At 39.7% G+C, this 227,052-nt stretch overlaps 9 protein-coding genes and 4 long non-coding RNA genes across 23 annotated transcripts; 5 read left to right on the top strand and 8 right to left on the bottom strand.

The window, feature by feature from the left end:
- Positions 1-11,376: 11,376 nt before the first annotated feature.
- On the bottom strand, positions 11,377-25,677 carry mapk6 (mitogen-activated protein kinase 6). Of its 2 annotated transcripts, none has more exons than XM_020712590.3 (8): positions 25,487-25,677; positions 21,434-22,367; positions 21,019-21,336; positions 16,692-16,836; positions 16,154-16,318; positions 15,844-16,039; positions 13,790-13,907; positions 11,377-13,677 (listed from the first exon to the last, which is right to left on the bottom strand). In XM_020712590.3, exons 2-8 carry the CDS (start codon positions 21,668-21,670, stop codon positions 12,625-12,627), a joined length of 2,232 nt encoding a protein of 743 aa, XP_020568249.1. In that variant the 5' UTR covers positions 21,671-22,367; positions 25,487-25,677; the 3' UTR covers positions 11,377-12,624. The 2 variants fall into 2 exon arrangements, with proteins under 2 accessions (XP_020568249.1, XP_004066961.1); XM_004066913.5 differs by lacking the exon at positions 25,487-25,677 and adding an exon at positions 23,099-23,271.
- Positions 25,678-53,948: 28,271 nt separating this feature from the next.
- Positions 53,949-61,709, top strand: LOC144990942 (uncharacterized). The gene is made up of 2 exons (XR_013654818.1): positions 53,949-54,518; positions 59,994-61,709. It is a non-coding gene; the product is annotated as an uncharacterized LOC144990942 (long non-coding RNA).
- Positions 58,478-59,373, bottom strand: LOC144990940 (uncharacterized). Its single transcript, XR_013654816.1, has 3 exons — positions 59,236-59,373; positions 58,696-58,810; positions 58,478-58,615 (listed from the first exon to the last, which is right to left on the bottom strand). It is a non-coding gene; the product is annotated as an uncharacterized LOC144990940 (long non-coding RNA).
- Positions 61,710-64,593: 2,884 nt separating the features above from the next.
- leo1 (LEO1 homolog, Paf1/RNA polymerase II complex component) lies at positions 64,594-76,123 on the bottom strand. Its single transcript, XM_004066912.5, has 14 exons — positions 75,972-76,123; positions 74,914-75,062; positions 73,861-74,147; positions 72,037-72,227; positions 71,776-71,880; positions 71,597-71,691; positions 71,300-71,448; positions 71,073-71,157; positions 70,876-70,970; positions 70,642-70,776; positions 68,149-68,284; positions 66,558-66,750; positions 66,376-66,473; positions 64,594-64,924 (listed from the first exon to the last, which is right to left on the bottom strand). The coding sequence occupies exons 1-14, from the start codon at positions 76,027-76,029 to the stop codon at positions 64,784-64,786; spliced, it is 1,917 nt and encodes a 638-aa protein (XP_004066960.1). The 5' UTR covers positions 76,030-76,123; the 3' UTR covers positions 64,594-64,783.
- Positions 76,124-77,696: 1,573 nt separating this feature from the next.
- tmod2 (tropomodulin 2) lies at positions 77,697-94,059 on the top strand. 3 transcript variants are annotated; one of them, XM_020712573.3, is made up of 11 exons: positions 77,701-77,874; positions 82,228-82,421; positions 83,615-83,771; positions 89,462-89,584; positions 89,841-89,915; positions 89,988-90,118; positions 90,195-90,302; positions 90,514-90,657; positions 91,867-92,011; positions 92,146-92,177; positions 92,501-94,059. In XM_020712573.3, exons 2-11 carry the CDS (start codon positions 82,296-82,298, stop codon positions 92,756-92,758), a joined length of 1,299 nt encoding a protein of 432 aa, XP_020568232.1. In that variant the 5' UTR covers positions 77,701-77,874; positions 82,228-82,295; the 3' UTR covers positions 92,759-94,059. The 3 variants fall into 3 exon arrangements, with proteins under 3 accessions (XP_004066959.1, XP_020568232.1, XP_078800403.1); XM_078944277.1 differs by having other exon boundaries at positions 77,733-77,871; positions 82,229-82,421; XM_004066911.5 differs by lacking the exon at positions 92,146-92,177 and having other exon boundaries at positions 77,697-77,874.
- A 9,448-nt stretch (positions 94,060-103,507) lies between these two features.
- On the top strand, positions 103,508-113,788 carry lysmd2 (LysM, putative peptidoglycan-binding, domain containing 2). The gene is made up of 3 exons (XM_004066910.4): positions 103,508-103,994; positions 105,007-105,320; positions 113,158-113,788. The coding sequence occupies exons 1-3, from the start codon at positions 103,749-103,751 to the stop codon at positions 113,207-113,209; spliced, it is 612 nt and encodes a 203-aa protein (XP_004066958.1). The 5' UTR covers positions 103,508-103,748; the 3' UTR covers positions 113,210-113,788.
- Positions 113,789-113,867: 79 nt separating this feature from the next.
- scg3 (secretogranin III) lies at positions 113,868-124,839 on the bottom strand. 4 transcript variants are annotated; one of them, XM_011488473.3, is made up of 12 exons: positions 124,099-124,839; positions 123,552-123,607; positions 123,348-123,390; positions 123,013-123,234; positions 121,911-122,053; positions 121,454-121,606; positions 121,140-121,374; positions 120,677-120,793; positions 117,848-117,931; positions 117,402-117,512; positions 116,565-116,654; positions 113,868-114,614 (listed from the first exon to the last, which is right to left on the bottom strand). In XM_011488473.3, the coding sequence occupies exons 1-12, from the start codon at positions 124,199-124,201 to the stop codon at positions 114,496-114,498; spliced, it is 1,476 nt and encodes a 491-aa protein (XP_011486775.1). In that variant the 5' UTR covers positions 124,202-124,839; the 3' UTR covers positions 113,868-114,495. The 4 variants fall into 4 exon arrangements, with proteins under 4 accessions (XP_011486775.1, XP_011486780.1, XP_020568223.1 ...); XM_011488478.3 differs by having other exon boundaries at positions 123,025-123,234; XM_020712564.2 differs by having other exon boundaries at positions 123,552-123,604.
- A 1,084-nt stretch (positions 124,840-125,923) lies between these two features.
- On the bottom strand, positions 125,924-126,208 carry LOC144990941 (uncharacterized). The gene is made up of 2 exons (XR_013654817.1): positions 126,163-126,208; positions 125,924-126,048 (listed from the first exon to the last, which is right to left on the bottom strand). It is a non-coding gene; the product is annotated as an uncharacterized LOC144990941 (long non-coding RNA).
- A 100-nt stretch (positions 126,209-126,308) lies between these two features.
- Positions 126,309-126,594, top strand: LOC144990943 (uncharacterized). Its single transcript, XR_013654819.1, has 2 exons — positions 126,309-126,355; positions 126,470-126,594. It is a non-coding gene; the product is annotated as an uncharacterized LOC144990943 (long non-coding RNA).
- Positions 126,595-136,103: 9,509 nt separating this feature from the next.
- Positions 136,104-160,439, bottom strand: tnfaip8l3 (tumor necrosis factor, alpha-induced protein 8-like 3). 2 transcript variants are annotated; one of them, XM_078945098.1, is made up of 2 exons: positions 160,153-160,439; positions 136,104-137,179 (listed from the first exon to the last, which is right to left on the bottom strand). In XM_078945098.1, exon 2 carries the CDS (start codon positions 137,115-137,117, stop codon positions 136,617-136,619), a length of 501 nt encoding a protein of 166 aa, XP_078801224.1. In that variant the 5' UTR covers positions 137,118-137,179; positions 160,153-160,439; the 3' UTR covers positions 136,104-136,616. The 2 variants fall into 2 exon arrangements, with proteins under 2 accessions (XP_078801224.1, XP_004066956.1); XM_004066908.5 differs by having other exon boundaries at positions 160,149-160,438.
- Positions 160,440-169,506: 9,067 nt separating this feature from the next.
- On the bottom strand, positions 169,507-172,193 carry cyp19a1a (cytochrome P450, family 19, subfamily A, polypeptide 1a). Its single transcript, NM_001278879.1, has 9 exons — positions 171,969-172,193; positions 171,745-171,895; positions 171,515-171,669; positions 171,275-171,439; positions 171,070-171,184; positions 170,879-170,990; positions 170,606-170,768; positions 170,228-170,469; positions 169,507-170,014 (listed from the first exon to the last, which is right to left on the bottom strand). Exons 1-9 carry the CDS (start codon positions 172,153-172,155, stop codon positions 169,748-169,750), a joined length of 1,557 nt encoding a protein of 518 aa, NP_001265808.1. The 5' UTR covers positions 172,156-172,193; the 3' UTR covers positions 169,507-169,747.
- Positions 172,194-177,689: 5,496 nt separating this feature from the next.
- gldn (gliomedin) lies at positions 177,690-182,350 on the top strand. Of its 2 annotated transcripts, none has more exons than XM_011488422.4 (10): positions 177,690-178,445; positions 178,906-178,957; positions 179,032-179,076; positions 179,191-179,289; positions 179,584-179,685; positions 179,789-179,923; positions 180,053-180,136; positions 180,225-180,350; positions 180,439-180,589; positions 180,664-182,350. In XM_011488422.4, the coding sequence occupies exons 1-10, from the start codon at positions 177,918-177,920 to the stop codon at positions 181,127-181,129; spliced, it is 1,788 nt and encodes a 595-aa protein (XP_011486724.1). In that variant the 5' UTR covers positions 177,690-177,917; the 3' UTR covers positions 181,130-182,350. The 2 variants fall into 2 exon arrangements, with proteins under 2 accessions (XP_011486724.1, XP_078800400.1); XM_078944274.1 differs by having other exon boundaries at positions 177,784-178,445; positions 179,041-179,076.
- Positions 182,351-182,543: 193 nt separating this feature from the next.
- Positions 182,544-226,030, bottom strand: dmxl2 (Dmx-like 2). 3 transcript variants are annotated; one of them, XM_011488456.4, is made up of 54 exons: positions 225,613-226,030; positions 216,625-216,750; positions 216,327-216,398; positions 216,137-216,212; positions 214,755-214,899; positions 212,832-212,898; positions 212,547-212,719; positions 211,805-211,985; positions 211,534-211,714; positions 211,214-211,432; positions 210,859-211,130; positions 210,197-210,466; positions 209,834-210,063; positions 208,308-208,510; positions 207,266-207,387; positions 206,995-207,084; positions 206,788-206,896; positions 206,575-206,694; positions 206,252-206,479; positions 205,776-206,065; positions 205,303-205,475; positions 204,559-205,210; positions 204,093-204,419; positions 203,895-204,014; positions 203,146-203,281; positions 201,869-201,979; positions 201,547-201,716; positions 200,191-200,288; positions 199,910-200,075; positions 199,335-199,599; positions 199,034-199,236; positions 198,546-198,923; positions 198,131-198,313; positions 197,734-198,030; positions 197,465-197,656; positions 196,533-196,609; positions 196,287-196,420; positions 195,587-195,832; positions 192,798-192,985; positions 192,533-192,666; positions 192,361-192,446; positions 191,824-192,025; positions 190,400-190,517; positions 189,541-189,606; positions 188,611-188,697; positions 187,541-187,662; positions 187,328-187,466; positions 186,519-186,579; positions 186,299-186,426; positions 186,145-186,222; positions 185,966-186,057; positions 185,837-185,889; positions 185,500-185,717; positions 182,544-184,193 (listed from the first exon to the last, which is right to left on the bottom strand). In XM_011488456.4, the coding sequence occupies exons 1-54, from the start codon at positions 225,697-225,699 to the stop codon at positions 183,984-183,986; spliced, it is 9,171 nt and encodes a 3,056-aa protein (XP_011486758.1). In that variant the 5' UTR covers positions 225,700-226,030; the 3' UTR covers positions 182,544-183,983. The 3 variants fall into 3 exon arrangements, with proteins under 3 accessions (XP_011486758.1, XP_078800398.1, XP_078800399.1); XM_078944272.1 differs by lacking the exon at positions 189,541-189,606; XM_078944273.1 differs by lacking the exons at positions 182,544-184,193; positions 185,500-185,717; positions 185,837-185,889; ... (11 more) ...; positions 192,533-192,666; positions 192,798-192,985 and adding exons at positions 194,713-195,001; positions 195,179-195,355.
- Between the last annotated feature and the right edge of the window lie 1,022 nt (positions 226,031-227,052).

Here is a 227,052-nt window from a genome sequence, read left to right as displayed (position 1 = left end):
CATTTCAGCCCCTGTCCCTGCATTACAAAGAAACCATGACAGTTTGGTTTCTTCAAATGCAACAATATTTGAGCTCAATTAGAACTTAGAAAAAGAAAAATGTGGGATCCACGTGTTACCTGAAACTCTCCAGCATCCCGTTAAGTTTGATGGTAAAGCTGAGCAGAGACTGAATGCAGCTCAGGTAAGTTGCATCCTCTTTCCTGGGAGTGTACTGTACGTACGTGGATGCATGATGAAGCAAACACACACACTCATGAGAATCTACTGTTAACTTCAATCACCAGGGATCAGCAGTAGCCAGACAACACAGCCCTGACGACGAACAAACAGCCACCTGAAACTGTAGTCATGTCACGTCATGTTTCGGCTGGATGTTGAGCAAATGAGCTGGAACCTGAAGAACGTCCATGCCTCGCTTCAGGTGGTCTTCCAACATGTTTTGGACCTTTGCATGAAATATTTTCTAGCCTTAATGTACATGTATGAAAATATCTGCAATGCAAGCATTTACCAGCAGTAGAAAAAAACTGTAATAAAACAAACATTTCCCAAACAAACTTGCAGGTTTAAGAACAGCAAAGCCTAAAGCCTTCTGGGTTTTAAAGCCAAACTTTGTATGGAAATGCACCAGAAAAACCTTCAATTTCTGCAAACTCATCTCCATGAACAGAATCTTTGTTAGAAGGAGGATTTTAGCAAATCCAATCTAAAAGTCAGACGTTTTTAAGAAGATTGTCACAGATAACTCACAGCTAGTGTTTGCACAGGTGGTTTGGCAGAGATTTTCTTTACACCAGGCCCTGTACTTCATCTGGGTTGAGGACTGTCACAGGGAGACCCAGACTTTTGGCTACATTGTTAGGTTGTATAACACGAAGATGTCTGGCCAAAGGACCCACAATGGATGAAGCTCATCGCGCCCCCTGGGAATCAAACCCTGGTTTCTCCTGCGCCAGTCCTGCACGCAGCCAACTGAGCCGTCCAGCTGCTCACAGGCAATTAAAACCTCAAAATTGGTTCCTAAAACAGGAAATACTTTCTGCCTTTGACAATTTGCAAAGTCCTACTAGAAAGTAAAATCAGCATTTGAATAAAGAGAATGAGTGGAACAATGTTAAAGGGTTTCAATCGTCCCTCTTAGGCAGCCGAGCTGACCCATGACCTGATCAAACAGAGTGGACTGACACAAACAGATCACAATGGCTCTAAAAACCACCATCCATCATCAGAACCTGCTGTATTCCTTTCAGGGTCAAGGGGCCGAAAGTGGAACAAACCCTGAACAGGTTGCCAGTCTGATGCAGAGCAACACACTCCCACCTAGGGACAGTTTTAGAGAAATCAATAACCTATGAAGCATGTTTTTGGACTGTGGGAGGAAGCCAAAGTGCCCAAAGAAAACCCAGGCATCCACAAGGACAACATGCAAACTCCACACAAAAAGTCCCAGCGGGGATTTCAACCTTTCTTGCTGTCAGTCGATGGTGTTAACCACTGTTGCACCGTTTACCCCACAAAGCCACTAATGATGGTAAAAAAAGTTACATAAAATTTCAAACAATGATGTTTGTCTTCCCCTTGAAAATGTGGGATCTTCATTTCTAAAAGAAATGCAAATTTTCCTTTAAGCTGAAGAGAACTTTGAACCACTGAGCACCAATCCATGTTTCTGTTCCTAACCCAGATTAGGCACGGTGACATGGCAAGGACAGCAGTTCAAATCCATCTTCTGAATAGTTTTCATATAATTTAATTGCTTGTTTTGCCTTTTAAACCACACATTTTTCTTCCACTGAATTTTCCATCAATGTCTTCAAATACAGTGTGAACAACCAACTTTTTTCTTTAGAGACTCACACTTTTTGTGCAAATTGTTTTACAGTTTCATGGTGTTTTTCAAAACTAATACTGAAGTTCTTCATCCCTGAATTTACTAGTTATTCATCAATTATCAAGACCTGATCTAACATTAGCATACATAGAGATGTTTCACTTCTATGAGAAAAGCAAAAAGGGTTTCAATTTATTGGTTGACCAAAAGGTAAGTCAGTAGTTTGAATTGGAAGCCATTTCAGTCAGACAAACTCATGCAGTAAAATATTTATTTTCACATACTTAATTTTCACATTCTTAGTTGGGATTCACAATCTTTTTGTTTGGCATAAGGCTCCATACAATTCCATGAGATAATTTTTTCCATAAAACCTTTGGGTAATAACCCCAATCGGAGCCTACAGGTGGAAGCCGGGGAGGAGGGTGGGGCGACGAATGCAGCGCTACGGTAAGGAAGAGAATGAACGGTTGCACACCTGGACTTAAATTGGACGCTGAACAGGTGAGTTACTTAACTACCCGCCCTGGGGGGGGACCGAGGCAAAATACTGCAGAGTCTGCCTTCCTGAAAGGTGAACTCGTTCGCTTATTTCATTGAACTTCTCAGTAGTTTGCATACCTAAAGCTTCTGAAGAGTCTGAAAAACAAAGATTCCGATAAACAGATGCTGAAATTAAAAAAGCAGTCTTTCAAAGATACCATTTTCCCCTCCAGAATGCAGCTGGTAACTAAAAATGAACGTTTCGAAATCCACTGCAAAGTTTTAAGATGTTAGCACTTGAGGCTTGCTTCTGCATCAATGGGCCCTTGAGCTGCCCAAAGTCAAGAAAATAAAGCCTTCTACAACTTCAAGATGTACTAACAAATAATGCTGCTTGTTCTCTAGCGAACACATTTGAGTTTTCTGCATAAAACATGACCAGCCAAAACCAGAGCTGCAACTCATGGTGAGTTGTAAAAGGATTTCCTGTTTAATGGATGAAGAGTCAAATAATGTGAATGATAAGCCATTCTGTGTGAGATACGTCATGTGAGTAAATCATTAAGGAGCAGATAAGACATTGAGCTGTTGTACTCTGTGAATTTGGAGTCAGGGTCCACTTGAGAATCACGCAGGACATCACAGTTTGCATCATCTGCCTTTGCCCGTTTCTCATTTTATTTGTTCTAGTTATGCATTTGCAGGCCTGCAAAACTTGCACACTCACAGTGCATCTGCAGAGGGAAAAGTGCTGCTCTCTTCTTGCCTTTCAGTTTCCTAGGTGCTGTGCTTTACCACTGCATGTTTTGGCAGATGAACACAATACAAGTATTTGAAACATTAAAAAATTAATTTATGCGTGAAATGGCTGTGTAAATGTATGATATTACCTTTTTTTAAAGTATATTCTAACAGCAGTGTCAGGAAATCTGACTTTGAATGTTACACAATAACAGATGCACTGAGAATATATCTATGAGTGAACAAGATCATAAATCTGAGCCCATAAATGGCTGGGCTCTTATTTTTATTGTTGTGATCACAAAGCAGTAGGTCTGCACAGGTGGATCTGTGCACAGTGGCATGGACCTCTGCACCACCTGTTTTTTTTGTGGTGCAGCCATTGATGCTTTTTTAATTCACTGTACTCTTGCCAGGAGGTAAGGAGTGGGAGCAGTGGTCCAGAATGGCTTTACAGAAATGCTTTGATGTGAGGCTAAAGGATCAAACCTTCTGCAGATCCAGAGCTCACAGTTTGACTAAAGGGACTGCGTCACTACTCTGTGAGGAATGCCATAACAATGAGTGCCATCATGATCACAGCGGCTGCAATCAATCTGTGTGGCAGAAATTCAAACAAATACATCCTAAATAAATGTTTGCTACCACGACTGGTGGATCAATAACATTACCTACTCAAAGGACTATTATCCTTCTTACCCCAGTGACATCCAGATAAAAAAAAAATCTGGCATTCAATAAACTGATTTCCACAAATTAATTTCTAATTTGTTGTGTTTTTCTGAAATTATTAGGCTTGACTGCTGCACGTCTACCAGCAGACTGAAAAGCAGCCTGTTCATCAGCTGTTAGGAGGAATCTGACACATTACATTAGCACTTGTATAAACAGAAGCACTGTGAGAATTTTTCACATCTGTGGTTTTTCTTCAAACAAAACAGCTCAGTAGAAGTTGTTTGTCAGTTATTTGTATCTGGGGCATTTCTAAAAAGGATAAAGACATTTGTTTTTGGATGACAGCTACTTATTTTTGTCATATGTTCAGCAACAAGAGAGTGTTTTTTTGTATTTATCGGAAAAAAATGATTGTAGTATTTCTATGCCAAATTAAAACATTTCAAAATTCAAAGTGCTGTTTATTATGCAACAGGGAAGCAAAATTCTCAGTGCAATGAACTTTCTTTATTGCCTACCCTTTCCTGACACAAACAAATCCCCCCAAAAACAAGTAATACATGTGGTTATAGGTTAAAGAAAACACAAAAAATGAGTACAAAAAATGAGAATGAAATTAGTTGAAATGCAAAATAGAATAAAAGCAGAAATGCAATAAGTAAACAGTAATCTGGTGTTTGTACGTGTGTTGTGTGCAACAAGAAACATGATTGTGCAAGATGCAGTTAAACAGAAGTAGAGTGGGGTGAAGAAAGAATTGCACGAATATGAGTCTGAAAGCAGCTGGGATGACAAGGTTTTTGAGTCTTCTTGTTATGAATTTCATACTTCTCTACCCCCGGCCTGAAAGCAGTACAGTCCGTGTTGTTGGTGGGCGGGGTCTTTGAGAATGGAGGCAACTTTTCTGTGGACTCTGCGGTGGCAGATGCTCTGCAGAGAGGGCAGTGGTGTCCTGGTGATCATGTTTGTCAATGCAATGCAAAAAAAATTTGTGTTCCAACTTCAGGATTTGTTATGATCTGTATCCATACTTGACAACATATTTCAGCTGCACCAAAGAATATGACATTTTTTTTGTTTAAACTCATCGGTCCAAATCTAAATGTTGGGATGTATGTGGTAACCTGACAAAAGAATGCTTTTGTCTGTGATGTCTACTTATGATCAAAGGACACAAATTGTGTCTTTTTATGAAAAAAAAAACTTAAATTAAAGAGATTAACCCTTGTGCTATCCTAGGCACTTTAACATTTGGAGTTGGGTCATCTAGACCCACTAGACAGTGCTCTGAACCTTTTTTCTTCAATGATTTGTGATCTTCACTGGTGTCCATGGATTACATGAAATCTTTCCACCTTTATCCACCTTTGTCATGGTAGGGAGAACACGTCAATGTAAGGGTGGGGTCATCTAAGATAGCACATTAAGAGAAGATCTGAAAGTTTGCACAATCTGCCTTTTGGCTGCTGTGTTTTCCCTCCCTGGTTGTCCACTCTGACTCTGAATCCTGCAGTGCTGGGATACTTCACGACTCCCTCAGAGGCAGCAGAAACGCATGACTAGCTCAAGGGCTCTGCAGACACTGTCCTCTGCCCGCTTTAAAGCTCAACGTTTGTTCCTCCATTAATATCAAAGAGCAGCTGCACTCCTTCAGAACAGCCTTTGAGCTTTTTGTCACATCAAATCTAATAAGCTGTTCCTTTAAGCACAATCCTAATTGAGTGTCCTCAAAAGTGTTCAGTTCACCTACACAGTGAAAACCAATACAGTGGTTATGATGGTTAAACCTAAACGATTTTGGTTTCTGTTTGTGAACCATCCCCATGCATCTTAATGAATGAACCAAAGGCAAACTACAAAGGAGACTGATTGATTTACACATTTCCAGTAATTCATGCATTTTATGTTGCGTTGTGTTCAAGGTAAGTGGATAAATATAGATAAGTAGGTAAAAGAAAGTCATGCAAAAAGGACAATTTTTTTAATGAATGTTCATGTGAAGATAGAAACCGGCACACCATCGAGGCTTATTATAATGACAGGCAGTCATGCTCAGTCATGCCTGCCTTTCATTCCGACTGCAGGAGATTTTCTGCACAACCGCTCATTACGCTTGTTTGGCACTCAAAAACAGTTATTTGCATCCTGTTTCTAATTCCGAAGAATCAGCAGGAACATGGAGTCACTGAGTTTTGTTCAGCAGATGCAGGTGCTGACGTCCTCCAGGTCCCTGAAGTCTGGAGGGTCAAACCGTGTGAAAATCTTTTCACGCTAACATCAGCTTATACTACTTTATGAAGCGTGTTTTTGCCAGAAGCCAACGTACGTAAATAAAATATCAGAGGTTCAACCATTCTGTAGGAAATCTAGAAAAAAAAAATAAAGCAGGGCGGATTTTCAGATGCTGCATGTTTGCTGCACTTTGACTTAGGCTGAAATGTTTGGGTGTACAGAGTTAAGATTCTGCATTGGAAAGTGCACTTCCCAAAAAAGGCCAGCTTTGTTTTTTTTGGAGACAAATAAGAGCATGCATCTCTTGGATTGAGCTGACTTTTAATAAATGACCACATGGTAAAAAAAATAAAATCACCAATAAAATGTAGAATCCTTATAATATTTAATCTTCTCCTGATTTTCTGCCCATTTCAGCTCATCTCACCTGACCGACCTCACTAATGTCTTTGATGCGTTTCAGCACACAACAGACAAAAATCGTCAGAATGGAATCCTGTTCCAAGAAAGAGAAAAAGTTACTAGAACAAAAACAAAAGCCGGTTTTTAGGTCGCATAATACTCAGAAAGACCATGCTATTGTCATTTTTTAAAAACAATTCTCTGTTTTAACCCATAAGAACAGTGACATCAGTGTAGCAAAAAAAACAACATCAGAAATGTGTTCTGTGGTCCACTTGGTGTGTGGTACATCCCACTTAATTTTCCTCTTGGGGGAAATGGGTCTGGGTTGAAATGGGCTAAATCCAAACAAAAAAAGATCTTTCTCGTATTTTTTCTTTATTAATTTTTATAAAATGAAATTACAAAAAATATTTTTTTAATCAGATAAATGACAAAATTTTGACATGAAGTTCTGTTTTACAAAGAGGTCAGCAGCACATTTCATGATAACAATTGACCAGCCATAACAAGAGCTTTGATAACAATAACAGGCATGTCCAAAGTCCGGCACCTGGGCCAAATGCAGCCTGCGTTCAGATTTCCCGCAGGGTTCTGTCATAAAGTCAACAACATCTGGCCCCCAGAATTTGTAAAATCTACAATTTCTTGATTGTTAATGGCTAAAATGATGTTATAAGCCTCTGTAAACTTGTAGCAATTTGACAATTATAGTTTTTTGGGTCAAACAAGAGTAACACATTTATTTGTTTCTGTGATGAAAACCACAGAGGCTTGTAGTTCTGATTAAGATAACTGTTTGTGTTTTTTTTTTCCTGTACACATGATTCAATTTAGAAGTTTATGTTCATATAATGTTAAGATACATTACATTTCTTGTGAGCCCAAAAAATGGACAAAAGTTTTTTTCTTTTTCTTTACTTTATTTTTAGTTTTCAAATGGGAAATTCACAGTAATTAGAGTAAAACTGCATAAATATGTGAAAAAATGAAAAGCGTCCCATTGCAAAAAGAAATCATTAAAATGTTCATTTGCATTTATTGTTATTTAATTTTAATGCTATTATAAGGGTTCAAAGAAGGGTTCAAAGGACTTCTTCAGATGTGGCCCTCTTTGCAATAAGTGTGGACACCGCTGGTATTGAACAATGAATACTATTTAAAATGTTTGGAGATAATGCAGATGTCCCTCACAGATGTAGGTGGAAATGAAGAGGCCACTTGGACAGGCAGAGAAAGTCAAGTTGACTTAAAATACAGAATGTTATGATGACACTTTGGTTCAATTTCTGTAAAGAAGATCTACCTCACATTCGGGTAAGCTGGGTTCTGTCGTCACTCTACACACCACTCATCAATTAAGCCTTCACTCAAAACCAAAGGCTAAATCCCCTGCCTTCTTTTTAGCCAATCATAAATTTGCTTTTTATTCCATTTCCATTTATCTCTCTGCATTCCAGACGGTTTTGCCGGTCATCCTCCATCCCATCCTCCACCCGGAACAATGCTTTGTCATAGACTGGCCTTCAACCATCAACCGTATTAGGGAGGTTATCTCATACAGTAAATAAGAACATTTAATCTTTTAAAGGAACTGCATATTTAAAAAAAAAAAAAGTCACATATCCTGTTCAAAAAGATAACTTAAACCTCTGAACTGTAATGCTGATTGTTGATGTGCAGGTTGCACACTTTCTCTGACCTATTGCATTGTATTTACTTTTAATAAAGTTTCTGGGGAAAAAAACAGTCACTGCCTTCAACCACCATCAGCGTCTAGGCTCTGGGGTTTATCCATCTGTGGTCCGAGCTCATCCCACCAGGATGTCAGCGGCCCAGAGCCTAACCGCCAAAGACTATGGACTTGTTTCATGTCCATCTTTTGTATCACATATGTGGCCCTGCGACAGATGGACGACCTGTCCAGGGTGTCCCCTCCCTTCGCCCGTAACTGACTGGGATAGGCTCCGGCAGCCCCGTGACCCCGTAAGGTACAAAAACGGAAGAAGATGAATCTTTTGTATCACAAATAAATCCAAATTTTATTTGGATTCCAAAGTTATTTCTTTTTTGAAATAACATGATCTGGATGACAGATCATCTTTACTGTCCCTTACTGCTTGTCATTTGCCAATTCTGTTTTTTCTAAATCTTTCTAAATTTTTCTAAATTCTAAATTATCATTTATGCTACATTTTCTTTGTTTTTGTTTTGTTTTTTGAATATATTATTCTTAGTCTTTTTTCCCCTCTGCTGTCAGTTGCTATGGTGACAAACAAAAATTCCCACATGTGGGATCAATAAAGTATTTCTGATTTCTGATTTTGCACCCCGTCAAACTTCCTGAATTGTGTGATTTTTTTAAAAACTAAATGCAGAAAACGTTGCTCAGCTTTTTACTCTCTTCAACCATCAAGATACTCCGAAAGAGGAATGTTGCATTGCTTCTTTGCTTCCCCTTGTTCCAGTTTCTTTTAGCATAAACTAAGAAAAGATAGCTCCATTCATGCTGACATTCATTGACTGGAACTCTTTACTGTTTTCCATCCACTCTTTTTGACACCAAAAGAAATTGTTTAAATTGACAAACATTTATTATCTTCCCCTGACTCAGATTAACATTTATGTGTTGTTTTTATATCTTGAAAAAAAAAATATACTAGTGTAGAATTTGTTTATTTGGTGAAAACTTCCATCCATTTTCAATCCTCCTTAGTCCTGCACAGAGGAACATAGGTTGCCTATTTCAGGATGAAGTAACGCACCAGTCCTAAGGGACAATTTTGAGTCACCAATCAATCTGCAAATACTGTTTTTGGACAGTGGGAGGATCCAGAGCACGGTGAGAGAAACCCTCACTTGCACAGGAACATGCAAACTCCACACAGAAAGGTCCCAGCTTAGAATCCAACCTGCTTGGTGTTGTGAAGCAACCACTGCACCACCATGCAGATCTCGATGGAAACCTGTGAGACTTCTAAATGAAAGTCAGATTGATGTTGAATAAAATGACGTCAAACCCATATTAGTTTGTTAGATGCAGCCAAAGGAGAGTGCAGATTCTCAGCTCTGAATAAGATTTGTTATACGACTCAGCAAACCTCATTTTGTGTTTGCAACAACCTGTGGGCCGTCAAATGCCTGAACCGAGGAAATAGTTTTTACCGTGAGCAGAAGAAAATGTGCGTCTGCAACCAACATTCTTTTATTTATTACGTACACAAAAGACCAGTGTTCTGTTTAGCAAACTTAACCTGTGCCTGCAAAATAAATACGCCTCAAAAAAAGTAAAAACGAAAAAGGAACAGCTGCCTCTGCAGGTAGATGGAACAATGCGTCACAAGGACACACCGTGGCCCACACAGAACTCCAGTCTTGGAAACATCGGTGTAATGTCACACACAAAGAAATTTAGGTGCTCGTGGTCTCCCCCACATGAGGAGCAAAGCAAAATTAGTAAATGTGACGTTATGACACATGTTGCTTAGTGGTGTAAGCGATACACTGATGTGATGCCCTTTGGTCAGGACGCAGTGCACTTTGGCAGGAGTCTTTTAAAGTCAAGGTCTCTGGGGGGGTGAAGTATATTTATGATAGAACTTCTAACTTTAGTATCAAGCCCTCCTCGCCTGATTACAGACGCACATTCATCCATGGAGGAGTCCTACTGAGCAGGCCCAAGTTGTTTTTTAAACCAGTCCTGTTTGCTGATCATGCCATAAGCTTAATGCTCTTTTCCTGGAGGAAAGTCTCTTGGTCTTTGTCTGCATCTGAGAAGCAGACTTTTAGGTCATCTTCCAGGAAAGAGCGTAGCCTTTGTGACCTTGAATTAAAGGGTGATGTTTTAAGCGGATGGCAGCTGAATAGAGGGAGAGTTGAGCTGCTTATCGTTTTTATTTTTACCCTGACACTACCTGACAGGCGGAGAGCTCCCAAAGGAAAGCAGGGACGGTGACATGAGAAAGGGAAGTACAAGCAAATGCGCCGCAATTTGTATGAGTTTGAGGACGAACAAACAGGATGATCTCAACACCAGATCTCAACCGAGATTTGGATTTTGCAGAGAAGCAAACAGTTGAGTCAGATTCCATGAAAGAGAATGTGGGAAGTGACTCGTGTGTGACCTACATTTAGTTTTAGAAACTGTTGTTGCGCTCTCGCAACATATCCCGTCTCGGGTTTTTGTCTGAGCAGTCCAGGAGGGTGTAATCGTTGCCTGAGGATTGTGCTGTTTCCAGGAAAAGAGGGAAAACATTACATAGCTGGCCTAATTTTTAGCAGAAGGAAGTGACCGCACTGAAAAAGCCATCTGTGGCTGATTGTAGACACTCAGACTGTCTTTTTTCATCAAAGAGTCTGTTAAACTGCTCACCAACAATGTTCTTTGACAAGCGTGTACAATGTTTTTTTTTATAAACTACATTAATTCCCGCAAGTCAGGGCTGCTGAACAGAAAGGCAGCGAAGAAAACGTACAACACTTTTACTTCATCTTAGGCTGATTCGTGGCTTTTATTGCAAAACATTACATTTTATGTAGTTAGATACAAGTTGAGTTCCTGCTAGTGAATCATTTTTTTTTTGGCTTGTTTCTGAATATAAATGACTTGAAATCTTAAACTTCTGTTTGTCACTGCTGTTTGTTTTAAAGAGTTACCTTAAATTCATCTGGATTAGCTGCAGATACATTTGACCGCGTACTTTTCCTGTCATTTACATTATATAGGAAAATGTTGATACTTGAATCTGGCTTTGTACATGAAAAGGAGACCAGTTTACATCTTTACACAGAATTGTATCTGGAAATACATTTGAAACTTTTCTTTATTTTTTTCCAGGATTTTATCAAAAAGTGCTTCTGCTGTTTGATAGTTGGACTTTCTTGCATTTCAGTTTCTTCTTCAAATATCCATCTTCTCAGATTTGAAGAAAAACCAAAAATGAAAAGTGAAAATTAAGTGTTTGAGCTGTAGCAAGAAAAAAAAAACAAAACACAGAAGCCAAACCAACTCTTTGCCAGTAACTTTTATTTTGAGATATTTTGTAGAACAGGAGAACCAATGATTACAAAAAAAGTCCTTAAGTGTTCTACATGCTACACTTTAACCTAATTCATCATGCTTGCCTGAAAAAAGTACATAAAAAAAACAATTAAAACTGACATACAATATAGTCATTGTTTACTCTTGGTGTACCTTTCTGTTGCCTCCATGCACACATTTTTCCAACATGTACATAAAAAATAAAATAAAATTAAGACTTTTGGGCACTTTTATTTTTAAACCATACATGAGTTTTACCACTGATGACAGAATGCACTAATACTTCGAAAAGAACAAAATAATAATAATAATAAAAGGAAAAGTATCCATTTGAATATTGGACATGGAAAGCCTCCACTTCTTTTAGAACACCACATTAATTTGCATCCTACCTTAAACAGAGGAACACTTGCACACCCTTATAGTGCTGAAATGAAAATGGAAGTCTGTTTAACTCCTCAATCGTCAAGAACCACATTGAAATAACACATTTCCATAAAATAAATAGCGCACATTTGCTAGAAATAAATAATGATTACCGAAACACCTCACTATCTTTAAATGCTAAGAGTGAGACAGGTTTCATCTAAGCGACCACTTCATCTGACGGCATGAGGATGGTCACCTGTGTAAAGCACTAGTGCGGCTTCGAGTGTCTCTTCCGGCTGTTACCTTGAGGTAGATAACACGTTTACATTAACGCCTATGATAATGGTTGCTGCTGGCATCATGTGTCAGATTTACAGTATGAAAAAGATGTTAAGGAAGCTTTTACGGGGGGAGGAGAGGGTCAATTTAATTTCAACAAAATAGAAAACAAAAAAAAACAAAAAAAAAAGGGGGGGGGGACTATATCCCATCCCTGGAAAGGCTGTTTTAAAGCACTTTAAAAGCCCATAGCAATGTCAGTCATGTCACACCCTAACCAGCCAAACTTCATCTTCTAAATCCTGTAATGGTCATTTCTCCATCCTCCACTTCTGTACAGTACTGATAACAAGCGAATGATAGGAGTTTAGCAGTGAGGGCATTGACATGAACCACTGAAGGCCTGGTGATCAAGGCTCGAAGTGATGGTTGTAGTCTTTAAATAGAACAAATCACCCCTGTAAACTTAAAAAGAAATTATTCAAGTACAATATGCCGATTTAAAAGAAACAAAAAAAAATAAGAAACTGCTTACATTTTGCACTGTAGGAGGGATATGTACACGTTATCAATTCAGATGCTTTAGGATGCTGCTGTAGGCTTTGTGGGCGATCTGTGGGGAGCATTTGACGGCACACGGCGTGAGGGATGCCTGGATGGATTTTAGAGGCAAGTCATCACAGCCGTCGAAGCCAGGCAGGGCCAGAGATTCCAGCTGCACGTTCAGCACGATCTCCGTGTTCCTGTCCAGGAAGCTGTCGTCCAACTCGTTCACCACCGAGGGCTCCACCTCCGAACTGGTGATGGTTTCCACGATGCTCTCTTCCTTCCGGCTGAACAAGTGGTCCAGGTAGCTGGTGTATGTGACGTCCTTCTGTGAGTGGTCCTTTTGGTCAGGGCCCCAGCATGCTTCATCTATCAAACAGCCACTGTCCCCAACAATCTCTGCGGGCCCGAAGCCGTCCCAGGGGCTTGGAGGGACGACGCCGAGCCCTCCCCCACCCAACTGTGCCAGGTTCACCAGACACTTCTCCTCTTTCTCCTGGCTGATGGTCTTGGACATGGAGGTGGAACGGGGGGCTTCCAGCTGGGAGACGGAAAAGTTGAGCTCGTTCAGGAGGCCCACCTCGCTGAGCAGGGTCACCTCCTGACAGGGCTCCGGCTGTAGGCTCAGTTTAATGGTGCTAGCGATGAAGGAATCAAAATCAAAGCCCTGGTTCTGTTGGCTCTGGGGCTTCTCGGTCTGATGTTTCTCCTGGACATTGTCCTTCTCCGCTGCCTGCAGGGCAATCTGGGCCTTCACGAGACCGTTCTTCTCACACTTGCTCTTGGCCTTGCGGTCTGCCTTCTCCTTGCTCTGCTGCTCCTTCCAGTTGGAGAGGTCGATGATGAGCTTGGGCTCATGGTAGTGGTTGACTTCACTATCCCTCCAGATGAGGTTGTCCAGGTAGGAGGGGGACACAGCCTTGTAGTTGCACGTGTGGCTGCACTGCAGGTCACAGTATTTGTTCTCGTGGTGTTCGTCCTGCCAGGACCGCTCCGATGAGAACGGACTGGAGTAGTCGAAAGACTTATCCACAAACTTTTCCCGGTCTACGTCGGCATATTTACGTGGATCAACCTAAACAAAACAAAATACATTTTTTTTCTCTTAAAACCGGCAAAGGAGTAAGAAGAGATTAAAAACAACTTGTGCTCTTTGCCACGGTTAATGAATGTGCGTCCAAACACACCTGGACCTCCCCGTCATCTGTGACATCAGAGAGCGCCCTCGGGTCGACCTGAACCTCATCTGGGTCATGGGTGCTGTGCAATTGCCAGTCAGCCTCTGAGAACTGGCTCTCGTGATACCTGCAGGCGGACCAAAGGAAGACACTTTAGCACGTACCCAAAACGACCATCCTCAAAGATTAATTTAGCAACCAAACAGCTATTTTATGAAGTTCCCTTCAGGGTCAGCAAAATTAGTCTGCCTTTTTGATTTGCACATTCACGCTCAGATCAGATACAGCATAACCCATTCACATTTAGCCGGACTTGTGACCAGCACACGAAAGCACTAGATTGTGGTTGCAATAACTTTGTAAATAAGCTATCCCAGGGCTCCAGACTAACTTTTTTCACTAGGAGCACTGTGGCCCCCAACTGAAAATTTTAGGGGCACAACCAGAAAATTTAGGGGCGCATACCGTAAATCAACATGCTAACCAAATCTACTAATTTCCACTGTATTACAAATAATTACCTTAATAATAGATGCCGAAATTGCAATGTGCTGTTCCAAATTTAGTGTCACATTTTATTCTGCACTTTTGAAGATGCAACTACAAGGTAAACTGACAGCCCCATTGCTCTTATGACAGTACAAATAGTAAACAAAACACCATACATTTATAATTAAAAAAAAGTTTTTAGTAACAAGTGATTACCGTAGTAACCTTTCGGTCATTTCACAGTTTCAAACAATACTTAAATGTTTGTAAACATTAGGGGATGGAAATTCATGTTGGCGACACCAAATAGGTGCAGCCAAGATGCACACTAAGCGTGTTTGAGATCACCCAGATGGACGCAACGCTGCACAGATCACCTGGTGTGAGACATTTTTGTTTTTGCTCTAACATCACCTGTCAATCAAAACAAAAATATCACCAGATAGGGACGGAAGCAAGACCCCAACCTGAGTGAATGCAGCTGGAAATTTAGTACTGAACTGACTGAAAGCTGCCCTACAGACTACAAAACAATGCATTGTGGGACATGCGTCCTGATGGGTTTTTGTAGTTCACTGATCAATTAAAATAATTTAAAATACCAACTGACTAAAAAAAGGCTACATACATTACAAAACATTTAAATGATTATAAAAGATGTAATATCACAGATCATACTTAGGGGGAGAGGCAAATTAAAACTAAATTGAATGTTAAGGACAACTCCTAATTCCTGTTCTCCCTCAGTCTCGCTGCAGCTTTGCCTTCATGCCCCACCCCCACCCCCAGGGCGCTGGTTCATCTTAAACACGTCTATCGTTGCATTTTCCTCACGTGTTTTAAGTGTGTCTAAGACTAAATAGTGTTGTCGCTCACACCTGTTTAATGTTAGAGCCCCGTTAGCTGTCATGCATGTAGGTGTGAGACATTTATGCTCCTCAGCTGACCATCTCCCGCGGAAGCGGTATGCAGCCGTGGTTTGCTTCGCGAGTTTGAGACCCCTGCTGTACACTCTGGCACTGGTACACTAGCCGCAGGTTGGAAGAACGAATCAATAGTTCGCTTGCTCATAGCTCAGACGCACTTATGAGGTTGTGAGGATATTTGGCTCCATTTCCTTCCCACAGATGTTTACGCGCACTCGATTATCTCTAGGCCCTGCCCCTCCACATATTTTAGCCACTTACAGTGGCTTTCCCTATTCTTCTCACACGCATTGGGCGCCTCAGGCATCACTCAATGACACGCGAGTGTGCGCTCGCCTGTGCTCCAGTCTCATGAGTATTCGCGCAAGTGTGTGTGTCTGTCTGCGTGTGTGTGCGCTCGCGTCTCATTGATGATTTCATTGCTCATTTCATAGATCATTGACGTGCCCCTTCCACGTGTAATGTACAATAAATACGGAGGGTGGGGGAGGCAAATTTACTGGTAGCACATGTGCGACTGGATGTAAAATTCAGTCGCACACTCAAATTTTGGTTGCAAAATGCGACCAAATGGTCGCGGTCTGGAGCCCTGTATCCTAAAATAAAAAGGGAATACTGCATCTCATTAAAAAAGGAGAGAAAACACACCTGTCCCAAGTATGGCTGTGGCTCTGGTCCATGAGCAGAATATCATCCACTTCATCTTCAATGTGGAAAGGATGCAGAGAGATGGGCTCATCCAGGGGGAAAGAGTAGTCGGCCATATAGGGGTGGGCCAGGGCTTCCTCTGCAGTCAGGCGATCCATTGGGTTAAAGGTCAGGATCTTTTCCAAAAAATCCAGGGCTGCAGAGAGAAAAAGGATGATAAGATCAAGTCAGGAATTGACATGATGCATGTGACATGTGACTGCTTTTCTGTTGGATCCTTGATTTCACTGAATTCTCATGAGACGCTCACCCTGTGGACTGACGTCAGGCAGCAGCTTGGCCAGCGGCGTGTGAGGTTTTGACATGTCGCTGCGGATGAAGACCGGGATGACACTGTGAAGCTCTTGTCGGTCTTCCTCTCGCAGGACAGGGATGGACTCCAGGATCAACTGCATCTGCTCCAGCTCATGAGCTCCTGGAAAAGAAAGAAAATCTTAGTTGTACATGACACACATAGCTGAAAACAAGAATAACAAGTATCTAGGTCAGTTTTAAAGAGACAGGAATATAAAAAAAACCTTTAAGTAAACATTTTTAAAAAGGAAAAATGAACACTGCTCATCCAAAGTCAATTTTGTTTTGCCAAAAAAAAAAGACCTTTATGACAAAAAATGTCTGTAAAAATTGTCTAAACTACAAGAGTAGAAAGACAGGCAGATAAACATTGGTTTATTATCCAGAATAGTTACACCTGTCAGCGCATTTGACAAAGTCAAACATTTTGCTCTAAAAATCAGCTCCATTTCAAGAACGATTGAAATGAAATCCCTGCTGTGACCCACATTTACCTGCAAACAGGGTTCTCCCTGTGAGCATCTCTGCAAACATGCAGCCAGCAGCCCACATGTCGATGGCTTTGGTGTAGTTGTTAGGAGAGAGCAGCAGGCGAGGAGATCTGTACCACTTTGTGACAAGACCTTCAGAGAGATGGCCCTGTGATCAACAGAGACCAGGGTAGTTTAAGTTAGATGTTCAAAGAGAAAACAAAACTACAAGACAGAGTTATTCCAATAGCTAAGTTCTTTGTTTCAAACTACAATTGATCCATATCTAGCTGACATCTAAACATTTGTCTTTTTCTGGGCTGTTGCTGTAAATGCAATAACCCCATTGAAATGTGATAAACTTGGGTGTCATCTCCTTCACAGACTTGCACTCTGTGGGTCACGTACACCACACGTGCTGTGTAGGTGAAAAAAAAAAACGAGAAAGGGAAGAAAAAGGCTTGAAAGGGGGGAGATCAGACACGTGCAGACCATGTCAGCAGTCTGGGACAGGAGAGTAATCTCCCCCACCTCTGCCACACCGCTGGCACAAAGCCTCTCTACTCTCAAACAGCGCCTGACTCGCCACAGGACCGAACACAAAGGAAAGCGGCCTGTGTGGGAGCGACTGGGGGGGAGGGGGAGTGGTAAAATAACACCCTCACTTCTCGCTCCCGTCTCCCCCCACATGCACTGCTTGTTTGGGGTGAGACCAAAATGGTATTCTTGCCATTGAGCAAGGCTCCTGTTCCTGCCCTAATTTAGCTGCAGGTACTTGAGGTCACACTATTCTGGGGTGCATCACTCCTTTTAAAAGTTTGTTTGCAGTGCAACATGCAAAGACATGACCTCTTCCTGCAGGTAACAAGCTAATCTTGTAGTCTGAGGACAGCTTGTGAAGGAGGTCAGGCAGAATTAGACTACACACAAGTCATAGCTAATATCTGACACCTGGCAGAGCGGACCGATACTCATCCAGAGAAGCCAATTGTGCAGACGACTTTGTGACTGTGGTAATGTGTAGGTATGTGTGCCATCAGTTCAGCTAAGGACAACATAAATCAGATGACCTTCACCTAGTTTTTTTTAAGAGAACAATAACCTGAGTTGGACCAGGAAAAGATCAGACCATGACAGCCATTGAATGGCTGAGAAATTCAAGAAACTTCCATTTGCAGACGTGCTACTCTCTACAGATCAGCCCAGGCCACCTGAGAAATGTCACGCAGCAACAGCAGCTGCACAGATGACAGTGATACTGCTCAAAATTAGGACTGACCAAAGAAACAAGCATGATTAAGATAAAGCCAAGCTAGCCCTCTGTCATACTGTTACACGCCCAGACCTCTTTTATTCCTCATTTTTTAATTACGGTGTCTGGTTTTATTTGTTTATTTTTGCAGCTCAAAATATATGCTGCCTATGACTCGTTGTGGTCCTTTACCTCATGGACCTCCAGAGAGTATATCTGCTTTCACCCTGTATTGAACCGCACCAGTAAAACCACATGAAGCAGCGTGAACTGTGGGAAACGGACTCTGGTCTGGACCAAACAGACCTGCTGTAGAAAAAATAAGTTGGATTTTTAGCAAAAAGCTTTAAAGTTTTACCAACTTCAACGTAGGGCACTTATTATGAAACCATACTATGCATAGTCATATCCAATAATGTATTCATCATTTCAACAGCTCTGACGACACTTTTGGAATAACTTTAACCCTTGGTGTAGATCACAACACACCATCATGTAGTGACTCATAAGTTTTCTATGAAATTACTTTCCGTTTCCTGAAGCAAGTCAGACTAGATGTCGGTAAAAACAGCGGAAGAGAATCAAAAAGATCATACTGTCCTTTGCGTACAAGAGAAACCAAGAAAACTTACCAACCATAAATCCTGTTAAACTCAAAACAGTCTTTTACGGTTAATTGATTCTGTTAGGGATAATGAGAGTCAACGACCATGGTGGCAACATTTCACTATGGACCTGCTTTACATACTAAATACAACATTTATTATTTAGGGAGTTTCTGTAACACACAAGGATTTCATTTACTGCAGTCTGCGAATGGAGTACTATTAGTAGATGAAACAAAGTCAAATCTGTTTGGATTTAGGAAAACAAGCAAAACCTCTCGAACTCACTGATCCTTAAACTTCCTTCCAAGCATTCTTCTTATAAGCCCTGCAGCCCGATACCAGACGGGCCTGTTGCTGGCATGAATGGTTGGGTCAAATGTGTGCGTAAGAGTGACATTGCACTTGTGATTTGCAGCTGCAGGGAGACCGTGTTGCAGAAAAGACCTCTGTGAACTCTCCTTTGAACACAGCCGAGAGCCTAAGCCAGCATCTCAAATTACTTCATTTTACACCGAGCCACATGCAGACACATGTTCCCAATGATCATACATTTGCTCCTATAATTTTACCAAAAAGAAAATCCCTCCGAAATCGTATGGACAAAAAAACGCATTCTCAACGTGGAGTATCAATTGAAGAACATATGTTAAGATCTTCAAATGTGTCCTCATCAACCCCCCAACACACACAACCAGACAAAGGACTGTAGAACTTGAGCTGCACCGGAATTCTCGTCATTCCTCATTCTAAGAGAAAAAAAATATATAGGCCAACTTTAGACACACGGAAACTGTTTGACTACTCAATGGAAGGACTGCATCAACAGAACATGCATTTAGGAATCACCACAGCACAATGAGGCCAAACAGGAACTAGGGGGAGTTTTTTTTTTATTCAGTTAAACAATGGAAAACTAGAAAAGATTATAGGGGGAAAAAAGAAGCTCAATGCTACTACGTTTTTAAAACCAGGTTTACTGGAAAAGCCTACACCCTTTTTTTAGAAATTCTATTTAAATTCCATGCACTCAGTCACCCAATGGCTGTCTCACTCTACAGAAACAGGGTGTTGTAAAAGTGTATTTGCCTAAAGGGATGCTGTCATAACGCCTACCCAGGACTAGTGACACATTTTACGGCATTAAAAATTGTAATGTCATACAGATGTGACCTATTTTCTTATTTTGTATGAAACATTTACACATTTTTTAATAGAGCAGTGCCCACAAAGCCAATAAGAATACAGACAGATAAACTAACCAAAAAAAAAAGAAAGAAAAAAACCATGGTCAGAGACTGGTAGACAAATGTCTGCATGGTCAACAATTCCACAGCAATAGCTGCTGCAGCACTAAAGCAGACAATAATGAAGCACGAGAGAGCTGACACCAGGCTTGCAGCTTTTGAGCACCCACTTCCCTGTACATCTGCAATCAGGAAAACTGCAAAGACTGAAGTAAAACACCCATATGGTAAATCCAGCAAGAAGGAGGTGGCAGTTACTGAATTACGTGAGAAATGCTTCTTCCAGGCAACGGTGAGCGCACACCGTCTTGTTCTGTTACGTGGTGACATAAAATGCAAACAGTTTAAAAATATATATAAAAAGTTTATTTTAAAGTATTTAATTGTGACCGAATGCTTGAACTTGTGCTAACAAGTGCATGCAAGTCTGCTTCAGGTAGTTGCGGCGGGGTTCTGGATATGTCTGCAGCTCTTCCAGAAAAAGATGCATCATGTGAGCCCACTTCAGACACTGCAATGACTAATCTAAGACACGTGTGAGCATCTGACTGCCTGTGCGCCTAAAGAGGATCCAGCAACTACAGACCGCCACAGATGGGCCGCCCAACTTCAATTTTCCCAAATCACCGCACCATATGGTTGTGGACAGAGACTTCCTTGTTTCTTTATTAGGTGACAGCAAGTCAAGGGGAGCAACTCAGACCATCCTTCCTGGCAGCAATTAATCCAATTGCTCTAAACCATAGGAGGAAGCTAACATATAATTTAATGCTGACCTCGACTAGGGTATAAAAAGTTCAACAGACAGCAGCTTTTGCATTTAACGTTGCAGTTACGAAATTTGGCAATTGCTGCCATGTTTACGATCGCAAACCTCTCTGATCAAAGTACAAAAGAAAAAGAGCTCTAGTGAAGCAACTGGCAGGTAAACCATTTTGTCATTCATCTGAAAGTTCAGTTGTGTCCAGTCTCCTTTCTCATGAGAAGGGAAACAGAGGCGTTACCTCAGTACCACATCCTGTCTTGTTTACTTCCTGCTGTAAAAAACTGCCTCCAACTGGGGAGCACCACTTTACTGTGCTACAAACATCTAGTTTCACAAGCACTGTGCAGTAAAAAAGTAAAAAAAAAAAAAACAACAACATTGAATTAAATTGGACTTTTGTCTACTTGCCTTGACACTTCTATAAAATTCTAAACACAGAAGACCCCACAGGTGTAATAGAATCGTAAGTAAAGGTCCTTACCTTGTGAGAGTAGTGGGGATCCATGATGCGGGCCAATCCGAAGTCCCCGATCTTCAGTATCAGATCCTCTGTGTTAACAAACAGGTTGGCAGGCTTGAGGTCACGGTGCAGGACATTGGCAGAGTGGATGTACTTGAGGCCCCTGAGAAGCTGGTACATGAAGAGCCTGGCGTGGCCCTCAGAAAGCGGGCCCCTCTCCAGCAGCTGACTCAGGTCAGTTTCCATGTACTCTTGCACTATGTAGACCGAGTTGACTTCTGTCAGCGACACTACGTCCTCCGTCAACATGCGACCACTGGGGCCCAGTACCTCAAACACCTAGTGGTAACCAAAACAAAGTGATACCAAGGTCAACTTTCCCAAACTACTCCTTTTCTTCCAAATCCAATGTTTGACTTTGAACCTGGCAACATACCTTGACAATGTTGTCGTGATCAAGTCGCCTGATAATCTTGATTTCCCGCAGCGCATGCTTCACACTCTGAGGATCGGTCAAGATAATTTTCTTCACAGCTACACGCTTGTCACAGTCGGTGTCAACTGCAGAGAACACCATGCCGTTGCCCCCGTAGCCCAAAGGCTTCAGGTCCATGTAGCGAGAACCCAGGTCAAAGCCATGGATGTTCATCAATGACTCAAACTTCTCTGCCATGATGACTTTTCTTAGGCTTTCACACCAAGCTTCTACTACGTCTCACTCTTTTTTTTTCTGGCTCGTTACAGGCCAAACTTTAGCACCAACAGAGGAACTTATCCAATAACCTCCCTTCTGATTCAGAGGCCAATTATCCTCCCCTACAAAGACAACTACCAATTCCCCCTGGATAGCCGTCACTGTCAGATATGGGACACTGGTATGTACTCACACTTTCCTTCCATGTTGAATAATTGCCAAAACCCTTAAAATAAAAGTTTCTTCTCCAATTGTGTGCATTTTGGTTTACTAAACTGAAAAACTTTCATTCGACCAGTGTTTATAGACGGCAATGGAATGAATTATGAGGCCAATTTAAAAAGTAAAAAATAAAACAAAAGAAAAGAAAAAGGGGAAAGCTATATTAAACTATAAAAGTCTGTAGTTGCATCTTCACAGTGCAGATACATTCAGTGTATGACTGGTCCTGAGCAGCTTCATATGATTTTTTTGTTTGTTTTTGTTTCTTTAATATATATATCTATATATATCTGAATTTGTTTTCCTATCCTATTGATTCACCTGATCTGTCAAATGGAAATGGGCCTGACCTAATCTTTACAGGGGAAAAAAAAAGATCCACCCTCAGTGATCAGGTGGCTCTAGTTCGCCACAGTCACAATCAAAACTATCCTCCATTTTACTTGAGTAAAACCTGAAACAAAAGAAAGAGAATCGGACAACACTGTTAGAAAAGAACATGAGGACATCATTCCTACAGTCTGACACAAACACTCATTCGTCTTTTCTTAAGCTAGTGCCAAAACAGCCAACCGCCTCGATCACCGGATTTCTTTTAGACATGAATGTCGTAAAAGAGGCTGGCCCCTCCCCTACCCGGCGTGGGCGCTAGCTAGTCCGGTTTCCAAGATTAGGTAAATTTAAGAAGGGTCTGAAAAAACCCACAAACGTTTCATTAAATACAGTAAATCCAGAATATATACAGCCCCATAGGTTTACGACTAATCAATCTCCTTTATAACAAACTCATTTCACCATTTTCACCAGGCCAAAAAAGCGCCCGGCGGAATAGAGACACGACTAGCGAAGTGACAAGCCGCTAAGCGGCTTTGTCGATTAGGAATGATAAAATAGTAAACCTAATAATCCCAACTGATACAATATTAAGTACACAGAATCAAGTAATAAGACAAACATTTTCGACAAATAACCCATAAATATCAGACAAATCATGAAGCAGAAACCGTCGGCTAGCGTGAACAAAGGAGCCGTTGTTGGCGGAGGCTTTTGACTACGTGGTACGGCTTTTCCATCGCTTAGTAACACAAAGCCGACCTCGGTTTAAACGCTCAAAAATAGAACATAGAGTGTCAGAAAATCATACACATGGTATTAATAGTAATCGACATAATGTATGTTACTTACAGTACGTATTCGCAGCATTTTTCCGGTTACTATTTTAAGCTAAACGAGAGCAGGTTCGCGTGCGCTTCGCTCCCCAAGCTCTGCGGATCTACTGCAATCGCCATTCAGGCTGACTTAGAAAGGCGGGGATGACGTCACTATGGTGCATTTAGGGGCAGTGGGTAAAAAAGGCACTTGATAGATGAGTCGTCAGTATTCTTTTTTTATTTGCCGCAAATCTGAGCAATTACAGACTATTGCAAAAACATTTATTTGTAAGGCAATATAAAGTTATAAAAAGAAGCTGATTTAGAATGTATTTCTAGTTAAAGTAAAGATGTTGTGTATAAAACGTAATTTTACAATTACAACCCCCAAATAAATACAGTATGCACCACTCAGTCTGTGTTAGAGCCGGTAAACTCGTGTTTGCGTGATATAGCTCCGTTTGAGTATTATTGAAATATGACTGGATTAATCTTGTAATATCATTTTCTGAAATGAAATTATAGCTAATTTACATGAATTAAATATTTGTTGCTTCTTCTATGCAAAACGTGGGCAAATGTGTTTTGAGCAGCACCTGAAAGCAGCAGGAGCCATTCACACCGTTTGTCTGGAGTAGATCAGCGGTAGTTTTAAAATTTAGCTCAACGATGCAAGATTTGTGAATGAAATCGTTGATCTGCACACATTATAGTTTAACTTTATAGTGTAAAAAATCCAAATGAATAAATAAGCAAAGCCAAACGTCACCAGGGGCATCACTGGAAAACATATTTAGTCCACCAGAAGAATAATGAAAATCAAAAAGGGCTCAAAGAGAGTAAAGAAAAAAGCATGCATTGTATTCTTTAGAAATTTTAAAGTATTTAAAAATCATATTAATTTTTTAAATAAGGGTCTTCCCACATATTTGGTCTTTAAATGTCCCGAGTTTTAAAAACAAACAAACAATAACATCTATAAAATGTAAAAAGATTACATAATTTGGTTGTTCTCCTGTTTTTTTTCATTTAACTTGTTTGATTTAGCATTATAGTCCAGGGTATTTGCTTTGTCCTTTGGTCGATATTAATGCTATTTCCAGATTATAGCACAAGTATTGCATTAGTCTTGTCAGTGAGAAAAATCCTTGGCTGGTGTCACTCACTGTAGCTTGCGGATTTAGAAAGTCCGAACCTGTCCCTCCTTTAACCTACAAGGCTTATAGGCATCCCATGCTAAATAAGAAAGGAAAGACCACTCGTCTGTGTTCTTTTATGAAATCCTGTGTGGTCCGCAGTCTGTGGATGCTATGGATGTCTGCGTGGACTGGTGGGCGTGCAAGCAGCCACCATCCAGCTGCATCAGACTCCAGTCACATCCGCAGGCAGACCATGTGAGAACCCATGTGCCTGGCAATGCAGATGCCTCTTACAGGCCGGGATGGGCTATGCGATGGAGGAGTGAAAGTGCATGCGGAGTAAACGTGGCGCGGCAGAGGATGAGAGACTCCCTGTATGAATACATCCATCCTGTTCTCCAGGTGATCTTAATATTCATTTAGATATTTTGACTTACCAGCAAATAACTGCAGTATATTTTTTAAAAAGGTAACAGAGAAGGGAAGTGAAATGAATGCAGCATGGGCTTAGCACTCAGCAGTTTTCTGTTTTCCATCATTTACAGGCCTGTGGTCTGCAGAACACTGAATATATTTTTTCTGATTAAACTTTTAAACTATTTGCACTTTTCCACCCATATGAAGTATTCTTCCATCAGAGGGAATTCATGTGATTCCATTCTCTGATATTTAGCCCACATTCACAGGAATCGCAAACTGAAAGAAATGCAACATTTATACCTTAGAATTAGATTAGTTAGATAAGGTGCTTATCTTTTCTCCATTTGCCCTGCGCATGCTGGACATCCAAACTTAAAAGCTTGAAAGTTTCAGCCTGCATTGTTTTTCAGTCACATGAATTTTCTTTCTTTCTTGATAAAATTATGTCTTTTCTGAGAATCAATATTGTCTCCCAATCAGCGTGGGCAGCCGACCTCTGGAGTTACATCAAGATACAAACAGTTGACATGGCCCAACACATAAGAGGCATCTATTTTTGCCACTTAGTGACGAAGAGAGTAATCTCTAACTCCTAAAGAGACTCTGTTGCAGTCAGAAGTCTTGTTTATTGGACAGACAACATCTAATACGGCCCACAAAGACATGCACATCATTGTTGTGTCATGTTAATAAACATGTAATTAACACACAGCCACCTCAGGAGTGTATCAGTTCTTCTCCCAAGGCCTCCACCTTATCTCTTTTGTGCTTCATCTGTTTTCTTGATTTGTGGTTATCTCCTTACAAACACAAAGACTTGGTGAACTTTGGCTTTATCAATTTAAAAAAAAAAAACTACTTACTGGGACTGAAGTTCTCCAGGGACAACCACATGATTAAAAAAAAAAGTCAATATTCCAACCAAGACAGTAAATCCAGTGTAGGAAAAGTTAGTCCAAAATAATCAGAGTTGCAATGCAGTCCAGTGTCAATATAAATGTACTCTCAGAGACTCAACTGAGTGTTATCCTACTCCATGTGTCTCTAGTTGTGAGGTGGAGCTCCATGGGAAGTTAATATATGCTCAGCAGGGCAGGGGAGGAGACTGCTCTGTGTATGGCTTGTCCCTGGGTTAGATCTACTTTCAGCTTCTGCCACATCTTCCCCTGTCTCACTCTGCTACACCTCGTCTCATCGCCCTTTCAACTTTCTCAAAGGTTTAAGTCTTTTCTGTTCCTGAATAGATTTTTTAAAAAAATGGGGCAATTCTTCAGAACCTTGAATGTGCTGAAAGCCTGTAGAATCCTAATGTTTGCATTTTATTTTTTTGTAATATTCCAGTAAAAAAAAAAGATTTTTAAACCACCTTGCTCTAAAAAGAAAATACTTGATAAACCTTCATCTTGTCACATGCAGGTGCACTGTTTTAAATATTTTTCATTAGCCATTGAACAGAGAATGCAGATCATCTGCACAGTATGACACTTTGATGGGTTTGTGTTCTGAGGGCGAGTGTCCATGCTTTACTGCCTGCTTTAATGCTCAGCACCAACAGGGGGTTCATGAAGTAGGGAATTTATGAAAAGTCATGCAACAGCAGTTTGTTCCCTTTCCTCTTTCTCTGCTGTACAAATCAGATTTAAGCACCCCCCCCCCCATTCCACCACCTCCACCTCCCACCAAAACAGACTTAGCACACTCTCTGACAAACGTCCGTAAGCTGTGCTCTGCCTGTTAGACTGGCCCTTCTGGCATATCTCCTCAGTCATGTTTTTGCAGCAGGGCCTGGCACCTCCAGAGGTGGCTGTGTTTGGGCTTTAGGGAGATGTGTGCATGCACATTTGTTTGATATTTATACCAGACTTTACCAAGCTGTATGTTACCAAAACATTTGGTGAAGGGATGTCTGAGAACAAATGTGGGTTTTTTTACTTTCAGTGCCTTTTTCATTTTTTTTTTCTTGAGATGTTTATTAAAGACACAGTATAAACCAGGCTTTAAATACTGGCTGTGGTTAATTTGTTAGTCACTGTTTAAAGTGCATGAGAACATCAGAGGAATTGTACCTATGATTAAAGAAGCAACAGTACCTGCCTGCTGATCAGCAGTTAATTGGTTCTTAGTGAGCTCTGATGCTTTAGTTTCTTCCCAGACGAGTTCTGCAGTTACATAACCCTCGGTCTTCCAGGGCCTGAAGTTAAAGTACAGAACGGACCAGAAATGAGAACGTTTTTGTGTGGTCCTGTGAGTAATTGTCTCTGCATACCCTCTTTTGCTTTGATTAAACTTGAGTGCTTTAAAAGGTTGCAAGGGAAGTATTGCTACAGAGGGGAAGCATGCAAGTGTAAAAACCACTCAGTGATTCAATCAAAGGGAAGCCACAATTAAAGGAGTCAGATTGATGACTGGATAACTTCCAATCTAGACTGAAATGTCCAACTCAGAGCTGATTTGAAGTTTCCTCTCATTTCCATACACTCCTAGATTTTTCCTCTCCTTTTGTTTCAGTGATACGATCAGTGCAAAGCAGAGAAACCACCTCTGTCTGACTATTAAATCAGTGTCCACGTGGTTTCTCATATGAGTGTTGGAAAGGTTCACAGCAAGGGACAGTGTCAGTAGGCTGTAACAGTATCATTATGCAACATGCAACTCTGCCACCACTGACCTGGAAACAGCTTGTTGGCTCCTCTCAATCATTGTATAATTTAACTGGCTCTGGGATGAGACCAGCATCCACAAAATGTGATAAAAAGATAGGATTTAAAAAAAAAAAGATAGTAACCTCACAATATGATTAAAAGCAGGCAAAATAACACAACTCATGTTCTTAAAAAGCAATGTTCTCCCCAGAATGATAGCAGAATGTAATAAAAACCCTGCACAGGAAGACCTTTAAATACCCACTCAGAGGAAAACTGTGTTTTTGGTGTTTTTAACGTGTTCCTGAAGCATTTTCTCACGATGGAGGACATCAAAAGAAAATTAAGATAAACACTAAATTTCTGAGTATTTCTTTATTAAAGTTGTGGTGAATCAGGAGCAGACAAAAATTGCCATTGGGAAAAGCCTATTGCAGAGACTTGGGTGAAACAGTCTGCAGGTAAAATGTTCCCTTCTCCTCTCCATTCTGATGCATCCACTTGCAGACAAATAGATCCTTTAACATCTTTGTTTTCCTCATATGAGCTGACATCTGCCTTAAAACTATATGGCTGGATAGCTCGCCATTTTTGTTGCACCACTAATGTTAGGTTGGGGGTGTGAAAGGCTGTGAGCTGGTGGGAGAGCATGTAAACAACAGAATGATGGGAAATGAGGGCAGGCGTATTGCACCCCAACAGTCCCGCCCACAACGTAGTGGCAAATTTCTAATCTACCCCTGCTGCTCTGCGGAAACTATGTCCTAGAAAACGACACAGGTTTTTTGATTTTGCCTAAAAACGACATCGTCCTAATTGAAAGACCACTGGGAATGCTTTCAAAACATGATTGGAGTTGGCATCTAATGCCAACATAGTTGGATCGATGGCAACATGGCTTAACTATCCTTTACAAGCCACACAATCTGCTAACAACCTGTAATCAGACTCTTCACAACACCTCAAAGCTTCTTGGCTAGCCCTGGTTTGCCAGCTCGCAGCACCTAAAAATAAAAATTAAAAAAAGAAACAGTTGGCAAATGCAACAAAACGTGTTGTATTTGTTAATTATTTTTTTTTAAAGAGATAAAATAAGATGATAAACTGTGATTAACAGAGAAAAAAAGGGGTACTCTGTGCTAAAAATCTAAACATCAGGGAGAAGTAAGACCAGAAGTATACATTTGAGTAGTAGACCATGTTTTATGAAAACCTATCGATCAGCAGTGCGACAGATCAATGACTGGTTTTAGCAGGATCAATCCCAACAGTTTTGGAAAAAGGGGGAACACGAGGGTGGAAGTGGAGAGGACCATCTGCCTTTGCTTTGCTTTGCTCTCCTCTCACCATCTGTGAGGAGCATCCTGAGATTAAAGAACTCACTGTGTGTCTGTGTGTGTATGAAAGACTGTCCAATAATTCTGGTATTATATAAAAGGAAGAGTTGGTTTGATGGAGCACTTGCTGCGGTGTGTACACTAAAGAACAAAGTATCAGCCCCTAATGGAAGCAACAAAGGAGAAAGAATGTGGTTAGTTTAAGGGGCATTTTCATCCTTTATTGATGCCCATACAGTCTGAATACCTGTAAAATATTGTTTGGATGTCTTTGCGGCATATTGGTGGACAAAATAAAAAAACTTGGAAGTTGTTTGGATCATAAAGATGTAATTCACTGATCAAACATTGTGAGGCATGTGTGCAGGCAGCGTGTTGGTTCTGATTAGATCTGTTTGTGTGGGGTCAAAGATAAAACTCCCTGTTTGGTGGTGATGTAAGAGGATCAGAGGGTTTGGACTCTGGAGGTTTCTTAATAGGACTTATGTGGAAACTTTTTACAGTGAGCAGAAAAGGGTTTTATTCATTTCAAACTGTCACCCTTCAACATGAAATAGTTTGTTTTTGTGGAAAAGCAATTTGGAGCAGCGTGGTTTTATTTAAAGCATTGATAAAGCTCTCCTGCCGACGTCATTTATTGAGAGAACGACTCCTCCTTAAGATAAGTTGCTTTCAAAATGTTTAATGGAAACTTTCCAAAGCAATAACATGTAAAGATTAAAAAAAGAGTCAAGGTTAATTTTTAAAGATGATGGCTGTTTCAACGATAGAAGCTAAGGACTTAATGTGGGCTCACAAACGTTAATGAGCTGCAAGCAACTTTTTCTTTAGTTGGGTTGGTGTCATATTACTATTTTGTAAATAACTCTTTTTATAAAATTGTTCTAAAAAATGAACGTTTTGTTGATGCTTTAAAAACAAAATTATACATGAAGTCCAAATCGCTTCCGTTCTACTTATTCTAAAAGCTGATAGATATCTTTTGCAGACTAGAACATTTACTGAGTACATGTGAACTTTCACCCAATTTTCTTTATTTTCACAACAAAACTAACATATTGTCCCTCTTTTTTTATACCCTTGTTGCTGTGTTATTTTTTCCTCTTTATTGTCCTTTTGTGTCCCATATGACTGCAGTTTGAGGTAAAAGCATTTTAAAAACAAACAACCTCAACAGCCAAATTACCTTTTTATTTTGAAATCAAGTCAGTGGCCAAATATGAGTGGAGGGGTCGCTGGAAGAGGCCCCTAAGCCTGGACTTAAAGACCCACTCCAATGAAAGTTGTGTTTTTGGTGTTTGTTTTCTGATGGAGGACATACAAGTATTTAAGATTAAAACTGAGTTTCTGTATATTTGTAACCTGCCATTTGAAAAAGCTCTCAGTTGTGACACAACAACTGAAATGGGTAGGCCAAAGTTTCTCTGCTCCGCTCCATTCTGATGCACCCACTTGCAGGAAAATGGATCCATTTACGTCTTCATTTTCCTCATCTGAGCTGGTATCTGGTTCGAAATTAGCACAAATATTTCTTGCTGCTGTTGTTGCTCCGATAATATCTTGGGGTTCTTAGGGGCTGTAGGCTGGCAGGAGGGAAACAAAAGAATGATGGGATATCAGCAGAGGGTTACTTCTGTGCAAACAGTCCACAACTCAGAGGCAAATTTATGATGAACTCCTGCTGCTCTGCAAAAAACATTTCTTTAAAAATGACACAGGATTTTTGATTTTGGTTAAAAACTGCACAGTCACAATTACATTTTTATTTATTTATTTTATAATAGATCATATTATAGTTGGAGCGAGACTTCGAAAACCCCAGACCTAATGTTTGCAAAATGCCATAAAATCCACATGATCCCACCTGGAACAACCTGTACATGTTTGAAAAAGGAGCGTGCTGAGAACATGACTGTGACACAGCTAAACTGAATGTGAAATCTGCTATCAGGATGTGTTAATACAAGTGCCACACCTCTGTGTTCGCACAAGGTACTTTGAGTCATAATATTTGGGTTTCATGGAGGACTATGGACATCTTGCGAGATCATTATCAGCACTTTTCCATTTGAACATTTGGAGCCACAGAGTTTGTCTTGTTCAGTGTGAACTCTGTTGTTGGTCCTCACTAAGATATTTTCTGGCGGGATATTTCTTTGGTTACTGTACATTTGCATGAGCAGTCATTTGGGCTAATCTGAAGGTTTAAGTTTTAGATAACAGACTTGTTTTTTAGCATTTTTATTTGTTAGTCATTGTTCCTCTGAACTGATAACTGATAAGTTCATTTTTAAAAATGTAGATGACAAATTTCAGCTGTGAGAGTCATAACAAGTGTGTTCTTGTCACAACACTTTGCTGTGGTATTTTTAAACAGCGTGGGTACAATCATTTGCATTTAATGACTCTGCACCAGCACAAATGCATGAATGCAGGCACAATGATGTCCTGGAGGTGAAAACATAAACAAAAGATTGTGTTTCATAAGTTCAAAGCTCAAGTAACGAGTCTCAAGCAAAACTGAAATCCCTGCAGGTGAGACTCAAGCAGAACTCAAGTAGAACTCAAGTCCAAGTGTCAAGTCCCTGTCTGTCACTTTCTCGCGTGTACATATTTAAAGTTCTGATGATCACTGGCGTTCTTCACAGTTGACACATAAAATTGACACTCAGTTGTCACACACTGGGCCTCTCTGAGTGATTGATTGGCTTCCTCCCCCAGCATGTGTGTTACTGGCTCGATGGCACCACTCTGCATTAATCACAGACTAAACTCCTCTGAACATGAATCTCCCACAGCTTATTGGCGTCCATCCTTTTCTCAGTTTCTGTTCTGCTTAGCTCTGGTGGACCACAGAGAAGATGAAGCACTGCATTAGTGGCACAGTTGACCTTGTTCAGCTCACAGCCAGCAAGTGTTAGGAATTATCGGCAACTGATCAGGGCTGCCTCATGAATAAAGCAGTTCATGGTAAAAGAAAACATTGAATCTGCTCTTTCTGCTCTCTTCCTGCCCATCAATACAGGACAGGGCGGTGGGAGAGCCGTTTTGGAAGTTTGAACAAACCAGCCATGTCCTATGTCAGCCCACACATGAAGTCCTGCTAGATAAGAGTTTCCCAATGCTCATCATAACGGAGCTCCTACACCTCCTGCATCTTTTTCCAAAGCTGCAAATATGGAAAAGTCCTTCTTGGGTTGAAGTCTTTGAAGTTATTCCAAAAAGCTGTTTCTTAAGTGACCCTGAAGGGCTTTAAAAATGGGATTTTCCAGACACCCAACAAGCCGGTCATTACTGATACACTGACCAACCTGAGTAAGACATCAATTATTAACTTGTGGTACTATGGCATGATGCGATAGGAAGGTGGAAAAACACATAGCTGCTGTTGTAGGTCAGTTGCACCGCATCCTTTTCCCTTCAGAGAACTCTGAACTCCTGTTTGTTTTGCAAATATCTTGTAATGCTGTACACCAGAATGCCGCGGCTCTTTGACCACCGCAGGGGTGTACAGTCCCTGTGTAAACTGACGACTTGGATGTGTGCGTCTGTGTGTTTATGTCTATGTGTTTCCTCAGCTGCATTACATGCTCTACAGTACACTCTAGTGTGGGCTGATGGGTCTGTGCCGACATGAGGTCACTGCAGTTCAGTCCATTTTTACTCCTCTGCGGTGCTTAGAAATACAGTATGTTGCATAATGGGAAGAAAAATGCAAATGAGGAAGGATCAAGCTGTCTTCATTATCACCCTCATAACTCACAGTTTAAAGTAAGATTGTGTAACTGAGCAGATTTGACCTAAAATCCCTTCACGAGTGCCTCAGTGGGGTAAAGAGGGTATATCTTACTCCAAAGATTACCTAACAGGCGACAACAAAAAAGGTCCTACTCCCTTTTTCCAGTTCAATACATTGCTAAACTCCATCTCTCCTGCTATGCCAGAGCCTGAATGCTCCCATTAATGACTGGACAAATCAATAAACATGGTTGTTCGTGAACCTGTGCTGCGTGTGCATGCAGACACGCGTGTGTGGACATTTTCTATTTATAGCTGCAAATGAAGGTGGTTACTGTGTGCCCCTCAAACAAATCAAGTGTGCAGGAAAAAAAGTCAGGGCTTATCGAATCTCCCTTTAGAGACTCAGTGATAGACTTCAGGTCAGAAACTTCCAAATCATTTCCCTTAAACTACTTAAATTATTACAATACTGCTCCTTGATGAAAAAGGTCATCATGTTGAGCACGTGCAGCGCACTTCACCTGCCTAGTTGTAGCTTAAATTAATGCTAGTTATTTATGTTATGGCTGGTTTGTTCAGTTATTTATGTTTTATTTATGTTTTCTTTATTTAAAAAAGGATGCAATTTAAGATACAGCAGTTCAATTTATTTTTTATTATTTAAGAAAAAAAAAAGACAGAACAAAAACACAAAAATCCAACCTGAAATCACCCAAAATAGATATAACTGATATTATCTGTTTTCTGCATTTAGGCAAGAACCCATGACTAAAAAATTAACCACAGTGTTGTTAAAGGTCAACAAGGCAACACTGAACTAACACTGTTACATAAACTTCCTTTGTGATATTTTCATGTCACAAATGCCTAATTAGGAACCCAAAAAGGGAATTTATGAACACTTGTACAGTGACTTCTAAATTATGATGCAAATTGTGTTTGAGTGTCAAAAAGATACATTTCTTTGTTTTCAATTAAATTCATTTTTAATTGATATTGTGTTTCAGGGCTCTTTGGATTACAGGCATCAATTTCAGACACCTGTGTTAATTAGTTTACCAGGTGAGTTTAATCAAAGCAAAAACTACTAAAGAAGGACATTCCAAATTATTAGACGATCAATATTTTCAAGCACTATGGGAAAGAAAAAGGACATCTCTGCTGCTGAAAAATGTGAAATGGTTAGTCTAAAAGAGATAAACTGAAGGCGTGGCTCCTATCCTACCCTGTTCCACACCCTACTGAGAACCTTTTGAGCATCCTCAAGCAAAACATGAGAGTGGGAGGCAGTTCACATCCAAACAGCAGCTCTGGGGGGCTATTCTGACACCCTGCAAAGAAATTCAAGCAGAAACTCTCCAAGATCTCACAAGTTCAAGGAATGCAAGAACTGTGAAGCTGCTACTAAATAAGTAGTCCTCTGTTCAAATGTAACTTGACTCATTGAGATGTTTTTGATTGAAATAGCTTTTGATTTCAGTAAATAAGACCTTCTAATACAGAAAATTCAACAGATGATCATTTTCAGTTCTTTGGAATCAAAATTATGTGGAACAGTGCATTTGAAGGTTTTGTTTTTGAAAGAAAACACTGTTTGTTTGTTCAATAACATTTAGTACTTACTCTAAACTGCAATTATAATTTCTCCTCCAGAACCAATTTTAAATTGAAAGGGACGCCATCCATACGTTGCTACCAAATCCAAGTCCTTGACTGATCAAAGTTCAACCTGGTTTAACTTTCAAAGCACGTTCAGCGGAAACACATTTTATATGTACAGCCCGAAAACAGTCATAGAAACTTGCGAAGCTCTGTGGAAATATGAGAGTTTTGAATGCAGAAACCCAGAACATACTTTACGTTGAATTGTTATTGGAAGTGGGTGATTGAACGAGCGTTGCCGAGGTTGAATGTAGCTTTACAGAGGAAAGCAAAGTGGCTAAAAAAGCAGCTGAAATGTAGAAAACAGGAAAAATAAGAGGTGAGGATGTGTCTCTCAAGATTCAGGCTCATAGCTGAACCTGTTCACACGTCCAGTTAATGTTTTACGTAAACCTGTGGTTACTGCGGGTCAAAACTTATGCAAATAGCTCCAAGCTGCATTGTGATTATATCAAAGCTGAATAGGGAACAACCACAACTGTGTTCCATTTTGGCATCTCAGTGCCTGAGGCAGTGTTCTCACACCGTCTGCTTCTCTGTAAGCCTTCACAAACAAAATTTACCTTGCCTAGATCCCTTTCAGACAGAAATATGGAAGTGGTCTGAAAACAGCTTGCTCATCTAATAAGAAAAGGGTTTTTAATGAGCAGTTTACAAACAAAAGAAGATGCCAGTGGAAGTGTGCTGTTTCTGTAAAGTTTTGTAACTGTAAATTATTTATTTACAGTTTTCAATTCTGCAAATAGAAGAAGATTATTATAAAATATCTTACCGCATGATACAGGGATGCACTAAAACGAATTAAGAGGTAAGTAAGTTGTTGCATCCCTAATGCATACCAGTAAGTTTACATTGAAAACGCCATCTGTGTGGTGCTAAATCTAAGAGGGATTTTTTATTTGTTAAATTACATTACAGCTTAGTAAGCCAACTGAAAGCTTTTTAATATTGTTACTTGCTTATCAGCAAATAGATAAAACAAAATATTTCCTGAATATTTTGCTTTTTATTGTTATTTTGTAATACACAATCATAAATTGAACCCCAACAAAACTGTGACCCAAAAATCGATGTTTGGCCTCTTAGGTGAAGTGAATTGTTACATACCATGATGTACTCACTTCCTATCATCTTCCTATAATCTTGTACATTGCTAGTTCTTTACTTTTTTGGTTCAAAACATTTACATGTTGGGGAGGCTCTTTATTTTCTTTTATCTTCTTTTCTTCAAATCTTTTAGCCAGAGTTCCCGAACATAAATAAAATTTTCTCAGCTTTTCTGAAAAATAATTTAAAAGAACAATAAAAACCCCTGAAGGAGCCCCAAACACTTTATGATTTGCTGACATGGTGGTACTTTTTCCCAACCACACCTAATAGCAGGGTTAGTCTGCAAAACCATTCAACAATTAATAAATATCAACTCTGAATAAGAATAACTCCCTTTTAACAAATTTGTGAACATTAGACGTTATGTGTTCTGATCCCAACTGGCTTTCACAACTTGAGGCAAAATACACAACCACCACTAATACAGTATGAACGACAATTTGCAGTCTCATTCGTTTTCTTATCACTTCTGCAGATTTTTTCACATTTGTTCACTCAACAGTACACAATTGTTTGAGAGGAAAACAAAACTAAGTTTGCTGTAGAAAAGAAATCATTAAATAAAAGAGTCAAAATTTATTTGGTCAAATAAAATCTGCTGTGAGCTCAAATTTAAGCAAAATTTTAAGCCAGCACCTGTAAATTTATGATGTAAAAATTAAAATAAAAAAAGAGTATTGTATTTTTTTTACTTTTTTAATTTATTTAAGGAGGACAGAGCAGTGATTGCAGTGATTAGAAATACAGAAAGGAAACGTAAAGAGTCCAGAAACTGTCCTAATTAAGATGGGTGGCAATAATGACTTAATGGCTTCAAATTTAGTAACTTGCAGAACTAAAACGTTTTTTTATTTCAAAAAGGTAAATCAGATCATTGTTTTAAAGGAATGTTTTTCTTCATGACAAAAATGAAGAGCACTAGACATGACATTAAAAAACCCCAAAACAAATTGTTTCCTTAAATTGATCATTTGAGGCCACAAACTAGTATTTTCCTGTGGCAAATTCGTTAAATGACCAAATTTGTGAATAACATACATGTGGCAGACGATCTCCAGATAGGAATTTGGTTTGTACTCCTGAAAAACCAACCCTATTCCCCATTTGTAATCTCAGGTTACAATACCCTGTGGATGACAATGGTTTTGCAGCGTTAAACTGCCAATAGGTCTATGTGTTTTAAGAATATGAAATCCGTCATAAAATACAATAGGTTATTGCTAAACTAAATGAAACAGACTAAACTAAACTGGGCATCCCTGCCCTTTGACCCTGCTTCTTGGTTAGAAAAAACAGATTCCAGGAAAAAAAAAGAAGAAACATGAAGGAGGGATCCTCTCCCAGGACCGACAAGTGATGTACAAGAACTCTTAGAGAAGAATTATCTTATCTAACTACAACCCTACAACTACATGTTTGAATAGTGTAGCAGATTTGCTTCTTCCAGATGGAATTGGGGAATGGCTGCGGGCGCGAGACCAGACCAGACCAGAGGCGAGGTCCACGGCCAAGTACAGGAGCACAGACGAGTCAACTGAGATCTGAAATCGGAAAGAGGGACAAGACATGAATCAGATTACACCAAACAGAGGCTTGAAGAACTAAATGATAAGTAAATTATCAAGAATAGAGGAGAGGAGATGTAGATGAGAATAGAGGACAGAACCCCAGTGCACCATACTTTACCCAGCTTTTAACTTCTAGCAGCCTTCTGGCAACTATTGTTATTGTTATCGAAATTGAATTCAAACATGTTAATAATGAGTTGCATGCACTTTGGTACTTATAGTGATGGTAATAATAATATTAATAAGAGAAAATCTTCATTTTTAGTAAATCAATAGTAACACAATATAGTATAAATCAAAGCCCAGTTTATGGAACAACCTCCATCTGCGGTGTAATATGTATAATGGATGTAATGAAAATTGTAATTGTTCCCCCAAATTTCATTACAGTTGGTGAGGTAGGGGGAGCAAAAAGTTAGTGTTCTCTTGTAGTGTTCAGAGTACTTTTGTGAAACATCTCATTGTGTTCATACGAACAGTTCTTTTGTCTTTCAAATTCCGACAAATGATTTTCAAAATCAGTCAACAGTAAATAGGAGAATGCAAAAAAAAAAAAATATCCAAGCGATAAGCTGATGACAATGTAATTAGACATGCTTTTAATATTTTGTACGACATTGGTCTCATTTAATGTTTCAACACATGCATGTTGTTCAAACCCTAAGCAGAACGAATGATGGCTTGAGGGAAAAGCACAACAGTAAAGAGCGAGGAGAGGTCACTGAGTTTGTTTTTGTTACTTTTGTTCCTTTTTTGTTCAAACATCCTCTTCATGGCTGCTGTCCTTTTACATGTAGGCTCAATGCAAGTGAACATATGACTCTGCTGTGCTCACCAAACAAACAGAAAGTTTGCATTGGTGGTTTTGAGTCTGCATGTTAGCCGTCATCCTCTCTGCCCTACAGATGGCTGAGTGTGGCCAAGCCAAAGTTTTCTCGGAAACAAAGATTTCGACAGGATGTGTAATAAACTGATAAAAGTAATCCAACAATTTCGTCTATGCAGGAGTATCTTGGAGTCCTGCAACTTATATTGCACTGCAGTAAAAAGTGACTTCCCAGAAGGATCAGCTTTGCACATTTCCACGAGAAAACATTTATGTCAGTTATTCTATTTTTCTTTTTCTTCTCACTAGATAAATATTTTCCTTTTAAATTCTCTTTTAGATGCAGGCTTATGTGAAAACTATTTTTCTGTAGATTTTGCAACACTTAATCTCTCCTCTGCCTTTTTGATGCTTTAAAGGAGACCATTTATTTCATTTTTCCTCATTTGTTGGTTGGTTTTTAACAATAGCTTGGGCAACTTGGGGTGAAATGAGACATTTCAAAATCCTAGAAGACGTAAATCTGTTTTACTACATTTTCAAGGGAAAGAAGTATATTGTTTTGTCAGTTTATAATATTTTATCAACTTTTATATTCGTCTAAAATGAAGTATTATTATCATGAAAATCTTATCATGACAAATCTTGTTCTCCTTGGACAACATGTATCGTTCAGATAAGAAATCTGTTCCATTTAAAATTCCAAGTCAAGCTGACAGTAGAAAATAAAAGACTGCAGAAAGATTTTTTGTTGATTCTGCTTTCAAAGAATTTCCCAGACATAAAGGCAAAGAGGCTCCCATCTTTAATTTTCTGTGAGTAAATAAGGATAATGATTAAAAAAAAATAAAATGTAAAACCTGACATTCTTTGAATTACTAAGATTTCATCACTGAGTGCTGCCATGAACCCCTGAACATTTGATAAACAAATATTTATCCCTAAGTGTGTCACAGATGCCGGTTGTAGAATTTAGAACAAAGAATAGAATATACTTGAACAGAAGAAACATCAAAAAATATGTTTTTATATGCTGTATTGGAAATAAAATCAGGCATGAAGAGTTTAAACAAAAACTATTGACTTAAAAAGACAGAGGGTATGGGTCACTAGAAACAAAAACATCTGACTCTAAACCACAGCTAATGTTAAATAGCTCAAAAAAGTAACGACTTAACACAAGCATAACAATGAACTAGAGTGAAATAAAATCAAGCAAAATAACTAACTAAACACATAAATTACAAAATTATCTTTTTAATTGATTCCTAGCTTTTTATTTGTCCTTTTAAAAAAATCAATAAAAAAACAATAATGTGATTTCTATTCATCCCAGAACCTGTTTAACATTTATAAATAAGATTATTTCTGGGATAATGTGTGTTTTTTTTCTTTTTAAATCAGTACAATATAAAAAAAGGTTTGAGTTTTTTAAACATTTCTAGTGATCTCAAGATCAAAAAATTCATCTGCAGGAAATAAAAATGCAGATCAAGACAATCTACTGCCAAGCTACAAGCATAATAAACTGGTGAAACCCCTGGAGCTTGATGCAGAACTTCTCTGTTAAATCATTAAAACCTGCAATGTTTGCGCAGTACAACAACATTCTGGAAAGGACCATCATTGGGGAAAGCTTTAAATCAGGGGTTCTCAAAGTGCGGCTCGGGGGCCAATGGCGGCCCGCGGGAAGATTTTTTTGTGGCCCTCAATAAAAGAGAGCCAGAGCAGGTTCCTTTGAGGACAAACGTTGTGTTGGCGACAAGAAAAGACACTTTTAAGCTATGTGGACAAATGCTTACTTTGTCTTACCTCAAGGACTAGATAAAGTTATGTGCCTTAGTTGCAAGCAAGTAAATGCAATGCTCAATGAATTCAAAATAAATCGTCACTATGATACAAATCATTAAAAACTATGACACATTTACTGGTGAGGAGCGCAACAATAAGCTTCAACAACAACAACGAGGCTATGCTGCACAGCAGATGTTTACAAAAATGGCTAAATCCACTGAAGGTGTGACAGGAGCTAGCTACGTTGTGGCTTTGGAAATGGCCCAGCGTAGCCAGCCCTTAAGTGACAGGGAGTTTGTAAAAAGAATGTACCGTATGCTGAAAGTAGCTGACATTGTTTGTCCAGAGCAAAATAAAGTCTGTCAAATGATACAATTACTAGACGAGTGGAAGATCTGGGCAACAACCTCCAACCGCAACTGGGAAAACATCCGAAGGGCCTGGTTAACTGTACAAATGACACTTGGTCATTATAATTATTAAAAACAACTTTTTCAATTTTTTTCACCAATATTGGTGAAAAAAACTTTGAGAACCCCTGCTTTAAATAACAGGTCTGGTGAAATCTGATCAAACATAAAAACTACAGAACACATTGTATAATTTAAAGCAACGACTCAATCTAATGTAAACTGAAGGTGTTGAGACTTAACTCTTTCAAATAGTATTAGAGAGCGAGGGAATGTGAACAGAAGGCTAATTTTGAAAGAAACAGGTGTTTTCATACCCACCATAACAGCACAGGCCTGAGCCTCACCTGAGGGGGTGTCGAAGTGATCATAACCCCCTAGTTTATGACTGACTTTTATTTGTAGATGGTTTGATTCAAAAAACATAAAAATCAAAGAAATCATTTTAAATATGACTTTTTGTATATTTGTACAAAACATTTAAGACTTTAAAAACCAACAAGAAGAAAGAAACACACCCGCACCTTTTATCTGTCATGAGCACCAACAGGATTGCATAATAAAGAAGCTAAATCTCCTTTTTCCCAGAAGCAGCGCTGACTAAAACATACTTTGCTCCCAGTTGCCTTTCTGCCATCCTATCAAGATTAAAGACAGTGCTCTATATCTTTTACACTGTGGTTCCTATAATTGTAGATAAAACTAGTTTCCTGTGAAATGGGTTTTAATCTTTTTTTTTGCCAAGACAGATCTCAGAATGACTCTGCAAAGACTGCAAACTGATTAAGAACCTCTGCTGCGTTTTCAGTGATGGTGTTTTGCATTTTTAATTTAGTTTCCTGCATGGATTCTTAAAAAAAATACAACACTGATCGAAGTTTGGGATGTACCGATTTTGAACAGGAGAATTATCAGTCATAATGTCGTTTCTAGAGCTTGATAAATCAGTGTTTCTGAGTATTTCAAAGTCAAAAAGCTGCAGGAAATTGTCTTTCAAAGAGTGAAAACACACATTAGAGTTGCTGTGAAATCCAAAGTAACCTGCAAGCCTGACTTCTCATGTTCCCATGTGTTACTGCTGCTGCAGATACTTTTATCTTTGCTCTCCCACTGATAAGCAGCTCTCCCGGCTCCTATAGCTTTGTCTCATACAACATGAATTTCTTTTCTAGGAGCACTCAGTGCTTCAGAACCTTTAACCTACATACCATATAAGAAAGAGCTATTCCCCAAGAATAAATCGAGGGGAATTTACCAACCAGCTGTCAGATAGAAAAGAAGTTCCGACACTGGAAGGCTGGGAATTAAAGAAAAAACAGAGCTTTTCTGAGGGCAGGAGGTGGGTTTTACCAGGGAAACTTGTCGTGGCCTTGAGGAATGTAGCCTATCTGATTAGTTTGGTAACCAGCCATGCAAAAAAGTGGAATCTACTCCTTTAAAAGGACTCTGGAACAGTAATCAGAAAGCAAACTCACACAAAATTTAAACTTTTAAAGATTTATCAAAAACTGGAAAAAAATAATTGACAAGAAAAGAAGACATTATGGGCATTATGGGAGATCAGGCTTTTCTGAGAACCAGATCCACCAAACTGTATATGGAGCTGCCTATTTTTAACAACTTTGTATTAGCAACACATTAGATAGAGCTGGCACGGTGCATGAGTGGTAACTTGCAGCACATCGTGTTGCATGCTTTGAAATGAATGGAGAAAAGAGAGAGAGAGAGAAAAAAAAAGCAATTTGTGTATAAATGTGACAGAACAGACGAAATGAGCATAAAAGTGATCCCTCCTGCTGAGTTCAGATACACTACCATGAAAATGATTCACTCTCATTTATAAATGATTTGCAAAGCTGAAAAAATAAAGAAAGGGCAGCTGCTATAGTTTGGCTAGTTTCATTTATTGGGGCCTAAGAATGAATTTGGCTCGTTAACTACGTGTACAACTCTACCTTTTCAGGCATGCCAAAGCGATTAGTCTGAAAAGACAGAGACTGGACCTCCCAGTATGCGTTAGAGTCCGCTTGCAGCTGCTAATTCAGTCAGTCAGGGTGCTTTTCCAATTTGAATGTCAGGAGGTGTGCACTCGAGGATTGACACTATGCAACAAAATGTCCAAGTAAATCAAAAACTTTGTCAGCACTCCTATTGCTGCTGTGTATTTTGACTTTGTTTTACTGCTAAATACTAATATACCCATAAAAACAATAATTAAAAGTACTGTACATGTTTCAAATAAAATAAGGTTGCTGAACTAATCAAAAACAAGCACACCTTAAATATTACTCAAAGAAACTTATTTCAATTACGTGATACTGACAGTGGTTTCTGAAGAATTAAGTGATTTTGAATCCAAATCCAAAAGGCTGCAACATTCTTGCCATGCCTTTATTCTTAGATCATTAATGGATCTGGCAGCAGAGGAAAGAACAGAGCTCTGGTAACAAGTAGGAAGACTTCAGGGGTTTTATTAAAGAAAATTGATGCCAAAAAAAGCAGCCGAACAAAAATATATGTGGAACATGTGAATCCACAAGAACATGCTAAAAAGACCAAAAACATAAACACATATTTTTGGGGTAAGACTGCTTTCTTTACAGCTGATACATAAAATAAGCAGCAATAATCATCATGAATGCATGCTAATTTTGAGAAAAACTGCATCAGATTAGAATGGTTGTAATAGAAAAACAGGTTAAATCTACTGGCACAAAAATCCCCCGTCAAATACAAGCTTTCAAAACTGACATTAAAAGCTGATCTGAACAACAACGTTGACCTTTTATTTGTTTGTTTGATTCAGTTGTCCTCTGCACATTTGTCACCAAACTACCTCTCTTTGGAAAATCAGCTGTATGTGTGCGTGTGTATCTTAATTTGCTCGGTTGTAGTTAATATGATGTTGAAAGAGAAAATCCTTCTGCAAAGGTATGTAGTAACCTCACACGTCAATCCTCTTAACTGATTATAACTAAGTTGCTCTAACTTTGGCTATCTGCAGGTCAGCTGCATGCCATTATAAGTGGGATCAGTACTGATGAGGATGATTACAGCTATTGCTCACTTTATGGAAACCTTCTTAAGATAATCAACACTAACAAATGACAAACAATTTAAAACGCGTTATTTTTGTGTGTGTGTGAAAGTGTGAACTACACATAGAGACTGAAGATTTATTTTTAAAAACATCAACTGGCTGTCAACAGACAACTCTTTTAAGATTTTTAACCCAGTTAAAATGAACTTTCAATGAACTCAAAGGAATGTGAACTTTGATCAACTTTGACTGGAAGTTGAATTTACATCAGTCTTGACCCAGTTTGGATATGTCAGTCATCCAAAGTTTTCACTTTGTACCTCAAACCTGAGAAGCTGCAGAAACACAGCGACAGAAAAGGAGTCAGACAAAACACGGTAGGGGCAAATTAAAAAAGGAAAGGTTGCAGGCTAGACTAGAGTTTTTGTGGAGATGAAGAGGGGCCAGTGTGAATGTGTGTGGCTGTGTGTGAGCGTGTGGTTGTTTGTGAATCTGAATCTTTGTCATTATGGTGACAATATCAATTTTTGAAATATTATAGTTAATACTTATAAGCATCTGGATTGCTCAGTTGGCTGCGTTTGGGACCGGCACGTGGGAAATCAGCTTCATCCAGTGTGTGCAAGACCTTTCACGCCACAGCCTAACTATGTAGCCACTAAGAGGTCCAAACCCTTAGGCCGTAGCCACTAAGAGGTCCAAATCTGGGTCTCCCTGTGCCAGTCCCCAGCCTGAACAAAATACAGGGATATCAGGAAGTGAATCCGGTGTAAAAAATCTCTGCCAAACCATCTGAACAAATCAGTATCATCCGATTTGCTGTGGTGACCCCTTTAAGGGATGAGCCTATAGGTGAACAACAAATAGTTTTTGATTGTAAAATAATTATAAGTGTGCTGGCAAGAGTTAAATATGGAAAGGCTAGTCCCAGAAACAATATGCTGGTGTTTATTTTTATTTTTTTATTTTTAGGATTCATGGAAAAATCCCTTTGTGTGTGTGTCTGCATGTTGTATGTTTGACTTCTGAGTAATGCAGGGTGTTCTTGTTCAGCTGATGCTCTATTTGTGGAAGTATCCATGGTGATAATGATTCTCAGAGCCATCGAACAAGTGAATTTATCTATTTAGCGCACATGCGTGACATCAATGTTCTACCAAGCAGTTTATTCAACTCAGCAAACAGTTGTGGGGACAGTGGGTTGAGATCAACACAGGTTACCAGGGACAGAGTAGTTGGAAAATTCTAGAAAGACCAGTGGATGAAACAGGAAAAAGCATTAGAAACTGGAAAGGTTGTGGAGTTTTTAGGACAATGGTTTGTCAATGTTTCATCCCAAGGTAATTGAGATGAGACAAATCAGATAAAACTAAAGCTCAGATTGTTTGTTAACAGTCTGCATTGCATAATACCTCCCAAAGGTGGTAAAAGTGTTGGTTTATGGAGATTATCTTAAAGACTATGTGGGGGGAAAATAACACACTGAAAAAAATAAAAAAAAGGCTTTTATGAATTGAAAACATGAATAATTAAAACACTGGCAACATGGACTTACAACTCCATCCAAAGATTTTCAAAGGGGTTGACATCTGGAGACTGGCTAGGTCACTCCAGGACCTTGAAATGTTTCTTACGAAGTCACTCCTTCGTAAGCAACAGTGTGTTTGGGATCACTGTCATGCTGAAAGACTCCGCCATGTTTCATCTTCAATATCGTTGGTGATGGAAGGAGGTTTTCACTCAAAATCCGACGATACATGGCCCCATTTACTCTTTCCTTCACACGGATCAGTCGTCGAGGTCTTTTTGATGAAAAACAGCCCCAAAGCATGATGTTTCCACCCCCGTGCTTCACAGTAGGTAAGGAGTTCTTTGGCTGCAACTCAGCATTCTTTCTCCTCCAAACATGACAAGTAAAGGTCTTACCGAAGAGTTCTATTGTGGTTTCATCTGACCATAGGACATTCTCTCAATCCTGTTCTGGATCATCCAAATGCTCTCTAGCAAACTTTACACGGGCCTGCACATGTACTGGCTTTAGCAGGGGGACACGTCTGGTACTGCAGGATTTGAGTCCCTGGCGGTGTAGCGTTTTACTGATGGTAGTCTTTGTTACTTTGGTTCCAGCTCTCTGCAGGTCATTCACTAGTTCCCCCCGCGTGGTTTTGGGATTTTTGGTCATTGTTCTTGTGAGATCGTCCATTCCCTAATACTTGCTCCCACAGTTGATTTCTTCACACCAAGCTGCTTCCCTATTGCAGATTCAGTCTTTCCAGCCTGGTGCAGGTCAACAATTTTGTTTCTGGAGTCCTTAGACAGCTCTTTGGTCTTGGCCATAGTGGAGTTTGGAGTGTAACTGCTTGAGGTTGTGGACAGGTGTCATTAATACAGGTAACAAGTGGAGGACAGAGGATCCTCTTACAGAAAAAGTTACAGGTCTGCGAGAGCCAGAATTGTTGCTCGTTTTTAGATGACCAAATGCTTATTTTTCACCATAATTTGCAAATAAATTCCATAAAAATCAGACAATGTGATCTTCTGGATTTTTTCTTCTTCACATTTTTTCTCTCATAGTTGAGATATGCCTATGATTAAAATTACTGGCCTCCATTATCTTTTTAAGTGGAAAAATGTTCAAAATTGGTGGCTGACTAAATACTTGTATGCCCCACTGTGTACTGTTCGTCCTCCATCATGAGAAAAAAAAATGTTACAAGAATATGTTAAAAACACAATTTTCATCAAGGTGAGTCTTTAAGATGGTAGAGGGGCATTTTTAATGATAAAGCCATCCATTTCAGGGCTGGGGTTGTTTCCTGAAACTTGCAAGCTTCTCCCATCCAAACATATTGATGATGACAAAAGTTAAAATTTAGTCTTTTGCCAAACGCCAGGTTTTGTCTCCAGAAGATAAAATGTGGGACCCGACGTGCAGCTGCCAGCTGTTTTCTTGTCAGGGTGGTTTGGAAGCAGTGTCTTTTGTCCTCAATGCATGGCCTGTCAGCTATAGTCAGCGCTTGTTACCTAAGAAGAACAATAAGTTGTCTCAGTCTCAGTTGTTTTAGATAGCATCTTTACAGGGTTTTTTATTGCTATAATTGGCTTTGTTTGGACGTTTTGTACCAAAGCACATGATTTATGGAACACAGAATCTTTCCAGATTATTGTGGTGGCTGTGGGCTCTCATGGTGACAACACCTGCAGTGTTTTACCTGTAACTCACCCGCAGTAACTTACTTAGTGTGTACAACAAGCAAAAAAATTGGATTTCCTTGAAAATGATTCACTGACACTGGAGACTCTAACACATTTGGGAGGATTATGAAACATGTTGACAGTCTAGATTGGGGGCAAAAAAAATTCAGTGTTTTTCCAGTAGGTGAATAAAGTTTTCTTCTTCACACATGTATTAATAAAGTTGTTAGTCATTGTGAGCAAAAGCAAATATGCATTCATCTCCTTTGCACCCAGACGTGTTTTTGCCTATCTAGCCAGAGTGGTGAGACAGAGGCCTGGACAACAGATGAGTCAAAAGGACAAATGACAAAGACAGACTTGGCTCAGCATGGTGTGTGGAGGGTGGTTAGATAACTGAAGGTCAGAAGCAGAGTGTACTGTGAAAATGAGTTGCAGTGAGCTCTGAAATACCACAGGCCAGAGAGCCTGGGTTTGCAGGGCTCTCACCTGACCTCAGCTTCATTCTCTCACAGCCCACTTGTGCCACAACATGCTGTTTCTCTTTCTCCGAGCCAAACTTTAGATCCTTCTGTCTTGACTCAAAACGTGCAGTCTGTGTGGATTCCCACTTTGGTCATCTGTCTGTAACATCATATCCATAAATACTCCAGCTGATAAAGTGAACTGCAGATGACCACACTCTGTGTTACCAAGGTCTTTTTTTTAACCTATAACTTACTTTTTTTGGTTTTCAAGGTATGTTTTGAAAAAAGAAAGTGGCCATCATCTTTTTATCATTGTAACCTTTTTTTTTAATCTTTTGCATTTAAAACCTTCATTTTTTCTGTTACTTTGTGAAAAGGTCAAACTCTTTTCTTACAGTTTATAATAAAATATAGATAGCTTAACTGTTAGAATGAGAAAAAAATGAAAGCTTTACCTTTTTTTTTATTAATGTTCAGCTTTTTTAATCTAACATGTATTTTCCATGCATGAAGCAAATTTTTTAATGAAAAAAATGCTTGAAAGTTGAACATAAAACATAAACAAGAAAAAGTAGTTAAACTAAAAATTAGCTCAATTAAAAAAATAGTAACTAATTTGGACTTATAGTTTGTTCTCTTAAAATGAAATGATGAAACCACATTTCAATTAGGCTTATCGATGACCATTGAACCAACTGAACTAACTTCCATAGCTATAAAAGCTTGGGACATGTCATTTTAATGGTGAACATTTGACCTGTATAACACCTGCTAGAGCTATAAAGTGCCAAAAATAGCACATATAACTTTTTAAAGTGTCAGCAAAATCAAATTGGAAAAATTCTGCATTATAAGTAGGGCCAGGATGCTGTTTTTCCCTTTGTTTGTAGATTTCACAGAGAAAAAGAATGACATGTAGGATTTCATCCTTTTTATAAAAGCATTAAAAAAAGGCAAACTGCTTGGTTGGCGTTAACCCTTGAGAATCAGCACGTCTGCAATAAAACAGACTACATTCTTCAAAAATATTGAGTTCAAATGTTTCAGAGCACACAAGGAGCATGAACTTCTGTGAACGTCTGTAAAAAGTCAATTTGTTCGGAAGATGGTGAGGAAGAAATTTTGTGAGGTCTTTGACCCCCATTAGAAGAAACCTTTGAAGTCTTCCAGGCACAATCCAGTTGATCAGAACTGCTTTGCACTTTGTTGCAGTGGAAAAGTTCCATTTTAAAATTGTAACTTTTTCCCATTTAAGAGTCACATACAATCATAATGACTATATGACATCCCAAATGTAAAGATGTTTCAATAAAATGTGGACATAACCTTTTGTCATATTTTCTTCAGGGATTTTCAGACACTGTATATTGTGAGAGATCATCAGGCGTATCATTGAATGCATAAATGATTAATTAAATTATTCAGTTGCAGTTATTTATATATCGACTTTAATTCTGTTCTATTGGCCCATAAACAGATTCAAGGTTAAAATGACAACCTGCTTAGGCACGGATAAAATGAGTGAGTTTCATTTCAGCTTAACGGCAAATTTGAGAACTTCCCACTCACCCAAAAACAGCATGTCTGTTGCACTGCGTCAGGCCCACCTTTGAAAACTAGTGAGGAGAACTTGTCATTTTATTTCTCTTAAAAAGTAATGGCTGAAGAAAGTCATCGATTTGCCTAAAAAAACAAGTAAATAGATAGTAATGTAAGACTATCTTTTGAAAATGCAAAAAAAAAAAGGTTTTTAGTGATAACCCAAGTCATAAAAGTATTTTTAAACTCTAATGGAAAACTGAAATTCTGCACATCCACAAACTTCTTCTTTATGTAAATGATTACAAAACATATTACATAAGGTCTTGCGTTTGCACAGCATTACATAAATATGTTACTTAGAGAGTGTAGGGGTGCATTTATTTATAATAAAGTCCTACCAACATCCACCCATCTTCTGTTCCGACTTTGTTTTGTGCAGGGTCGTAGGGGTTGCTGGAGCCTATCCCAGGTACTGTAAGGCAAAGGTGGGTTACATCCTGGACCGTTTGCAAGTCCATCCGAGGGCGCCTACAACCTTGTTTCTAAGCATTTCTGACGGCATGTTTTAGCATGATCTCACACACAAAAGCACCTGTTCTGCAAAACATTTTTCTTGGTTTTTGTTTGTGTGAAGTCTAATTCTGTTGTGAAGTAATGCAGAAAAAGACAAGCTGCAAAAATATGTTTTAAGTGAAACAAGATGAGATAAGAACAACCACAGCGGGAACACTCTGTAGTTACTTAAAGAAAAAGATCACTTATTAAGGACAAGCGTTTAAGTGCCCCACCCTGTCAAAAGCCCGGCTAACAACAGAGTTTTGCACAACCTAAAAACACAGTGGTGCAACACAGCGGGGAAACAGTTTATGTTGATATGACATAAATGCACCTGACAGTTTATATGCTCATAAATTGAGCTCAAAACTTCTCAAAGATACCACTGATAAGAAGAAATCCCAATGACAAGAGATAGAGCTTGATAGAGGAAAAACACAGGCAGAGCACTGAGCTGATGTTCTGGTAAGAAAACAGTTATAAACTACTATAAAGTTCTGCAATCAGAACTATCAAAAGGCTTCTATGGAACAAACTGTAAAAGCTGAAAAATGTGAATTCCCTCTATTTCCATTCTGAGTCTTAATGTTTCAGGAGCTCGTTTCCAGACAGATCCCATAAAAATAGAGATGGTAATGTTTTGGCCCAAAATGCAAACACCTCCAATGCTGTATGGGGTTTGCCAACTCCTAAAGAAGATTCTTTGAAGGCTACAGTTACGTTACTGCACACCTACATCCACTAACATCCACTAAATAGCTTTGTATCTGGAATTTTACAGCAGATCAGGCCTTCCAAATACACAAACCAGGTTTACATATAGTGCTGCATAGTGAACCAGTTGTTAGCGCTCTCTCCCCACAGCCAGAAGGCCCAGGTTCAATTCCCAGCTGGGTCCTTTCTGTTTAGAGCTTGCATGTTCTCCTCATGGACAACTTGGTTTACTCCAGGCCCTCCAGCTTCCTCCCACAGTCCAAAAACATGCTTCACATATTGATTGGTGACTCTTAATTGCCCACAGTGTATGTGATGGTGTGGCCCTGCAACTGACTGGGAACTTGTCCAGGGTGCACCCTTCCCTCGCCAAACAGTTGTCAGGACAGGCTCCAGCAGCCCTGTGACCCCTAAAGAGATACAGCAGATTAAAAATATGGAGGGATGAATGGTTTACATGAGTTCTTGTCTTCTACATCCCTGATAATATTCAACCATTCAAAGTGGAAATAGATGCTTCAGACTGGGGAGTGGGGATTGACTTATTTCAAAGGTCTATGACCACAACCACGTCTTTTTCATCTTTGAGCATTTTTCTCTATCTATTTCATATATCTACGCTGTTTTGGAACGGAAGCTCCTTGCCGTCATATTGGTTCTGGAGTCGCACCATTAGTTTGTCCAAGATGTTAATTGACTCAAATTCAAGTGTCCATGGTCAAGCTTGTCTGCTCCTCAGTGTCTTCTGAACCTCTTTCTGCTCTTCCGGTTCATTGATGGCGGTCCCATTTATACACCTTCTTGCTTTCTCAGGTTTTGCCAGCAGGGATGAGGACTTGGACTTTCCCAGATGGACTGGGAGGGTCACTGAGTTCCGGCCTGTGTTGTGCTGGACCTTGATCTCAGCTCTAACTTTAACAGCCGTCATCCTGATTATGATTGATCTGGTGGACCTTCCAACGCAGATTCTTCCAGCTTTCTCTTCAGGTGACTGCTTCGTACTTAGAGTAAAGTTTGCATTTGGGTTTTCCATTCATCACCCCAACATTCTGACACTACAGAGCTTGACAAAAAAGAGAAGATAGACCGGCAAAACTAAAAAATTCTTTAATTTCTGATCTATCAAGCAGAACTTCCCCTCATATTGTCAATTTTGATCCTCTGTAATGTACATGGGTGTAGTGACAGCACTCAGGTAAGGAGAGGCCTCACTAGCTGCCATGTGCTATTCTCATGTGCTATAGCTATTCTCATAAAAGATTATTTGTATAAACAATGTTTTAGGACATAAAAGAGAATATTATTTTTACACCATTCCATTATTTTTAATACAATTAATTTCAGGTTATTTTTTAACTAACATACACAAATCATTTGGGGAAAAACAAATATATTAACATTTTTTTAGTTTTTAAAAAACAGCCCAAGGTGTCGAAAACATTTCTTATTGTACTAAAAAATCTGTTTCTCAAAAACTGCCTTTGTTTGCATTATTTCATAAAACTTGTATATTTCTGTCCCTTAGAGCTTTTGATTACGTATTACTACAGTTTACTCAATTTCTCCTCATTTCCACTGTGAACTTTCTAAAGACTGTCTTAAGAATTTTGCCTCTGAGTCTCTCGAAGACTGACACCTTGAGCTCGCCTGATAAACCTAAGATGTTGAAGTAGTGGACTGTGAACCCTGCATTCACGCTATTCTCACAACAACCACATGGGGCTCAAACCATTCTTTCAAAACAAAACAGAAAAAGGGCTGGTTTGGAGAACCGGTTACCAACCTGCATGACACATATCCTCATGTACAGATAAATGCAAGTCAGCTCTTCTGTGGGAATTTCAAGGTGCAGGCTGTGAGAAGCATTCTGTGTTCTCCAATCACATTTACATACCAGATCCACCACAAACAGATGAAAAAGACAGACGGATACAACAGAGAGGACCTTAGGTAGTTGCTGCAGCATAAATACAATTTTTGAGACACCTCTCTTTTAAAGTCCACTTCCCAGTGGTCTTTTAACTATGATTATGCTGTTTTTAGCCTAAATCAAAAAATCGGTATAGTTTTCCAGGACACAGTTTCGCAACAAACATGGCGAGTAATATTGGAGCTATCCAGCTCAACAGTTTTTAGCCAAATGAGGAAAACAAAGACGTACATGGATCTAGCCGTCTACAAGCCGATGTGTCGGAATGAAGCGGAGCAGCGACTTTGCCGTTGTAGTTATACCAACACCTACAAGCTATTTTTAACTGCATTTTTTTCATCTGCTCCTAATTCACAATGATTTGAATGAGGAAATACTCAGAAATACAATTTTCATTTTCATTTTCTTGATGTATGCCCTGTATCATGAGAAAAATACTCCAAGAACGTGTTAAAAACAAAATTTGTATTGGAGTTGGTCTTTAACATTACAGGCATTTGTATAAATATGTGATTGTTCTGGGTTCTCCTTTTGCATCTATCTGAGATTATATGATGTAATTAATATCAACCTGTAAAAGGTTTGGGATGGAAAGCTGAAGCAGAGAAGGACAGGCATGATTCCTTATCGTGCATTGACACTTTTTAATAAACATGCGTTACTAGGGGTGTAGGAAAAAATATCGCGATATTTCATTTGGCAATATTTCTATCGATTTAAAATGCTGTCATGACGAACTGAAACTCTGTACCATGTTGCTGCCAGTTTCATATAAAAAGGTGGATTGCGGTGCTTTGTAGCGGGCTCAGATAAGAACGAGTGGAGCAGTGCAGCTGTGCAGCGGCTCATGCACGGAGCACCAGGCAAAATGCTGTTGACAAAGCACGCCACAGTTCTGCAGAACCTCACACCAATAGATTCTAGTTAAACAACCTGATGGATCAGAGTGATGTGTAAAACGCTCTGAAAAAGGCCAACGCCGTGGTGATGAGCGGTGAAATCCGTGTTTAATTCTGCGTGTGAGAAAGCGGAGCTGCAGCTGCAGTGCAGACTGTCATGTAAATAAAGCATCGTAGCCACATTAAAGCGCTCTTCTTCACCCTGTCATGCTGCCTCATCACACTTTAATGTTTCTGGAAAGAATTGGTGTGTTTTTTCCCCCCTCTATTTTTGAAGCACCATTCAGGTTCCTGAACCGTTTAAAAGCACTAGAGAAGCTTCATTAAGCAATGTTTAAAATAAATAGCACTATATTTCCCCAATCATACTTTTGGAACCTTATTGGTTAAGGCACATTCATTCCATTTATTTTTTCTTACATTGAAAAATATTTGTTGTAAAAATTAGACTATGTTGACTTTTCCATTTAAGAACAAATAGATTTTAAGTTACCAAAAATAAAAGCACTATAAATTTGCTTGGGGAAAAACAACTTGTATATGAGATACAGTTGCAGTGCTTAACATTATGATCATTAAATAAAATACATTTTACAATTTTATTACAATGAAATGCGTATTAATATTCAGGTGGAGATTGTCTCAAGTTATACTCTTGAAAAAAAGAAAAGAAAATATGTTCAGGTACGATATCACGATATGAATCGTATTGCGGGATGCGCATCGGGATACATATCGCCAGACTCTTCCCGAGACACACCCCTATGCAGCACTCATATGTTTCCCTGCTTAATGTGAGAGCAATAAACCTGCAGGTTGTGCACTCCGAAGAATCACCTTGTTATTCTTCTTGGTCTGTTTATTCAGAAATTCTCCAGTAATCTTCGTACAGAACAGCTCACAGTTGAAGGTAACCCATTGTTTACAGATTAGACCCTGTTCCTTCAGCAGAACATGCTGACCCAAATTGTTGGGGTCAGGAAAAAAAACATTAAAAAAAATCCCCAGATGATACTGACTGGTTACAGGCCTGTGTGTTGTGTGTCTTTGTGAATAATGCACACCTGCTTGTGCGTAAATGAAAATGTTCTAGCTAAAGCCCTCACAGCAGTGCACAGGCCAATGTCATGTGTGAGTGTGTGTGGATCCCATTGTGAGAGTAAAGTATTGTGTTTCTATTTTATTTCTTAGCTTCTTATGTAAGCATCAGCGGGGGGAAAGGGCCACACTGAGATGAGCAAAAGGGCACAGAGCTATGAAATCCAAGCAGGATCCACAAAGTCAGCCCTTCGCTCGGGTGGATCTCCAAAGTTATAACAGAAATTGAAGAGCTATTTTGCTGATTTAGATGAAGCTAATAAGACAAAAAGCACTTTACTTTTATTGTAAATTTGCCCAAAATAAACAGCTTGTTTTCACATGAAAATAAAAAAATGGACAAAATAAAGAAACAGAAAGGTATTTTTCTTTTACTTTATGATTTGTATAAACTCAAGTATGAAAAAACTCATTTTATAAACTTAAACACATACAATCACAAGTGCTAACATTAGTAGCTATGTGAAATTGAATGGGAATCACAGCTATTAAACTCTTTTGTTTTATCTTAGATGAATAGATTTTGAGAATAAAATTATTAAACAAGACAAAAAAATACAAAAGGGTTCAATCATCATAACAAAAAAATCAAAATTAAAGAAAATGCAAAACATAAATCCACCAAGAAAAAGTGAGTAGTGGCAGTAATCTGGTTTATTGATCATAGTCATAAACTAATGACCTGCAGATGATGCAGAAAGTGCTGCAGTGGTGCTAAAGAAGACTGCCTGAAAACATTTTGTGCAGAGGTATACATTTTTTTAGAGTGCAAGCTTCTATATCAGCTTGGTGGGTTTTTTTTTTTTTTGGGGGGGGGGGGGGGGGGGTAAGTCATTATTGGGAGCTTTGATCTTATTTACTGAGCTGTGAAAATAAAAGTTTCTGCAGGTTTTTATTAAGTGGAATGTCAACAAACTGGTTCAGTGATTTTCAAGGTACCGGTAATAGGATAAGGCAGGATGTCTTCCACAGCACTGGGACCTTCTTCTGACTTTTGTAAAAGATAAAACAAAAAAATAGATATAACTAAAAAGCAGTTTCAACATCCATAACGTGTAAGAGGACACTGCAGAGGTTTGACATGGAGATGGTGTGTCTCCAGAAACAGCTTTCATCTATTTGTTATGGACAGAGGGTGATGATTCAATGTTTTCTCCTGAGCTGGAGAATTGTTCAGTTCCTTCCAGACTGAAGCCAAAGATTGACTGATTCATTGCTGACAGCATGTGTGTCATGTTGTTCTCCTGATGCTCTCTTGCTTTCTCCTTTAGATCTCTAGAAACAAGGCAGCTTGCTCCCTCATCCATTTACGTCCGTCTTGTAAATATTGCCTTTGAGTCTGCTCATTGCATCACAGGAGAATCGGTTTGTACGGTGGCCCTGAAGTGCAAACCATTCAACAAATCACTCGATACAAAAACATTTTTAAGATCACAGCAACAATTTAAAAAGCGTATTACATTTTAGAAAACAAAACAAAATTTCAGAAACCAAAACATAAAAAAGAAAAAAGAAAAAAAGAAAAAAAGATTTCAGAAAACAAAATTAATTTCCAGAAAAAAAAGAAATATTACAAAATGAAAACATTTCAGAAAAAAAATTAATTTCCAGAAAACAAAATGAAATATTAAAAAATGAAAACATTTCAGAAAAACAAAATGAAATATTAAAAAATGAAAAACATTTCAGAACACAGAATGAATTTCCAGAAACAAAACGAAATCTTCAAAAATGAAAAACATTTCCAAACCGGAAGAAGCAGGTACTATGGGACAACGCTGATTGGATGATGATGTTTGTCGATCATTTGAACTGAAAAGTATTTTAAATGAAGCGACGACGGATTTTATCGTCCAAACAACAATGTACCATGATAATTCCCGTATTTCCCATTTACATATTAAATCAAAAATGCAGCAAACAGATAATGAAGGTTTAAATTATTTTTTGAATATTTCGTCTGAAGCAGAACGGTCACCCGGAAGTAGTTTGTGTGGATGACGTCCGTACATTATATGTGCATAATTGTTGTATTTTCTTGTTTTGTATGTTGCAATTGTTCAATAAAAAAAAAAAAGAAAAAAAATAAAAAAAAAAAAAGAAAGGGACGGTAAAACGTTAACATAAACTTTAATCTTTGAATATTTAGTGGATGTGATGACAGAACGCACGCAGAAATATCAACACCAACCAGGTTTACAAATGTTTCGAAATGTCGTGAGAGGATTCTGTCTAAAGCAGCAGCTGCGAAGAAACGGGTGTTAAAGACGGCGCACATCATCAGGAAATGCAGTCCCGCCATCCACAGATAAGGTATGGAGGCACATTTGTTTGATCTAATAAATGTAGCGTTAAACGTGATTTCTAGGTGGGTGTTTACAGACAGATCCAAGATCCTTCAGTCATACGTTAATGACAGGTTACCTCATCAGCTGGAGAGGGGGGTCACGTGGGCAGGATTCACAGACAGGTGTACCAGCAGCATAAATCAGCAAAGCTGTCAGGTAAACTGCAGCAGTTTGTGTCTCAGAATAACATTTATGAATGCTTCTTATTCACACTATTAAGATCTGTGACTTTAGATTGTGTCAGTGCACAGAAACATGACAGTAAATGACTGGATGTGCACATCATCAGACACGTCCAGGTGTGTAACTAAAGGTGGCAAAGTCTGTAGTGTAAAATAAATCTTTAAAAAAAACGTTTTAGTCTTTCAGGCAGAGGAGGAATACCAAATTGTTTTAGAATGTATTTTTTATAAGACTGAAATAATGTATTTTATTCTGAGTTTGGTGTTTTGACCCCTCCCTAATGAATTTCTGGTTTAACCCATTTTCTCCTCATTTTGATGAACTCAACTTTTTCCTGAATGAAAGATGAACGGCAGCTGATGTTTTTCTGTCAGGGATTTTTAATTTATTAATTTATCTCTGTCAGGGATTTCAAGAGCTGGAGCTGGAGTCCAGTGCAGAGGAAGCTGCAAGCATGTACGAGCAGGAACTGGGGTCCCTTACCTGTGCATCTTCCTCTGGATGTGATGCTGAGCAGCAATGTGGACAAAACTTCCCTGACATGACTCTTTTTGATATAGTTGTTAAGCACAAACAGACTTTTCCCAGATGCATTTTTTCCTCTAATAAATGTGACTGACAGGTAGGCTGAGTAAATGCTGAATGTAAACGCAACATTTGATTGACTGCATGAAGAAGCCCATAAAGGGAAATCAACAACAGTTTCTTTGTTTCTGTTACTGAATAACGTATTCATGTTAAGTTTTCAATAAATATACTGCATTGCTATGAAACAAATTTGTTTATTTTCATATCCATTATTACAATCCTCACATCAGCATTCAGTTTTTTCATTGACAAAAATACATTTCTAAACAACAGCTTTGAAAATCAAACATCATCTTTGTTAATAAAGCTTTAAAACCTAAAATGGTAAACATGGAAAAACTCCTAAATGAAGCAAGTCTAATATGAACATTTTAAACTGGAGTTTTGCTTAAAGGAACATTAAGTTGTTTGGAGTTGTACAAGTGTTTGATGCGGTTCCTCATAGATGTGATTTCCAGGGGCCTGTTTCACAAAGGAGGTTCAACCAACTCTGAGGTCAAACCTGAACTCTGAGTTGGTCAATCGAGAGATTGACAACTCTGAGTTTTCAGTTTCAGAGCAGCTGATCCGCGTTAGATCAATCAACTCTGAGTGGACTGATTCGGAGGTGAGCGTGCGCACCGCGTCTATAAGAAGCCATTATCAATGGAGCGCAGATATCACGAGTCACCATGGCAACCGTGAAAAAAAGAGGTCTGCGTATTTTTCGCCAGCTGAACTTGACGTGCTGCTGCAGAGTTGCAGTGAATATGAGAACATATTCCAGAAGAAAAGCAACACCGCTGCATCTGCAAAACAGAGACAGTTAGCGTGGGAAAACATAGCTGTTCAAGTTAATGCCTAAGTTTGCATTTAAATCATTGTTATAAATATTGACTGTAATAACTTTTTAAATAGCGTAAGGTGTGAAATAAAAAATGGCTATATTTAGGTGTACTTTTGAAGTGTTATTCCTGGTGTAATTGCATGAAATGCTGCATAGTGTACAGAACCAATCTGGGGGAAAATGCATTTAACGTCGGTAATGTTTAGAGGACTTTTTTGTTAACCTTCCCCTCTTGCAAACGTTGGTCATTTTAATATTAATACATGCAATTGTGTTTTTAAAAGTGAACTTTTGTCTACTGTTGAACCTTTCGCTGCGCAAAGACTTCCTTCTTTTCTCTCGTCTTTCCGACCGTGCGTGGTCAGAAGCGCAGGGGAGATTTCCTTCAGGGCCGAAGGGAATTCTCCTTCGGGGTTCACTTCCCGTTGGAAACCCTCAACCTCCAGAGCGGAATAAGAATGACTCCAAAACAGTTATTCTGGGAATGACACCTTCTCCGTCCTCCTCATCCGTGCTCACCCCACCCCCCCCCCCATCTGCACCTGCAATCACCCCCCCCCCCATCTGCACCTGCACTCGCACCCCGCTCAGCACACACACACTGCAACACTACCCCTGTATTGATCAAGTGGTATAGGTTTATATGGGATTAAGAAAGTAAGCAGTGCTAGAAAATTGTGTTTCCAAAAAGTAATTGTTACATTAATCTAATTCAATGTCCCTGATTTCATTTTCATGTAGATGCAATCCTGCAGGAATTAAAAGAACATGGCAGCAGCTAAAAATGAAGTATAAAAACATAATTCAATCAGGTCAAATGTGAGCATGTCATGGATGTAGGCTTTGTTGACAATATTTGACATATGAAACATCTACATAGCAGGACCTAATGTTGTTTTCATTGTATATGTAATTGACTGCAACGAAAAACGGTAACGCTCAAACAAAAACGTATGGGGAAATGACAAAACATCGAGTCGAGGTCTCAAAATCCTCGTACGACGTAAATGTAATTCTCTACGAATTAATGCAGCCTCCTCGTCTATTGGGTAATCCAAAAAAGGACAAGCCATTCTTGTCACTTAGATCGCGTGACGGAAATGTGGGCAATGAAGGTTGAAGCGAAATATAGTGCTTCGTCTTTAAAAAGGGGAGGGGACCGGCAGAAACTTCGAGTTTGGAGAATAAAACCTGCTCCCGACCAGGTTAGGTTCACAGCATAAGTAACCATGGACACTGACTCAGAGTATAAGTTACCTCTCTTTCAGAAACGGGTTTGACTTACTCTGTTTACTCTGGTTAAACAAACCTCCCATTCTGAAACAGAAAACCCAGGGTTTCCCTGATTTCCGGGTTTATGAACTCAGAGTTTACACTTAACCTCCTTTGTGAAACAGGCCCCAGATCATCAGCCCGACGCTAAAGCCAGGAATTGTGCTTCGTCTTTCACTCCCCACTGCATCATTTACAACTAATCAGGCTTATGCAGCAGGTTAAAGACGTTTTTTTTAAAGGACCTGCAATTTAAAAAAAAAATTAGATATTAAGGTTAAATAATATTTATTGATTACATTGCACATAAATCATGGTGACTTGCCTGTACACTGCACAATGATCTGAATGACTTTAGTCTTTTTGTATTCCCATGTAGAGCTGCCATCTGTTCTTCTGCAGCACAAACCTTTCTGGAACTTCGCTTTGAGAAACTTCACCTGCAGAAATATCACATGTTAATTCAATTAAGTATTTTATAAACTTTAAAGTTCATTTTTAAGTTTCAGTATATGTGTATATGCATGGTTCAAAAATATACAATGCACTTAAATATTATTTCCCATAAGAACTTGTTTACTGATTTCAGTCTTATAGTCGATTTTTAGCAACACTGATGCCATATAATTACTGTAATTACTGTATAAATCACAGAATCAGGCTGGCTCGGAGCTTTTTCTCTCATGTTGTCACCGAAAACGGGAACGGCTATCATGTGAAGACGGTTCGTCTCCATCGGGTTCTTTTTGCGCATGCGCAAGATAAAAATAAATTATCTTTTCAAAGCAGCACTTTAACATCCTAAAATTAACATCCTTAGAGACATGTGACTGACAAAAGAAAAGATCACAGAATTGATTCTTACCTAAAGATGATTGACAGCGTGAACCTCGCAGCCGTAGACATTAGCGCACAGCGTTCAAAGTAAAAGTGCTCACAAACTACTTCCGGGTGACCGTGTGTCAGGCGAAATGTTAAAAAAATAATTTTAAAGTTCATTAACAGTTTGCTGCATTTTTTATTTGATATATAAATGGGAAATACGTGGATTATTATAGTACATTGTTGTTTGGACGATAAAATCCGTCATCGCTTCATTTAAAATACTTTTCAGTTCAAATGATTGACAAAAATCATCATCCAATCAGCGTTGTCCCATAGTACCTGCCTCTTCCGGTTTGAAAATGTTTTTCATTTTTGAAGATTTCGTTTTGTTTTCTGGAAATTCATTCTGTGTTCTGAAATGTTTTTCATTTTTTAATATTTCATTTTTTTTCTGAAATGTTTTTCATTTTTTAATATTTCATTTTTTTCTGGAATTTTTTTTTCTGAAATGTTTTTCATTTTTTAATATTTCATTTTTTTTCTGGATTTTTTTTTTTCTGAAATGTTTTCATTTTTTAATATTTCTTTTTTTCCTGGAAATTAATTTTGTTTTCTGAAATGTTTTTTTTTTTGTCATTTTTGTTTTTCAAGTTTTGGTTTCTGAAATTTTGTTTTGTTTTCTAAAATGTAATGCTGCTTTTTAAAAATTATTTTTTTTTTTAAATTGTTGTTGTGATCTTAAAAATGTTTTTGTATCGAGTGATTTGTTGAATGCTTTGCACTTCAGGGCCACCGTAGGTTTGGGACTTAAAAAGACTGTCTACAGTTAAAAAAGGAAAAAGAAAGTAACAAATTAATCCATAAAAAAACTTTCTTATTTTTGTGTAGTCTTTTCTTTCATACAAAATTCAAATCATTTGTGTCAGAAAATCCACCCCAATCAACATCTGAGTTAGGAGAAAGTCAAAAGAAAAATTGTTTCAAGAAAGGCTGCACGGCGGTGTAGTGGTTAGCACTCTTACTTCAGCGAGTAGGCCATGGTTAAAATCCCAGCTGGGTCTTTTCTGTGTGGAGTTTGCATGTTCTCCCCATGTATGTGTGGTGTTTTTTTTCCAGTTCACTTCCTCCCTCAATCCAAAAACATGCTTTAAAGGTTGATTATAACTCTAAAGTGTCACTGGGTCTGCATGTGAGAGTCAGACTGGCAACCTCTTTAGGGTGTACCCCACCTTTTGCCCAACAGATGCCAGGACAGGCTCCAGCAACCCAGTGACCTTAAAAGGGACAAAGCAGGTAAAGGAAATGGATGTGTGGAAGTTTGAAGTAAAATGTTTTATTTTCTGTCCTGCAAGAAAATTTGTCTTATCAAAAAAAAAAAAAGTTGCAGAATAATCTTAGTTTGATGAAACATGTAGTGAATAGAATTTTTTTCTTACCCTATTGGATTTGTTTTTCCTTATTTAAATAAGACTTTGTTTTACTTATTTCTGCGGGGTTTGTTTTTGCTGTGCGCTGAAGAAATTTTATTTTTTATTAATCCAAAGTTGTCTTAGCATTCACTGACACCATAATTTAATAAGTTTATTGCAAATAGCAAATACTGGTAATTTCTTTTAGTAAATGTTAGCAAAAAAATTCAGTGTGAACAGCAAAAAAATTAAGGCTAACAAGAAAAAAATACTTCCTTTTAGTTTCCTAATATCTACTGAAGATCTCTTTTTAGTTGAGCAAAGGATGTAATTTAAATCCTCTTTTGTCCCTAAAACTGGGAAGCCAGGTTTTGTTGTCTGGACCAAGCATTCTGCTCCCAGATCCCCACACACCAGTGAACTTCGGTGGAAAAAGAGCACATTAATGAAAACAAACTGCTGTTTACTTCAAGTACACCTGACCTTGCACAGGCCCACAGCCAGCGTCTCTTCTATGACCCAAATCACTGAAAAGTTGCCAATTAAGCTCTGTGTTGCAGAGTGAAAGCGCCTGCAGGGCTGTGTCCTCTCTGAGCTCTTTCTCACAGAAAAACTGTGCGTCCCGCTTAAATTCAGGTTAAATTTGATTTTTTTTTAGGATAAATAAATATCTTAATACAGAAAATAAAGCGTCAGAGAGGAGGAGGATAGAGCATAAAAGGAGTAAAATACTGCAGCCCTCCCATCTGTTTCTCCCCTTTTTCAGGGACTGCTGATGATGTAGCACTACCTCCCCCTCTCCTCTGCTCGCCTCCCCTCCCGTAGCCAGTCCTTACTCTGTGGAATTGGCTTTACATAACATACTGCAGTCTGAGATAACGCAGCACCCATCGACACTTTCTCTTTAAAGGCAACCGACACAGCATTTGCATCCAAAAAAAACCCCGTCGTATTTGGCTGTTTGCTGAGCCTGAGCAGCATCAAAATGCACATCAGCATCTGCACACACATCTCAGGAAATTATGGTAAAACTCATGCTTTTGGGTACAACTCTGACTGGTGGGGAATTAAGCATCACTTAATTCATGGAGAATTTTCTGGGCCCTTATCATCTAGTTAGTGATTTGTTTGTATTGCAGATGGCTGCAGCCAGTTTGGTCTGGGCAGTGCTGGAGGACGGGTCACATTGCAGGCTTGAAATGTATCTCTGGGAGCCCGGTGAAATACCTCAGTGTGCGACACTGTGCGTCATTCTGGCAGCTGAACCTGAATGAGTTGCCAGGATTGTTGTTCTCTGCATTCTCCCCTTATGGTGAGGATCAAATCCCAACCCATCAGCTCATCCAACCTCTGTGATCAGTACCAGCTTAAGCACTGGCTTAGATGACAGAAGACTTTCTGAGGTCCCTGCTTCCTTTTGGACTAAACGTTACATAAAAATGGTTGCTCCATAGCAAAGTAAAAATAAACCCTTTCTTCTCATAGATGTCACTCCCTGTAAGAGATCTGCAGTCTTGGTTTGCCTTTGTTTTTTCATGTCATCAGCATCAAAAACAGTTGCGTAATACATGTCTGAGTGCTTTTTCCTTGTCGCCTGGTGCAATTCGACTCGTCAACTTTAGTTTTCACTGCAAAGGGAGGATCATTATTTTCCACTGTGAAACTATGATGACTCAGGACAAAAGGTTTCTCTGTGCGTTTCTCTTTCCAGTGCGAGTTTCCAGTAAGCTCAGAACTTTGAATGCATTTTACATAAGGAAGAGGGAGGCACAGAGAGGGACAAAAACTGAGATCAGCTTAGTACTGCTGGTAGGTAACGAGAACTATAGAAGAGAGAAAAAATTACATGAAAAGGAAAGATAGTAAGAATTAATGACAGTAATATCAAATAGAATTTTGACAAAGTAATAGAGAAGGGTCAAGGGTAGGGTTGTGGGTCGGTGCTTAAACTGTCGATTCCATTTTAGCTCACAAATTTAATATTTGATGATTCAGCCTGATTAAAGCAAAATATTAAACTTGAAAATTTCCTTCAGATTCCGTTCCAGAAATGCAGTTTTCCCACATCTTGTGATCTATTGAATTAAGGGAAAATTTCATTGATAAAGTTAAAAAATGTTAATTTTGAAGAAACGCTTTTTTTGCCTGAAAAAAATAATTCAAGAAATGTACTTTTAACAGAAATTTGATATGTGACTAAGCAATCATGCAATTTCAAAGTGAAAATCAATTTGATTTTGATTAATAGACTTTTTCTAGTTAGGTGTTACCTAATTTGGCACAAGTCAAGAAGAAGATTTTTGAAAAATATGTAAAAAATTCAATAGTTAAGAAAAGCACACTAGGGGAAAGTTAACTTCTTCACACTTTTTAAGCAATCAAAGTGTTTTCACATTTAATGTAAATAAGGTAAATCGCCTGTCCGTCCTGGGGGAGGATCCCTCCTTCATGTGGGCACCCCTGAGGTTTCTTCGTTTTTTCCGGAATCCGTTTTTTTAGGAGTTTTTCCTTACCGCGAAGGGGGGTCTAGGGGCAGGGATGCCAGTATAGCTTAGTCAGTTTGTTAGTTCATTTTAGTATTTTACTATTGAACTCTTTGTGTTAATGATCCTTTTGAGTTCATGTTTACTTCGAAGCCCATCGAGACGACTGTTGTGATTTTGGGCTATACAAATAAAATTGAATTGAATTGAATTGAATTAATGGATTCAACAAGTCGTGTCTTGTCTCTACAAGCACATATATGCCTGTTTACAATTAAGAGTAAATGAAATGGCATCATTTACATTTGTATGTAGGTGTATATGAAAGGATATGCGTCTCTTTTACTGTTTTGTATTTTCTTATCAAAACTTGTCTAATTCTATGAGGTTTAACATATCTATTTATAGATGTATATACCTTATGTTAGATTTCTTTAGTATTTCTGTGTTTTAATTGCTTGAAATAAATCAATTCCATTTGCAAATCCGAGTTTTATTGTCTCACTACTTTTTCACCACCTGCTTCTGCAAATAGACCAGAGCAGGCCTTTTAGGTAGGGATTTTTTTTTAAACAGTCATTAAAACTCTGAAGGGTTTTACCAAAAACATTTGCATTCATCTACTGATTGAAACACTTGTTATTCCCAGAGAACCAAAGCTTTCCTGCTCCTCTTCACCCAGGGCTGAGCAGGAAGGTTAAATCTCCAAATTATTCCTGATTACAGCTGCTTTCATTACTGCTCCCTTTAGAAGAACAATTAAACGCAGATACTCAAGTGGCACTTTTACTTCAAGGACCTCTAAATAACAGACACATAAAACAGTGGTCTTTTCTTCATCAATCCCATTACAGATTTGTTCTTATGTAGCCAGAATCAGCTCGATTTAAACCTGGACATGCTTTGTTTGGTTCCAGCAAACTAACTAAGGCCTAGGGGAAATGCCAAATGTCTAAACCTTGCCGTGAAATGTTCATTTTTCTTGTTCTATATGTGCAACAAACAATAAGGCTGATCCAATTGGACATTTTAGCTCCAAACCATGGCTAAGGAGGATCCCGAACAGCAGGAAATGCACAATTTAGGAAATACAAAAATTGTTAAATGAATTTAGCATGTAATGTCTCCTTCCTCATCCTCTACAATGGCTGTGAGGATGAAGAGCATCCTATGATGCAGCTCTACCGCCAATTTGTCAACATTTAACCTCCTTTTCGTCTGTTTCCTCTCTGTCCAACTGAATTTCTTCTTCAAGTACTTTACCCTAATGACTAAGGACTGTTTCACGGCGGCTAAACCCTCCGCACACTCAGTCGTGTGGATCGAAATGGAGCCAAACGGCAGGTGTAGCTCCTTGACCAATCAGTCCTCATCAGCCCAAAACACTCAGCATAGTTAAGATTGTGTTTCTGTTTGGAAAAGAAACTTTTGGTTTTACAGCCTAACAACTAAAGCGTGATTCATAAGTTTCATAATGTTAACAGTAAAAAAAGACAGAGTCCATGGGAAGCTCTGGTTATGTAAAACAACCTTTTTTTATTTTTATTTCTCACCCCTGCTATACATAACACAAACACACACATACTCACACACACACAGGTCATAGGAAAATATACAAAACATAATATGGCTGGTAATGCACCATGTGGGCTCAGCACTGATATTACAGTGGAATGATAATAATAATAAAAAAGAATTATTCATCATCATCTTCCTCCTCCTCCTCCTCCCCTTCTTCTTCTTCCTCCTCTTCATCACTGATGACATACTTCTTAGTCTTTTTGGGGACCGCTTCTTCGTCATCCTCTGCCTTTCTCTTTCCTGATCCCTCACCCTCCTGCGCACACAAAGAGGATAGTGAAGACTGGGTTTTTAACTCGCACATGAATCAAGTTTATGGAAATGTCGTCTTTCATCTCCGTAATTTTTGGGAAATCAGAAAGATCCTGTTGCCGGGAAAGAAGTTCAAGCGTTCATCACTTCAAATTTGACTCTTTGTTATCAATCTGTTCCAAAAGCGTCTTATGAAAAGCTTTCAGCTGATCCAAAAAGCTGGAGCAAGAGTTGTGATGACGATTAATTCAAGAGATGATGTTTTAACCATTGTGGCCTGTTCAGAATTAGGATGTTTCTAATGACATGTAAAGCTCTCAACTACGGTACTCAAGAGTTTACAAACACAACAGTTTTTCTCAGTCTGCAAGATTCCTGGCTTGTTCCTACATTTAAAAAAATCCGAGTGGGGGCAGAGCTTTGAGCGATAGGACTGTTCTCATGAGGAACAACCTCCATCTTTCGGTTCAGCAGGCAGACACCATATCTGTCTTAAAGATGAGACTTAAAGGCTTCCTTTTTGCTTAATCTTGCAGTGAAAGTTGGCCTTTGTGACCCTGAACCATGCCCTCAGTTAAGCTTTAACTGCTGTGAGTCGTTTTAGGACGCAGATTCTTCTCCACCGTCTTTTTAATGCCCTCTCATCCATACAGGTGTCAGTTTTACAATATACAGACCTCTCTAGTGTTAAAACAGACGCTACAAGGTTTGTGCTTGTGTCTCCCTCTTGTTATCTCATTGTTGCGGATACCAACATAGCTACAGAGTCTTATAATGTCCCCAACTTCTTTCAGTCCGCAGACCGGCCTGTACAATTCAGCAGTTGGTGGAGCCCCATTAAGAAAGTAGCGGATGGATTTTTGACACAAGTCTGAGCAATCTGACATCCATCAAGAATGAGTCAGATGTGGCTTTCCAAAATAAAATTTCCTTCAGAACTAGATTATAAACAAAAGGCCAAAAATGTATGTTGTGTTTTTATGTTCTTTGCACCAACTGACTCACAGACCAATACCGGACGGCGGCCCGAGGGTTGGGGACCATCGTTCTAGAGGATGTTCCTGTGTTTTTGTCTGTGTTCATACTCTTTCACTGGAAAGAGAAGGTCTCTCAGCATAAACCAACTTCTCGCTCAGTACAGGAAATAACACCAAAACATTGTGAATGCTCAGCTTTATTTTGATGTAACTTTCTTTTTGTGAAGCATCTTGAAGCACTTTTGGTAGTGATTTTAACAAATGAAATTAAACTTATTGTTAAAAAGTTGCAAAACCGCGTGCATGCTCTCAGTTGGTCATGTGCATTTTGGTGTTTTGAGGACAAACAGTGAGAGCGTGTGTGTAAACACACGCACTACTTCCTCTCCCTGTTTGGCCGCATGAAGTTGACTTTTTAAGCCTTTAGCGTTCTTGTCTCCCACTGCCCCCTGTTGTCAAGCAGAGGTAGTGCACCTACCTCGTCACTGTCCAGCTTTTTGGCCTTCATCAGCCTCTGGGCTTTGTCGTCATCAGAGCCTTCATCACTGTCTGAGGAGTAGATCCTCGCTCGCTCCTCTGGATTGGGACAAATGAAGGGTTCATGCCACCATAGTATTGTGCAAAAAAAAATCAATGTTAAGAAAATGAAAGTCCATTCACCTCTCAAGCCTCCGCCTCCCTTGTATTTGCTCTTAATTGCTGCCAGGCTAATGGCCTCGTCGCCCTCCTCCTCATCGTCGTAGCGATCGGGCTCCAGATAGCTGCTGCTCAGGCCCCTCTGGTGCTGCCTCTCTCTCATCCTGCGCTGCTGCGACTCTCTGCGGATTGAAGCTCGCAGCCGCTCCTCCTCTTTCTGTCCGAAAAGACACCCCAGGGAATCAACTCAAAGCCCAAGTGCAGCAAGAAACCCTGAATAAAAGCCTCCAGTGGGTTGCTGACAGTTTTAACACAAATACTTCATACAAGGAACTATTACGTGTTGGATTAAAAGACTTTTAAACTCAAATCACTTTCAACGTTAAAAAACAAAAATTGATGCTTTGTTGGCGAGCTCAGTCAATTATTTTCCAACATTTTAACCAAGAGAGCCCATAACTAAAATGACCATAAACCTGAGAACAGTACAAACAGATCAAACTTTATCCATCTCAAATAGAGATCTTCAGGAACGTGTAAAGAAAGCTGAGATTATGGCCCAGAAGCTCAAACAAACTGAAGAAGGAGATACTGGGACAGCAGATGAGGAGGGGCAACTACAGGTTTACATGTCCTCAAAGGCACAAGCAGAATAGCACAGAAAACCGCATACTTAGCAAGAGTAACCCTGACACAAGCCTGACGCACTCAGCAACAACAGAAAAAAACAACAGCCTTATTGCAAATCTGAACTGAAATCCTGTCACAAAAACTGAAAAAGGGATGCAAAAAATGAACAAGAAAAGCAGGTTTGATGGCTGCGACACACGACAAAGCAGAAAGCCTTTCTAGTATCATCATACGCTACAAAAAGAATTCTCCTGAAAGCTGCTTATTTTGTCTTACTAAAAATAAAAGAGTCTGAACATTTCTATGAAATCTCCTCACTGTTGAAAATAAAGACGCTAAAACGAAGCGACTAGACTGTTACTTTGAAACCAAATCCTCTTTGGATACAGCATTTAACCTGCATTAAACACACGGCATAGAGACGAGATTAAATGGTTGTGAGGATATGCATAAAAAAGGAGAAAGTGATTGTTCCCACGACCTCCACGTCTGGCTGTCACTCAGCCGTTGGGCCACAGCCCCCCCCCCAGAGATTCCTCGCCTGAATAAGCTGTACTTGTGAGGAAAAAGCTGCTTTGCTGGCTTTGTCCAAATGAAATTATTCCTCTGTGAAAAACAAAACAACCAGCAGGAATGACTGCAAAATCCCAGGCTGTTTATAGACATTCCTGAATCCCAAAGTGTTTGTAGTTTTTGCCAAACACAGGACGTCCCAGGTGAGATCTGCTGGAGGGTAAATGATGCTATCAGAGCAGCTTGTTTATGTCGACAATAAACCCCAAAACCAGTCCTGCGGACGCGCTGACGGGATTTCTATTTCACTGACAGCAGCACGACCCCGTTATGTAAAGGACTTTATGCCTTTATGTAACCAGGAAGGAAGCTCGTCAGCAGCGGGCCTCGTGCAAACTTTTGTTCCGAGTGGTGACAAAAGCATTTTAGGATGAGACCCGGGAAAGGCAAACAGAACAGAACAGCCAGTTACTTTGATCATCTCGTTGCGATGAGACTCGGGGTCTCTTCCGGCCATGGGAAGGATTCGGATCTTCTGTGTCTTGGAGCAGCGGTCAGCCAGAGACAGGGTCATCTTCCTGTGGGTGGCGCTGTCCGTAGAGTGGGGCCTAAAAAATAATAATGCAGAAAACGCCAACGATCAACGTTAGTATGAATCCTTGTATTTATAAAAGTCTATAAAAAGGATCTGCATGTCAGACAGTAACAAACATCAGATATCTCATCGACCATCCAGGTCACCTCATGGAGCTTTTGGTTTCACGGTGGAAAAAGGACCTCTATGTTGTGCATGGAAACCACAAGACATGCTGCGAGGCTGACTGTCAGTCCTGTCTAAATCACATGCGCTCTATCACATTTCCTGCAGTTGCTTTGCAATTTATTTAGATACAACAGTAAGATGAATTATCTATTCACAAGTTCCTCTGTGGTACCTCAGTCATTAAAATAAAGAAATGTCGTCAAATATTAAAATTCAGTTTGTGGGATGAAACAAAGCTTCAGAGAGCAAATAGTTGTTCTGTCCTTACATTTAAAGCTTAGTATTTAAAACCCATTGATGGAAAATAGGTTTTTACTGTTTTCAACATGTCCTTGTAGTATTTTCCTGATGATGGAGGACATATATAAAGACAATAGAGCTCAAACATGCATTTTTGAGTATTTCTTTATTCAAATAATTGTGAATCAGGAGCAGACGAATAAATGCTGTCAGAAGAGATTGTAGTTGTGATGCAGGAGCTGCTTCGGCGGAAAACAAGCTCCCTGCTCTGCTCCATTCTGATGCATCCACTTGTAGACAAATAGATCCATGGACGTCTTTGTTTTCCGCGTCTGAGCTGGTATTATGCTCAGAACTGTATGGCTTGGTAGCTACAATATCATTCGTCATATTTGTTGCACCGGTTTTGTTAAGTTGGAGGTTTGAAAGGCTGTAAACTAGCAGGAGAGAGTAAACAGAGAGCTAATGTTCTCGCCCAAAACTCAGAGGCAGATTTCTGATGAGTTTTTGCCGCTCTGCAGAAACTATGTCCTAGAAAACGAGACACGTTTTTTATGTAATGTTTACCTAAAAACAGTAGGAATGATTTTAAAATAGATCAAAAGATTAACAGAGTGGGACTAAGTTAAAAAGGTCAACTCCTTCGGCAGAAGTAAGCCGTTTGTGCAAAGTATGTTCTGAAGATTTTTTTGCATACTTTTCTCAGACAGACGGGAACATTTCAAAACTTTTCTCTCTTGTTTACACTCTCAAAGTTCAAACGGTCCAGTATTAGAGAACAAAACATAAAAATCTGCTCACAATCAAAGATTTATGCAACTCTGGCAAACTGAAAGCATTCTGTACCGAACACACAGCAAAGAGGAGATTGACTGACAGGGTCTACAGCCAATCAGGATGCAGTACACAACGCGCTGTTAGAAAAAAAATAAATAAATAAAAAAAATCCACCAAACAGCAGAAGTGAACCACGATATAGGGGAGGGAACACAGAATTTGATTTTCAGCTTAAAGCTCCCTTTGAAATGTCAAAAGGGTTGATTTCTAATTACTTTCATCTATATTGAATGCTTGGGTGTAAATACTCTGTAGTGTTGGTTGCTCCTGAGCATCCATGCAGCTTCTCCAAGTACTGAGAAGACTTCATGTGGACTTAAGAGGCTCTAAGAGGCTTACTGGGATCTTACAGAGAAAAACCTGTGCAGCTTGCACAAGGTGATCCAGAGACTTAAAACACTATTCTGAATGAGGGCTTGTTTAAAAGTCCTCCCCTGATCATCTTTTGATCGATTGTAAAAGCATTCCCAGGTTTTTTTCATTATGATTATGCTGTTTTTTAACCTGTGTCATTTTGTAGGACATAGTTTCTGCTGAGTGGCAGGAGTTCATTAGAAATTCACCTCCAAGTTATGGGATGGAGCATTGGCCGCAGAGAAACCCCGCACCCTCTTCCTGTTTCAAGAACTAAGCCGGTCTCTCCCACTGGCTTACAGCCCCTCACATCCTCAACCAAACATTACAAGTGCAACAAAAATGAGGAGCAATTTTAAAGCTATTCAGATGTACAGTTTTGAGCCAGATACCAGCTCAGACGAGGAAAACAAAGACGTCCATGGATCTATTTATCTATAAGTGGATGCATCAGAATGGAGCGGAGCAGGGAGCTTATGGCCTGTCAGGGTCTTTTCTACAAAACAAATACGCTGTTTACTCCAACTGCATTTTCACATCTGCTCCTGATTTATATTTTTTTGAATAAAGAAAGGCTCTGAAATACAATTTTTAGCTTAATTTTCTTGATACATGTTCTCCATGGTCAGAAAAATGCCACAAGATCATGTTGATAAAAAAATACATCCAAAACCCAATTTCCATCGGAGCGGGTCTTTAAGAAGTATTAATAAAAGCACTTTCGGTTGAAATCATAGAAAGTGTGCAACTTCTACGTGATGGTGGCGTTACCTGAATGTGAGTTTGGTCTTGAAAACAGCCTGTCCCTGCAGTCCAGTACCCTGTCGGATGAACAGGTGGTTGTGGTCTCCCTGGAGAGGAGCTTTGTAAACATCAAACACCTCATTCCCCAAGTGGAGGGACATGCTGCGGCCAGAAAAAAAAGAAAAGCTTCAAACCACGGCAAACACAGGGAACGCCTCGTCGATGTCACACGCTCAACGTGAGGCTTTCTGTAGCACACACCTGCCGTCAGACCACTTGACGATGCGCGCATTGCTCTCTCGTGTTTCGTTTCCCTCCTCGTCTCTCTTTGCTCTCCACCGGATGGTGTTTTCCACCTGTGGGAGGAAGGTAAAATTCCAATGAACACATGACACATCAACTCCAGACTAAAAGCAGACGTGCTTTTAGGAACACTTTTTGTGATGCTCTTAACATGCCTTTAGTTTGAGCCTGGTCCGCCCCTCCTCATCCAACATTTCTTCATCCTCAAATTCATCCTCGTAGTACTGAGGATCAAAGGGTCTAACAAGAGAAAAATAAAACAATAAAAACACATTTCACTTTTCGATTGGTTTCATCAATGTCAACACGTTTCTCTCCTTTTTGAAATAAGAGCCCATCAATACAATCATTTATTTCATATGTACTTATATGAGATTCTGACCTGGGCTCCACTGACAGAAAGTTAGGCAGCTTAACAAAATAAAGCTCGGATCCAAGATCGGTGCAGACTTTTGGAATCTCCACTTCAATCCGGGTTTCAGGCGCAGGCTCCTCCTCTGTCGGCTCTCCTTCCATCCCGTCATCACCATCCTGGAAAAAAAAAAAAGGAAGGGGGGAGGGTCACAATATGAAACCAGGGTTAAGCACACACAAGAAAAAAAAGCTTAGGTGGAGGCTTTGGGACAAAGGGAAAAAAACGGAGCTGGATGCTCAGTTTGGTAAAGATGCAGATGGATACCAGAGGCTGTCCCGGGGTAGGAGGCTTCTCTGCATCACTTTCAGAAGAGATGTCGTCAGCTTCTCCAAACAGATCGTCTGCTGCGGTTTTCTTCGCTGTGTGACAGTAAGAAAAAAAGGCCACATTTGAAGGACGGAGAAACACTGAAAGAGCCATGGTTTTGGTGGAACGGATCTTACTTTTCTTATTTTCAACATCACTGTCTGAATCGGAATCAGAGGCTGGTTTTGCTTTGGTTTTTTGTCTGAGGAAGTCGTCTTCACTGTCACTGCCTTTTGGAGACTCTGAAAGAGGAAGACATTAGGGTTGTTATATGGTTAAAAAAATAGAAAAAGCTTCACACAATCAAACCGTAGAGCTCAGGATAAAATATATTTGCATAGTCTGGTGGTAGAAACCCCCAAACATCCATGTGCCTCTCAATCAAACCCTTGATGTACCTGATTTCCTGTTCCTTGGCTCTTCATCTGAGTTCTCTCTCTCGTCTTCAGAATAATGCCGCTTCTCATCCTCGTCGTCCGATTGGTCACTTTTGGCTCCACCTTCCCACTTCTCGTCCTCGGATTGGTTCTCCTCGTGAGAGTGGGGGGTTCCAGCCCCGGACTGTGGTGTCCCCGGGTCGCTGTGGCCACTGAACAAAAAAAAAACAAATGAAGAGCAGATTCATAGATTAAATGACTACTGCATCTATAGATATCTATCAGGCTCAGTAGGAAACCTGGAATTGAAATTTGCACCGACAAACTGACTGCTAGATATCAAAGCTGTATGCTAGGACAGGAAAATAGAAATGTCTTTGAGCCTCCTTAAGCTTCAACTCTCACTTAAGATTTGCATTCCTAAACTAGCAAAGATTGGCTTGAGCGGCAGTTTCTGGCATTTAAGGATGAGTGATTTTCAAAATAAAACTGTCCTAGAAGTGAATCAATAAAGGTCAATAAATCAGCGTAACTGCTTAATGGCTAAGAGAGTCTCTGTATTTTCTACAACGTCATATGACAAAACCTGTAAAACAAATTGAAATGTTAGGACACTGGTTTCTGTTTGGGTTTTAAAAAAATGGTTTGATGTGTGGAGTTGACCCCACAAGACCCCCGTGGTTTCTTCCAAATTCACAACTTCTCTCTTTTACTGAGGTGGAGCATCTATTGTACCAGCATTCTTCCAATGAACGGTAAAAACAAAGATGAATCCTCGAATCACTCCAGTTATTATTTTATACAAAGTGTTTTAGTTCAGATTTGGTTCAATTCAGCTTTATTTATATGGACCAGTATTACAACACGGATGTTTAAGGAATGAAGAGGCTCCAGCAGCTGGAGTTGATTCAAATTGTTCTAAAACAAACAAACATCAACACTAATGGTAAATGGCATTTACTTACATAGCGCTTTACTACCTTCTTAAAGGCCTGAAGGGCCTTAGTGTCACAGTCCCATTCATCCATGCACACACACAGTCACACACTGACGGCAGCTCCTCTGTCAAACAATAGCGCCGACCTTTAACTTCCAGATTAATGTGGGGTTGGGCGCACAGAGCGGGAACTGAACCTGCAATCTTCCGATCAGAGGTCAACCGCTCCACCTCTGCACCGCTAATACTAATGTGCTTAATAGCTGCATTTGTTTTGGGGAGGATCTCATTACTCATGTAATATTCATCTGTCCGGCTCCTAACTGTGGTCCTTTTCAAAGCCCCCCAGGTCCATGTGACTAAAGTTTCCCTTTATAAGTCAGTAAATACCTTAACTAGAATATTTTCCTTCAAAAATCAACGTTGTCTATTAACCTGTTAGCTGTAAGTGATTTTAAAAAAAGCCCCTCAACATTGTTCTTTTAAAATCTGCAAATGGAATTTACAGGTACATTTCCTGTTATTTAAAGTTTTCTGATAGAGGAACTTTAAAAATCTGAATTTAGGGATTAAGTGTAAGATTTTTAGCTTCCCAAAGAAAACCACAAAATCCTCCATGATGTTACAATATTTAGACCCCTTTTCCTTGCGATTTATTCTATTATAAGACTGAAGACTTTTTAGATAACTGATGCCCTATCTAGCCACATTCCTTTTTCTCTTTTGGAAATACAATCACACATAAATAAACCACATCGAGCTTCACTTGTTGGTGTAGAAAAAAACAAACACAGAGGCGCTTAAACGTATTTTTGTTCATTGCAAATAAGAGCTGGAATCCTAAAAGAATGTATGAGGCATCATTGAACTCTCCTTGCAGGGATGCGTGTCCTTCATCAAAGTCCTACCTCCTGTCTGAGGGAGCGCTACCCCTCTCAGAGCGAGGGCTCCCAGCACCAGACATCCCGCTGCCTGCTGGGCTTCCTCCATCTGATCTTTGACCCACATCGTCGTCGTCATCTTCGTCTCGCTGGTCGTGCTCCGAGCCGCTGTGCTGCTCTGCGTCAGACTGATCGTTGTCCCCCTGATCAGAGTGCATACTGGCATCTGACTGGTTCCCCGAGTGCTCGGACTGATTGTCGCTGCCGCTGTGCTGACTGTGCTGCTCATCCTCACTGTCGTCTCCAAACAGCTCCTATTAGACACAGGTCAGAGGAGAGTTGAGTTAATGTTCGGACCACAGTCACACCTGTGGGCTCTTTGCTCATTTGCACCTGAATACTGACTCAGTCCTGCAGCTAAAGCCACAAGTCACCTGGATGGTGAAAGAGCCGTGGAAAACTGCCACAAAGCTGAAAGATCTGTCATACTGACTTGTTGACTATCGTATCTATTTACAGTGTGAAGAGCAAGTCACAGTGAAGTCATTTATCAGCAGACTTTTTGCAATTCAAGACCCACTCCGATGAAAAGGGTGTTTTTGGTGTTTTTAACATCTTGTTTTGGCATTTTTCTGATAGTGGAGGACATATTTTAAGAAAATTAAGCTTAAAATTACATTGCTGACTATTCTTTATTCAAATAGTTCAGGAGCAGACAAAAAATTCTGTATAAAAAAAGAGCCTATTTGTGACTTAAAGCTGGGCGGGTCACAGTCTCCCTGCTCCGAACTCCTAGCAACTGCAAAGAAGAGCAGGGTTGCTCCATGTCAACAGTCCTGCTCACAAATCAGAGGCAAATTTCACATGACCTCCTGCCGGTCTGCAGGAACTACAACAAGCCTGTTTCCTCTGTTCTTAAACCCTGTTTAATAATCCTGTTTAAAAACTGTGCCTAAAGTTTATATGTAAGCTACAAGCTTACAAGCTTTAACATTTAAAAAAAGGCAAAGTGAAAATAAAAGGAAATTAAGAAACTTTCATCATTTCACTTTTTTTTTTTGATATGACAAATTCCTCAACCTTGTTCATGTTGTTCTTTCCTCTCTCCTGGCCATCTTCATTGTCGTCATCGTCCCGTTCCCTGTCACTGTCGCTGGCGCTGCCAGACACATTGCTGACTGACCTGGGTCTCTCCTGCTCCGAGTCGGAACCAGAGCCAGAGGCAGACTCTGCATAGAGGAGACGACAAGCAACTTTTCTTCAGACACACAAAAACAATGAATCATGTTGACATTAACCAACTCAACCAACCATTGACCAACTCAAAGCAAGATGTTATCTGCCATCAAGCGATGGATCCAGTTTATATGTTGTTACTGTTTGATATACAATTAGACTAGTAATAACTATACTAATTGTATTTATATTGTTCCCACTTCCTTCTCATCTAGATCCTATAATATAGAATTTTCATAAAGTTATACTCCATATCCAATTAAAAGACTAAAAAACAAAACAGGCAGGTCCTTAAAATTAAATTTTCTGTTTTTTCTTTTAAATAAATAAATCCTCTTAAAATCACAGTAACTCTTAATTTCATTATTTATTTTAAAAAGTGCATGTGTTTGAAACCAAATTGTATATTTACAATTGTTTATTTTTGCATTGTTGTTTAACAGACAAAAGTTTTGAATACAAATGCAATAAAGGTCAGATAATTAAACAAATTAATAATAATAAACTGGTTTGGCGAATTATATACAGATAATTATTTTGTTCCCGTCGTCGTTGGTCGTGAATATGATCGTATATTCTGGACATGCGGTTAAAATAGTTTGAGCTTTACAGCTTTGCCTTTAAAGAGAAATTGATTCAAACAAATTGCTGCATGATAATTTAATTTAATGTAATATAATATCTTGGAATTCCCGGCATTTAATGTTGACGAGGAAAGAAAAAAAAATACACGAGTGTTTATGATTAACAAAAACATCACCAGTGCAACTATCCAGGCAGTTCCACCGGCTTAGCCGATTGTTTTTTGAGGAAAATCCTGTTCTGGATTCGCACTAATGAGTGCGCAGGCGTGACTTCATTCAACAATGAAACCTAAATTCGGACAATTTGTAGCTTTTTACCTCTCTGGTCGTTCTCGCTGTCTCCATCACTTCCGAAAAGCTCGTCCATGTCCGCCATTTTTTCTGAAAACCGGAGTGAAAGTACAGGAAGTGGTCGAGGTTTTTGGAGGTTTTACATCCGGGTTGAGCTCACTTATCCTTAATCTGTGTGCTGACTGTTTTAAAGCACTAGAGGGCGCTGTGAAGCACCTTAAACTGAACTGCATGAAACTGAACAGGCAGTTTCCCATAGTATCTTTCACATAGTTGCTGTTTTTTAAATTTAATGCAATTTAACGAAATCTATTTTTCTTAAATGTTAAATGAGGTTTATTCTGTTAGTAAATGTAACTTATTGATACTCACACAGAAATTTGATTATTACCTTTGATTATACAAAGACATAAAATGTATTAATGTTGACTTCTAACCAAAACCCAGATGCAGTCGCATTGGTCAGACTTTGACACTTTTGGAATAATAAATAAAATAATAACTATCTATATAATTTAAATATGAACATTTAAAGCAATGAGTAGAACATGGTTGAATTGAATAAAGTTGCACATTTTGCATAGTGTTGTTAAAAGTGGCTTCATGATAAAAGTTATTTGCAGGATTTTATTTATCTATGAATATAATATAGGACACTTTCTACAAAAATGAATGAATAAATAAATAAATGATAAAAGGACAACACTAAATAATGCTGAATTGGAAAAAGGTCTGTGGTTACCGTTTTACTGTTGTCCATACTGTTGTCAAAGGTAGAAATCATCTGACTGCAGTTTTAATCTGCTTTTGTGTTGTTTCTTCAAGCTCAAACTGTTGTTTTCTGCTTTAAAAAATTTCTAACCTCGATCAAACTTTAAATTTAAACTTCAAACAGTTTGCTTTTACATTCAATGAAGAAATTAAAGTGCAGATGATTCTATATTGATTAATTCATAACACACTGCACCATAATAAATGTTCAAAAAATATTGGGTCTTTAATTTGGAAAGAAATGTCATTTTAATAGCCGTAAAAAGCAGTTACAAGTACTGTTTGAGCCACAAAAACATTTATTTTTATTATTTCATATTGGTTGACTGCAGTCTATCCATGCAAGGAACTACTACATATATGTTTTGGTTTTCCAGAAAATAACTTATTTCTGTGACATAAATATAGAAACACTTGATTATCTGTTTTTTGAATGTACATGTATTAACAGTTTTTGGGAGGATTTTTTTCCCCTTGGTGCTCCTCAAAGTTTCCCTTTCCTATTTCTATTCAATTAGAAAAAAAGCAGATCATATTATTTGGAGTAGTTTCTGGTAATAATCTATTTGATTTGACATTCAATACTTTATTAATATCTGGGAAATTCTTTATTCATAAGAGCAGATTTTCAAACACCAAACCATTATTCAATACATTTTATAAAGAGATCAGTTTATATTTTAAATCTCTGAAATTAATTTAAAAAAAATGCAATAAAACTGTCTATGTTCATTCAAGATCACAGGTTGTATGAAAATCCCTAGTAGTGTAACCTACAATTGTAATTTTAATTTTATTTTAATTTTATTTATTTATTTATTTATTTATTTATTTATTTATTTATTTATTTATTTGTATTTTATTCTTTCTTTCTTTTGTAGCTATGTGTGTGTTTGAAGTTCAATAAAAAAAATCATATCGTTTTCTTGAAGATGAGGCGGGTCAAGGATGCTATTGGGTCTTGCTTCGAATACTGTTTGCTGATTGGTTCAGTCACACGTCAATCAGAAATATGCTGTTCCTTTTTCCTGTGATTCCGCCCTTGGCTGGGCTGAAGCCGAACAACTGTCTCCGCTCTCACTAGCAGGAACAGTGTGTGTCGGGGTCATCTACTGTTTCGTTAACGTCAGGTTAAGACATACTGCACCGTCTTAAGGAAGTAAGTACGTGAATTGAGTCTTGTGGCAATTCGTATTTGTTTTAAGCTTTGGCGCTTTTCCTGGTTAGCTTGTCTAGCTACAGCTAGTGGCTTGAAGCTTTAGCGTTAGCCGCCACATCTCTCAGTCTCACGCTTCGGTGGATTCAACAAATCTTGCGTAAAGTACTGACACCACCGCACCTTCGCCTCGTATTTACTTTTAAAAAAATAGTTATTTGTGGACGTTTTTGTAGGCGTCTTTAATACGAGGTGACATGAATAACAAGAAAAAAGTTAGCTAACGCATGACTCGATAGCTTGCTCTGTAAGATCGAAAGTTGCCATTGCTGTAATGTATGAAATCTTCCTAGCAGTATTCTTATTTGCATAATGTTTTAGTCGTTTTTCGTGTATTTTGACCACTAGTTTCATTGCTTGTTACTAGTACGTCAGACTATAGCTATGCACGTTAGGAGTGGAGTTGATCAAACATTGTGCCCATCCCTGTGTGTGTAAGCCAGGCACTATTAGAGAACTACTAACTAAGTAGAGAAATGCTGCCTTTTTTAAAAAAAAATTAATTTTAACACTATTTTGTCATCCTGAACCTGGAGGGATTTACTTTAAATGGGATGGCTCGCTCATTTAGTGGTTTAAACAACAGATTGTTTTTAAAGTACAAGGATCAGTGCATCTGTGGAAGAGAGAAGTAGTGACACTCATCATGTGAAAGAACAGAAGCCGTCATCTGAAGAGGCGGTTTAGCCAGCAGGCCTCTTAGTAAACGAAGGGTGTGGTCAATGTCTCAAGACACGTTTTTCTTTTTGTTTTTTTTACTTGGAGCTAAGCATTTCTCCTTAGATTTGACAGGAGGCATTTGCAGAACTTGAAAAACATGTGTTTGAAACTGTTGTGCTCCTGATATTACATTAGTCCTCGCCCTGCTCACGATACCTGTTTCCTCAGTAGTGTTGCTGATAAACTGGTATTTTTACACATATAGCTGAAACCTGGCTGTGAGCCACAAAAGCAAACAAACTTTTAGCTGTGACGAGATGTAAAAGTACGACTGAAATCTAAATCTGGTTTAATTTTTGTGCTATGAGTCATTTCAATTAATCGTCATTATATATTTATGTGATTTGTTCGTTTAAAGTGGCAGCTTAGACTCAAATGAATCCCACATGATTGTTGAAAAACAACTCATCTTCCCGGATGACTCTGGCTTCAGCTGAACAACAGTTTATTTGTTTGGTAGCTACTGACCAGCTGTTTCTGAATCTCTGTTCTCAGAATCAGAACATTAAGCATTTTCCCACTCTGGGTTCTTTGCTCCATCTGTTTTCCATCATTTTGATCACACTAATGAATCAAACTGAAGAGCTAAAACCCAATTTGCACTGTAAAACGGAGTCGATGGGAGGAGGAACTGCAGTCTTTCCCCATGGGACTTAGCTGGGTCAGTCTTTTTTTTTGTGTTTTCTGCGTGTTGTTCTGTTATCTAATTTTATTCACACACCATTTCTTGTAATATCCTCTAGCTACTAGGTACTATTTTCACAATTTCATACCGTGAGTGGTTGTCATGGATCAAATCATTTGCGAAAAAGGAAAACATTTGTTTATGCAATAAGTGAAATATCTCTTATGGTTTTAAAAGCCATTACTATTGGAAAGATGGGAATGTTTTCCTGCAGTGGCTCAGTAGGTTGGCCAACGATTGAAGATTTGGCGGTTCGCTCCCCGCTCCCCCAGTCTACTGTTGTGTCCTCCTTGGGCAAGACACTTCACCATCTCTGCCTCCAGTGTTGCTCCACTGGTGTACGAGTGCGAATCAATGTCTCGCTGATGGTCAGAGTAGGCACATATTGGCAGCCACGCCTCTGTCAGCTGTGGCAGCATCAGTAAGTTACCATCACTAACAATGAATGAGGAGTGATGAATAATCGACACACTGTGAGCACTTTGAGCATCTGGAAAAGCGCAGATTAATCCAATTCATTAATATTATTATTAGTAGTAGTAGTTCACAGGTAAATAAGGGCAGACTCGAGGTGGGTGTCCACTACACACAGTATTACTGACTTTGAGCCATCTGTTGTCTTCAAGGATTAGTAGAGTGTTGAAGGAGAAAGGAAGCCATCAGACTGGTCTGTGTGTCTCCACCTGGGCCTGAGCCCACCCTTTACCACGAGCATTTCAGTCTGCATGCTCCATTACCCCTGTCAAAGTACAGGGAAATGCATTATTTATTTAATGTGGTCAATGAAATGCCAGTGAAATATAACACCGGAGAAAGCTGGAGGCTAAAATGCTGTGATCAGTAACTCTTGTTGTGTTGTGTGTTTAGCATGCAACTTCTTACTTTGTTTTCCTGACATTAATTTTAGTATTATGTTTGGATTATGGAGACTCCAGGGGTGGTAAACACTTAAAAACATATTTTCCATCCCTCTGGACATTTTACACTAGATAATAAAGGCAATAACATCCCCTCTAGAAAGAACAGTTAGTTGATCCTTGCATGTGATTTTTTTTTTTTTTTGCTGGCAGATGCAGGTTATTAAAAAACTGAATTTATAGGCTTGCATCTACTTACTATAGTCCTACTCGGTCATCTTTTGATCTATTGTAAAAGCGTTTCCAGTGGTCTTTTATTTATAATTATGCTGTTTTTTAGCTAAAAAAAACTGTCATTTTCTAGGACACAGTCTCTGCATTATCAGAAATTTGCTTCAGAGATGTGGTTGAGACCATTGGTGTGGAGTAAGCCCACCTCCACTTCCTGTCATCCATATGTTTACTCTCTCTCCCGTTGACTTACAGCCTCTCACACCCCCAACTTAACATAAGAGGTCCAAAAAAATTTCGAGTAATGTCTGAGTTGTCCAGGTCTACAGTTTCAAACCACCTGCCAGCTTAGACGTGGAAAACAAAGACGAACATGGATGTAGTTGTCTCCAAATGGATACATCAGAATGGAGAGCTTGTTGCTTGCCGAAGTTACTTGTATGTCACACTTACAAGCTTCATTTTTGCGTCTGCTCCTGATTCGCAACAATTTGAATACAAAAATACTCAGAAATGCAATTTTAATTTCAATTTTCTTTATTTTCTTATGTCCTCCATCATGAGAAAACTGCCACAAGAGCATGTTTAAACACCAAAAACGTCATTTTCTTTGGAGTGGGATTTTACATTAAATGAAAGAAATCAATTGGTACTGTTGTTTCTTTAGTTCTTCTCTAGGATATATCACTGACTTGTACAAGATCAAATATTTCTGCCATTCATTGGCTTTATGGATTTCCTCAAATTGTTCAGGTTTAGCTAAGATTGTACCTCAGATTCTGATTGGAGTAGACTGCGAGTCCCAACACAAGTGCATGTATATCCCAAATTTAAAATCCTTTTGAAACATTATATTTATTACTTCATTTTCTTTGTAGCGTTTTTAGTTTTTTCCCATTTTATTTGCAACACCAACAATCAATATTTATAACATAGATTTACAGATTGATCCGTTGTAAGTGCAGCATCATAAAACCGTAGTCCCATGTACAGTTGGTGCCATCAAATGTCAACGTATTCATACGCTTTCATTAAAGTCATCAGTGACATTTGAGCGGGGCTCCATCTGCTGGCAGTCAAACCTGCAGATGCCCCTCCTGTTATCATTTTATGTGTCAGCGCGTGCAGCAGACTGATGCAAAGGGAGCACTGAAGCATTAGCCCAGAACAGAGCTTGGATTGTGAGGACAAGAAGCCAAACATGAGGAGCTCCGGGATCATCTGACAGTTCTCTGCTGTGGAAAAAAGGAACATTAATGTCCTAATTATACACATAAACTTTGTTTTTCTTCTCCTCTCCTGCTGTATTTGTGTTCATGTGTGGTTTTACGGTTACAGTGGGGAAGCTGGAAAAGATGAGGTCATTTTGTCAGTGGACCGTGGTCGAGTAAAGGCTTAAACTCTGTTTGAGAGGCTAGAGATTCAGGCTTTAATCTAAACTGTATTCGAAATACATTTTATATTTAAGTACACTTGCATTTGTTGAGTTTAAATCCCTGTCCTGTTTCTTCTCTGATGCAGAATCTGTTGTAAAACGTACATGTCAGTTCTGTCTGTCTTGTAAATCTTATGGGAGCTATGTTGAGTCCTGAGAAAGCTCTCCCTCTGTTCCAGCAGCTTGGATGGGTTGCATCATTGCAGGGCTGTTATTAAATCCAGCTGTGCTTATTGTTTCAGAGGGAGGGGATGAACAATGTGTATCCCGCTTCTCCATAGTCTGTTGCTGTTGTTTTCAGGAATTTTTTATTCCGTCACTCACAAAGAACTTGTGTGTTTTCTTATTTCTATTTTTTTTTCCCTCAGGCTGCTCACTGTCCTGGAGCAAGAACCGCGTGGCCCCGTTTGGCGTTTCTTAGCAATTCAAGGCCATCATGGCGTTATCTTATAAGAAGGATCTCGGCAAGTACAAGGATCTAGATGAAGATGAAATCCTCAACAACTTGTCGGCGGAGGAGCTCAAACAGCTGGAAAACGCACTGGAGGAGATGGACCCTGAGGTGAGGCTTCAGTGACTCCCACTAAGGAGTCTGCATGATCCATTACACACATTACAACAGGCATGTGATGTGCGTTAAAGAATGCTCTAATATGGCATTCACACTGAACTGTTGCTACCCAATACTTGGGTAGATGCCCACAGTTGGAAGAGGCTTGGTGTGAAATGTCAGAGGTGCAAATCTGGTGAACTTTTCTCCAGGGTTTCTTTCACAGCTCTATTGTGACACATGAAAAACTTGGTGTCAAAGACTTCCAGGTGGGCACAGAAACAGCAATTATTCATTTCTCATCCATGATCAATTTTCAATCTTTTGGCACTTCTGTGAATTAAAAAGAACGGCATCCATACATCACTACCAAATCTGAGTCTCCGATTGGTCAAAGTTCAACTAGTTTAACTTTTAAGCGTGTTCAGTGGCTGCATGTTTTTTATGTAGAGCCTTAAACGGTTGTAGAAAACTGCGTAGCGGCGTGTGAATGCTTATGTATTGAAAGCAGAAACCCGAAAGACGCTATTATGGGTGTTGACATCTCAGACTGATCTGAGATAACAATCAGACTTTTTATTGAAAGTGGTCGCTTGAACGCGCGTTGCTGAGGGCGGTTTGAACGTAGCTTATAATGTCACGTCGGTTTTTGGTTTCTTCAAACCCCCATTCCAAAAACTTTGACGTGGCTGTTAAATCAGCTGAATCTTGCATATTTTTAACCGTGTTGCTGCCATTACTGAGAAGCTAGAAAGTATTGATTCAAATGAGGCTATTCATTTAAAAGACTGGACTTTTCTAGACTAAAACTAATCTGACCCAGGTTTTCAGTAAAGGCAAGTCCAGGAATAGTGAGAGAATATACAGGAGGCTGACCTTGAGGATCAGGGATTGAAAAACTGCGTCCGTATTGGACGATGGCAGGTTGGGTCAACAAATCCAAGCTTCCACTCTCATTTGTTTACCGTCACAAAGTTTACAGAAGGAAGAATTTCCTGTTCAAGTCTTGAAACACGTTAAACTGGTTGGTATAGTGATTGTTTTGGGGAGATATCCTGTTCAAAGTGTTAGATTTTAGATAAAGATGGCAGAAGATGCATCTCAATCAGATTTAAACCATAGAAGTGATGTTCATTTTTGCTTACACTTAAACAGAACTGAAGATTTGAAGTTGTCGTTTACTTTTGTGTTTTTGTTTTTCTCAGAATGCTCTGCTACCAGCCGGTTTACGCCAAAAAGACCAGACGACTAAAAGCACTACAGGACCATATGATCGGGACCGCCTTCTCAAATACCTGGAGAAAGAAGCCATGGAGCACAAAGACAGAGATGACATAGTGCCCTTCACTGGAGAGAGAAAAGGTATCTAGGTCCACTATTGTTCTTACCAGCTTACATTTAGTTGTTCTTATGTTAAAGAAAGATCAAATCTGATGATGAAAAGAGAATTTGAAATAGCATTGTTGGAAAGTTGTCTAGTAATTCCTAAAAAAAGCACCAAAAGAAAAGCAGAAGTGAATATGCGTCAGTATTGATCGATCTGATGTCTCTGCTCACACTCATGCATGCTGTACACTATCTTTATTTTCAAGCTTTTTTTTGGTTTACCTTTAAATCTAAAAAAAGCAACTCTCGTCTTTTTGTCATCTGAATGCACATTCTGTGTATATATAATGTTTTAAAAAAAAATACTTTTAAATCAGTTAGTCACCTAATGTAATTATAATTAGAGGAAATGGATGGAAGCTCGCCGTCTTCAAGGTTCTCTTCTTACATAAGGGAGTCAGGTTTAATGTTGGACCCCCACAGTCACACAGCTAGATCTTCTCCTCATGCTGCATTTTTAGATACAGATTCACACCTTACATTTCATTTTATTTTTACTTCAATTTTTACATTTTTGTATCGTTTTTTTTTTTTTTACTTTAACCTATGTATCAGGCTAAAGTATGTATTGACGCAGCAAGAGATTATGTTTGGGTGGGGTAACCTAAGGAATCTTCTGACATTCCCACGTTGATGTGTTTTCTGGACCTTCCCCTCATGACAGACTGTTGTTGCATATTAGCCCTACATGCCCCATGAGGGAGGCAGACGGGGTGTTTACTCGTGAGCATCATCAGCCTTTATTAGGACTGTAAATGAATCTGTTAGGTTGATAGTACTATCAAGATTTGATTGTTTTAAAGCTGTATTTTAGTGATCAGTCTTTTGTATACAGTTTAACTGTCTGAGTGTCCTAAATTTCTCAATCTGAACTTGGGTCCTTTGGTTGAGAAAGCTGCTGTAGTCTTTGGTGTTTATTTTGATTTTCACAATGATTGTTCATCTTTTAAAATATGTACTTAAATGAGGGATGAAATATTTAAAAAGTATATTGTACTGCTGTTTGATCATCTTTAACTTCCAGACTACTGTCTTTCTGTCAGCATTTTTTAATGCACCAATGAATGGAGCCCGTCTGATAACATAGTACACAAAAAAATAACAACTTATAGCCATGTGATGGTTAAAAAGGGCAAACAAAATAGTAGTTTTTGGTCATAAAGTAGTTAAAATCTGTGAACGGCCATAATTTGTTCTTACGTTTAAACCGTAAGAAAATAATAATTCATGACCAATAAAATAGTTTAAACTTGTCAAAAAAGTTTAAATTTGTGGCTAAAAAATAGTCAAATTGTGTGAATGACATGACAATGCATGTCTGTAAATAATGAAAATAGAAATTGGTGTACTAATTATTCAAATCAACATAATTTCAACATAATCTGTTGGGTTGATAAAGAGTGAAGCTACGTGATGACAGATGTTTTATTTTATGCTGAGAGTGAGCTACAAATGCTTTCGAGAAATCCTCGTTTTGCAAGGAATCATCCTTTCTGAGAGTTTTAACTGGATTTGTGAGAGCCTGGTTGCTTTACTGCTTTAAATATAGCAGAATTGATTTCTGTAATTTTCTTTAAAGCTTGTTTAGGGTTGATGAAACTCTTATGCTCTCTGTTATTGGTGTTGCCAGCATTTATTTTTTTAAATATTGTGTGATACTCTTAGAAATTATCAGTTAGTGCTTTTTTCTTAAGAAAAAAAGAGCAAGAGAAGTGATTAAACATGCTGGAACACTTTGGAGTACTTCCTTTTTACAGAGGAAGGAATTTTTCTTTTGGATCTCTAGGGATTCTAGACTTACTCCCTCACTGGAGAGAACATATAAATAAAACTGATGTCTGTTGTTGAACTGCGACGTTAGAAATGATGCAGGGTGTGTGTGTGTGGGGGTGTGGGTGTGTGTGTGTGTGGGGGGGGTGTGTGTGTGTGTGTGCTGGATGTTTTCCTTTCTTCCCTCAAAGGAGCAGCATGATGGATTTCAGTGGGTCTGTGGAATGTAGTTGTTTCACTTCCACTTGTTATGCTGCACCCCTCCTGCTGATTAATTCGGTAGCCTCGAATGTTTGTGCTCGTACTTTCATTTAATGGACGCGTCAGCGGAAAACATGAAATGCGCCAACGTCACAGCAACTGCTGCAGTGGGAATATACTTGCTGATAAAATTTTCCATAGTCGACATCGGCATTTCCAAGTCCTCCCGATTGGACATGAGTATGGGAGGGGAAAAGGCCACAGTGGTGGGGGATTGGTAACAGCCAGGTCTCTGTTTGTGTCTTTGAAGTCGATTTGATGGCTGCATTTTAAGACGGTAAATGAACAAAAGGAGTAGTTCCTAACCTGAAACTGAACACATGGAAGTTTACTGAGGCAGAAGCTGAAAGGGCCAACGCCCGCACAAGGCTCTCAAGCAGAAACATCTCCTTTTTTACATGGGGGAGGCACCTGTTGTTGTTGATGCTATCTCACAGCAATATATGCATTTCTGTTTCTGTGTTGAAAGTTTTTTTTTTAATTATTATTTCTAATAATCTAAAAATCAAACCAACCTTTTCAAGTTTTTTCGGAGGAAAAGTTGATTGTTCCTCAAAATCTGTTTTTGTGGAGAATCCCTTTTCTTCCCAGTCAAGTCGTCTTTTGATTTATTTTAAAAGTGTTCCCTTTATCGATTTTGTAGAGCGGCAGTAGTTCAATTGAAATTCAACTTTGAGTTGTCTCAGAGACTGTTGGCGTGGAGTAAGCCTGGCCTCGTTTCCCATCATCGCTTTGTTCGCTCTCTCCCGCTAGCTTACAGTCCCTCAAACCCCCAACTGTAACATTACAAAAATCCATCCAGCTGGACAGTTTTGAGCCAGATGCCAGCTCAGATGAGGAAAATGAAGGTGTACATGGTTAATAGTCGTCTAGAAATGGATGCATCACAATGGATCAGAGCAGGGAGCTTGTGGCTGAAGCTTCTCCATCACACCTCCAAGCCTCTTCCAACGTCTGCTCCTAATTCACAATGATTTGACTAAAGGAATACTCAGAAGTCCAATTTTAGTTTAGTTTTTTTACATTTGTCCTCTGTTGTGAGAACAAAGAACAAGTTAAAACCACTAAAAGCACCATTTTCATTGGAGTGGGTCTTGAATGTTGTCATTTTAAGGTTAATCATAAATAGTGTCTTCCTGTGGACCTCTGCAGAAGGCCAGACTCTCGGGGCTCTAGCTTTGTGTCCCTCTGCTTCCCTACATCCTGAGTTAAATGTCACTCCAGAGGGGCTGGCTCTGAAAGCTGCCTAATGACTGTATTTACTGTTTGCTGGTTTCAGGAAGGGCCAGAGCCCCCACCATGGGACCAGTTTCAACTGTTTGACTGGTTTGAATTAGGACAGAGGGAATGTGGGGGCTGTGTAGAAGGGCATATACTGGACTGATCTCTCTGTCATCTGGAACAGCTTGTTGGATCAGCAGTTCCTTTTAGATTAGACCCCAGTCATTGTTCAGCTGCTTCCTTTGGACTTTCCGTTTCTTGGATAAGATTTATGAAAGCGATTCTGTAGCATAATTAAAAATAAAAGTCTATACCAGAAATGCTTTTTGATTTTCAAAATGAAGCTGCATTTCTTGACTCAAAATTAAAAAGAAAAAGCAATCCGTCAAAATGCTTTTTCTTTTTCTTCTTCAACAGTGCTTATTCTGTCACTTAATTAAAAGGATAAAGAAAATGGGCGGGGCGGTGACGTCAGTGCTTTCTCCGTGTGTCCGGCTGCTAACAGACACATATTAGGGGCAGTGGAGCTTTGTGTTAGCGGCAGAGAAGAGGGCTTTGTGATGGTTGTGAACTCCTGATGATTGTACATAGCCAGAGTTTGGGATCGCGGGGTTTCGCAAGGCCGAGGCGACTGCCGGTCCGAAGACAAAGCTAGCCCAGGGAGGTGCGTCCGAAGGAGGACAGCAGAAGGCGGAAATGCTGCTATGTAGGCCTGAGAAGCTGTGTGCAATCATCAGGAGTTCACAACCATCATAAAGCCCTCTCCTCTGCCACTAACACAGAGCTACATGCCTGGCCGCACTGCTCCTAGCATGTGTCTCTTAGCAGCCGGACACACGGAGATAGCACTGATGTCATCGCCCCGCCTCCCCGCTGGAAACGCTAAGTGGAAATGCTAAGTGGAAATGCTAAGTGGAAATGCTAAGTGGAAATGCTAAGTGGAAATGCTAAGTGGAATTGATAAGTGGAATTGATGAATGCGATAGTTTTTGCAGGGTGGATGTGAAAATGAAAATGCAATCCCCTCTTTGCATTTTCATTTCATTTTAATTATGACACAGAATAAGCGGTTTTAAAGTATAAAAGGAAAAAGCTTTTTGAAGTATTGATTTTTCATTTTAATTTTGAGTCATTTGATGGAGCTTCATTTTGAACATTAAAAAGCATTTCTGTTAATCCATTTTAACTGTCAAATTAGACATTTCTAAATGAATTTTGCTACACATTTACCAGAGAACATTTTGAAAATGAAATGTCAAATACCATTTTCTTTATCCTTTTAATTAAGTGACAGAATAAGCGGTGTTGAAGAAGAAAAAGAAAAAGTATTTTGACGGAATGCTTTTTCTTTTTAATTTTGAGTCAAGAAATGCAGCTTCATTTTGAAAATCAAAAAGCATTTCTGGTTTTGACTTTTATTTTTAATTATGCTACAGAATCGCTTCCATAGAGATCGGTTGTTGGGGCACAACTCCAGCTGTCATACTTGGACGTCATTCAGCTTGACTGAACCGCAAATCTTAAATAAATGTGTATTGCCACAACAGACCTACTGTTCTCTATACACATTTGTTAAGCACTCCCTTCCTCCTTTGAAGCATTATTGCTAGAATAAATGTTGGGACTCGGGTTGAAGTTTTTGTTCTGTTTGGTTTTTTAAAGACCCACTTTAATGAACATGGGGTTTTGAGTGTTTTTTTAACATGATCTTGTGACATTTTTCCCACGATGTAGGACATCTTTTGAGAAAATGAAGCCCAGAATTGCATTTCTGAGTATTTTTAATTCAAATCATTGTTTTGAAAAATGTTGTTTGAAAAAAGAGGTTATTTGTAGCGTGGAAAATACATGGAGCTCCGCTCCATTCGGATTCATCCACTTGCAGAAGAATAGATCCACGTCTTTGTTTTCCTCATCTGAGTCGGCATCCGGCTCAAAACAGTACAGCTTCGATATTGCTGGCCATGTTTGTTGCACTGCTAATGTTAGCTTGAGGTTGTGAGGGGCTGTAAGCTAGCGAGAGAGAGTGTAAACACAGGGATGATGGGATATGTGTTGGCCTTACTCTGTACTGGAAACGCTTTTAAAACGTATAAAAAAAAATGATCGGAGTGAGATTTTATGTTGGATGCAAATAAAATGTTAGTGCTATATAAATAATGTAAACTCTTTTAGCTTCTTGTTCAGACAGTCACTGTGTTTTATGGACCTGTTTGCTTGTGGACCTCTACACTCTAACTGTTGTCTGATGACTGTGGGATGACTTGGGCACCGGAAGAGAACGCAGGGGATTCATGCAGCAACATGAAACTCCTAATATGATCAGCCTTTAGGAATCACGCCTTCTCTGTATGCATCAACATTCTCTCTTGATGGATGCTTTAAAGAAGGTTTCTTAAAACCTTTCTCTACAGGCAAAGCTTTTGTTCCTAAGGAAAAGCCAATGGAAAGCCGTCAGGAGGAGGTGACAAACCTGGATCCAGAGCTGGAGGAGGCTCTGTCCAGTGCCACAGACACGGAGCTGTGCGATCTAGCAGGTAAAAATAAATGCAAAGTTTGTAGTCAAAAGGCCTCCAGAAGCTGAACTCTCCATGAGGGTTTCACTGAAAAGGAATTTGGATCCTGAACTTGGCAGGAGCAGGAAAGAAAGCTCCATTCTCCCTGACTTTCTCTGGGCTCAGTCTGTTGGTACGAGAGTTGACGGATGGAAAAGTCAGACCACTCCTCTGCCACCTCATTCAAATTTTATTCTTTTGGTCATGACTTAATAATCCTCCTGCACAACTTTTGCAGCGATCCTGGGTGTTCACACACTGGTCACCAGTAATAAGACGTACGACGGGACTGGAGCTACAGAGGGCCACAACAGTGAGTCGAATGAGGAACTGAACGCTGCTCAGAAGTTGGCATGCAGTCCAACTTTTGCTGCTTTTTCTCCAGATGTAATCAAAGGGGAGAAGATGAACCCAGTGTTTGACGAGCCTCCTAATCCCACTAACGTGGAAGAAACTCTCCAGAGGATAAAAAGCAACGACAGCTCCTTAAAAGAAGTCAACCTCAACAACATTAAGGTGAAACGGGGACGTCCTGTGTGCATCTATGACTGTTACACTCTTGACTAATCGCTGTGTCCTTTGATTTTTGCAGAACATTCCTATTCCTACATTAAAAGACTTTGCCAAAGCAATGGAGAAGAACACGCATGTCACGAAGTTTAGTCTGGCGGCAACGCGCAGTAATGACCCCGTTGCTGGGGTGAGATAATAATAATAATAATAAACTTTATTTGTATAGCACCTTTCCAGATAAAAATCACAAAGTGCTTCACAGTACAACACGATAAAACAACAGTAAAACACAGATGGAGGGAGGGGGCTCCTAATAGCTTTGTTTACACATGGCAGCTCTGAATTTACGCTCTCTTGTTGTTTTTGTATTCTCGTCCTTCCCTTCCTCCATCTCCCAGGCTTTTAGCGACATGCTCCGAGAGAATAAGTCGCTGAGAAGTTTGAACCTGGAGTCAAACTTCATCACCGGCGTCGGAGTGCAGGCTTTAGTCGAAGCGTTGCGAGACAACGACACTCTCACAGAAATCAAGATTGACAACCAGGTGGGTACGACATGCGAATTCATCCACATCTGAGGGCTGAAAACTCTCCAAATCCGCACACAGATGTAGGTTGTTGTGGCTTGTGTGTGCGTGGAATGGGAACTTCCAACTCCAGATGGAATCAGTCATTTATGAAGTGTTACCAAGGCGCTTCCTGTAGAAAACATGAAAAAGAGGCGGCTCCACTGGGATAGAAACAGATTTTGTTTTAAGGAAGTGTCCTTATGTTTACATCATGCTTTTTACAATGGACAACTTCAACGTGAATATGTATTTATTCATACTTCAGCCTGTTTGATTGACCATAAAGTCTGTCTGTCACTAGTTAAACCTTTAAAACTGTTGTGAACTTTTTGGTAAAAGATTGTTTTACTTCTTATATTTGTATTTGTTTAGCTGCCATTTTCTGCTTATTTCCCTAAAAGATTCTGTTTGCATTACTACACAGCACTCCTCTGTTCTATACGGGGGGGGGGGTGTGGCCTGCACAAAGTTTAAAAGTCGAATCAAGCAGCTCATTTTCCACCACATATTCACCCACCTCACCTATTGGGACAATGCAGAAATGAAGCAAACACAGTTTTTAGGCCACATGTAGTGTTTCCTCGCTTTATCCGGGTTTTGGTTTTGCGGTTCATTTTCAGTGCAGTCTTGCATACTTTTTTTTTTCTTTAAACAACGGACTTTGTTCTGCTTCCTCTTTGGCTGAAGACTATGGCCAAATCCATAGAAATGTTTGCTCATGAGCAGATCTTTGGTTCCTACAAAGGTTTGAACTTTGAGAGGTTAAACTAAAGAGTGTGAAAATGTTCATGTCTGACTGAGAAAAGTGTAGAAAATGTGCAGTGAGGGGTTTTACAGCCTTCAAACATCTGGAGTCCTACTTTGTGGATTTCACCTATCGTAGGGGATTTTTAGAACAAAAAACCAGGGAACTCTGCATTCCAAAACCGTTTTAAACTCACTTTGTGACTTCTAATCTGGATTAAATGCAGCTTTGTTTACCTTCTGCAGTGAAGGGGTACAGAGGTGAAGCTAATTTGCAGGATTTAAAAAGAAGCCTTTCTGTTCAAAAGTGTCAAAACGAATCTCTTCCCCGCTGTTTGGTCCGAGTACGTTTGATTCCGGTTTAGAAAACTGAAATCTGGAAAAGATCTTTTTTTTTTTTGATGAAAATGACTTCAATGTGTTGATTTCTGTGTACTTCAGAGGCAGCAGCTGGGCACCACTGCAGAGATGGAGATCGCTAAGATGCTGGAAGAAAACAACACCATATTGAAGTTTGGTTACCATTTTACTCAACAAGGGCCTCGCTCCAGAGCGGCTGCAGCTATCACCAAGAACAATGACTTAGGTATGTTTCACGCGCCAAAAAAGAAGGATTTTCATGTGTTGTGGAATCATTGGAATATTGGGGCAGTCTTCTTATTGGGGAAGAAACATCTGTTTCTTCCACAAGACAGCAGTGACCTCTACTCTCTCTTTTAGCCCCTCCCCCTGTCAGAGCCGCGATAGCACAGGTCTGATGCATGGGTGTGTCGAGGCTTCAGCGATAACAATGACCTCTCTCACGGTGTTTGAATGAAGCATTCACTGCAATAACGGGTTGAAATCGAGCACTGCGTGGTGATGACATCACACCTCTGGGTTTCTGTTCATGCTGACGCACGCGGTTGTAAACGCTGACTGTTGCTCATGATGACTCACTTCTCTGTGGATAACTAACAAGCATTAAGAAAGATTCCTGGTTAAGAAGCATGCTTTCTTATAGATCTCCTGTTTAGTTTTTAAACGTTGTTGTTTTTGGGCCTCACACCTTCATCCACTTTGTTTCTCCCTCTAGTCCGCAGGAGGCGACTGGAGAAGGACCCGTAGGCGCGGACGGCCAACGCTTCTTCCAGCCGATTCAGTTTTTCATCTCATCGTGTGGAATACTTCCGGGCGGCATCCTCGTCTCGCCTTACTGTGCGGAAACTCTTGTGCCAAACGTGCGGGGCAAGAACATGCATCTGAGAAAAAGGGGAACAAACTGGAAAAAAAACGCCCTCTCCTGTTCACATGTTCAAACTTGTTTTTTTGTGTTTTTTTTTTATGTCTTTGAAGATGTAAACCTTATTAGGTTTTTTAGTACTTCCCATTCCCGTTGCTTCTTTTTTGAGCCTTCACATTATGTTCTGACATTCCACTCGCTTTTTCCTTTTTTTATATATACAACCCTATTATCTAACTAATTAATCATAACCAAGTAACAAAAATCAACTAAAGCCCTCCCCTCTGTATATTTTGCTTTACCGATTCCTGTCAAATTCTTGAATTAAAACCTGCTGATTCTAAACTGTCACCGTCTCTGATCGGATCTTCAGAAAGTGGAAGGCAGGGTGTTGTGTTGAGGACAGAAGAATGCTAATAGCAGCAGAGATAGTGAAGGTTGATGTGACCAAGGCGACTTAAAGTTAGTTCAAAACCTTCTCCTGGGTTTGTGTAAATTAAATACTGTAATTATTCATATTTTAATGCTCTAAATATCTTGTTTGGGACGGTTCTGATTCTTTTTTTTTTTTTGCCTAGCTTGATGGGTTTTAATCAAGCAATACGCAAAAGGTGATGTTAATTCCAGTTAAAGCATTGTTTGCTCAATTATGCCAAAGACTAATGCGTTCAATGTTTAACAAAAACCGATCACTCTAGCTGTCTTCGCTTTGCCCTCCACTGTTTCTGTGGAACTCAAATGCTCATTCCTAGAAGACGCAGACGTCATCTAGTCATCCTTAGATTGAATCTGGAGCAACCGCTTCGATATATTTCACCAGAGCTTAGTAAAAGTGAGGCGTCGTGGTGATTTTGTCCGTTTGCATCAAGTTACAGGTTCTTGCTCACACAAATGTGCTTCTAAACCGGATTTATTCAGGCCATACTTGAACTTGTATATATTGTTTCTTGGCGCGATGTGTTGGCATGACTTTTCCACCATGTTTCTTTGACCAAAACAAAACATCTGCAGCATTTTGTTCTTGGGACGTTTTATAACAATGCACTTTTCTGTGGTTGTGTCTGCTGTTTCTTCAAAACTTTTTTTTTTTGTTTTCTTACATTCCTTTTTTTATTTTCTTGTGAACAGTCTGTTCAAACGGAAACCGCTTCTTTGTGGGGCTTGTCTGTGTTCTGCAATTCATATATTGTATTTTTAACTGCACAGTACCATCTCAAGTTTAAAACTGTACTCATACAGATGGATACACACAGTCTGTATTGCATAACCTCATAAGTCACTGCTGAGATTCTGTTTTTTGTTCTAAAACCCAGGTGTTCACACAAAGACATTGTATTATAAAGACACAAAACTGGTTAAAAGCACTGCTGAATATAAGACATTCTCTACAATAAATGTTTTTACGTAATGCAGTCGTGTTTTCAGTCATTTGATTTATTTTTTTTATTTTTTAGTTGGTTTTCTGTTGATTGAAACCCCTCGAGCAGATGTGTTATTTCAGCACATTATTGTTACATTATTAATAACAGTACTACAAAGCATCCTGGACAAGTTACAATTTCATTTTTTATTAAATTCATATATTATTTTCCCTAAAAAAAAAGATACAGTGATGCGTAAAGTGTGACCAAAAAACAAAACTTTTGCACGTTCTGCCTTTTAAGTGCAGCATTTGTTCCGTTGAAGCCCAAAAATCAATTTTTCCAACACTTTGTCCTGTGTGCCTTTGAAAAGCCTACTTTGCTTTATAGTTTGCATTTGATGCAAAACAAAGGCGAGGCTTCACATATTTTTAGATCGGATGGTGTTTTTGAAGGGAACAAAACCCCAAAAGTGCTAGATAGCCACCCGGCTGGCTTGTTGTGTGCATCACATTTAGAGTAAATGAAAACCAGATGATAAGACCAGAGGGGGGAGGTTCTGCGATCAGCTAAATCGTTTAATTTTTAACAGACTGATAACCTGATTCCTGATTTTTCCATCTTTGGAATGATGATGTTTTATGAGCTCTGTTAGCATTACATCACCAATGGACGTCCCGCACTTCAAATAGCTCTATAAATGGAGCATAGATGCAGGCTTTAATCTGATCCAGTTGTCAGATTTGTTTGAACATGCCTGAGAGTTGATGTCATGGAGCTGACTCCATCCGTCTCTGCTTCCTGTGCCAGAGTGTTGCAGCGAGCTGCACGTCACCCGGTGAGGCTGGGAGGATCACTCATCTGCTTTTACTCTGACAGCACACGAACTCCAAGATGGTGACATGTTGAACATGCCTCTGCATGGGAGGAAGAAAGAGTCAGCTTGTTTGTAACGTTCAGAGAGAAGGCTATATTTAGATTTAAGTCAGGGGGAGGATCTGTCAATTGGAAGATGAAGCTTTAAGGGAGATTAGACTTAGCATTCCATGCGCAGCACACACAAAAAATCCTTTGCCATTACTCAAATGAAACTGTTAGCTCAAAATATTAAATTGTAAACAAGCCTGATCATCCGTTAAGTTGCAACTGGAGGTCAGAATTTGGAATTTTTCTGGTTGAAGAAGTCATGCTGATGGGAACTAGGGTGGTCTCTATTGTCCGCTTGTAGTGCACCAGGTTTAGCTTAGTTAAACATCTGTGTGAGGACAACGGCCAATTGGAAACGTGGCCGACTGCAGCTGATAAAGGCCATTTCCATGAGGAGAGATCTCAGAATTCAGTGCAGAAAGTTCATAACTCTGTGGTAGTTGGGCCCTGGGCCGATGAAGTCCTGCAGGCAGTGGAACCCTCTGGAATCTGGAGAAAGAAAATTCTAAGAATTTAAAGGCAAAGGCAAGAATGTGATTGGAAGAGAAGAAAGGTGGGCAATATAGCTACTGGTTCAGAATAAAGGCTTAAGGATAAGTTGCATGTAGAGGCAACAGCGGACCAGAGTTTTTGGAGGCGAGATGGATCTTTTCTATTGAAACTGTACAAAAGCTTCCCTTCCACCTGCAGTCTCTTTACCTAAAAGGAGACTGCAGGTGGTAAAAAGAAATAAATTGGTATTCATTCAAAAAACTAACTTTAAAGTAAAAAGTAAGTAAGTAGAAAAGTAAAACAAAATGAACTAACTCAAACTTTATTCAACTCATTCATAAACAGTTGAAGGACAGTGCGAATCACAAGTTGAACTAAATCCTTCTGACATACTTTTGTGGGCCGTGTATCACAGAAAATCAATCAAACACAACCACAATGAAGCCGCGTTAGATTATAAAGCAGATATTCTATTTTTGCAAAACATTCCAAGATTTGAAGTGCACCTGATAATCAGGAAAAGTACAATAAGGGTTAGTTAAATTTACAATTGCAGGCTGTTCCATTCCCTCCACCATCAAATTCTGGAGGTGGCCTCTGATAAATTACATCCTGTCAGTACAAGTGTTGATTGATTCCAATAAAGACAAACCTTTTTTTTTTCAGTGATGGAGATGCAACAACACACTGGATCAAGTCTACTGCAACATCCCAGGTGCATACAAGGCTGCAGCAGCTCCTCACCTGGGCATGTCAGATCACATCTCTGTGGAGCTAACCCCCACATACAGACCTCTGATCTGCAGGACCAAACCAACCATCAAAACAGTTCAGGCATGGACCGAAGAGGCTTCTTCTGCACTACAGGACTGTTTTGAACTCACTGACTGGGAGGTGTTTAAAGATGGCTCAGACCTGGAGGCCTACACAACATCCGTCCTGAGCTATGTGCAGTTCTGCACCGATGCTGTTCTGCCCACAAAGTCCATCAAAGTCTATCCAAACCAGAAACCATGGTTTGATGGAACAGTGCAGTCTCTGCTCAAAGCTCGGGATGCAGCCTACAGGTCAGGTGACAGGCTGGCCTACAGCAGAGCCCGGACAGAGCTGAGGAGGGGCATCAACCAGGCCAAACGCAGACACAGACAACGGGTGGAACAGCACTTTGCTAATAACAACCCGCGGGAGATGTGGAGAGGCATCAGAACCATCACAGACCACAGGAGCAGCATGCAGCAGACCACTCATGACCCCACCCTGCCTGACACTCTAAACACCTTCTTTGCACGCTTCGAGACGCCCGGCAGCAGCAGAGACCCTGGTCCTCTATTACAGCTGGAGGAACAGTCCCAGCCTCTCGTCCTGCAGCTACATCAGGTGAGCTCCACTCTGAGGAGGATCGACACCAGCAAAGCCGCAGGACCAGATAAGGTGTCAGGTCGGGTTCTGAAGCTGTGCGCACATCAGCTGGCTGGAGTTCTCCTGGACATCTTCAATTGGTCCCTGCAGCTCACCTCAGTTCCCGTGTGCCTCAAGTCCTCCATCATCGTGCCGGTGCCAAAAAAAATCATCCGTCTCGTGCCTCAATGATTACCGGCCGGTCGCTCTGACACCGGTGATCATGAAGTGCTTTGAGAGGATCATCCTGAACCACATCAAGGACATCATCCCTGCTACTCTGGACAGTCATCAGTTCGCTTACAGGGAGAACCGATCGACAGAGGACGCAGTCTCACTAGCCCTGCATGCTACCCTGTCCCACCTGGAGCATCCTGACACCTATGTCAGGATGTTATTTGTGGACTTCAGTTCAGCCTTCAACACGGTGATCCCGGACAAGCTGACACTGAAGCTCCACAACCTGGGTCTGCCTGCCTCCCTGTGCCTCTGGATCAAAGACTTTCTCACCAACAGGCCCCAAGTGGTGAGAATCGGGGACTCAACATCGTCCACTCTGATCCTGAGCACAGGAACACCACAGGGGTGTGTCCTCAGCCCCGCCCTCTTCACTCTGTTCACCCACGACTGCTCCGCTATTCATTCCACAAATCTGGTTTTAAAGTTCGCCGACGACACCACCGTAGTGGGTCTCATATCCAACAATGATGAGACTCACTACAGAGAGGAAGTTCAGCACCTGACAGGATGGTGTGCTGACAACAACCTCATCCTGAACACCTCCAAGACCAAAGAGATCATTGTGGATTTTAGAAGGACTAGAAAGGTGGCACACACCCCCCTCCTCATTAACGGGGAGGAAGTGGAGCGGGTGGACCACATCAAGTTCCTGGGAATCCACATCACATCTGACCTCACCTGGTCGCTGCACACATCCCACCTGGTGAAGAAGGCTCAGCAGAGACTCTTCTTTCTCAGGAAGCTTAAAAGGACTGGACTTTCATCACAACTTCTGGGGAACTTCTACAAGGCAACCATAGAGAGCATCCTCTGTCTGAGTGCTACGGTGTGGTACGGGAGCTGCACCGCTCAAGACAGGAAGGACTTGGCCCGGGTGGTGAAAACCGCACAGGAGATTGTGGGAGGACCTCTCCCACAACTCGACTCAGTGTATGACAGCCGGGTCCGACGGAAGGCTGGTCGTATTGCTGCAGACCCCACCCACCCAGGACATAACCTGTTTGTACCTCTTCCCTCTGGGAAGAGATACAGGAGCATCAGAACTCACACAAACAGACTGAGGAACAGCTTATTCCCAAGAGCAGTGAGGTCCATCCACCCCCCCCCCCCCCCACATCACACAACTGGGTCAACGAAACCGCCCCCTCCCCCCAGACTTAACATAACCCACTAACCCCTGTCAGCACACAGCTGACAATGCTCTGACTCTATTTTAAACTGTGTGCAATATTCATGCTGTATGTGCAATATCCATTCTAATGTGGAATACCCACTCGTGCAATATTCACCCCACTCTACTGTACAGTATTTAAGTATTTATGCCTTATATAGCTCCTTATTCTTATTTTATTTTATTCTACCTTTTTTATATCGAGAGTTGCTGGAAAAAATTTCATTGTGCTCTGCAGAATGATAATAAAAGATTCTGATTCTGATTCTGATGCTGCCCCCCAGAAGGTGTTGGTGCAATCACACGGGGTTCTGTGGGTCTTTTTTTTTAATATATTTTGGTACCGTCATTCAACCCTTGTAGGCAGAAACTGGGCTCATCGCTGAACATAAGGCTCTTCTACATCGTCAGGTTCTTGTCCTGTGGGCAGAAAGTCCTACTACAGTCTACTGGAGACACTTACTTCATGGCCTCATGTACTCTTACTATGGAACTTGGTTTTTAGTTGTAGATGGTGCTGGATCACTCCAAACAATTCCACCATTTGGTTTTCCTGCATCTCTCAATCCAGATTCCGATCAGTCTTTGCCTGCTCATTCTTGGAGCAGACACCTGTAGAAGATCGTATACCAGACTGTCTTTTTAGTTTGAGTTTTCTTAGAGAGAAGGAAATTCCTTTTCCATCTGAGCCCTGACCAATCAGAATTTCAGTTGTATTTGTTAGTTAGATAAATATACAGAACCATTATCACTGAAGCTGTCAGTCCATTTATTTCAGTAGTTTTATCACCCTTTGTCTTTCTTCCTTTTTTAATTCTCTTTAAAATAGCAATAAACTGTCTTAATTAATAATAGAGGAATGTGGATAAGGGGGATAACCCATTAGCTCCATACTGCCCTCTAGTGGTAATAGCGTGGTGTACCTTAACTTTATTGACCATTTTTGCAGCAGTTTTATATTTCAGAAGGAGTAAATGGTCACTTGTAGTTGGAATTCCTTTATTAAAAAATGATTATAATTACTTTAAACAAAATAAGTAAGAACGTTTGTAAGGAGCTGTCATGCACTGCTGATATTTTTTGTCTTACTGTAATACGTTGATTTGAATTCTAAGGTAATTTTATATATATTTTTAATTTGTGGTTACTATTACTATGAGGGGCATCAAAATGTGATAGTTTATGATTGTTTCAGAGTTTTTTTAATTTTTCTTTTGCTGAACATTTCCTGCTCTGTTAAATTCATATGACAGGACACTTTCATTTGTTTTGTTTTATCTTTAAAAAAATGACTATTAGATTTTTGGTGTGAACACAAAGCGTGGTGATGGGTTATTAAAATGTACATGGTGTGTGGATTAAGAAAAGAAAATTCTAGTTTAGAATTTTGTCTTTTAGCTACTGTTTTAGTTTGTTGATTTCACGTTTTCACAGCCTTATAACTTTCAATAAACACAACTTTAAAGTTTGACAGTGATGCAGGCCTTTGATTGGTCGACTCACGTCATATGCAGCAAATACTTCATGGCTAATCACAGTGGCTGACTCAGTCAGTGCAGTCTCCTTTCTAAATGTCAGACACAGGCATGAATCCCGAGTGACAGATTCTACTAACCCTGTATTTTTCTGTCATTTACCACCAAACTCTAGGGCCCCATCTCCAGTAATCATTTTCTGTGAAGTGTCAAGAAGGAGGTGGAACAGACCAACTCTGTCAGGTTTCTTGGCATGCACATCTCCAAGAACCTGACATGGACACTGATCCCCTCCAAGCTGGTGAAAAGGGCCCATCAGAGGTTGTTCTTCCTGATGAAGCTGAGGAAGGCGGGTCTGGCTCCGGGACTTCTCAGACAGTTCTACAGGAGCACCGTGGAGAGCATCCTCTGCCAGTGCTGGACAGTGTGGTACAGCAGCTGCACAGCAGAGAAGAGGAGAGACCTGGGTGGGGAAGACAGCGCAGAGGATTGTGGGAGCTGAGCTCCCAGACATAGACGCAGTGCGTCTAAAGAGAAGAGCCCGGGCCATCAGCATGGACAGCAGCAATCCTGGACATTCCCTGTTTGTGCCGCTGCAATCGGGCAAGAGGTACCAGGTTTTAAAAACAAGGACAAATAGACTGAGAAGCAGCTTCTTCCCCAGAGCTGTAGTCTCCATCACCCCCCCCCCCCCCCCCCCGTGCGCTTTCCATCTCCCACTGACTTAAATCTTATTCATCTCAGACATCCTTAAGTACAACACACTGCTGAATGTGCAATAAAGCTGTTTATTATTATGACATTTTTATTTAAAACTTCTTAATGTATTTTCTGATTTTTATATTCTTATATTGGTTTTTATTCTTTGATGTTTACTTCTTCTTTTTGACTGAGTGTCAACAGAATTTGGCTGTAGAAATACAATGACAATAAAAATCTTTGAATCTTTGAGACTGGTCTCTAATGCATTACTACAATGATCCAGCAGGGCTCAGTAGAACACCGACAAAAGCGGAGGAAGATTGTTTTAGAAGGTTGTAATGCAGGAAAAAAAACAGTACAGGACAGATGTTCTGCCTTGTGCTATCCTAGGCACTTTAACGTTGGGAGTTGGGTCATCTAGACCCACTAGACAGTGCTCTGAACCTTTTTTCTTCAATGATTTGTGATCTTCAATGGTGTCCATGGATTACATGAAATCTTTCCACCTTTATCCACCTTTGTCATGGTAGGGAGAACACATCAATGTAAGGGTGGGGTCATCTAAGATAGCACAAGTATTACGAAACACTGTGACGCATCTTGTAAACACATGATCATCTTATCCTGTATGAAATAAATAGCCATTTTCTCTAATTCACTCTGCCTGCAGCGTGAGATGTTAAATCATGATATTGAAATCAAAAAATGTCTTTGTATAGACAATAAAATGCAGGTTAGCAGCTGTTTTGAACACTAGTGAAAAGATTTAAATAGGAATAAAAAAGGAGTATCCAAAGAGCTATGAGGGTTACTGTCAATTAAAAGAATATATATGTCAGGAATACAATTAATGACAGCATTTTATCAAACAAGATATTTCCAAATATTCCTAAACGAACAGAAACTACTAGGAATGGGAGGAGAGGGATGACAGGGCTACTGCTGAAGTTGGATCAAGAAGCAGATTGTTGTCATGGTTACACCATAACAGAAGTTGTTGTTTTCAATCTTTTCCCCTTTTTGTTTCATTGGTTTTTTGGAACTGAAGAAAGAATTTCAGCGACACAAGTAATCCAGTCCCTTCTGGTCTCCTGCTGCTGTCCTGATTCTTGATAAAAATACATTTTTAGAACAGGTTGTCATTGCAATTTTTTTCCTTTGTTGAGTTTTGTCTTTTCACCTCATAGTGCAGTCAGACCTGGTGCACCATGAACTGACTGAGTCATGACCAAAAAATTGGGAACAAATATTAAATGAATGTTGTGTTAATTTGAAACTTAATTCAAAAGATGTCATCTTTTATTGAGAAGATCATTTATAATTAACACATTTGAACTCCCTCATCTGTCTCTCTTTGTGCTATTACACCAATTTAATTACCTCATTTACATCAGAAAATGACAGACTGGGAGATTACTTCTGCACAATTTATAACCAAGAGAGGCTTGTTGCATAAACAACTCCCTCAGATTTCATGAATCCACTTGTTGCTCCCCAGCATTTGTTCTCTGGTGAATCAAATTTCATGTACAGTCTGTGCATCCCTAAGTGGCACCTGCAGCTTTAGTATTTCTGTAATAAAATAAAATAAATCACGCTTTGTACTAGATCAGAAGTACTATTATAAAAGTTTACCAGAATTTGTTATATTAAAATAACCTGACTTACATACTTAATAACTGCTACTTACAACCAGCACTTTAATTATGAATTATCATGAAGAATAGAAAATGCACAGATGGTAGCACCAGCAGGCAGCGAAACTCTCCACTTGGAACTCTGATAACAATTAATATCAAACTTTTTATTTTTTTCAGCTGCACATGGCCTATCACACAAGTGAATAAGTAGATAAATAGTCTGTTTAGTGAATTTCACGTATATTAAATATACTACATGTAGTTTATGGATGTTTAGGAATGTCATTTTAGGTTTAAAATATGAGAAAATTAATTGCTAAAATGATAAAATCTTAAAAATTATGAGAACCACAATAATTCAACACACTACTGTGTGCAGAAGTTCTGTTTTTTTGCTTTTCTTTATGTAAACTTTTAGTTTCCTTATGTGCAGTTGGATTTCAACTGAAGTGTTACTCCAATAGCTATTTAAAAGACAGCCAAGTACGTAAAAATGCCCACATGTGTACTCCAAACTAATGAAATTATATACAAGACAGACAGGAACGTGAAGAATGCAATTTAGCACCAGCTGGTTAATTTTAAAGTCAAAATGTGAATTCTACGGTGGCCCTGAAGTGCAAATCACATCAACAAATTACTCAACGCATTTTTTTTAAAGATTTCAACAATTATAAAAGTAAAAACAAAAAAAAAAATCCAAAAAACTTTACATTTTAAAAATAAAAACAAAGTTCCAGAAACCAAACACACATTTTGCTCTTCAAGGCCACTGTAAAATGGAGGTTGGTTTTTAGTTAGTTATTATTTAACACACTACATTAATAAGTTTCGGAATTTTTTAATACAACTCCTTGTATTTTTGTTGTGTTTTTTTTTTTTAAAAAGGAAAATTTTCATGCATTAGGCCAACTTGCCATGGTACCGTTAGCTGATCTCAAATACACTGTCAATGTAATTTAAAATAACTCAACTGTGTTTACTAGATGATGCTAATCTTTCAGTGACTTACACAACCCTTGTGTCTGTTTGTGGGCAAGTTTTTTGCCTATTTATTTTGTATTTTTACTATTTTAATTTTTTTGCTTTGTTTGATTAATTAAAGTTGGGTTTGAATCAGCTGATTTTCTAGAGGATTATTTATTATTTCTCAAATAAAAAATGTAACAACTAATATTTATGTTGTTTTTTTATTGCTTTGTTATTTAAATATATTGTCAATAAAGTTTTAAAAGATTCGTCGACAAAGGTGGCCGGAAATAGTTTTATTTACTAGAAGAAATGACTGCGGGTGGATCTTAAAGCATAATAAAGAGTAATTTCATGTACATACATAATATTCCTATAACAAAGCTTTTTTTTTAAGTGTGGGGTGGGGTGGGGGACACATTTTCTTTATTTCTTTCTCACACATGTAAAATAGATTGAAAGGTCTGACCGGAAATTGATTTATTGATACGTTCTATGGACGTCACAGCGTCCATACGTTTTTACGTCAACGCAGCGGATCTACAAAAAAAAAAAAGCGAACTGTAGATGTGTGTCCTAAACATGCCTCGAGTCAGCCGTTGTGGGGGCCACAATATGACCCGGAATGGACTTCCTTGCTGCATGTAAACACCAGTTTAGTGTTGCTAAAGCTACCGGCGCATTAACCCGGAGTTTAGCCGAGCTTTTTATCTATTTCAAGAGAAGATGGCGGAGTTCTCACCCGTGCTGCCGATGCGGGATGGGGGAGGACGATTTGCCCAGCCCATTTTCCCTCGGTCCAGGTCCGGTTCCGAGTCTGACAGCGAACTGTCCCAGAGTCTAGCCCGCACCAAAATCCGCTCGTACGGGAGCACCGCCAGCGTCACGGCCTCCCTGGGGGAGAAATACATAGAGCATCGGGTTACAGACAGTGATACTCTGCAGGGCATTGCTCTCAAATACGGCGTCACGGTAAGGCTGGGTGTGCGTGGAATTCATGTAAAAATGCAGCCCTTTAGTTAGTGACACGGACGAACGCAGTGTGATTTTGTTGACACAGTCGCATCACTTTGTTCTTCTGGCACTTTTTGAAAATCTGGTTTTTTGACCCAGGCTGGAAGCCACAAACTGCATCATCAGTGTTTTGTTTGTTTCCACATTTGGCTTGTCAGCTCTGGAAGCTGGGTTACAGTTGTTCCCCCTTCCAGGTGTCTAGTGCTTCACATGCTGTCAGTCATCTCAGCACTCAAAGCTCACAGACATGATGCTGCAGCGTCACTCAAATAGAGAGTCAGTGATGTTCCTGTGGCCTTACACAACACCCCTAAAGACAGAAAGGAGCCCACCGAAGTTCAAATGCTGCACATGTCCATCCATGCAGCTGTCCTGATAAGTTTGAGTTTATCACTGTAAAAAGACTTCTAAAAAGTTGCACATACTTGCTTTAAATGTGGGGCTGCATGAAACGAGGAAAGTTTGAGATACAATCAATATTGTGATCATAATGATGTGACTTGTGAAACATAAACGAAAAGCAAAACTACAAAAACCACTAATACATTATTTCCATTTTACTGCAAGCGTCTTGTTTAGCTTAGAGTCAACATGGGGGAAGGATGGAAAGGAAAGGGGAAGGAAGTGGGGCCAACCTCTGATCGTAATATTGCAGGTTCGATTCCCGCGGGGCGGAGAGCTTGTAACCTGCTGATTGTAGCCTCTATGTCACAGTCTTTTTCCAATGACGTTATTTTTGTCTGCCCCTGGTTTACCACAATTTAAGTATAGAAATAGTCAGAAATGCAATTTTAAGGTTAAACTTTGTTCATATTTGTCCTCCATCACGAGGAAAATGTCACAAGAAAATGTTAAAAACACAATTTTCATTGGTGTCGGCCTTTAAAGCCTTTTTTATGCTGTTTAGACTAAGAAGCAGATTAGGATGTCTGTGTTTTTATTCTTGTGTTTTTGCTTGCCCTCATGTCAGATGGAGCAGATCAAGAGAGCCAACAAGCTGTTCAATAACGACTGCATCTTTTTGAGGAACAGCCTCAACATTCCCGTGGTGTCGGAGAAGCGCTCCATTTTCAACGGACTGTCTCTGGAGTCCCCCGACGGGGAGTGTGAGACGGCATGCCAGGACATCGAGGGACCCTCGCCGCCTTCTTCCCCACCTCCTGCGGAGGAGTCCAAACCACCCCAGCCAGAGGAGCTGTCAGCCAAAGACTTCTTACACAGACTGGACTTGCAAATTAAACAGTCAAAGCAGGCTGCACGCCGGCTCAAAGAAGAGGAAGTGAGGTGAGGGGCTTTTTTTGTTTGTGTCATTTGTGAGAACACCACACCACACCTGCGCATTCAGAGGTTACAGCTCTGACTTCACCATTGGAGCTTTCCGCTCAGCTTTTATTCCATGGGTTAAACAAAAAGATTGCATAAAAATGTGAAAAACTAAAACATTTTTTAAACACAATCCCTTCATTTCATGGGCTTGTAAGTAATTGGACAAATGAAATAACTGAAAATAAAATGGTCATTACTAATATTTGGTTGAAAACCCTTTGTTGGCAATGACAGCCTGAAGTCTTGAACTCATGGACATCACCAGATGCTGGGTTTTCTCCTTCTGAATGCTCTGCCAGGCCTTTACTGCAGCAGCTTTCAGTTGCTGTTTGTTTGTGGGCCTTTCTGTCTGAAGTTTAGTCTTCAACAAGTGAAATACTGCTCAATTGGGTTAAGTTCAGGTGACTGACTTGGCCATTCAAGAATATTCCACTTCTTTGCTTTAATAAACTCCTGAGTTGCTTTGGCTGTATGTTTAGGGTCGTTGTCCATCTGTATTATGAAACGCCGCCCAATCAGTTTGGCTGCATTCACCTGGATCTGTGCAGACAGTTTGTCTCTGAACACCTCAGAATTCATCGGGCTGCTTCTGTCCTGTGTCACGTCATCAATAAACACTAGTGTCCCAGTGCCACTAGTAGCCATGCACGCCCAGACCATCACACTGCCTCCACAATGTTTTACTGATGATGTAGTGTGCTTTGGATCATGAGCTTCTCCACGCCTTCTCCATACTTTTCTCTTGCCATCATTCTAGTAGAGGTTGATTTTGGCTTCACCTGTCCAAAGAATGTTTTTCCAGAACTGTGCTGGCTTTTTTAGATGCTTTTTAGCAAAGTCCAATCTATTCTTCCTTTTCTTGAGGCTTATGAGTGGCTTGCATCTGTAGTGTAACCTCTGTATCTGCTTTCATGCAGTCTTCTTTTTATGGTAGACTTGGATATTGATACGCCAACCTCCTGGAGAATGTTGTTCACTTGGTTGGCTGTTGTGAACGGGTTCCTCTTCACCATGAAAATGATTCTGCGATCATCCACCAATGTTGTCTTCCGTGGACGTCCAGGTCTTTTTGCGTTGCTGAGTTCACCAGTGCTTTCTTTCTCAGGATGTACCACACCGTTGATTTTGCCACTCCTAATACTGTAGCAATTTCTGGCATGTTTTATTTCTGTTTTCTCAGCTTAATGATGTTTCGTTTCACCTGCATGGAGAGCCCCTTTGACCGCATGTTGTCTGTTCATAGTAAAATCTTCAAAATGCAAGCACGAGTCCTCTAATCAACTCCAGGCCTTGTGTCTGCTTCACTCATATCGACATAACAAAGGAATTGCCCACACCTGCCCAAGCAAGTCATGGAAGTCAATTGTCCAATTGCTTACCAGCCCATGAAATGAAGGGATTGTTTTTAAAAAATGCTTACGTTTTTCACATTTTTATGCAATCTTTTTTTTCAACCCATGGAATAAAAGCTGAAAGTCTGCACTTCAATGCCATCTGAGTTGTTTAAAATTCACTGTGGTAACGTACAGAAACTAAATAAGAAAGAATGTGTCTCTGTCCAAATATTTATGGTCCTGACTGTACATCCGATTTTATAGTTTTTCTTCTTTATTATTATTTTGAAAGCCTGCAATTTATTTAATTAAAAAAAAAAAGAAGCGTACAACCAAAGTTGCCAAATTTATTGACGACCTTTAGTTCAACCATTGATTTCTTCTAGCAGTGTCTCCTTAAAAAGTCTTATAAGGCTTAACATAAGGCCTTTAAAAGCCTTAAATTGTCTTAAATTCTGGTGAATGGTTTTTTTTTCCTTCTCAACGCAATGTGACTTCCTGTCACTAAAAAAGCTAAACATGTACAGGATAGAGTATGCCATAAGGTTGTGAACTGGTCATAAGTCGTTTAACCTCAGTGATGAGCTTGTGTGCGATGGTGCGGGAAAATGAAAAAAGTGCAAATTCATGCAGGGATGGTATGAAAATAGGGATTACTTGTGGTGGGCTAAACCAGTTAGCGGAAATCCTTATAAATCAAACTGCACGGTTTGCCGAAAGACATTTAAAATTGGCATGATGGGGATGGAATGGCATGTGGAGAGCAAGAAACGGAGACTTTTTCATTTTCTTAGTGCACACGGTCTTAACCTCTCCCTAAGAAGGTCTTAAAAAGGCCTTAAAAACCTTTAATGTAACTTCTGTTAATCGATAGACACCCTGTCTGGATCAAAGGGTCCAGCTCTAGACCTTGAGGGCCACTGCCCTGCATTTTTCTAAGCAATCCTGTAATTGAAGCTTCATGCTGGCACAAGCGACGGATCCAAGTAGTCAGCAGTAGAAATGACGGGGATGTCCTGAAAACAGACAGGCTTGTGTGGTTTTTAGGCCTAGGGTTGGACACCAACTGTCTGAAGAGCACAGATTTGTTAAATGAGCTGCTCTGTTAATCAAAACGGATGAGCTCGAGAGAGAGAGAGAAGACGCCAGCGAGCTGAACTGGTGTGAGTTACTTGGTTAGGTATAAACAAGACTAAAAGTGAAGTAATCTTGCTCAGACACACAAAAACACAGATACAGAAGATGTCGATGCTATTGGAAATCTTGTTTACATGTTGAAAGTTCAGAAGTATAGTGAGTTCACTACAAAGGCACATGGAGAAAGTCCGTCAAAAACCCTTGAGTGACAGCAGAAAAACTCTGGCATGATGAGGAGATTGCTGTTAGTGTGCTCAGTGAAACCTGTGTAGAACCATCAGGGTCTTTGGGTTTTAACTCACAAGATTACAAAAAATAGAAAAAACACAGTCAAGGCCCCCGCGCAAACATGTTTACATAAGTCAAAAAGGTTTTGAGATTCCTAGGTGAGAAACAAAAGTGGAACGTCTTGGGCTTTTCGCGTTGACACCCCCGCGCTGTCTTCTCCTGGGCCACACCTCAAAGCGAGCATCTGTAGGGGGTCCATCCCCCAAAACCCTGATGAAGACTAAAGGAAAGTAGGGGTTTAATGAATCATTTGATCAATTCAAATCATAATTTGTGGTCGCAGATAGGATTCATAGGCAATGTTGGTTCATTTTGAATGATCGATTCACTGCCCTAAAATGGATCCAGAACTTCAACCAGTGTGAAGGCCTGTTCACACCGGGACGAATTTCGCCGGCGATTTTCGCCGACGTTTAACGCCTCCTGACTAAACAAAGGGCACCAATGAGAGTGTGCACACCGACGCGAAAAAACGCCACGCGTCAAAGCGTCAAAAAAAAAAAACGCCTCGGGTCCGTTTTTTTTTTCCGACGCATCGCGTCGAAATCTATTCGACCAATGAGAATGGCGCTTTTGCACACGTGTTTGGAGCTTCTGAAGTTACAGTAAAACACAACTTGGGGGCGCTCAAACACAAAACTGCCTTGCTGAGCACACATACCAGGGAAGAAGATGGACGCCGAGTAGCGTCTACACTGCCGCGAAGAAATAATGACGGACATTCTAAAATATCCCCGAACCAAGCACCAGTTGGAGCTACTGGTGCTTGAAATATTCATGTTTTCTTTGTATGATTCTGACAAGCGCGTAAATACTTGCTCTCTTCTTCTGAGGGAAAAGCGACTTTAAGAAGCGTAAAGTTGCGCAGCGCCACCTTGTGTACAAGAGTATTTCTGTTTACATTAAGCGCCATCTAATGTCAGGGAATGAAATTGCATGTTCGCTCGGCTCATCGTCAGCGAAAATCGCCTGGGTGTGAACACAAAAGACGTGGCGAAAAACGCTGGCGAATAACGCCTGGCGAATATTCGTCCCGGTGTGTACGGGCCTTAACTCAGAGATAAATAGCTGGTACTAGGGCTGCACGATATGAGGAAAACTTGCGATATGCGATATGAGGGATTAATATTGCGATAACGATATAATTCGCGGTATATAAACAAATAGCGAAACAACCAAAAACATCACTCCCATTTTATTGCAACAGTTTAAGAATTGTACTCCAAATGACCCTCGTTGACATAGGAGGGAACATCTAACATAAAAGGGCTCCATCTGATTGGTCAACAACGCTAAAGGCTCTATCCGATTGGTCAAATGCATAAAGGGATTTATTTGATTTGTTAAATAATTTAAGCTGCCACAAGATTGTTTTAGCACATTTAAGGTAACCATTTATTGCATTTTTTGCTGTGTTTTGCGATATGCATATTGCACAGCTTGATCTTGCGATAACGATAAATTTGCGGTATATTGTGCAGGCCTAGCTGGTACTGAACAGTGCAGCTGAAGTTTTCCAGATTCCTTGAATTTCATAGATAATCAAGTGTAAATTTAATATGTGTACAAACAAACAAGTAAACAAAAATGAATGTCAAATCCATTTACATTTTAGTTTCATCAACTACAGCCCACTGTTGTTTTAACTACATCAAAATAATCCAAAGGGCACATTAGAACATTCTACCTCACTGTATGGTCACATGTCTGCTAAATTCAAAGTGTTTCCACACATTGGACTGGAATGATGGACTGATCAGTTTTTACTAACATCACACGTGTGTGAAGGTGTGTGTGTGTGTGTTGTCTGCTGTGATGCACTTTGTCGTTTTTACATCATAGTAAAATAAACCCACTGTACCTCAATCTAATTGAGATTTGGTATCAATATAATCCATTTATTTGATTTTAAAATGTTTTTTATGGTGTTGGTTGATTAGATTAACATCTTACTTCAGACAGATAGATCTGATCATAGGAATATAAAATAATTTGTTGATTAAGAGGAAAAGAAATGTTAGGATTGCAATTTCTGTGTTTTCTATTTGCATTTCAGCATCGCTTAGTAATAGAATAATAGAACAAAGTTGAAGGAGCTCCTGGACTTTACTGTGTTACAGTGGAAAGCACTTAAAAACTCAAGTTACCTTAAATTTGCTAATACATACATGCATATCATGGCAGCTGGAATCAAATAAATCCATTCATGCCTTTGACCAATCAGATGGAGCCCTTGATGTTGCTGACCAATCTGAGGGAGCGCTTTTATTTAAAATGCTCGCCGCCTACATAGACACATTTGGAGTATCATTTTTAAACTGTTGCAGTGATGAGAAATGACGTTTTTTTGGTCTTTGTGCTATTTGTTCATAAACCGTAAGTCATATCGTCCTCGCAATATTGATCATAAATATCGCATAATCGCGTGTTTTCCTCATATCGTGCAGCCCGATTCAAAAGGATTCCCAGAAGTTTTCACTGATCGCTCCCAACATCAAGCGCTGCATGTGAGACTTCCATGTTTGTTTGTCAAAAGCTACGCGTTTCCTCGCCGTCGTGATTTTCCGGCCAATGGGAGCAGCCGTACAATGAGCTAACGGACCAAAACTTCCATCAACTCTGCTGTGAAAACTCCCTTGAAATTGTTTGATGGTTACTAAAACACAAGTGTGTTGTAATCACATAAGTACAACTGTTGCCGCTCCCTTTTTTTCTTTCAGACCCAATTCAAACGGCTGATCTGAATTGCAGTCTCAGTTTGCAAATTTGACAAGTGTCCGCAGGAACAGAGAGAAGCCCCTGGCTGTAGTCTGTAGACTGGGGTGTGGCCCAACGTGGGCGGGACCGCCCACGTTGGGCCACACCCCAGTCTACAGACTACAGCCAGGGGTAGTTGGGAATAACAGGAAAAGATGTTCTTCCAGATATCATGAATCTGGGTTCAGTCAGTCACAAACTGTGTTTATGCAACAGCCAGGTATATAAATGTGTGTTGTTGTTTTTTTTTTGTTGCAACACAGGGACTTTGTCGAGTTTGCAGTAAAGTCTTTTTATGTGCATTTGCTCATGAACAGTTGGAAAAATAAGTGTTCCAAATAGGAGCAGTACTCGGTCCTTTCTCTCCTTTTATTTCTGCATCGCACTTGTTAAAACATAAAAAAAAAACACAGACGACAATGCATCCAAATGGAGATATGTATTTATTTAGTCCTGTTTTATTTCTTTCTGTTTCCTCAACAGAACTTGTAGAAACGGCGGCGTGCTGCATGGAAGGGTCCCTCGTGCTCTGTCACATGCAGCGGCGCCGCAGCCCCGTCCCTGTTTGTCACATATTTCTGTCTTCTTTATTGAACATGTGGACTTTAAAAGTGACTTGTAAATCGCCGATAAGGATTATGCATGAAGATTTCGCTCACTTCTGTCAACATACTGCAGTTTATTTCTTCAGTAGCTGCAGTGGTTTAAAAAAAAAACCCTCTTCTAGTTGACAAACTTTTGTGGGTTTTTTTCCTCTTGTGACACTAAATTAAAAAATTTTATGGGTTCAATTTGATGACTCACTCTGACAAACTGATCCTCTTTAAGCTACAGTCTCATGTTAAAGGGAACTAACGTGCAGCACGACGTTCCTCATTAAATAGTCTGTAGCACAGAAGTCGGAACAAATGCAGTTCAAATCCATTTTGACAAATGGACATTTGTGGAACTTCACTTCTTAGAAAAGAACAAAAACCAGGTTTTTACAAGAATAGATTTTCCATCTTTTTTCGTTCATTTTTGATGGTTGAGGGATGTCTGACTCACTCTGCAGGTGGTCCGTCTGCTTCTAGCGCTCAAACTTCATTTTTTTTCGGATTATTGTTTCCAACATGGCAGCTATCATGCTTTTTATAGTTTTTGTTGGTGTTAAAGCAGTTTTTCTGTCCATCTCTGTTTTTTTGGAATCGTTTTTATTGAAGATTCACTGGAATCTATTGAGAATCCCACTGAAATGATTAATCCAGAAGATTAACTCATAGTTTACCCAGTTAGTTTTTTTTTAGATTAGTTTTCCAAAGAGCAGAGATGAGTGTTGAGTTTCCTTGGCCGTTCAGGCGTCATGGAGCTTTAGATGTGTGGAAGCATGTTTTTAAACACAAACGTGTTTCCATAGTGCGTCAGGACAAACATCTGCAGCCTGCCTGGCTGACTTTATGTACACATGATGATGATCACAATGTTTTTATTTTGGACATGTACTTAAAAAGTAAATTTGGGACAGACTTGAGTGATAAACCATAAACTTAGAGGGACACACTCGTTTTCTCTTTATTGGACAAATATACACTTTTTTGATGCCTTCCTGTCATATTATATAACATTTGTTTAACTTTATTATTTGTCTGCATAAAATTACAAGTTATTGACGGGATTTAAACCCATTCTAAAGTCATAAACTCTGATTTAAAACATCGTTTTTCGAAGCCCAGAAAAAGGGCAAAAATAAAATATATCTGTCAAATTATGAGATAAAGAGAATAATAAAATAAAAAATGTCGCTTTAGTTTAATCGGCTAAAAAAGTGATGTTTCTGAGCAAAATCACTGTTGTCTATTTACAATAAAAAATCAATTATTTTTTATTTCGATTCGTCAATTTAACCTGGATTTAACCTGCATTTGTTCATTGATTCTTACTCGAATTAAAAACGAGTTTTTTTGAGAAATTCAAATTGTTTTCTTGAAGAATCATCAAATCTGAAGTTTTTTTTTATTCCGATATAAGCAGTTCTGCCTTTTGTTTTTTCAATAACTTGTAATTTCAAACCGTTTCATCCTGATTCTAGTTCCTTCCTATTGGTAATGAAGATTCTTTTCATATCTCTGTTTCTGGTTTATTTGGGGGGCATGGGAAGCATGCGCTCCATTCCTAACCAGAAACACACGGCTGTTCACTTCGCCTCATCTATTATTCACAGCCCCAAACTGGCTCTGGTAACTAAGAAGGAGAAATGATCCAGCTGCTGTTAAAGAGTTTGTTTGTTTTTGTGGTTGCAGGAACAATGAGGAGAGCTACACGGCCCCCAACACGTCCTACCAGGAGACGTAAAAGAGCAAGCAGTTCACCTGTAGCCCATAAACACACACACATCTATGTACACCACAACCTCATTGTTAATGTTTTTATCTGGTTTGTGTTTACTATGTTCCAGAGTGGTTTTGTTTGCCTTCTTATTTATTGAATGGGAACTATTGGAGTGTGTTTTGTCATTTCTGCTGTGTGCAGCAGCTCCACACGCGTGTGAAGCTGCTGCACCGATCACACCTGCTGCTTACGTTCAGTCACAGCGCCAAGCCAGTCCTGGGTTACCCCGCTGGACGCTCTTTAACTGCTTCGAATGCTCTAAATCTCCTCCTAGAACAGGATCATTGAAGAGTATTTTCAAGCCTTCCTCATCAGTATGAGCAAACACCCCCAATGATGGGCAGTTGGGTCGACACGAGCAATTCCACAGCTCTCATTCACCTCAAGTTTGTTCTTTTCTTTGCAAAAAAGGATCTATTTAGTTTTCCTTTTTGACGCGTGAATGCATTATTTATGTAATAAGTCTTTAACAAAGGTCTTATTGTGCTTTTAATATTCTGTTGGTTTTATTTGTTGAGAATAAATCTATATTTAAACCCCAAAGATGTCTTGTGTATGTGTGCTTTTCTTTTTAAATCACAGTGAAAGTGATCAGTTTTGCTGTCACAGTTAGGACCACAGATAAAGAAAAGACAAGTTTATTTGCTTTTACAACTTTTAGGAAAGGAATCACCAAAAAGGTCACATTTAAAAATACGCCTTATGCCTCTACAGTGTAGTGGAAATGTTTGAATTACAGGAGTAGAAACATGCAAAGAAATAATTCATGATTCAGACATTGCCCCCTAGTGGGCTCTGCGGGGATTACAACAAAACGGGGCACACAGCCACTAGAAATGCAGTTTTTGGTCGAGTACAAAGCAAGAATAAATTAGGATTTTTACACAAACACTGAAAAGAAAAAGGACATATATTAGGGCTAAAATAACTATGTGTTTAATATGATTTTTGATTTCTTTTTAGTAGAAATTTAAAAGATTGATCAGATCGCACATTTCTTCCACAACATTAATTTCTCACGACTCCAGTTGGAGTAAGTAGTACTGACATGAGCTAAGATCATAAGAATTATTTTTATTAGTCTTCGAGTCTAGTCAGCTCAATTTGTCTGTCAGTACATTTTGAAAATGCAGAAAGATAGAGAGGCTCTTCTAGCTCATTGAAATGAATCATTTAACGCACTACTGGAAATCAGTGGATTAAGTTAGCTTTAGAATCTGTCTTTTAGGCTGAAGGGGGGGATACGTTTGCTACAGACTGCTGTAGATCCTCTTGATTGTATCTCCTTCCTCTTTGGCGATGATGCCTTTATCGATATACGAGTCCAGCTGCTGGTCCATGAAGTCCTTCAGCTTGGACAGGTCATAATCTGAAAGGACAGGCAGGGAAATAAATGATGGGTTTGTTAGACGTCATTTGCAGGGAGATGCTCATGAAGATGCTGCTGCAGTGATGCACCAAAGATCACAGTGAACCCACTGGCCTTTTAAGATGGCAAACCCAAACAAGCTCAGAGAAGGATTAAGGTCAGAGCATGTTTTTCTGATTTGAAGGAAGTGACATGTTTACTCGCCATGATAAGGTCACAGACAAACATGCGTGTACAGTTACATCTCTTTTTGTAGGAGCAGACGACCAAAGCGCTTTTATTTTCTGCCGGGATGCTGACAAGTCAGATGCAGTTTGAGGAAAGTGTGGGTGGATTTCCAAAATAAAAGCATGGGTGTGTATTATTTGAAATCGTTTTTTTTTTTTTAATCTGCGTCTGTTTGTGCTTCTTGTGGTTGGACTGTTTTCCAATCGCCTCTGGGACCAAAGCGGGGAAGACTGTCACCTCTCCGGCATTTTTCACAGCAGTGCTGGAGAAGTGCAGCTTTGTTGGCGACTCGTGTGTGGGATTTAAAAGCATATGAACACTTCTCGCCGTCTTCCCTGCGAAGAGCCAAAAAGCCAAGAGCAGGATGTCACCTCTGTGTCCATCTGCTCCGCTGGCTAATCTTTGAACCGTGGGCGTATGTACACACCCACACACCCACACACACACACACAAACGGACTCATCAACACACAAACACAGCCTGCTGGGATCGTCCTAATGGATGCTTCTGGTTGAGTAAACACAATAAACAAGCCATCTTCCACTTTGTTACTATGACAGCCTTTTCAGCTGAAAGGGGCTTTTGTTCTCTTCAGCCATTGGCTCTCCAGAGGAGACGGAGAACAAAGACGTAGACTTTACGGCGCACTTTAATGCAATTGCAGCTAGGTTAAAAAAAAACTACCTGGTGCAGTATGGGTATAGCAATGACAGAAAGAGGGACTCCTGCAGACACATTTCGACTCTGTGTGCTCATCCTGGCTCCATTATCGGACCGCTTCGGATTGTTGACGGGCAGCGCAGAGGCCCCGGTTGTCCCGGACAACAGCTTCACTCTTGAATGCTAATGAGGTGTCCTATATAGGACAAGGTTAGGGATGAGCTGCTCACAGCTTCCTGCAGAGATGGCCCTCTTCTTTCACTCGATCCTTCGACCATGGCTTGTTTTTGCTTTCCTCTCCATGTTTGATTTGGGTTGAACTTTGGTTCTGTCGTGAAATTCTTACCCTTTTGTTCACCTAAAACTTGCTATAAACACAAATCTTTCTGAACCAGAACTCATATCCTCTTGTCTGAGGCGTCCCCCTGAGATCATCCACATAGGACCAACAGCTTGAATGGTAGGAAGTCATTTGCATTTCATCCTCCACTGCTCCATGATGCCCCTGTGCTCAGTCTCAGTCATCATTTTCTTAAATTAGACAAGTACAGGGGTAGTGTGGGAAACTTTTTGGGTCACTTGCTGATCCAATGGTTGGAGAAACAGTAGAAACCTAGACCTTTATGAAAACATAGTTGGTAAAGCCTGAAACCACACACACGTTACAACGATAAAACCCATTTTCTGTGTTATTTTTTACTCCTTTTCATCTTTTCAAAATGATAAAACGCTCTTTGTCTTGGTCCGTGCAGTTGCATCAAAAGCTTTTGGGATGCCTCATTAGAACTGATCCATATTCATGAGACGTGAAGTGGAGCGTCTGTTTTGGTGTCCGACATCCTTTTATATTGCAAATGGGGGCAAACAAAGGGTAGCTTCAAATATCCTGCTCTTCAGAGCAACATGTCAGACCCGGAGTTCATTAAGAATTTATTTATAAAAGTGACCTTCTCTTAGTAAGTTCAGCTCTAAGCCCTTACAGCTTCAGAATAGCTGCTTAACATTCAAATCTAGCAGCCAATAACCAACTTCACTGAGTTTTAGTAAGAGATGGCATCCTACCCTCTTTTCCATCTTCTTTGTTGTGTTTTTTCAGCCACTCGATGTTCTTCCTGATAGCCTCCAGATACGCTTCTGACTTGCCAGGTTGATCTGAAGACAGAAAACAGGAGAAGGAAATGTGAAGGTTTGCTCCTTGCGCCACCATCAGCAAAATACTGCTTAAACGAAGGAAAGACCAACAAAGACACTTTTTTAGTCCTGATGCTTCAAATAAAATAATTAAGAATGAGAAAAGAATGTTTATCAAATCCCTTTAAAATGCGGAATCAGGCATTTCATCTAAAATTTAATCAATTAGTTATAAATAACAATAACTGATGAGGGAACATTACAAAGTGCAGCTTCTTTACAAAGAAAAAAAATCTCATGTGACTCTTTCATCTGCAGAAAACTCCTCTGTTTTTGATAGTCTTGCTTTTTTTCATTTGTCTTTTTATGCATCTTTTTTTGTGAAGTGTAACTGTGCGTGCTAGATTTATATTGATGAGTACACCGAACAAAAGACAGTGATGGGCGTTCCCGCTGAGCGTCAAAGTAGTGGCCTAGCTCAGAGACGAGCAGAGGCTTAGTTACGGTCAGCCCAGTGGGCTCAGAGTGGCTTCTGTTCAAGCAGGCTTACAGCACACAACAAGAACGCTTTAGCTAAAAACAAATTATGAGGAAAAGAAATCATTTGAAAAGGATTTGCTACATTATAAAAAAGAGACCCGCTTTACAAAGGCAGGGGTTTTCATTTATGATTTTTTTTAAATTGAAGCAATCATTTCAGCGGAATATGGAAGCAGGCGTAAAAAGATGGCGGCGTTCCCTCAGCTCAGGGTGTCGTTGTGCACTGACTGGTCTCGGTTGGTGGCTGCTCCTCTTTGGTGGAATCTTTCAGGTTCTCATACTCCTTCTGCATCTTTGCAGCTTCTGCTTTGGTGTTGTCATCGTCATCCCAGTCTTTCTCTACACATGACAAAAAGACATGTAAAAAAAAGACAACACCCCGATAAAAAAAGAAAAAAGAAAGACTTTGGACGTATGGAGAACATGGCTTTTACTAGTGCTATAAGAAGATGTAGCTGCATTATCTGACTGACTGGTAGATGTTTGCTTCTAGAGAAGAACTAAAGTTAAATTCTCGTTTTAATGCAAAAGGACAGATATCTTAACTAACTATTTAGTGAAATCTTTAAACTGGGTAGCCTTTATTTTAAAATATTGATTATTTCTAGGAAAGTTACCAAAAAGAAAGGACTATTTTTCTGATGTTTGAAGAAAATCCCCTAAAAGCTGTTTACCACTGGGTGCAGTGACGTCTGGGAGCCCGAGGGCCTTCCCCAGCTTGTTCTTCGTCTGCATGGCAATCATGGCATCAAGGTTTTCTGCAGGTGGATGTAAAAAAGAAGGACATTTTCCTTAGATTAATCAGCAGCATTAGGTTATCAGTTCCCTCTGTGGAGGATGAACGAAAGCCTGTCAATCCCACGCTTTTCCTGTCTGACTCACAGGTTTATTATCATTTGAAAAGGCTTTTATTACATGAATGAAGAGAGGGTTCAGGAGTGTGATGCCAGTGTTAAACAAACAACATCCAGTGCTTTATAGTTGTGCAACGTGATTAGTATACAAGAAAGCCCTAATGGTGAGTGAGCTATTAGTGGTACATTATTTATTCATGCTGATTGTTATCATTTCCTCTTGATCTATTTATGAAAGGGATATTTTCATTCTAAAAATATTTCTCAAAACACAGGTACATTTATTTTGAAATTCAAGAAGGAAACGGCAGAGTTTGCTGCCATTATTGCAGGGATTAGATTAGCGTGTTTTCAGAGAGGCAGAGACAAACAGATCATATGACTTAATGGGACGAGAACATATTGAAAAGTGAATATTAGCAGTCATAAAAAGCAGTTTCATCTATATGTGTGTATATATGTGTGTATATATGTGTGTGTGTTTAACCATGAGGTGATTTCTTCAGTTGAATTAGAAAACATGCTTTAGAGCAGTGCTTCTCAAATAGTGGGGCGCGCCCCCCCTGATGTGATGCCAGGTGGGGGCACACAGTAGTTGCGGTTTATAGGCACAGGTAATACGGGCAATTACCCAGGGCACAAATTTAACGGGGCGCGGTGGTGACAGCGACTCAGTGCTTGGGAAAAAAATCTGTGCCACCATTGATTTATTGCAAGAGTTTGTAACAGCCTGAATCTGTGAACTGCCGTCCCTGCTGCTGCTCCTGTCACTCACGGCTGCATGTGTGAGAGAAGGAAAGGGGAGGGGTAGTGGGCACAGGCTGCCAGGTGGAACAGCACACGCAGAGCACTGCCTGGATTGCGCAACACCAGGATCATGGCGTGCCTTTAGATTACTCAGCTCATGCTAATAATGTCATTCTTTATTAACTATTTTAGACATTTTGATTACTTTATTTTCCATAAGTGTATTCTTTGTCTGCCTGTCGTTTAGTTGGTGTCAGTATTTGACATAAAGACAGCAGGTATTGTAGGAAAACAGCTGCACTTTCTGAGATCATAAATAATCCATCATTTAGAAAAAAATCAGCACAATGTTTTTTATCTATTTCTTCAGACTAAAAATGTTAAATATATTGGTGCTGCTTTGTTAATGTTTCAGATCAATATACATTTAATATTATTTATTGTTTGAATTATTTTTCTCAGCATCAAATGGTTCAGTTGGTCAAAATGTTTCTATCTTAAATAAGGACTGACAGATTTTTTATTTCAGACACTTTAAGCTTCTTTTCCGTTTTAGACTATAACAGGGTTTCTGTGTGGCTAAATAAAGTTAAAAAGGTGAGCAGAGGCCATCAGTGAGACGGGATTAATATTCTGGTTTGTGTGTGAAGGCCAGAAGCACAAATTATGCAACAATCAGGAAGTCCTGACCTCTTCACTACCACTTAACACCAAGCACTCTTTATTTAGTTCCTATCTGATCGGAGCGTTCCAGTTTCATCTCATTTCTTATTATCTAACCATCCCACTCTCCAATGTACTCACTGAGTACACAACCACCTCCTTAAAAGTGTGGAGGCACAGTGGAAGTCTAGTATTTTTTCCTTTTCTTTCCACCCACACACACATGCACAACAAAACACCATATTTCTCCCACGCCGCATCTTGCTCACGTTCCATGTTGAGGTCCTTGACGCCCCAGCACCCATGTATAAAGATGATTGACAGCTCTGTATTTTCAGTAATGTTCCTGAGCAACTCGTTGGACCATCGCAACCAGCTGGCTCATAAAGGGATGAGGAGGCAGAAGCAATATCATGTTGCTGGGCAACATAGGAAATTCCCATTCATTTATCATCACAATCTGCACTATGTGAATACAGTGCTGTAATAATGGAAACTCATTATACAGCATGTACTAGTACTACAGGTCAACCGGTTCCCTCTTTAAATAACATAATATAATATAATATAATATTGGAATATATGGAAACTATTTTGACCTAAAGATTTCATTTGGCGGAATGAATTTGAGGTTTCCTGAAGCTGAGGCATATAGAGAGGACCTTTCCACGGGCTGTGACAGAGATGACCCACTACACAAACAAAGCCCAATATGTACATATTAATGGCTTAACATTTTTTTAAATCTTACATCATCATACTTGAAAGGAACTCATAAAAGTTTCTTATATCTTTCCTTTTTATACTTAGGTAAAGATTTATATATGCAAATCATTATTGGATTATTGTCAACGCAAATTAAAAATGATATAAATTGAATAAATATTAAAACAACAATAAAAGAGTTAAAACTGTGTTTTTCCCCCTAAGTTACGATTAATGAAGTCGAAGAACTGGGTTGTTAGAGGGATTTTTTTGTAAAAAAAAGGAACAGAAGAGACTCTAAAACAGTACCCTTAGGCACCCTATTTGATAGAAGTAGTATAGAGTTGATAAAAAATAGATACTATATAATAATACTGACATTCTTTCTACACACACTACACTATAGAGTAGCTAGAGTAAAAGTACATGGCTTAAGAAACTCAAATAAGCATACAGGTAAATAAATAATAAATACATATACTAGTGAATCCATGTTCTGTTGAAAAACGGTAAAGACTTTTTCACATCACCTACCTAGATATGACACTCCTTCCTCTGGTGTGATGGTACCGTACTTCACCATCATCTTCACAAAATCGATCAGCGTCTTCATGATTGTTATGAGTGTCTCTCTCTCCTGAGTGTCTTTCTCTGCAAAAGCACAGCAGAGAGGGAGCTAAAGTCAAGCGTTGGAAAGCTAACTGAAACGACCGGGTTGTTAGAGCTACAGTCTCTACGATGGTCATAAGGATTTTTGATTCTAAATGAAAGGATGTTTGGTCTTGGTTTTGTCTGCCTTTCTTCTGCTTGTTGTTGGTGTGCAAGAAAACAGAAGCAGACAAAAAGAGACTGACTCATCCTTGAAAACAATATCGCCATGACAACAACATCGATCTAATGCTGCTCTTTGGGCGAAAACCTACTTTTCACTGAAAAAGGTTGTATTTCAGATCTGGTCAGAAAAGCCACAGTGACCTCAACATGTTTGTGTTTTTACCTAAGTTAAGGCTTTTGAGCAGACGGTAGAAGTTTGGGAAGTACTGCAGATCCTGGAGCCCATCTTCAGGGCTCACCTCGTTTCCGTCTTCTGTCCCTTTTTCCCAGGTGTCTCCAGCTTCATTCACATCTTCTTCTGCTTCCCTTTCCACTTCATCCTCAACATCTTCATCATCTGCCTCTGCCGCGTCTTCCTCTTTCTCATTGTAGCGACGCTTTGGTGGTTCCCATGTGCCCTGGAAATGATCAAAGTTGTGCTACTTTACCATCTCGGTATCCCTGCCTAGATCAGCTCAGCATCTATGCAGGATGTACCGTGTCTGAATCCTGGTCCTCTTGCTCTCCTCCGGCCGCTTGGTCTATACTCTCAATGTCGTCAATTTCGTTGTTCTTGGCGTTTTTGGTGATGAGATCTTGGAGTGCCTCTGCCACCTGGTACTCCAGAGTGTCTGCCTGACTTTCTGTTATCTAAACAAAAAGAAAAATGTGGCAACAAAAGTGAGTAATAACTAACAGAAAATCAAAAATCAGAAACATTTAACAAGAATTTCACAAAGCGTTTTTTTGGTCCAAAAGTAATCCATAGCAGGACAGATAAGGGCAGCAGCAACAGATTGGCTGTCAAAATTAGCAGAGGAAATCCAGTTTGCACTACTCTTTATCTCACAGTAAGGAAAAACAGTGAACGCAGACACCGGGAAAGGTCCTGCTGTGAAAATGTCATGCCACATGCTGGGTGGAGCTCGATAAGGTTATTAGCAGTGACGCTCACCAGCCCCAGTTTGAGCAGTTTGGAGACGATTCTGTCAAAGACGCCTCTATCGTCTTCCTCGTAGATTTTGTTAGCAATCTTCTGGACGATGTCCTCGGCTGTCAATGGAGTACCGTCCACTTGACGGAAGCTTTCTGGGTCATCTGTAGGGAGATCACGGGAAGGATTTTCTTCAGATTACCTACTTTGTGTATTCAAAAAAAAAGATTTTTGAACAGAAAAATACATTTTTACTCCTTTATATTACTTGGAAAAGGATATTTCAGGAAATAATGTTCCTGCTCCCTTAAATGTCTTTAGCATATTTCTATCTGCACTTGAGTAGAAAATGTGCATCTGCTTCAGAGTAATCCTTACATAACAACCTCTGTTCCTTGAAGGAGTCCAAAAACACACACACACACACACACACACACAGAAAAATAGGTAGTGCTGCCTATAATAAAGCATAAAGAAATGTGTTTTTCTCTTTGGCCTACATCTGTCTGACATTACAAAATAAAAAACAAATATGAAATACGGGTATTGCCAAAAGCTTTGCTGACTGCATGAGTCCAGGAAGTGCAGCACTCAGCACCTTGAGTCTGAGTCACCTTGCAATGAGCTTCATGCTGATGATCAAGTTACATGCTCTCAAATGTGTTGCCATTTGAAGAGTAGAAGGGAAAATAAAACCAGAGAGGATAACAGAGTGACTATAAATCCACCAAGACCTGAGCGTGAAAAGAATTTGGTGAGGATAAGCACAAAATAATTGAATGATTTGGGTTTTTGTAAAAGTTTCTCATATCAGTCTTTTAAATTATTCAGTAGAGATTGAAGATGCGAATTCCTGCAGAATGCTGAATGAAATAGCTGCCAGCCGCTGCTTGTAAAAGTAAGACACAAGCTTTTACAATTAGTGGCTGAGGAGAAAGGGATTATCTTTTTTCCCTGAGATTCACGTGTCCCATCTTTGAGTCCCCCTGACGGTCTGGGCTTATCCCTAACACACGCGTTTCCTCTGCCTGCTTCCTCCCAAGCGTCTGTGTGCTTTCCTGCCAGCAGTGGACCAGCACTGTCCTTGTCAACGACAGTCAACCGCTGTATGTCGAGAGTGCACCTTGGTACTTGCCGTAGTCCATCCCCTTCTTGGTTGAATCGTAGTCATCAGCAAGACGCCGGCTCTTGGTGGAATCGGATTCATCAGGAACATATTGGTCGTCCTTTTTGACCGGTACCACTGAGGGCTCCTTTGATTTCTGGCCATCGGCCAAAGACTTTAGCATGGTAAAGTCATCACTGTCCTGATCTGACTCCTTGGAGGCGGCAGGATGCTGGCCCCCTGTCAACAGAGAAAACGCTGAGCATGTTTATCCGAGGTGCAGATGAGCTGTTTTTACGGGAAACGCTGCAACTTGAATCTCCTGTAAATTGATTGGTAAGGTGTCCACTTACCAGCTGACTGTAGGGCAGCCTTTACACTGTCTGCCTCTGCAATCTGTGGAAAAAGAAAATATTGAACAAACACCGTCCACTCAGGCTGTGTTTCATAATGTTTGCTGGGTTAAAGATGTTTGGCGAGTGACCATAAAGCCTGTTTGACCGGATATTGGATGAGATATTTGCTGTATGGGATACTGGAATAAAGGTGGGGCTTACCTGCTGCTGTACTGGTCTTTCTTCTGTCAGCTGTTGGTTGTACACAGATTTATCTGCTGAAAAAAAAACATTACAGATTTTCAGAGATCAAAGCTTTACAGCAAACTTCCTGTCATGATTCACTAAGAGCACTTTTGTGGAGGAGGAATTTCACTAAAGACAACACACTCAGTAATCACTAATACCATGTGTGTTTTTTCTGTCATGTTCTCATTTAAAATTCCTGCTTTCACATTGATCTGAGTTGATGCGTCTCTGCCCTCTTCTCCCACAGGCCCGCCGTAATCGGATTATACAGCAAAAGATTAAACTCCAGCGAAAACATAGCACAGGCGGGTTAAAGAGTCCGCAGATGGGCAGCAGAACTTGTCCTGATGTTTTGTTTGTCAACTGATTTTAAAGAGAAGGTTCCCACAACAGCACAGTGTTAACCTTAATACATTTACGCAACCATTTATCACCTCATTTCCCCTCTTTTAAACCCTTTTTTAATTATTTTATTTTATTTTAAAGGGCATTTCGGTTTAAAAGGTTGATTTTTACTCACCGTCCGTTGAGGCAGAAGGTGTGGGGAAGGCATAGACCGGGTTCACTACATTCAGAGCAAGAAGCTGGGACAGGACAAAAAGGCAGACGGCTTTTGACGCCATGATGATTCTCAGGGAGGGGGGGACTCTCCTGGAGGTGTCCTGGGCTGAGGGTCCAGACGAGAGGTGCTGAATGTGTGGACAGCTCCGCTCCGGCCGCCGGCTGGTGCTTAGTGTGCCGCGAAGCTGCGCCTGCAGCTCCCGCTCTGTCAGACGCGGAGGGCGGGGAGGGGCCGGGCAAATCTCCGGGCGTCCTCTGGAGCTGTTGACGCGCCGCGGTGCTGAAACCAGGTCAGCTCGCTAATTAAAACCTTCTAAGCGAGGAGGATCTTCAAGCCCTGAGTGAGCTGCGGCATCACCTGCCAAAGCTGTAATAGCCCGCTTCAACAAGGCCGGCCCCCATCTGCCTTTACAGGAGGAGGGCGGAGAAGGAGGTGTACACTACAAGAAAAGCCCACCATGTGTCTAACATCCCTGCCTGGAACAATATTTCACACGCTGGCATTCAATAAAAAAAGATATTATTAGACAACCAATGCGTTTAAAACCTTTAAACTACACGTACAGGTCGTTAGTAAAGAGAAAAGGCCAAGATAAAAAGCATTTTTAGCCAGAATTAACTTAAAGAAATACCAAAAAACACAAAGAGATTAGCTAGCATCTTTCGTTTAATCATTTTCTTTACGGCGCATGAGCAGAACGGGGGGGCTTTGCGTGCGTCACCATCCACCTGCGTCACGTTCGTATCCCCACTGTCCAGTCAATAGCAACCGCTTATTAAAAGGGCAATTAGGTGCTTGGACAAGGAAGACATATTGGACAGTTTTACGAGGGGCTTACATAACCGACACGCTAACAGCCTTCACTCTCTTAAGGACAGGGATTTATGATCGTTTTCCATCCGATAATCAAACAGTAAAATTTACTGTAAAATTTTACAGTAAAATTTTAAACAGTAAAATTGACTCCATGTCCTGTTGCTGTGACCTTAAACATCTTTAAGGCAAAAATTATTTGAGCTATAGTTTGTTCTGAAATTCAGCACTCGAGGGATTATAATGTACGGAGCCCGTGTCCTGACATTAAGATATAAAAATATATCTTGTTCCCACAGATTAATATCTTGTTCCCACAGGTTATTATGTCGTTCGCACGAAATACTATTCCGTTCCCACAAGATACTATTGCGTTCCCTCAAAATACTATTCCGTTCCCTCGAAATGATTAACTCGTGCGAACGCAATAATTATGTCGTTCGAACGCAATAATTATTCACGTCATAAGTCATTCACGCGGATATGCTCTCTGTACGCCGGCAAAGCCGCTTTCAGCGGTAACTTCCGTGTCTCTGTGACCCATATTCGTTCAAAAAAGGAACATGAAAAACAAAAATGATCACTTTATTACAGTCTCAATGAATATAAGAAAAATATCAAAAGATTTATGATAACTAGGCTGCTTTGTCATACGATAGCTCCTGCTAGGCTACTACTAGCTCCGCTGCAGAGCTCTCTGATCATATATGCCGGCATTTGGGCAACTGGCTGGTCTGTTGTCAGACAGCTGATATTGTAGTTTAGGGTCGAATAGGAATAATAATATTCAGGACTTGTCTTTTATTAACTTTAGCAGTCAGTATCTTTACATTCGAAGGCTATTAGGCTACATGCTAACTGACTAGCCGATCATTTCCTGTTATTAATTTACGTCATAGATTTACAGCAGATACCTTCACATTTCTGTCTGTGTGTGTCTCATTACATTGCATTGAAGACACGGAGGATGTTTAGAGAACAGATTTATTTATTTTAAAAAGCACAGAAGCATCCATCGTATTCACGTTCACATCATCTGGTACGCCCTCAGTCATCTTGCTGCAAAAGCCGCTTCCTGCCGCTACTTCCGTGTCTCTGTGAGCATTCAATAGGGATAAAAATAAAAGCAAGAATGGTCGATCTGTTATTTTCTCGATGAAAATCTGAAAAATATCATATTAAGCTGGATGCTTCGCCTAAAGCACTTACCTTTAGCTTGTAGCATATAACAACAATAGCAGTACGTCCCGTTTCCCAGAGTGCTTTGCTGCCAATCACTGGCCAATTATTGGTCTTGTTGTTAGACCTTGGTCACAGGGACACGGTGATTGGCTAGTGATTGGCAGCAAAGCACTCTGGGAAACGGGACGTACTGCTATTGTTGTTATGCTACAAGCTAAAGGTAAGTGCTTTAGGCGAAGCATCCAGCTTAATATGATATTTTTCAGATTTTCATCGAGAAAATAACAGATCGACCATTCTTGCTTTTATTTTTATCCCTATTGAATGCTCACAGAGACACGGAAGTAACGGCAGGAAGCGGCTTTTGCAGCAAGATGACTGAGGGCGTACCAGATGATGTGAACGTGAATACGATGGATGCTTCTGTGCTTTTTAAAATAAATAAATCTGTTCTCTAAACATCCTCCGTGTCTTCAATGCAATGTAATGAGACACACACAGACAGAAATGTGAAGGTATCTGCTGTAAATCTATGACGTAAATTAATAACAGGAAATGATCGGCTAGTCAGTTAGCATGTAGCCTAATAGCCTTCGAATGTAAAGATACTGACTGCTAAAGTTAATAAAAGACAAGTCCTGAATATTATTATTCCTATTCGACCCTAAACTACAATATCAGCTGTCTGACAAGACCAGCCAGTTGCCCAAATGCCGGCATATATGATCAGCGAGCTCTGCGGCGGAGCTAGTAGTAGCCTAGCAGGAGCTATCGTATGACAAAGCAGCCTAGTTATCATAAATCTTTTGATATTTTTCTTATATTCATTGAGACTGTAATAAAGTGATCATTTTTGTTTTTCATGTTCCTTTTTTGAACGAATATGGGTCACAGAGACACGGAAGTTACCGCTGAAAGCGGCTTTTGCCGGCGTACAGAGAGCATATCCGCGTGAATGACTTATGACGTGAATAATTATTGCGTTCGAACGGATTAATTATTGCGTTCGAACGACATAATTATTGCGTTCGCACGAGTTAATCATTTCGAGGGAACGGAATAGTATTTTGAGGGAACGCAATAGTATCTTGTGGGAACGGAATAGTATCTTGTGGGAACGGAATAGTATTTCGTGCGAACGACATAATAACCTGTGGGAACAAGATATTAATCTGTGGGAACAAGATATATTTTTATATCTTAATGTCAGGACACGGGCTCCGTAATAATGCGTATGAATGGGATAAAAATCCTGTGGTTTATGAAACCTTTCTGATGGAATAAAGTTTATTCCCATCGTAAATGCTCCTCATTTCATTTCACATCCATATTTGTCATTTTTTACTACACTGGGACCTATCATTTAGATGCAGAGTGCAAGGGTTTAATTCCTTAATGGATCTGATCTTTCTGCTGCACACAAGTAAACGTCCTGCCTCATTTTGTCTTACTTTACACGATAATCTTGTTCCGTAATGTTGTTCAATAGCTTTCATAATATTGGTTTGTCAGGCTAAAATTATGTTGGCCTACATGTAAAACAAGGAACTATACAATAAAGCATCTTTCTTGTCACAAACTCCAAAATTTTAGGGTTTTTTTGAGTTTGCCAAAATGCTGAAAGAGCCATTTGGGTTAATTTCTTACAGACAAAAACCTAGAAAGAGTTTCAGAAAAATACACTTTATTTATATTTCTTTAAATTAAAACAGTTTTGGCCATCAAGCCATTCATTTATAAATTCTACAGGTTTAAAATATTAACAATAATTGATAATAAGCAGTACTATATTTTCAATGACAATTTTAATTTATTTCACTTTGACAGTAGCACACATGCCCTTTAAAAAAAGGCCTATACACTTTGTCAAATAAGGCTTAAATTAAAACAACAAGAAAGCAGGTCAAACAACTTTTTCTATTATTATGACTTTCCGTTACATAATCCTTTTTCCCTTTCTACTATAGAATAAAAACATGACAACGTTAGTGTAGAATCCAGTTTATTTAATCAATACATGCAGTCCTATACTTTAAGACCTTTGCCTCTGAACAGCAACTAGACACTGGAGTGTAGAAAAAGATGAGAATATGTGCTTAAAGGTTGTTAATAAACCAGTCTGATATTATCTGATGTGCCAAAAATATAAACACATATGACAAAACTTAAAAAACCAAAACTACAAATCTGTTATTTTTACAAATTGTTAGCCTTTTTGCTTCAGACCCAAAGAGTCACAATAGAAGATGCAAGGATGGATCCGGAGTCTCAGGTTGCAAACCCCTGTTTTAGACCAATCTGCTTTGAAATAGTTTTTGCTGCTCGATCCGTAGGGATGCATGTAGTGGATGTTTAATCTTCTGCAGAAAGGAAGGCTCTTCCTCCTCCCTATTGTCTCAGCAGCTTCAAAGAGTTAGCAGCAGGAAGTTGTGTGGAAGATTAAGACATTCTCAGTCCAGTAATGAACGCTGCCAAAGCAAATGGAGTGATAATTGAAGAAACAGAAACAATAACAGCATCTAACATTTTCTTTTTATTGAGATAATTTTGATTATGTTTAATACTCATTTGGTCTAATTTCCATTTAAATGTTTAACATTAGGAAGCTGAGGAAGCAGGAAGCTGAAGGGAAAAAAAATGTAAAGGTTTCGTCATTAATTCTGATTTGGCTCCATCTGCTGACATTTGAAGAGAAAACTATTATAGAGAGGGGGTGTGTAATGCACATAATTACATTTTTGACTAAATTATATTAAAACAATTACATTTAATCTGATACATTTGTTTCTACTTTTTCTATTACGCAGTAAAAATTGAATTGCGTTTTTGAATATATTAAACTGCAACAACCTATCAATGAAACTTGAGCTAAACTGAAGCTTTAGGATTTATAAGTGTTCAAACAAATACATTAAAATATCAGTTTTGTCAAAATTAGAAGAAAGAATCAATGGGTAGATTTACAAACATACATCCATCCATGTTCTTAACCCGCCTAATTCCTGTTAGGGTTGCGGGGGGCTATCATACACCTGGACAGGTCGCCAGTCCGTCGCAGGGCCAAACATCTATCCTTGCATCCATTTTCTAGTCCCACTAAATAGGGTCATGAGTGCCCAAAACATTTGAATGAAATGCACCTTCTCCTATTAAGACATGAAATAAATGTGATTTGTCTTCACCAGAATTATACAAAACGAACTAGCAAAAAACACATTTTAGCTTGAAAGGGTGTAAGGCACCGATGCCAAACCAGGCTAGAACAAAAACCTAATTGACTCTTTGTTATGTAACAAAAATATATATTTATTAGCTGTGCTTCGTCAGACTTTCCATATTTGTTGAATTAAGAAAATGATTGATATTCAGACAACAAAATATTTTTTGGGTCAAAGCACAATCCACTTCTTCCATGGGTTCTTTATAAAGATCTATCTAGAGGTCATTCCAGTAGCCTATAATTTTCTTGATATCTCTTCAAAGGTGCACTCATGTCACTTCCAGGAGCCTGAAGAATCAATGGGGGTTCCAGGAGCCAGCCCCCCCTGCTGACAGCCGCCTTCCAGGCATTGCTCTGGCACTCTGAAATGAGAGCTGCATGTAGCTCTCTTTTAGCAGGAGGTCTCTTCAATTCAGTCTTCCCAGGGGACAGTCAACTCCATGAGAACCACCTGCTTACTCGTTTCCAGTGTTAACACCACATCTTGATCAGTAGGTGGTAAAAAGCCCATTGACCTTTGGGGAGCAGCAGCCATGCAATGTGCACTAAGAACTTGTGCAGGAATCTAACCGGTTTTTCAGTCACTGATGGAATTGAATTCCCTCCCAGAGTGAAGTGGAACTCTGAAGTGCCCACCTGACTAGCCGCTTGAACCCTGGAAAGAGACCCCAACCTCTGGAACCAAAGTTATCAAAACAGTTATGTGGTTCATAAAGGCTCTTGTGTGTGGTGTGTGTTGCTTCATCCCAGGTCTGGACTTGCTCCCCTTGCATTTCACCTCAGCAGACTTCATCATCAAGCTCATTGCTAAAGCCAGAGTGGAACTAAGATCATGCACAGTGATTAAGCCCTTCAGACTGGCACTGCTAGTCTGATGCAACACGACCGGAAGAGAACGGAGCTCTGAAACTGTCATAATAATTCCTAAAGAGGTTGCAGCTGTTGTCTGGAACGCGATCTTTTGTTGGTCTGCTTTTAACAAGCTTAAGAGCTTGTGAACAATGGTACATGTCCAAGTATAAGAGCATACTGTCTGAACAGTATTTATGCACACAGTTTTCATAAAATAAATTTAATGAAGCATTTTTAATAACTTAAATAAGAATGCCCCCTTTCTTTATATCGTTTGGCCAAAAAATATTATATCTGAACTGAATTTACTTCCTACCATGAGTTCACTGCAATCACCATAATTTAACCTTCTGAATGCTTTTATGTTACATCAATAAATCCAATAAGTTCAAACCACCTTAAATGAAACATGCCCTTACTATGAATCATCTATTAATTTAGTGATTGATTGAATTGTTGATTTATCATTTGAATGCTTAGTCAGTGACGTGTCATTATTTGAAATAAAAGCAACAAACAAAATGAAGTCAAGTTTTCGTTATTATTATATTCGAATATTTTGGAAAAATAAGAGTAAAATACGCAGTATCAAAAAAAATAATAATTTAATTACTAATAAAAAGATTTTATATTGTCAAGAAATCACATGGTTAAATCAGAAATAAAAGTAAAAATTTAAACAGTCAGGATGATTTGTCCAACAGGCAAGAATTCTTCTTCTTCTTTATCATTCCTTTTTTTTCTGCTCTTGTCAAAAACAGAAGAAGTAACATTATGTGAGCTTCTATTCTGTACTTTAGTTTCAGACATTGTAAGTTTTTATTTTATTTTTCTAAATTATCTGGATCTGAAATGGGCCTGCTCTCAGATTGTGTTTCACATAGTGTTTACTGATTGTATTCATAACAAAGTGGTGCTGCTGTTGCACTGGCCCATTAGATCTCTCCATGTCACTTAAATCTTACCTGATCTGTGACGATGCCGTCATGCTTGGCTCCCTGACTGTGCAGTCAGATAATAACATCAAATTATCTGTGTCAAAGACAAACAAAGGTTTACACTTTTCTCAGACATGTCTGATAATTCCTGAGCTTTTAATGCTGCAGAAAGCAACAGAACATTTCCTTTGACGCTCAGACATTTTAGAGTTCAGAAGAAGTAGAAGCTCTTTATGGATGTGGCCATTTCTAGAGTTAGGAAGTCACATGAATGCCTTTTATCTAGCTGCAGCAAAGTAACTGCACAAACTTCAAGGTTAAGCTACTTCAGATATTTTATAAGCAAAGATGCTCTAAAATGCTCTGAGTGAGGGACTGGCACAAAGCCTACTGGGATTTCCATGAGTTACTGAATGAATATTTTGAAGGACGCACCTAATTTGTATCATTTTTAATTTGTAAAGTAGTTGTTTTTTACTAAATTGCAGCTAAACCAAACAAAGTAAATGTTTTTTCTGTGTGGCTCTTTTTTAATTATTTCCTTTTTTCCTCAGTACAACATGACCTCTCTTCTCACACTTTGTGAAGGAGGAATTGACACATTTTTAACACAGAATTGAAGAGGTACATCCTTAAAACTATATTTTTTTGTCTTTTTTCTTCTATTTTAACATTTCTTTATAGACAGAATAAAAGACAGGATCTAATTATTAAAAAAAATGTTTAAACATCACGTTTCAAAGTAACGATAAACTACCCAGTGACAGCTTCCTTAAAACTGTGTTATTTCTGTTATAAAAACAAACAAACACATACCTTGGGGGGTCAGGATTGTTTTTCTAGGACAGTCATCTATTTTCCATAGAGCTGTGTAAAAAGATGAACTATTTTTAAAATTCAAATTCAAATTCAAATTTCAGAATGTCATTTGAGTATCTTTGTCCTGAAACAGTTCTAACCATATTTATTTCATCTTCAAATTCAAATTATTCAAATTGCAGTTCGCACTGAACAAACTTCAGCCGTACCACAACAACAAAAGAGTTGTTGTTGTGGTATAAAGTGGCAGTCAGAAAAATCAGAAAAGTGGGGCATGATAGAGACAAAAAGCAAAAAAGACGTAGGAATGTTGGAAAAAGTGATTTTTTAAATGCAACTTTTAATTTGTTCTTACAGTTGAGTACCACTAGAGGTCACTTCATCTCCAGCAGTCAAACACAAAGGCTGCAGAAATGATGAGACAAACTCAGCTAATGAGGCTCAACTGCGGGTGAAATGCCACTACTCATACTTTACGAGACACTGCCTAGGCACGCCTCATAAAGAGCTGCTTCAGTTTTACAGGAGTTACTGTTTAACCAGTTTACCACCTGTGGGCAGCTGCAGTAAATGAGCCGTGATTCCACAAGAACGCTTCAAAGGTCTCACATGTCCTGCAGAGGGACCTCTCATCATGTGACCTCTCAGGGGTGTGATCAACAGCTGAGCGTCCCTTTCATTTGTTGAGATTAGGATGCTGTTGATTCTTCCTCCCCATCAGATCCTTCAGGGGGGATATTTGGAAGCTTTCAAAGCCTCTGGTCTTTCTGGTCCACCAGCTTTCCTGGAGGGGTTTGCTTTCTGACTGAGTTAGAGGTTTTGTTTAATACCAATTTAGAAAACCATTTTGTAATGTTATTACTTGAAAAAGCATGAATTTTATGTGTTTTTGCAGCAGAAACTTGATGTTAAATAGTCTCATCCAGGGGTCCAAGGCCTCAGGAAGGGGCAGCCTGTAACTATTGAGTGAACAGGTGTAGAAGCAGCAAGACAGCACTGATCTGCACATCTAAATGCACTTAACCCAGCATACAGTTTTGCACTGGCTGTGTGAAAAAAAAAATCAGCAAATTAAAATGTTGATGTCGTTTCGAAATGTGAATAATTTCACAATCCAGCCTGCTTTGTTTGAGAAAACGGCACAGTTTTTGCATTTTCTGCTTAATTTATTTATAGCGAGTGGGCGTCTACACAGTAAAAGAAAAAAGACTAAGGTTACTTGTCTAAAAAGGAAGTTACCCAAATCAATACAAAGGTTGACTACTTCCAAACAGAGAGCTTTGATGTTGGCATGATGCTCATAATTTGACTAACAAAGTCAAATATCCAGAATTCAACTTTGTGGGAAGTGAACTTTTCATTTTCTACAGTATATTTGAACCTTTCTGGTTGGTGACATTTAAAAAAATATATTTTTATTCAGATGATAAAAGATATATTTAATATCTATTACAGGAAAGAAGCAGTTTTATCTGAACTTTAAAAATGCTGGTTTTACCTCCAAGAAAAATATGCTGCTTCATTTTTTATCACAATAATAATTTATTATGATTGTTTGCCAAAGGTGTCCATATACCGAACAAACATTTATGACATTTGGCTTGATGTTTGATTTTCAATTTTTAAGCAAGAAGAAGAGAAGAATATTAAAAGGAGATTAAAGCTAAACAATTTTTTTAAATGTTAACAAACATTAGAGAAACTTTTTGTATTAGATGTTTTTTTATCTCAATTTTTGTCTGAATTTGTTTTTATTCATTTTCGGTCTAAGAAATATACAATAGTTGCAATAAGTTCTTAGTTTTTATTTTATTTTTATATTTTTTAAAAGTCCAAATGTTTAATTTATGTGTTTTTTCAACCATGTATCTTTAATTCTTTAATCTGTGGCACTCCCCATTCCATTGAAGGATGATGTCGCCCATCTTCGCTCAGTCCACTGGAAGGCAGGTTGCATCCTAAATAATGGACAATCAACAGACTCCTTAATATTCACATTGACATTTGGAGTCACTTTAGCCTTTTAGGAAGGCTAGTCCCTGCCTTCCAAAATAAAGTCAAGATTCAACTCTGGGCTGCAAGGTAGCGCAGTTCTTAGCGCTCTTGCATCACAGTAAGAAAGCCTGGTACAAGACTCAGTTGAGGGACCTGAAACTGTGTGGAGTTTGCACGTTTTCTCTGGGGACTCCAGCTTCCTCCCACCGTCCAAAAACATGCTTCATAGGTTAAATGGTTAATCTGAATTGTCCCTAGGTGTGAGTGTGCATGGATGTGTGATTTATGGCCCTGCGACAGACTGGTGACCTGTCCAGGATGTCCCCTGCCTTCGCCCACAAGTGGCCGGGATAGGCTCCAGCAGCCCTGTGACCCAGAAAGGGAAAAAACGGGTTTAGAAGATGAATAAATGAATGAACTCTCATGCCTTTTTGTTTTTTATATGTATAAGAAAAAAGTGAGAATCATAAGTAAGGGAAAACATTTCTATCAAAATCTATCACAAAAGCAGTTTTTTTTTGTATTCCAATGTGGTCTTCATTTCCTGTTTTTACTGGGAGATCTTTAGCTAGAACTCAAAAAAGAATGTCTTTGATATGTTTTATCTTTCCCTCATGACCAAACTTTATTGAGTCATGAGCAGGAAACACAGAGATTATTGGGAAGAATCACAAATAAACTGTTGCTACAAACTGGACATGCTTGTTTGTTGATAGGTGCAGAGGATGGGTGGTCCATCTTCACTGACAGACATAAACATGAATGTCTTCTCCACTTCCTGCCAGAGTTGTTCAGCTGGAGTCTCACCAGTAAACAGTCATATGTTTTCCTGAAGTGGCGAGCAGTACAGAGCAGAGGGAATCTAATGAACCACAAATTGGTGATTATCCTAAAATTATCCAAAAGGAGTCCTGGCAAATCCTCGCATTGTGTGCATGTGGAGCAAATGGACAGGAAAAAAATGGCGAAATGCGGCATGTCTGACTTATGTTCTAATTAAATTTTTGATTTTTTTACAGACTGTTATCATTATAAAGTAAGATTTTAAATGTGTGCTTACCTTAAACTTACATCAGTGTGTATAGAACATGCACTTCCCACTATTTGCAGGCTTTTTAATCTAAAAGTCTTCCAAAAAGAACATTATATTCTTAGGAAAACTTCAAAATTTCCACTGGACATTTAAAATAACTTGTTACTGTAGTTAAGGTTAACAATTACTACTGAGCAATAAAAACAAAACAAGAAAAGTGGGAAAATTGTGATTAATAGACACTTGAAGATATAAAAAGGCCAGAAAGTATTTTATAGAACTGAGAACTTGATGGTCCTGTACAAATACAACAGCCCAATTTGGGTAAAAATATGAGGACAAAAGTGAGGTGTATAAATTTAAATCTGGATCTCCTGTATCTTGGACACAAAGCTAAAGCAGTTGTTGAAACTAGGCTGCATGTAAGTTTATCCTTGTGGTGAAGCATTAAAACATTTTACTCACCTGCTTTTGGCCTTCAGTGATTGTTCGCTGTATTTGGAGTTGGCAGCGATATCTTTCTTCAAGAACAAGTTTCAGTCTGGAAGTTCAGTGTTTGTCACTTGGTGAGAGCTGAAGAGTTAAATAACAGGACATTGGCAAATGGTTTGTGTAAAAAAACTAATTACGGAAGCTGTCAGACTGGAACCATATTCTGCTTTATATAATAAAAAAAAAACAACAATGTGAAATCTGCTGCATATTGCAGATCAACGATAACAACACAAAGCTGTGTCTCTCTTCTCTGGAAAGTGAAATGACTTTGGAAAACCTAGTTATTATGCCATTTCAGCTGCATTTCCTGTAGCACACTCATAACAGTTTGCAGTGTGAGGTCAAACTTCAGAGTCTTCAGCTAATGCATTAGTGGACCTCTTCTTCCACGATGTCAAAACTCGGTGGGAGGCTATTTGCTGACCGAAAGGCTCCAATTTTGTGCTCGCATGACCTCAACTTTGTATGTTTGGAAATATCATGAAAAAAATGGGTTATTGAGTAAGACCAAGGTGTTGGTGGACAGGAAAACTATTATTTTCCTTGATTTCTGACTCAAAAATCACTTTTGCCATGACAAATCCTGTTGATCTATACAAATAACTGCACAATAAACTGGATTTGAAGAAATCTTTAATAAAAGATACATGTTATACCCTTGTTCGAAGACCGACACACACCATGACACACTGCAGGTGTACAGTACAAACACAACACAAAATTACTCAAGCTGATTCCACACATTCACGTGTGCATGTGCACGCAAACACGCACACAAACAGAAACTTTGACTGATCCTCCACATCCAAAAGTACTACTGTGTGTTTTTTGGCCATTGGTACAGTATACGTTTGCACAAAAAGAAAACATACAATGCCTACAGAGAGATACAGAGTTTCTGGTCTGCAGCAACGGTCGACTAAGTGAAGAGACAGTCACAAAAAATCTGTTGTTGAACCAAAGCAGCATGACTTCACAATGATCCCCATGGAAATGGTTGCGGAAAAGATGAGAGCGTAAAATGACAAAGGATGTGGATGTCACGAGGTGGGGAGGTGGCAAAGAAACAAAAGGACACACCAGCAAGAAATAGAGCAACAAGACATGAAAAGAAGGCAAATGCAAGAGGTTAAAGTGTTCCTTCATCCAGGAGTTTGTTTATTCCATTGCAGATCTTCCTCAGAGAGAGTCTGTACTCCTCTCCATCCCCATACAGCTCAGCCAGGAATTCCCCATGAGCAAAATGGTTGAAAACGTGATCAATGCGCCCGTGCGAGCGAGCCGTCAGGTGCTGCTCGACCAGGCTGTGAAGCAGGTCTCTGCACTCGAACAGGAGCTCTGACAAAATATTCCTGTCAAAGGTGTACTCCACCTCGTAGAACGACACCGCCGTCATGGCCGCCTGGTTCATCTTCTTCTTAAAACGCTCCACTGTGTCCAGCTCTTCCTGGCTGAACTGGTGGTTGCGGTACAATATGCCAATTTTCAGGGAGATCTTGATAACATCCTTGATGATCTTGTGAGCCTCTTTCTTGCTCTTGGTGAACTCCCGGCTCACCTTGTACAGCTCATCCAGGATCTCACTGCTGGTGTCATCTGTCAGCATGTTGGCTACCACCATGGTCGCCATCTTGCTGAGGATCTTTTTCTGGGCTTGCAGGGCCAAGGACCGAGAGTTGAAGCTCTCCTGTCCTGAAGTGAAAAAGAAGGACACAATAGAGCAAGGTTAGGGATATCTTATAGATCTGACAATTACACCACATGAAACCATTATTCTAAACCAGGGGTTCCCACACTTTACATTAGCAGCTACATCCACGGTTTGGGGTTTGATGCTAAACACTAACAACTTTCTGAAGTTCAGGAGCAAGAAAAACTCAATATTTGCCAGTGGAGCCTGGTGCACAGTATGGGTAAACATGCATGTGCACTGACGTATGCATCAGAGAATGAATGTATTTTTTTGTTTATTTATTTTTGATGGCCCTTGATTGACGTAATCTTCCTTTGCAATAGACTGGTTGATGGTGATCGGCCTTTTGGCACCACACTGATCTAAGCTAATCCTGAGTACAACGTTTCTATCTTATGAAAAAGGTCTAAACATTTTTAATAGCTGCTATCACTGGTACAAAATGCTGTAAGACACACCTTACATACATACACACATGCACTGATGTGCACACATACACATGCACACATTAGTACAAGATTTGGTCTTTACCAACCCAAACTAAAATGTTCAAAAATGTTTGAGACATGGTCTTTGTAGTGCATATGTATACGCTACAAAAACAGATTTTTTTTAAAAATCGTCCAAAGTTGTAGAAAAAATGGTCTTACCAAAAATTCAGCTTTTAGTCACTGAAGAATTATTTCCCAAAACTACGATTTTCTTGCTGTTGAAAAACGTTCTTGATAAAATTTTTTTTTTTTTGCAAGACAGAAGATAAGACAATTTTTCTTGAAACAAGCGACTTTTCTTTTTTACTTTCTTAATATTCAGTTTTTGCAATGCACACAAGTAAATTCTCTTTGTCACCTTTGGACTGGAAACACAACTGCTGTTACTTTATCGATTGTTTTCTGACTTTCCAGCAAATGTTCTTGGTAACTCTGACTCATAGCAATTAATGGAAAATATTCTGTTTTCACAACTTTTTAACTGTCACAACAAAAAGACTTCAGTATGTTAAAATTGATGGTAAAGTATCAGAACAAATGTGGACACATGTGGAATTCCCCAAGGCCCTGTTTTAGGACCATCATTGTTCGTACTTTATTTAAAATGATATTGCCAATGTATCAAAAATTTTAGAGCTTGTTATTTTTGCAGATGATACAAATTTATATTGTTAAGGCAAAGATATTTTTCAATTAATTTTAGAAGCAGAAAGGGAGTTGATTAAATTAATAAAATACTTTGAGATTACCATCTAAGTATTTTAAATAAAAGTAAAATAAAATGAATTGTTTTTGATACAGATAAAGCAAAGAATAATATTAAACTTCATTTTGGTGGAACTGAAATGAAACAAAGTTCCTTGGAGTCATTATTGACTACAAGGAACGCTGAATAAAAACGCTTGTATATTTTATATTCAACCTTAATTCTTCCATACGTCCAGTATTATATGAAATTTGGGGAAATATATACAAAAAAAATATTGATCCAATAATTGAACTTCAGAAAAGAGCAAATTAGAGTAATAAACAAAGTAGGTTTTTGTGAGTCCACAAATGCAATGTTTAAAAAATCAAAAACATTAAAATTTACAGATATTGTGTGTGTAAGAATATTGGAAATTTCTTTTTGTGCCTTTAAAAATATTTAGCCCTTGCGAGTTCAGTCATTTTTTTTAAAGAAAAGAAGAACATCATTTTGTGGGGTAATTTTATTTTTGAATCATGTAGAGCAAGAACAAATGTAAAAAGGAGATGTATTTCTGTTTTGTGGAACAAAATATTGGAATTCTTCGGATAAATTAGTAATAGGGTTAAAAAATTTTAGGTTACTGTTATTAGTAAAAATGGAAAAAAAAAAAGGTCAATAATATTTTGTATTAGTAAATATGCATGTATTTTTGTATGTGTATATGTGTGTGGAAAATGTGTATGCATATATAAAGTATGTATGTACCTGTATATGTGTATGAATATTTCTGAAACTGCATAAACTCAGATGCTGAAACATGAATAAACATATAGTTTGAATCTTGTTAAGTTAACAAAAACTTAATGAAAGCCGTCAATATAAAAATATATGAATGTATTTGTGTTGTTGCAGAATTTTTATGGAGTGTCCATTTTACCTTCCTCTTTTCAGCAATTCTTTCATTTTTTTCTTTTGTAACCCTTGTGCTGTCCTAGGCACTTTAACGTTGGGAGTTGGGTCATCTAGACCCACTATACAGTGCCTTGAACCTTTTATATTCAATGATTTGTGATCCTCACTGGTGTCCATGGATTACATGAAATCTTTCCACCTTTATCCACCTTTGTCATGGTAGGGAGAACACGTCAATGGAAGGGTGGGGTCATCTAAGATAGCACAAGAGTTAAATCCACGATTGGAAAAGATTTCAGCACATTTCTTTCCTTTTTTCTTGCTCTCTTTTTTTGCATTGCGAAACCTTGGATTGTGTGACGGAAAAATAATAACAAATTGTTATTAGCCAATTTGACAGTGGAGGACTTAAGCAATCACCTCCTGTATGGTTCTGACACAACAAAAATAGACTTTGCCTGTGCCATGTTGTGATTTGAGGTTGAAAATAACCTAAAAAAATAAAAAGCAAAATAATAGAATATTTGAGCGTAAACTAAAACAAATGTGCAGAAAAAGAGCTGCAGCCTTGCTCTGAGGCAAGCTGGTGCAGGAAGAGCAGCTTTCTGCAGGAGGAACATCAGTTAATAAACCCTCTTTGGAAGACGGACTCTCTTCAGGTCCATAGTTGATGTTTTGAGTTGTGTGCCACTGAAGTCACAGTTTCCTGAGGCAAACATGAAAGGTTGCTTGTGTCCTTGTAGCATCACTGGTGGAAGATCGTTTGAATGTGAGGAGTGTGAGGGAGGAAAAGTGGTTCAATTTAGGTGCCACCTAGTGTCAAATTACACACCAGATAGTTCCTATTATGATGAAAGTCAAAAAAAGAGGCTACAATTTTTCCTTCTTATTCCCTGGGCTCAGTGTCAACCTCCTTGTCCTCCTCCTCATGTTCATCTGAACACACAGGGAGGAGGAAGATGGATGGAGGTGTCACAGTGCGCTTTGAACAGAACAGCAGTGAGCACAAAAGTGGGACACCTGCTTTGTTGTCATTATAATTTGATTGAATATGACAGATGTTTGAGTATTTAGAATTCACATCATCAACCCATCATTTGGCAGTTTGTTCTTTATACACGCACCAACAAGAGAGGATAAAAGCCGAAGCTCAGCTGGGACAAATCCAATCTGTGGCATTTTATATGAACGTAGAGAAGTGGCATTTCCTGTGTAGATCTGAGGCTAAATGACATTTTATGTAATATCATTAGTCCACCATGACATTTACTTGCAATATGGCAAATTTCTTTGTTAAGTTGTTCCCCCCAGAATATGTTGTTTTCCCTGCCCTCCATGCACTGCAAGAGAGAAAAATGTGGTTAAGGAGGAAAAAGATGACACACCTGCCTTCTTTCTAAGCCAATTGGTAGTGTTTTTTAACATTGGATAAATTAATGCTTCCACTGCAACCTGCATGAAAAGCTAGACAGAAGTCCTGGTCATTGAAAAAAAGAAAACAAGAAAGTGTCTTTCTATGTTGAGTTATGTTACATTTGTTACTTCATGACTGAGGGGAAATGCATGGAAAAAAGTGTTTAGTGCTAAAAAGTGCACGAATGGGTTAATTAGGTTATACACATTGCATTTTTAAATGCAATATTTATATATTTTGCATTTAAAATAGTAAAGTATTAATATTTATATTAATACTATTATATATTTTTAAATGCAAAATGTAATAATTATTTATATGTTGCACTGCATTTGTAAATGCAGTGAATATATATATATATATATATATATATATATATATATATATATATATATATATATATATATATATATATATATATATATATATATATATATATATATATATATATATATATATATATATATATATATATATTTGTAAATATATATATATATATGTATATGCATATATTTTATTTATTAATAAATAAAACCTTAAATATAAATTTCATTGTTGCAAAATTGTATCATTGCAACCACAACATTCTTTAGTGACAGAAGTTCATTCAAGGCAATAATACAAAGTTTTATAAGACTTAAGGACATTTTTGGAAAAGTACTCAAATTAGTGTCCAACTGTTCAGCTGATGTGTGAAATAATGTATTCAGTGGAAGACACAGCCTGTTCCTTAATGCTTGGCCGAGCTTATGCAGCTTTGCTAATTTTAATGGTTGTATTCATGCTTTGTTCATTGCAAGTTCAAATATATAATTAAATACTTTTTTTTTTTTTTTACATAATATAGAGAAAATAAGTTTGATTACTTTATAGTTAGTTTGGTGGTAAATGGCTCAGGTGGTTAATTTGTTGTGTCTCTATAATAATCTGTAGTTTTCTTAATTTAGGAGAAATCAAATTTTTGTAACCAGCTAACATTTAGATCATAAACATTTCACCTGAAACTCTGGCAAAAAGAAAGAATATTATTCATTCAGAATTCAGCTGACAAATGAACAGTTTGTCTATACGCAATGCAAAAGTTTCCATGATATTTAAATAGGAGAGGCGTGATGAAGCTGGTTTTCATTAGGCAGATCCATGGCCCACATCAACAGACTCTCTTTGTCACCATCATTTCCTGTTTCTCTCAAGCAGCTCTTTGTTCCTGCATCTGATATTCAGAAACCCAACAGGATACATTTCTGAAACCCTGGCAGACTGACCAAGGTGACAGCTTGCTCAATAAAGCTGGCCTTGTCTAAGAAATGGTCGTGGAGACGATCAGGATAATTCCAATTTGTATGACAACTCGCTCCTTAAATTCATTTCGTTTTGACCCACACTAAAAGTTGAATAAACTGCACAGGTTGAACTTTTTGTGTGTATTTGACTGTGAGAGCAGTTATATTTCTGCCTCTCCCTGCACTGCATGCATCTGGTTTGGAGGTCTGGTAAGTGTTTCTACACTCACATTCTTTGATTGTTGCTTTAACGTTTGCACATCCCAGAAGAACAAAAAAATAAATAAAATGAAAAATGTGTGGATGGAAAAAAACATTGATAAAGAGAGGTGGGTGATTCAGAGCCTCTGCTTAGCACCCGGAGTGACTGAGGGAAGATAATTTCAGGAATCATGCACGTGAGGACACAAGCGAGCCCGAGCTTTCTCACACTCACACACGGCCTGTCACCCAGAGACGGGTGAGCGGCACGCATGAGCCAGAATGTCAGAACAAGTTAGGGAGGAATCCAAGCTGTCAGATAGGAGAAGACCAGAAACCCGTCACCCTCCTGTTCCCCCCTATTTCCCCACTACCTGCTCATTACTTTCCTCCCCACTTGTCCCAAAGTGTTAGGCTTGGACAAAATGAAATTGTGTGGATCTACGTGTCATGTGGGAATCAGTGACTGAAAACAAACCAGTGGTGAAGGCCAGTGGCGGGAGCGCCGGTCCTCAAAAACGGTTGCGTAAGAGTGTTTTGGGAGTTGGTGAAGTTTACTTTCAACACCAGGATTAGTAAGGTGCTTGCTGGTCTCAGACCGCGGCTGTTGACCAGACAGCCTCTCTTTGTCTGGCCCGATGTTTTTAAAGGGCTGAGCCAACACTTTCTGCTGTGTTGCATCAGAACACATACATCCAACGTGGAACATAGAGACCAGCCAAACCTGCACTCTGAAGGGGGGCATTCTGAGAAGATTGACCCATCTAGACCAGGGGTCTGCAACCTGAAGCTCCTGAGCCACATGCAGCTCCTTTATCCCTTCGTTGCAGCTCTTTGACTTTGACAAAAAATGCTTACAATTTGAATAAATAATGATTTTTTTTTCTATTTTTGTTAATTTGTTCATAACGTTTTGTCATTAATGTTTACATTTTTACCATGACAGTTAGCAAAAGGGTGGTAAAGGGTTTAATCTATAATCAGAGTGGTTTATTATTTAAATAAGCTTAAAGCCCATTCAAGTTTTTTTTTTTATTGTTGTCTTGTTCTTATTTGATAAAATGAGAAAAGGGATGAAGGCTTACCAAAGTCACATTGATAGAAATTTAATTTTTTCAAATATATTTTTTATTTAAGCAAATCTGCTGCAACAGGACAATTTAATTTGACACAGGGTGTACTTGTAAGTGCCGCTGTCAAAAGTAAAGGAACTTAGAATTCTAAAAAATTATCAATTAGCCCTTGTGCTATTCTAGGCACTTTAACACTGGGGGTTGGGTCATCTAGACCCCACAAGACAGTGCGCTGAACCTTTTTTCTTCAATGATTTGTGATCTTCACTGGTGTCCATGGATTACATGAAATCCTTTTCACCTTTATCCACCTTTGTCATGGTAGGGAGAGCACTTCAATGTAAGGGGGGGGGGTCATAGGTTAGCGCAAGGGTTAATGGTCACAAAAGCATAAATGAGGTGTATTTTTCTAAACAGTGAAGTAGGACTTTGTGGCCCTCACTGGGTTTTGGTCAGTAAGAAACTGAACCCAATGGTTTTTTTAACGTCAAAGGTTGATCTAGTTAAAGTTAACTTTAACGTGCAAATGAGAAGCCCAACATATTCCCAATGATAAAGCAATCTGCAACTTTTTCTAACCCTTTTCCTGCTGACAACAGCAGAGTAAATGAGTATGTGAGGTGCGATTCCCGTGCCAGGTCGTGGTGAATTTGCTGAGCACATTTGGACATCGCTGCACAAACAAATCAGGTTAGAAGTGAGACGCTGAAGCATGAAGGAAGTCATTCAAACGGGCTGCTTCATCACGTAGAGAATCCATTTGCATGTAACATTTATTGGCTCATTAAACTGCTAGAAGGTCTGGCATTCCAGTCGGGTTAATTTTCAGATAATGGTAAAAGACATTATTATTAAAAGAGCTGTGGTGGATGAGGAATGTATGTTATCAACAGGAGACTGCAAGAGCCACACGTATGTGAAACCAGGGTTTTGTGCCACAATGGCGTGAAGCTTCCAACTTGCAAAGTTATTCAAAACATTTGTGATTTTTTTAATAAGCTAGAAATGCCTTGTAGAAGCAAGTAAAGGAGAAGCAGAGAAAGATGTCATTCCCAGAACAATAAAAACAGAGGCTGCATGCAGCTCAAAGCTCGCTGTTCTAAGTCTTTTACTGTCATTATACTTTATCAAATCGTGTCGTAAAGTACCAGTTTGCAGCCCAGAAACAAGATTTTACTCATAGAAACGTATGAGAAAGCAGATAACCACATATGACATCAACTGCAGCCCGAGATAAAAAAAAAAAAGAAAGCATAAATTGTAGATCCAAAAAGCTTATGATGTCCTTTTCAAACAAATCCACAAAAATAAAAATGTTTTTCTGGAGGTTAACGGGGTGACTTTGAAACGTTTACAGCTTTCATGTTCTCTGATAAATCTTTAACTCTTAATGACTTACTGATGTGAACATCTTGAATGTGGAATGTGAAATGTGCTCATGGGGCTTTGCTGTGGGCTTTTTTATGCAGAAACAAGAAGATGAGGACTCTTACCAGCTGAATGCAACAAAACACTTACATCCGTCAAAGGAAACACTTGAAGACCTGTTTGTATCTGTTCCGTAACAAACCTTACAGCCGAAAAAAATACCTCTTTGATAGACTGAATACTGAGTATTGTCAGATGAACCAGAGAACTAACTGCCTTTTCATATCGACAATAAAAGACAGTAAAGCTGGAAAGGTCTAACCCAGTTTTGATTGATGCTTCTGGTAAAATTTTGAACAAATATAGAAAATTACAGGGAAAAGTCCTTGCAAGTCTTTTTGCTTCTTGGAATCAATAAATAGTTATAAGTGATGGTGTTATTTGTGCTTGGGTTATATTATTTATTTGGAAACATTCAACACATCTGCAGCAAGGGCAGTTTTTACTGAAACGTCTGAAATATCATGCTTTTTTCTGGACCTTTTGTTTGGAACTATTTATTTAAACAAAGGCAGAAATCAAATCTTCCAGTTTGCACCTATTTGCTTTGTACAGCCTGTCTGCAGCTTTATCCATGTCTGGAGTCTGTGAGGAGCAGCTGAGTCTGGACAGTGACTTGTTCAAAGGTAAATGTCAAACCAGTGATAAATCACACATCCTTTTTTTTGACTGTCTGAAGGCCATGTCTGAGTGTGAAAAAGCTCACGTCTGTCTTTCTCTCTGGTTTTAAAGGGAAGGTTTACTTTCATGTGCATGAAACTACAAAGAATCTCAAGTTTGTAAAATGAAAATTTCACCAAAGCTTAGACTTTTTCATTCATCCCCTGATTGCAAGAATACTTTGACTTAAAATACATGAAGTGAGGCGTTTTGGCGCAATTTCAACAAGGATGATCTACCTCACTCTAAAAGGGACACTGGGTTGTCATGGCACTCTACAGACTATTATTGATGAGGCCTTCACTCTGAACCAGTTACTAAATAGCCCACCATTTTCTCGGCCAAGCACAAACATTTTCACCTTTCGGCCTCTAACCACCATAAGTGTCTAGACTGGGGTTTTTTCATCAAAGGCCTAGGTTCATCCCTTGATGCACATTTTTCTGTAGTGCAAACAAATCTTTATTCATATTCATAACATTTCTCCTACTGAGAACGGCCTACCAGCTTTTTTTTGCCTGTTTTCTTGTGATTAAATCTACTATCTCATTATCATCCAAAAACAAGTTTTTTTCTGGTGATAACTAGACAGTGGATGTCGTTATCGAGAGATATGTTATGTTGTGATAATGAAGAATATACTTCATTCATTTTTTTTACACATTCATAGCAAAACAAAGGCGTTTATCAGAGAAAATTTCAAACACCAGAAGAACTGATCAATTACTTATTGATGACTTTGATCGTGGTCTAACAGATTGTGCTGACAACTTCAGGCATCAGCATTTAAGGGGAAGGTTGCCCCGGGTTCAGTGATCCTGCTGCTGTTTTCATCAGTAACCAGATGAGGCGATCAGGCCATCTGAATGGAAACAGAATGATGCAAGAGAGTGGCAGACTGGAAGGACTAGACAATGTCACTCTGGACTTGGTCTGTTATCTTGAGAAAGTAGATGTCGCTATGAAGAGAAAACCAGCAAAAAAAAAAAAAATCAAGGTAGGCTGTTCTCGGCTCTGCATTTTGAAATGAGCATCGCATTTATTTTGGGCTGTCAAACTCATGTACTGTATTTCAAAGAATGGAACTTCTTAAACCTTTTGCAACTCTCTGCCACTTTTCCTGGACAAGAAATGCAACCTTCTAATTCCTCATTCACAAATCAAGTGTCTTTTAAACCAGAAAATCAGGAGATGAGAATTAGGATTCATCTAATTCCACTATCACGAGCAAGTTTTTCAAAAATTCACATTTAGGCACAACAACAGAACAAACACACGCATACATTCCCACAAACATACAAATACATGCAAAATAACTTTTTGTTTTACTCTATTAAGTTGTGAGTGTAAACCTAATAAACGATAGAATTTTGTCACAGCTTGTTTGAAGGAAATCCGATGAGGGACTTTGTTTTGGGGTTGAGTCATGTGGGGTGGTTTACCATTCTAGCTAGAGCTGCCACTTTCATGAATGATTACTAAAAGCAGAGTCAGAATGAGAAAACGTTATTTATCCCAGGAGTAAACTACCATTTTTAGCAGAGTTCCAATCACCAAATTTCAACATGCAACAAAGAAAACGTGCATATGAGCAGTGTGTACATTAAAATCAATATAAAATGCTCTCTGGTGTTTCTGTACAAAACTTTTCATAAAGGGGGTGTATTGCCACAGGAAAGAAAAGACTTTCTGTGGCGCTCAGTCTCGTTGTCTGTGTGCTCCTGTATTGGTGGAGGGGATGGGCGGAGTTATCCAGGATGCTTTGCAGGTTTTGAAGCATCCTTCTCTTCATCACTGCCTCTACGGTGTTCAGCTTCACTCCCACCACGTCCTCAGTCTTGCAGATCAGTTTATTCAGTCTGCAACTCTCAGTCTAGCATATTTTTTGCCACTTTGTTACTTAAAGTTCTTTCTTTTTTTATTGCAAGTCCATTGATATTGATAGAAACAAGGTTTTCAATTTAGTTTCCATTTAGTTTCTAAGATTTATTGCTGCCAGGTCATTATTCTGCAGCATGTAACCATTTGTGTGTGTTTTTTTACTATGTTGCCTCTCTTTAAACCACAGAATTACAGAGTTACATATGCATTAGGCGTCGTGGAACATTATTATGGTGGACATTATTCTGTTTTTGCCCGGAAAAAATAAAATTTCGAGGAAAGCTAAAGGACTGGATCCCAGAGCCTCCAGTTCATTGAGTTGGTTTTTTGGGGGGAAAATGAATGGAATAGGATGGACTGTGAACACAAAACAAGAGACGTACTTAATGAAATAATGGCTCTTCACAGTGAGAGTAAGCAGACCTGTGCACCCACATGCAGGAATACAACCACATACATATACAGTGTAATACAATCCTCCAGCTTCTCTGTTTGGGGTTTTTAATGACAACATGTTTGTGTTCAGTGTGGAAAAAAACCAGGTCACACTATCAGCACAGATGCAGGTTATATTATTCCCCCTTTTTTACGGCTCTTACGACAGCATCCAGCGTTTTGTGCTTACACAACACAGACACACACACCCAGGTGTTCATGTACATTCATTCTGCTGGGGTTGGAGTTTTACATGCGGCAAACATGTGATGGTAGAGAAAAGACTAGAAGGAGCAGAGTCAAATGAAAAATAAAGACATCTGTTTACTTAACTGGCAGCTGCTACTCATATGTCGTTCTCTCTGAAGGTTATTAGCAGGTCAGATGGTGGCAGCTGCTGGCAGACAACCTATCTCAGATGTGCAGAAAGCTGCAAGGCTGATCTTTGGTGGGCAACAAACAAAAAAGCAGCTGAGCTCTGCAGTTCTTCCTCGAGGTGCATTTACAGCTATCACAAAGAATCTCATGTTTACATGTGTATGCAATTGCAACCCGCTTTTCCATGGCTCTTTTGCCTTTCTCCCAGGAGTGGCTTAAACATTTCCTGTGAAAATTTTACGTCGCTTTCCTGACTTTATTGCATGTTTGGCTGAGAATGTGCTAAAAAACCAATCTTTCCTGCATTTTATTTCAGATCCAAAAAGTGTGTGCTTACACTTCAGGAAAAGCAGTTTAGAGCTACCATTTCAGAAAGCACAATGTTTCAGCACCTCGGAGATGTTAGAAAAATTGTACAACAATAAAGGAAAACCGAAATCTTGACTTTCCTGTCTTTTCAGCCTTGACCCTCTTTTCTTGCTTTTGCTTCTCGGTGAGGAGCTACAGCAGAGCCTTTGTGACTGCTCGAGGAAACAATGGAGTGGCTCATTCAGCAACAGTAAAAGGGGTTTTAATGGCCTGTTGGAGCAGCGCTCTGACCATGCCTGAGAGGTATAGAGGAGGTGTTCTTTTCCAGCTAATCCAGATTGGCAAAGCAGGAGAGACGTTTTTTTTGTCATGTGCCAATCCTAAAACAGGGAAGTTGGTGGACAGTGTTTCAGTCTTTGCTGCCCAATGTTGTGGAACAAATGCAGTTAGACTTGAAGGCTTTAGTTTTTTTTTTTTTGACATTTTGTGTCTTTACTTTCATGATTTTTGACCTGCAAAGCTTCCTTATAACAGAAATAAGATGAGTCGGGCATGCTGTCCTCGCACACTCAGTTTGTTTCAATGCAAGTGTTAGTTTCTTGATGAAAGCAAAGCTTGAAGGAATTTTCTTTACCTGCAGAAACAAAATGGGGAAACAGGCTGTGCACTGCAGGTTTGTGCTGTGTTGTTAATTTGATGTGAGGTTAAAAAATAACTCACTTTTAATCTCCTTATGACTTCACTAACATTTTTTCCATATAGCTTAAAAGTTCATTCGATGTTTTGGTTGAGAAGTTTAGTTTAGTTATTTTTAAGCCTGTATTTTGAGTTGAAGCATTTTAATTCTTTCATTTTCTATTCCATTTCATCCCTTTTGGGGTCACGGGGCTACCGAAGCCTATCCCGGCCACAGGCAGGGGACACCCTGGACAGGTCGCCAGTCTGTCACAGGGCAGTCTACTCTAGCACACACCCATGCACTCTCCCATTCACACCTATGGACAATTTAGAGTGACCAATTAACCTATGAAGCATGTTTTTGGACGGTGGGAGGAAGCCGCAGTCCCTGGAGAAAACCCACGCATGCACGGGGAGAACATGCAAACTCCACACAGAAAGGTCCCCCATTGCTGTTCTGTTTCAGGTCCCACAGCCGGGACTTGAACCATGGGCCTTCTTGCTGTGAGGCACGAGTGCTAAACGAGTGCTACGAGTGCGCCACTCTGCAGCCCTGAACCATTTGAAATAATAACTAACTAAGCACAGATTAAACAAAAGGGATTGTAATTTTTATTTAAAGTCTTGTTGAAAAAAAAACGTCAAATTTGTTTCTAGACAAAAAGTACAAAAATCAGCATTTTTTTGCCTTGTGTGTTCACATTTTTGCAGGTGCAGTTTCTTTTCAAAGCCATCCAGAAAAAAACAAGCATCTTAAAAAAATGCACATCAAAGGCTCCAAACATGGAGGATTTAAAAATTAATCAATTAACTGTTCAAAAAAAGTGTCTGAAACCATCTGGATTGAGTTACTTTAACTAAATATTTCTATTTCTTTAGAGGTTGTAAAATCATGTTGAAATAAAGGACATGAGAGTTATATTTGCTCAGTCTGTAGAAAAAAACCCATACAATAAGGGATAAATAGTCTCTCTAAATCTCTCTCTAAATTTTTTTGGATCAGACATTTTGCATTTTGCTCAGAGGGTTGCTTTTTTTGTCAGCTCATTAAATCTTGGAGCTGGGAATAGTGTTACATGAAAATCTGCTATCAATTCGCTTTTTTTTAGAAAGCAGATTCGTTTTTAAAAACCTTTCCTCTATTCAGGAAGATGCATGTTTTAAATATGTTCCTTTAATCTCCTTAACTACATCTTAAATAAAGACCTCTTTAGGTCCATCATGAAGGCATTGTTGTATTTTTTTTAAAGCTTAGCCACACCAATTTTTCCTGTATTTATTTTTTCCTGTTTAGGGTCGTAGAGGTTCTTCAACTCTGTTGTGCAACATGGTGTTCACTGAAGCTTCGTTAAAGCTTTAATCGAAAGTCAATAGATTTACATTCTCTCTTGTAGTGGAGGCAAAGGCTGCTTGTCGTCATCTGTAGGATAGTACTGACGTTATTTTTTTCTCATAGCTGCATTACTGGTGTTCCTGTAGCTTGTTTGCAAAACTTTACCATATTAAACCTTTTCTCATTCATCCTGCAGCTATTGTGTGGTTGATCAAACATTTAAAGGCTATTTTTTTGAGAGAATGCATGCTGAGAGACCAGGTCCAACCTGAATTCATCTTACTTCAGCACTGACATAACACATTTCTTCGTTCTTCTTCTTCTTCAAAAATGTAGTTCTACTATTCAATCAACTTTCAAAAAAGATCAAATTGTGCCATTGGTTCCCTTCTCTTACTGCAGGCTATGAATTTGCCCTTCGGTGGATCCCTATGAAGACGTCATAAGTCTTTGGTGCTTCAGCTTCTCTCGGAGATTGAAATGTCTACTTGTTGTTGCTCTGATAGCTGCTGGTTTCAGGAAAAATGTCTCGCTTTTGGCAGAGGAACAGCCAGCCTCAATTTGGTGACTGGTGAGCTTCCTGGTGTCAACAGGTATCAAGAGTTCAGCTCTGAAATGAACCAAATATAAAAGAGGTGACATAATCTCTGATGAGTAACAGATAAAAAAAACAAAGGAGTCTTTCTACTAGTCAATCAAGCTCATGCTGTGCTGACTGATTCACCAGCTGAACGCTGACCTTCAAAACGATGTAATGTTATATTCAATAGCATTGTCATGGTGAAATTACAGGTGAAAAAGATGGGTCAGAGTGTTTTGCACATGATTTCCATACTTTTCATGCTCTGAACACACAGACATCCTGCAGAGAACCAAACAGGACAGGCGTGTCACCAAGTAAGTGATCCAGTCAGCAAAATGCTGTAAGAGTGCTGCAGCAGGGGTCAAGAATTTAGGTTTTTCCTTTATCTTTCAAGGGACTAATGTCTTTATAGATTTCCCTGTGCAGAAGTCAGCAGGCAGTTTATCTTGCTGTGTCCAAGTCTTATTTCTGTTCTCCAGACTCCTCTTTAGGTGCTTCCAAGTCAACCTGAAGTTCAGCTGAAGGAGCATCCAGAGTCAGACATGTCTGTGGGGATCAGAAGGGTCATGTCGTCTTTGCTCTTCAGAGTTAAATAAAATAGAGATGCGTGTTTAAGCAGCTGTAATGGAGACATCTAAATTTCTTTACTGTGACGAGAAGTGCAGGCCAAGGCACTTAAGAGCCTTCCTGAATCAACAAGGACATGGGGAGATTGCCTTTGGCCACTGCCCAGCCATAGTTATTATTTCATCTCATTCTTCGTCTCTCTTTGTCTCTTACTTTTAATGGTCAGAGTCTGGTACAGCTGAGCAAGAGAGCTAAGCCAAAGGGAGAGAAAGGCAGAAGATATCTGACTGATTCATGTGCTGCAGGCTTGATTCCTGTCACAATAAAAAACAGAAGGGACAATGACAAAACGGAAAGATATGGCAGCGATTGGACCTTTTCCGCTTGCTTTTGGCTTTCAACGCAGTCCTGTTTGTTATGAAGGCCAGAGGAGCAAGTGCTCCATTGAGGATGAGAAGTGGTATCTAGGACATCCTGTTAGGATGCATCATGGATTACGTAGGTCTGTGAGAATGACGCTCCATGACCTCCTCTCTGCTGTAAAGTGAATGTCTTCACCAGCTGTGGTTCCTCCATTGTTAAACCATCATAAAGAGCCGGGCCGCTGTGAGCTGGTTAGCCGGGCATGGGAACTGGCTGGAGGCTGTCTCTCTTTGCTTCTTTGCTCCTCTGGGAGCTTTTCTGGAAACATACTTGAGTATGATTAATGGTAAACTTACACGACTCCCAGATTTTCCCCTCTGATAGTTTCAGCAAGCTTTCCTTTTTTTCTTCATCTTTTAATGATTTATTTTTTTTCCTTTTTTTTTTAATTCAGAAGACATGTTTCCCCAGAGTGCACTATTAGGAATCGCTATGTGTACTCATGGGAGGAAATGTGAAACAAGTGGTGAAAATGCTTTTTGAGATCTCTGGCCATTTATTGTATATTAAAGAGCTCTGTTCTTTGAAAAAATGTGCAGACTTTAGGACTAGGGCCCAATAAAGAGCAGAGAAAGATAATTTATTTAGACTGCAGTCTGAACTTTACTGTACCAAAAGTTTGAAGAAAGACAGAAAAAGTTTTAAAACAGCTCATCTAGACTTGGTTTTACCTTGAAAAACTGTCTAAACCACTTCAACTATATCTGGCCAGGATGAACCAGTTATTTAGCTTTGGCTTAAATCACCTGGTTTTATATTTTCAAAGTCTCAATATACCTTTGAAATGCTTTTGCATTATAGTGTTCATGCATGCATATGTCCACAATCACCCACTGACAAGAGGGTGACAGGATTTGTGTCCCAGGGTAGCGTGTGGTAGATTGTGGTGTGTAGGTTCCACAATCTTTTTCTGTTTTCACATTAAAAGGAAAGCGGATGGATAGCTCAGTAGTGCAGTACTGGCACGTAGTAAATCAGGGTTCAATTCAACGGGGCCACAATGAGCTTTATCCAGTGTGGGTCCTTAGGCACTATACTGCCTAACTATGTGGCCACAAGGGGGCCCAAGTCTGGGTCTCCCTGTGCCGGTCCCCAGCCTGGATGAAATACAGGGATGTGTCAGGAAGGGCATCTGGCATAAAAACCTCCGCCAAGCCATCTGTACGAAGCAGTGAAAGCTTATTTGCTGTGGTGACCCCTGACGGGATACGCCGAAAAGTTAACAAGAGCATGAAAAGAAAGTTTTCCATTTAAGGAAGAAAAGCATTGTCTGAAATGTAAAAGGTTGTAATTTTACACATTTTACTAAGAACATTTTAAAAGTATATTTATTCATCAGGAGTTTGGAAAAGAGAACATTTAGTTGAGATTAAAGAACAAGCTGTAAACTATGCCTTTGTAATACAGATCAACAGGGTTAGTTCTACATAAACACAGTTTCTGTGACAATGCAATTTTGTATTATTTTAAAAACGTTTGGAAATGTATTGCTATAAATCAAAGCTAGTTCCCCACACTGTAGTTTCATTAAACACAAGACAGCTTGCAATTACAGCTGCTGCACAAAAAAACGTTTTTAGCTGACTCCTGGAAAGTTCAGAAAGTTCTCTAATTTAGGAAGCAGATTTGTGACAAATTCTTCACATTAGCTTTAAATATGAGAAAAAAAAACTGCATCAACAGATACCTGGTAAGTTTCTTCATTTAAAAAAAAAAACGAGGATTGACTGGTGTCCTTTACATCCAGCTGATACAATCGAAGATGGTGTGTCACTCTTCAACAATACTGCAGACCTAGTACAATGTTCACACGCTACATCGCAATTCACCTTTTCCAGTCTTGCTGTTTTGCAGACTTCTTTAGTGCTATTTTGCATGCTTTTTTTTCTTACAGCTATGTTTGCATCCTGGTTGGCTGCTCTGCTCCCCTGTGACCTTCGTAACCCATCACAGACTGAGATTTTGTGACATCAGAGGCTCTAAATGTCTTGTGGAAAAATGTGCAAAATTGAAATAAGCTAATTTCAGGAGGAAGAAGGCGAGAAAGTGCGGTAGTTTTTACAGCAAACTCTGAATTTGACCTTAAGAGCACTATTACAGTAAATGCACGAGGAAGTTTAACTAAAATCATAGTAGGCGGCCTGTAAAGGGGTGCCACAATTACCAACAAATGAAAAAACTGTGTAAGGTTTTCCTATTAAAACCTATTAAAAGGACTCATCTAAAGCAGTCTCATCAAATGAAAGACTATGAAATGGTGAAGGAGGGAGTGACTGACTAGTTGGGAGTGGCAAAAAGGAAAGTGGCATTAAGTGTCCATGTGTTTCTATTCCATAGTGCTGTCAAAACTCCCTTATTTGAGACTTATATTTGCCCCAAAAAAACAACCCCAGAGCACATGTGAATCCAGTTTTGAATCATCTGTTTTTGTCTCCAGAACTGGCTGTGGTGTCTTCTTCTCTTGCTTCATCTCTCTTTCTCTGTCCATTTCTCACCACATTCACACCGAGCAGCAAGTGTTTTCCGGTCCTGGGTGAGCCACTTCTCTCATAGACCTCGGCCAAGTCCCAGCATGCTGAGGCATAGTTTACAAAGAGGCACACACGTGCACGCAAAGGCGAGAACACACTCACAGGCTCACATGCACCATATCAAGGCCTGACCAGCTTCCTTTGAATCTTTGGCCTTTGGTCAAGACACTCTCACTGGTGTTAAAACTCAGGCTCCAAGGACCCTCAAATCACTAAGAGAGGAGCTCAGTCTGCAGCTTCCCTTTAACAGAGCTAAAACGCTGCATCCTGCCTACAATATTCTCCCTACGCCGACATGGTGAACTCATTTGGTGTTGTGAAGAAACGTCTTGAATTTCCGAGCTGTAATTTGTGTCATCTAAGCCAGATGCAGAGGAGTCTGGGTTTTATTTAAAGACATCACCGATGAACTTAGCCATTTACAAGGAGTTTAAATACCACTCACCTTTCACAGACATTTTTATTTAAAGGGATAAACCAGAAGTTTCATATGTACTGTATGTGAGGCAAAGGTTAACCAGGAAATGTGGCAGGACTTCAGCTGCTGAACATTTAAATTAAAAGGTCGCTCCTGCTTTGAACGGAGTGATTAAACCAGATATACTGTGAGCTCTGCATGACACACTGCAGTGTAAATCCAAAGTGCTCCAGCGCTCCTTACTGCCAAACCCACCGCCAACGAAAGACCAAGAAATGACTGCGGTTCACACATTCCCTCTGAACACACACACATTTGTGGATGTATTTATGTCCTTTAGTAGTTCAGTTCTTTATTTTACCCTCCTGAAATGACTCAGACTGATTACTTCAGGAGTTTATCCTAATCCAAGCTGTTCTAGGGACATAAGAATAAGAAGTTGCAGGCTCTTACTCTTGCCATTTTTGACAATGAAATGCTTAAGTTTAAAGCAGCGTGTTGCGAAATCTTTTTTTGCTGAACATGAGCTAATCCACTTTTTCCGACCACAACTTCATAATACTGTACTCAGCATAATTTAGTTCAAATGTCCTGTAGTAAAGTGTGAAATGTTTTGCCTCCCACTCTGTCTCGTTTTCCTTTGCACCTTTTTGCTGCTACTGGGGAAATATTTTAGCTTAATACCATGTGCTTGGGGTGAGGGCACACCGGGGGGAAGACAGATGACTCCAGGCAACAGTGGCTTCCCTCCACGACAGACATTTTAATCCTGTGAGATCCAGTGAGCCCAAAAAGGCAAAACTGTCCAGGAAAATCTATGTCACCACAATTGATAGTGATAATAAAATATAGAAACATATATTCAAGATATTTTCCTTACTGACATTAGTCCAGCTTTCCATAATTTCACCCCCTCAAAGAACTGGCTCCTAACATCAGGCGCCACTACTGACTATTTACTTTTTCAAACAGCCCCTCCAATGAAACCACAGCCTTAGCCCTCGTCTGTGTGCATCTATCAGGGCTTAAAAGACTTACTTCCATGTTTCAGCAATGGCTCCGCCGTGGGGAGACACTTTTCTTTCCAAATGCCCCACTACCAGTCGGAAAAATGCCACCCGTGCACACATGCTGATCTGGAAATCATGTCTTTTTGCTGCAACTCTAAGAAAAAACGACTGCTGCATCATCTTTTCCACTTACAGCTCCACTTTTTCCCCCCACAGTTTTTAGCAGTTTCATAGAGCCCAGTGCTGGTGACTGGAGTGCATGCATGTCTGTGAGCCTGCTGAGGCTTATTTTAGTGCACCCTCCATCTGCAGGCCAGATTAAAGAGTCTGGAAGGAGCAACACCAAAAAATCAAAAATTAAAAATGTGCGTCCATACCTTTGTCTGAGCACTGCTTTTGCTACAGTGCTGCTTCATCCTGTGTGTCTCTCATGTGTAAAGCCTGTGGCCAATCTGCCAGCATGGCAATCAAGATAGAAGACACACCAACTGCCCTGGTACCCTTATGGATTTCACAGCTGTTGTTTCGACATTCAAACAGCCTCCCTTTTCAAAGAATCCGCCTTCCCTTTGGAAAATTGACGGAAAAAACAAACGGCTAGAAATAGTTTCACAGATGGTCAAACGGGGTTTGGCGTTAAGAGTTGCATCACAACAATGAATCAAGAAAAAGTCAACCGTGGGCTGATTTTTCACTTTCCTCCAACGTAATGTCGGTCGTAAAAAAAGAAGGAGGATTTTCATCCTAAAAAATCCTCTGAAAATCAGACTTTATCAGGCTTTCAGGAATTGCATTACCATGTCCCAGTCAGCCTGAATTATGAGCCCAATAAATGGAATGTCACATAGAACTCCTTTAAAATAATATTACCAACATTTTTAGATGTAGTTCTGATATTCTATAATTCCCTCCTGCCCATCCTAAAACCTTTACACTCTTAGAAGTGCAGATCTTATATTCAGCCAAAGAAAAGACAGTTTAAAAATATTGCAAGTAAATGTTTTGAAGGTATTAAAACTTGAGTTACATCTATTGGTTTCAGCTCCTGTGGGCTGTCACAAAATGATATAGTGTGCAACCCTGCAAGGAGTGCAGTAATGTGTTTGAAAAATGAGAACAAGCAGTTTCTAGAGGAGCAGGTGGTAAGAAAAAAGGCTGAACTTTGCATCAAAGATTCTTCCAGCAGGTCCGGCATTCATGAATACAGATGTTGGTTTTAAAGTCGATTCTCTAAATTAATTGGATCCTGGTTTAATAGGTCATCAGGTGATTTGATTTACAATTGGATCTGGTCTGAATTCATTCGGAAGTTTTCAACCATCAAAAGTAGATTTTAAACAGATAACGTGTCAGTGTTTGCAAGAAAACAACAAATATGTTTTTTGCTGCTGAAATAAAGAAATGGTCAATGAATGATGGTGAAAGCATGCATTTAATAACTTGATTGTGGCACTTTCGAAAATGAAAATCTATTTAAACTGAAAGAATAGTTTAACAGCTCAAAAATAAATTTCAACAGACTGATAAGAATTCATTTCAGTGCTCAAATATAATATTGAATAGTCTTTAACCACTTTATTCTTTCTTTTTTTACATGAAAATTTTCACTAATTGTTCGACTTAGTTTGTAATGACGTAACAAAAAAAATCTAAAAAAAAAAGTATACTTGTAGATTAAAGGTTTACGTCCAACGAACTTGTTTTGAACTCTCATGCATGCAATGGAAAATGACTCACAGACCTCCTAGCATTTACCCAAAATGTTAGAGCTTTCCTGCAAACAATTTCAGATTACAGCTATTAAACTGTAAAGGTCTTTAGAATTGCGTATTCTTGGTTAAAACAGTCACCATTGAACCTCTTTGAGCAAGGCACCCCCACAAGTGGCTGTGCTAGTATGTCATCAGAAAAGTCCTCTTGAGCTTAACTACTTCAAAAGTTTCACCTCACCAATTTTTCTACACAAAACCTTTTTTGCTTCTTTACCCAATAATAAAATGAAAAGCGTTCATTGTTTGCCAAACTTTTTTGTGATCCACCTCACCCTTATTTAAAGTATCGATATGCAACATGTACATGTCACCAAACCCGTTTCTTCTTGTCGCCTTAACAAAGCTGTCTTTTCTGCATCTTGTGGTCACAAAGCAGCAAAATTCTGATAAAATTAACTTCTGAGAAATCCACCTGCAATCTCTAGTGCTGAAAACAATCTCAACAGTTTCTGTTAAAGCAAGCATCAGGGGTGGGGTCCGGGTTCAGTAAACATTTGCATCTGTGACCACAGGGGAAAGGCTTCACGACGATGAATTCCGAGCCGCCAGAACACCTTCATGTCCCAGAAAAATGTGTGTCTCACATCTGAGAAATTGAGAATTCAGCTCTTCTCAAAATATCTTCCATGTTAAAATTCCGGCGTTCCAGCTCTTTTTTCCACTGACTGAGGACGATTGACTGCCGCACATTCTGTGCATGAGTCAGGCTCTTGCTGGCTCTCGACCGGGAAAAAAGAAATCCTGCCTCTGCTTCTGTGTGCAATGCTTTTCAGCCACAATCATAAGTTTGAAGTCCTTTCCATGTGATTTGGACTTCGTGGGCTTATGGAGGTATAAGAAGATCACCAGATCTGTGGAAAAATGGATTGTTGGCAAGTTTAAGACAAATAAAGCCTCTGTCTCTGTAGATTAGCTGCTTCATTCGTGGTTCATTCTTTTTTTATTTTATTTTTTTAGAACTATGAAAGGGAAATACGTTGACCTTGAAAATCTTAGTGCTCTAACATTAAAGTTCTGCTGCCTGTGCAAAGGATCTGAGTTAAATTCAGACAATGCTCCAGATGGACAGACAGACTGTTCATCGGAGCAGAATTAACATCAAAATCTGCATGTTTTTAGACTGAAAAACCCACTCTGATAACAAGCAAGTTTTTGGTGTTTTTAACATGTTCTTGTGGCATTTTCTAACGATGGGGGACATTTACGAAGAAAATTAAGCTGAAAATTGTGTTTCTAAGTTTTTCTTTATTCAAATCATTGTGAATCAGGAGCAAATGAAAAACATGTTGCTGAAAAAAGCTTTTGAGTGTGTAGTAAAAGCTAAAATCCTCAGACCACAAGTTATCTGCTCCATTCTATTCTGATGCATCCACTTGTAGATCCATGTTTGTTATTGTTTTCCTCGTCCGAGAGCATCTGACTCAAAACTGCACAGCTGGATAGCTCCAATATTGCTCACCATTTTTGTTGCACCATTAATGTTAGCTTGGGGCTTTAAGCTATTTGGTGGAGTGTGTAAACAGGTGGATGATGGGAAATGAGGCAGGCTTACTATATGCAGCAACAGTCCCACCCACAATTCAGAGGCAAATTACTAATGAACTACTGCCACTCTGCAGAGACTACATAACGACACAAGTTTTTTGGTTTTGCCTAGAAATGGCACAATCATAATTAAAAGACCACCTTGAACGCTTTTTTAATAGATCAAAAGATGATTGGATGGGACTTTAGATCTTTACTAAAGCTGCTCCAAGTCTTTCTAATAACTCTTAAACATATCAAGCATCAAGCGTTTCTCCATCTGAAAGAAACTCCTGCAAAACTAGTGTGTGGAGGAAAGTTTTCCTTCAGTTCTCTGTAGTTCAAGCGCTTTGAAATGAAAAGTGTTTCTGCAAGGTTGCTGTTTCAGAATTCTTCCTCTATACAGTGAAGTCCCTGCTCAGAAAACCACCCACATGTGTGGGATGCTGAGAAAGTGAGATGTACCTCGGAAGTCTGTCTGTTCACGGGATTAAAGTGTAATTGTCATCACTGTAATAAGTGACCGCCCTATGCTCTGACACCATAAATCACCGTAACACACATACACACACACCCACCCACCCCACACACACACACGACTTCCGGAGAGCTGCAGATCTAAACATTATTGTGGGTCTCAGGTGGTGGTAACCATTCAAGAAAAGGAGCTTTCAGGAGTCAGGGCTCTCTCTGAAGCTGGGTGTTGATGAAGAAGCTGGGCGGCACGTGTTGGAGCTTGCCTGTCCCCGGTGGTGACTGAGCCGGCTTTCATTCATGTGCTCGGTCAGTCAGGCTCTGCCTGTCACCAATATCAGAGTTTACATCAACGTGCTTTCATCCATCTCAAATAAGCTAAAGTCGACTGAAGTGCTTCAGTTGCAAAAGGGTTCCTGCTCTCACTTTGTGGAGGTTTGTGGTCTGATGACTGACTTAAAAATAGATAGATCTAATTTGTAGTGATGTTCAGACTTACCTACAGAGATGTCTCCATCGCTTTGCTCCCCTGAGTCTGAATCCATCGTGCCCTTCACTCAAGCTGCAGGACCCCTCTTGTTCTTCTCTTTTGGTTTCCCTTCCCTCTAGAATTCTTATTTTTACTATTTTCGCTCCTTGTTTGCCAAACTTCTGCTTCCTGCCTGGGTGCCTGCAGTGCAGGAAGGAAAACTGCTGAAGTGTTCTCCTGTTTTTGGAGCTCTGGACTTCCTCAGCTTGTCTCTTTACTTCTCCTTCTCATCTATTTTCCCGTCTCTGATGTTCCCTCCCCTCCTCGCCTGTGCTCAGCCCGCCCTCCTCTCTGTGTCTGCCTCTATTTCCCAGCCACTCCTCCTCCTCCTCCTCCTCCTCGAGCTCAGTGCTGTCACACTCAGCCTCAGCTCGCTCCACTCAAACTCATTCTTTCCCTCTTTCTGTATGCTGGGAGTGCTTTCTCCTATTCTGCCTCCCTTCTTCTCTCCCTTCTCCCTGTTTATGGCTGGAAGCTGTGTTTGAGTTGAGCAATGGTAAAGGCTCGTTCACCAAAAAATGATATAAAACAGTTTGATTGAGTTTGAAGCTTAATTTTGGTTGAAAAAAATAAAAAATCTCATTTGTGGACCCTGTCACTCATAACTTAACTGCTAAGCGGGTGGATATAATTAGAATGTCTTTCCAATTTGTGATGGATCATTCAGTTTTAGATTTTCAAAGCCATCTTTAGGAAAAATAAAATACAAGCATTAACCTTTCTAAGGCAAGAAAAAAAGCAAAGCTTTTGCATGGCACATGTTTGCCTTAGAGTTTTGTAACAATGAAAGCCGATTGATTTTGCAGTTTCTAAACTCAAGTCCTAAAAGTTGGAATGTGTATCATCAAGATTGCATTGATATGTGCAACACTTCAACATACTTCCTCCTACAAGTGAGAAGTCATTTGGGTTTTTAAAACGTCCCAGCATAATGTGTGAAATCAAACAAGTAGTTTGTTTTTCTTATATTCAGATGAACCTTTAATTTTGGGGTATACTTTGAAAAGTGATGCTTTTATTCAGAAGAATAGAAAAAAAAGAAGAAAAAAACTTAAAAGCGGGGTCAGTAACTCAAAAACCTCCAGTAGTGCAAATAAAAACGTAAGACTTTCATTAAAGTAATGTGACTGGAGCTTCAAGGAAAGTGTTTTTGCATCTAATGAGGTAAAGATGACGACTTCTGGACCTTAAAAGCATTGTGTGGTTGTTTTTTAGGCAAGACTCTTGACTTCTTTTTTAGGGCAATCTTAGTCCTTCAGCAACCTAAGACATTTTGGACAATCCAATAAAAAGCTAAATAATATATAGGCACGACTATACCTGAAGCTCCGAGTACAGCCCATAAAGACAAGGTTAAAAAAGTTCCGTGTGGAAAAACTTGATTAGCCAGCAGTGAGGCTTTCCAAGAACAGTGGAAGGTGTTACAGTAAAGTTATAAAGAAGTGCTTAAAGTTTTTGTTTTTGCAGCACCCCTCTGTTCATGTCAAGAACTCCTGTCTTATTGTGTTGTACTGTATTTAAATTATCATTTTTTTAAGTTTTTCATACAGTGTGAAAAGAGCCAACCTAAAAATAGAAGAACACTGATATCAAGAAAAAAAAATCACTAGAAAGTACTAAAATGATCTGTCGATATAAGTCAATGATCTGTCCATACAAATCCATGCGAGTCATTTTTTCTCAAAATCTAAAAACAAGGGCTTTCATATAATCCTTTAGAAATAACAAAGAACAAAAAAAACTATTAGAATGTTAGTTAGAATGACTTTCAACTGAATGTTATAGTAAGTATATAACCAAAAGGATTGTTTTTATGAGTTTTTTTGTAGCTAATTGTAGTTTATTTTGATAACAGTGACACAAACTAGTGTAATAAGTAGAAATGATAGATAGATCGATAGATCGATAGATAAATCGATCGATAGATAGATAGATAGATAGATAGATAGATAGATAGATAGATAGATAGATAGATAGATAGATAGATAGATAGATAGATAGATAGATAGATAGATAGATAGATAGATAGATAGATAGATAGATAGATAGATAGATAGATAGAAATGCCTTAATTGTCACTTGGTCCATGTGTACAATGAGATTGAAGGAGTCACCATCTCAGTGCAAAGAAGAAAAGAAAAACAATGAAAAGAACAATATGACAAAATATAAACATGTCTGTAAAATAATATGTATAAATATATACATATTTGCTATGCACACGACCATTTGACAGCAGAGAATTAGGAAGTAAAGTAACATCCGTAAAATTGAACCAAAAGTGACTGCAACTTTGAGTCTTATATCAAGTTTTTTGGTTGTCAAAAGTATGGAGCAAAATGATTTTGACTCATTTTAGTAGTAGCTTCCTTATTATCAGATCCTAGCTCTTAACGAAAAAAAAAATTCAGCTGTGTTGATTCTGAAAAAACTTGGAGAACAAAGAAGTTCTGAACTGAAATAATAAACTGAAGAAAAATGAACTGAAATATTTCACTTTTCAAAATTAATAAGTAATTGGTCTAAGTAATGATGTCATTAAAAACACGTTATGCCAAAATTATGGATCATGATTAGTCATTAAGTCTGTCCTGCACATATACTGTAATGAAACAACAGCGCACTCACACAGACGTGCACACACAGACACACGCAAAACACACACATCTGGAAAATCTGGGTACTATTGACAAATGAGTAAACGTAAACTTGAACTTTTTTCATTCATTTGAGCAATCAACTTGAATATGTTTTAAGTGTTTTTGTGTGGGGCAGGTGGGTGTGCAGCTGGTGGCCCCACAATTGTTGCAGGCGTCACCATCACCACAGGTGTGGGGCTCACTGCTGCTCAGCGGGAAGGCCGGGCACCAGATGGCATCAGCCTCCCATCTTACTGCCCCAGGCTCACTTATCTTTGACACTGTGCATGTGTGTGTGTGTGTGTGCGTGCCATGTTGACTCTACTGCAATATTGCAGAGGCAAAAAGATATGCTTGTAATAACAACAAGCAGAGCTTCTTTGATCCTGCCAATAAGGCTATGTTCTTGTGTGGCCTGAAGTGAAATGGAGAGTGAGTGTGTGGGCCGTGTGGGTATGAATAGAAACACACGGTGTTATTGCCCTGAGATTAAACAGTATAATGTTAGTCTACAGCGGCTTTGTTTGTTTGAGAGTGAGCATGAACATTTTACAAGAATCAGAAATGTGAAGATGAAGCAGAATATTAGACTTGTGCACAGCCCAGCCTCGCTGGAAGCTCATCCATGAAGGATGTAGTTTTTCATGTTGTAATTTCATGAACATGTCTTAACATTAGCCGTGCAACAGAATCACAAAAGGTGTTGGAAAAACTAAAAATGTCTCTTGATCTCAAAATAATTACAGTAGAAATTGATTATTTATTTTAATTTATCATTTTTAAGAACCTGTTATTGTAGTTTTCTCTGTAGAAACATAGTTTTGTTGATGCTTCTAAAGATCTGTTTTCCTGGCTCTGCAGTCAGATAATTCCACCAGAAAGTAGAGGAAGGGCAGATAAATTAAACCTGCTTCAATCTATCAAAACTGTGAAATAATTTTGAAAACCAAGCATTAAAAAGAACTTTATGTGCTGAAGAAGTACAACTTTTCCCTTTGTTGATACTTGGCGACAGGATTTTGCATAAAATCTGCTCATAAAAGCCAAAAAGTGAATATTTGGCGTTTGCTTCGAGTGGTCCTTAGAAAGACCAGCCTGAAAAAAAATGACATTTTCTTAAGAGGAGCAGGATGACACATTTTGTACTAGTTCTTTGTGGCCATAAAAATCCTGACACATTTAGTAAATAGATGCACCCACTTCAAGAGCGGCTGAGAAACATGCAAAAATTGAAAATGTCTCCCAGCATCTTGGAAAAACGGTGTCACTGCAATCTGTAGGAGGTACAATTCACATTGACACTGTTCTGACAATGTAGAAAGATGATCCATTTTCCCTTTGTGGTAGATGTCTCCATGGCAACCAATGCTCTCTTTTTAATGAAGCGCTAATCCAGCAGGGAACTTAAGCAGAGCGTAGCGTGACCATGAGAAAAATTTAGCCCAGGACAGAGTTTGTGTTTGGTTGTGTACATAGGTTGTGACCTGTGTGGAGCTGTCACCGTTTCTTAGCATGGAGGTATAAAAAATGTTGTTAATGGTGTTAATGCTTTAACCAATCAGAAGAAACTCTTTGGACTTTTGTAAAAAAACAAACAAAAAAAACAAACAAATTTTAGTTCATGTTTTGCTGTTCAAAGCATGAGATGTTCTTAACTCTAAATTAAGAACCAATAATATTAATTTTATGCATTTGTCAAAACGGCCAGCTGTCTGCTGCCAAAAAATGGGCAAACCTGTACGAGGTACGCAGGTGGCCCACAAGGTTGTAGATTGCTCAGTGAGCCCCCAATGTTGCTGTACTGCTTTTTCTGCTGGCATGTTGCTGGCAACAGGTAGTAGTGAACACCTACAATCTTTCTTGGTGCATTTTTCACAACAGTACTAAAGTTTATACCACTGCTATAACATTTCTCAAAACAATTTGTGCAAACTGCAAAACATGGTAACACGTGTAAGTGAGTCACTTTATCAAAAATACTGAGACTAAGTTGCACAAAAGCAACTTAGTGGCTCAAAATGGGTAGTTCATGCTTCAAAAGCACCCTAAGTTCCCTTAATGCCAAAACTGATCATTTGATCTTCAAAAGCAAGTATGTATGTCAATGAAAGTGTTAGTGTAGTCACTTTCATAATCACTCCAGCATCTTTGAGCAATCAAGTCAAAAGGTTTGAACATGTTTTCATTGTGACTGATTACTTTGGAGGTGCTTCCCAATGTCATGTAATATGAAGACAGCCTTATTGTGCCATCTTAGATGACCCCACCCTTACATTGACGTGTTCTCCCTACCATGACAAAGGTGGATAAAGGTGGAAAGATTTCATGTAATCCATAGACACCAGTGAGGTTCACAAATCACTGAAGAAAAAAGGTTTAGCACACTGTCTAGTGGGTCTAGATGACCCAACTCCCAATATCAAAGTGCCTAGGATAGCACAAGCGGTGTAAGAATTCATTTTAACAACGATCCGATTCATATCACAATTTGGTTCATTTTGAACGATCCGATTCAATTTTATTCACTGACCTACAATTAATTCAGGGCAGCTTTAGCCAAAAATTCCACTAGTGTGACTCAGTGATAAATACCTGGATACTGAACAGTGCAGGTGAAGTTTTCCAGATTCCTTGATTTTTTGCAAGATAATCAATTGTAAATTAAATATGTGTACAAACAAACAAGTAAACAGGAATAACTGGCAAATCCATTTACATTTTTCTCATAAAGTTCTTCTCTCTGTTGTTTTCCATATCAAAAAAATGCAAAGGAAACATTGTTAGAACATTCTACCACACCGTATGGTCACATGTCTTAGTTAAATTCAAAGAGTTGGACATGGACTGGAATGATGGGCTGATCATTTTTTGCTGTCATCACACGTGTGTTGTCCGTTGTGATGGTACTTGGTCGTTTTTACATTATAGTATGATTATAGTATGATTGGCAACTCTAAATTGTCCATAGGTGTGAGTGTGAGAGTGAATGGATGTGTGATTGAGGATATTCTACCCTGCGACAGACTGGCGACCAGTCCAGGGTATCCCTTGCCTACGCCCAAGTGGCCGGGATAGGCTCCGGCAACCCCGTGACCCCGAAAGGGAATAAAACGGTTAAGAAGATGAATGCCACTAGGTTGTAGCTAAATGACTACATATTGTGGAAGTTTAATTCTGCTGTGAGAAATGCACCAAGGCGACTGAGAAAAACTGTAACCTAAGACCCATCATTTCAGTAGAACAGAAGAAAGCAAAAAACAAATTAGATATAGACATGGAATCAAAGTCCTTGAGATCAGACAGATGAAAGGAAAACAGGAAACATAACTGCACCATTAATTGTATTCAACAGCTTCTCCTTGGACTCCACAGACCTCAGTATCAATTTACAGTTTTTCTCAGTCGCTTTAGTACAATTCTCAGATCAGAATGAAATTCCCAAAACTATTTGTTCAGTCTTCACATCATGATGTCACTTGTGCACATCATATAAGCAGTTTCTCACTTCTTTGAACAAGTTGCAATTGCTTTGGTACATCCATGCAAATGATTATGTACAATTCTCTGCTCTTTGCTACATTATCAATTGTTTATGTAATGTTGATCAAAATGTATTATATAGTTCAATGTGCAATAGTCTTACTCCTCAAAACACCTAGTGATTAGTTCATCATATAAGTCATTAACTGCAAAATGGTTGACCAAGTTGTCATAATGTGACAAACATATTTCGCTGCATTGCAAGAGAGGATATTCGCTGTGATGTGGATGAGAATTTGTGGCCTAACATACAGGAACGACAAGAGGTGTAGGAAGACCACACCAATTCCTACTGCACTGCCTGTACTGTTGTACAGAATATTGTCCTATCTTTCTTTTCCCTTTGTGTTACTGTTTGCAGTGGGTTTTTTCTATGTTGGTATGACATGGTCTGTCAACAAATTACAATATGAACGATAAAAGTGTAAATGTGAATCTTGTCCAGTCTCCTGCAATCAAACAAAAAAGGTGTAACTTACATTTTACAATAATTGTCATCAAAACTTTAGCCATATTTTACATCAGAACCTCCCTCTAAAGTACACAGTTATATTGACAACATGACTAAGTAATTTGACCGTCTTGTTCGTAGACAATGACACAAGGACTTGACATTCTGATGGCACTGACATGTTCAATGACATAAAGACTTAGTTTTGGGAGATGAACTAAAGATTTTGAGCAAGTTACAGGCTTTTGCAAGAAATCCATAGTGTTTTGCTGTTTGTACAAATTGTTTTGAGAAATGCACACACGTATTTGCAAACTTCAATTCTGATCTGAGAATTGTACTAAAGCGACTGAGAAAAACTGTAAATGCTAAAGGTATACTCAGTCGAACTACCAAAGGAGATTTCATCAGATGCGTCAAATGGCTGTCAGGAGAAAGTATCTTCTGAATCACAGAGACACAAAAGTACGAGTCGGGTTCACAACGGAATAAACCAAAGGACTTTATTATCACAGTGCTTTTTAAGTATCTCACCCAAGGACACAACAACTTCTTCATAACAAGAATTAAACTAACTTATAAACATATACACAAAAATACGCAAAACCTTCTGTAGCAGCTTTATATACCCCTGACTCCAAATATTGGCATATATAACCAGAATCTAGTTATAAAACTTAGATAGATAGATAGATAGATAGATAGATAGATAGATAGATAGATAGATAGATAGATAGATAGATAGATAGATAGATAGATAGATAGATAGATAGATAGATAGATAGATAGATAGATAGATAGATAGATAGATAGATAGATAGATAGATAGATAGATCCTAACTCTAGGTAATTTCAGGCCTCTGGATGTGATAATTATGGCACGTCTTCACCCTGCAGCTACTCCTGTACCCGACATTAAGTGTTGACAGGTTAGTCAGATGTGTCGTTCAGCGGCATTTCAGCTAAACACATCCTTCGTTGCTTCACAATTTGAAACAGCGCTTCTGCAGGAAACACTTTTACTCATTGTGGTATGAATTTGGTTTGGATTCTACAGAATAATTGCACTGAATGAAAGTCATACTGACAACTTGTGGGGTTTTTGAAAAAACAAATTGATTGTTAACACGACCAAATGCAGATTTTCTTTCACAAACGGCATCTTTTTAATGATTATCCTTAAAATAGGAGATAAAAATCTATTTTGTCTTCTTCATTTCCTGGAACTTTTGTGTGCATTTTTAAAAAGGATCTGAGATTACCAAGTATAATTATGTGCTGAGTAAACTCCGGCACGCATGTGAAACAGCATTTACTGCAGCTAATAAAGATGCAAGGACTCTATTGAAGACATCAAAAAGAAGGAGAGTCAGTTTTTTTTTGGCTTCAGCCAAGAAGCTATAAAAATAGAAAAAATGTTCTCAGAAAAAAAAAAATTAAACTGTTGAAGCAAACATGTTTTAGAAGGGACATGCTGATTGATCTTCTCAGAATTTATGTAGGTTTTCTCTTTTCTAAAGATTATTTTCATTTTGCCTTCAGTGGGCTTAAGCGGGTCCCAGGTGGTTCTGTGTTGGCAGAATGGGGATGAGAGTTTCTCTCTATCTCTCTCTTTTTTTTTCTAAATGTCTGGCTTTTTTCTGAAGACAGATGTCTCTGGCAACATCATTTTGCAAACTCAGAACTTTAACCCACATGAAACCCCTGAGTTATGAAATCAACATACCAGAAATAAATGTTGGTGTGGTGAAATCCTCTAAGGCGGCCTCAGTGTCCAGACTGTAGAAACAGCTTCAATGTATAGATGTCTGGGGTTTTGGGGGTGATATTTGGCTCATTTGCCGCGAGATAGAGCAAACAAGCACAATAAACTGATTTAACTTGATTTCTTTCTTTATTTAGAAGGTGCCTAGGGATCAGAGCCCTTCATTGTGTGTGATGCAGTTCTGCCCCCTTCTGACCAGCTTTTGTAAATACAAAAAACATGACTTTTTTTCTAATTTATTGCTGTAGTTTATCCTTTTTTGAGTAAAAATCAAATTTATTAATAGCAAAACCTTTTGATATTTAACACTTTTAGGATGGAATTTATGACATGGAACTTCTCTGTGTTTTGGTAATTGTTTATGGGATCCTTAATGGTAAATAAAAAAATAAATATAAAATTTTCATTTTTATTGTCCTCTTTACTAATGTAACTCCTGCAGACACTTATTTGTAAAGCATGTCTGTTTGCTGACTTAAACGTCTACACCTATGGTTCTCCCACTTGATTTGAAGTGTATTTATTTATCTATTTATTTGGTGGGGACAATACACATTATAATCCAGACAGTAATAGATAAACTGGATTATAGCAATATTACTAATTTACATTGTACATCCTGAAAAGGAAAAAAAAACAGAACATAACTGAATAACACAGATCCAAATAAAAGCACGTCATATGACTAAACCACAGTAGAAGGTTAAAAAAATCAATGTTAAATGGATTGCTTGCCTTTCAACCACTGCTTGAGGTGAGTTCTGAAGGTTTGTAATGTGGGACAAATTCCTGTATGGGATTTCGCAGTCCCATCTAGAGGAGGCCCTAGTCCTCAAATTACATAAAGTACTTTCCTTCAATGTATGCCTAAAACCAAAATGAAGAAAGCAATGCACCCCCCCAAAAAAAGGAAGACCATCACACAGAGGTTTTGTATAATAATTTATGTGTAAAGTAAGTAAAAAAGAAAAAAACATTTCACATAATGCAAAACATTTGATGAATAACAGTTCAAAAGATCTTTAAATTGTGCAGTTATAAAATATACATGAAGCACTGGTGGTCTTACATTTATATGTATGGAATATGTATATATCTATATGTAAATGGATATGCATTAATATATTTATACATTTGTAATATGAATATAAACAATCGCAAAGTCACGGAACAACTAAAAGGGTGAGGGACTTTCCCAGATTCCCCTCTGTCTGGGTAAGAACGTCATGCTGAGATGGTCAGCCTCCTGGTGATGCTCGACAGGCTGCTGGGAGAGGTTGTTGGTCTGTGGGAGGCAGTCTAAGGTCAAACCCTCATGGGGGCAGACAGAGTACTGAGAGAGCAAAGTCACCAGGATGGATTTCATCATCACCATGGCGATGTGTCTGCCAACACAGGCTCGAGGGCCTGAACCGAACGGCTGGAAATAACGACGAGGAGTCTGGAGGAGGAAAGAGAAGAATGGATGAGAGGACCCACATGACACCCCTAAAAAAAACTTCGATCCACATCAATAATTTATTAAATTAAATCAAAACAACAATATTAGCTGAAGAAAGTCACAGACTTAAAGCTGATCTGTTCTGCTTTTTAACTGCACGTGCTTTAACTGTAAAACCTTGTCTGCCTGACCGCAAATGTTGAAATTACTCACATTTTTTTGGAAGTTTTCCAGACTAAATTCATTTGCTTTGTGGAAGAACTCTGTGCGGTGCATGCGGCCCGTATTCAAGATAATGTTGGTGCCCTTCTGCACCCTGTGCCCGTCTATGATGTCATCGAAAAGGGCTCTACGCATGGTGAAGTCCACCACTGGGTGGAAGCGCAGGCATTCGTTGATGAAGCTTTCCAGCACCTGCAACTTTTGAAGATCTTGATTCTGCAGTTGGCTGTCCCCTGGAGCAAAAAGATGATGTCATCAACCCCCATTGCAACTTTGAGCATGAGTAATTTTGATTTTCTTCAGATAAACTATGCTATCAAGCTCCAGAATACATCAAGGACTGTTTCAGGGATTCACAGAGCAGCTCACCAACAATGGTGTCTATCTCCTGCAGCAGTTGGAGCTCAACATGTGGGTTTTGTTTGAGCAGCAGGAGCATGAAAAAGAGGCTGATGGACAGAGTGTCAGGAGCTGCGATCACCATCTCCAGCACGCACTGCCTCACGTTCTCAGCAGACAGCTCACCGTGGCCCTAAAATGCACGAAATCCAAAAATGAAACTACCAAAATTTCCACATTCACCTCTGAAAACCAAAGAGCCAGACCTGCCCCCCTCCCAAAAAAAGAAAAGCTTAGACTTACTTGGGCAAAAATAAGCTCTGCAGTAAAGTTGATGTTGTCCAGCTTCTCTGCTTGCTCCATTTCCTTCCTCTTTCGCTCGACGAGGCTTTCTATTGCATCTTGGAGCTCCTGGCTGAGAAAGCATGCATGAAAGCATCCTTAAGAGTAGGCTGTTGTGAGAGGAAACACTCAAAAGATGCCGAGTAACTCACGCTGCTGTCTTGTGCCTCTGATGAATCCAGCTGAACTTGAAGTAGATGTCAGGTTTGATCAGCACAGTCTGCCACGTGTCAAAATACTTGTGGATCTTCTGCAGCAGCTCTTTCTCTGCACAGTGACACAGTTGACTTCATTATTTCTGACCCTGGATGATCCTTCGTGGGTCACTTTGGACAAGCTGCATCTACAGCTACACACCGTCAACAGGAACACCCAGGAAGAGCCTGTTGGAGATGTCAACCACTGTGCAGCGCAAAAAGCCAAGGACGTCCACGTAAGACAAACTGCTCAGGTTGTCCAGGTGAGTCTGTGTGGAGGTGACGCAAACTTCCACTGTTTGCTGCAGGTTTGGCCCAGTCAAAGCTAAGTTAAAAAACAATAATTAAAGATTGTACAATATTCAATCAGAAAAATGCAATTCTGGTTGATAGATTTTACCTTTGGTGAAATAGGTACGAATCTTTTTCCATAAAGCCACATTGTTGTTAAATATGATTCCCTTCTCGTTCATGCCGATGCAGCTGAGTCCTTGTTTGCTTCCAAAACGCGAGGTGTATTTTCTGTTCTTGAGAACGTGATGCACTGCTGATGCCCTGGAAAGAAACAACCCTGTCAGATGCTCTTATTTATCTGCTTCTGTAACGTCTGGACTGGCAGCTGTAACCAACCTGCTGAGGATCAGGGTCTCCTCTCCGTTGATCCACACTCGAACAATGTCTCCATATTTGTTGTTATAATAGTTGCTGGCTGTGCCAATACCAGTCCAGATGAATCTCAAATAGGACATAAGCGGGCCCAAACCCAAACAGAAAGAAGGTCCTGTTGCAGAGAACATAAATCATGAGGAGTTTGTGATAAATTCCTATTTTAAAATTGAGAGCATCAAACTCACCAGGGATGGTTTTCTTCTCACTGTGACTCCAGACCATTAACAGGAGACAGACGAGCAGGATGAGGGACCTTGTTGCCATGGGGATGCCGGATGGGAGTCCTACAGTGGTATTTGGGGCTATTGAGACTAGCTCTGCCACCAGACATGAAGATGACATTGTCCGATCACAAGCAGGGATCAGATCCATCAGAAAGAAGGATGCAAGCAACAATGAGCACAGCTGCTCCAACCTGATGTGTGCAAACACTGGAAGCTTCCTCGCTTTTCTCTTTATACCAGTCGGAGCTGGTCACAAGCCAGGTCAGGGTAATACACAAGCCACAACATAGTAAGGAAAGGGTAAACAATACACTGAAGACCTTGGAGGGTTGAGTTCTTGCCTATGGCCTTGAATGAACAGGACACAGGCGGGTGGGGGTAGGTTGATCTGGGGTTTTGTTTGACAGTTGGGTAACAGGTTGCAGTCTTCTTTCTTTGAACATCAAAAAAGCCTGGTCGGATATCCTGCACCTAACAGCAGGGCCATGGGATGACGGGAGTATCAGCTACAACTGCAGCCTCATCTTGTAAAATTTGACATTGTTGTTTGGAAAAACTCAAGGAAAAAAGTTCTCTAATCTTTGAAAATGCTTCGACTTGGTGCTGGAGGTTAGCATGCTAAGATATTTTTCACAGATTTTTTTATTTTGAGCTTTTTAGAATTTATATGAAAGGCAGATCTGCAGTTTCCTGGTAAAAAAAAAAGCCCATTCAAAGATCTATCTAAAAGATACTGCATGTTCTTTCTGTTCCAGATTGGATTTCTCTTCAAATACAAGCTGCCTTGCAATCCTGAAAAAGCAGGAGGCAGATATAGATAATGTAGAACATAATTATAATCATAAACTTCTTAATGCCTTAAAACTGACCTAAACCTTTACCGTGAAACCACCATAACCAGACTTTTGCTTAGTGTAGACAAACAGAGGCTTTCTCGTTGTACAGTAGGTTTCTGTGTGTTGTAACTGTTCAGGCTGATCACCATACATATACATACATAAATGACATTGAGACTGAAGTTGGTAAAAAAGATGGTCTCTGGACAGTATTACAGAAAACATAACCTGATCTATATGATCAGGTTATGTTTTCATTTAGTGACTGTTGAGTGATGCACTGTTTGCATTTACATTAGCAAAAGGTTGAAGGAAAATTAATCTAACACATTTTCAACTTTTTCATTAGTTAAGGTTCAGTGGACACAAGAACACTTACTGTCACCCAAACATGTACACACGTGTCAACATTTTAATTGTTTAGTTTCAGTAAATGTCAATGTTAACGTCTTCACATTTTGATTTTTGTGGTGGTGTCTTTAAAAATGGGGCTGCACAGTGGTGTAGGGGTTAGCGCATTGCCTCATGGCGATAATGCCCTGGCATGAATGCCGGCTAGGACCCTTCCATGTGTAGTTGGCATGTTCTTCATATGCATACTCTCTGGGCACTCCAGTTTCCTCCCACAGCCCAAAGGTTAAATAGAAATTCCAAGTCGTCCCTTTGGAAGAGTCTAGCCTTTTAATTCCAGCCGTTACATAGGTGAATGTACTGTCGCTTAGCAACCGTGAGTCCCGAAGAGAGAGGAGTAGTGAACTCTGAAACTTTCCTGGCTTATTTGATCCAACCTTTAATCTGGGAGGTGTATATATAAAAAAATGTAATTATTTCGAAATCCAGGTCCTGCTTCACAGTCCGCCATTGTTGTCAGAAAATCCCCAGATTCAGCTGCAACGCATCTTGGAATATTTATAGTATAAAAGGTTACACTAGACCAATCCTTGAAATCGGAAAAAAGAAGGCTGTATTCATTGGCCGCATTTGAAAGAGTAGTTGAATTGGGCTGTGAAGTAAGCAGGCTACAAAGGCAGCCGAGGAAGAACGCAGCCCTCAAATTTGGACACAGACAATGTGTGTCTGGCAATCTGTCCAGGGTGTAACCCACCCTCATTGAACAGTATCTGGGATAGGCTCCAGCAACCATGCAACCCAAAGGTATTAAGGGGGGGTTGGAAAATGGCTTTGTGCCAGAATTTGGTGAGCTACTATGTGAGTGTGTTTGCTCAAGTTTGAAAAGTAACACCAAAAGGCAGAGAGATGGCAGTTGCAGTTAAAATTTGCATACTATTCCACTTCGGCCATCTTCTTTCATTCTGAGGTATTCTGTATTTTCATCAATGGCATTCAGTACTGAACCTCACTGTGCCACTAACAGAGGTTATGGTGGTACGGGTGGCATTGGATTAATATTCTGTTCTAAAAAAATGCACTAATAATCTTTTGTAATTGTACAAAAGTTGTTGTTTGAATTCTGTATTGATAAAAATCCAGTTCTGGACTCACATCCATCCATCCATCCATCCATCCATCCATCCATCCATCCATCCATCCATCCATCCATCCATCCATCCATCCATCCATCCATCCATCCATCCATCCATCCATCCATCCATCCATCCATCCATCCATCCATCCATCCATCCATCCATCCATCCATCCATCCAAACCTTAACCAGCTGTGGTCACCAGGGTTCCAGAGCCTAACCTGGCCACTGTTGGACGAAGGCGGGGTACACCCTGGACACTGTTGGAGTGGACACTGTTTTTTTTTTAATGTCTCGTCTTTATTTTATACGAAAGCAAAACAGGGGTGGGATTAGATACGTTTTCTTCCTCCCATTCCCTTTCAAGCAATTAAATTCCAAGACAAACTAATTAATTGTCTCATTGTGTCATGTTTGTGTGAATAAGAGCTAATGAGTCTGTTAGTCTATAAGACTTAGCAATTGAATTATTTACAAGGGTATGTGGATGTATATTTATTTACCAATTAATGTCACGGCATATTATCCTATGTATTATATATCTGTGGACATTTGTGTTGTTGGTCTGCCTTAGTTTTATTTTTGATGTGTTTGCTTCAAATGAATCGTTTTAAAATCTTGCATGTTTTTTTCAGAAATTGTTCTGGATCACAAAATAATCTTACTGCAGGGTTTTGGTGAATTTTGCAACCTTTTAGTATTTGACGTAGCCCTATTTGTAGTAATAAAAAACCAAACTTTTGGTTTCTGTTTGGCCAATTTTGTTTTCCTTTTAACAAATTAAACTGTGAAGTTTAGCAGCTTTAGTCGGGTCCCATTCTGTATGTCCTCGTATTTCTCTTTTTACTCATTCTGTCCAAAGAACCCTGAATTCATCAGCCGCCCACGTTCCAAACCAAGAATGCGCCCCGTTGAAACGTCTGACTGTGTGCTGAGGCCCTGCCGAAATAATGATGCCCTGTATGATTGCCGCTTGGACCAAGATTGTTCTGCACGATTAAGCAGAGACAACCCCTGCATAACCCTGACTCTGAGCGCTGTGCTTTGGTCCAACTGCATCTCTGTCTTCACCCATGTGAAACCTCACAGAAGAAAAACATAAACACAGATATTTTAAAAACATAAAGAAATTTAATTAAAAATATAACTGGTAAGTTAAAAAAAATGTACAATTAGATTTATTAGAGTTAAACTTATCTGAGAACCTTGAAATTTTATCTCCTAATGAAAAGGACAGGGTTACCGAGCAGGCATATATGATAACAACCAAAGCATGAACTCATCCCTAAGCAGTTGTTTGGAGATACGAGCCGCTCAAGCTGTAGCTTCTCTGTTTATTTTTATTTCTACAATTATATAATAACCTCCACTTATATAACACCCCTGACTTAAATACCAGGGATATCCTGATCTGTAAAGGAGTCCCACTGGACCCAAGTCAAGAGAAAAAAAACGTTTTTACCAAAACATTTTGGTACTTTTCTCGCTTTTTCTTCTCACAGTAGATGAGTGTAGTAAAACATTTGGTGGTTGGACTAGAACATGTAGGAAAAGTTACATTCATGGAGCGTGCTCATACCTTGGTGTGTTCAGGAACTGCCAGAGTAAAATGTTTGAGCTTTGTATTTCAGTATGGGGAGCAAAACCTTTACTCCGTTTGGGAAAAATCGAAAATACAAGTGAAAGATGAAACAAGAAAATTATCAATGCATCAACTTTAACTTAGTCTATTGTAAAGTCATTTCAATTATCTTTCCCCTCGTATTTTAATAGGAAAAACTTTACTTTAACACTTGTATTGTTGTTCTCTCATTGTACATTTCCATTTGTTTGCCTAAGGCATAGAGGTAAATGTGATGTGTTCAAATTCGGGATGTTATAAGTTAACATTATTATGTCCCAAACATCATTCATATTTATTATTAATAAAAATAAAATACATGTCTCTCTGTATATATGTAACCCTTGTGCTATCCTTGCCACTTTAACATTGGGAGTGGGGTCATCTAGACCCACTAGACAGTGCGTTGAACCTTTTTTCTTCAATGATTTGTGATCTTAACTGGTGTCCATGGATTACATGAAATCTTTCCACCTTTATCCACCTTTGTCATGGTAGGGAGAACACGTCAATGCAAGGGTGGGGTCATCTAAGATAGCACAAGGGATAAATATTTATATATATGATTTTTTTCCAATCAATTCATGACTAAAAGGTTGACGTATCTGTGTATAGATTTATGTCCCTTTGTTGATTGCTAGAAATAAACAAAATCCAGACGTGTTCATAATAAAGGGAACATGTGATTGGCTTTTTTGAAGGTTATCCATGTGAGTGAGTGAAGGTTTAAAACTTGACACTTCAGAGAAGGAGTTGGAGGATAAAGCCTGGAGGGAGAGATGTGAGTGTCTTCAGATCAAACAGGAGAGATAAAGCTTTTCTCTCAGCAGCTGCATAAAAAAAAAAAACAAGGAAGGAGAAACCAGACAAGGACATATTTGCATGGCATGAATCTTTACGTATCTATCAAGCATTTAAACCCTTCAAATTTAATTTATTTCTTATTGCAAATTTTAAAAAACTTATATACTTTATGAAATTCCTGCTCCCTGTCAGTCTGTTCTCTCAAGATTGAGCACAAATGCATCTCTAGCTGCCCGACATCTGTCCATCCACGACCTACAGCCCCCAGCAGGAGAGTGCACGCTCTCCACACAGATCTGCCCGCACAACATGGCACAACATGTCTGTAAGAGCATGTAGGTCACATGTACAGTAGCTGCTCACATTATGGATTTAAAAATGGGTTATTGCTGATGATCGTTGCTGATCCAAAACAAGAAGAAGTTTGACTGCTGAGAGAGCTTCAGGAGTGGAAGCCTTTTTTAGGTAAAAAAAAGTCATTTACCATCAAAATTCAGATGAGTGGAAATGGGTCACCGTTGCTATCGGGGCAATGAAACTATGAGAATAAAAGGCAGGGGGGAGGAAAGTTCAGGGAGGACACAGAAAGAGTGGTGATGATGATGCTCCTTGATGTAACATCCTCCTTTTAAATTCTGGCAATGACTATGACGATGAAGATTTAGTTTAATGAATCAGTGACTTTGTCTGGTGTGTTATGTGTGTATGTTAGTGTTTTGTTTAACCATAATATATTGTGTGTGTGTGTGTGTGTGTGTGTGTCAGTCTGCCCACGGCACTGCAGCAGAATGGATGTGATGAATATAAATCAGGTGACTGAACAGGCAGGGTTTTCTTCCCAGACAGGCTCAGAAGATTGTGTAATGCCCACTCCTACATTACTAGTTTGGATGTGCACGCATGCATATTTTTGTGCAACAAACACACATACACACACACATTTCTCATCTTGGTTCAGCAACACAACAACCACAGTATTTACCAGTGAGCCTTCACAGACCACCCAGCTTTGAACGCAGACTCCAAAGCTGAACGCACTTCCAGAAAATCTCCGCAGGACTTTGATTTTCGGGTTTATTTCGATCAAAATTGGGAATATTTTACTTTTTTGTGAAGTCATCTGGAACTTCTCATGAGATTACATCCATCACTTCTTCACCTGTGAATGTTGCGACTAGAGGGTGAGCCTCTGAAGACTGGAGGTGAAGTGGTGACCATGTGGATCCCAACACCCAGTATGACAGTCCTGCAGAGGACGCTCCTGTATGGATCGTGTGTTGTGGCACTTCTGAACTCTGTGGGCCTCCTGGTGCTCATTGTCCAGCAGAATCAACAACGTTCCCAGCTGGAGCAGACAGAGTCAAGGCTGACAAAGTTGGAGCAGAGCTCAGTGGTGGAGTTCCTCCAGGAGGTGCCAAAAGGAGCAGCGGGGTTGTGGGGGAGTCCTGGTGAGCAGCCTCAGTACCAGTACTCCAGGAACAAGAGGAGCGAAGAGCTGGAGAAGGAGCTACAGCATGAGCCTCACCAAGAGGTGGGAAAGGGAGAGCTTCAGCAGGAGGCCAGACAGGAGGTTGGAGAGGAAAAGGAGAGGAGGGAGCACAACCTCAAGCATAAAAACAGACACGGGCAGCGCTACCACAAGGCACAAGTGCAGGACGACATGATGATGATGATGACTTACTCCATGGTCCCGGTGAGAGAAAAATGTGCCAAAAAAATACAGAGCATAATAAATGCACTATGATGTGTGGTAATTTGCATTGATAAAGATGGGATGTGGTCGTCACGGTGACAGATTCAGATGCTCCACTTAGTAACAGTTTAAAAAGAAGAAAGAAGTATACAGATACATCAACATTTATCACATTTCAACGAACAAAGCAAATAAACGAGTAAAGGATTTTTTTGTCATCATGAGCTATGCTGGACATCTACAATTTTTGTGATAAATGCATGAATTCTGAAAAAGTTCTTTGGGGATGTAAATGCTCCCAAATTACGTTGCACCAAATTTTAAATGGCGAAATAGTTATCTAGCCTTTGCCTAACAGTTGGTTTCATTAGCCCCATGACCCTAAAAGGGATCCAGCGCGTTCTAAGACAAAAATGACCATAATTTGCTGCAATTTGTAATATTTTGGTCTCCTTTCCAGATCAAACTGCTGATTGACATTTGCAACAGCACCAAGGGGGTGTGTCTAGCAGGTATGCGTCCCGTAGATCATTGAACATTTTTTAAAACTACATTTTTTTCCACTCACAAAAATTATGTTCTGTAGGACCACCAGGACCTCCAGGACCTCCAGGACCTCCAGGATCACCTGGTAAGTGAAACATTCATTGGAATCTCACCAACTTATCTATGTCATTTGATTAGCCATCATTTGATGGTTTTGCAACGGTTTATGTTTTATCCCATATTTTTGGGGATTCTGCAGGTTTGCCAGGTTTGGATGGACTCCCAGGTCACAATGGGACTGATGGAATCCCAGGACCAAGCGGACCTCCTGGAGCTGATGGAAAAAGAGGAAAAAGAGGTGAACACAGCACAGGCCTGTATGTTTTGCCTTAAAGCTTCAGGCAACAATGATCATTTGAGTGAAAAGGCACCAGTAGAACATAATAGTCTCAGAGAAAAGAGCAAGCTTGGAGCAAATAAATACAAGACAAAGCAGCACAGCCACTTAAAGCCACATTTCAGTTTCTTATTTGTGGGAAAGTTGACCTAAAATTACATTTTAATATTATTTTTAAAAGCTAATTGTTCTTCCATCGCACTTTGTAAAAATGTATTGTGGGAATGAATACAGCCTCTTGACTGATGTTAACAGGGCCACCAGGAGAGAAAGGGGAGCCGGGGTTTCAAGGAGAAAAGGGAGAGCCTGGACCACCAGGAGAGAACGTCCAACCGTTTAATGATGTCAATTTTCAAGGCAATGAGAACCAGACTCTCCTTGAGCATTTTATTACAGAATGAAAGTTAAACTGAAGAAGACCCTCTGGGATTTCATCAGAAAATCCTGTTTTCTTGCTCAGGCCCACCTGGCCCTGTGGGTCCTCCTGGTCCACCTGGGGAAATAGGACCTCCTGGACCTCCTGGACCTCCTGGACCTCCGGGCCCTTCGAAAACAAGGCACCACCGGGCCCACATCCAAGCTGCCCATAGTTTGGGTGAGACCTTACTCTTTAGACAGATGGCCTTTTCATTTACTTGTCATTTCAAGATTCTGAATAGATCATTGCACAATGTTAATTAGTCAGAAAAAGTTAATTAATTCTGGATAAATTTGTGTCTAACAGGGTTGTTGCACAAAGTACCAAATGATGAAACCTTGCACCTAAAAGAGGCCTTAAACGCACATGACAGGCCCGCCAGGAAAAACGGTTGGTTTTCAGATGACTCTCTGTCTTTGTGGTGGGTTGAACTCAGAGGGAAACTTCTAAGTGTGACTTTGGATCGACTGCTCCACAGAGTGCCTGATCAAGTCTCTGATCAACCCACGTGGAGTGGCAAAGATGGAGAACACATTCGGTGCGTGGATGAAAGACACAGCTCAGCTGAATGACGAGCGAATTTGGGTGGCCGAGCACTTTTCAGGTCAGCGCAGACACTTCATTCTTTATTCTGCTTCTTCATAGGAGTACAGTTTCTGTCATGTTTTTTGTTGTCGTCTGATCTCTTCCAGGCCGTTTGGTGAAGGAGTACAAAAGCCTCGCTGACTTCCAGGGGAACAGCAGTGACACAGTGGACGTTCGGAAGTTTTACCAAGGCTGCGGTCACGCCGTCCATAACGGCTCCTTCTATTACCACATTGCTGGGACTCCCAGCATTGGCAGGTAAACCACTGGAGGTCCTACACTGAAGGTCACAAGTCATTCCATCAGGTTAAGAACTTGTTTTCTTGTCTCAGATATGACTTTGACACCAAGAAGCTTCACATTCTCATCATATATGATGCCCTGTACCACAACCTCGCCTATCTGCTCCCCAACTCAAAGACTTACTTCAAGCTGGCAGCAGATGAGAACGGCTTGTGGCTGATCTTTGCTTCTAGCGCTGACGAGAGCATCATGGTGGCCCAGCTGAATGAGAAGACCTTCTCCATCGCATCTCTCATAAACACCACCTATCCTCGCTCCAAAGCCGGCAACGCCTTCATTGCCTGCGGAGTCCTGTACGTCACCGACAACAATGACAGCAGAGTGACTTTTGCGTTTGACCTGCTTAAGGGAAAGGCTGTCAACGTGACCTTTGACCTGAGGTCCACTAGTGGAGTCCTGGCAATGCTCTCCTACAGCCCAAAGGACAGGCTTTTGTATGTGTGGGATGAGAGCCAGGTCAGGCTCTTTGTGGTCCACTTCATTTCTGATGAGTGAGCAACACATGCTGTCGACAAAGGTTTTCTCCAAAATACAGTCCTGATAGAAATCTTAAGATCAATTAAAGAATTGCATTAATTTGCATTTTGGGCGGCTAGATTTTAAAAATGTTTTAAGTAGAGCATCAAAATGTAATAAAAACGAAATACCCTTACACAACCTGAAGCTCCATTGTTCCAATGAAGGAAAAGGCACCCCATACCATGATGGTTCCTCCTCCACTGTGCCGCGTAGAAAACATTTTAGGGGGGATCTCTTGGTCATGACAGTAATGGTGGAAGCCATCAGGACCGTCAAGGTTACATTTGATCTCATCAGAGAAGAGAACTTGGTGTTTCCCTTGCAAAGTCCAACCAGGTAGTTTTGTGGCTTTGAAGACGCTGCTTGTGTTTGAAGCCCTCCTCCTGCAGGAGCGGTCTGATCGTTACCTGGCAACAGTCAGCACCAGTGATGGCTTTAATTTGGGTCAAGGACCGTCACATGTCTTGGTGAACAGCCCATTGGGTCCCCCAGTCAGTGCCAGTGAATTTTAGTTGGTCTGACACTTGACTTTTTTGTTCAGTAACCCTCAGAATCTTTTGAAAAATTCAGGCAACATTCAAAGAAATTGAGCGTTTTTGCCTTTGCCATCAAGAGACCTAAACAGGAGGATTACTTATTAGAAAATCCTATTGAAGGTTAATTTTGGTGCAAATTCTGGCTTTTTATCAGTTGATGAACAACCGATTTTGTTTAAATTATTTTATTTTTTTTTAACAAAATGGCTTCTAAAATATTTGGTTGGTTTTTTTTGCAGTTTGAAGCTCTATTTAGAACCTTGTTAAGGTCCAGCTGTGATTACTGCAAATTCTTTTCTTAGCCGATGTTAAGATTTTAATCAGGAGTAGAACTGCTGATGGATCTTCTGCTCCAGCTTCACCTGTGGCACAATCCAGTGTTATGAGCCCAATGTTGGTTTTTCGCTGTATTTATGTCATATTTTTTAATGAGCATCAGAAAAACTAATTGTGTGAAAACTAATCATTTTATATAAGCTGAAAATATCCCTTTTACTTTCTGTCTGTAGTAATCAAATTAATTTGTCTGACTCCCCTCCACAGTGTTTGCATGTCAGCGCCCTTTGACGTGTTTCTTTTTTAAAGATGTGTCCCGCGGGATGAAACCGCATGCTTACCTCTCCCGACAAAAAAAATAAATAAAACCTTCATTAAAAACAAACGAATGCTGCCAAAATAAGGCCGAACAAATCAAAAGAATTTATTCACTTTACAGGGATAAGACCGACCCGTTCTCTCCGACACGTTCAGGCTTTAGCACACTTGTTCTACCACCTGAGGATGGCTTCTTCTGCAGTCGCACACAGACAGACAAACAGCAGGTTTACAACAACACAACACATAGTGGCCAGAAAGAGGGAGAGAAACACAAGTCGCTTTAATAAATACCAAACATACACTTAACCAAAAAGTTACAACTAATCCAACTGGTATGATACAAACCAAAAATAAAGTAACGCTTTAATGTTTGTACAAGCTGTTGTGGTAATTCATATATATATTTATATAATTCGTATAATAAAACTATTTTAAACGCTTCACTACTAGGCCAAATAAAGCCAGACATTCATTTGTATAGAACAGTTTCTTCTTTAATAACCTATAGATTTCAAATAAACTCTTAGTGTGTCCAGAATTTTGAGTGCAAATATCTATTCCTTATGGATAAAAACAACTAGCAAATGAACACACACTTACATACAGAAGGCTGTTTTGCACATCTCCCAGTCAGATACAGTAAAACCCCTTACATTCCTAAAATAAAAGGCAATAATAATTTAAATAACAAAATTGACAGAATTAAAACAGCACACAGTTTTCCGATTTTCTTGTGCAAAAAACAAAACAAAAAGGCAGAGGTAAACCTCTGCGTCTCCTCTCTGGGTGGGGCGTTTTGCTTTGGACCAGACAGACGAAAACATTGAAATCACAGCCACAGTAAAACGCATCATATTTCCGGACAGGAATGTTCTAGCAGTGTGTCTGCCACACAAACAGGCATTAAGGGCAGGCAGGCGGGCGCATTGACGGCAGACACAGGGGGAGAGGGGGGGGGGGTTGGCCCGCTCAAACCCCGACCAGGAGAGGCCACAGCGAGCGACGAGCAGCCAGAGATACACCAATTGGAGTAAAGGGGGAAAATGGGAGCAATGCCATCATCAACTCTTCCGTAAAGGCTTTGAAAAAGCCGGGCAAAAAAGCAGAGATGGGAGGATGTTTGTAGGCGGCGAGGGATTAAAAAAACCTTAAAAACAGAAGAAAAAAAGCAGATTCCAACAACTTGATTCACACTGGAAACCACTGACTTAATAACAAACCACAGTGCTGGTTACAGTAAATGCTAAGAGATATCAGTCGTGGGCACAAAATGACAACAGTTACACACTTTTTTAAAATTTTTGCTTGAGCACTTTGACAGAGCACTATCAATAGACCTGTGATTGCACTGCGGAACGAGAACAGGACATGCATAGCTTTCCTATGGACACGCTCTATGAGTAGAGATTGGTCAATAAAATTACAATAAATCTAGCTTTAAAATCAAGTATGACGCACCGTCAGCTTCTTGAATTCAGCCTCTGGGGTGGAAAAACGTGTTTGCAGCCCCGTTTTTCACTCTGGAAATGATTTACATCAACGGTAAACCAATAAACACTGCACACTCATACATGCCAAAAGCATGGGGATCTTCTGACTAGCGCCGTTTCCCAGCAAAGATACTATCGAACACCTAAAGAGTGTTACATAAGCTATTTTCGACTCGTTTTTTTTTTTCCTTCTTCCTTTAAGTCCCTTTACAGGATGTCGACCAAGCTGCCGGGGAGGTTGTAGCTGTCGGGGAGGACCCTCATCTTCAGGGTTCCATCGGCTCCACAGGTGAAGATGCGGTTTCCAGGACACGTCTCCACCTGCATCACTCCTGCACCGATGTTGCGGAAGATCGATTGCTTGGCGTGCTCGGTGCTAAAAGAGTGCATGAGCCCATGACCGGCCAACTTCCAGACCTGGAAATAGAAAAAAGACACGTCATACTACGTTCACACCCAACGCGAATCGCACACAATGGGTGTGGAGATTCAGTGTTAAGTCAATGTACGATCCATGTCCTGCGGTCCCATTTGAGCATCAGGCGCGGCGCGTCAGTCCGGCAGCAGCGTGACTTGAAGCGCAAATCGTGTTGTGTGTGAGCCTGCAGGAGCTTCAGAGGACACCTCGCTTTTCATTTTCCTTTCCAAAGTACTACATGATTTTTATTGTTGGCCCTTACACAAGACATGGACAATTTCACCTGCAAAGTCTGTTTTTCTTTTATTATCTTGTAATCTTGGTGAATACGTCCACCTCAAGCTTCATAAGCTTGGCCAAAGTCCTTTTAATCTAATTAACAAACACATTTGAAAATTTGTGGAAAATTGAAACAGCAAAAACAAAACAAAACACCGCAGTATAAGGTGAAATATTAGTGGACGAAGAATGAACAGCTTTTTTTTTTAGATCCACCGGATTATATTGCGCATTAAGAGAAACAAGTCTGTAAATTTGACCACATCACCCAGAATGCTTAGAGGGGGCAGGAGGCAGGTGATTGGTCAGAGGAGTTAATGGGAAGTTTTTCTAGTGAACTGTGTCATTCATCTGCAATAAGCAGCCTTTTTAGAGAGAGCAACATGACAGATAAATCTAATTGTTTTCACAGTAACTCTCAAGATCGTTCAGTTGTGACATAAAATACAAACAAATGGCTAACCTTTTCACTTCATTATTTTTAAAACACAGTACACATAACTCTGCCAGGCTCCTGCTGAATACGGTAGCCATAGTGCTTCATCAGGAAGTGAACCTTCATAGTTTACCAGAGTCGCAGTAAAACATTTGGACACATTTGAGCTTCATGTAGCACAGAAAAGAGGTTCCAGGTCAGTAAATACAACCAGAATTCATTGGATGCTTTGCAGATTTTTGAGAAACTTCAAATGTTTTGAGTGCGCCTTATGGTCCAGAAAGTATGTTTTTTGTCTTAATTGATTGTGACTGTGCTGATGTAATTAAAGGCAAAGTCTAGGGGAATAATTTCACCACTAATTTGTGTTCTTGTTGCTCCAAATGCTTAGTATTTTTAGCTTTTTACACCAAAGCCCTAGCTCCAGTGTTGATATTCTGTTCCCCTCCGTAACTCTTCTACATGATCAACGTAAAACAGTTAATTCTGTTGCAGAGAAAAGCGGCTTTGGGCCGTTATGTAACGCCTTTAAGCACACACCCAAAACATGACTAACGGCTAAATTCCCGAGCGGGTGCTGTCAGGGTCACCTTCATGTTGCCCTCTGCAGAGCCGGTGACGAAGAAGTCCTCGTAGGCATCCAGTGCGAGGGCTTTAATAGCCGAGTCATGGGCCTGGAAAGTGTGCAACAGCTGCCTCTGGCGAATGTCAAACACGCACACAAAGCCCTTCCTGCCTCCTGTAATCAGCAGCTGCTGTTTGGGAGCATACTGAAGCACAGTGGCTCCATTTTCATGGCAGGGGAATGCTGCAATAAAAAAAATAGAGAGAAATAAAAATAAATAAATAAAAACTGGATCCCAAAGAAATTGGATGTTTAGAGAACTCAAATAAAAAGCTCTTGTCATGAGAGATTGCATATCTTACCATGGACTATGGTATTGCTCGGTGAAATCAGAGTATCCCACAAGCAGACGTTTCTATGGATGAAAAGTATTCCCAAAATTAGTGGGGACTTCTAAGGAGGAAGAAGAGGTCAAATGGAATGATGCTGACCTGTTATCATTGGACTGTCCAGCTGTGGCGATCAGACTGGACGATGTGATGAAGGCAAAGTCACAGCAGGCCTTAGTGTGACACTGCCAGCTCTTCAAAACAAAAAAAAAAGACAATAAAACCAAAATTATTTAACATTTCTAATCTTTAATCTGCTGCTTTGTTGATAGTCGTCTTACCAAGTAGGGTTTGGGGTTGGAGGATGTCTGGTTGACCTGCCACAGACTAAGGAATCCCTCCCCATCAGCAACTCCACACTATATGAAGAAGGCAGTAAAAAGCCATCAGAGGAGTCGATCAAACTACAGAGCAAAGGCTTTGCTGAGAGTATACCTTATTGCCTTGAGAGTTGAAATAAAGCCGAGTGACCCTGGCGTTGCCGGCTTGTCTGAAGCAAATGAGCTGCTGAGGTCTGTTCCATTCGAACATTCTCACACTGCCATCCTGAGCACCCGTCATGTCTGCAGAACGCCAACGAGAATGCGGACAACGGTCACAGGAGCAACGCGTTTAGGATGGGGAAGAGGAAAAGGGGGTGTTCAGGAGAACTCACAATACTGATAGATGGGATGGGATGTCATTCTCTTCACATTATTCAGATTCCGCTTCATAATCTGAGAAAAAGATCAGAGAAAAATGTGGAAGCATCACGGTTTAAACATTTCTTTTACAACTATTGCTGAAAATTCTGCTATTTCGTTCAGGTCATTGATTTGCTACCTTATAGGTACACCCTTAATCTGTTGGGAACGATAAAATCCCAACCTAATCAGAACTGACAGTAGACAAAACTCAAGTCTTCTCTAGAATAAAGGGTGTTGGAGGGACAATAAACCAAACTAACTTCCATAAATCGCTGCACACGTGTGGATAAGGATCTGACTGCTGAACAACCCCTGCAAAGACCCGAGGCCCTGTCAGTGTCGTGTATCACACCAAGCATTTATCAGGGTGGCTGGGACACGGAGAACCCTGGTCGTGTGTTAGCATGACGCAGATCTGCACCTTGGGTAGTCTGCGGCGAGAGCTCTTGCTTATCTGTGTTTACACGCGAGCATCTCTGCTGCGGAAACCTGCCCCCCCCACGTATCAGCGTCTTCAGACTCAGCAGGCGAGCTGTTTAGTCGAGGGGGTTTTGTTTGACTCGACTGTGATAAGGACTAAAAATAAACTTTGTCTGAAAACGTACAGGGATCTGATGTTCCTCTCACGTTTGCATGTGTGACCAATCTAAGGCTTCACAGGGGCTTTTAGGGTTGGGGGGTGTTTGTGGTAAAGAACTTGGTCTCCCCCTGCTGGTTACTGCAGAAACACCTAAAAAGAACCGCTAACTGCTGGGATTGAACAGCAAAAGGTGCCTACCACACTGGCCCCCATGCTGGTCTGACCACTGCCGAGCCACGGCATGGAAGCAGAAACTGGCATTGGGGGGGGAGCAAAGGAGACGGAGCTTGTCTGGGCGATGTTGGTGTGAGAGGAACGATGGTCTATGTCGTCCGAGCTGCGGAGACACAACAACTCATCAATCTGGTGCCATCTTTGTTTCATTGAAACAAAAATTGCAGGATTCCTTACCTGCAGGACTCCTTATCAAAGTCCTCCCCTATCCAGGTGTACGGCTGGACTGCCACAAGGTTAGACACGTCCACCTCCTGAACATCATGGGTGGAGGCCAGCACTATCTCATTGGAGTTAGCCTGTGGAGGAAACACGGTTTAAGGAAACTAGGAAAAACAACCTCCAAAACCTACTACTCACTTCCTACTGTTTTTCAAAAAAGAAGATTGTGGTGTTTTTTCTGGAAAAGCTGATCGTGTTTTTTGGCAGGGGCTATGTTGCTGGAGTCACTCTGTACATTTCCTTAGTTGATGTCTGATGAGGTTTTTGCTGCTTTTTTGGCATTCGGAGCACTCTGTGACCATAGCAACAGTGGTCTTGAATGCAGAAGACAGCAGATGATGGCTACTTTACATGGATAAAAAGCAAGAAGGAAAACCAGAAATGTGGACAGAACTGAAAACTTGGATGCAGAACAAATGTAAAGGGGAATCTTGAATAAAAACAACAAACTGGGAATGCCGACAAAAACACAGCAAGAATCTCAGGAAAGCAGCGTTATTTCATTCACCGACACACGCCTACAAGGACATTCATTAAGATCTATTTGGTGCAGTTTAGCACAAAAAGGGAGACAGCGACAAAAATCCTTTTTTTTTTTAAATATACAGCAAAAACTAAATTTGTTTTAGGAGATGCTTTTAAAACCAGATTTTGCAAAGTTGGTCAAGTGTAATAAAGGTTTAATGATACTTGCTACGTTGATACAATGTTCCTACCTTTTAAATAATACAAAACATATGGAGAGATTCAAAGCAGTTCTATAACCCTTTAACACCCGAGCAGTCGCTGGCAACAAAGCAAAATAATACCCACTCTTTGAACTACCGATGGATTCTGAGGCAGAGAGAAACTTTATATTAGTAAAGTGTTGCATATCAGCGCAAAGCTACTTTTCGCTGCTACAGCATCCATTGGAATTACGATAATTATTTAATGATTTAAGAGTGACGGTAGTTCTAGGAAAATCAACACTAGAGCTCCAGCTTTGGTGTTTAGGGGTTAAGCAAATGCACATCTGCACAAACCTTGTTGATTGCAAATGCCATAATTATGTCAGATTCCTTGTGAATTATTTTAGCTTTTCCTCCAGGGTAACCAAGATCCGCCTCCACCTGAAAAAAAAAAAGAAAAAAGAAAAAAAAAAGAAATCAATCAGTGAATCAGTAATGAGGAAACATAAGGCTTTAGTGCAGGAACATGTGGGAGTACAGTGAAAATCTGGAAGATTGATGCTTAAGCGTTTGCTCGCATAAAAATGCACAACTTACCCATAATTTTAAAGCAGTGTGTTAGCAAGAGGTTTTAAATACATAGACAAGTATTCTATACGTAAGAATCTGTAAGGAAGAATTTTAGCTGAATGATTACACCTCTATTAAAATGGATAAAAGTGGAGATCTACTGCAGCCACAATCCAAAGAGTAAACATGGCAGACTGTCACGTGTAGGCACACACCACTACTGTAAATATTGACAGTTGGTTTGGGTTTCTGCTGTGACGGCAGTCTGCAGAGCTGCACGCAGCCCTGACTGTGAGCATGCAGGTTAGTAGATTCTCAAAAAATGCCAGCTCTCTTAAAGGTTCGCCTTTGCTTCCAGTAAAATAAATCGAGACGGGAAAAGAAGAAGTGACAGACACGGGGAAAGGTGTTATTTTTAGACATCAGTAGTGAGGTAAAGTGAGTGACACAGTCATGAGTGCCCAAAAGAGAAGCTGCATCTGAAGGTTAGGTCTGAGCCTCGAAGCCTGAAGGAGACTTTACACTCGGTGTAGCCAGGAGAATTTACTGGAGTAAGTTAGGAAAAAAGGGAGGAAAATAACCAAATATCCCCCAGTTGATGCGTAATACTAAATCAAATGCAGGGTAACCTTCAAGCCAGGCTGTGCAGTGACTCTTTGAGACAGACAGACAGACAGAGCCAGGGCCTCGGGCTGCCACAGAAAATGATACTACCTTATAGGGATTGCTAGCTCCGGCTATGCAGTTTGGGTTTACACGGTCCACATGGTTCTCTAAAGACTACACAACACGCACGGGCAACAAAACACACAAACACGGCACAACACAAACCACATGCACAAACACAGAAAACAAAACAAAAAAAAAATGCAATGAAAGGAAAATGAAAAGGACTTTCTTGGTGACCAAATGACAACAACTTAGTACATTTTTGACCGCCTCATTAATGTGGATGCACACACTCAAGGCTATGAAATGGATTCTCTAAAAGTGACCTGTATAGGGCTGCTTGCATGTAAAGAATTTGAACGAGATGTTAACCGCTCACATTTTCTTTCTGGTGGAGTGATGGCAATAGTGGCAGCTTTTCATTGAAATGATTACATTATAACAACTAAGTCCCAGCATTAGAGAAGGCAGTGATCTCTGCTGTACTTGATTTTAGATGAAAAAGGAGTCAAAACAAAGATTATGAGCCTAAAAAAATAACAGATAAACACATGCTGGAAACCTCTCTGTAAACAAATTGCTATAATGGGTTTAAAAAACAGGTAAGATTTAATGTCCAGCGTTCCTACATCTGTGCACTGGACAGTCGTTTTATGACTTAATTAAACTTAGTTTCCAAACGAAGAATTACTTTAAAATATGAATTTTAAACACATGCAAATGTAAGATGAAATTTCGTAAAATAAATACCTACAAGGGTCACATTTATTCAGGAAAGAAATCTTTATTACCATAAATATATGATCAAAAGCAAATTTGTGTATGAAGTGTTAAACACAATCCACCTTAAAAGGACAGTGTTTAGTAAATGTGACCTTAATCATTTTTAATGCGGTCTACTAACCTCACTTTGCTTCCTTTTCTTGGTAAAGATGTAGCGTATGAAAGTTTCCTGAAGGACTTCCTGTTTGACCAGGAAATACCACAGACGTCGAACGGGAAAGGACTGATGGTTCTTTGTTCTGGATGGACAGAATAAAAGCAAAACAAAAGTTTAGATTTTTTCCAATATATGACCAGGCACAACCAGTTTTAAGTCACTAATGACAGTTCAAACAATGAAACAACAGTGTTTATAAAAGGAATCCCTGACTAACTGGCCAAATAAACAAACAAATCAACAAATTGGCATGAAGGCAACAGTTTAGTGCTCAGTTGAGTCAGCTTGTAATCCTGTAATAAAGCATTTGTCCTGCACTCACATAAGCTGGTGTTTGGATCCATGACACTTCCTAAATGTTCTAATGAGAAGTCTATGTAAATGTGAGTAAACGCAGATTTCAGGCTTCTGCGTGCAAAATGCAAGGTCATAGAATGCGCGTTGAAAGTTTTTTTTTCTGGAAGATTTTATCAGGCAAATCTATTTATTGTAAAGCTAATTTCTGTATAAATGCTCACTCCATGGAAATAAGTTGAATAGGAACAGAGACATGATAAATCAATAAAAAACTGATACAAAACCCACATGCATAAATATTGATCAATAAAAGGGAAGTGAAAAATTGCATCATCCAGCATGGAGCTTCCCTTCACACGCTCCCTCACAGTATGCATTGACCACAGCTATACACAAAATACTATATGATAATGTAAACGATAAATTAAAATAGTGTAATGTCTGTAGTAGCGTTAGTGAAGCATTCTCACTAAAAAGCAGCATTCGGGAAGACGGTAAAAAGTCATCTATTTCAGTAAACATGAAGATTATCTTTAAGAATGGAAAACAAAAAAAACACATGTAGGAATTTTGGCGTTTTCTTGAGCAACATAAAGGCCAGCTGAGACGGTGAACGAACCTTGAAAGTTAAACCAGGTCCAACTTTGGCCAATCAGGGGTTCGGATTTGGTAGTGACATATGGATGGTGTCCCTTTTAATTCGTGAATGTGCCAACCATTTAAAAATTGATCATGGAAGAAATATGAATAATTGCGGTTTGGACCCAGACATAATTATATTACACTGAGTCTTTGATTTATTGGAATAGAGCTGTGAAAGAAAAAAGCCTGGAGCAAGATTTACAAAATTTTGCAAGATTTGCACCACATTGACATTTCACATCAAGCTTCTTCCAACTGTATGTGGTGGACTTGTGCCAGTAAACACTAGAAAAAAAAGAAAAAAAAGAAAAAGAAGCCCCTCCTTGTTTAGCGCCTAGCCCATTCTTGAACGCGCGTCAAATGCCCGGTCTATCTGTCGCTTTACAGTTTTGGCAATTGGCCCTGTGTAGCATATACATTTCTGCCCACTGTCCATAGTCAAAGCTCACTTGAAGGGTGTGTTGTCGGGTTCCAGCATGGCTTTGTGGCGCAGGATGGCGGGGCCGGCTCCGGCGCTCAGGTCGGTGGGGTAGGTGTTGATGTAGTTGGGAGGGGGCCCGTCAAACTTGCTTATTCTTTCTAGCAGAAGCTGCTCCCAGTTTTCTAAAGTCTTCAACACAGCATTGCAGAGAGGGGAAGATACTGGAAGATCTGTGACAGAAACACATCAAGGAAATCACTAAACATCTAGTGGAGTCAGCTGTTTTATTTCACTTTCCTGTGGTTCCCTTCAGTTAACATTATTATGTGAACTGACTGTTCTAGAGTTGGGGCTTTACAGCAACTATAATTATTCAATCGGGTCATGTTTTTGTTCACTTGTGATTTATTAGTTGGTTTTGCTCATGGGTGGCAACTCCCCTCCTGAAAATATCCACAAAAAACAAAGATCCAAAGGATGACAGAAAAATGAGGAGATCTTTGTCATGATGACAGAAGCATGCAGGTAGGTTCAGCTTACAGATTTAAGGAGCTGATGCATGTACCTGTCAGGTCAACGCCAGTGAGAGGGATGAAATTCTTCACATTGTGATGAGCCAGTTTCACCATAACCAGACGGATCAAAGCCCAGCTGTGCCCCGCCCCCAAAGAGAGACAGACAAAAAGATTAAGATCTGAACCATAAATGATGGGGAAAGGAGGGCGGCCGGGTCCTACCTGTAGGAGTTGGGATCAGAGTGCTCTGTTATCTGCGTGTCAGAGAGGAATGCATCATCATCGTCTTCATCATCCTCAGCGCCGCTTTCGTCTGAGTCATACAGAGCGCTGCTGTCTGACAGCGGTAGGAAAGGCTGAAAGGAAGGAAATAATGAAAATAGACAACAAATAGAAAAAGCAGCAGATTGAGAGGAAGAGGAATAAGTCACGTGCGCTGCAGACTGTGAGTCACAGAAATAAAAGGTCAGTTCTTTTAGTTTCTCACTTTAGCTACAAAGTAGTCCCACATGCTGAGCTCTGGAGGAATGAACTTCTCTCTGTAGGTGGGTCTCTCAGGGGGCACGGGAGACGGAGTAGCTGGCGCCTCCTTTACGGGGCGTCCTGGAACCAGCATCCTCATGTTGAATCTGCGCCTGTGGCGATCTACATCCTCTGCTGGCGCCTGAGTGGGGGCTGTGGATGGACGGACATGGAACAAAACAAAAAAGGTGGAAAAATCAAAATTTGTTAAGGACAAATTAGTAGAAGAAAGAAGGTGATGTGAGAAAAAGAGATACTAGATCAGAAAAAGTCCAGTGAAATATAAGTGTTTTTTACTTGTATTTTTGTTTTGATTTATTTTGTTTCAGGTTGACCTTTCCATTTTAATTTTCTTTTAAAATGTTTCAGTAAGACAGAACTACGGTAATGCCCAAGAATCCCTACAATCACTGAGTGAATGTTGGAGATGGTAGATTCTAGAATGAACCCTGAAGCTACGGACACACCGGGCATGTGACGCGTTTTGTAAGTATAGCCCCAAAGTGATCGTAGGAACTTGCGTAGGTACATGTGAACAAAACGCAGATCTACGTAGACTTTTCAATGGAAGTGGCCACTTGAACGGGCATCGCTGAGGGCGGTGTGAACGTAGCTTGAAAGGACACCATCTGTAGGCCTGCATTAAAGCCTCACTTCTATGACTCTGACAAGCCAGAGAACACAAGGGGAAAGGAATACGTCCGGGACAGAAACACACGGTAAAAAACACACAGGGGGAAAAAAAAACACGAGGCAAGACACAGTCAGCTGTGCACAGACCTGCACCATTATCCTGGATGGTTACCTCTGCACACACACCAGACAAAGTGAGACACAAACCAGAGTAGATGGGGCAGTTAGACACACAGATTGTGAGCAATTTATCCCATAACAGACAAAAACAAAACAAAACAGGGGGAAAAAAATCACATTAAGAGCATGACATAAAAGAGAATAAATCACAGCAAACACAAATGATAATTCTGTCGAAACATTTCTGCTCCTGGCAAACACAGTATAACTGGTGGCTGTCAAAAGCACTGTCTTTTAAAACAAGTGATTGAATGGTGATTGGCATCAGCTCTGCATGGCGTCTCCCTGTATCATCTGTATTTGTTTGTAGAGAGCATCAAAAGGGTAAACTTCTAACAACTGTTACCTATCAACAGCCTGACATTTAGGATCGCTTCTCCTCAGAAAAAAGAAAAGCTTCTCAAATACCTCCTGACCTTCCTAAGAACTTCCTTGGCAGCCTAAAGTGATGTGAAATCTAAATGCCAGCTCCTATCTTTCTCCTTCACACTGAAAACTGGAGCACTGAATAATCCAGCCTCAAGATTATGGATGAACTGTGTCAAGTTCATCAATCAGCCTTTAGCAGCAGAGATACCCCAGATAAGCTTTGAATTTTTACAATTCTGAAAAACCTGACAGAATAGCTAATGACACACTACGTATGCACACAAACAGATCTACTTTCACATCACAGCCATTGAGCGTATCTGAAAACTGGACCGAGTGAGTGCAACAACACACAGAAAACGGCTTACTTCTGGCTCCAATTAAATTTAGTCAATTTAGTCGCCATTTTTTTTGTCAAAACGGGCGGTGCCTTGTTAGAGCCAGATAATTTCAGTAAGCTGTGATTGGTCAATCTAAGTCAACATTTCTATGGCAACCACTCTAACCAATCAGGAGTGAGCTTGTCGCAAGTCCACACCTCTACCACTGGGGTGAATCTGTCAATCAAACGTTTTTAACATTCGATGTCGTGCGCACCACAGTCTCTTTTTTTTAGGCATCTGATTGGTCAGTTCATAACTTGGATTACAAAAATATGATTACAAAGAACATGTTAAAAGTAAGTGGAGCAATAATGGTTCTTCTGACAAATATAACAACTCAGTTATAGCTGGTATTTCTCAATAGAAGTTTATGGGATTTCAGCTTTTGGGACCAACAAGTACCGCTACTTCTTTTTTGGAACAGCAGGGGGGAGGAGTCACTCAGTCCAGTTTTCCTATACAGAAAATGATGAAAGCCTTGAACGTGAAGGAAGGAAAGCCTTGACTCCTCTCAGAGTACCTGCTTTAGGCTCTGCTTCACATCTAGTCTCAGAGGGTTGCTCAGCCTTCGCCTCTGAACTCTCCTTGTTGGGCACAGCTGTTGCTTTAGTGACAACACGAGCACAGGTGACATTACAACATGAACATGCAACGCAGCGCACACACACCCACAGATTTCAAAACCAATCGTAAACGTCTGAGGCTTTGCTGCTTGTAAACAGGCATTCATGCACTGCAATCCTGCAAACCAGCACTGCAATCCACCAGCCCGGCTACTCACAGCTGGCCTGAGTTGCCGGGGCCACAGTGCCCAGCTGCTCTCCCTTTATAACAGGAGCAGTGGGTGGTGCTGGGTTGAGGGGGTCAGAGGGGGTGGGAGAAGGGTTTGGGGTGAGGCTGCTCTGCTCGGGTCTTCCTGTTTCTTGGAATTCCTCTGGCCTGGCTGTCCTAAAGTCATCTTGAATTGGGACACAGGGCAGAGGGGACGCTCACACAAGACACTACAGGACAGAACTGGTGATTTTCTAGTATGCAGACGCAACCAGAAAAAAAAGCGCTTTGAAAATAATCACGAAAAGAAAAAAAAGGAAGGGGATTGGCAGAACCAATCTGACAAAAGATTTAAGAAGAATTTCGGAGACAATGAAAATGTTTGGTGTGTTTGTGAAGCGGTAAGTAATGATTATACCTGGAGGGGGCTCCGGTCTCTTTGGTTTAATTATGACCTTTGCCCCTCCTCCGAAGACCGCGGCCCACATGCGGTTATTGAGAGGATGAGCTGCCAGTCGGAAGAGTTCATTGCTGTTGTGGGTGCCCAGGCCGTGGACGAGCAGCGAGACGTACACTGCCACGACCGCCTCGCACAGGAGCACGTTCAGCCTGGGCTGGTCCTCCTCCCGTGCTGACGTCAGCAGAGAAATCAGGGAGGACACGCCTGCAGACAGGACAAATCAAATGCCAAAATTTAATCTCTAGAAGCAAAACCGAAAACACTACTTCTGTTCAATATGAAAGGATATTTGTAAACCATTTCATGACAGCGGGATCTGTCTTTGTCTTTCCACTTCCTTCCCAGGAGCCATGGAGCTCCAATTATAGAACGCCATCTGCCTCTCTGCATAAACACAGATGTCTGTCTTGATCTGCCCTGCTCTTCCTCCCCCTTTTGCTATTTATAGTCTCCCTGTCATGCTTTAGATTCGCAAATATATGCCATTTCCCCATCCAATAGATCCAATAAAAAGCCAAAAATATAACAACATAGCAATTTACTGTTTTGGCTTTATTTTCATTTTTGTAGAAAGTGTAATAAAACCCAACCCTTGGTGGCAAAAGCTTCTTTTTCTTCACATTTAAAAACTACATGTTGATGCCTAATTATGCATCACCTGGCCACTGTGCAGGAGCAGAGTTGGGGGTTACATGTTCTTCAATGCTTTCTGTGCGCAGCCGTTTGCGCTCACTGAGTAACAGACCCTGGTAAACCATCCCTGTGAACTGGTTGGCTTCTGTCTGATTGTTGCTGAAATGACAAAAGCAACACAAAAAAAAAAGTCAGTACAATTCTACAAAGGTCCTTTCAGGAGGCCTAAAATAATCTCATCTGTTGGGCCTCACTGATGACAAACACTTACCTGTAACTGTGGCTGTCACACAGGGCTTGATAGACGCAGGCAGACAGGGAGGCTGCTAGTGTGTGCACAGTATTAACCTTAGGACGAAAGACGAGGCATTATGAGAAACTGTAATAAACTGAGAAAGTATGTAGACTTATAAAAGCATCTTCATTTAGCTTTTCTTTTTGCAACAATATAGTGAGAATAATTTAATCCAAGAATCTAACTGTAGATGGTTTCCAACCAACATCAAGCTTTTTACACAACAAATAAAGAACACATGTGGTGAACAGAATTTACAGCTATTGGGTTATTTTATTCCATTTTATTTGACGGTGTTAACATCCAGTTTAGAGGATGCATGTTCTGTTGGATAAATCTGACATTTTTAGGATTTTGAGAGCAGTTTGTGTTTGCATTTCCACATTTCAGTTCAAGGCTGCCCTGCAGATCTCAACATTGGAACATTTTGTGGGTTAACTCCCCAAAACAAGGCGCTATCAAAAGTAAAGCTCATAAAAAGCTTTTGATATATCTAATAATGTAATATTACTTAAAAACCTACAGTGAACAATTTACTTCAAGGTAAATTTCTTGAATATTTGTGAAGGAAAAAATAGTTTGTAATTTAAACAATAACTGTCTTGATGTTGCATGTCTTCAACTGAGTTTACAGCAAAACTGGTTTTGTAATGAGAATTTTAAAAACAAGTAAATATTAAAAAACCAAATACCGGTACATCTGAAATCAAATAAAACCTTGTATTCGTGAAACTGGATCAAATTGAATAAAAAAACCACACTATAAAATATATAAAACCACATCAAACACATTTTAGTGAGAATTTTAAAGACCTCTTTGATTTTTTATGAGTATTTGGGCTAGAGGTGCAAGAATTGCAACAAAGAATGATTTTTTTTGACAACAGATTTCTGTTGTGAGCTCTGACCCGATCATCCATGAAGTTAGGATGTGGAGGGACCAGCATCATGGTGGAGGTGTGGAGGATGTCATGAATGTGGTTGCTGAGATGTAAAACAGGATTGGCTATGACGGTCTTGGTGGGGGCGATGCAAGCTGATAGCAGAGGCAGTGTTGTGGGCAGAGGCAGTGGAGACTGCAACTGCTTTACTGTGGTCTCCTGCAGAGAGTGAAGGACAATATTATTGTGTTTGCACAGATGTGGATGCATGCAGGTAGACTAAAGAGTGGGCATACCTGCTGACTCTCCTGCAGAAGGAACAGCAGCTCCATGCGGACAGAGGTGACACCCCCTCCTTTGGCTCCGTGAAGGCTGCAGTAGGACAGAAACACCCTCAGCAGGGCCTGGTTTTTCCTCAGCCATGCCTTGCGCCTCTCAGAGTGCTGCTGCTTGGCTTGAAGACGCCGACGCTCCATCTGGTGGCGTTCGTAAGCGCCTGCTTCTGTACTTTCAAAAGCTTCATCGGATATGTCCACAGATGCTGTACGATCTCTCCAGCGATCAACCTCGGCGCCTTCCTCCTTCCCCTCCACCTGTTTGTTCAAATTTGCACCAGATAGTCAAAGGCGAGAACAAGGGTGTTAGAGGATCATCGATCTGCAAAGTGAACTTCAAATTTCTATATCAGTGTACCTTGTAGTTGCAGATCTTATGCATAGCTGCTATCTCTTTCTCCAGCCAGTTGTAGAGTTGAAAACGTAGCTTCCCTCCATCCACCTCAAAGCCGGTGGCCAGGGTGCGCAGCTCTGTCATGAGGATCTTTAGACAGGCACGGAACTTCAGCTGCTCTGCTATCACGTCCACCTCTGACTCAGCCTGAAATACATCAGAAGGACTAAGAGGAAAAGCCCTGTCAGGATTCCTCTTAAGAACCCTTCTAAACATGCACTGTCCATGATCAAGACAGAGGATTTTCATTCCAGTAATTAATGCCACATCGTTTTTCTGTTTTCCAACAAAACCACTATGTTTGATATTAAGTCGAGCATTTTAATTTTCCTGTCATAGTGCCTCTGTCTCCTTGCATGGGTCGTTTTGTTGTTTTCACCTGGGAGTCTTCTTTTTGCAGTTTGGGGCCCTCCCCTGCTTTGTTCTCAGGCTCTGCTTTCTTCATGGTAAGACCGTCATCGTCCTCTATATCGTCTGCATCCTTATCTTCTTCCCAGTCCAGCTTCAGCTCATCTTCTTTCACTTTGACTGCAAGCTGGCTCCAGTCCAACCCGCCAGAGCTCTCATTTGCTCCCCAAGCATGAGAGGATGCTGCTGAGGTGCTCCAGTCCATTCCTCCCTGGGTGCCGTTCTCCAACGGTTGGTTTGCATTTACGTTGACCTTGGATGATGCTTTGCTGAGGGCGGAAGAGCTGCATTTCTTGCTAACCCTGGGAATTTTGGAGAGGACTTCTAGAGCTAGGACCGGACACCCCACCTGGAATAGGACAAAGTCAGATCTGTAAACATCTGCATCTATGACTTTGGAGACAGTAAGAAAAAACACATAAAATAAAACTGCATGTTTGCTACAGCAGATGAGTCCACCTTAAAGTGTGCGTTGGCAGTGGTGAAGAACAGTTTGCGCTCTATGAGGTTGATCTCATCGGCTCCGCTCTTCTCAGCGGTCAAACCCACAGTTGATGTTGGGCCCTCCGGATTGGCAAAATGGCGGCGAATGATCAAGGGGTGTGTCCTCAAGTAGTTATAAAAACTAAACACCACGGGGTTGCAAGCTTTCACCATCACATCTGTGTGTGGGGACGGTAAAAATCAATAATTACGCCTTAAAATATTAATGATGATCAGAATAAACTCGTTTCTGGGGAGGGTAGAGAGTTTTACTGACTGGGGTTCTCATCATCCTCTTTGGGGATGCGCTCCAGCAGAGTATCCAAGGCTTGGGTGTAATCTTTCATGATCCAGTAGGCGATGCTGCGGAGGAATGGATCAGGGTGCAGCCTGGAGCAGTGGTAGCCACTCCCATCCCTGTTGCAGCCCAGAACCTTCTCATAGAGGAGGCCTTGGGAGGTGGACGAACTCTCAAAGTCAGCCTCATACAGCCTGGCTACTATCATGGCAAACTGGAGATCCTCCATCTTTTCAATCAACACCTATACATAAAAAAAACAGTGGGCTTCACAATAATGTTTGAGTAAATCATAAATAAAGAGTAGAAATTTTTCATTATGAATGCTTATCTGTGTATTTTGACTGTGCTGTCAGAAACCCCAGGCCAAGGAAAAATAAGCAAGATTGCTATGCTCCTTATCAGTGTCATTTATGCTTTTTGAGTTATTCAAAGACCACAGAGTAACTCTCTTCTTCAGATATCTGATGCAGAGGTTTAACTTTCAGACTCAACACTAATAAGCCTCGTCTGGGTATCTGCTTGGATGTGTGAGCATGTATGTTGCACTGCACCTCTATGGCATCTTTCAGGGACCCAGCGAGAAGGAAAAAGGCAGCCGCCTGCTCAAAGCGCTGCTTTCCCAGCAGGGAGAAGGCATTTTTCAGAGCTGCCTTTCGCCAGCGGTCCTCATTGAAGTTGTTCTTGAAGAACTGAGTCATCTTCTCATCGTGCTGTGACCTAGAAAAAAAAAGGTAGATTGCACAGCTTTTTAGATTCCTCTGTACGTTGTGATCCAAATGATAAATAAGCAATGACACAAAGAATCATAAGAGAGTTATGAATCACTGCTTACCTGAAGAGTCCCCACAGGACAGCTTTCTTCTTCATGGCCAAGTAGAACAAAGCAGCATCTAAAGGGTCGTTGTTCCTCTGGAATGCAGCTTTACCCAACTGGTTGAACCAATAACAACATGGTATCAAGCCACTTTTTACATACTAGTTGCTGTTAATGGTGTCCTTAAAAATCTTTAAATGTGTGGCTGTTTCACACTATTTATAAGGTAATTTTGAACAGCTGGACTCCAACTTTTTGTTGAAGAAGTTCTTTTGAGAGCAAAAAATCAGAGAATTCTGTGTTAGCAAATTAAAGCCTCTGTTGGCTCTCCTATGGGTGGTAAAGAGGCTCAAAAGACATTTAAAGCTTTAGGTGATAAGACACACAACACTGTAAGCATATAAAGTCTCCTTTGGTTTCATACAAAACACAAGAAACATTCACTAGAACAAAAATTCTAACATCTTTTTTAAAGGTTTAGGTTACATTTATGTTTGACCTAAAATGTCTTTATGTCTCTGACACTTTTCCTTTTACAAAAACAAGAATTTTATATCAAAATAAGTAAGTTAAATGAATCAACACAAAATATAAATATTCTTTTTGATTTCCGTCATACAGGAGAAAGTTTAAAATAGTGGGAACAGGAGAAGATAATTAATTTTACATGGTCTGAAATACAATACCCTTAACCCTAACCCTTTTCTCAAACTCACTGGTGAGTGTGTCAATCACATTGGCCGTTTACAGTGATGCAGGAATGACACCAATCCCCCTCATTAGTAAAGTTTTCATTCAAAATTTACTATGAAGATTTCCAAAAGTTTTAAGCTTAAAAAATGTTGCTTTAAAGCAAACATAACAATAATTATGACACCCCTAGGAATAAATCCTTTGAAACATTGTATGTAGTTCAGTGCTCTCTTAGACATTTTTCCACATTGTTTTGACCTCGTCCTTGCTTTGGTTGTGAATTTATACATTTATACATGAGTTTGTTACTACATGTTTGATCTTTTGTTATAGGACATTGATATAAGACACGGAACAATGTTTTTTGGACGGGTTCATGTTCATTATGACATTATTGTTTTATATAAATCAATAAATATCTGTAAAAAAGAAGCTTGGGCTGTACTATAAAGTGATGTATATTAAGCATAACAAAAAAAATGTTTTAAAGATAAACTTTAGGAGCAAATTGTAAAGTAAATAGGAACTCAAAAAGAATCTGGACTACTAAGGGTAAAAACTGTAAAATAAAAATTAGCTACCCAAAAAATAAATAAATAGAGGAAATGTATGTTTTTCTGCATGTTCACTTTCATATCAGAGTAACTTGTAGTTAGACCTGCATTCATATTTTTCGGATACCTTCTCCACCATTTTGCGCAAGGTATTGATGTTGCGTATCCACCATCCCACTCCGACGGCTCTGAGCTCAGACCACTGCGGGTCGCCCCTCTGCATGGCAGGAATCATGTTCAGCATCTCCTCCTCTGCCTCTGAGTGGAAGGCCCACGCAAAGTGGCATGTTGAAAGCCCTACATACAAAAAGGATTGTGAAAAAGATTGTGGGAAGGAACACAGGACACAAGCGACTTGTTGCAAATTTAAATCTATGGATTTTTTTTGTTGCAAAGCCATATGCTGTTGCAGGGAAGTTTGCAGCAGTAAATCAAACAGATCCCTTTACCCTGGTGGAGCAGCTGCATACGGTAGAGCGGCGGCAGAGAGGTAAGTAAGCATGTATGAAGACGCATGGCAAGGAGGTATCTGAGTCCACACTCATCAAGAGCCTCGGCACCTATATGGAGAAGATTGTAAAGTTATTGTGTTGCTACTATAGATCATTCCATGGCAAAAACGGCCACCCTTTCTCCGACAATGAACAGGACCTCTTCAAAAATTAGTATCACTCCAGTTCATACAATCCTCTGTCCCTGAACCTTCCTACCCTGTATGCCCTGGAACAAGCTGCTTATGTGTTCCTCTCAAGAGACTAAATAAACACAATGAAACATTAGAAAGAAAAGACAGATAGTAGAGAAAGCCCAGAGGAACAGTGTATGCACAGTTTATCTTAAAGACTTGATAGCTGTAGATCAACTTGATGTAGGAACACAAAATCAAGACTAATGCTTTGCCTATGTGTTTATAACCTTTATACAACCTTAATCCAGACATGGCAGAAGCCCTTCTGCAGGTGCACGCTCATCAAACATGATAAACACATAATACTCAAGATGACAACATTTCTTCACGGCTGCACGGTGACACAGTAGTCAGCGCTCTCGCCTCGAAGCAAGAAGGGACCTTCCTGTGTGGAGTTTACATGTTCTCCCCATGAATGTGTGGGTTTTCTCCAGGCACTCCTGCTTCCTCCCTCAGTCCATAAACATGCTTCATAGGTTGATTGATTGGTCTGAAGTGTCCCTAGGTGTACATGTGTGAGTCTGTGTGGGTGTGACTGTGTGCCCTGCAACCCCCCCCACCCCCACCCCCACCCCCCACATTCGCCGGGAGTAGCCGGGACCCCATAAGGGATATTAAGAAAATGGATGGATGGATCATTTCTTCACAACAAAACGTGTGTGATTGGGAATAAAACTGACTTGGGCCACTTTTATGCTCCAAAACAGGGAAAAGGGAGAAGGGGGGGATTGTGAACACAAGAAAAAGTAAATAAAAAAAAAGAATGTAAGAAAAGCTCACTGCATGGAAGTCAGTGTAAAACCAGCTTTCAGATTTCTTATATTTTTTAGTTGAAATACACCTTCTTTTAGATTTTAAAAACTCTTTAAAATCTTTCTTGGAGTGTTCACCTTTCCCTCAGATTAAGAACAATTTTCAGTTTTCAGTGAAATAGCTGCTATGAGGAAGGCATCACCATGAAATCCATAAAGCAGAAACCTGTCATCAGCAAAATGAAACCTGCCAGTCAAGGACGAGATCCACACATAAGGAGCTCACTTGTATACTGCTGCTCAGTGGAGCTCGTGACCTCAGCGCTGGTGGTTGCCACGGTATCTGCCAAGGCCACAAGAAACATTTGCTCCAGTCTGGTCAGCCCTGGAAGGCTGGAATGCATGAGGTGACTGGACAACACCTGGAAAAGACAAAAAGCAAAGGTTAACCAATGTAAGCCATGTTTATATTAAAGTTGTATGTTTGCATTAAAAACACGAGAGATTACTCTAAAGCACATTTGTCATGTTTTAAAACAATTTATTTTCACTCTTCATTTAAGATGCCATAATGTAAGAAACAGGCAATTACCTCTTCTGTGTAAAATGTAATATTCTAAAGAAGTAAAATCTTTAATTCTAAGCATTTTACATGCCAATAAATTAAAGCTCAGAATGATTTAAAATTCTAATAATTACATAAATGCAGAGCACAATCAGTTACATTTGTTTTTAAATCTCCTAAAAGTTTGAGAGCTCTTCTAAAAGCTCAAGTTCGGCTGGCCTTTGTGTTTAGATAAATGATATCAAAAAAATGAAGATAACACTGATTTTAAAGAAGCAGTCGCTACCGCACAGGAAAAGTCTGTCTTCTTACGCAGAGATAATAGTATGAACTCAAATAAGTGGAGAAACTGTTAGAATAGTGAGCAGCACACTGTTGGCCAGCTGGACTAAAACTCAACATGACAAGAACCTTGAGAGATCAGCAAATCTACAACTGAATAAGGGAGGAGTAAAAGCTGAGCAGGTCACCTGAGCGTGTTCTGGTCCAAAGTAGGTGGGTCCGTATTGAGAGAGGTTGATCACACGAGACTTTTTCTCTGGTTTATCAGTGGCAAAATTGACAAAGTCATCCGTGGTGACTGCCGGGACCTATACAATAAGAAAAACAACTTATTTAAGTACTAAGATATACATTTGGCAACAAATGAATTCTTAACCTTGTGGTACCTGGAAAAGGTCAGCATATTGATCCTCTGCAGACTTCTGAACAGCATCCCCATCAGCCACCTTCGAGCCTTTGGAAGGCTCCTCTGTCTTGTACGATGTATCCAGATCAGCCAACATGAGCGAGTAAAGCGGCAGAGGAGGGATAGAGTTGATTTCTGTGTAGTCCCTGCCTCCATCACGGCCACTCACAATGGTGTCTTTTGCTGTGCTGCCAGTCACACTGATGGTGCGAGACAGATGCCTCCTGCCTCCGCCTTCCCCTGCCTCCACATCCCTCACCACAGCAACCTCTCCAGCAATACACTTTACCAGGTGTGCGAGGATGGCCTAAGTCAACAAACGAGCAAAAAGGACACCTTTTATTTATTTATTATCTTATCCATCATTTTAGCTTTTTACTTCCAATATGTAGATTAAAAGCAGTTTCAGCCTGTTTTTATTGATTTACTTATTTATTTGGTTTCACCTTGGCACGACGAACTTTGCCCAGGTCCATGAGCTCCAGCAGCTGGGTTGGATGGTACTGTGGGAGAGTAGGTGACAAGGAGTGGGCTGCTTCAAACAGGCCTCCTTCCTGTAGGCCAGCTGGGGCACGAAGGGCCTCATCCACTCCGGTACTTCCCTCAAAAACACTTTTAGACCTGGCTCTTCCTTCAGAGACTGAGGAAGAGCCAATGGTTTGACCTCCAGCAATGTCTACAGATGATGCATTGCCCTCCTCTCCCTCACCAGGCTTCTTATCCTGGTGCCACTGGGCATAAACGTGCATCTCACAGTCCATACCAATCACCAAGATGCCATCCCTCACCCAAGACAGGGAAACCGGTAGTGAAGGTGTTCCATCCACCGACGACAGGACGTCCACAGATCGAAGCAGGACCCAGCGAGAGCGGATACCCTGTTTAATACTGCCCCCTAGAGGAAGGGTAATGATTGCCATGCCCTCCTTGCTGCTAGTTTGCTCGTTGACCACGCCAGAGATGCGGCCATACATGAGAATGTTGGAGCCGACTCCGACTGTGAGGATGTGAGATCCATCCTCCTTTGACAGCCAGTCCAAGTGCACAAAGTGCTTGATGTTGGGTGAGCTGTGGTCTCTGCTCATGTACAAGTCAGACCTACGGGGTACAAAACCATAGAACATCGTTACATGTCAGCAATAAGAAGTCGGCAGAATGTGGCTTGAACATAGACGCTGTAGAATCCTGACCTGCTGTAGACAAAGAGGTTTGAATCCACACTGACTCTTGAATCCAGAGTTGATGAGGGTCTGACAAAGTCATCAAGGTGTAGAGTTTGCTCTAAGACCCACTCAGAGCCACCCGTGGACTCACACTCATAGATAGACACGTGCATAGAGAAGTCCTCTAGAGATCCATGCGGCTGGGAAAAACAAAAAAGCCTCTATTAAGTTATTTTACAAAACAGGTCACAAGTAAAGGGACTGATAACTGTGAAAGTCTACAAGGATGTGCCGACTCATGATAACTTCTCATAAATATGCTCCAAAACCGGTAAACAATATTGTTCACTTAAGCTTAAATGTAATTCTTTAGCTCATAAGCCTCAAACGTTTTTCAGTCTAACAGCATCAACCTTTAGACAAATCCAGTATGAACTTTGTATGAACTTATTTTGATTGATCTAAACCTATGAAGAGGTTGGTTTAATTGGACGCTTTACCTGTCCTGACCGAGGCTGTTTGAAAGCCACTGCCAGTCTGCCGATGTACGAGCAGGACACAGCTACAGGCCGTCCCGACACACACACCGCACTGTTGTTGTTGTCCTCCTCCTCATTCATGAGGACCCAAGGTTCCCAGGCATACACCCGGTTGTCCCGTTTGTCTTCATCACACTCTTCATCTCCCTCCACCGCGCAGCGCCAGAAACGCACACGGGAATCAGAGCAAGTTGTGACAATCAGGTATGGAGCCAGGCACACAGGGTAGATAGAGGAAGAACTCAGGTGACCTATCAGAGAGCATCAGACAAAAAACAAAAAAAAGTTACAATGTTAAGCACAGCTCGGAATCAGCAGGTCATCTATTCTCCTGAGATGTACCAATCTCATGATTGAATGTCGTTTTATCCACAAATCTATTTGATTGTGACAAACTATTTGTGCTATATAGATATAGGTTTAGTAATGTGTCTTACCTCCTGAGGGGGTGGCCCTGGTAACCTCCACTCCATGTGGCAGGTCCAGCCGCTTGCTATACACCAGCTTGGAGCTGAGGATGAGTTTGCTGGCTGATTGCAGGTTTGCTGTGGAAGTTGAGCGAGGCAGGGGTCTGACTGGGGAGGTCTCTGGAGACGACTCAGCATTCATCGCTTGGTTGGGAACCATAAGTTGACTCTGGAAGCTATAATCTGGGCTGGGCTCGTCTGAGCAGAGATCAGAAATACTTCATGTGAAGTCGCCACCTCATTGTTTGCCTTGTTATGGCGTTAGTCAGTAGGTTGTGTGCACTTTGACTTACCAACACAGGCTTGTACAGACTTGAGGTGCAGGTGCCACATTTGCAGGACAGAGTTCCTGTTGAGATCCTTCTCTATCAGCACCAGAAAAAATTTCTCAGAAAATGGGGCAGGTTGGTAATCTGGTGGAGCAAACACAATTTTGATTCAACAACAATCATCTAAAGTGAAAAAAAAAACAAGTCTTTATTGTTTATTTGATTATTTTTAGGTACCTTCCCCTGTTGGAAAAGGTGGCATTAAAGCTTCTGGCTCTTTCTGGGGTTTGTAGCCCAAAATAAAATCCTCTTGGAAAACATGCAGCAGCTGAGTGTTTGAGCTGCACTGCACATAAAAAAACACGAAAACAGTGCAAACATTAAAAAGAAGAACTTTTGATTTTTGTCAATCAGTGGATACAAAAATACAGAAATACTGCTGACCTGGTTTGTGATAACATCCAGCTCTATGATACAACCAGGCCTGGCAGTGGACTGCTGGCTGACTATGTTAAACACTTCACCCACCAGTTTCTACACAGAGGTGAGAAAAGAAAACTTAAAACAAGAGAATATTACAGTATTTTGCAGACTCGTTGCACAATGTTTTATAAACCGCCTTTTAGTACAAATCTAAGGCCGTGTTGAAGATATCTTCAAATGTATAGAATAGAAGCAAAAGCTGATGTTCAATGAGCATGTGTTGTCAACTCACAGATGTTTCAGGGTCAGAAAGCTCATCCAGTAGTTTTCTGGCATCCACTACAGCTTGATAGAGACGCAGGTTTTTCCCATCTGATGCCACAAAACAGGCGCTGGCGCTGTTACAGTAGGTTCCTGATAGACACAACGCAATATGGGAATATTTGTAGTTTATTTGTTTAGGGACTGTATTACAATGTGTTCTTATTCAAGAGTGTTTCATCCACAGCACAATCAAAAAAGACTTTCAAATATGATTTTGAACATTTAGCCTGAAATAGCGTAAACACATTTGTTTTCTAGTTTCTGTTTAGGGATGTTTCAATCAGGGAGGAAATGTTTAAAAAGAAGGGGAGAATCTGCTCCACACACTGCACTGAATCAGATAAACGGACCTCTGGTGTCCACAGAGGTCTAAGTAGAACACCAGAATATCAATTTTTATACTTTATGAATTAAAACTCTCAGGGATAACTAAAATTCCATAGAATAATGAATCCAGTGCTTTTTGATCAACTTTGTTGCTTGATATATTCACATAAGTCATTGATTTTTATACAACTATTAGAACTACAGGAAATTACTTCTAATATGATTTTTAGAAGAAGCCAAGAGAAACACACTAACCACTGTTATTTCAAAGACATTTCAAAAAGGTTGTTACATGTGGTCAAATTTGTTCCCTTTTTGGGGAAAAGGCAGAGCATCTTTACACTACTGTGCAACTAAAATACATTTGGATTATTCAAAAGACTTGAAAAAAGATCTAATGTCCAAAGAAAAAATGGTCAAAAACCAGCACCAAATTCCTTTCATGACATCAACCAGAAGGCGTTCATATTCATGTTTATCATCTTTTTGATGAGACAAAACAAGAATAACATTTATTTTACGGGCAAAATAGGCTCTTAAAATTCAACAAAATGACACTTTTTATTTTACATATTTTTCTATCATAACAGCAATTTTTTTTCCACAAAACCTATATTTATCAGCTCTTTTTGCAACCTTACGTTGTAATCTCTGCCCATACAAATCAGAAGCTGTATACCTACCAAGGACAGAACTGGGAACCAGTGTAGGAAGCCAGGCCACATTGCTGAACGCAGAGGTGTGTAGGGAGTTTATACGGGCCAGTTCAGAAACACCCCCCGTGCACGACAGGGGTCCGATGTGGTCTACCCTCCACAAAATCAATTCACTATAAATGGCGTTGGGGTCATGAAAGGTCCTTGTAGCAGCGTTACGGAGTTGCTTCCTGTAATTTAAAAGTGGCACGTGATGCAAGATCATGTTTCATACAGCAGTTAAGATTATTGTCTCTCTAAAAGCCTTTCAGTAACTAAGCCTGAGTTAAATAAAAAAAGAATCTATAACACTCTTCAAGAGGCAAACATTTGATATTTACAGATTCATTACCTTCTTAGGCAAAAAGCAAAAAAGAAAGTATAATTTAACATTTAAATATTGTTTTACTCCCATTTATCTGACATTTTCACCTCGTTGACCTCGTCGTTTTGTGTAATCGATTATTATTTAGCCATTTCACACACAAGAAAATGCAGAACTTTATAAACCTTTATAAAAATGTAGTTAATAGAATGTCAGGGTTTAATTGATTTTTAAAAATGTTTATAAAGTAGACCCCACCCCCATGCGTCCACTTAATTTGGGAGAGACCCGTAGGTGAACTGACCCCCCACCCCCCTACACTTCTTCTTTTTCTTTACACATTGTGGAGCATGCGCTCCTGTCGACTAAGCAGAAATTTTCTTTTTTCTCTCCAAGCACTCGACTGGCGCCCCCTTTGAATTGGCAACCTGGGCAACAGCCTGTATTGCCAGTAGCTAAAACCGCTACTGGTATCATACTACAAGTACATCAACAGTGAGCCACAAAATATTAGGATATGATGTTTGGTGAAAATTGTTTTGCTTCATGCCATTTCCTCCATTCCTGCTCTTTATCTGTCTTCTATGAGCTCTCATTTTAAAATTATACTCACATTACACATACAAGACAAATGGTTTGTGGAGCCTCCTAAAAGCATTTAAGGAGTCAGTTCCCCTAAGTGCTGCTGTTACACTACCTACGCATGGCAAAAGGTTTTGTTTTTGGAAAGAAGGAAAAATCTTTTATGCTTGCATTCAAACTGTAAAATTTGAGCCAAGCCTTAGGTTTCTTTTAGAATTTACTTTAGTAAGTATCCATCGGTTGTATGTGTTAATGGAGGGAGGGAAGGGGGAGGGTATAGAGTGGTTGGGTTTTTATTTCTGTTTGTTTTTCATTTTAACTGTAAAGCGCTTCGAGCAGCGCAAGTATGAGAAGCCTTTTTTATAAATAACTTTTGATTTGATTTGATTACTAATGTAATGGTGTGTGAGCTGAAGATGCTAAAGCGCATAACTCTGATTCTGTAGGTATTATCTGATTGGTCCTCGATTTAATGTTACAAAAAAAGTAAGCAAAATTTATATTTTTTCCCCCCAGTTTGATTTCTCTTATTATGAAAAGTAACTCATATTCATCTCAAAAAGTCCTGTGAATAAATCAATCATTATAAACCCTTCCTCTTCTCTACCTGGGAAGTCCCTTTGGTAGGGGAAAGGTTGGAGGCTGCTCCCCTTCGAGGCTGCTGGGAGCTGAGGGCGGAGTGAGCAGGGCATTGTGGTGAGAGGTCGTCAGCAGCAAAGGCAGCACTGTGTGACATGCTTGGTCATTCAGGTGGAAACGATGGCCACAATAGCGAAACTTGTGAGACACAGTCAGTACGTTGGAGAAGCCAGAACGCTCCGCAAACGTTACCGCCCACTGCAAAGACACAGAATAAAAACCTTTCAAACACACATTTTTATGGCTTAGAAAGCGATCTCTTTCATTTATCAGAAATTCTTTGGTAAAAACAATTGAAAGGAGATGTTGGTAATCTTTCTCAACATGTTACCTGGTTGAGAGAACCATCAACATGCTTGGAGACCATCATGACGGCGGGGCTAATGCCAGGGCGGAGTTTAGGTGAGGGGGAGACGGCAGGTGACCCCAGGCAGGCAGAGACTGAGGCGGAGCGTGAGACACGCTGGACCATTCTTCCCTGCTCGCCTGTGCCGACGCTCTCACTTTCAGTCAAAGTGCAGGCGTACATCAGGATGTTTTTACTCAAAGAGTTGGCATCTCCTGCAGGGAAAGCTACTGGAATGCGCGAGGAGAAAGACACCTGGCAGACAAAGTGGGCAGACAGAAAGAGGGCAGTGAAGACAAAAGAAATTTCATGTGTAATTTAAGTAAAAGCTTCCCAGGTTGTTTAGATTTACATAAAACTATCATGGATGGCCTCCTTTTATCTTGAACAGAGAACTTGTAAATATTAGTAAACTGTAAAATGACAACTCTTTAGGACAGTAGCATTACATCGGACAAAAGCTAGCAATAAAAAGTATCATCTTTTAAACTAATTTTTGATTTAAAAAAACTGCAGCACAATTGTATCTGTAAGTTTCTGATGTGGAGTTGGTAATTGAGTCCACACACTACTAATGTTTGAGATTTTAGTTGCGATTTGCATAACAATTGCTTTTTCTTTTCAATTTCCTGAATTGCTTTCCCTACCTGAACCTGTCTGAAGATTCCCTGGTTGAACTCATCCAAGTACTTCACGTGCCAAACAAGAAAGGACCCATCAATGGGATGGATGGTAAACAGCATGTCAGGGCTTTTGTTCCATTCTGTGGTCAGAGTCTCAATCTTCCTTTCAAGCAGCATCGATGGCAAAGGCATGCTGGAGCTGGACCCAGGGGATGATGCTTTGTTACTTCCTTGCTCCCCCGATTCTGCCTCTTCTCCGTGTTCCGATGAAGCTTTGTCAGACATTTCGTCCAAGTCTAGAAAGCCACAGAGACTGTTAACACAGCCCTTTGTCTGTAAAGAATACATATGTTGGCCTACTGTCAGGTTTAGATCATACCAAAGTCAAACTTTAATGGGGATCCCCCAGGTTCCACAGGTTCCTCAGTTGTTTGATCCAACTGCTGTTCAGAGAACTTTCGAAGCTGCATCATAAAGAGGTCCATAGAGGAAGTGAAACTGAGGTCTTTATTGTTGAGCCAGTGAACCATGAAACCTCCACCACCTGTGCTATCTTCAGGATTGAACAAACCAGAGTCAGCTAGCATTGATGGGATGTCTGAAAGCAGAGGAGGAAGAAAAACAAAGTGAACACAATAGTATAATAAATAACTAGTATTCTAAGGTAGGAAGGTTTAAAGAAGAAAAAGAAAAGACTACCTGTGTTGGGGTTAATACTAGCAGAGATATGAAAGTGACAGAGAGCACTGGCATGATGTGCTATGTGGCGGTGGGTGTGGGAGTCCTGTGTGCCAAGCTGAGATGGAAGGAGGTCACTGTGAGCTACCAGAGCGGAAGATCGGCGACGGCCTCGGCGCAGCTGCTTAAGGTGGTGAATTGACTGTCCAAGCAAAAGAAAGGATATTTGCATTGAACTTTCCTCTAGAGATTACTATAGATTTATTCATGACAAACAGCCAAACAAGCGTACCTCCAAAGCATGCTGGATCTTGTCTTTATTGCCTGCCAGACCTGGCAGGCTGGAGGTGAAGGACTGACTGTTATCAGAGATCTGCCCACCAAGAAGACTGTCTTCTGGTAGGAGGGTTTCTGACCACAATCTACACACCCCATCTTCACAGGACGTCAGCAGCACATTGCAGACAGATCCCCTATTATTTAAAATCAGAAAATGCATCTGTCAGTCCATCACTATATTTGTTTCAAAGGAACAATGAATGGTTGTATCAAGGCACTTTAAATTAAAGAAAAAAATAAAACTGCTTTGATTTAGAACATCAAAAGAGATTACTCTTAGATTTCCTTATATACTAAATGAAACAATCACATAAAAAAAAAATGAAAGGCCCAATATGGGTGAAGCTCTGTCTTCCAATAGTGTGTTTATGTGATAATTCCCATTTCAAAGCTTGAATTGCTGCATAAAAGGATAAAGAGGAAAAACTTTCTGACTAAGAGAAGAACATCTGGTTTTACCAAAGCATAAGAGTTTGGTAAAAAGAACAAAACCATTACAGTACATTAACAACCATAGCAATAGGTGAAAAGATGCTACAAGTTTTTGGAAAACCTTAATATTTTGTCTAAATCCAGTTGGCATTGAGTGACATCAATTTTTGTACAAATACTGTAAAGCCAAGATAAAGAAGCATTTGGAAGGCTTTTACGTTGGAAGTTCCTAATCAATGCCACTGTCAGAGAGCTGTTCTTACTTGGGCATGTATTTGCTGGTCTTCCTCCAGGACATGCCGGTAACCGACCGAGGATGGGCCAGATAAACAAAGGAAAATTGAACTGGAGAAGGCTTTTTATCAGACGGGTCCTGGACAACCACTGCGGACCGCCAGCCAGTGGTGGGATACCAAACCTTGAGTAAGCAGTCATCCTGCACATGTCAAACACACACCTTTCAACATAATTTTCAAGATCCAAAACAAATCCTGCAGATAATGTTAAAATAATTGGATGCTTTGCAATGCTTAAGTATAATTTAGTACCTTCCCAGCTGTTGCAAAGTACTCCCCATCAGGAGACCACTTGGCGATGTGAACAGACGCCGCAGTCCTGATGGAAACACGACAATAAAGAACAGGATCAGCAATATTCAGTTCTCCATGGAAGTAGGTTACACAAGCACACATTTGACTGTCTTCTCAGCTGTGACAGCATAACAGCTTTGTGGTCTTTGCACTTCCCTGTTCCAGTGGCCATCCATGTGTCATCAGAAGATAATTACGAACCTGGTATTATGTTTCTGTAAATTTACACAGCTTAAACCGCAAGCTGCTGACACTGACTTACAAATGTGCATGCAATCATTTTAGGGGAGGGAGGGTGCATGAAATAATGTTGGCTAAAATTGTATTCTACCAGAGGACAAGTGCTGAATATGGATAAATCATTGTCTGCAGCAGTCAAGCTAAAATATAAGGAAGCATTATTTTGACAGACATGTTACTATTGTGGGCTGCACTGTGTCACAGTGGTTAGCATTATTGCCACACAGATAGAAGGCCCTAGTTCAGGGGTCGGCAACCCAAAATGTTGAAAGAGCCATATTGGACCAAAAAAACAACAAAAAACAAATATGTCTGGAACCGCAAAATATTAAAAGCCTTATTTAAGCCTAATAATGAAGGCAACACGTGCAATATGTATCTATATTGGCTTTATTAGCCTACTCTCAAAATGATTAATTTGGCTACAAATATATAATGAGAATTCATGATTAAATGTTTAAGGAATTATGTTTCATTGCTTTGATAAAATTAAAGAAATCCAATAAAGAAATCTGATTTTTGATGTCATTTTTATTTTGAGGATTTGAAAAAACAACAACGAAATCGAACGTGCATAACGTGCCCCTTCTCTGGGTTTCTAAAAATAAAACAGCAGCCTTTTAAAAAGGTAAAGTATAAAAAATCAAATTAATACAGCTAAAGTTTGATTTCTGTGCAAATGCTGAGAAAGTCAGTGCAAGGGTAAAACGCCGCAGCATCCTCTTCTCTTTCGCTGTACATCTCTGGCAAAGACAGTCAGCTTGAATAACAAAACAGCTTCAAGCATTTGCAGCGCAGTGTTTCCCCGCCCCTGGAGACTTTCATTCAGCTTATTTAGGTGGTTTGTCATATCCGCCAAAAAGTGCAGCTTTTCGAGCCACTCTGCATCTTCCAGTTGCGGGTAGTTAGTTACAGGAATGTTTTCACGTGTTCTAAACAGACGACAAAGCGACGCAAAACCTCATCACTGGACAGCCATCGGACTTTGTTGTGTAGCAGGAGATCGGAATATTCGCTTTCAACTTCATCAAGCAATGCACGGAACTGACGGTGGTTCAATTTACATCAGCCACCTGCCTAGCGGTCCGCCGCCCTACTGATAGAAACTTGTGTCGCAGGCTATGACGCAAATCCTTGTTGATAGAAATGTTGAAATTTAATATTTATTCTACACATTCTTACAGCATTGGAAAACGTTAAGAATGTTTGCGTCACGTTTGTCCTCCCACAGAAACCAGCTTAAAAAAAACATATATTTTTTTCCCCATCTTTTTACATTTTCAAACGTTTTTGAAAATGCTCCAGGGAGCGGCAAGAGATGCTCTTGAGCCGCGAGTTGCCGACCCCCGCCCAAGTTCAAATCCCATCTGGGACCTTTCTGTGTGGAGTTTGCGCATGTCGGTTTTCTCTGGGTACACTGGTTTCCTCCCACAGTCCAAAAACAGGCTTCATAGGTAATGTGGTGACTCTACATTGCCCCTACATGTGCATGTGTGTGTGATTGTGTGGCCCTGTGACAGATTGGGAACCTGTTCAGGGTGTACATCCTGCCATGACAAAATATAAAAAAACACCATTTACATCAGCGTGGGTCTTTAATATACTAGGTAGTGTCATGATTGTTTAAAAATAATTACGTACTTGCACTGCCAGACACAGTTCCAGTCACTAAGGACTGGGTGGGGCTGGTCCTCATTCACCTGCCCATCCTCCTCCTCTATGAGGGCATCTCTCGATGGTGGAGCCCACAGCTGGAGTCGCTCTGTTGCTGCCAAGATACGGTTCCCTGTGGTGATAGTAGCTCTGTATCATACACCTCATGTCTCTCAACCAACTAAACGGTGCACAAAACAGGGTGCAGCACTGGGATTGGAATTTTTAAAATGTACATTATAAGATTTTAAGGTAGTAGTTATTGTTTAGTGTTGCAAATAGTGAGATGTGATGTTTTAAGCACAACTGCAGCTCTGTTAATTTGACTTGGTTTGACCCAAGGGTGACCAATTCCAGTCATTAAGACCTTATGTTCTCCCTGCCCCATCTATTATTGATTATCTCACTGCATGTTACACCAATAAGAAGCAACAATAGCAGGACACTGGCCTTCGAGGGCTTGGACCGGACACCAATGGTTAACCCAATAGTTGTTAATTTAGGGTGTTTTAAAACTCATTTTCAGCTCCACAATCAACATCTTGCCTAAAATCTAGCTTAGGGGTGTCCAATTGCAGGCCTCAAGGGCCATTGTCCTACTTTTTTTCCCAACCAAGCTGCCTTTGAAGCTCCTTATTGACTAAACATACCAGATCAGGGTAATCAGCAGCAGATAAGGCAGGATTTCTGGAAAACCTACAGGAATCTGGCCCTCGAGGCCTGGAGTTCGACAGCCCTGATCTAACATTTCTTAAATTGAGCCAATAGGTGGGACGAACAACACTGACAGATGTTATAAACAACAACAAACAAAACCAGAGAGCCCCATGGTCTTCAAAGTTTAGTCAAACCACAGAGCTAATATTAAAACCTTTTGGAGCCACTGGATTATTACTATATTTTATAAATTAGGTCCAATATGTAGATATATCTAGGTTGTTATATTATATCAGACAGAGTGACTACATTTATAAAGTATATAAAAATGTTAACCAGCATAATACCTTGTTTCCATCCTGTTAAATCAGAATTGCAATCAATAGTTGAGACTAGATTAGGAGTGGCAATAGACATTAGCAGCCAGAAATTGTTAACTTGATATAGAGAGGGGGAATATCTTAGTTTCCCGTTCTTTTCAGCATTCATTTCATGCAACAGCTCAAGTCAGGTAGTAACAGGTCTACATTTTTAAATTTCTTCTTAATCTAAGCTGGTAAAGCAAGTGAAAAACAACAGAGCTTTGAATATGTTAAATAAATAGAAAGAAAAAGGGTAAAAAGTAATGTGGGAATAGGTCTTAACAGTGCGGTTCAGTGCAAGTTAACAGAGTGCAACATGCACTGTGATAAACACAGAAAGCACAAGTATACCTTGTGGATCCCAGGCCAAGTTGTAGGTGATGGCATCAAGGAAGAACTGTCCTGTCTTTTGCCACTGATAGTTAATCTGGTATTAGTGGTGGGAGAGCAGCACACATCATGCAATGTTATTGCACACGGGTACGATTAATCCCAACAGGTGTAAAGAAAAATCTGTCCAACTTTGGATATCTGTACTCACCTTGTGGAGTTTATTTGGGTTGGTAGAAAGAGGTTCAAAAATGCAGACTGTGTTTCCGTAGGATGCAGCAATCTAAAAATAAAGAACCGTGCTCATCACCAAAACACTCCTCACCCAAGGAGAGAAACTGCAATTATTGCCATTGGAGAACATAACGTGAGAGCAGGATATGAACGAAAAGGCAGTGCGAGAGGAGCCAACACAGATAACTGTTCCTGTTTGCGTGTAGATAGATGAATAATATCCTGTACCTTCACTGAAAGTGCAAAAAGAGACTGAGCACACAGTTAACACTCACCCTGCCAAGCTGTTGAGAGCACTCCACACAGCCAACCTGTATGTTTCCATTCTGAGCTCCAGGAATGATCTGAACACAGTCAAAGTCGCTAGCCAAGATCACAACATCACAACCTGAGCCGTAAGCCTGAAAAATGAAGACAAAAAAAACTGCATTAGAAAAGAAATCGCTCAACAAAACCAAAAGTGCAGAAGGATTTATAACTCCAAACACAAAAGAATCATGAAAAAATGGATCTATTTCATGTTAAATGTATTTGTTAATGCTTAAGCACTTCACACATTTTATAATTCTTACTACTTTGAAATAAATTTGAGAAAATGTTTTAGATGTACAATAAATAATAAAAATATGCCATCATAAAATTCCATGACCTACATGGAGTAAAAGTCCAGAGAAAATTACAAAATTGTGTGTGTGTGTATATTTACATATATACCAGAGAGACAGTGAGACCAATGTAATATCAGAGTGCAAAGTCTGCTATAATAAGTTTAATTTCAATCATTTTCATGGTTGGTTTCTGTTCAATGAAGGCAACACAAGCTCTCTTATTCCAAAGGGCAGACATATCAATATCTAAACAATGGGTTGAAAGGTAAAATGATACAGTTGTAGTTACTGTCAGCTGGCACAAATAAGTAGACCAATCGCCAACAGTGGTAGTACCTGGAAGACAGGTAAGCTGGCCTCATAGAAACAGAACAGTCTGCATCACTGCTTGCGTCTTTTATTATTCAGGAGAACAGGAGGAGAGACTGAGAACTGCTAGGTCACATCACTACAGTGAGGCTCACGATGGAGTAACAGTGAAGAGCGCTAGAAGCCTTGAGAAGCTGTTCAATAAAACTCCCCCCAATGGGACACAGATGACATTAGGAGGTTCAGAGCGCTCGTCACTATAACTGCTTCAGCACATAACTGTGGAAATTAAAGGCAGTCACCGTCACGCATTGTCTAGGACTGTTCACAGCCTTTCTGTCTGTTTAATTTACACCAACACACACCCATAAAAGTAAGGAGGACCTTAAGGAGGATGTTACTTCTTTGTCTAGAAGAAGTAAACTATTTTAAAGCTTTAATCATTAAAGTCAAAAACAGATATTTATATTTTTGTTCGTTTTTTTGTATTATCAGAAGAAAAAAGGGGCTAGATTTGTCCATGAAGAAAAGTAAATTTCAAATGACAGGTTAAAACATCAAGACATTTTTGTAAGTGGATTGATTTTTCTTTTGTTAAATGATACGAAACTAAACCACACCCTTCACTACTCGCTATATAGTGTTTTCGCCATTTTATAGTGCTGTCCGAAAGACAATTCCAAAATTGAGAGTCCTAAAGATTTCCCAGACATTTCTGCGAAAAACCAGTGTGCATCGATGCTCACTAGATTGGCAAATACAGACCACAATGCATTGCGTTTGAACAATTTTTGCAAAGAAAATGTATTTAAATGTATTTTCTTTTTATAAAATATCTAAGTTTTCATCTTCAGAACACAGTGGATTCATAAATGGTCGTCGCAAAACACTGGTATCAATGAGATTTTTACTTCGTAAAATTGATGACGTCATATTCGCAGAGCATGTAAACAGATGAATGATGGGGAAATGGAGGCGGACTCACTCCATATCAAACCTCCGCCAACAATTTAGAGGCAAATTTCTGATGAACGCCGCTCTGCAGAAACTATGTCCTAGAAAATGATAATTTATACGATTCTGGCAAAAAAAACACAAACATTGTTAAAAAACTGATGGGAACAATTTAAAAATAGATCAAAAGATGATTGAAGTGAGACTTTAAACAATTTCAGTGTTACATTTTACCGTTTCAACAATCCATTATTGTTCCCTGAACAGATTGCAGACATTTTTTGCCAGATACAGCAAAGCAGCATAAAACTTAGGACCACCCCCCAACCCTTTCCTTTTTCTACTGAATTAACCCATACGGAGCCCGTGTCCTGACATGGAAAAAATAAAATATATATTGTTCCCACAAATTAATATTTTGTTCACACAAATTAATATTCCGTTCCCACAAGATAATATTCAGTTCCCACGAAATACTATTTCGTTCCCTCTAAATATTTAATTCGTGCAAACGAAATAATTAATTTGTGCGAACGAAATAATTATTCACATCATAAGTCATTCATAAACATGGATATGCTCTCCGTCCTGTCGCAAAAACCGCTTTAAGTGGTAACTTCATAAACACGAATTTGAACAATAGTTGTTTTTATTTTCCCCCTCTTGAACGAATGTGGGTCACAGAGACACGGAAGCAGACGCAAAAAAGCGGCTTTTGCAGCATGATGGACGGAGAGCGTACCAGGATGTGAATGAACCCAGACATGAAAACGTGATCACTATTGAAGCGATTCTGAAGCATAATTAAAATATATACGTCAAAACCAGAAATGCTTTTTCCTTTTCAAAATGTAACTGCATTTTCTGACTGAAAATTAAAATGAAAAAGCATTCCTTCAAGATGTTTTTTTCATTTTCTTCTTCCACACCGCTTATTCTGTCACTTAATTAAAATGATACAGAAAATGGTATTTGACATTTCATTTTCAAAAGGTTCTCTGGTAAATGTGTAGTAAAATTCATTTCGAAATGTCTAATTTGACAATTAAAATGGATTAACAGAAATGCTTTTTCATTTTCAAAATGAAGCTGCATCAAATGACTCAAAATTAAAATGAAAAATCAATACTTCAAAATGCTTTTTTCCTTTTCTACTTAAAAACCGCTTATTCTGTGTCATAATTAAAACCAAAATGCAAAGAAGTGATTTCATTTTCATTTTAACATCCACCCTGCGGCGGAAGTGCTACGATCTGAGAAACCATCATATGAATTCCTGTTTCCAGTGGTGTCCAGAACAAAATAAAGGATGATCCAGCCAGGAGACAGAAGAGGAGCTTTCGACCCCCCAAAAAAAGCGAGCTACATTTACCGTAATAGACAGTACTTCTTTTTTGCACCATGAGTGTGGGAAGGGGAGAGGATGATGACACCTGTGCGATGTACAATGTCATGCATGTCAAAATAAAAACTTCCATGTCTCTGATCTTTTTTCCTCGTAGCATTGCTACAATAATTATCAGCCCACATCTTATAGACTGGTCCGTGAAAACTTTGGTTTGTGGCCTTAAAAAGGTTGGGGTCCGCTGACTTACAAAACTGAAGAAACCTGTGTGTTGCTAATTAGGAGACTCTCATTGTTTCTTTTTGAAATGATTCTGTTGAATGGAATTCTAACTTTAATGTCTGATTTTTAATGAATGGTTTACAAAATATTTTCTCTATAACTACTTCGCTCTTTTTAGGTTATTTCAGACTATTTTTTGTTTTCTTTTATTAGCAAAGGTTAAGCAAATCTGTCCACTTGTGCATAATCACCCAAAAGCATCTCCAAGAAAAAAGTGTTACTGCAATAATTAATGTTTAGAGCTAGAAATAATCGAGAAGTCAGTCAGCACACTCTATTGCTTGTAAACCATCTGAACTAATGAAAGGATTTTCCAAACTCTGTGCACATCCCACTAATTACCCACACTTTGCCTTATGGAAGCATTCACAGAGGAAATGTAACTGCTTTTTAGGTTAAATATATGTTTGGGGAGAGGAGTAAATGCAGCCATACGCTGTGATAACGAAAGTAGATAAGAGGAAGAATGCCAAATCACTTCTTCCTTCATTCCATCCCTTTTTCCCCATGACAACTCCAAAAAAAGGAAGCTGTGGTTCTATAACCACACCTGCAATAAACAGTCAAAATTCGCGTACTTTGTTTTTAGGCTGATCCATTAAAAGTTGTAATAATCAATTCTGACCTGGAGTAACCCAAGTTTATCCCTGACAAAGCCTATAGCCTGTACTTTGACCCTGCACCCTCCAGAAATACTATAAAGGGATGCTATTCACTGTTCACTGCAGTGTGACCACAACAACTCAATGAGCATTAAAAACCAAGAATTGTTGGTGTTTGTAGGTGTGCGTATGTGAGAACTAAGTCATGTAATTTACTTTTGACACTCTTATGCTATGACAGTGTTATCGACTGCTCCCCCACCCCTCTATCTCCCCATCTTACCCCCTTATCCACCAACTCTAACATCCCACTCTCTCCCTGTCCCTCCTTTTTTCTGCTCTTTACTCCTCAGCTCTTTACTGCTTACTCGGCTGCTGGACAGGAAAAGTAAAAAAAAAATTAAAAAAAAAAAGGAAAAAAAATGATTTAAAGTTGTCCATTTGTTCTTCATTCTGTCACCTGCTCAAAGCCTAACTAATGAAACTAATACATCCAGCTTCATTTGCAGAGAATGTGGTAACTAGACGCTTGTGTTTTGAAATATTATTTTAAGGGTAAACTGACAAAATCCAGTATGTCACAAGATGGATATCTTATGACATACGAGCAATGGAATGTCCCACTAAATTGAGGTAGTACAGATAACACCCTATACTTTCAAAATAACAAAAAAAAAGCATCTTAAAAAACATTAACAAAACATTGCAACTGTTTTTCAAATGTCATCATTGCTTTAAAATATGAGAAGGTATCTGTGTTGAAACTACAGCTGCTCTCACAGCACCCTCAACGGCGACCCCTTTCAATAAAAAGTCTATGCAAACGCACATACATGGACTTCATCATCATCATCATCTTTATTTATAAAGCACATTAAAACAACTACAGCTCAGACCAAAGTGCTGTACATCTTTAAAAAACTAAAAACAAACAGGCATCAATATGACAAAAAATAGTTTAAAAACACAAAAAATTAACAAATAAACTATGTCTTGGTGGGGTTAAAAGCCAGAGTATAAAAATGGGTTTTTAGGACAGTTTTTGGGCTCTTTGTACCAAATGCATGTTGAAAGTTAAACCAGGTTGAACACCTTAACAACCAGGGACTCAGGTTTGGTTGTGACAAATGGATGACGTCCCCTTTGAACAAGAAAGTGCCAACTGTTTGAAAATTGATCACGGAGAAGAAACGTATAATTGTGGTTTGTGCCTGATCAGAATTATTTGACACCGTCTTTCATAAATCAGAATAGAGCTGTGAAAGAAAAAGCCTGGAGCAAAATGTGCGATATTTGAACTCCTTTGATATGTTGCACCAAGCTTCCTCTAACTAGGTGGTGGACATGTGCTAGTAAACAGTAGAAAAAGAATAGAAGATGAATTCCCTTCCTGCTCGTCCTGTGGGCCAAACGTGCATTCAAGGAACTGCGTTTAGCGCGTTCTTGAACGCGCCCCACATGCCTGGTGTGAACGTAGCTCAATGCTGACGAGCTGTTTGTCAGCTTTATATACAACGGCAGCTTATTGGACTGGATTTTCCTCAGACAGTCAAATTTACACACCAAACAAGAGATAATGAACTAAGTGTGAACAGTGGCAGTCATCCACAACTGGAGAGCTAGTTCTTCAGAGGGTTAACAACCAAAAGCAAAAAGCAGAGATGTTTTTTTTTTCTCTGCACATATGGCTAATTTGTGCACAGAAGTGGAAATAAGAGAACAAGCACAGCAGACCAGCCTTTCTCCTGGAAGCGCGATGCACCTGCTCCTGTTATTTTACAGATTTTAACTTCCCCTTATCATCATAACCACAAGAACTAGACATAAAACAAAAGCGCTATGTGCAGCCAACTATGAAAGTACTGCAGAAGGACAGTCTGCGGACACACACACACACACACACCAACCACACATTTGCCATCATGAAAAGTGAAATAAATGAAAACTTGCTAACTGACCGTGTTTTGTCCTCATCAAAGCCAATGTTCTCTAAAGTTGGTACAGTGTCTGACTCATCCTTCTACAATACGTATGATCAAAATAGTACCAGTTAACAGAAAGCAATCACTCCATTTTCATGACCGTAATCATTTTGGTTTATAAAAATTCAAACCCAGCAGAAGAAACTATACAAAATCAGCATCAATTTGTAATTGATGGGTACAAAAAACCTTCACCTCGAAAGTACTTTGGAGCCTTGATTGATTAGTTTTTGTCTTTCCCACTCAGCCACTTTTTTCCTGTGTAACATGCTATTTTTAGCTAATCACACATCCGCAGTTCTGATTTCAAAGGCAAACGGCTGTTTGTAGGTGCATTGACTGTATCACAACGAGTCAGGTAGCACATAGAAGACCAGGTAATGGTAAAATCTGTAGGTACTGAGCGTGAAGCAGTCACTATTTATTGTTTGCTTTTTGTCCAAATCCCTGCAAATAAATCAAATTATGCCAACATTCTACATGAAACTACCTCACGCTGACCAATCGGTATGGAAAGAACAGCATACCTGTCCAGATCACCCTAACCAGTTCTATTCTGAAATGTCAGCGGGTAAATGTGTCCATGAAAACACTGTGGATGTGGTGCTGGAGCGAGGGCACTGATAGAGGCTACAGGCTATGTGTGTGCGAACATGTCTGTTTTCAGGGTTTGGCCCATTAGCCCAAGGGATCAGTGTGAGTGTAAATGCATTGGACATGATGTCTGGTGCTCTTCAAATACCCTCTCAGACACAAAAACAAAAACACCAGGCACAAAAACTGGAGGCCCTGTAGTAACGAGTACGGCTGAGGCTTCCCAACAGTGGCTGTCCTTTGCTGTTAAGTAGACATGACCAGGGGTACAGCGTCAGAATGCTCACATGTAAACTGTCTTCATCTGGAGCACAGGCAAGAGTAAAGAAAGACAATCACTGTAGTTGCAACAGCTAAGAACAGATTTATAATGACTTAACCATCTTGTATATCTGTAATTATGTTGTGTAAATCAGAAAGAGCAGACACAGTCTCTGCTTTTTTACATCCATCAATTTTAGGTCAGTAGCCCATCACAGGGGCAGCATGAACAGATGAGAAACAACCAGTCAGTCAGACAGGTGTGTATGCTTTTAGACTGTTTTGGAAAAATAAAATAACCAAAATATGGAATATGACTTGTGCAGTTACAATATTTGCTTTTGCGTACCTGTAATTTTGCTACCCAAGCCCCTTCTCATTTTGGAGACTACAGCATAATTCCACACATCTCAATACAATCCTAATTAACTTTTTGCTTACATTTGAACAGTCAATTTTTGTTGTCTAAAAACCTAAACATTGATCTGCATTTAAACCGCTCCACCCAGGAGAAAAAAAAATCCCAAAGGTCTCACTCAACCAGGAAAGTTCAACTTATCACAAATAATGAACTCTGTGACCATGTTGCATGGCAACAGAATACATAGAAAATAGCATGTGACTGAACTACAACTGATAAGTGACTGTGTTCAGATTCCCTCAAAACAGTGTAGTTTTAGAATTTAATAAAAGTTTTTTAAATATCATTTTATGTTACCATAAGGTCACAGTTACCTATTTATAAAAAACCCACTCCAATGAAAATTGTGTTTTTGGGGTTTCTGACATGTTCTTGTGATATTTAACTGAATATTGAGAAACTAAAATTCAGCTTAAAAATGCAGTTCTTTATTCAAATAACTGTGAATCAGAAGCAAACAAACAAAATGCCGTTTGCAAAAGCTTGTAGCAGTGATTTGGGTGCTACAGTTGGCGGGCCACAAGCTCCCTGCTTTGATTCTGATGCACCCACTTGCAAACAAATAGATCCGTGCACGCGTTTGTTTTCTTCTTCTAAGCTGGTTAGCTCAAATATTGCTAACCATTTTTGTTGGACCGCTAAGGTTAGGTTGGGGGGTGTGAGGGGCTGTAAGCTAACTGGAGAGAGTGTAAACAAAGGGATGATGGGAAGTCGGGGCGGGCTTACTCCACACCAACAATCCCACCCAAAACTTAAAGGGGAATTTCTTGTGAACTACTGGTGCTCTTTTCTCTTTATTATTTTTGTTGGCTAAAACGGTATAATGATAATTAAAAGACCAGCGGAAGGCTTTTACAATGGTTTAAAAGATGATTGGAGTAGGGCTGTAAATACAAATAACATAGCAACTTTTTTTAAGACTGTAACATTTTAAAAAAATCTAATTAAGTAAAATGATTCAATCATCGTAATACATTTATTTATCAAGTAGAGTGTATAGCATCCATGCATATTACAAACTGCAATTTAGTCAGAAGGTTCTTTAATGCAATAGTGGCTGTATCATTTTAGAAGCTTAGCTACAAAGGCCTAAACAGATTAGATCTAAAGGTGAAGTTTTAGCAGTTTCGTGTTAAAAATTGGTAAAGGAACACAAAGGAAAACCTTTGTAAACAAACGTTGAGGCCTTCACAACAAACACCTCTGTCCAGCAGCCTTGTAGCGCATGTATCCATATAAGGCTGCTTACGTCACGCCTGGTGCAGCTGATGCTAGAATGACAGGGGGCGAATGATCCGCGAGGATTTAGGGCCAAATGGTTGAGAGCTTAGCCACACAGACAAGCTGAATGAATGCTGTTTCTCTTCTATACTAGTATGCAGTTGAATCAAACGCCTTTCTTATAATCACACATTCACACACACATATATATATATATATATATATATATATATATATATATATATATATATATATATATATATATATATATATATATATATATATATATATATATATATATAAAATTAACGTATATATTACGAGATGCAGCTAAAGGTCGCCTGAAAAAGTCTCCTGCGATGCCCTGGATCAATATGCTCAGACTATAAGCGACAGTTGGCATGCCCGCATTTCTGACAGAGACTGGTGGATTAAATAAGTACACGAAACGGGGCTTGTGATAAGGTTTGGCCCCGGGAAGCCGGACCCCCGTGTGCTTAAATGTATCGGTGCAGCAGCCTGGCTAACTAACGTACGGTCTTGACTAGCTTGCGTTTTTTCAGCTCGCACCGTAGCCAGTTTACATTCCGGATAACGCTGGTTAGCTAACAGTTCGGTAAGCTAGTCGGTCGTTAGCTTAGACGAGTGTCATCTGTTTGGAATAACCTCAAAACAAATACTCACAGTGAAAGGAATATCGTTTACGCATCCCACCGAGTAGCAGCAATCTCCAGGGTTTACAGCTCCCGTCAGCACTTGGTGCAGATGCATTTTTTTTCTATTTTAGCAGCAGATGTTCCCTTTTTCCCCCTATTTTTTTTAATTATTTAAAACAAGTCCACCCTTTCCGTTTCTCCATCTAGCAACGTCAGGGAATTCCATCAGTAGCATTTACGCTCCTTCTTGGCCTGGCAGTGTCCTTTTCCTCCACAAAACGGCGAGCTTGCGGAGAAATAGATATCGACCCGTGTAAATGTAATTTCATGAGGTCCCAGCATGTATTTAAACATGCAAAGCTAACTGTTGGTCCCCTTTAGCTGTCAACACCATCCTCACGATTAATCGTGAGAGCCGAGGCAGCAGGATCTCTGCAGCGATCCTGACATGCGCGTTCACGACGTTGCCGAGGCACGACTGGATGACCATAGATCCATTTAGTCTAGAACTGACAACGAGCGGCTTTGCCGTACACTCACATTATAACGAAACGTATCTTTTGTTTTTAAAAAAGACAACTATATTTTCCAATGTGTATCTGCTATTTTATTAATATAAAGGTATAGGTATATTCCGGAGGTATTCTTTATGACACGACGTGTAACTTTTCTAGCATTGACTTTCTGTATCAACGTCGCTGCAATTTGTAGATTCGAGTTCATTGAGCATAAATGTGAAATGTTGGGCAAAATAAAAAGTGATTGGGTATTACTATGAAGTGAAAAAAGTTATAAGCATTTTTTCAAATATTTTTAAAAAGAAACACACCGAAAAATGTCATTTATAATATTAAACAATAAATGGAAGAACAGCTTAAATAAAAAGGTTTATGAAATGTCCATGATTAAATCAACTACAAATTGTAGAATTTTTTCTTTAAATAGCTAAGCATTTCACGTTGTTATTAACATATCTTGTGAAGTGATTATATTTTTCTACTTTTGTACACTCTATTTACAAGTTTATAAATCTTCCCTAACAGCTACTTTCAAAACAAATAGGACTGAATAGGATTTCAGCTTTTTGAAGAAGTAAATTTCCTTAACGTTCATATGTAATGAATGCAAATATATAACAATACTTTCTAACAGAAATCTATTGAACATGTTGCCATACAAATGAACATTTTTTTACACAGAAATACACTATGTACTGTTTTATTATGAATTGTCTTATATGTCAGACTGTTTTGGTTGACCTGCCATATTGATTGTGAATGTCACTGTTTGAGTGGTTATCCTTCATTCAAATTGGGGGCATTTCTTGCAAAAGTTATGCACGGGACATTGTCAACAATTACAGACTGTTTTATCATTTGTATGACATGTTCAACATAAAAAAGCACCCTGTGCTGACTTGGTAAAAATGGCAAATTCATATACATATTAATATTTGATCCTATTTTAG

Source organism: Oryzias latipes, chromosome 3, assembly GCF_053564925.1.
Source record: "Oryzias latipes strain Hd-rR chromosome 3, Olatipes_Hd-rR_3.1".
Taxonomy (NCBI): domain Eukaryota; kingdom Metazoa; phylum Chordata; class Actinopteri; order Beloniformes; family Adrianichthyidae; genus Oryzias; species Oryzias latipes.
Note: the sequence above shows the minus strand (reverse complement) of the source record. Positions and strands in the feature narration are given on the sequence as shown.

Bases quoted from the DNA above. Each gene is read 5' to 3' on its own strand.
- mapk6 (XM_020712590.3), bottom strand. From the start codon at position 21,670: ATGGCAGAGAAGTTTGAGTCATTGATGAACATCCATGGCTTTGACCTG. The intron at 16,837-21,018 runs GTAAGGACCTTT...TGTTGATCACAG, and splicing joins ATCCCCACTACTCTCACAAG to GGCCATCTCTCTGAAGGTCT. The intron at 13,908-15,843 runs GTGTGTTTTCTC...GTCCGCCTGCAG, and splicing joins CACAGCCATACTTGGGACAG to GTATCACGAGAGCCAGTTCT.
- leo1 (XM_004066912.5), bottom strand. From the start codon at position 76,029: ATGGCGGACATGGACGAGCTTTTCGGAAGTGATGGAGACAGCGAGAAC. The intron at 75,063-75,971 runs GTAAAAAGCTAC...TCCTCTATGCAG, and splicing joins CAGCGAGAACGACCAGAGAG to AGTCTGCCTCTGGCTCTGGT. The intron at 66,751-68,148 runs GTAACTGGCTGT...CTTTTCGGACAG, and splicing joins ATCGCAACGAGATGATCAAA to AAAGAGGAGGAGCGGCTGCG.
- tmod2 (XM_020712573.3), top strand. From the start codon at position 82,296: ATGGCGTTATCTTATAAGAAGGATCTCGGCAAGTACAAGGATCTAGAT. The intron at 82,422-83,614 runs GTGAGGCTTCAG...TGTTTTTCTCAG, and splicing joins TGGAGGAGATGGACCCTGAG to AATGCTCTGCTACCAGCCGG. The intron at 89,585-89,840 runs GTAAAAATAAAT...CAACTTTTGCAG, and splicing joins GGAGCTGTGCGATCTAGCAG to CGATCCTGGGTGTTCACACA.
- lysmd2 (XM_004066910.4), top strand. From the start codon at position 103,749: ATGGCGGAGTTCTCACCCGTGCTGCCGATGCGGGATGGGGGAGGACGA. The intron at 103,995-105,006 runs GTAAGGCTGGGT...CCCTCATGTCAG, and splicing joins CTCTCAAATACGGCGTCACG to ATGGAGCAGATCAAGAGAGC. The intron at 105,321-113,157 runs GTGAGGGGCTTT...TTGTGGTTGCAG, and splicing joins CTCAAAGAAGAGGAAGTGAG to GAACAATGAGGAGAGCTACA.
- scg3 (XM_011488473.3), bottom strand. From the start codon at position 124,201: ATGGCGTCAAAAGCCGTCTGCCTTTTTGTCCTGTCCCAGCTTCTTGCT. The intron at 120,794-121,139 runs GTAAAAACACAA...GTGCTTTTGCAG, and splicing joins GCTCAAAAGCCTTAACTTAG to AGAAAGACACTCAGGAGAGA. The intron at 117,513-117,847 runs GTAAACAGCTTT...TGTCATGTGTAG, and splicing joins AGACGTCACTGCACCCAGTG to AGAAAGACTGGGATGACGAT.
- tnfaip8l3 (XM_004066908.5), bottom strand. From the start codon at position 160,194: ATGGATTCAGACTCAGGGGAGCAAAGCGATGGAGACATCTCTGTAG. The intron at 137,180-160,148 runs GTAAGTCTGAAC...TTTTCACTTCAG, and splicing joins CGATGGAGACATCTCTGTAG to GACAGGAGAGCTTCAACTCT.
- cyp19a1a (NM_001278879.1), bottom strand. From the start codon at position 172,155: ATGGATCTGATCCCTGCTTGTGATCGGACAATGTCATCTTCATGTCTG. The intron at 171,896-171,968 runs GTGAGTTTGATG...TCTCTGCAACAG, and splicing joins TGAGAAGAAAACCATCCCTG to GACCTTCTTTCTGTTTGGGT. The intron at 170,991-171,069 runs GTGAGTTACTCG...ATGCTTTCTCAG, and splicing joins CAGAGGCACAAGACAGCAGC to CCAGGAGCTCCAAGATGCAA.
- gldn (XM_011488422.4), top strand. From the start codon at position 177,918: ATGTTGCGACTAGAGGGTGAGCCTCTGAAGACTGGAGGTGAAGTGGTG. The intron at 178,958-179,031 runs GTATGCGTCCCG...TATGTTCTGTAG, and splicing joins CAAGGGGGTGTGTCTAGCAG to GACCACCAGGACCTCCAGGA. The intron at 180,590-180,663 runs GTAAACCACTGG...TTCTTGTCTCAG, and splicing joins GGGACTCCCAGCATTGGCAG to ATATGACTTTGACACCAAGA.
- dmxl2 (XM_011488456.4), bottom strand. From the start codon at position 225,699: ATGCATCTGCACCAAGTGCTGACGGGAGCTGTAAACCCTGGAGATTGC. The intron at 199,600-199,909 runs GTGCAGTGCAAC...TTTTATGTATAG, and splicing joins CCCTGAAAGATGCCATAGAG to GTGTTGATTGAAAAGATGGA. The intron at 196,421-196,532 runs GTAAGTGTTTGT...TTGTCATTTCAG, and splicing joins TGTGACAGCCACAGTTACAG to CAACAATCAGACAGAAGCCA.